The sequence below is a fragment of the Podarcis melisellensis genome (assembly GCF_964234715.1).
Source record: "Podarcis melisellensis genome assembly, chromosome: 17".
Taxonomy (NCBI): Eukaryota; Metazoa; Chordata; class Lepidosauria; order Squamata; family Lacertidae; genus Podarcis; species Podarcis melisellensis.
Window position 1 is genome coordinate 26,359,589 of NC_138534.1, and position 288,358 is coordinate 26,647,946.

General features: G+C 43.5%; 1 protein-coding gene across 10 annotated transcripts; it reads right to left on the minus strand.

Annotated features, from left to right (window-relative positions):
- Positions 1-9,780: 9,780 nt before the first annotated feature.
- PALM2AKAP2 (PALM2 and AKAP2 fusion) lies at positions 9,781-216,471 on the minus strand. Of its 10 annotated transcripts, XM_081893799.1 has the most exons (12): positions 216,040-216,469; positions 181,351-181,431; positions 165,945-166,075; positions 130,451-130,565; positions 127,925-127,946; positions 126,078-126,179; positions 118,593-119,273; positions 95,120-95,187; positions 25,762-28,147; positions 18,511-18,689; positions 16,667-16,705; positions 9,781-10,497 (listed from the first exon to the last, which is right to left on the minus strand). In XM_081893799.1, the coding sequence occupies exons 1-12, from the start codon at positions 216,082-216,084 to the stop codon at positions 10,405-10,407; spliced, it is 3,942 nt and encodes a 1,313-aa protein (XP_081749925.1). In that variant the 5' UTR covers positions 216,085-216,469; the 3' UTR covers positions 9,781-10,404. The 10 variants fall into 10 exon arrangements, with proteins under 10 accessions (XP_081749925.1, XP_081749927.1, XP_081749929.1 ...); XM_081893801.1 differs by lacking the exon at positions 16,667-16,705 and having other exon boundaries at positions 216,040-216,468; XM_081893803.1 differs by lacking the exon at positions 118,593-119,273 and having other exon boundaries at positions 216,040-216,465.
- Positions 216,472-288,358: the final 71,887 nt, after the last annotated feature.

Sequence of the window (288,358 nt, forward strand, 5' to 3'; positions counted from 1 at the left end):
AAATCCTGGTTACAACCATGGCACTTTCTGTGTATGTTTGAGGGCACTGGGTGATAGGGTAGGATTACAAGGCTCTTTGGAAACACAGACACACGGATGAAAAAATAGATAATGACAGCAGCAGATACTTTTCTCTAATAGTTCCCAAAGCAGGCTTGTACCAGGATAGCTGAGAGGCAAGTGAAAGGGACAATTAGACAGAGGGAGAGAAGCAGGTGGAGTGAATATTGTCATTTCTCAAGTCTTTAGCATGAAGACATCCATTAATATTAGGCAGGTTCCTTTGTTGTGTTGTTTTCAACATCTACTGAAAAGTTTTTTGTTTTTTGTTTTGCTTAGGCAAGCCTACCCAAATGTATATTTCACACACATTGGGTGTTTTTTTTCAAATGGATGATTTTTTTTAAAAAAATGCTTTTATTTTTTATCTGTCATATTAAATTGTTATTGATATTAATGTTGTATTTTTAGTTTTAGATTTTTATTATTTATGTGGAAATTGTTTTCCATTTGGTTGTGTACCTTTTGATGTTTTATAATTTATTGTTTATGACTTTTGTTATGTTGGTAATTATGTGAACCAGGGGTAGGCAGCCTAAGGCCCATGGGCCACAAGCAGCCCATATGGGTCATTTAACCAGCCCACGAGTCGCCCCCAAACCGAGCTGCCCACTCAGTGAGTCCCCATGCACTGTGCTAAACAGGCACAGCGCGGCGTGGGGACTCACTTCCGCGGTGCTGGAAACTGTGACTGCGCATACTCAGACACTGAAAATCGCATCTGTGCAGACGCCGGAAATTGTGGCTGTGCAACTCACATGTGCACACATCATCTGGCCCATGGAGGGATCTCTGCTGGAGTGAACTAGTCCAGGCGAGTTCACTGCTTTTGAATTATGGTGCTGGAGGAGACTCTTGAGAGTCCCATGGACAGCAAGAAGATCAAACCTATCCATTCTCAAGGAAATCAGCCCTGAGTGCTCACTGGAAGGACAGATCCTGAAGCTGAGACTCCAAAACTTTGGCCACCTCATGAGAACAGAAGACTCCCTGGGAAAGACCCTGATGTTGGGAAAGATTGAGGGCACAAGGAGAAGGGGACGACAGAGGACAAGATGGTTGGACAGTGTTCTCGAAGCAGCCAGCATGAGTTTGACCAAACTGCGGGAGGCAGTGGAAGACAGGAGTGCCTGGCGTGCTCTGGTCCATGGGGTCACAAAGAGTCGGACACGACTAAACGATTAAACAACAACAGCCCAGGCGAGGTAAACCTTGCCTCCTCCTGATGTAAACCTTGTCATGTTGTAAGCTGCCTTGAGCATTGTTTTAACTATGGAAAGGTGGCATACAAATAAAATGATGATGATTGTATCTACAATTTGATCATCTTGTATTGACTGGTGTTTTTTTTACGTCTATTGATTTGTCAGAATTTCTGATTGGATATGTTCCGTTATTTTGTGTGTGTGTCTCTTTAGCAGAATAAATAAAACTGTATTAAAAAGAGAGAGTTCGGTTTTATAATAGAAGTGGCAGGCTTGCATTCCAGAAAAAAGCTCTAAATGTTCTCTCGGCCTCCCCATGCTGACGCTTAACCATTTCGGTCATTAAAAAAATAAATAAATTGCTTGTTGTCTTATTTATAATAAAAACGACATTTTTTAAAAAGTGCAAATCGCACCAGGTATCAGGGACCTTTCTTGGCGACACCTGTCCATCAGCCTTACAGGGCATTTGGTTTCTGCTACAGTCTTGTGGAGTGGAAAATAATATTTAGACAGAACACAGGGGTGCATCTTCCAAAATAGCCTCTCTCCTCTAAGATCCTTACATAACTACTTGGCAGGGACCACTCAGCCCAATCCCTTGGGCTTTCCATAGCAAAGAGCTAACTCCGTTTCCATACCTACTGTGTAGCAAAATAGCCCTCAAACATCCTCCATGCACATCAATTGTCTCATTAAAAAGAAGAAGAAGGAAACACTGACCCTTATTTTCCCTCTCTTCTTTTCTGGATCAATAGCTGTCTTTGCTGCACTGTCTGATGATCAATTGCTGCTCTCAGCCCATTTATCTTGTTTGTCCTAGAAGCAGCCCCTGCAACCTGGCTCCATAAACACGGGAAAGAACCTCTTGAGTAATGCTGGGGTGAGTGAATTGCACAACGGAGAAGCACCTTTACCAATCAACCTCATTCGGTTTTGCAAACAGGGCAAAGGCGTGGGACTAGAGAGAGAGGCCCTGGCATATATACTTGGGAGACCAGCAATTCCCAAACTGTGTCCAGAGATAAGGATCACAATGAGCTGTAACATACCTGAAGGATGATTAAAAGCAAACAGAGATGACTGGTGCTTTATCATTTGGGAGGGGTGATTCCAAGAATAGAAAGGAGGCGCTGGGAAGCAGGTCTGTGGTCAAGGTATTACAGGCGAATAGAAGGGATATTCCTTGTGCAGTTGTAAAAACCGCTGCTAGGGACATAGGAAGGTGGCTTTCAAAAGGTCAGACTAACTGAGCACCTGAGCCCAATCCTGCCTGCTCCGACTGGCAGAAGCACTTCAAGGTCTCAAGCAGGGATTTTTCCCAGGGCAACCTGGAAATTCCAGGAATCTGGGAGGACCTTTCCCCCTGCAAGATATATATCAAGCATAGGCAAACTTGGCCCTCCAGATGTTTTGGGACTACAACTCCTATCATCCCTAGCTAACAGGCCAGGATGGTGGGTGTTATGTACTGAAGTTTTCACCCTGAGCCAGCAGGGGGATACTGTAGATAGTTCAGGTCCATATATGAAAATAAGGGATCAAAAGTGACGTTCAGTGATTGGATAGTTACAGAAAGTTGTTACAGTTACATTGTACTGGAGCTCTATATAAGTAGGCTGGCTGAACCCTTCAGTTCAGTTCTGTTCAGGCCTGTGAATAAACAAGAGCTGTTTGAAGAATTGCTGTGTCGTCTGATATGTTCACCCACAACTTAACAATGGGAATTGTAGTCTCAAAACGCCTGGAGGGTCAAGTTTGCCTATGCCTGATAATATACTCTACTGCTGAGCCCTTCTCACAGTTAGGGTTGCTGCTTGAGGTCCTCACCTTCTTCAGGGATAGGGAGTTTGTGTACCACCATTGTTGGACTCCAATTTGGAACCATCACACAATAAAACCACATACAGCAGAAAAAATAGGACTGGTGATGCTAAATTAAGGAACAATAGACACCCCCCCCCGGTTATCACTCTAGGTTTGGGTCACAGGCCTGTTTCTCACCTGGCTAGTGGGGCTTCCCTTGCACTCGTGATTCTCCATAGTGGCGGCAGGGCATCATCCCATTTGCAATAGGCTGGGTTTGTTCTTATCAGCCAAGCTGAGTCTGAGGCCCATGAGTACACTACTAGCTGTAATCACTCAAGCCAGCAAAAAGGCTCTTTTCTGTAAGCAGAAGCTGTTAAATTGATGCAGAGAACAAGCACCTTTACTGGCTGAGAGGGAAACTGGGCAGGTGCCAGTATTTCCCAAACTTCTGATAGGGTTACTCTGAATCACAGGCATGCTTTGTGCTTAAAGAGGTTGACTTGCAGAGGGTGTGGCAGAAGAATGGCCTAACGTCAGAGGAGTCTCCCATTTTTTTCTCTGTGTGTCACTCCTAGTTGGAAGGAGGCAAATCTAGAACAGTGACTCATGCAGAGACAAGCAGGGGTGCAGGGGGTGACCAATTCTGCTGTGTCCCTGTATAAATGCTCCAACTTCAGTCAAAGCAGACAGGTTAGCATTATTATTGCCCAGCAGACTTTGAGAAGACACAGGGCTGGTACGAGCAGTGACTCATGCAGATACTCAATGGGCAGCTCCTCTGTGGGTTGAGGACACTGGGCTCACACTGACCACTAAATTGCTTTAGTTTTTCAAAAACTGTCTGCTAACCACATATGAAACGCAAAAAAGAAAATGAATTGGCGATATATGAGAAAACAAATTGTCATCTAGCACATTAGCGGTTTTCCCGCCACAATTTGGGAGGGGAGCTGCTGCTTCAGTCAGGGCTTGATGCTATGAGACCAATTGTATAATTGAGGAATTGCTAAAATTGTGCCCTAGGTGGCATTGCAGCACATGCATCCATCTGAAATCCCCGATTCAAACTTGTGTATCCTACAAGAGCAGTTCCCCTCTTAAACGTTCCAGTTGGAAAATTGTATTTTCTTTGACCTATTGTTGCATCAGTATATGGGTCATCAAAAGAAGCTGCCCTCGCAGGGATGTTATGGGCACTTAGAAACGAGAAATGAAAGCTTTTTGGCTTGGCCTCACAGTGTGTGAGAGAGGAAGGGAAAGTGAGGCCTTCTTTTTCCATGTTCCCAAATCTTAAGTGAAAAACAGGAACCAAAGAAGTCCAATGTGACATAATGGAGTTTACTCCAGAGTAAGTACATCTGGACTGCAGCCTAACTCCAAGGTTAGTCACAACTAATTTATATCCCAGAGCTTTTCATGGAACAGTAGCATGATTTATCTTTGCTGGCATGGTAAAGGTAAAAAGGTAAAGGACTTCTGGACGGTTATGCCCAGTCAAAGCAGACTATGGGGTTGCGGCGCACATCTCACTTTTCAGGCTGAGGGAGCTGGCATTTGTCCAGACATCTTTCCAGGTCATGTGGCCAGCATGAGTAAACCGCTTCTGACACAATGGAACACCGTGATGGAAACCAGAGTGCACTGAAACACCATTTACCTTTCCGCTGCAGTGGTACCTTTTTATCTACTTGCACTGGCGTGCTTTCAAACTGCTAGGTTGGCAGAAGTTGGGCCAGAACAATGGGAGTTCACCCTGTCATGCGTATTCAAACTGACCTTCTGATCAGCAAGCCCAGGGGCCAGCAAACTTTTTCAGCAGGGGGCCTGTCCATTGTTCCTCAGACCTTGTGGGGGGCCGGACTATATTTTGGAGAAAAAAAATGAACGAATTCCTATGCACCACAAATAACCCAGAGATGCATTTTAAAGAAAAGGACACATTCTACTCAAGTAAAAACACGCTGATTCTCGGACCATCTGCAAGCCAGATTTAGAAGGCGATTGGGCTGGATTCAGCCCCCAGGCCTTAGTTTGCCTACCCATGGGCAAGCCCAAAAGGCTCAGTGTTTAGACCACAGCACCACCCGCTGGCATGAGGCCTTCCTCTGTGGGTGAATGCATCGGCACAAAAAATAAGCAGCACACACCTCCCTACATGAGAGGTGCAGGGCTCTCCACTGCTCAACCACCGACAGGACAATGAGCAAAGAGGAAGCGCATTGGTTTTGTTGCTTTCCCATAATACGAAGCTGCCTCTAGCCTGCCTCAGGTATGGACTGAAAGTCTAGTGCTCATCTTTTCACCCACCTTCTACAATGGGGAAAAATATGCCCATGTCTGTGTGGTTATTTGAAGGCTTAATTACACTTACAAAATTGGCTGTGCATGCCAGAATTCCGGGTTATTTCAAGGGGTAGGTGGAGAAAGACTAAACAGCAGTTTGCTCGCAAGGATTTCATGGCACTGCCTTTTCACGCTGATTCACAAGTAGCCCATGGGCAGCCAACGTCTATATTCTTGGAGGCTGCTTTAGGCCCCATTTTATGGGTATGGCTTCATAAGATAGTAGTAGTAGTAGTAGTAATACCTTTGTTGTCAATGTACAACCTGTGTACAATGAAATTAACCAAGCCTCCCCCCCAACACTCAATCTCATTGCACTCTGTGTGCTTGTCATACAACACACCAACCTCGAAAGTCAGCTGCACAAATTATTTTCCATTCAGCAGCCTAACAGCACACGGATATAAACTGTTTTTTAGCCTGTTGGTATGATTGATTATACTTCTATATCTCTTGCCCGAGGGTAGAAGATTAAAGAGGTGCTGGCTGGGGCGTGAATCGTCCCTTAGAATTTTTCTCGCTCTCCTAAGGCAACAATCCCTTGCGATGCCATCTAGCTGGTTCAGGGGACAGCCCATGATATCATGTGCTGTGTTCACCACCTTCTGTAAAGACTTTCTGTCCGTGGCTGTCAAGCCAATGTACCACACTGTGATACAATATGAGAGGACACTTTCTATTGTGGACCGGTAGGAGATCATCAATTGTTGTTTAACATTGTTCTTTCGCCCGACCCTGAGAAAATGGAGTCTCCATATATATCGAGCATATGTTGTGTATATAAAGTGAGGAATTCCTCCCTCCCAGCTTTTCTAAACAAGCCGATTTCCTTTCCAGCTGAAAATGTGGGCCAAATCTTTACCGCATCTCAATGGAAGCGTGACAGGGTCACAGGGGAGGTAGCTGAGAAGACAAGTTCTGCAGGCCTAATCTGGCCTATGGGCTGCTTGCCAGCAGTCCACTCTGACCAAAGTCATGGCAAACACTCGATCCGAAGGGCACTGCCAACAACACCACAACCCCCTTTGCTTTCAGATAAGAATCACAAGACAAGTTTAAGTTTTAATGAGAAAATAAGTGTATACTTGCATTGTATGCCTCACAGTCACTATAAAACAGAAGCAGGGTACAGCAATGAAGTGGTTAAACATATACAAGAAGCCACGTTATTTTGCAGCGAGAGTGGTTGGTCATTTGCAACGACGGAGTTGCCACAGTATTCTGCAATGGATCCTTCTGGACTGGGAGTGAAATGGTCAGAACTGGTCTGAGGAAACTGCTCTGCAGTTAAGATTTTGGGGATAGAATCCTGGACATCGTCACAAAATTGCAATCCTTAACTATTAGTCAATGCACAGTTCAATTTTATCAGTATTTGCTTCAAAAAAGTAACAATTCTTAACTCTTTGTATGTGCCTGGAAGCAAAGCTTATTCTGCATTAATTTGTTGTTGTTGTTGAATATATATTCGCATGTACTGGCATATATTTAAAGACATTAAGCAGTGGTGGTGGGAATAATGAAGAGACGAGTCCATTGCTCCATTACCAAAGCACTTGCTGAAAATGGTAGCTAAGGTTCCGTAATTCCTGAAAAAGAAACTGTCAGTAGTTTACAATAATAACCATCAAAAACTGTGTTGTGGGAATAGCATAATGAATCAAGCCTCTCTTTCCTTTTAGCAAAGTTATCCCATGATGCCATGATACCCATCTCAGATTTTTGCTGCTGGGGTGAAAACACCGGGGGTGGGGGAAGGAACAAGATACATAGAGACAAACGAAATGTATGTTTTGAAGTGGCTTTTTTTATTTTTGCTTCTAGAAAAAAGGGGATTTTCCCATAACAACTCCTTGCTCTTTCACCTTGAGTTGACTACAACCTTGTAAAGGAGGAGAAAGCATCTCATTCCAAGCAAATGTATTATATCTTTGGCTTTACCTCCCCTGTAAGAAAACCACCATTTCTCAGCAAGGGTTGTGTGTAATCTAAGCTGATCACCCACCTTCTCCACGCTCCATCTTTCAGAGCATTTTGCCTACTGCTGGCTTAAAAACATCTTCAGGACAGAATCCACCTGCTTCGTCATAATCCTGAGATTATTTTTTTTTGTAACCTCACTTTTGAAAGACACAGTCTTTTGGAGTAAAAAAATAAATAAATCTCAACTTGATTGTACAGGCAGTTTCTGCTAAAAGGTTCAGAAAACAGTGAAAAATGTTGGGTGGCCCTTGCAGGCAAGAAAGAAAGAAAGAATTTTTTTTCTAAATTCTGGCCTCTGGCCTTTTCTGGTTTCGAATCCACTGTGTTGCATCTCTCTCCCTCTCTCTTTCAACATACCTATTTTTCCTTTCATCCCATTAGCTGGATTCCTCTTTCCTGTGCAGCATTTAAGCCTCGGAAAACACCTATTGCACAACCCAGCCAAAATTAAACACAAAGCAAAACCCTCCGCTGATTTAAATAAGCAACAGCTAAATGCGTAGTCCTATGGAAATCTATAGGACAACAGCAACTAACTTTGGCTGGTTTGTGCCCCAAATTCTCATTTTTTTAAAAGAAGTAATCAGAAAAGTGTGCAAACCACTAATATAAAGATCATTTATGTAAAATATTTTCTGATTGGATTTTCTGATTACAAAATCTGCAAAGGGAATAGGATCCACCATGTTTTCTAATGAAGTAAGCAGAGGATAAGCAAACCCAGGAGTGTTGCCGATGCACAGAATGTGGATTCTCCTATTGGCAGGGAAAGCGCCCGTTGTATACGCAAAACTCTTATCTTCAATTCTTTATGACTGGCTCCTCCATATACGTGAGGAGCTTGGTTTGGAGGTTTGCATCAGAATTCGGTACAGATGTTATCCAAGCAGCTGGTCTGTGTTATAGCCAAATATTTCTACTTTAGTTTCTGCACACAGTACAGAATCCTTGCCAAGGCTGTTGTGTTCATACTACTCTGTTTAAAATTAGACATTTACCAGGAGGAAATTAATGTATTTCAACATGAAATCTCCTTGTTCATCTAAACAGCAGAATACAAAGATCCTGTTCATAACATGAAACATAAAATAAAATGGAAACAGAAGAGAAACTTGTGGAGGGCTAGCTTTTTGTTTTGCCTCCTCTTACAAATCAATGAAGAGTAATTTTTAGTTAAGATGCATGTACCATTCTTGAGTTGCCTAAAATGTGACAAGCTCTAGTCCAGAATTTTTTTGGGATTCCATCACTAAACACATTCTACTGCATTTCTTGACACAACAAGAGAAAACCAGCAGCTTCTAACACTACGCCAGACAGCAAAGCATAAGAATAAATACCGCATTTCTTTTCTAAATGTCAAGATTACAAAACTGTTCAATACTTTTGGAAATGTTAACTCATGCAAATACCATGTCAGTTCAGCTTAGTTATTAACAAATACTGCATCAGTTTTAGTGCCTTTTTTATATCCCTTTTCATAAAAGAAAAAAAACACACACGTTTATACCCCTAGAGCTGGCAAACAGCTTTGGAGAAAATAATCTCTACACCCACATTTCTTTGTCTTCACCATTCTACTTCACAATCACACAAGCAAACACACTCACAACCACTCCATATTCCTTTGTCACTGATTCCCACCTTACACTCGAACTAAAGCTGCAATATTATCTTTTAGCTCTGAAAACACTGTTTGAACAGCAAAAATAGTCCTTTGGCCCTGGCTCCCCTCTTCCCGACTCTCTCCGTTACCTTCTCCAACTTTTCATTTTCCTGGTCACGCAAAACATTTCTGCCCTTCCCGCTCTATTAACTAAGACCTTTACATAGCATAAATATAGTTAAAGATACCATTATTTTTCTTGCATTCCTTCTCTGTAACATTCTGACTCGATGTGTCAGTTATTGCCTCAAGTAAAAATATTTTCAATGGTTCAGATGCTCCCCATATCTTTCCAACTCAGCCCAACTCTTCTTCCAATGGTCCTTTTCATGTTAAACACAGATGATAATGCCAGTAAGCGCTGAGAAACAAAGAGGAGGCCAAACTGCTCACTTCAAGCATATAGACCCACTAAAACTAAGATAACCTTATTTGGCATTTCTCTCTTCTATGCTACCTATGGATTGTGCAGCACTGTTAAAAGGAAACATTATTAAGCATACTGATTATGTGAGGAGGAATAAATGGGATGGCAAATCTTCAACAAAAACCACCCCATTATAAGTTAAGAGAAAAGCGAACAATCTGCCATCTCCCCCAAAAAACCTTTCAAAAATAAACAGCAAAAAAAAAACCACAAAAAAACATCGTATTTTATGGCTAAATGTATGGGATTGTACATTCAAATTTGCAAGTTAACAGCCCCTGCTTTTAAATTAACAGAAAGCCTTCTGAATCCCCCCCCCTCATTTGTTAACAGCAAAAATAAAAATAAACCTTGCTATATTATGGCTGTCTAGGATATATCAGAGTAATAGCCCTCTTCTCAGCGCTACACGTGGGATGATGAAGAGCTGCTATCAAGCTCAAACAAATAGCTTGAACAATTGTTTGTTTCCATGTGAGGTGCCATCTTGTGGTGAAATACTGTCTAGGCCAAACTCTTCCTGTTCCACATACAAGGCTGGGAAGAAGACAATATTCAGAAAGGAACACGTGTTCGTTCTGCTCGCTCTGAAATGTGTCCTCTTGGGTTGTTGTTGTTGCTGCTGCTGCTGCTGCTTTTTCTTTTTGGTGTGTGTGCGGGGGGCGGGGGGTGGAGTAGCAGATGGTTTTCCTTAGTATAACTTTTCTGCGTGTTTTGTGCGTATATCTATGCATATATGAACTGCTTCTGTTTAAACATGGGTTGCAGAGATCGATACACTTGTAATAAATACCGGATTAAAATGCTGAAGCTTTCCTTTTAAAAAAATTAAAACTTTGTTCTTCTATTTGGTTTCTTCTTCTCTGCATTGTTGTTTTGTTTTTAACTGCTCTCTTATTTTGCCAAGAGAACTATTCATTTTCTTCTCGGTTAGCATAAATGCCTGCTTCCCACCGCAGAGCCAGGGCACTCTTCCTGCGGTTGACTCTCGTAGCCTCAAGGACCTGAGGGGGGGGGGGAAGAGAGCGAGAGAATAGTTTATTCGGTTACCAATCTCAAATTCTCCTGAAAAGGGCAGCCACTGAACAGTTCTGTGCACTTAAAAAGTTTGCATCAGTAGAGCCTGGTTAACTTGAAAGACATATCCACCTTGCAGCATTCTGCATTTCTTACTCCCTGGGATGAAAAAAGCATGTCAGCACAGCTACAGGCTAAAACGTTTAAATTTAAGCACGTCAATGGAAAAGCCAACATGCAAGGTAGAGCACAGCAACATTGGGATGAACTGCAATTTCATTGTGAAACAACACAAGCAGTGGCGGGCACAAGGCATTTTGCTGCCTGAGGTGGAACAGCAAATGTCACCCTCGCCCACCGCCGATCCCGTATCAAGTTATTTTGGCACCTGAGACAGAACAGCTAACAAATGCCTCTCTCCTTCCCCGGCTGTAAAAGGCAATAATAATATATTTAAGTAACTTAAAAATTGGCTCCCCTTTCCTGACACTCGAAAAAAAGCTGCCTGAGGTCTGCAGCTCATTTTGCCTAATGGTAGGGCTGTGGCAGCGTCAGGCTCAAAGAGGAACCCAGAGTTGCCATGGCCTTAATATACAATGAATGCACTTCATCCGCAGATGATCAAAGCCCAAGACTAAGAACAGCAGAAGGCTTTTCTCTCCCCTGTTCCATCTGTGACTTTACAAAGCCTTTTGGAAATACTCGATCAGGTCTTAATCATGCTCAATTTTTTTTGATGATCACAGTTGCTTTTGTTTTTAAACCATGAAACGAACTTCTGAGGCTGGGACAAAAAAGCAAGCAAGCATTGCGTCTACACACTTTAGAGGAGAGCTGAGCTGTTTGCAGATGGGCACCTACCAGCATAACTAATTATTCTTCTTCTGCTGCAAGCTAAAGCTGACTTGCAATTGACCTTCCATGCTATTTGGGGGATGCTGTACTTTTTCTCTGTGTACAACTATGTTCCATCCATGCCAATGGGTGTGCAATATCGGCTGTGGCTGGAAAGTGGGAGGTCCAATTCACTTGAGTGGCCATTAAAAAAGAATACTGCAAGAGACTTTAATTTTTTTATTTTTTTTTAAAAATTAACTACTGTACTGCCCAAATACTACTTTACTGAAACGTGATGGTAAGTGAGACTGGCAATGTTTAATTGCAGGGGTGTGTGGGAGTTCTTAACACGTCTCCATTTGTTTATATGGGAAAGGAAAAGGCTGTATCTCTAAAAATGATGGTTGGTGGGACCAAAACTCACCATCCAGCAAGGAACTGCTTGTACCAAAGGTCCTCGCTGGTTTGTGGGTCTTTAACCCCGTTTGCCATTTTCAGTGGCACAGCCTCCTGGCACCCAGTGGGTACGAATGAATGATGGCATCATGGGGATGCCCCATGGGAAGTGAGGGGGTAAGGGGCATGGCAATGCTATGCTAGTGTGGGAGGAGTGCTATTTGCCAGTAGTGATGTATGGAAGTGAGAGCTGGACCATAAAGAAGGCTGATCGCCGAAGAATTTATGCTTTTGAATTATGGTGCTGGAGGAGACTCTTGAGAGTCCCATGGACTGCAAGAAGATCAAACCTATCCATTCTTAAGGAAATCAGCCCTGAGTGCTCCCTGGAAGGACAGATCGTGAAGCTGAGGCTCCAATACTTTGGCCACCTCATGAGAAGAGAAGACTCCCTGGAAAAGACCCTGAGAGCACAAGGAGAAGGGGACGACAGAGGACAAGATGGTTGGACAGTGTTCTCGAAGCTACAAACATGAGTCTGACCAAACTGTGGGAGGCAGTGGAAGACAGGAATGCCTGGCGTGCTCTGGTCCACGGGGTCACGAAGAGTCGGACACGACTAAACGACTAAACAACAACAACAATGAGGAGTGCTAAGAAGTTGGAAAGTTCTGGCTTAAAAGCTATTTTGACCCAGAAAATCACTTGGAGGCCTTAGGTAAGCTACTATTTCTTCAGTCTCAGCCCTGGCTCCATTTGTAATACGGGGGCAGGGGGAACCCACTGACCTATTTCACAGAGTAGTTGTGAAGGTTACTGAGTCAGTACCTAAAGTCCTTTAAACAGTTCAGAGCGCCATATAAGTTGTTAAGTACTATCGTGGTCTAAACATTGGCTGGATGGAAACAGGCACTTGCCTTTTTGTCTCTGGAAGTTTCATTTTAAACTCCGGTAGTCTCTCATTCCTATTATCAGGCCATTCGCTTTAGCCAGCAACAAAGCAGAAAAGAGTTGGCTGGAGCCCACGGGATCCCAAGATATGAAAACAGGTAAAAACGAGAACGAGGGATGTTGCCTGTAATAGCTTTGTTATAAATGTTACACACCCCTGAGACACAACACCCTGGCATTTTCTTGGGAATTTCCTGCGAGGAAAGTTCTCTAGGGCTGCTTATTGTATTGAGAACAGCTTTTTAAAAACAGGAGACCGACAATGCTTTTCAAGATTGCAGTTCTTAAAAACGGAACTTAATCTGGGCGAACGTTTGCAGGATTGCACTGTTAGTATCTTAAAAGGTGGTTGACCGTGTGGTGTGATGCTCTCCGGTCAAGCAATAAACCTGGCAAAATCTCGCTGAAATCGCACGAGCATGTGCGACCTTGCCAGAAACTGGTGTGACCTCATCCAGAATTGGCGCTGGTGCTGACGCCAATTTCCATTTGCCTCATGCAGCGAAATGGGATGTGTTGCCCCCAGTGTGTGTGTGTGTGGGAGAATAAATTTTTAAAGTGGAGGAATGCATTTCCCCCCTTTCCCCCCCTAAAAACAATTTGCAATGCTAAGCTGGGAAAGCTATGAAATCATACGATTTGGAAAACAAACTTTTTTTGGCTCATTGTACCTAAGTGAACTTTGGGTTTCTCATTGAGTGTGTCATGTAGAGGAAGTTGCGGCCAAACACAGCTTCCAGGCAAAGGGACCTGCATAATAGGTGTGCTTGTAGACATGTTGCTGTCACACATTAGATATTTCATGGCATGCTTAAAAGCATCTAGGTTGTGAACCTTGAGCATAATGACATTATTTTGACATGAAGCTGTCAAAATAAAACCATTTGGTCTAACTAATTACACTTGAGTAATGGAAGTTTTATCGCCTGTTGAATAGATTGTTCTGCCCTTTGAAGAAGACTCAGATGCATCCTTTTAGTAACATTTATAGCTTGTGGCTAGAAGACTCAATAGAATTGTTGCGTTGTAACGGGACGCAATGGAATGGTCACCTAGTCCAACCCTCACCCAGCAATGCACAAATCTTTTGTTCAACATGGGGCTCAAACCCACAACCCTGAGATTAAGAGTCTCATGCTCTACCAACTGAGCTATCTTCTACATATGTTGCAATGCAGTCCAGCCACAGTTAAGCAATGAATGAAATCCCATTCATTTCAGAAGTAAATGCATGCATTTAATATCTTCCATTACAATCAATGGTGCTTACATCTGGCTGAATTGTGCTTATGTGTTGTTGTTGTTTTTACATTTTCAAAATGCTGCATTTAGCAAAAGAATACTACTGTTTACTATATGTGATAAGCTCTAAAATTAATGCAAATAACTATAAGGTACAATTAAAAATTCAACAGCAAGCAGAAATGTTTCTGAGAGGGAGGGCCATAACTCTGTTGCATAATTATCTGCTTTGCATGCAGAAAGAACATGTTCAAGCCCTGTCATCTCCAGGCAGGGCTGTGAGAGACATCTGTTGGAAACCCTGAAAGAGCCACTGATATCCCCAAACTCGGCCCTCCATATGTTTTGGGACTACAATTCCCATCATCCCTGACCACTGGTCCTGTTAGCTAGGGATGATGGGAGTTGTTGTCCCAAAACATCTAGACAATACTGAGTGAGATGGTCTGACTCCATATAAGTCAGCTTCCTCTGTTCTTGATCCCTGCTGCTCATAACCTGTTCAGTGAACAAATGAGAAGGTTCAGCGGTTCGAATCCCCACGACGGGGTGAGCTCCCATTGCTTGGTCCCTGCTACTGCCAACCTAGCAGTTTGAAAGCACATCAAAGTGCAAGTAGATAAATAGGTACCGCTCCGGTGGGAAGGTAAATGGTGTTTCTGTATGCTGCTTTGGTTCGCCAGAAGTGGCTTAGTCATGCTGGCCACATGACCTGGAAGCTGTACGCCGGCTCCCTCAGCCAATAAAGCAAAATAAAGCCGCAACCCCAGAGTCGTTCGCGACTGGACCTAAAGGCCAGGGGTCCCTTTACCCTTTACCATTTTTACTGGCCATAAATTCATATTTGTGCCGTGCCCTGCAGTTTGCTTCCGCAAAGGAAAGAACGAGATAGCAGAAGAATATAGCTCAAACAAACTGCAAAAGGTTGTTTTTTTCAAGTCTGTTGCCTGGCGGCAGTATGGAGACAATGCAGATGAACCCTGGTGGTGGAAAAAAACAAAACGTACACCCCCACCACCCAAGCAAAGCAGCCCAACAGGTTATGAAAAATAAAAATATGGAATTTGACATTTGAGGCCCGATTAAAAAGTCGTTTGTCATTATACCTTTTCTGAGGTTTAGGGGATTCCGATTTGAAGAAATGCTGCAAACTTAATCCATCTAATTTAGGTTGGGGCAGAGGCTTATAGGCTTTTCCACCAAACTCCACTGGAAAGTTCAGGCTCCCCCCCCCCCAGACCTCTGCCCTTCCATTGCCCACATATACATGAAGTCTACAAGAGTTCTTGTAGTAAATCACAGAGAAGAAATGCACCTACACAATCTTAAAAACTCATGAGTTAGCAATGCAACATTTCAGTTTCAGAACTGAAGAGTTGCTACTCCTGCTGATAACTTTTGAGAGTAGAGAGGTACCAGACCTGGTGATGCTGAGCTTTGTCCAAAAGTGGTGCTCAGCCCTACCTCCTTCATTTCTATGGGTTGCCAGGATGCTATGTAAGTGAAGTGCAAAAATCTTCTGCTTGAGCCACACTGCTTGCCCTTTAAGGACAGCTACGTTGCAATAAGGGCTGGGCAGCCATTAGTAATTTTAATAATAATAATAATAATAATAATAATAATAATTTACACCCTGCCCATCTGGCTGGGTTTCCTTAGCCCAGTGGTTCTCAACCTGTGGCTCCCCAGATGCTGTTGGACTACAACTCCCATCATCCCTAAGCTCTGGCCTTGCTAGCTAGGGGTGATGGGAGTGGTAGTTCAACAACATCTGGGGACCCACAGGTTGAGAAAGGCTGCTTAGCCACTCTGGGTGGCTATCATTAGCATGGCAGCATCAGTGATTGCTACGACACTGTGGTAGGAATGCGATTAAGTTCAAGCACTATCGCAATGACAACACTGGAGCTGAAAACACTTTAATTACTTCTCTGGATGGTGCACATGGGGCTGTAAATCTAGTGCACAGTTTACAGACACCCCCCTCACTTTAAATTGGGGGAATCAAGGCAGTGCCCTCCAGCTGTTGTGGTCTACAGCTTCCAACAGCGCCAGCCAATATGACAACCAAATAGCCAGGAATGACAGTAATTGTAGTTCAGAGCATAAGGAGGGCATCACTCTTGACCACTCCCCACATTAAGTCATGAGGATGAACACCACACGACTGCAGTCATAGTCATAATTCAAATATTGTGATCTGAATCTTGAAAGTGGTCCTATGTTCTTCTTGCCCCACTGTAAACAGAATCCCAAAACTGAGGCTAGGTACTAGTTGCCATCATCGTTTACAGCAGACATGGGAAACCTGTGGCCCTGCAGAGGTTGTTAAGACTAAAACTCCCATCGTTCCTGACCACTGGCCATGCTGGCTGGGATTGATGGAAGTCTGAGTCCAAGTATCTGGAGCGCCTCAGGTCCCTAATGCCTGGTTTAGGGGCAGTTATACCTGGGAACCAGCTGCACTTCCCATCACACATTTTGTTCAAATTCATTGCCTAGTCCCCAAAAAAGGAGGGAAAAAGAAAATAAATTTAAGGCCTAGTTGGGTGAAAATTATCGGTGTGGTGGAACGGTATTTTGGACAAAACAAAGGCCTTCATCTTTCAAGCCATCACTTCAGTGGTTATGCAAACAGCAATGGAAAGCAAACTGCAGCAGCATGCATTTGAAATCCTCATGCAAAAATAAAAAAAAGATGTTAAGCAAAGGCAAGTGCTTGAAAAGTACCTCAGAGGTAACCTTGTTAGACAGTAATTTACAGGTGTACTGCCAGAAAAGGAAAAGACCATCATTAGTTCATAAAGAAAAGACAGAGAGAGTTCATATTAAACTGAGAAATGGCATCTATCTCACAGTTCAGCTAAATTAGCTTTACAGTGCAATCCTATTCATGTCTACTCAGATGTAAATCCAACTGAGTTAAGTGGTGCTTACACCCTGGTAAGTATAGATAGGATTGCAGCCTGGATTGTTACCAACCCCCCCCCCAACCCCAACCTAAAAAATAATCCTGCTTAGACAAACAAAATAGTAGCCAATTTAAGAATAAAAACAAAACAAGGAAGCTGTTTGTCAGTCACCACTGCTTTAACCATTTTGGCAATCTAAATGATGAATTCTGGTACAATTAAATTTATTATTTTACTCTATTCATTATTTGAAAGAATAATAACAGTAGTAGTAGTAGTAGTAGTAGTAATAATAATATGCCTTGTACCATTTTATCTGATTCCTCCAGAAAAGGCAAGCAGAGAAAGGAAGAGTTCTCTTCCCTTTAGCTATGGAAGTGTTTCAAATGTCCAGTAAGTGCTTTGCATCCAGTTGGTGCTAAACATATTCTTGGTCTTGCTAATTGTGCCACAGCTGTTATTTCTAACTTAACAGCACATATAAACAGGAGGTCTGGGGGATGGACATGGCCCAGGAAAGACACATGCATCGGCACATGAGCTCCCACCTCTCAGGTGCGTCTCAAAATCTGCTTCTCATGAAGCATTTAGATTCACCAGTCCCACTAACCTCCATGAGGAGCACATTTGTGAAGCTCCCTGTGCCAGGGCAGCTATTGATTTTGTACTCACTAGACTTCAGTTGACACTGTTCAGGAAATTCACTGTCATTCTGCCAACATAAAAAGCCAACTTCCTACAAGTAACAAATCATCAGTGCCTGCACAAGGCAAGGAACATGCAGCAAAACCCTCCACAGAGTTTAACTGCTGCTCAAGTATAAAGAACAGAAGCACGGATTGCGTGCAGGAAAATTTTAAGGTCAACAATGGCTCTGCTGCAGTTTTCGACTCGAGCTTTCAAGCAAAATGCCATCTCTATGGAATTTTGCCTTGAACTTAACACTGGGTGTGGCACAAGCTGTGATGATAAAACAGGAGGGTTGTTTGGGAGGAGGTAAACAGACAATATTTGTGCTGTAGTTATGTTGCTCACGGCAGGGTCTCGTAGCTTTGTGCCTCAGCCCCAAGCGCCCCACTGATTTCACAGGAACATCTAAGCGAGAAGATCCGTCTGCATCTAAGTATGGCATTTTAGCTCCACAGTGGGGTCACGAGGACAGTGGAGAACACAGTGTTACTGCTAGGACCCCCTTCTGCCCTGCACAAAAGTACACGATCGTGGGGGGTGGGGGGTCAGCCATATTCAATGTGCACTCCTCATCTCTGAGAGGGAGAGAAAGGAAAAGGGTTCCTTGCGGACATGCTGCAAGGTATGGTTAAAGGACCACATAAATTCATACTTGATCCTACAGCCGTAGGAGATGGCTTTGATTAAGAGCAACGTCCAATAACCTTGGCAAGTTTTTCAGGTATCAGTGTTATCACTGCTTTTTCTTTATAAAAGCTCCCAACAAAAGGGCACCGTTTAAAAAGACCCTTTTCAGAACGGAACCCTTAATAAGTGTGCCTGAATCTGGCCCTGCACATTGCCTTCTTGTGCTGAATTCTGGAAAGGTGATCTAGAAAAGTTTTAGAAACTTGTTAATTTTTATTTTTTTAAAAACCCTACTGGCTGCAAAAAAGGGGGGCATTGGGGGCAGAGGAAACAGAATATGCTTACGCTGCTCTCATCCATCCTCTCCCGCCTCTTGGTTTTGTGACTTTCATAATCTTCCATAAGAGTCTGCATCAGGTTCTTGGGTCTTTGGGATCCTCCCGATTCGTCTGATGCTGAGTCGGAATGCGAGGGGGGGCCTTCAGCGGTTGGGGATGGAGGTGGCTTGATCTTCTCTATTTTACCTGCAAAGACCCAATCAGAATTTCCTTCTCTAGGTAACAGACTCGCAAGCAAGATTCTGGAAAAAAAAAAATCCCCCAAACAACACCACCATACTTCCAAAAGGAAAGAGAGCTGAAATTAAGCATGGGCTGAAGAGATAATTACTGAGTCAAGGTAGTTTGCTCTCATGGAGAAAGAAGGGCCAGGACAGAATTTTTGCATTCAGATTCTCAAGCTTTTTTTTTTATTTAAGAAAAGTTTCTGTGAATCTTGACAGACGCTTACGGTAGTTTAGATCAGAGGTAGGGCTGCCTTTGGAGTTGGTTATGGTATATAGGCCTTCACTCCTGCCTTCCTCTCAAGTACTGTGCTACTGTTCCAATGCACTTTCATATACAGTGGAACCTCGGTTTTTGAACTTTATCTGTTCTGGAAGACTGTTTGACATCCGAAAACCGAGGATGAAGGAGCAGGCTGCAAAGTCAATGGGGAAAATGGAAAAATGCACCTTGGAAGCTGTTCGACTTCTGAAGCACGTTTGGAAACGGAAGCAATTATTTCTGAGTTTTAGGTGTTTGGGTTCTGAATTGTTCGGCTTCCAAGAAACTCGACAACTGAGGTTTGACTGTACAATGGAACCTTGGTTCTCGAACGGCTTAGTTGATGAACAAATCGGGTCCTGAACACCAAAAACACAGAAGTAAGTGTTCTGGTTTTTGAACGTTTTTCGGAAGCTGAACCTTCCATGTGGCTGTTGGCTATTGTTTCCGGGATGCCTGCACCAATCGGAAGCTGCGCCTTCGTTTTTGAATGTTTTGGGAGACAAACAGACTTCCGGAATGGATTAAGTTTGAGAACCAAGGTTCCACTGTATACCAGAGTGCACTGGACTCTGCACTAGATGTTGCCCTCTCAATCAATGGATTTGGCATGCCTGCCTGGAAAGTCAGCTACCACTGCTATAACCTAGGAAATACCAGTCACAGTAAAGTCTAATGTACACAGCCACAAATGGATAGAAGTGAAGTTCCGCCAGCGTGGTTGAACAAATTTAAACGCCACAACAAAATTTGCTGATCGTATCACAGCAGGAGATACGCCACTACAGTATTTTCACTGCTCTAAAAATGATGGATTGTTGTGGATTTATGCTTCCTGGAAAGGACACTGAATGTGCTTTTTTTTGTTTTTGCATTTGAGCGTATAATAACTGCTTGCTAGGTTCATTGGCTTCAGTGTAGGGGAGGCCAAGTTTGCTAGCAAGGTTTATTTGCCTTATGTTGTTTATATGCAAGGCTAAATTGCAAAAAAATACAATGTATTTAAAACAACATGCTACTACTCTTTAAATAGTAATTTGAGATGCGGGTATATCTGAGGAGTGGATTCTAACAGAAGAGGAAGGGAACGACTCTTCCCAATATGGTGCCCCTATTGCCTTGGTCATCAGCTTTTGCATCAGTGGTGGGAAACCTGTGACCTTCTAGATCTTATTGTACTCCAGCTCCTATCACCACTGGTCTGCAGCTGATAAACGAGTTTAGAGTCCAACATGATTAGTAGTTCACATGGTCAAAAAGGGATAAAAGAGTTTGGATTTGATATCCCGCCTTTCACTCCCTTTGAGGAGTCTCAAAGCGGCAAACATTCTCCTTTCTCTTCCTCCCGCACAACAAACACTCTGTGAGGTGAGTGGGGCTGAGAGACTTCAAAGAAGTGTGACTGGCCCAAGGTCACCCAGCAGCTGCATGTGGAGGAGCGGAGACGCGAACTACCGCGCTTAACCACTACACCACACTACACTACACCACACTGGCTCAAGCTTCCATTACATTTCCCTGAAGTTAACAGCAGACATCTGTCTGTCTGTCTGTCTATCTATCTATCTATCTATCTATCTATCTATCTATCTATCATCTATCTATCTATCTATCTATCTATCTATCTATCATCTATCTATCATCTATCTATATCTATCTATATCTATCTATCTATCTATCATCTATCTATCTATCTATCTATCTATCTATCTATCTATCTATCTATCATCTATCTATCTATCTATCTATCATCTATCTATCTATCTATCTATCTATCTATCTATCTATCTATCTATCATCTATCTATCTATCTATCATCTATCTATCTATCTATCTATCTATCTATCTATCATCTATCTATCTATCTATCTATCTATCTATCTATCTATCTATCATCTATCTATCTATCTATCTATCTATCTATCTATCTATCTATCATCTATCTATCATCTATCTATCTATCTATCTATCTATCATCTATCTATCTATCTATCATCTATCTATCAATCAATCTATCTATCATCTATCTATCATCTATCTATCTATCTATCTATCTATCTATCTATCTATCTACCTGAATAGGTTAACAAATTATCCAGGCTACATTTTCCTCATCTCTATGCACCCAACGTACACAAAAATCTTAAGAGAAGCTCATCCAATGAGCCAGAATGACTATGGCCACTAGAGGTCAGGGACAGAGCAGAAACAGAGAAATATCTGCTTAGAATGAACAGTCAGTTTAAGAAAGAAGTGAACATCAACATGACTTACAGCTGAGGTTCATTGCTTTTATTTACCACAATGGGAAGAGCTCAGCTACATTGATATAAGGTTTCAGATAATCTGGATGGAACTAGCAAACACCATGGTTTTAACGAAATGCAGCCTTGAATTACACAGGAGACCCAGCGTACTTATTTTTGAGTTTGTAGATCGGATATAGAGAGCCTACAGATGTTGATGAACTCCCATCACCCCTGGCAAGCATGACCAACAGCCAGGGATGATGGGAGTTGTAGTTTTGCAACATCTGGAGGGACAAAGATTCCCCACCCCTGCTACAGATTTTTGAAATTTTGCTACCAGAAGAACTGCAAATGTCATCTCCTCCCTCCCCCCACCCCACCAAAACAAACAAAGCAAGCATTTCTACTATGGTACTCAAAGTCCATGCTTTGTTTCCCCCTCCAACTGAAATTAACCAAATTTTGAAGTGGATTGTCTCCATTGAGACTAGGATAAAAATAGCAATAAAGGTGTATATCACATTGGCAAAAATATGCAGAGATCAACCACTGGAGGACACCTAGTTCTTGCTAATTGCTGGGATTCTTGGAGAACAGAAGAAGTCTAGCTTTGGTGTTGCATGGTGAGGGAAACCTGTGGCCCCCAGATGTTTCTGGGGTACAGCTCCCATAAGCTCTGACCATCAACCATACCGTCTAGGATTTCTAAGACTCCTACAACCACTGGAAGGGCCCATCTGTACTGTACTTTTGCACAGTACTATCATGATCCACTGATAGGCATTATCCTTAAAAAGCAAGAATACGTAATTAGAATGTCTTGACTGTCTAGGCAGAAACAAATCTGCATTTAAGTGGTCCACAGTATGCAACTCTTGCTGAAGGTATTAAGAAACACTGCAGTGGATCAGACCAGGGTCTGCTTAGACCAGTATTCTCTGCAAGAATCCCAGCAAACAGAGGGCTGTGCATGGTTTACTAACGCCCTGAAATCCACCTTGCGATCACCTCTGTGGCAAAGAAAGATGCACGCAAGGGAGAAGTGAACTCGTTCGCATCACTTTGCATACCAAAATAACCTAGCAAGAATGGAATTTCAGCTGCAGAAAAATAATGTTGAGCTATGGTCGAATGAGCTGGTTTGTTCAATGCACACCTAAGTTACTTGGCAAAATAATGAGAATCTTTTCCTTGTCCCCTTAAGACCCTTCTGGGAATTCACCTTCCACTTGCATCCTTTGATCTCTGATCTATTGGGATGGAGAATGGCAGTCCCAGGGGCCTCAGGACTCTCCCCAGTCAATTAATTAATTTATAGTACAACAGATGTCTACTGGGAAGTATTCATGCTTGACTTCAGTGGGGCTTTCCTCCAGGTAAAATGGGTGTATAGGATTTGCAGCCTTAGATGTATGGACACATGGGGGGTGAGCTGAAGCCGAAGCGAAAACGGCAACCTGCTTTCTGTCTTTGTGAAGCAACTGTTTATTCATGAACACTAATAGGGGTCATAAATGGAGGCTTGGGGAAAGCTACAGCTGCCATGAGGCATCAGTCATTTCCTGTTAGGAATTTCCTGGTGTTCACAGATGAGACATCTGGTACACATGGATGGTTTCGTCTCTCACTGAAAGCTGCACAATGCCCTGAGTGTAACAAAAGAATACAGGGTAGCAAATTCTTCCTAAGCTCAGTTATATCTGTGAAGAAAATAATACCAAGATCAGAGAAAGCAGCAAAGGCGTGTTATGTGGTTAGCTGGAGGGTGCGAACTCTATAGACACTGTAAAATGTAGTCCAATAAGAGCAAGGCACTAAAAGCAGCAAAGAACTGAAAATGAAATAAGGGCTTATCTGGTTTTCTGTAGAAAATTATACTAAAATAGTCAACGTGTTTGAGCTGGAAGTTGTAGTAGTTCAAGCTGCACCTGAAGAAGTGTCACGAGAGTCCATGAAAATATCTTTCAATACATTTGCCAGCCTTTAGATGCCAAAAGCGCTTGGTTATTATTACAGTGTAATGCACTTGATAACTTCTTCTAGACATTAACTATTCTAAAATAATTATAAATCCCATCCTGAAAGCAATAATAGACGCACACAAAAAGAACAATAATTTCTAGTGATTCACAATAATAAGCTTGTACCTTATTGTCCCAGTGCATAACAAAGGCAATTTTACATCAAAACTTCTATTACTTTGTGTCTCTTCTTGGTGTTTCACAATATCAGTAAATTTTAGAATATATGCTACATCCAAAATTATTAGTATCCAGTTTCTCAGTGTTGGGTTACCTCTCTGCTTCCAGCAAGTTTTTTTAAAACATGGCCAGCATGACATTTAAATCAAGCCTGTGAACGACTATGGACTCAGCTACAATAGTAAAAAAAACCCAACAATTTGAATGCACTATAAACATGCAACACCAGATGGTGACAGAGAGCAGGAAATTTTATACGTGATTTCCCATAGGGATTTTTTCTTTGATTATAACAATCTAATTTTTGACTTATTTATAGCGTTTTTTCCCTGTGTCACACAGAACTTCTAAGGAATGCTACAGAGGGAGGATAAAAGCACTACATACGGAGGTATAACCACCAATATATACATTACTTTTCTGTTCATTTCACTCTTGCATTCATCCTATTTGGGTTTGTCTTTCTAACCAACCTGTATATTTCCCCAGAACCTTCACTGTTCTCTAAATAAGGATGAATCCAGGTTTACCTCCCTTTCAACTGTATCTCACATTTCACCAGCATTTTACTAGCATCTAGGTTTCCTGCAAATTGCAAAATAAAACAAAACAATCCTTCCCTGACCTACATAATCTGTGCAGTTCACCACATTCTTGAAACCTGAAAATATGACTGAGCAGCAAATTCCATTCCCAACTAGCAAAGAGATGTATGAGGCTTTATAGTTAGCCATTTGCCAGGGTAAAAAAAAAAGATGATTTATTCACCTTTTTTGTTTCTTGCAAAGTTGTGAAATAGAGTGAGAATATTTATTAGCTTAAAGGAATAATGCAAGCCAGGGCCGGATTTAGGTCCGATGAGGCCCTAACCTACTGAAGGTAATGGGGCCCTTTATATGTCCAGTTGCCTTTTGTCAACAATAAATTGTCACTGGTTTTTTTGTGTTGAATATATGCTATATGGTAATTTATGGACCTAATAGGTATCTAAAGCTATTTGCACATAATGAAATATGTATTTTATTGAAGTAATTTTTGAACTTAACTTATATTTTGGAAATGTACATCCAGTTTTTGTTCCCTTTAAATTTTGGGGGGCCCCCCAAGAGAGTGGGGCCCTAAACTATAGCTTGTTTAGCTTATATGTCATACCGGCACGGATTCAAGCACATGTTTGGAAATGCTATTGAAGATGGATCTAGCAGTCTTCCCAAAGTTGCTGACACTGAAATGTAGCCAGCCAGCTTGCCCACTTTTAATCAGGTTTGTTCTCAAAGCAGAAGCTCGCAGTTCCAATTTCTGGAGGTTCCTTAAAGTTGACATCTTACAACAGATGACATTAAGGTCAGGAGTGAATGCCACATGGAAAAAATAACTTTGAAGACACACCCACTCCTTTGTAGCCTATTTCCTTCCCCTCTATCATTTGATCTACATTGTACACTATTGTTCTACATCTACATCATTTATCTTTTCTAGGAAGTAGCACAGATAGTTATTAGATCTACTGATATCAATAGGAAAGTTACGCCCATGCTTTCCACCCCCTACTGGAATCAAAGTAAACAAAAGTACCCAAAATTATCGGGATGGTGAACCACCACTTATTTACATTTCAAAAGCAGATGGCAATGATGTAAAGTGCTTTTCCCATATGCACCTTCCCATGCCATAATATATTCAGTTGAGGCTCTTCTTGCAGTTCCATCATTCATACAGGCAAGATATACAGCAGTACGCAACAGACTCTCTAGAATTCCCATTCCTGGGGAATGCAGAGAGATTCCCCCACCCCGCTGCATAATTAGCCTACCCCCTGCCATAAGATGCAGTGGGAGACTTCAAAAAACAAAAGCAAATGCAGTGATCTATCAATGGCAACTAGCCATGATCACTCAACAGAATGGCAGGATCAGGGCCAGATGATGAAGACAAACAAATAAGGAGGGGGAAATAACGCCATGTTCTGTCATGTGCACCCTGGAGGCACCTGGATGCCATTTTTGCTAACAGGATGCAGGGAAGAGGTGGGACCCTTGGTCTGATCCAGCAAAGCTTGCCATGCTAGAGGAGTTCTTCGTCAGGGTGAAAGTTTGCAACCAAACAGAAAGGCTGTAGTCTGAGAGCAACCAGTCTCCACCAGCAATGGCCAATTTGCTGCCCCAACCCAGATGTTGGAGGACTACAATCCTCATCATACATGGCCATTCTGGCTGGAGCTGACGGGAACTGGAGTCCAGTAACAAACACATCAAGGGTACCACACTGGCTGTCACGGGTCTGCATCTATTTTGCTGATTAAGGAAAAAGTTAGGCTCTTACCTGGTGCAGTTCTGTAAGACACAGTTCTGGTGGGTAGAGGAGGCGCACTCTTTGCAACAGGGCTGCGTGCCAGCTGCATATCCTGCCTTTGTCTTTTCAGTTCTTCCTCTCTTTCTTGGGCTGCTCGGATTTCTTCTTCTATCATAGACAAAGTCCTCTGCTTTTTTGACCTTAGTTTGAAAGGCCCTACTGTCACCTCCGCTTCTTGCATAGCCAGAATGGAAGCCGTGCTCCTTAGCTCAGCGGCTTCTGAATACTTGCTGAAATAGCTGACTTCTGGCTTGGTTTCCTCCACAGTGACTGGTCTGGTGGTGTGAGCAACAGGAGATGGCTGTGGAACTTGCTTTTCCCTGAGTACAGAGTCTTGAGCTGCAGAAGTCTTTGGTGCTGAATCTCGCTTTTCTTGCACAGGAGAGGACACCTGAGGTGGCTGAAATGTTGGATTGTGCCGTTTCTCTGAGCATGGTGCCTTGACCACCTCCTCCTCCTGTTCCTTGACCTGGAGGTTCTTTTGCTCTGCAGCGGATTGCTTAAAACCTGCTTTGTCAGCCTGCTCAGCTATGGCTTGCTGAATGGCGTTTTGGACCAGTAGGCCAGCCTGGTATTCCAACTGCTCATCAATGAGCATGGAGTCAAGTAACGGTGAAGATGGAGAATAAAAGCCGTGGTCGCTAAGTGACTTGAAAATACCGTCTCCTCGACAGTCGGAAGGAGTGTTAGCCTGAGGGGTCTGGGGCAAGGAGAAATCGGTGAGCGAATTTTCTTGAAGGGCATTCATTGTCTCGTTGGAGGCACCACTGTCACTTATATTGTCCATGCTGAAGTCATTGGAAAGTGTTTCCAAAACGGTTGTATCCTGAGATCTCACTGACAATTCATCCAGCCCAGAGTCCAGTTCCTCTGGAGGGGAAGACACATTGACTGACCTCGAGAACTGATCTAAGGTGCCCTGCTCATCATCTCTCACCACTGTAAAGACTGCCTTTGCACTCATGAACTCGCCATCATCTGACCATCCCTTTGTAGAATGGCCATGTTTTGTGGCATCACTGTATGGAGAGACTCTCACCGAGTCACCAGAGATGTTCTGAACGCTATTGTCATCTAAGATGCAAGACACCTTCTCAGCTTTTACAACAGTAATATCGTTGTTACCAACTAGCAAAGTCTGCCCACACGGAGAGACAGGCTTTGTAACTGAGGCTGTTCGCCGGTCCATTTGAGATGGACCTATTGGTTTGTAGAAGGGTTGTATGGTGAACATTTTGGGGGTCCCTGATCTCTTGGGTGCTGCTGTTGTGTTATTTGGCGGGCCTGAATTTTCCATTAACTGGAACTGCTTCCGTGCAGCTGAAAAATCTATTTGCTCTGTGACAACATCAACCTTTTTACTGCTAGCTGGGTCAGGTGCTGCAGCAGACAAATGTGAGACATGTTTCACGGGCATTGGTGGTTGCTGCTTCTCTTTGCGTTCCTTGTATTTTTTGTGAGACTCCAAGTGTTCCTCATCTAGCTGCTCCTCCAGCGTCTTCTCCTGGGGTGGGTTCCACCACTTTGCTGCTATACCCGGGTTCTTCTTGACAGCCTGGCTTCGAATGAGCTCCCGCCGCTCTTTCTCCAGCTCCATCATTTCCTCGGAGGGCCTCACTTTACGCACTCTGTAATTCTCCCTTGGATCCTCCTCCTCAAAGAGCTTCGATGGCTTCTTGTCTTCATGAAACGCTCTCAGCTCAAACTTAGCCTCTTTCTTAATGGTGGCCAACGTCGCTTCTCCATCCTTGGAAGACCTCGAGCTTGTGGAAGAGCATGGACTCACTGGCACTTTCAGGCTGTCACAGTGTTCCTCTTGCAGGGTGCCCATGGAGTGGCCATTTGGCTTAAGCTTCCCAGGCACAACGTTTATTCCACTGTGCTCCACAACTGGAGCCGCTTGCCCGCGAACTACAATGGTGCTGCTTTCGTTGGGTGCTCTGGAATCATTAGCAAGGTGAACAGATGGACCAGAGCCATCCACAAGAATGGATGGGCTTGGCTCAGGGGAGGAGGAAGTCATCCCATTAAAGGGGTTATCAGAAGCCGAATCGCAACAGTTTGCTTCTAGCACTTCATCAAGGTACCTGATCTCTTTAGCAACCTCACTGTCCAATGATTCGTGCCTGTCTTTAAGTCCATTGTGGCTTGCAGCAGGGGAGGCGAAGTGAGCTTGGTTGTCCGCTACGCGCGCTGAAGTCCCCACTGTGATGCTTCTACGTTCGGAGGCCAGGGCTTCTATTTCCATCCTCTCTCCTTTTGCCGCATGCACACCAGCAGGGTCCAGGAAATTGGCACGATATCGGTCTGTCTCTTTTCTCAACTTGATGTCATCCTCAGAGAGTCTAGATGATTTCTAAAGAGGAAATAGAAAGGGAGGGGGAAGCAACTATGAAGTTCTGTGGAAAAATAAGATTCCTTGTAATGCAAAAAAAATGCCTAAAGCAATCATCACCTCCAGCAACCCCCCCCCCCCCCCGTAAATCATTATATGAGAACGGGAATCAAATTCTTCTAGAAAAGAAAGGGAATATGGTTTTCACATGATACAGTGGTACCTCTGGTTACAAACTTAATTCACTCCGGAGGTCCGTTCTTAAGCTGAAACCATTCTTAACCTGAGGCACGCTTTCACTAATGAGGCCTTCCGCTGCGCGCATACCTCTGGTGCGTGATTTCCGTTTGCATCCTGGGGCAAAGTTCGCAACCAGGAGCAGCTACTTCCGGGTTAGCCGAGTTTGTAACCTGAAGCATTCATAGCCAGAGATACCACTGTACATGCAAAAGGTTATAATAATTATATAGCCACACTTGAAATCCAGTAAAATATCCACCTTCATTATCTCCCACCTGCGCTCGTTATTGTTGCTACTTACTAATTGCTAGGCGCAACAGCTTGTTTTGTCACTGAGCGCCGATATGAGGGTGTTGACCAACTTAAAAACAAAGAACTGTACAACAACAGTTGACTTTTGCATTTCAATATTTCATAGCATTTTTGAGAAGCAGTGGATTAAAATGTGTTCCGCAGCTGAGGAAGAGGAAATGCACACAGTTCATTGTTTTAAAGTGACAGTGAAATGCAAGGCAACTTTTTTTTCTTATTCATTTCATTTAAAGGCATTTATAAACTGCTCATTTTTTAAAAAAAACAACAACACACCTCTAAGCAGTATACAACATTAAACCAATAAAAAAGATTAAAACAGAAATATAGCACAAAATTGTTAAAACAGCAGTATAAAAAACATATAAAAACAGAAAAACCTGTTCTTATAGATCAGGGAAAGCCTGGGCAAAATAATATGCCTCCAAATGAGACCTGAAGCACCTGATGCTTCAGGTATGGTAGAGGGAAACACACCCCATAATACAGGGACAACAACAGGAAATGCCAGTTTTCAAATCACCACCTACAACATACCATATTTTCCCATGTATAACATGCCCCCGTGTATAAGATGCCCCGTTTTGGGGGACTACAATTTAAGAAAGTTGGGGGAGATGGCCCAGAGTTGTTGAATATTTTTTTGGGGGGTGTGTGCAGATAATCACTGACACGAATGGAGAATGCTACAAAACACACCACCATCTGCAAGATCGCAGGCAGCAGCCGCCAATTGCACGCCCACTGGCCGCAACGGAAGCCAATCCACAGCAGCCCTTGACACAGCCAACAGTAACCCACCCAATTGCCACAGCAACAGCCAATCCAAAGCAGCCCTGGCCACTTACACCATTCACCCAGCCAATCGCCACAAAAAAAATCCTTCTCAGGGCTGCAACCAATTGCCTGTCCCAACTCTGCACTATCCATGTATAAGACAGAACACCCCCCCCCATTTTTAACAATCTTTTAGGGTAAAAAAAAAACCATAAAACATTAAACATTAAAAAAACCCTTCCCTATACAGGGCTGCCTTCAGATGAATTCTAAAGGTTGCATAGTAACCTATCCCCTTGGGTCAGGAGTCCCACAACTCCGAAACCCGCCAACATTTCTCCAATGAAAATAGGGATGTCACAAGGGAAAGTGGGAAATTCTGGGATCTAATCAGAAACCAGGACGGCTTCTGTAAATCCAGCAACATCCCTAGAAAATAGGGACGCTTGAAGGGTGTGCTTTAATATTTTGTAGGGTGCAGTGCCACAAAGAGAATTTCCCCAGATGATATGTGAGATCTTACAGGGCTATGGGGCAGCCTTTACAACTTGGGTTTCTGAACTTTTGCATTATAGCATGGATAAATACAATAGGCCAAAATCCACAGTGCTACTTTAGGCACACCCAAATTCTTAAACACTTTCTTTAAGCAACAGGCCTCTATCTTTCTCTATCTCTCCCACCTCAAACTCCATCACAATCACTTTTGAGCACTCATGCAAATTTCAAACGTGGTTTGCTGGGCTGCTGTTCAAGGAAGGTAAGCCCAAAGCTCCTCTGGGCAAGTGGATCAGTGGTCAAGGATGATGGGAGTTGTAGTCCAAAACCAGCTGGAGACCCAAGTTTGGGAAACCCTGATTTAGAAGATTCCTCAGAACTAGAACCTTAATTTACACTTCACAAATGAGGAAATTATTCCAGAATACAGGATAAAGGGTGGGATCTGATTGTTTCATTCTGTGAATGGAAGGGCATTGTGCAAAAGAGAGGTAATTTTCACATTCACCTTCCCCTTGTATCCTCCTCCAGACCCTGAAAACCAATTTCATGGGATTGTGGAAGGTGGTGTAAAAGTCTGCAGAGGAAGTCAGCAAAGATCATTTCCCCTTTCAGTTAACAGAGGCATTTATTAAATCAAAAGCTTTTCTGTTTATGGAAAGACTTTTTCCTTTCACATAAGGGCACAATTAGATAGAATGCATTGCAAGCACTCACCTATCTGGTCACCTGTGGTGAAAAACAAAGTCTCCAGGTGACCAAGCAGGAAAATTCTATTTATTCACTTCTCTCCTTCTTTAAGGCTACAAATGATTAAATTAAATATAGGTAGGCAGTTGGTTTAATGAAACTTTTTAATGGGCTGATAACATCAGTTTACTTATTTGAAAGACTGGTATTGAAAATGCTGCATTTTGATGTTCTGGGAAGAAATACGAGATTATCAGGATAAGCACTCAAATATAACTGAAAAATAGCACATGCTGAAAAAGAATTAATCTTTTAGTGTAAAGGTTTAGAACCCACTACAGATTTATTTACATCCTGAGGGAATTTGGCATGGCTAAGGAATTAAAAGGTTTCAAAATTAAAATGACAAGTTAGGACTGTGAACCACACTGCTGATTCACAATAGCTTCTTTATTATGAACTGCAACTTCTGTAACTATTAATAAATATGGCACAAGGTCTGAAAAACACACACTCTCTCCTTGATTTATTATGCCCCTACTAAATAGAAAGGAAGGGGTGGGGGTGGCTGGTGTTTTTTTTTAAGGCAATGAATGAAAGACCTATATGTTGAAAGTGTGCAGTAACTTGCAGAAATCAGGACATAAATTAAACATTGCTCTTTTGAAAAGTTTTATTACAAACAAAATAACAAAACTAAAAATGCGGCTTGAAATTAGAACCAAAACAAATCAAGGGAAAAACCTGCAATTGCAGAATTTGTTTGCATTTAAAATATTCAATTTGCAGTTGTCACATTCTTTGGTTTCCCCCCAGTTTAGATACTGGATGCCAAATATGGCTATGATCTAGCGCCAGTTAGCAAACTAACAGTTAAAACGGACATTACTTTTATTTCATGTTTAGCAACCATGTCTGGGATTTAATTTTATTTGTAGTGCTGAGGGAAGATTGGAGAGGTGTTGGAGAGGGGGGCGTTAACCTTCCAAGGCATGTTCCTGACAAAAATCCCCCCTCTGCAATGAACATAAGAAAAAAGCTGCATTTAGTGCAAATGGTAGCTTTTAAGGGAGGTTCCGCCTGCCACCACTTATTGCAACAGAGCAATTTTTATCAGTTTGAACGCTGCTCATATAGCTCACCTGGTAGAGCACGAGACTCTTAATCTCAGGGTTGTGGGTTTGAGCCCCACTATGAGTGAGAGAGAGGTTGAAAAGAGATTAACTTTGTGGTCCTTTCCAACTCTAGTGTTCTGTGATTTCTATAATAACGAATATATAGTCTTGCAAGATCTGAGAGTTCTGACGCTTCTACAGATACTACGACTACAAAGGACCATAAGGGGTAATTTCCCTGTATCCTTTCCTGGACATGTTGCATTACAGACAAACCTGCTTCCGTATAAACATTCAGAGTTTTGACATGTTCGCAGAGCTCCAATGACGCATCAAACATTACCTTAGCCTCTAGCCAATAAAGCTATCAGACCATTGTTTATTTAGAACTAAAACTCTCATCAGTTTGGAACTGTGATCAAGAACAGGCACACTGCAAGCTGGAAAAAATATATGCTTCCTTAGCGCTTGAACACACTGCAGCAAAGGCGAATGTGCACTGGGCTGTAACACATTACTTCTCTGAGCAAAAGAAGTGATGAATGCTATTCCCTCTGCTGCCTACTGTTTGGCCAGTAATATCACTACCTAAGGACACTAGGGAGGGATGTGGGTGGCGCTGTGGGTTAAACTACAGAGCCTAGGGCTTGCCGATCAAAAGGTCAGTGGTTCGAATCCCCGCGATGGGGTGAGCTCCTGTTGCTCGGTCCCTGCTCCTGCCAACCTAGCAGTTCGAAAGCACGTCAAAGTGCAAGTAGATAAATAGGTACCACTCTGGCAGGAAGGTAAACGGCGTTTCCGTGTGCTGCTCTGGTTTGCCAGAAGCGGCTTAGTCCTGCTGGCTACATGACGCGGAAGCTGTACACCGGCTCCCTCGGCCAATAAAGTGAGATGAGCGCCGCAACCCCAGAGTCGTCCGTGACTGGTCAGGGGTCCCTTTACCTTTACTTTTTTAAGAACACTAGATGAGATGCTTCTCAAGGTTCCTTTCCTCCCCGCAAAAAAAAACTGGATGATTTTTACGAAGGACTTCTGAGTTTGCTTATATAGACATATCAATGGACTCTGCCTGCAAGAGACCTATGGACAAGCGGAATCCAACTGGTGGTTCATACGTAGCATGGACATAGACAAGACACAGCATGTGTAGGGAGTGGCAAAGGACTTGTGGATGCACCCCTTATAACAGGAGAAGCAGCTGAAGCAGATGTTAGGTACAGTAAGGAGAAAGAACTCTGCCCAGAATGAGCACATGCACACATAACGATAAATCATGGTGAAGGTGATGAAAGAAGCAGAAAGAGAATTTACACCAGAAAGGGGAGGAGGGAGGGAGAGAGAGGGAGCTTGCACCCCACTCCCAATCTCTTATCCGTGGGGGTGATCTCGAATGTTATGTCTTTTTTCCCATAAGCACCCTCTAGATGTTCTCATCTCCAGCACCCATCAGCCATAGCGAATATGGCCAATGAACAGGGAGGATGAGAATTATAATCCAGAACAATTGGAGGGTATCAATTCACCTACCGCTGCCGAATACTGTTCTTCTCTATCGGTGTGACTACACTCAATAATTACATTGACAGAATTACAAGTCACATACATGGTGAGAGAGAGAGAGAGAGAGAGAGGGAGGGAGGGGGAGGAGGAGGAACCTCCCCTGATCACCATTCCACTCAAAATTGCCTCTTTCTGAAATATATTTTCTCTAAGAAAAACAACCATGTAATACGTAGTTTCATCCTAACAATGGGAAGACAAGGCCACTCTGTTCACAGAGAAAAGGTCATCTGCCCTGTTACCCAAGTCTTGGTGCAATATGAACTATTAAAATAAAACAGATGTTGCTTTGCAAGCTTGTTCCATTTCCCTGATTGCTCTTGTTGCCTTACTAAAATATGATGCTTTGCGGTCATTTCACAACTTCTTCTGTGTTTAGCACACAAAGCAAAAAGGTAAAAGAGTTTGACTACTAGTTAGTGAAATAATTAGAGAAGAAACCTCATACTGATAATATTCCCATTACATAATTTTCTCATACACATCTGACTACCTAAATTTTAGATCCTAAAATCAGGACATGCAATTATGGCATTACACAGTTCCTGAAGGTCATGCCATTGTGACCATCCTTTTAATTAAAACATATGTTTACAAATCCAGATGTACAAGAGGATAATGAAAATAGTTGCCCAGAAGCCTCTAACCAACACAAGATTAAAAACAGCAGATACAGAGGTTGAATGAATAAATAAATAAAACATTGGTTTTTTAAAAAGTAAACATGATGCAACCAGAGTTTTCTATGTCATTTATTTCAATGGGAGTGTTTAGGGCATGCTCAGCCATTGTGATGTCTCATAGATTTCTATGGGAAAGATTTAAGTCTGACTCGACCATGCCCCATATAAATGTGACATATTATTGGGTCAAAATAAATACCCAGGTAAAGTAAGAAAAATAGGTCCCCATATTAGCCATTGTTGTTGTTTAGTCGTGTCCGACCCATGGACCAGAGCACGCCAGGCACTTCTGTCTTCTACTGCCTCCCGCAGTTTGGTCAAACTCATGCTGGTAGCTTCGAGAACACTGCCCAACCATCTCGTCCTCCGTCATCCCCTTCTCCTTGTGCCCTCCATCTTTCCCAACATCAGGGTCTTTTCCAGGGAGTCTTTTCTTCTTATGAGGTGGCCAAAGTATTGGAGCCTCAGCTTCATGATCTGTCCTTCCAGTGAGCACTCAGGGCTGATTTCCTTCAGAATGGAGAGGTTTGATCTTCTTGCAGTCCATGGGACTCTCAAGAGTCTCCTCCAGCACCAGAATTCAAAAGCATCAATTCTTCGGCGATCAGCCTTCTTGATGGTCCAGCTCTCACTTCCATACATCACTACTGGGAAAACTATAGCTTTTACTATACGGACCTTTGTTGGCAAGGTGATGTCTCTACTTTTTAAGATGCTGTCTAGGTTCGTCAATATTAGCCATTAGAACCCAGTAAAATAAATGAGAATTACTTCTGCATAGTAAATCAGAACTCAGCTATAGCACCATTAAAGCAGCTAGGTAAAGAACCCCTGACAGTTAAGTCCAGTCGTGAACAACTCTGGGGTTGCGGCACTCATCTTGCTTTACTGGCTGAGAGAGCTGAAGTTTGTCCGCAGACAGTTTTTTGGGTCATGTGGCTAGCATGACTAAGCCACTTCTGGTGAAACCAGAGCAGTGCACGGAAACGCCCTTTACCTTCCCACCAGAGCGGTACCTATTTATCTACTTGCAAATATTAAAAACACGATGAAACATCAAACATTAAAAACTTCCCTAACCTGCTGCTTTCAGATGTCTTCTAAAAGTCAGGTAGTTGTTTATTTCCTTGACATCTGGTGGAAGGGCATTCCACAGGGCAGGCGCCACTACTAAGAAGGCCCTCTGTCTGGTTCTCTGTAACCTCACTTCTCGCAGTGAGGGAACCGCCAGAAGGCCCTCGGAGCTGGATTTCAGTGTCTGAGCAGAACGATGGGAGTGGAGACACTCATTCAACAGGTAGAGTTTCTCTTTCACACCGTCACATAGACTCTAGAGTAGGACCATGAGTATCTAGAAAGGTAGCAGCCTTTCTAGAGCATGGGTGCTCTTGCCATAGGAATAAGAAGGAGGGATAATATAAACTTTTGAGAATACACAGGATGAGGCTTGAATAATGTATCAGAAACCCATGCTTGAACATGCTTGTAATTACTAATTAGGTCAATGGGGGCGAAAGTCTTTTTTGAGAGTTCACACTTCCTTTCCATCAGTTAAAAAGTGATGCTAGTGATAGTAAAACAAACAAAAAATTAATCAGACTTATTTTTTTGTCCTTACGGGAGCCCATTCCTGAAATGGAAATCCACCTTCCCCTCTGAACAGATCATGCAAACAGACTAGTTTCACCACATTAGCATATAGCTTCAGTGCTCAAAAGTTCTACTGATGCCATCTTGAAGTAATCAGAATTAAAACTCCGTAGGAGTTATTTTTAGTAAGTGTAGCATATTCCACACTCACATGCCTTGTTTTGCCTTTTGATTCCAGCTGCTATGTAGCAGTGACATTTATGCAATGTACTGTAGTAAAACTGCAACTATTTGTGGCTTTTGAAAACTATTAGCACATTCTCCCCCACCCCCCACTTCTTGGAATTCCTATTCCACAAAATGTTAAGTGTCTGAGAAGCAGAGCATGTATGGAAATCAGAACAGAGGTAGTACAGGGATCAAAAAGCAAAACAGCCAACAACTTTGAATTACTTGCAACCTCTTGTCATGCAGGAACCTGTGTAACCTGGGTCTTGCGACTGCATCCAACTGTTTAAATAGGGCCACATTTTTGGAAGGAACTTCCAGTGATCAGGATGGAAGAAAAAATCCGCTGCTTGGACATTTGGGACCTTAAGGCCAAACTGTTGCGCTTTCCAGAATGGACCCAGCCAGGAAGTAATAGGATGAGGGACATCCAGCCTTCAAAGCAAAATGGGTACATGGGTGAAGGAAGCTAAACTCTTCCCCTCTCATGACTTGTCTCCATTCAGCATCTCTTCCCAAGCCCCTTTGTCTTCAGTCACTTCTGGTATTGGGAGTCCCAGCATGGGAAAAATGGTCTGAGAGGTTTTTCGTTTGCCCTGTCACTTTCCCTGGGAAAACCTGTTGTTTACTGTTGAATTGTAACAAATGCCAATCAGGTTTTCTTCAGATGGCAGTTTGTTCTGATTCAGAGGTATACAGTGGGTTTCCCCAAGGGAAAGTTGGTGAGACGAAAGGAAAACCTATCAGGCCCAGGGTTAGAAACTCAGATATGTAAGCTAGGGGCCAAATGGCTCCTTAAACCAAGGCTGCAGTCGCCAAAACAGAATGTCTAGTTGCCATTTTGGGGAAGACAGCTCTAAAGTCTTACTTTTAAAATGATGGATTGACTGTGATTGGTTCTCAGTTAAACATCTGGCTAGCTCGGATGACAACCTTGAGCTAGGTTAAGAGCTTAGAAAACTTAAAGAAGAAAAGTCACTTGATCCAGGGACAGTCCACATTATATATTGGCCTATTCCAACCTCTCTTTTTTAATTGGTGACACGGACCATTCATAACGTAAGAATATTCTTTACAACTGTGAGCAGGGCAGTGAGGTTGGGTAACTGAAGACAAACTACAATAATTGACTATAACGTTGTTCACTGCTCAGGCTGCACAGAAAAAGCAATTTGGTTCCAGAAATTCATTCTGATTGTGCAGACAAAACATAAGTGATAGAATTCTACAGGATGTCTTGCTAGTCAAGATCAATGATCGCCATGCATGCCACCTCCAGATGGCGGAGATCTCAGGTGCTATCCTGGCACCCAGGAATCTTCACTTGGTCGCAAGTGGCCAATAGCCAGGTGCAAACTGCGCCTGGCTAATTTTGAAAACTGTTCAGACCCATGCCTATAAAATCACAAGACAAGCTGAAAAAATCATGGTACAAATGGAAGTGTAGATGAGCCCAGAGTCTTGGCAAAACAAGCAAAGTAGAGCTGCTGGACGCTGAACTCAGCAAATGGGCATAAACAGCTACTTTGGGCATGCTAAAGAGCTATCATTTCTTTCTTGAGAGGGTAAATAAGAGAGAGAAAAGCAGACCACATCCTGTGTCACGAAGTCCTTTGGGATCTCACGGTGGTTTCCAAAGCATTTTGTCATTTTTGAGGGGTAGTGAGAAACTCATATCTGAAGCACAAAACCAGCTATTTCTTTTGGGGTGTGGAAAGGTTAATAAAGAATGACTTACAACACTGCTTTCAAGAAGGAAGTATAACAGGATGCCGTCAAATTCTTTACATGCCATTGGTGTATCTGGGCTATAACATATGACCTACCATGTGACGACTAACTAGCAGTATAAGCTCAGTAATTTCCCTATGTTTTCTTAACCATTCGCCTAACCATTCCCCAGGCCAACTCATTTCACTGGAAGCCTGATTTAGAAACTGCTCTCCTCCTCCTCCTTGTATGGACAAAAGGAACCAAAGGAATCCTAATGAATAAGACATTCCCTTCTCCAACCCACTCCTCCTGCTGCTCCCTCCCGGCAGCCACTGATTCTCCATTTCCTGATGAAAAGCCACCAATGAAGTCAGAAGCAGCACATCTGGCTTATGTTAAGGTACTTATTTGATTAACACATTTTCATCAATGTTGCATTAGGCAGAAAAGGTGGATGATGAAAGGAAGGCGCAAACTCAACAAACATGTTGCAAAGTAACTGTTCAGAACAAGAACCTCCTAAATGTCTGGTAGGGTAATGTATGAAAATTTGGAGGGGTGAGTGTAAGTTGAAAGCAAGATGCCCCCACACCAAACCAGCAGAATGAGAAGTTGTTTGAAGTATATATTATATTATCACACCGAAATGGTTATATGAAAATAAATGGTCTAATCTTCTGAAGGCAATTGTGTTAAGACAGATGCACACTTTTTTAAACTGTAGAGGTAACTCTAGTTTCCAGAATATTATACAACAAGAAACAACTCAAGACAGATGCTATTTAAAGAAAGTGAGGAGGGGGAGAACTAAAAACAACTGGGGGCGAGGGAGGAGAGAGGAGAGATAAATAATTTTCCAGACAAACTGATAACTCATCCGTGAACAAGTTAAGTGGTAACAAGTAGAACTTGGGATAACAATCCTAAATAGTGTTGTTTTAACTACTAAATTAAGTGAACAAAAAGAAATAGCGAAGCAGTGTGAGGCAACTTGGAGAATGGTGATATAAAGGCACCATTCTATGCTTGCGTTTTCAGACACAATTAAACACACTCTCTATATCAATGGGTGCATTATTAGAATGGGAGAGAGCGAGAGAGAAGTCAAAGGAGAAACAGACCTCACAAGTGCTGTACAAACCCAAGAGGCTAGCTACCCCTATTGTGTTTCTCCAGTGTCCATTTGCTGTACTCAAGAAGGTCTCATGTAGCAGAAAAGTATAAGCTGTGTTTTAAAATAGCCCTTTGAAAAGGAATAGAAAGCTGCATGATCCTGCTGATAACCCCAAGTACATTACACTGCACTGCAGCAGCAGGAGGAGGCTGTTCCGAGTAGCTCAGAAACGGGTCTGCAATCATTTAGAGACCTATTTCTCCTAAAATATTACAGGCTACTTCTGAAAATTGCATGCTGCAAAGGCGCAGAGTATTTCCTCCACTCCTGCTAACTTCATCTAACTGATTAAATTTGGTTGGGACAAGCAAGAAGTATTAAGGCAGGAAAAGGAAACATAACATTTGCAACCGTTACCGCATAGTTTGCAGCAGACGGGATCCACATATTCTTTTAAACCTCAACCACGCTGCCTGCAACCTTTATGATAAAATGCACTCTTCGGAACAAAACACTTAATGACAGGACAACCTGTGCTGTCTAGAGTAAGGAAAGAATAAGAAACAGGAGCTTACCTCATTTGATGCCTAGGATCTTTGAAGCAGACTTGTGCCTCTCCCACCCCCCACCCCCTACAAAGACTCCTTTTTTTAGCTCATTGAAATCAAATTCCTTCTCTGCCTCCTTATGGGACTGTGATGTCAGAAGGCTGAGGGCTGGTTTATAGAAAGGGAAAGAGAGGGGGAGAGAGCACGCACAAGCTCTCCCCCCCCCCCCTTCAATCCATTCATACAAAGAAATGTTAGAAAGTAAATGTCAGGCTGAGTCTCTGCAGTATAGCAAAATAGGAACTTCTAGCAAGGCTCACTCTGCCGCTGACATCACTTTCCACCTCCCACAAAGGCAGTCATTTCAGCTCCATTTGTAACCAAACACAATTGAAATAAAACCCAAACCATAATATTTCAAAGTTTGAAAGTATCAGCTTCAGTTTTCAGGATGGTAAGTGATGCAAATTGTCCAGCAAGAGCAGCCAGCATGGCATCCTCCAGATGTTGGACTACAACTCCCATAATCCCTGATCATGCTGAGGCTGATGGGAATTGTAGTTACAGGAGTTGGATCTGCTCACAGTGACCTACCACTGGTTTTGCCACCTTTATGAAACATTATAATGTTTTAAAACAAAACAACTATGTCCACTATTGAATACAAATACATTCTGCACTGACACGACTTAGAAATGCTTTTAATATGTTAAACCAGAGCTTTCTAAACTTTTCATGTCGGTGACACACTTTTTAGACGTGCGTCGTTTCACGACACAGTAATTAAGTTTTGCTAGCAAACCAGAGGTTAAACCGACTGCCTTCCAGCCTCTGGAGGAGCGCGGGGAGTGTTTGCACGACACACCTACACACTGCAGTCAATGTACTAACCTGTCGTGACACACAGTTTGGAAGGCTATGTGTTAAACAGTCTAGAAATCAACCAACCAACCAACCTGCTTAGCCCGACAATTTGAATTTGTGGTGCCACTGAAAGCCCAAGTTTCCCTATTTTTTTGTCAGAAAGCACGATTTTACCATATATAAATGGACTGCAGCCACAAAAATCACACCATTTTGTTATGTTAAATTTAGAAAACGACATGGGGGTGCAACTGCAGAGTTACCGTATTTTTCGCCCCATAGGGCACACCGGCCCATAGGACACACCTAGGTTTTTTTGGGGGGGAATAAAGAATTTTTTTAAAATTCCCCCCCCCCAGGTGCGGGGCTGGGGGAAGCCTGAGCTTCCCCCGACCCCAGAACAGGCAGCTCTCCGCAAGCCTTGGGAGACCGGCGCGACTTCGCGCCGGGCTCCCACGCCTTGCGGATATCTGCCTGAAGCCCAAACCAGGTCGGGGAACAGCGGGATGGCGGCGCTGCGCCTCCCCGCTGTCCCACCAGGTCGGGGAACCGAAGCTGTGTGCGCCCCTGGCTTCGAGATACAGGCTGCTATCCGCAAGGCTAGGGAGCCCGACGGGAACTTCCTGCGGAGAGCTTCCTGAAGCCTGGAGAGCGAGAGGGGTCGGTGCGCACCGTTCATTTTTGGAGGAGAAAAAGTGCGTCCTATAGGGCGAAAAATACGGTATCCTGTTGCAGCCCTGATTCACAAGATTGTATGAGGATCCTAAAAGTATACAGTACTGAAAGATGTAAAAAGGAAAGAAAAGATGCAGGCCGAATGCAAAAAAAATAAAAAAATAACCCTGAAGTGGTGGCAGTATATGAGGCAAAGAAATGTTAATGTTTATTTTAACACACTGAGGGACGCTTTCTTACAAGGCATGTAAGAGGACCGCCTCTCCCCATATAAACCAACCTGGACTCTGTGTTCATCATCTGAGGCCTTTCTTCATGTGCCTTCTCCATGAGAGGTCCAGAGGGCGGCAACACAAGAACACGCCTTTTCTGTATTGGCTCCCCATTTGTGGTATGCTCTCCTCAGGGAGTTTCACCTGGCACCATCATTATATATTTTTAGGTGCCAGGCAAAAATGTTCCTCTTGAACCAGGCCTTGAGCTGATTAATATTCTACAGCCTTTTAAATGTGCTTGGGGTGGCATTATTTTGTTGCTTCCGTTTTAATTTCCTTGGAAGTCATACAGTAAAGTTCCCAAATGTTGCAAACCCAGAAGTGACTGTTCTGGTTTGTGAACTATTTTTGGAAGCCGAACGTCTAACGAGGCTTCTGATTGGCTGCAGGAACTTCTGCCGTGCTTTGGTTTTTGAACGTTTTGGAAGTCGAACTGACTTCTGGAATGGATTCCATTCAATTTCCAAGGTACAACAGTATTTGTGCTTTTATCTAGTTTTTTGTCTTGTGAACTGCACTGAGATATTTTGATAATGGACAGTATATAAACCATAATACAATAATATTTACTCAGAGATGAGTAAAACCCTGTTCAAATACAGCTTACTCCTAGTAAGCATGTTTAGAATTGCCACTTAAATGTAACTCCTCATGCTACTTTTGTATCATGATAGAGATCCACACACAAAATTGCAATTGCTGTTCAAAATTCAGAGCAACTGTGCAGAGTGGAGATTGGCAAAATAATAATAATGCTGGTTCTTCCTACTGGGCCATGTTACTGAGAAAAGATGAGGTCACAGCTTTTATGTGTTTTTAAAAGGTGAAAGGCCCAACTTATACATCTGATCCCTTCTCAGTTTATGGTTATCAGAGCACCTAACTTCATATGATATAATAATAATAATAATAATAATAATAATAATAATAATAATAATAATTTATTTATATCCCATCCATCTGGCTGAGTTTCCCCAGCCACTCTGGGTGGCTCCGAACAGAATATTAAAAACACAGTAAAACAGGTGTATACAAATCATAGTATGAGGGCATATCTACATACAGTGGTACCTCGGGTTAAGAACTTAATTCATTCTGGAGGTCTGTTCTTAACCTGAAACTGTTCTTAACCTGAAGCACCACTTTAGCTAATGGGACCTCCTGCTGCTGCCATGCCGCTGCTGCGCGATTTCTGTTCTCATCCTGAAGCAAAGTTCTTAACCCGAGGTACTATTTCTGGGTTAGCAGAGTCTGTAACCTGAAGCGTCTGTAACCTGAAGCGTCTGTAACCTGAGGTACCACTGTACTAGTTTAAGTCGTGTTGGGTGGTGTATCTTCTCTCTGCACCTCCAACTTTACTACAGTTCCCAGGTTTCCCAGAGGAGAGGGAACGAATATCAAAACCAATTTAAATCTGTAGCGAGTGTCAGTTAGATGAGCAAAACAGTGTGCATACACCGTTGCTTGAAAATATAGGCTATACAATTCAGCATAGCGAGGGAAACTGAAGCATTCATTGTTCCTAAGGAAAGTGTAGTTCACACAATGCAGTGTGTTCCAATAATTTATATCTAGCAAAACCAATTATGTGAAATCCCTGGGCTATAAATACAAGTTCAGAAGAGAACAAAAAACATTCCCTTTTATTTTCAGTGCCCATTATTTGTTGCTCATTTTCAGGCATAAGAAATGCACAATGTTTTAACTCCTCACCTCGGTCTGGGGTGGCAGGCAAAACAATCCAATACAAGGGCGCTTTCCAAAAAGGAACTGCCCTCGATTGCAAGGATCCTAAGGTGCCTGAAGTCAGTTTAATGGCACAGGAAACCAGGCCACCAAGACATTTACATGCTAATGCAATTATGGGGTAGACTGGAGAACACAAGCCTCTAGAGAATAGCTGTAGATGCTACATTATTTTTGAGGGGTAGGGAGGGGAGAAAAAGAGATTGCCCCGGTATATTTTTTCCTGCAAATCAGTCTATTTGCACTGAATCTGAAATGGCATTCATACAAGTAAAAAAGCACACGTATGGAGAGCTAGCGTCTTCAGAAGGAAATGTGGCATACATTGTGCAAAAACACCACTGGAACCATTAACTGAATAATAGGATTTCCCTATAAATAGACATATTTTGCAGCAACCTATATGGTCTTTCTCTTAACATGGACATCAAATCTAATCTCAGGATTGAAAAAGCAAGATGGAGACATATCACACATTAACCAAGAGTGATTTTTAGATTTTTTTAAAAAATGTTTCATTTTATAATCAGGTATCAATCAGTGTTGCTTGTTATTCTGAGCTATAGAATGTTTAGGCTGAGATTCTATGCACAATTACTTAGGCATAACCCGCACATAATTCAATGGGACTTGTTGCTGTGTGAGCAAGTATTTATTGGTCTTCTGGCCAACACTTGCCTTCTCTTCTACATTCTAAATTTGTGTGTTAGTTTGAACACTCAGCAGGACTGAATGTTAAAGTCTCTCTTGAAATGACCTACTTCAGGTTCAAGGCTGAATACTTGGCTATGGGCTGAGGGAAAACCTCCCTGCACATGGAAAACTAGGGTATCAGGGATAATGCTTCAGTTATATAAACCTACAGTAACTATAGGATAGACAGGGCAGGACAGGATAGGATAGTAGAGCATCCAGGTTAATTTCAACTAGAAAATCTCTGTACTGCTACTTAGGGGAAAATAATATTATTATTGGGTAGTACTCAATTGGGTTTATTCACAGTAGACCCACTGAAATGAATGAACATGACTAACTCGGGATATATAATTTCAAGATGTCTACTTCTGTGTAAAACTTAAGCTGAATTGAATACCAGTCAATATTGATGAACCAGTCCCAAGTTGTTAATGCGGTGGTTGCCAAACTTTTTTTTTTTCTGCTACTGACATCTTGCAGCTTTTATTCATTCTGAAGGCAAGATGTGCCTTAAAATGGGATTGGCAACAGATCATGACTTTATGAAGTCAGCTACTATTAGTGGTGGTGGTGCTAAAACCAACTGAAAGCTTGAATTAGCATCACTTGTATATTTATTTTTAAAATATAAATTTGCATTTTTAAAATATACATCGATTAGTACCTTAAAGGAGGGACGCGGGTGGCACTGTGGGTTAAACCACAGAGCCTAGGACTTGCAGATCAGAAGGTCGGTGGTTCGAATCCCTACGACAGGGTGTGCTCCCGTTGCTTTGTCCCTGCTCTTGCCAACCTAGCAGTTTGAAAGCACGTCAAAGTGCAAGTACATAAATAGGTACCGTTCCGACGGGAAGGTAAATGGCGTTTCCGTGCGCTGCTCTGGTTCTCCAGAAGAGGCTTAGTCATGCTGGCCACATGACCCGGAAGCTGTACGCCGGCTCCCTTGGCCAATAAAGTGAGATGAGCAACTCCAGAGTCGGCCACGACTGGACCTAATGGTCAGGGGTCCCCTTACCTTTTGCCAAGTACCTTAAGCATTTTACAAAATAATAAATACCGTATCGATAATGATGAAACTGAGAAACGAAAATGTGGTGCAAATATAGTGCAATAAGAAATGTTAAAATCCTAAAAATACAAAAACATAGCAGCACATCTTTAGAGTCAGTTATCTCCACTGGAAATACCAGAAAAGAACCTTCCACATTGGATTTTCCATCACCATCTACAATTCAAGCACATCTTCGGTTCCAGCTTTCGAACCTACTTCTTTCTATCGTAACATATAATTTCATTTGTAGCATAAACAGGACTATTACATTTTTTACTCAGGCTATGTAGAGCACCTTTCACCAACACACTTGTACAATGAAGAAGAAGGAAAGGCAAATAACTGCCAAGCAGAAATTTTCTTATAATGTGAGTTATATTTTGGCAAGCTCTAGCTTTTGTTTGCTTGTCTTAACCGAAAGTACAAAGAGCCACAAGAAGCATTGTAAAACAATATGCTATTAAAGTGATCCATTCAACTAAAACAAACGTTTCCCGTCCCATATGTCTCATGTGTTTATTTTATCAGTGCAAACTAATATTCTGATTATGCAATAAGATAGCAGCATGCTACATTCACTCTAACAGGAATTTCTTCTTCCCAGGTCAACAGTACATTCAAGGGGGGGGGGGAATATTTCTGGTTTTATGGGTGGGTGGGGAAATGTAGTTGCTTTTAGTTCTACATGTCTAGGAAATCAGCAAGCACTTTATGGATATTTACTGCTGCAAAGAATTTTGGTGTGAAACTTGCACCATTCCAGAGAACCAAACTTGTGAGACAGCCCCTATATTCTGATACAGCCATGAGGAATGAATAAACATGTCCTGTCCTGCGCCTTTGAATCCCCACCCACCCAGTGGCTTGACAGAGCTGACCCTGCCAAGCCTTCTTTAGTGTAAGTTTAGAGTCACTAGGAAAGTGCAACTAGGCTCATGGTAATTTTTGGATTGGCCAAAGAGACAACTGCCATCAGACATGAGTCTCATTTTGCCATCGGGTCAAACGCCAATCAGTTTTAGGAAGTAGACTGGCTCCCATGGGCTTCTGATTCCCATAAATATGTGAAGTTTTACCCTCAAGCTTTTGCATTCTTGGGAAGCATGTGATCAGAAGTCCCAAGATGGTTCCTCTCAGAAATTTGTCTCTGCAAGGAACTTGGCCAGCTAAGTTAGATTGGCTTTAGTAATTTTATTTACAAGCCTAATTGTTGCCTTCTATTAAACTTCTACTGTTAACCCCTCCCAATGTAATTTATATTTAGACATCTGGCTATAGTGATTTTAAAAGGCAAATACTGTATCTGGAACTTCTCATCAATCCCCCCCTACCCCGTGTGCTAAAATGGCATGACTAGTCTACGTTTTGTGTCCTAAAGACACCTCACAAGTTTTGGTGATGGTTTTGGGCTGGGAAGTTAAGTCCAAAGCTCCTCTCATTGTTTATTTATGTTAGAGCTGGTTTTGGAAGGCAAGGACCTGGGGGAAAGGACTCAAAAAAACCCCATATGGCTGAATGGACATGGGTATGGCAGGAGGTTTGTCTGTCTGGTGGCAAGCTACTGGAATTTTGTTTTGCTTTGGGGAAACCCATTTACAGAAAAAGGAGCAGTCCAGTAAGGGACACCCCCTCCAACCCACCCTGAAACACAACACAATTTTACTTTCCTTTCCTTCAGCCTACTTCGTTAGAGGTTTAGTCCTCCACATAGTACCACACATGGGTCTTGGCACTCATCTAGCCTGAAGAGAAACTAAATATCTATCAAAGTAAACTGTTTTGCAAGATAAGAAAACATTTATGGCACGTGACATCACGTTTTCAGTCAGCAGCAGAAGTTCCCCAGAGAGCTTCTTTGAACATTAACTTAAAGATAGCATCCAAGTTCCTTTTTGCACTCATTGACGCTTCCAGTGCAATTCTTTTCCAAGTACTTTGAATGTGTTAAGATTAACTAATGCATTGTTTAGTTACACGGCAGAGATCACCATAAAGAATGAATGCAACAAAAAAACACACCAAAAAACGGATTACAGAGAAAGAAGTCATCCTTTTATTTACACCACAGATTGGCAACCTGTGCCTCAGCAACCACAAGTAGTCCTAGCTTCATTTTATGTGGCTTTTGATGTTTCCAAAAAGCCTCTCCCATTCTTGCATCCCATCATAGTTCCTTCCTCCCTGCCTGCCCATTTCCTCCTTCGTCTTCTCTGGGGGGGAAAGAACTTTCTCCTATAACTCTCTGGAAACAAATTGGTATGTAGTGCCCACTTTCTCTCAGAAAGTGAAAAAGATTGCACCTGATTTATAATGCTATTATACATTCAGAAATATAACTTACTCTCCATTGTGAAGACAAATAAAATAATCTTTGCAGTCCTGCACTTCTGTTACCAACTGCATTTTCCAAGACTTTTCAAAGTCAATTAAAAACACTAAATAAAGTAAATAAAAAGAGCTACTTCTTATTGCACATGTAATATCTAAAGAATTACATAGGACATGTTCTCCTTGCCTAATCATAGTAAAGGTAAAGGGACCCTTGACCATTAGGTCCAGTCGTGACCGACTCTGGGGTTGCGGTGCTCATCTCGCTTTATTGGTCGAGGGAGCCGGCATACAGCTTCCAGGTCATGTGGCCAGCATGACTAAGCTGCTTCTGGCGAACCAGAGCAGCACACGGAAACGCTGTTTACCTTCCCGCTGGAGTGGTACCTATTTATCTACTTGCACTTTGACGTGCTTTTGAACTACTAGGTTGGCAGGAGCAGGGACCGAGCAACGGGAGCTCACCCCATCGTGGGGATTCGAACCGCCGAACCCTCTCATTTGTTCATTGAACAGGTTATGAGCAGCAGAGATCAAGAACAAGCTGACTTATATGGAGTCAGACCATCTCACTCAGTATTGTCTACACCAGGCATCCCCAAACTCGGCCATCACCCCGTCGCAGAGATTTGAACCACGACCTTCTGATCGGCAAGTCCTAGGCTCTGTGGTTTAACCCACAGCACCACCCGCGTCCCTTTTGCCTAATCATAGCAGCAGGTTAATGTCAGCTATTCTATCCGCACCCTCCCCCATATGCCCCATCAATTAATTGCATTGTCCGTTAAAAACATGAATGAAGCATACACAAACAAGGTAGGATCTAAACAGATGAAAAGAACTAAAAGCAAGTTTTATGTTGTACACCACCACCCTGAAATCTGATATGCTGAAGGTCACTAGAACCACGCTTGAAACAAATTAAGTAAAATATATTGGGTGGTACCCAATATTAGTCTTACTCAGAACAGACCCAGTTAAATCAATGAACTTCCATTAAGCTGGTCTAAATCTCTCCCTAGTTTGTGGGTGTAAGGGGGACTGAGGCTTTGGATCCAAGCTGTTTCCCAGTCAACCCCTATCAACAGCTGGGTCAGGGCATCCTCACTGTATTCCTTACAACAACCCTATAAGGTTGGCCTGTATTACAGATGGGAGACTCAGAAAGTGTGGCCAAGAACTTCCCAAAGGAAGTATGCCACTTACTTATCTAGGAATTTCTAAGCTAGGCTGAAAAAGGGAACTGCAGATCATATTTCTGCAGCAGCAGCAGCAGCAGTAGCAACAACAACAATGAATTATTTGCCACCCATCTGACCAGGTTGCCCCAGCCATTCTGAATGGCTTCCAACAAATTATAAAACCACAGTAGCACTATCTTTTTACTTGGGAGTAAAACTTGCTTCTGAGCAGACTAGCATAGGACTGCACAGTTAACCACATGATCTCCCAGTCACTCACCACATTAAACATCAAGACTTTTCCAAACTTTCCTGCTCTCCCACTATTCTAAATATATATATATATCAGCACTACTGTTGCAATATATATCTTTCATCCATGTGGCCTCAAGGTAATCTGATTTAGAAGGCGGATGGAGTATTAAACAATTTAAGGAACTGAGAAGTGTTCCCTTCTCAGACACTGCCATGCTGTGTGAACTGGAATGGGGGACTTTGCAGTGCCTCAGGAGTTTTTTCCAGACTGCTGCTCCACCCATCTCCCCTGTCTGGAGCACTGTAGCAATAAACTATGCAAGAGAAAGCAAGTGAGGAAGAAGAAGAGGAAGAGGAGAAGGAGGAAGAAGAGGAAGAAGAATCCAATGAGCACTGGAGTGTGCGCGTGTTGTGCAACAAGTGCTCTTTCAGAAATACAATGCAGATCTTGCTATTCCCTAGTCTTCCATTCGGAATTGCAGAAACTGCCACAACCCAGGCAACCCAACTCTTGGCAACTGGCACCGTGAAGCCTTACCCAACCTGGTGCCCTTAAGATGATTTGGAATATTGTACCGCCATCATCGGCCTCAGCTTGGGATGATGTGAGTTGTACAAAACAACAGGAGGCACCAAGTTGGGGGAAGGATGCTCTGGAATATCACCAGTACACTCCTGCACAAAACTCCTAGGCATGAACAGCCATTGGCTTATCTCACATTTTACCTCTCTTGAGCTGCAGGGAACAACCAGCCAACCAATGATAGTTCTTGACATTCTGTCACACTGCAAACTGACCAAGAAACAGAACCTTGCATGGGTCAATGCGGATGAAAAGGTGATGCTACACACAAATCAGCAGGCTATTGATTCTCAAATGGCCAATGCTACCAGGGTCAGGTAGCTAGTATAAGTCTCATTGTCCACAAAGGCTCCCCTTAACTTTCTCTTACGTAAGTGAATACTTGCTGGTTATTCCTAAGGGTGTGCGTAAAGCACTTGGGGATGCTAGCATGGGCAATGTCAAAATATGTTATTTCCACTGACACAGGATGGCCTGGCTTTCAGTAACAAGGGGTGCAATGTTCCATGAGTCTCTGTGCACAACAGCCCACCCTCCACAGCATCCCATTAACACATGAAAACTTGACACAGATCCTACTTGTCAAAATGATAGAGATTTCTCTGTTGAAACCAACAAAACATAATAAAAACTTGCAATAATCAGAGCTGGTGGGGGGTGCAATGCTGTTCTGGAATCTGAAACATTTTGTTTAAATCCTTGGCACAATGAATTATAAAATTAAAGTATTAGATTAAAACTTCTTCCCCTTTAATAACACTGTTCCTCATTTACATTTCAGATAGGGATCACAGTTTTGTCAGTATGTGTATTTGCTTGTATGTGCATAATCAGTGATATTATATAAACATATAATTATTGCAAAATAAAACCAGAAAGAAAACTGGTTATCATACATCACATTCTTAAACAACAACAACAACACAGGCCAACAAATGTTTCTCATAATTCAGAAAATATTGTGATTTCAGACAGCACAAAGCAAATTATTTTCTTACCCTCAAATCTTGTTCCATCGAAAGGCAGAGTACCTGCCATGGCGCTGTGTACCTAAACATCTTTGGCAACTTCACCAAACAAATGGCAAAAGGCACACTGAATTTCTCAGCTACTTGGTTTGGTTTTCATTGGGAACATTTAACACGAGGAAATAGCTGAAGTTATATTTCTCAAAGGTCTCTTGTGCTTGAATTATAAGCTGCAGTAACAACCATCACACTTGCACCCAGAGGAACTGAATAAGTAATTCACTAAGAGGCTTTTTTTTCCTGGGAAGAGCTTAGCTCAAACTCAATTAGCAAAAATAGGATGATAACCTCTGAAGCTCCCACTTCTCCAGGCTGTAGTTTGACAATAGACTGCATGGGCCAGTTTGGATATCATGATAAAGCATAATTCCTTTTGATGGGGATAAGCTGTGGCCAAGTCTCGAGCTCAGGCAATCTTCCCACTCCTTTTCCACCATGGCCCAAACTGTAGTTAATATTAAATTATGGTTTGCTTCAAACAAGCCAAGTCCAAACTCTGGCTTATGAAGCTGACTTATTTGAACAAACCATTTGAACAAGCCACCCGGTCAATGGGGAAAGCCATTGCTGCACACACTCAAGAGAAACTAACTCTTGGCACCTCTCCTCCAAGCCTGATATCCAATCTAATTGTGAGGGATATTTACAAAGACTTTTTTCGGGCACTATGGCAATACCTGCTATACAACTTCATGTACATTTTCTGGTACAGAGAAAGGCCAGAGTATGTGTTATGTACTGATGTTCTCACCCTGGGCCAGCAGGGGGATACTGTAGATAGTTCAGGTCCACATATGCAAATAAGGGATTGAAAGTGACGTTCAGTGATTGGATATTTACAGAAAATGGTTACTGTTGCGTTCTAGTTGAGCTCTATATAAGCAGGCTGGCTGAACCCTTCAGTTCAGTTCTGTTCTGGCCTGTGAATAAACAAGAGCTGTTTGAAGAATCGCTGTGTCGTCTGATATGTTCACCCACAACTTAACAGTATGAGTAAGTTTGGGGTCTGGCCCATGGTTCTAAGATCTTACTGGGCTAGAATTCACCTTAGTTTTGGAGGTAGTATTGAAGTGGGACTGGACAAGACAGCTGGTTAGTGAGGGGGTGGGGTATTTCTCCCGAAGTGACAACTGTGTTAAGATATCTTTTTTTTTTTAGGCGGGGGTAAGGGGGGAAAGAAGTAAAGACAATCCTATCCATTATGAATGCAGGAAACAATACCCTGAATTGCATGGCATAAAATCCTTGCCCCTACTGCCCCATGGATCCCAGTATAGATACACTTCCTTCCATCTCTAGCAGCAATGGGAGCAAATAGCATTTCCCCTCTCTTCAGTTCCTGTTTCAAAGCATTTGCCCAGAATGCCACCAGTGGCTGTTTTCAGTAAAGGGAACATTCTGTTGCGGTTCAACAAGGTTCATTTGCAATGCAACAGGGAAGAGGTCTCTGCAGAGTAAGGATGAAAAAATCTGTCAATTTTGGTTCTCTCGGTTTCTCATTTTCCCAGTCTTCAATTCGGTTCTCCACATTTCTACAGTAATTTGCAAATTGCATTTTTAAATAAAAATCTTCAAGGAAATTCTTCAGCATTTTAGTGCATATGCCTCCTATTAAATGCATTTTTGGGTACGCAGTTTTGAGTAACGCACAGATGTTTTTCCCCTAAGCAATTTTTCCTGATATAATGCATTTTCATATATTATCTTCGCTAATATATTCATTTATATATTCACTTCTACCTAACATATGCATTTTTGTAAACACTGGTTGGTTAGAGAACTGCATTGCAAAGTCTGGATAACTGGATAACTGTGAGTTTTAAAGGCGTTATGGCAGTTTATGCAGTGCCTGCCTCTTCTCTCACTTAATTCAGATTCATCTGAAACAGAACTAGAAAAAAGTTTTGAGTTTGGGGTTGTTGTTGTTAAAAGATGACTACCCCTCTCTCTCTTTTCCTTTTTAGAAATAGCTCGGTAATAAACACCCTAATCTAGCAGCAGCAGCTGGTTAAGAGTTTAGACATTCTTAGCACTACAGAGACAACATTCCATGCCAGCCTATTCATTATTGAAGACAGATGCGAGCAATGCGCCTTCACGGAGCACTTCTGCATCAGCGTTCCTAGCTTTCCTTTACTTAAAAAGAAAATCAGTAGCCCTCACATTTACATCAAAAATAAGTAAAGAATTGTTTGTATTCATAGTATTTTCAAAGTAAGGTTCTCCAAGTGTATATGACTGCAAAAATCGAAGTGATCATTAGGCAATGGAGTGTTGATTAGAGCAAAATACATACATACATACAGGTGTCTTCTTGTGCTTTTATAGCCAGCCCAAACATTGTATCTGCAGATTATGGATGGTCAAGTCAGGTTTGTTTATGTAAAATGGATGCTTAAGATAGCACTGATGGTGGGAGAAATTAGCCACGGTCTTGGGGGTCAAGTTGTTAAATGTTCTCTGGCTATTTTCATCAGCAGATATTCAAGCATCTGCTATGCAAGGAATGGAGGGGAGAGTCCGAAGCAGTTCCCATCTCTCTGTTTACCCACAGGAACATGCAGCTGTTATGACCTCTTGACTCATCTCCATCCTTTTAAGGGAAAGGGCAGATAGTGTCTTCCTTTGGACAAGCCACACACTAAAGTAAATACTAAGGGACTGGATGCTAAATTGGAATAAGCCAAGCACTTCATGTTGCTTGCCAGATTAACTATTGAACTAAAAGCTCAGCAATAACTAACACACACAAAAAGAATGTGCTTTTATGGATTATGAAGTTTACAATTGTGAGAACACAAGGAAACTCCCAGATTCAGCAGGCAAGTCTTGTAACATTATACAGTCAAACGTTGGTTGTCGAACGTAATCCTTTCTGGAAGCCCATTTGGCTTCTGAAATATTCGACAACTGAGGCGCGGCTTCCGATTGGTTGCAAGACCTTCCTGCACTCAAGTGGAAGTCGCGTCGGAAGTTCAGCTTCCAAAAAACGTTAGAAAACCGGAGCATTTACTTCCAGGTTTTCAGCGTTCAGGAGCCGAAATGTTTGAAAATGGAGCCACTCAACAACCGAGGTTTGACTGTACAAGTACCAACAAATAGGGCTGCTTGTGTTATATATATGTTATACTTATGTACAGGTTCCCATGAAGATGGAAATGTATGCAACGCTCTCAACCAGGGCAAAAAGGTTGGGAGTATCTTCAGGGTTCTGGTCAAACTGGGACAAACTGTGGTTTGTCTAAGCAAAGATCAAAAGCATGGTTTCTAATCTTGAGTACTTCGGATAGTTACATCCAAACCAATTCTCTCTGCACTGGGCCTCAATGGTTAGAGCAATTTTACTGTACATGTTACAGGTGTGTCCAACATTGGTTATACTCCAAATCAACAATGAGCTGCCCAACAGAATCCTATCCTATTTGAAGAGAATTAAACCCCAAATGCACAGTAATAAATGCCGTTTGAAATATTGCACTTTTCTCCTCTCAACAAAAAATCATGAACAGTACAAGATGATCATTCTGAGCAGAACTAGGCAAAAGTCTGTGTACAAGCTTAGAACAACAGAGGGGATTCATCACAATCAGCACTCAAAACTGCATTTAGCACACATCCAGAAAAAAGCACATGCATATCTTGTGGTTCTGCAAATTTAGATTATTGTGGTGCAGTTATGCAAAATGCCTGAAGGGAAATCTTAACTTTTAAGGGGCATATCAATGCTAGCATTCTGCAGTGGTACCTTGCATCTGCTTTCTTCTTCCAGTCAACCCATAACTACTGAGCTTGGCTATTTATTTAGGGTAACAGTCACAAGTTTAGTAGTTATTCCCTATCAGACCTCGGGGATGAACACACTTAACTGATAATTGCAATGTATTTCATCCTTTTGGCAAATCTGCCTACTATATCCTGATGTGGTTTGAGACTTTGAAATGCTGGAAGATTCAGTGTTGCCTGGAGGGGCTGCAGCAACCATTCTCTTGGTGATCCATTTACCATACAGATCAAGCCTTCCTAACAACAGCACTTAACTGCCTGCATTAGCTTCGCCTTTTACTGGTGACCAATTCAATTATTTGGATTCTGAAATGCCAACAGCAGACATAGGCACTGTACTATGCTGGTGGAACAAGACCAAGTATTCCACTGAGTTAATTTATAAGATTAGGGCATGGGTAGGCAAACTACTGGCCACATGACCTGGAAAAAATGTCTGTGGACAAACATTGGCCCCCCACGGCCAGTAAAGCGAGATGAGCGCCGCAACACCAGAGTTGTTTGCGACTGGACTTAACGGCCAGGGGTCTTTTATCTCACCCCCCTTTTTAAAGGCAAACTAAGACCTGGGGGCTGGATTCAGCCAAATTGCCTTCTAAATCTGGCCTGCGGATGGTCCAGGAATCAGCGTGTTTTTACATGAGTAGAACGTGTCCTTTTATTTAAAATGCATTTCTGGGTTACTTGTGGGGCCTGCCTGGTGTTTTTACGTGAGTAGAACGTGTGCTTTTATTTAAAATGCATTTCTGGGTTATTTGTGGGGCATAGGAATTCGTTCACTTTCTTTCCTTCAAAATATAGTCCGGCCCCCCACAAGGCCTGAGGAACAGTGAACCGGCTCCCTGCTGAAAAAGTTTGCTGACCCCTGGATTAGGGTTTCAGCCAAAACATGCTTTGTTATCTGGGGTGCACACTGCTTAATTTCCATTGCCCAAACAGCTCAAAACATGGTGACCCTCCTTTACCAGAACGCAAAGATACAGATGCCAAGCCAGCAGTTGTAGAGAAACATAATGTGCACTGATTCTCTGTGCAGATAAGATGACTGGAAAACGGTTCATCGTTCTCCCTATGAAATTTGTAAACTTGGGATTAATGGCATAGAGGAACCGGTGCCCGCCTTTGTGCCTCTGAATATGATAGCTTCTACAGATACATATGAATGTACGCAGAGGAGAATGAGTAAACCCCATATCTGTTTATTCAGTGCTGCTTCATGGAACACTTGCCATTTTTCTCCATTCTGCGGATTTGCCAGTCTTGAACTCCATGTTTACAAGCCAAGCAATTGGGTATGCATGGACAGCTGTAAGGAAGCCTCAATATGTGTCAGTTTATACTAGTTGAATGTTTTGCCAGTGAACGATTAAAAAAACCATCCTGGGTCTGTAAAGGCATTTTTAGTGCAGTGTTCTTCTCTGTATTCACACTCCTCTAACTGCTGAAGGAACATGTTTGTTGTCCCTGGAAATGCAAACCATATTGCGACACTCTTTAGCAAATAACATTTAAGACAAGGGTGCCAGCCCACAAAAGTTTATGCCACAATAAATCTGTTGGTCTTTAGGATGAGACACTTTGTTCTTTAACTTTAAGGAGGGACGATTTGCTCTAAATGGCCTAGGTTTTGACAAGCACTAGCTCAGTTGGTTAGAGCATGGTGCTGATAATGCCAAGGTTGCAGGTTCAATCCTCAAATGGGACAATTGTATATTCCTGCATCTAAGTGGGTTGGACTAGATTATCCTCAGGGTCCCTTCCAAATCTATGATTCTATGAATTATAAGCATTTAGCATGCTGGTTGGTATACCCATCCATTTGGGCTGCACCCTCCCTTATACAGTGGTACCTCGGGTTAAGAACTTAAATCATTCTGGAGGTGCGTTCTTAACCTGAAACTGTTCTTAACCTGAGGTACCACTTTAGCTAATGGGGCCTTCCTGCTGCCGCCGCCACCACGCAATTTCTGTTCTCATCCTGAAGCAAAGTTCTTAACCTGAGGTACTATTTCTGGGTTAACGGAGTCTGTAACCTGAAGCGTCTGTAACCCGAGGTACCACTGTAAGGGGATATAAGCCATCTGGAAAATAAGTCCCACCCATTAATATGCCCTTTAAAAAACTAAAACAAAACCCAACCCTCCCATATTTAAAAATGCCTATAGTGTTGATAGATTTCTTATAAAAAAACCATCAAAACCATCCAATCATAAACTTCACTCTTATTTAAAACATTTATGCCCTTCCTTTCCCAAATGTTCAAGATGGTTGAGAAAGAAACATAGCAGCTGATATACTCCAAAAGAGAACAAACAACATGGAAAATGAAAGCAGCTTCACATATATAAAAAGAACACTACTCTACAAACACTACTTAGAATGTTTGGGGCACATGAGTTTTCAGACTAGCTTCAAGAACAAAACCCAAAAAGGAGAGGGGAGGGAAGCTTGCCAAACGCCCATCACAACAGCTGTGTACAAGTGTAGCTCTTTCAACAGCATTTCTATGAATGTATGAAGTCATAAAGAACAAGACCTTATCAACAAATGGATATTTTACTTAGGCAGAGCCTTTCCTTTTCCACTTCCTGCCTTGGACTACAAACAACTGATGCTGAAAAGAGAGCACACACTTTTATTATTTATGCTTCACATAACAAGCCATTTCAGCTACAACCCTTCCTAAATAACAACTAGCGTATCTCTAAAGAAAACCTTCAATTAGAAAGCAGCACGTAAACACAGTGGTGACTTTAAGACTTGATCCTAAAAGTCAATTATGCCAAAACCAGTCATTTGGGTAACTGATTGATTATTTAAGGAAGTGTCTTCCCCAGCTGTTTCAAAACTGGAAATCTTAAGCGACATTGTTATCAAACCCTACCACACTTGTTACTTAAAATCTGCATAAATGAAAGTACTGTAAAACTAATTTAAGTAGGGCGGGTGAAAGTACCTGAGTCCTTGCTAAGACAAGCAACTGTTCATCATGGTTTTTCTGTATGGTATTTTCCCACTTTTACCAAATATAGTGTTCTCTGCCAAAGGAAAGCAGATGCCATGCAGATGCCACGCAGATAGGTAGGTCCTAAATGTAACTTATTACCGAACTACAAGAGATAGAGAAAGACACACACAAAATGTGTTTTTCGCTTCAGGGTTCCCAAAACCAATTTTTAGAACTCTTCTCACACATTTTCACTTGGCTACCAAGTTTACTGCTGTGAGCTTATCACTAGAACTGTCGGTCGAGCTTGTATTTTCCATCTTTTTATTCAGCATTGGATCATATTTCACTACAGCTGGACAATCCAGCAACAGTTCCAGATATCCCAGGGAAACCAGAATTAAAACAGGAACAAGTGCAGGCAATTCCAAGATTCAGAAGTTCCACCACAGTGACAGAATTTGGAATGCAACCAACATATGGCGCTCCTGTGATAAAGTAGCAATGAGCCATACAATTTGTTCCGGTGCTGTAATATTTTTATACTTAGCACATCATCACGAATAACAGAGCAATAACAAATTACAATAAAAATAGGAGCAGCAGTCACCACACTGCACTAGCCATACATGTGAGTATGGTTGAAGCAAAATTCAGCTCATTTGGTTACACAACAGCAGATGTCTGTATGTTGCCCAACCTGATTTGCGAAGCATCATTATTCCATGTAGCATCCGTGCCATGTGTGTATTAAGCTGGGTCACAGTATGAAATGAAGGGCAGATTACAAGCAGTAGTTACCATAACAGAACTGCAAACAGACTGAGAAATGAAGCGAGAGATGTGCATATAAAAATCTGTGCCAAAGAAACCTAAATACTGCACCAAGCTGAATTCCATTACCTGTATTGGTAAACTTAACACAATTTCTTTGGGAAGGACAAGGAGCTAAGAGGGGCCCTGATCCACTACCACTTATAATCTTATTTGGGAAACAGTGTGGCTTGTGAGAAGAAATCAGTCGCTATGTACTCTGCAATGAGGAGGGCTTGTTTTTAAATTTGTGTTATAAACTTTTTAAAATAAATAAATAAATGAAAACTTAGGTAAGGAAAGTAAATACTATGTTCAGAATTACATTCTGCACTTGCGGAGAACTGTAACACACACACACACACACACACACACACACGAGCCATGGATAAAGTTAGATTCCATTGCTTTTTTGTTTTTGGATGGAGGGGAGATTAAATATTGGTCAGAGAGACTGCTTTCACCACCTGCTAACCAAAAATACTACGTGAAAGAATACTAGGTTAAAGAAATATCACATCTCTACAAATAACATTTCATCAAACACTCTCTCTCTCTCTCTCTTACCCTCTATGTGTGTGTGTGTGTGCGTGTGTGTGCCTATAAATGAGAAACACGTACCATACTGAACAGCAGCTTTTTATCTATGTACAGTACTTAGTCCAATATTGCCTATAAATAACTTCTTTTCCCCCAGCAGCCCTTAGTGCAACTTAATTAGACCAGCTGTTAGAAAGGTATTCCCCTACTGTCACTTTGAGATTGTTCTCACCAACACACTACCTGTAATTTTTGTTAAGAATAGAGAGTTGCTGGACTCTAAATCACCAGTAACCTTCATTGCACCCCAAAGTTTTCCTTGGGTGGTTTCCCATCTTGACCCTGCTAAACTTATGAAACCCAGTGACTCAAGAGTCCACCATGGTATGCCTTCCAAATGAAATTTATGCTATGGGTGGGTGCTGGAGTTCTTTTGGGGCACCAATATAATTTTGTATTAAGGAGATATGAGCCCAGGGAAATACTGACAGTGTTGAAAGGACAATCCACTGGCAAGTCAAAGACAAGAGGAAAAAAATCATATGCTTATAGTTGACAAGTTTTAAGTCAGAACATTGATCAATGTGGGTCAGTATTGTCTATAGCGGCCGACAACAACTTACCACCATTACATACAGGTACATTCCAAGCCCTACCTGGAAATGACAGGAATTAAACCTGGAACCTTCTTAGATGCACAGAAGATGCTCCACCCCTGAGCTGCAGCCCTTCCTCTAAAGCAGCATCTCCAGCTGTTTTTGGACTACAGTTCCTATCATCCCTGACCACTGGTCCCGCTAGCTAGGGATAATGGGAGTTGTAGTCCAAAACCAGCTGGAGACCCAAGTTTGGGAAACACTGCTCTAAAACATTGTTATTATTTATTAAATTTCTAAACCGCCCTTCATCTAAAGTTTATGATAGAAAAATACATATCCCAATAACAAACAAAAAAAAATACTCCCCTCCCCCCCTTAAAGGTCATAAATTATTCAATTAGCCAGGGATCTGGGAGAAGAGGCATGTTATTTCCCTGGATGCCTAAAGACATGTAATGAAGGCGCCAGGGAAGCCTCCCTTGGGAGAGCATCTACAAGTGGGGAGGAGCCACCACAAAAAGGCCCATTTTCATGTTGCCGCCCTCCAGACCTCTCATGGAGGAAGAAGGGCTTCAGATGATGATCACAGGGCCCTGGTCTGTTCATATGGGGAGAAGCGCTGATTCGAGGTATTGCAGTCCCTTAGCCATTTAAGGCCTTTAGTATATAAAGTACGTAAGTACGCATGACAGAGAACAATATTAGTGTTCTAGCTGAGGTGGAACTGTGTCGGTTCCTGTTCATTATTATTATTTATTGCAAATTCTTAAAACACCATATTAACTTTTTTTTTTTAAGACAATTGAGAGCTTTCAGAAAGGCAAGTCAGAATGCTACTATTTTCTCCCAAGCTGATGGGAGCAGTAGCTGTACGCTAAGGAAGCAACACAAGATAAATGCAAGAAAGTGACATTCTCCTTGTCCAATTCATCTTCTGCGTGCTCCTCTGAGACAGACTGACACCATTTCTTACCCTCTATCTGTCTTTCAGGCACAAAGTACTCAGCACTAATGAATGAATGATTAAGCACCAGCTTGTGCTACCGTTGGCCCTGGATACAGTTACCAGAGCTTTTGCCTGAGCCAAATTCCTGGAGCTCATTTCCTTGGCACTAAATGGCAGCGCAAAGAAATATAAACACACACACACACACACCAGTTTGTCTTCTCCGGGGCAAATCTCAAATAATCTAAAACCTGAAATAAAAAGGACACAGATGGGTTAATACAAGTAAGCACATTCGCCAATCTTTCTATGAGCACTGAAATTCAAAGATGCACATATTTTCATATCCAGGCTCCTATTTGATTGGGAGCCAGAACATCAAAATAAATAAAAAATTAAAAAATACAATGCTTAAAATCATAGGAATATTGGGAACATTATGGTCATATACATTGGGTAGACAAACTAAGGCCTGGGGGCCGGATCCGGCCCAATCGCCTTCTAAATCCGGCCCGCGGATGGTCTGAGAATCAGTGCGTTTTTACATGAGTAGAATGTGTCCTTTTATTTAAAATACATCTCTGGGTTATTTGTGGGGCCTGCCTGGTGTTTTTACATGAGTAGAATGTGTGCTTTTATTTAAAATGCATCTCTGGGGTATTTGTGGGGCATTCATTTTTTTTCTTTCAAAATATAGTCTGGCCCCCCCACAAGGTCTGAGGGACAGTGGACCGGCCCCCTGCTGAAAAAGTTTGCTGGCCCCTGGTCATATACTTCCGTATGTCCTGCACTTTAAGAAGATAATCCGTAACCAATTGCCCCTCTGAACACTAACACACTCCATATATAAAACATATAGTGTACAACAACAAAGAACATACAGCACACATGATGAAGTTGCCTGGATGGTTCAAGGTACAGTGTAAATAAAATACACAATCTAGGCACCCCCCAACAACCCACAACCCCTAACTCAATGGTGGGGAACCAGTAGTCTGGCAGATGAAGTCTAACACCCATCAGTCCCAACCAGCATGGCCAATGGTTAGAGATGGTGTCAGCTGTAGTCTAACAACATCTGGAGGGCCACAGACTCCCTCTCCCTGCATTGCTTTTTGGCAATATTTTACAGCAAGTTTTTATTGCAAGCATTCAGAGCCAGTCTATACATTCACTAGAATAAAGTGGCATTGCTTTTCCTGGACTGTACCTTTTCAAGTTGTGTGTTGCACATTTGAAAACAAAAGGGACGGGGGAGAGGGGACATTCCCTTAAAGCAAAATAGTAGCATGTCAGGGAGACGGGTTAACATACAAACAGGTATAAAAACCCTGCTTGAAATTCAGAATGAGCTGCACAGTTCCTTATTGACTGGGGCTGCTATGCAGAAAGGAGAACTGCATTCATGACAGTTAGTTCCATGCACTGTGTCCAGACTAGGAGTACAATAACAGAATCAATTTGCTATCGAGTGCGGGTGTTCCCTTGTGCCAGATTTCATGTTTTAAGGAGCAACTAAAGGGTGCAGTTTGAGCAGGCTCACAGCATCCCCCCAGCCACCAGAGAACTGTGTATTTAAATCATGGCTCCAGGCATTGTAACCATTCAACTCTCCATTGCTTCTGCTTCGCCAGCAACTTCAATTAGGATTGACAACAGCTGCTGCTGCTACAGCGAAAGATTGTGACTTAAGATAAGGGCTATTTTCATGGATGGGAGTATTAGTGGCATTAACAGCAGCCTGGGGATCCAGTAATGGAATAATTCCCTTAACAGCTCCATAGCTAGGGCTGGCATTCGTTACATCATTTATTATGTGTGCTTGTTTTCTTGCACTCGCCAGTCAGACATTAGGGCAACAGGCAGGTCTGCCACAATCATTCAGGCCATGTGGCAGTTGCACCAGGACTTTGCTTACCCCACCCTAGTGGCCCAGCCCAGGTCACACATTGGTGGGCATTCAGTTTATTGGAGACATAAGATTCCAAAAGCATCTATGCTATGAGTCTTGAAAGGAAAATGCCTGATGTCAGCTCTTGCTTCTTCATTTCCCAAAGCGACTAATCAATCACATATTTTCGAGGGCCATTTCACACATTATGTGGAAGCAAAGCCAGCCGACAGGAAGACACAGCAGGAAGCCAACATTGGGCAGATGAACTATGTGATGCACATGGTTGACACATACACACTTGACTTTTTTTAAAAGAAGTGCACAATTAAAACATGTTGCACTTTGATCATTTAGGCCGAATACTTGAACTATTACAAATGTCTGTCTTGAAAGCAAACCTGTGAGGGGGGAAAGGATTACAACAATTCTTGACTTTGCAGCTGGAATCTGTGCTGTGTAGCCTAAGTGCCCTGACTTTACCTCCTAGAAGATGTGTTTATGAGGAAAATCCTGCCACTTGTTGATTAGCATTGTTTAAGAATAGCTCTGCTGAGCCAGAGAGGAAGTGCTCTGTTGGTTTCTAAGGAGAGATTCAAGTGAAATACCATCAAAACAAGATAAACCTTGCAGTATGAACACATTTCTCAGCACGTAATCCCAACTAGGGATTTCTTCTCCCCTTCAAAAAAAAGGGGGGGGGGAGATCCTTCTCAAACTCTCTAAACTTAAGCACACTCCCATCATCCCTGCCTGGTAGGCTTGCAATCCTAAACCCATGTACATATGCTGAAATATTATCTCACAGACCCCAATGAATACCTGAGTACATGTTACTGTGCACAAGATTCTAGCCACAAGCTACAATCATGGGCACACTTAAATGGAGTTCACCTGCTGCCAAGATAGCCATGATGAAAACCCTCTTCAGCTATCCTACATTAGGATAGTTTACCCACAGGTGCCATTGGCTGGCACTCTGCCTCACAGTCTAGCCACAAACACAGACCCTCCAAGTGTCCCTATTTTCCAGCGACAGTCCCGGATTTACAGAAGCAGTCCTGATTTGTCATCTAATCCCAGAATGTCCCACTTTTCCTATTTTCATGGGAGAAATGTTGGGAGGGTATGGAGCTGTCCGACCCCCGAGCTACCTGAAGGCAACCCTGTATAGGGAAGGTTTTCTTTTTTCTAAAAGTTTAATGTTTTATTATGTTTTTATATATGTTGGAAGCTACCCAGAGTGGGGCAACCCAGTCAGATGAGTGAAGTATAAATAGTAGGACTTGCCAATCGAAAGGTCAAAGGTCGGCGGTTCGAATCCCTGCGGCGGGGTGCGCTCCCGCTGCTCGGTCCCAGCGCCTGCCAACCTAGCAGTTCGAAAGCACCCCCGGGTGCAAGTAGATAAATAGGGACCGCTTACCAGCGGGAAGGTAAACGGCGTTTCCGTGTGCGGCTCTGGCTCGCCAGAGCAGCAATGTCACGCTGGCCACGTGACCCGGAAGTGTCTCCGGACAGCGCTGGCCCCTGGCCTCTTAAGTGAGATGGGCGCACAACCCCAGAGTCTGTCAAGACTGGCCCGTACGGGCAGGGGTACCTTTACCTTTACCTTTATTCAGCTTGGACACACAAGGGCAAAAGTTTGGAGAAGGATGGGGGTAGGCCTGTCAGCAATAACTCCAAACTCTTCATTAGTGCCTCCTCCGCCCTCAATCTTCTCATGTTTAACACAAAGGCCTGATGAGGTTTTGTAAGGGTGTTCGCCTAAATGTGCTTAAAATCACCCTTACAATGTCAGGAAACCAGCTTACAAACCCCCTTCAGACTTCTCTGCTTAACACATGAAGGTCGCAAGGGAAGGGAAATGTTTTAAAAGTTACAAACTATGCAGAAACAGCGATGCTGACAGCAATATAAAGTGATAAAAAGGATGAACTGTTTGTGGAAGAATGGAGGTTCTTTTTGGACTACAGTGGTACCTCAGGTTACATATGCTTCAGGTTACATATGCTTCAGGTTACAGACACCACCAACCCAGAAATAGTACCTCGGGTTAAGAACTTTGCTTCAGGATGAGAACAGAAATTGTGCTCCGGTGGCGCTGCTGCAGCAGGAGGCCCCATTAGCTAAAGTGGTGCTTCAGGTTAAGAACAGTTTCAGCTTAAGAACAGACCTCCAGAACGAATTAAGTACTTAACCCGAGGTACCACTGTAATTGGAATAGAACTTAAAACAAATGAAATCGTGGGCAGGGTTTGAGATAGGTGTAGTAGAAGAAAAATGATATAAAGGAATTGTATTGGAGGGAGTGGGAACAGATGAGAAATTGAAATAGAAATACAATAAAAATTATATTTGGGGGGAAAGAGAGTGGAGGGAACATGTCCAGTGCCATTGGAACAGGGATGACTTGAGTGCTCCCATCCCTCTATAAGGGTATATTTACCCTTAAGTAATCTAGCTGAATGCCTGAAAAGGGCTAACATCCTGGCAGAAAAGAATTCTGACCCAAGCATTTACACACATACAAAAAGGAATATTAACTGTTCTCAGCTCTTTAAAAGGACATTCTACTCCATCACTTATCCACCCCTTGAGACATGTCCTTCTCTAAGAAGTTATTGTTACGTACTGAAGTTCTCACCCTGGGCCAGCAGGGGGATACTGTAGATAGTTATGCAAATGAAGGATTGAAAGTGACGTTCAGTGATTGGATAGTTTGTATGCAAATGAAGGATCGAAAGTGACATTCAGTGATTGGATAGTTTTAGAAAGTTGCAACAGTTACATTGTTCTGGAGCTCAATATAAGCAGGCTGACTGAGCTCTTCATTTCAGTTCTATTCTGGCCTCTGAATAAACAAGAGCTGTTGAAGAATCGCTGTGTCGTCTGATATGTTCACCCACAACTTAACAGGTATGGCCTACAAAACCAACACTGTGCCATCAAATTAAAACACATGCTCCATTACTTGAAAGTATTTCAGAGTTTCACTCTTCTGATGGTTAGAAACTGACCTCTAACCTATATTCATTACAGGAGAGCTTTACCACAGTATCATTATGCATTTCCAGTCAAGAAAGGGGATGGGCTGTACAACTCATGTAAGAGTCAAATAAACACCTTAAGGTCATATAAACACATTAAGATATCTTTTTTCCACTTAAATTTATTTTGGTTATTGTCATCATTCAGAGATTATTTTCTTTTGACTATTGGCCATACACGCTGGTGCTCATGTAGGAGAGCATGGGAGCCATACACATATGGGTTCATTTGGAATGTCATTTCTCGCTTAGTCTGAAGCAAGAACTTGTGGTAGAATAATAATACAGGTAGCCTATTGTTTCTCACACCTGATGCCAGAGGGTGGGAGACAGTTGCAAAGCAAACATTTCATGTATAGAAGCATTTAGCATTTTATTCTCCTCTGCATAGAAAGGAAATGGTATTTGCTAGTTCCACCTGCTCTCTTGACATTTTCTGCAGCATAAGTTGGAGGCAGAGCTACAGACAAGTGAACATAGGAATTTCCAGGTGAAGCAGCAGGAGCTAAAGATTAGAGCTGAACAAAAGCAAAATGTCACACTGAAAATTTAAGTTTAAAAGGTAAATGCCAGGAGCTATATTAACAAGAAATGGTTATATGGTAGTGTTAGAAAGGTCGGAAGGCCACATGTCAAGGGAGGGAAGAACTAAGACCATGCCTACAATTAGAGTTGTTCTCCACACCGCACCAAGGCTGGATCTCTACACATCAAAGAAGTGTTTCAGTTAAACACGTTGCCAAACTTTTGTATGAGAAATCGGGTTAGCAAAATGGGAACTCCACAACGCCATCTGGTGTCGCAGTGTTAGAATGCATAAACAACACATATAAAGCATTTTTTCTTTGCCCATGTAGCTGAATCCCAAGAAAAACCCAGTAGGTCCCTGTTAAAAATCCATGGATCTCAGCAACATTTCTGTATGCTAAGGTTTGATTACTTGCAATAAAAATTGTTTGAATTATCTCTGTCTCATAAGATCACAATGTATTTCTGCCAAGGTATTAATTACATTTACAGAAAAATTCCCCCTACTCCGAGCAATGGAAGGCCACTACAGGGATCACAGGTCAGTGGCACAGCGCATAACTTGCACAGAGAAGGTTCCATGTTCATTCCCTAGCATCTGATTTAAAAGCAACTCATGTGGCATGGCTGGGAATGCCCTTGACCATAGGCAAACTAAGGCCCGGGAGCCAGATCTGGCACAATCGCCTTCCAAATCCAGTCCATGGACGGTCCGGGAATCAGTGTGTTTTTACATGAGTAGAATGTGTCCTTTTATTTAAAATGCATCTCTGGGTTATTTGTGGGGTATAGGAATTCATTCATTATTATTTTTCTTCAAAATATAGTCCGCCCCCCCAAGGTCTGAGGGACAGTGGACCGGCCCCCTGCTGAAAACGTTTGCTGACCCCTGCCCTTGACTGAGACCCTGGAAAATCATTGTCAGCCAGAGCAGACAGCTTTTAGTTCTTTTGAACACTGTTATCTTTTGTTCTGCCTCTACATGTTAGCATGAAATGTTTGTTGAAAGGATGGGATATAAATAATGAAAATAAATAATGTGCCACAAATTGGTTACTTAACAGCCGGCCAGTTCTACCCTAACAAAAGAATTGGTGCCATATCTGTAGACAAAATTAACTACACTCTAAACCTCTTCCACTGCCTTTGAGCTTATGTCTTTGGTATGCGACCTCCTCCTCACCAAAGAGTGGGCTGCTTAAATCTCCATAGGGCAAGCATAATTTTGGATCAGCCTTTCACATTTAATGCTGCCAGCCGAATTATTTGCTCTTTCAATTCCTATGCAAATTTTTAATTAGCATATTCTCAAAGTCACCAAATCTAATTCGATAAAGAATCTTTTGACAGAATTTGGGATTTAAGCGAGTTAAGTTCATTCAGTATATTTAAAAATCAGCGAAAGAAATAGCATTGTATTAAGCAAAGCAGAAGTGTTCAAGAGGACTTGTTTCATATAGGCAATCCATGTCGTAGTTTTCTCTCCTCTGAATATGAAGGTGAACGATATGAGGGCGGATTCCTCCGCCCCCGTGCTTTATCTTTCTGTGGAAAAATTTCAGCTTTTTAAGTTCCTTAGTAACAATGAACGAATGCCAACTGCAAGTATGATATTAGGTAAGCTTGGGAGTGTCAAAGTTTTAGCTTTGTTTACTAAATGCAAGTAAAAAATATGTGCTAATTTAGATACTTCCTTTGGTATTACCTAGAAAATTTCATGATGCATATACAGTATAAAATTTGCCAGTGCAAAGGATTTTCCCCCTGGAACAGCAACACTGATGAAAGTCAAGCTGGGGTTCATACTTGAAAGATGTTTCTATTTTTTTAATTTTTTAAATTAATTTCCCAATATTTACTCAATAATACCACAGTTTTGCCAATTATACAGATCCCAATTAATATCAAAACAATTCCTTTTAATCCCAAATGTATACAATTTAATCAAAGTGGTTTCCCATGCTCCTTGATCAATGTTTTCTGTCCAGTTCTTATATTGCTGTGGGTCATATTTTTTATTAACATCTAATTACATTTCAGTTGGTATATAAATCATTAAGATAAAAGCTGCATTTTTAGCGATTACTCTTCACGTTAATGCCTTATCTATCTTTCCATAGGATTTCAAATGAGGTGCTCTAATTATTTTCCTTTTCTCTGCACGCGCAAGTCAGAATATGTCCAATTACAGAGCCCTTGGCTGTCCAAGTCTTGAAATTCCTCCAATTGCTGCTGTCTCTCAGCGTAACTGTGGCGGGGCTATAATTTATAAAATCATGTATAGGCTGCCTTTTAGGGCACAGAAGACTCAAGGCAGTTCACAAGGTCATGAAAATACAATGAGTACAGAAAGCTCAAACAAAAACCCAGCCTGACAAATGGCAGCAACATTATCATTTAAAAACATATGTCTCTTGAAACAAAACAATACAAAATCCCTGCATGTATAGAGAGCTATTTTAAGATGGATAGCTTTTCTAAAAAAGGGGAAATCCAAACTTAGCAAAAGTTAGCACAAAATAAAGGGTTTAAAAATACAGTGGTACCTCGGGTTAAGTACTTAATTCGTTCCGGAGGTGCGTTCTTAACCTGAAACTGTTCTTAAAGCACCACTTTAGCTAATGGGGCCTCCTGCTGCCGCTGCGCCACCAGAGACCGATTTCTGTTCTTATCCTAAAGCAAAGTTCTTAACCCGAGGTACTATTTCTGGGTTGGTGGAGTCTGTAACCTGAAGCATATGTAACCTGAAGCATATGTAACCCGAGGTACCACTGTACATTTTAAACATTTGCATCAGAGGCATTGATAACTTAACTATTTATTTATATAACTCAATTATCCAGCCAGTGGGACTAAAGGTTGGGATGTAGTTGGTCTCATGATCCCGTGCTGTTGTGATGTGGAATGTTCTCAGCCTCTCCTACCGGATTCCTTCTACATAGAGTTACATGATCCAATCCGGTCACCAAAACAGTTGCTTCCTGTCGTCATCATCCAAGACTGTGCAAGGAAACACTCACATTTCCTCTAATTCGGTTCCTCCCCTCCACCACCCAAAATCAACAACATCTCATTAATTCTGCATCTGCAGAAGGCCTTTCTTTGGTACCCCACCCAAAACGGAGGAAGTGTTTTATTTGTTTGGGTCACAACAGACACACCCCTGTACAAAAACCATGCTATACTATACTATGCTATACTATTTATTTCAAGCAGTACAAAAGGCAAATTTTAAACATAATTCTCTAGTGGTTGTGAGTTGGCTTTTCTATATGTCCAGAGGCTGTGGGTAATTGTAGCAAAGTGATTTCCCCACCCTCATTAAAGATGACTTGGGGGACCACTATTCAGGGCTGAAAGGATAACAGAAATCCTGTCTTAATGCGGTGGGAGAGGCCGAAGGGTTACTTTCCTCTTCTTGAATAAAGCAACTTTTACATGAAAGTTTCAGAACTCTTACCATTTGATGCTGGCAGTATGCTAGAAGTTGGCATGCAATGGTGCTTTCCTATTGGATTTTGCAATCTGAGAACTGACACACACACACACACACACACAAACACAAACAACCATGTTTCTCACATGGCAGCTCAATTTTGCAAAACAGTTATCAAATTTCACCTGCCACAGTTTAGCAGGTGAACAACATGAAATATTTTAAGAGGTTTATTAAACCATAGTTTTGTGTTTCATCAAAGGCAGGAAATTATACTGTACAGTAGTTTAATTTCTTCTTACAAGTCTGAATATCAGAATCAACCAGTGGATTGGGTAGCCTGGTTTGGTGTTGGGAGGAACTGTGGTTCCTCAGGCGAGAAGGTGAAGAAGGCAAATTCTGCGTTCTCAGTCTAATAAATCATGCTTTATTGGACTGAGATCAGAAGCAAGGTTCCCGAGTGAAGATCTGATGAACTTCCACAAAGTAAGTCCCAGTAGGACAAAAGTGAACAAATTCTAATGGATTGGTAAAGTATCAGGAAAAAGGGAGATACAGGAAGGTTAACTAAAAGAGAAGCAAGGCATGGAAGAATTGAAATCAGGCATGGCAGAAGGAAAGGTATACCTATTAGCATATAAAATTACAATTACACTAATGCAATGTGCAGATTTTATCCCAAGATAAGCAATAGACAACAAACTTCAGAGACATATATTTAACCACAAACTTCTATCGTTAGAAGTTGCCACTCTGATGCCATGTCAGTCAGCTTCAGAGTGCAAGCAACATGTCATACCTAGTCACAACTGTAAAAACACACTATGTCTGTGGTTTCAACCAGTGTGCTGTGGCTCCCTGGGGTGCCTTGAATGATGGTCAGAGGTGATGCGGGCAACACTGGCCTCTGTCCCTCTTTCCTTCCCTCCTTCCTCTGATGCCCTCTCATTTCTGCCTCCCAAAGGGTTGTGTGGCTATTTGTTGCAGCAGCAGCCCTGGCTACAAGCTCCCCAGGCAAATGGTGCCTCTGGGACTGGCTAAAGGGTGCTGGTTGCCAGGAGCAGAGGCAGCTTCGCAGTAAGCAAGCAAGGAAGGAAGGAAGCCCAGCCAGCCAGTCTGCCAGCCCTTGCTGTCGGGAATGAACAGACAAGTCCCAGGCCCCTATGGGGCTGTGTGAAGAGGTCTCCCAAGGGCCCAAGGAGAGAGGAGAGGAGGCTGAGGGAAAACTCCACAAGGGGCGGGGGGAGAGAAAGGGTGAGGGGCTGCTAGCTCTGCAGGCAAAGGGTGACATAACAGGGCTCCTGAGCCCCACAGGGGTGCCACAGAAATAATGTAGTTGGTCAAGGGAGCTGTGGAAACCTCTGCGCTATGTGGTTCCTCACTGGGTACCAAATGGCAGGAGAGCAAGGCAGTCATCTCCAGGAGCAGATGTGGGATGGTGGGGAGAAGGAGCAGCAGCAGCAAGGTCTTAGAGCACCTCCTGCACCCTCTAAGTGAGCTTGCTGCCCTCAGATACACTTTCCCAATGTCATTGTTGACGTAAAGACTCAGTGGCCATTTAGGCAGCTTCTGTACAAGGGTGGGAATCTTGTCTGCCTCAGGCAGCAAAATGTTTTGGAATGGCTCTGCCTAACTTACATCTTTCCCCTTTTTGTCATTTTATACAGTGGCACCTCGGGTTACGAGGGGACGCGGGTGGCATTGTGGGTTAAACCACAGAGTCTAGAACTTGCTGATCAGAAGGTTGGCGGTTCAACCATGACCCGGAAGCTGTCTGCGGGCAAACGCCGGCTCGCTCGGCCTATAGAGCGAGATGAGTGCCGCAACCCCAGAGTCGGCCACGACTGGACCTAATGGTCAGGGGTCCCTTTACCTTTACCTCGGGTTACATACGCTTCAGGTTACAGACGCTTTAGGTTACAGACTCCACTAACCCAGAAATAGTACCTTGGGTTAAGAACTTTGCTTCAGGATGAGAACAGAAATTGTGCTCCGGTGGCACCGCGGCAGCAGGAGGTCCATTAGCTAAAGTGGTGCTTCAGGTTAAGAACAGTTTCAGGTTAAGAACAGACCTCCAGAACAAATTACGGTAAGTTCGTAACCAGAGGTACCACTGTATTTTGATAAGCGTGAACTAATACACAATTCACATAAGTGACACATTGTTAATATCACATTTTTAGCAGAAATTTTCAATACTTGTTTAATTTGGTGCTTACAATAAAAATATTTGTACCGTACTTCAGTTTTCAAAACACTCTACTCTTTATTGTTAAACTCCTTAACATATCGTCTATCCTGAACATATACTTCGAGGCTTCAAAGCACATACATTTCAGTAATCCTTGAGTGCCAGTCAGGCACAAAAAAATGGCAACCAGACCTTTTGAGGTGCGTGCAAATGGAGAATCTTCAGGCGCAAAATGAGCCTGGCACCCTGCTAATTTCAAACCCTGCGCCCTGGTGAACTCTGCAACAGGATCCTGTGTAATTTGGCATTAAGATGAGGACATGGAATTGAACTGTAATTGGGATACCCCTGTCAAACATCTTAAAAAATAAATAAATGCATAATGCTAATTATTTCTATTGAAATGTGATTTTATGAAATTCTGGACATAAAAAGCACAAATATAATATTTAATTGGCACTGGAGCATGAAATAAGTAACCAAACACTCTAAAATTAACAGTAGCATGTGCCCATCCAATTCAAGTGGCTTCTTGGTAAAAAAAATAAATCCCCAACCATTCAGCTATAACCATGTTTTGTTTTTGTTTTTTTTTGTTTTTTAATGCTTTTGGCAAGAATTGTAACCTTAGGAGCTTCAGACTGAAAACACAAAGTGATATCTTGAGGATAAGCGAGACCTCTCTATTCCTCCCTCCCTCCTATGCCTTTTCGACAATATTAGATTACAGCTTAGCAACGGCGAGGGTGGAGGAGGAAATTCCTTTATTCGCACCTTCCAAAAATGTCTTTTTTATAGAATGCATATATTTACTATTGTTTCTTTGAATGATAGCAACTGTCCCTCCCCTCACTTCCAAGTTATGAGTTTGAGTTTTTAGAGCAGTTATAGCTTGGATTAGAAGAGATGAGTCTAAGGCAAATACTCGAGGAACAGGAAATTAAACTAGGAATTCAGAATTAATGAACAGTGAGCAGATATTTTGATCAAACAAAAGATAGCTATATAGCCTTTTTCTCATTCTGTGCTTCTCAACCCTGTGATTAGCAACAGGCTGAAGATGCAAGCCCATCTCCCCAGCTTGTTTCTCACTTTTATACATGTATGCCTTTCTTTTCAGCTTTTTCGCACTGAAATGAATATGGAAGGCCTGTGCATGGAGGAACTCTGTATGCCTTGCGGTGCACATGCACCTCTGGACTGAAATGAAAGATTAAGAGCTTTGTTCGAAGATCCATTACTCCCAATATCGAAGGGCATCATAAATCAGGAGTGGTGAACCTGTAGCCCTACATAATGCTGCTGGACTACATACTCATTTGGCCATGCTATCTGGGGCTGATGAGAGAGCTAGAGTCAAACAACATCTGGAGCACCATAAGGTTACCCACCCCTGCTATCAGGGTTCTGCTCTGAAAAGATCCGAAACATCCATTAGGATGTGAAAATACAAAAATGGCTTCAGATAGCCCTGCTTCATATATCCAGCGGGGATGAGCAGAAAATCAGAATGCTGAGTAAGAGGAACAGTCTCTGTACCTTGCTATGCCACATCTGTGCAATTCTTCCTTTCTGTTTAAATTGTACAAACAGAACCTCTGCACAACTGAGCTTCTGTATGGAGATGCCAGTTGCACAAGGAGTTATCTATCTGGTGGCCAGGAAATGTGTGTATGGTGGTACCTCGGGTTAAGTACTTGATTCGTTCTGGAGGTCCATACTTAACCTGAAACCGTTCTTAACCTGAAGCACCACTTTAGCTAATGGGGCCTCCTGCTGCTGCCGTGCCGCCAGAGCACAATTTCTGTTCTCATCCTGAAGCAAAGTTCTTAACCTGAAGCACTATTTCTGGGTTAGCGGAGTATGTAAACTGAAGCGTATGTAACCTGAGGTACCACTGTATTTTCTTTGCGAGGTTCTGGTGAACATGACAGCTACGTTGGCTTTGGGACCAATTAACTGGCTGTCTAATTTACTTCAGTGCAAGCCTGGTCCTTGAACTTCCCCACTAGTCTTGCCTGGCATTAGAGGGTATCCTTAGTTTCACTTCAGTATAGAACCAGAGCCTTGACTACACATGTAGCAGAATGAGATGGAAGAATCCTGAAATGCACCAGGGAGAGCGGTTATTTTTCAGGTCGCTCTCAGTCTCCACTGTGCCCTTTTTCTAAATTTAACGGGAAAATTGGGGCAAACAGCAGTAATGTGCGAGATGGATGGAATGAAAATGCTGGAACTCGCTGAGGGCACAGGGTGGGGTGGTCAGAGGAGCTCCCAGGCTGGCAGCATTGGTGTACTACAGGTGTGCATCCTGTTTTCACAGTAGCCAATCAGATGCAAATGGGAAGACCACAAGTAGCACGTGAGTTCCACCAATGCAGTGTTAGAAACTCAATATAAGCTAGGGTCCAAATGGCTCCTTAAAGCATGATTATAGCCACCAAAATGGAATGCTTAGTTGCCATTTGGGGGCAAGATGGCTCTAAAGCAGCGGTTCTGAAGCTGTGGGTCCCCAGATGTTGTTGGGCTACAACGCCCATCATCCCTGAGCTCTGGCCTTGCTAGCTAGGGGCGATGGGAGTTGTAGTTCAACAACATCTGGGGACCCACAGGTTGAGAAAGGCTGCTCTAAAGTCTTATTTTTCAAATGACAGCTGACTGTGATTGATTCTCAGTTAAACATCTGGCTAGTTCAGATGACAACCCTGAGCTAGGTTAAGTGCTTTGAGAACTTAAAAGAAGAAAAGTCACTTGGTCCAGGGACAGTCCACATATATTGGCTTATTCCGACCTCTTTTTCTTAACGGTGGCTGCTCCTGCTCAGGCAGCACAGAAAAAGCATTTTGGTTCCAGAAATTCATTCTGACTGTGCAGATAAAACATAACTGATAGAATTCTACAGGGTGGGGTATTAGTGTGTGAAAAGAGTCCAGATCCAATGATCCCCAGGCATGCATCTCCAAGGTGGTGGAGCTGTCAGACGCCACCCTGGCATCTTCACTTGGCTGCAAGTGATCGAAAGGAAGGTGCACAACATGTCTGGTGCCTGGCTAATTTCAAACCCTGGCAACCATTTGTGTCCCAAAGCAACTGGCATTCAGAAGTATAGCATCTTTGATACTAGATGCAGTACACAGCCATCATGACTAGTAGCCACTGGCAGACTTTGTCTTAACCCCTTTAAAATCCATCCAAGTTGGGGGCCATCACTGCACCTTCTAGCAGTGATGTCTGTAGGCTCTGTGTGAAAAAGTACTTCCTTTTGTGTGTCCGGAATCTACCAATACAGTGGTACCTCTGGTTGCAAACAGGATCCTTTCCGGAGGCCTGTTTGCAACATGAAAAGAGTGCAACCCGCAGCGGCACGTCTGCACACGCGCGGGTTGCAATTCACTGCTTCTGCGCATGTGCGTGACATCATTTGGCGCGTCTGCACATGCGCGAGCGGCGAAACCCGGAAGTAACCCTTTCCTGTATTTCTGGGATTACTGCGGGACATAACCTGAAAGAACGTAACATGAAGCAAACGTAACATGAGGTATGGCTGTATTTGGCTTCCCTGGAAAGCGAGAGAAATGTTTCACTCCCCACTTTCTCCATACCACACATAATATTGTACAGATCTTTCGTAAGAGGAGCCTGGTAAATAAAGCCAATGGCCCTTCTAGTCCAGCATGCTAGTCTCACAGTGGCCAACCAGATGCCTCTGCAAAGCCCAAAAGCAGGACCAGTGTGCAAGAGCACAACCCTCTCCGGTGGTTTCCAGCAACTGGCATTCAGAAGGATACTGCCTATGGAGGCAGAGCACAGCCATCATGGTCAATAGCCACTGAAAGAAGTTATCTCCATGAATTGCTTCTTCCTACTCCTGAATATATCCAAGTATAAGAAAATCATAGCCTGGAAACTGGGGCTGGATCTGGACACATCAATGATGTGTTTCAGTTAAACACGTTGTAAATTTAAACAGGGAAAACAGGTGGAGAAAAATGGCACTCCACATCGCCATCTGGTGGCACGATGTTATAAAATGTAAAGGTAAAGGACCCCTGGACAGTTAAGTCCAGTCAAAGTCGACTATGGGGTGGCAGCGCTCATCTCGCTTTCAGGCCAAGGGAGCCAGTGTTTGTCCATAGACAGCTTTCTGGCTCATGTGGCTAGCATGACTAAACTGTTTCTGGCGCAATGGAACACCGTGACAGAAACAAGAGCGCACGGAAACACTGTTTACCTTCCTGTCACAGCAGTACCTATTTATCTTCTTTTACTGCCGTGCTTTCGAACTGCTAGGTTGGCAGGAGCTGGGACAGAGCAACAGGAGCTCACTCTATTGCGGGGATTTGAACTATTGAACTTACTATTGGCAAGCCAAGAGGCTCAGTGGTTTAGACCACAGCACCACGCATGTGCATATACAGTGATACCTCGGGTTAAGTACTTAATTCATTCTGGAGGTCCGTTCTTAACCTGAAACTATTCTTAACCTGAAGCACCACTTTAGCTAATGGGGCCTCCCGCTGCCGGAGCATGATTTCTGTTCTCATCCTGAAGCAAAGTTCTTAACCCAAGGTACTATTTCTGGGTTAGTGGAGTCTGTAACCTGAAGCGTATGTAACCCGAGGTACCACTGTAAATTGCTTTTTCTTTACTGATCTAGCTGAATCCTCATAATATGGTAGGGGTGTTGTGATTGTTCTTACTACACTGAAGCATAAAAGGAAAGTTGCAGGTAAAAAGGAATTTCCTGCACAATCCTAAACATGTCTACTCAGAAGTAAATCCAACTGTGAGGCTTACTCCAAGGTAAGTGGGTTTAGGACTGCACTCTTAGGTGAGATTTCAATCAGGTTTAGGAACGAGGTTTGCATCCTACTGAAATTTGTTGTTGTTTTTAAAAAACATGTTCTTAGATTCATGGCATTGTAGAGTTGGAAGAGACAACGAGGGTCTTCTAGTCCACCCCTCTACAATGCAGGAATATTTCACCCATCATGGGGCTCAAACCCACAACCCTGAGATTATGAGTCTCATGCTCTACCAACTGAGCTATTCTAAGTTTTTTAAAAGTAATTGTTCTAGACATTTCCATAGCCAGCAACTTCAAACACATTCGCCTTCCTTTTCTCTTTTTTACATGGGATTAAATGTATTACTAAGATCACATAAAGCAAAACAATTTTGTTACTGTTGCTTTGTTCAGTGTTTGTAGATAGGACCTGTACTGTTTTTTATTTACATTAGCATATGTGAGGAAGTTAAATAAACTGGAAGCTATGGTAGGCAACATCTAAAAGAAAATAAACAGAAGCTTGCAATAGTTAGACGCCTGAACAAAACTGCTCATTTTGTGACTGAAAATGAGTTAATTGCTGGTGTGCCTGAATTGTCTATCTGCAAATCGGTATTTCCAAGGGAATGTTGAAAAGGAAAAATCACAGTGAAAGTGGAAATAGAAGAGATAATTGTGGGTATTGCACTTTGCATGTTACAAAGGCATGTCATTTTCCAGTGAAGCTTGCCATAAATAAAGTGTACGCACAGCCTACTAATACAAAGCTGTGCATTCAACTTACGTACTGACTCCCAATGCTGAGACAGCTTTGAATAAGTAAGACTTAAATTAACGACTCCTTTCCCTGCTTAAAATTTCACACTGGCTGGCTAAGGAATCCCAACAGGCTTTATCAGTTACAGAGCAAGAACCTGCCCAGTGTGTCCATGGCCCAGAATTCAGTTATCACTTTTGACCATTTTCTTATAATCTGCTTAATTAAGTACTTTCTAGTTTGTGGCAAACCACAGTTTGCCGTTGCATCCAAAACAGCAAACCAGAGTTTCCATTTTCTGGTTTGCAATCACAGTTTGCAGGGCAAGCACCAACCACAATTCACCAATGCAGGTGTATTGACAAACAAGGAAGTAGCTATTTAAGGCCAGTACAAGGGAAGAGATGAGGGGGATGGCATGGATTCAAGGTTCAGTCATGCATTGCCTAACCATGGTTTGAAGTTACACGTGAACTGACACATTATAACAACTTCCTTGATTTATCCCACGGGTAAAGTCCACAGCTCCCTTGACCAACTACATTCTTTTCATGGCACCCCGTGGGGTTCAGCCCAGTTATGTCACCCCTTGCCTGCAGAGCTGGCAGCCTCTCACCCTTTTTCAAACACCCTCCCTTGTGGAGTGTTCCCTCAGCCTCCTCTCTTCTCCCCTCTCCTTGGAATCCTCTGGGCAGCCGCTGCCGCCACCTCTGGTCTCTGAGCTGTCCCTGCCCCAAGGAGAGATGCCTCCTCACACTGCCCCACAGGGGCCCAGGACTTCCCAACAGCTGTCTGGGCTCACTCACCCACTTACTTGCTTGCTTGCTTACTCTGAGGCCACCTCAGCTCCTGGCAACCAGCACCCCCTGGCCAGCCCCAGAGGCACCATTTGCCTGCAGAGCTTGTAGATAGGGTTGCTGCAACAAACAGCTGCACAGGCCTTTAGGAGGCAGAGGTGCAAGAGGGCATAAGAGGGGGCAGAGGCCAGTGTTGCCCGCAGCACCCCTGACCACCATTTAAGGCATCCCAGGGGCCCATGGGAAAACCACTGCCACAGGGAGTAAATCACCTGAAGAGAAAACTATTGCCAGGGCCAAAGAGCTGCTACAGTATAGAATGATAATTAAGGGACTGGAGTTCTGAGGCAGGATATCCTGGGTTCTAATCTCATACATGACATGGCAGAAAACCTCAGTTTGCCATTCAGTGGGTGACCATAGGCAATGTTCATCTCAGCTTTTCTCTCTTTCTCTCCTTCCCTTCCTCTCATATGCATTATGGGATAATGACTGTGACCTGCCTTACAGGGTTCCTGTAAGGATTACTAAAGTAATGTATATGAAGAAAACTAAATACTATGTAAGCATTATATAAATAAATGCTCAGTATTTTTACTAGAATTTTACTAGCAGTATTTTTACTGCTACACGTGAATAAGCTCTTGAGATTTTCAGGACCTCTGGCACTTCCTCATATTTCTATCCAGCATAATAAACGTTGACACCCCACCTAATGCTTTCTAGATACACTTGAACAAGTATCTTGCTTTTTGTCTCTTCCATCTTGCCATAGTCACATACTCTTCTAGTACTCGACTAATCCCATCAGTGCCCCTTCCTATCATACAAGCAAACTCAAACCTGTCCAGTTTAAGCTGCAATTGAAATTACACACGTTTGAAGGAGAAAAAAAGTCTGTACATGCTGAACCTATGAACTTGTACAGCTTATCTGTGCTATTTAAAGGAATGTGTAAATATGGTTAATTTACTTAGCAGCTCACCTGGATGATCTAAAACAGCAATCAAGACAGGTGCTTTAAAACCCAACAGGAAACACAACTGTTATCTTAAAAAGAAAGAAAGGTGTAACTGGTCTAGTCTTCCAGTTACAGAACAACAACATTAAGGGCAAAAGCATCCTCTGCTAAGCCCCATATCCCCCAAATGGTTCGCAAAAGCTTACAATGAAGCATCACCACCAGTTACATCACTTGATCTCCACAATTGTCTGAAATCAATGAAGCCCCATAGTCTAGGGACTCAGCTAGACCAGTAAAGAAAAAGCAATTTACAGTATATGCATTGTATATGCGATATAACATTGTGCCACCAGATGGCGACATGGAGTCCCGTTTTTCTCTACCGGTTTCCCCTGTTTAAATTTACAACGCTTTAAAACTGAAACGCTTCTTTGATGTGTCTAGATCCAGCCCAGGAGTTGGAAAAGAAGTAGATGTGGTTTCTACTAGAAGATCACTGAACAAATTTGCAACCGTCCAGAAACAAGAAAAAAGGTAGTTCCCCTCCAACTGCGTATAACTGGACATACCTGGATGTGAATGACTATAACTTAGGATATTATCTGAAGGTCTGGCAGACATTTAAACTTTTCTCAATAGGAGAAACATGGTAATAAAAGCAACAAATTTTGCCCAGCTTTTGAAACAGAGGGCACTCCAAATGCAGTTTGCGATATGGAGGGTTATATGCTCAAAGGTTGGGGGGGAAGGCAAAAATGATTTCCCCGCCCCCTAAGGATCAGATTTGCAATTTCTGTGCATGTGTTGGGGAGGGACTACTTTGGAAGCCTAAGTAACCTCAGTGTCACAAAAGTCTTTCCACCAATGCCAACTAAGGTCACCTAGGCCACAATGATTACTGTTCTGCCAACATCCTTTTGTATATTGTATCTGGGGCTGCCTGTGAAGCTGGTTTATAAATTTGGAACAAAATATGGCTGCTAAATTACTGAACAGCACTGGGCACATACCACCACTCTTAACATATTTGTACTGGTTACCAGCGCATTTCTAGGTTTAGTTCAATGTGTTGGTTCATAACTTTAAAGCCCTAGATGGCTAGGACCAGGATAACGTCATCTTTTCCTACATGAACCAGGCCATTACTTCCTCAAAGACAGCCCACAACAGGATCTTCTCAGTTGTGGCACTAGGTCCAAACCTTTTTTGGGTATCAGGTAAAGACCTTTTCATTCACGTTTTACATCTTTATGCTTTCACTTAGGTATTAAATTCTGCTTGGACACTGATGATGATGATGATGATGATGATGATGATAATAATAATAATAATAATAATATACTATTTAAACCCTACCCATCTGGCTGGGTTTCCCCAGCCACTCTGGGCAGCTCCCAACAGAACATCAAAAACACGATAAAACATCAAACATTAAAAACTTCCCTAAAGTTGCCTCAGATGTCTTCTAAAAGTCAGATAGTTGTTTATTTCCTTGACATCTGATGGGTGGGTGCAACTACTGAGAAGGCCCTCTCCCTGGTTCCTTGTAGCTTCACTTCTTGCAGTGAGAGAACCACCAGAAGGCCCTTGGAGATGGACCTCAGTGTCTGGGCTGAATGATGGGGGTGGAGACACTCCTTCAGGCCGAGGCCGTTTAGGGCTTTAAAGGTCAGCACTAACATTGTTGTTCTGTTTCTGTTTTTACTGTGCTTTTGTATTTTGCTGTTGTCATGACCCTGTTAGTTTAAACACTGTTTGTTGATCTGGAACATATTGGTCTGAAAGCAGGAACTCAACACCTTAAGTCAGGTATAAAAGGGAGAGATGATATGAGTTGGAGCCCAGAGTTTGGAGGACTGCAGATTCCCCATACCTGCCCCAAGTAAGTTTAATAAGCACTATCTGTGAGTCTAAATAGTTCTTTCAATCCTCAATATAACTTGCATAGCTACTCCAATAGATCCAGTTTGATAAAACAGAGATCTATTAGCTCTATTGCTTAAATAACTGATTGTGTTATTTTTTGTGGCTACAAAAATAACTTCAGCTTTTTTTTAAAGTCAGTGAGGGGTATGAATAAATTTGGGACAGGTAGCATGTCAACTTAAAATATGGCAATTTCTTCTGCATGCCCTCTCCTCTCCCCCCAACCCCCGCCCCACTTTTAACAATGAGGTCCCTTTTCCAGACTCTGTAGAAGCTTGTGGTTTCTCTAAAATATATCTCTAAAGGTGCAGCACCTTGATTACATGGTATAAAAAATATTATAGGAAACTAATTAACTGAATACAGTGGTACCTCTGTTTACGAACTTAATCCGTTCTGGAAGTCCATTCTTAACCCAAAACCGTTCTTAAACCGAGGCGTGCTTTCCCTAATGAGGCCTCCTGCTGCCAGTGCCCTTCCACTGTTCGGATTCTGTTCTTAGACCAAGGTAAAGTTTGCAAACCGGGACACTACTTCCGGTTTTGCAGAGTTTGTAAACTGAATAGTTTTTAAACAGGGCTGTTCTTAAACCGAGCTACCACTGTAATAAATTTATTTTTTTATTTTTTTAATAATTGGCTGCTGTATGTTTAAGTTCAGATAAAAGTATTTTTGGTTTGTTTGTTTTTTTTAAAAAAGGGTAGGAAGCAGTCTATGCATTGACTTTTCGGAATATGTACACCGAATACTAAACATCTTAAATGCATACATCACCAGCATTTCAGCCACTTCTGCATGCATTGACTTAAAATGCATTGTGAACTAGGAATATTTGTATTATAGTGCACCCCCCCACCCACCCAAATGGGGTGGTTGGGTTAGGAGTGGCTAAGCAACAGAATAAATACTTTCGTAGAATGGGCATTGTTCCTTTGGCTGCCGAGTCAATACAAAATACAGCTGTGAGAATGAAATAAATCCCTAACAGATATGAGAAGCCTCTGCAAAACATTCACTAGGGATGAATACCAATTCACATGCCCAAGCGCTGAGATAGTGCTGGAATCTCAAATGGGCTCCATCACAATGCTGAAATGTTAATCAGGTTTTCCAATGCAGAAGACAACAATCTCCTATCTCCATTCTGTTGAACAGTCATTTTATATACACAGAGGTATTCAATCTCTCCCCACACCCCAAGTTGCAGAGCTAAAGTGATTTAGTTAATGTGTGACCACAATAAAGAATTCACATCATCAGTGCCCATTCCAGATAAGGATTTTAACACTAATGTGCAACTCTCCTTTTAACTTAAATTTATATTTTAAAAAGACTTAATATAAAAAACAAACCACTACATTGCTTACGTAAAATGTAACAGGAAACCACTACATTGCTTACATAAAATGTAACAGGAAAAGTAAAGTCATATAAAGCAGGACATCAAATGAAACTTTTCAAAAGCTAAATAAAATCTGAATGACATCATAATACAGTACCATAGATAACAATGAGCAATGCACAAAAAGAAAATGAAATAGTTTTAAGAATTAGGAATCAGAATCCAGGTAAGCTTGGGCAAACATGTTCGTCTTTTAAGTGGCATTTAAAGCTGGTTCCTGTTTCTACCTCTTGAACTATCCAGAAAAGGGTATTTCAAAGGGTGAGTGACACCATTAAGGAAGTCTGCTTCCATAGTGTCACTGTTTCCATGTCCCCACCAAAGAATTAACAGCAGGGTTTCCTTGGAAGATCTTAAGACTTCAGAGAGATGGTCTGCTTCTAAGGAATCCTTCAAGCCTTTTGGTAAACAGTGTGTTCAGTTAAACACAGCCGATACAACCTTAATATTTGTGCTCGCGTAATCTCACTGTGTACAAGTGACAATAAAGTATTTCAATATTTCAATTTCAATATCTGCAGAGAACACAGGTACTAGAGATCCACCAGTCTTGGAATTTGTTACTCGTTTGGCATTAATTTGAAAGAGGAGTTAAGCACATGCTTAAATATCTCTAGTTGGAATTAATTGTACTTAACTTTGGCTTGATCATTCTTTTTGTATGTTTTTTGTGCATTTTCTGATTGTTGTTATTACTGTACAGCATCCTGGGAACTGTTTGGTTCAAGGGTGTGCTAGAAAATTTTAATAGACTAAATAAAGTGGTCTGGTCAACAGACTGAGCTCTGAGCTAGGAAATCACCAGGTTAAACATTGTCTCATGCCATGAACTCACTCCTTAGGCTGTAGGGTAGCTGCTGTATCTCACGGTGAACCTCAGATCGGCAATATTTATCAACAGGAATGTGGTTTCACATAGTTAGGGATGTGATACAATCCCTTATCTTTCCTTTTGTGCCTATGAACTCCAAAGCAATCCCACTGAAAAAAAAACTACCCTGGTTTTAGATCCTTAAATCACATCAGATTTTTAAGGTGCAGCCACCCAAAGTCAAGCACCTGCTTAAATCTTGACCACTAAAATGCTGACAGCTTTGGCTGAATTAAATAACCTTTCTAAGGGTACAATCCTGTTCCTACTTACCTGTGAGTAAGCCTCACTGGACTCAATAAGATTTAATTCTTATAGACATGTATGAGATTGCAATGAAGTCTATAAAAGTGAAGTCTATATTATTTTCAGGTTCCTGATGCTAATTTATCAAACCTAAAAGGTTTTAAAGGGAAGTCAGACTTGGAAATAAAACATAGCTTGTTGAACAGAAATTCTGAAAAGGCAATGAACTTGGGATATAGGTAAAGCAAATTACCATGGGATAGAAGCAAGTCCATCAATAAATGGAAATGACAGAAACATTATTCTTCAAACTGTTCAGAGTTTCCAAATATTCTAGTAAGTTTTCCTACTCGCTTGCTAATTAATTTGCTATTTGATGGTGCACATAATCCTTTTCATGCCACTTCTTTGCAACCCATGAGCTCAGAAGCTCCCTCTTCAGGGTTCACACATGCTTGCAAGTTCCATGGGCATGGAGTTCCAAGGGTAGGGTGGGGCAACTGCACCCCCACCTCAGCAGATGAACCATAATCTCCAGATACCACGTATCATTAAAAATAAATAAATAGCAAGTTTCTAGCATTTGTAGAACCTGAGACAGGAGGAAAAAAGTAAAGGCATGATTCCTCTCACTTTTTCTGTGTGTGATTCTCTCAGCCTGCTTCCTCTTTCAGTGTTTCAGTTTGCCCCCACCCGGAGAAATTCCTGAGACCACCCTTGCCCATGGGCGGGGGAAGGTGTTAGCTACTGAGAGGAGGAACCTGAGCAAGGAAGAGATAAGGGAAGAAAAGATTACACATCCCTCACCTGCTGCCTCTTTTAGAAAGGCCCTTAGGGGCTACAATGACTTAGCTGTATGTAACCTGCCCTTTGGCTCACATTCTAACACCTTTCCGAGAGGCAAGAAAGGAAAGGCGACTTGCTTGCTCAATAATTTAAAGAGGCAGGAATATCTAAATGAAACAAAAAATAATTAACTGTCGTGCTCACTTCACGCCAGCAACACAGGGAGCAAGTGGGATCTAGTGGTGACATTCAGAAGGGACAAGCCGTGTAATTGCAGGTGTTGCCTGGAATTTGCAACGGTCAGAAAACCTCCAGATACAACCTTCGCTTTTTAAATGCTTCTTATTTCAAACCAACTGGTTAAGGATTTGGGAAAACGGCACCCAAATACGCTAGTATTTGTGGACATGGCATTCTATACAGAGAGGAAGTGCTTTGCATTCCATTCTGTCCTTCATTTCCCTGTTCGCTTCATGCGGAGAGATGAGGCAATGTCCTGGTCCTTTTTATACTGAGCACTTCTGAACCGTTTGTTGTTCTTTCTCCCCTCTAAAGAAAAAATAGAATGCAAGGTTCCCCAAAAAGCACTGCCCCTACCTTAAATATACGTTCCCCGTTTTGAGAATGGAAGTTGAGATCTCCCTTACCTCCTGAACCCTGCAAACCACAACCAAAGCCTTCAAACTGTGATCCTCAGTGACCACACACACACATACATACATACACACACTGCCAAGTTGACTCTGATACTCCCAAGCATCAGATGCCCTTCCAGAATCCCAGCTACCTCCTCAGCACCCAAGTTATCTCACCTTACTTCTCTAGTTACCTGCGCTCTCTCTGAACTGTAGGGGGATGCGGTTTTCTCACAATTCCCCTCATATCTGATGGGGAAGAGGCCAATGCAGTTGCAGAGTCTAAATGAACCATGGTAATGTTCACAGCCCATGAAGCCACCGCTCCATGCACGTTGACTTGCGAAGGATCAAGTCATGTTTCCACCAGCCCACTCAAGCCTTGCGTGTCCCCACAGTCCCCATAAGCAGTTGCAGTTACTACGTACACAGTTCCCTCCACCATCCAACCTATTACATTTGGACCCCTAAGTGTTCATACCCCCCCACATATTTGCATGTGGGTGGCTGAGAGGAAAGCAGCCATGTCAAACGACTTATTCTTGGGCACACTCAAGGTTAAAAGGGGTGTGTGCGTCCTTTTTCACAGCGGATGTGATCACAATTATTTTACACCTCATGATAACTATGGCAAGGTCATCCACATAGGACAGAGTTTATCTGATGCCTGAGCATGCACACATCTCTCTCTCTTAAAAAAAGATAAGAAAAGTAAAAGGTTTTGTACCTTTGGCATGCATACCTGATACGTGCCTATCAGTTAATGCTGCAATTCTTACCACGGAGCAAGTCAAACTGAGCTCAATGCAGCTTTCTTCCAAGCAGACAGGCTTCCAAGGCCCTGCATGCACATCCTTGCCAGTCAATCTCAGTGTGTGAGAAGTGTGAGGCAGCCACAGATCCTTTGGGGTGATGGCAGAGAGGGGTGGAACTGCACCGAAATGGCACCCCCCCTTCTCCAGCACAGCTTCCCATCAGGAGCCCAGGAATCGCCCCCCTCCTCATACACACACACACACACACACACACACACAGAGTGGGGTGCCAACTTGAATAAAATATTGGGGGACAGGTAAGCCCCTTCCCACATAATCGATCACATGATGCAGTGCACATACACACAAAATTTGAATGGCAATGCCCATCAACTTGGGGGGGGGGCTGGCTCTCTCAAATATTTTTAGGGGGGCCGAAGGGACCTCGACCCCTATGCACACACACACACACAAGCTCTGTAGCTGTGGCCACACCAAGCCAACCCGGAGAGCAGCCCTGACCCTCCTTCTCCCAATGCATGCGAGAGCTTTGCAGGCAGCAATTGCTCCCTTGCGCGCGCACAGACCCCTCCGCTCCATCACGCGGAGGAAAAAGATGGACGCGGGGCAACTCTTCCCTTTCCCTCCCGTTGCCAACAGTTGCTCCCCTCCACCGCGTCCCCACAACAAGCCCCGAAGCGAAGAGCACGAGGCGGCAGCGTTGGGCGCCCAGGCGGAGGGAAAGGAGGAGGAGAAAGGAGCAGGAGCTACCTCAGGTCTTCCTCTCGCCGGCTTCTCCAGCGAGCGAGCCAAGTCTCTCAGCCCGGCGGCGGGGTCTCTCTCCTCTCTTGCTCGCTGCGCCAAGGCGCGCGCGGAGGGAAGCAGGATAACGCGCGCGAGCAGCCGTCGCTTTCCTCCGCCTCCTCCCCTTTCTCCGGCTTGCCTCCGTGGCCGGCTGCCGCTTCCAAGTTTAGGAAGTGTGGCAGCGGCAGTAACGCAGCACACACTCTCCGGTCTGTGAGGCAGGGAGGTGGGCGTGTTGTGAGGCAGCTTCACCGCAGGACATGGAAGCCGGCTGCGAACGCGCGCGCTCTCTCTTTTGCCAGCTCGCCACGCTGCTGCTGCCGCCGCCGCCGCCGCCGCCTCCTCTCCTCAGGCTCGCGCCTCTGCTGCTGAATAATAAATAAATAAGCGAACCGGAGCTCGCTGCTTTCGGCCTCGTTCGTTCCGTGCAGCCGGGGCGGGGTGGGGGTGGGGGGCGGCGAGAGGCAGCAGCAGCAGCAGCCGCCTCCGCCTCCTCTCAGGTTACCTCAGCATCCATTCGAGACTCGCGCCGCGCCTGCAGAAAGAGCTGCTGCTGCTCCCCCCCTCCCGCCATGGCGGGGATAAGGCCAACGAAAAGGCTCCGCGGCCAGCCAGTCGCGGTGGGCCACCAGGGGAAAAAAATGACATGAAATAAAACCCATCTTAGGAGCCTATGAAAGATATTGCCCTAGGTTCCAACTCCTAGAGCCTGGGGTCCCCTCACCCCACCCTTGGGAGCCAAATATTAGCCCCCCCATAAAATAATTGAGAGGGCCAGCCCCCCTCGGTGTTGATGGGAGTTGCCATTCAAATGATGTGCATGTGCTACACCTTGTGGTCGATTTTGTGGGGCTGAGGGCTTTTGTGGTTTCCAGCCGCCCAATATTTTATTTAAGTTGGTACCCCCAATAAAATCCATCATAGAGCAATATCTTGCATAGGCCAATAGAAGGGTTATTTGTGGGTTCCAACCTGCCACTCAAAGGATCCAACTCCTAGAAGCTGGGGTCCCCTTACACCCTGGTTGGGAGCCAACTACTAGCCACCCCCAATTGGAGAACAGCCTTTACCAAAGGTGTCATGGGTTTTGAAGATGCTCGAACTCAGGGCGAAAGGAAGAAATGAGCTAAGAGGAAGGCACACTTGGCAAACCCTCACCATGATCAACTCCCGCCCGGAAACCCAGGTCTCCACTGCGGAAGGACTGTGGCCTCCACAGTCACTTATGGACTCATTGTTAAAACCGTGTTCATGGAAGACAATTTTACTCAGCTACGAGTGATCACCAAAGAGGATGAAGACGACATCTGGTTGGTCACTGGGACTACAGGATGCTTACTCGGCTACGAGTGATCGCCAGAGAAGAAGAACTAGCCCCCCAATAAAATAATTGAGGGGACCTCCCCCAATTGATGGCCATTGCCATTCAAATGGTGTGCATGTGCTGCATCTTTGTGATTGATTTTGTGGGGCGGGACTTATCACACACACACCCTCCAATATTTTACTGGCACTCCTGTTGCCCTTGCCATCTCAAGTGATTTTTATGGCTAAGGGTGCTTTATGCCTAGCTTGTTACGGACTGGGAAAGCCTGGCCTCAATTGCCCTGCTTCTTGTGACCTCTCCCCTGGGCTACTGGAATGCAGCCTGTCTGGAGCTGCCCTTGATGACCGTCCAGAGGCTGCAGCTAGCGAAGGAGGGGGCTGTTATGTTGCAGAGTGGGTCAGCGCAATGGGGCCATGTGACGCCCGTCCTTAAAGGGCAAGTCAAAGGATATAAAGGATAAAAGGAAGGAGAGCTCTGCTACAGCACTGCTGTGCACTACGCAGCTCCTGTTCATTTCCAATAGGGAATGCACAAGACAACTTCCTAGTGAATTGTGTGCTATGGGTCAACTCTACCTCCCATTCAAAATCTGTTGCCAGAGACAGATGGTGCCACTTGGGGCTGGTTTCACTTCGGCATTGAGGGCTGGCAGCAGGCTCCATTGGTGAATGAGGAGGATGCAACAGCCATGCGCCTTTGATTGCAACCTTCTCATGCTGAGTGGCTTTGCAAGACTGGGACAGGGCTCCAGAAGTCCTCCCTACGCTACGTCCCTGTCTTCAATGGCAGGGAGATCACCTAATTAATAAACTTCAACTGTTTGATCACTGGATAGCTCAGTTAGAGCAAGGGTGTCCAAACTTTTTATAAAGAGGGCCAGATTTGATTAAGTGAAGGGCTGTGAGGGTTGATCAAAGGGCCAACCAAAGTCGTTAACCTTTTTTTAGGATTGAAGTTGTTTTAGGATTTTACCCCAAGCAAATAAACTGCCACAGGGGCCTGATTAAACCAACCAGCAGGCCGGATTTATGACCCACTTCCCCAGTTTATCAGAACTTAATGTTGGTGGTGCTTCTTTCTTGGCACACACAATATAGCAAGCTATCGCCCATGTTCCAGTTTTCCTATTTCCTATGTGAGGGTGTGTTTAATTAATACTAATTAGGCAGGAGGCTATTAATAAGACACAGAGGAAATCAAGTGCTCTTTTATCATGCATATTTTAGTAAGTCTTGCTCATTGCCTGTGATTTGCATTTCAAAACACTTGCAGCAGCGGAACAAAATTTGTCTTAAATGCTTTTAATAAAGTTACATTTTCTTAATGTTCATGTCTTGCTTTTGGATATGCATTGAAAAATAAGCAGAGACATGGAGCAATTCCTGGATGGTTTTAAGAACCAAGCATTCTAGAATCTGGCAGGAATGCAGATGCAAAATTAGGTAAGTTATGGAAAACGGATGATTGGCAGTTGTTATTGCTTATTAAGGATTCAGATCTGCAAAATACATGTCCCCCTCATAGGTGACACAAATCAGCATGTAGAGATATCTGAAGCACGTAGCAGGGTGCAGCAATCAGCTGATTTCCTGCATAAAACTCAAAGGCTTCAGTTCTTCCAGGTCTACGTGGTACTGGCCACTTAGCACGTTTCTTCCTTTCGTCCTGAGTTTGAGTGTCTTCAAAGTCCATGACAAGTCCATGAGTTCTACAAGAGAGAGATAACACCCCTCCCCACTGCTACCCTCATTCTCAATGCCATACATAATTTTATAAACTTCTGACACGTCCACTCCCACTTGCCTTTTCACTAAACCCAGGCTTTTCAACCAGTGTGCCGTGGCACCTGGGGATGCCTTGAATGATGGTCAGGGGTGCTGCAGACAACTGGCCTCTGTCGCCCTTTCCTTCCTTCCCTCCCTCCTCTGATGCCCTCTTGCATCTCTGCCTCCCAAAGGGTTGCACGTCTGTTTGTTGCAGCAGCAGCCCTGGTTACAAGCTCCCCAGGCAAATGGTGCCTCTGGGGCTGGCTAAGGGGTGCTGGTTGCCAGGAGCAGAGGCAGCTCAAAGACCAGGGACAGCTGTGGTGGCTGTCTGGAGGACTCCCAAGGAGAGGAGGGCTGGGGGAACACTCCACAAGGGAGGGGATTTGAAAAAGGGTGAGAGACTGCCAGCTCTGCAGTCAAGGGGTGACATAACTGGGCTCCAGAGCCCCACAGGGGTGCCACAGAAAGAATGTAGTTGGCCAAGGGAGCTGTGGACTCAAAAAGGTGGAAAACCTCTGCTCTAAACTATAAATCCCTAAATGCTTCGGCCTTTCCCAACAGGAGAGTTGCCCCCTGATCATTTTGGTTGCTGTTTTCAGAACCTTTTCCAATTCTACAATATCCTTTTTGAGGCAAGGCAATGAGAACTATATGCAGTATTCCAAATGTGGCGGCACTATAAATCTGTATAACGGCGTTATGATATCAGCAGAGTTGTTTTCAGTTCCTTTCCTAACGATCCCTAGCATGGAATTGTCTTTTTCACAGCTGCCACACACCAGCCTGACATCTTCATAGAGCTATCTTCTGTCTCATTTCTGGTCAGTCACCACCAGTTCAGACCCCATAACTGTATATGTGAAATTAAGATATCTTTGCCCAAACATGCGTAACTTTACACTTTGCCATTTTACTGCCCATCCACTCAGTTCATTCCATGTGGGGTTCTTCAGAATCACCCCCCCCCACCGCCTTTATCGAATCCTGAGCAACATAGACAAACTACAATGCTACATCAGCATCATAGTAGCTTAGCACAACCTCCATGTGCAGAACAGTATACCTGTGAATGTCAGATGCTAGTACAAGCTGTGGGGTGGACTATAGTCATCATAGTCCTAAGGCAGACCATGGTCTGATCCTGCAAAGCAACTCATATATCTTAACACAAATATCTGAACAATTGTTTTCATCTTCATTGGGGATGAGGGATATATTTTGGTTCCAAAAATAAATGGAAATTTAGAGATCTCCTTTTTAGGCTCTTCTCCGGATACAATTATGTGGAAAAGGGAACACAAGGATTTGCGGAAATGTTTATGTTTGAAGGAAACAGAACTCGGAGGCATTCTTTGTGTGTTTCATGAAAGTCTAATGAACCTAGGCAATCCATCAGTCACACAGCAGAGCTGTGGGAAATGTGGAGGTCACCTTCATACGCACTTTACATTGCAACATAGGAATATCTAATATCACAAGCACGCAGGGTAGCCTGGTAAGAGAGAAGCAGTATGGGAGGCAGGAGACTCTGGAAGGACACCACGTATTCATTAATAAATTCTGTAGAGATGTGAGGATTCTCTCTAGGGGGGTGGCCACTTCCCAGCTGTGACTTTTACAACCCAGCCCTAAATATATAATTATGTGGAAGTCTTGCTATAGTCAGCAGAACTTACAAGGCAGCATATGCTTAGCATAGCAACCCCAGAGGCAAAATGCAGCCTCTATTGCTGGTTGTACCAATTCTCCAGACTGCAGGTGAGCAACTACAAGGGAAATCCTATACACAGAACTGGTGGTGTGGCTTCCCACCACCACCAGGAAAAATAGGTACTGGAACTCACCATGACGTTGTTCCAGTAAGTCGCCGGGAACTCAGGGCAGTCCTGAACAACTGCTGGTTTTACAACAGCCGCATTCACTGACCACAAAGGTGCTTAGAACTACAGCAATCTGTTTCTCTAGCTGGTTTGGAGGTGACCCCTGGTTCTGGTGCAGGTCAAATAAATGCGCCCCATCTCCCTCGTTCTCTTAGATTCAGGCAGATGGCTAGGGCAGCTCAAAAGGGCCCTTGTGGAGACATGCGCATGTGCAACACTAGAAGCTTGGCTGGAATGCCAAGCCTGCCACTGCTACATGGGAGACAGATTGAAGAAAAAGAAATACGAATTGGCCCTGCCCTGACTAATCGTGACTAGGAGTGGCTAGGAGCTAGGTCATAGATCTGAAAACAAAGTATAGATTCGCACACACTGGCCAGCTTCCGTTTAGGCTTGAAATGTTCTTTTTGGGCTTCCCAGAAGTACAGAAAGTCAAGAAGCCGGTGGGGTAATGTTGGCCTGCAATGGTGCCCACCTGAGAGGTGCCAGAACTGCACTCAGGTACATTTCTGAAAAAAAGCACTGCATACTGAGTGAGTGGGGCTTCACCCTAGTTAAGTAGGTAAAGGATTGCAGCCTAGAAGTTTGAATGGTCTCTAATGGTGTTTCGTTTTTTTTAATCGTCTCTGCATGTTCCAAAAGTGATGCAGTCCAGCAACCAACATATGACACGGGGCGTCTGATCACAAGGCAACAGCCTTCCCCCTAAGTCAGGGAAAGAAAGTGGCAAGGGTGATTTCGCTTACTCAGAATTCACGTATCCCCAAATTTGAGAACATAAAAGGAAGGAAGAAAACAGGGCTCTTCGAAATGGACAAACAGCTGGCATCTTTTCACGCCTTTAATTGACATGTGGCTGAAGGCAAACCTCCCTTGGACAGCTGGTCCCTATAAAAGCCGCTGTATGTAGGCGAAAGAACAGCTGCTCCTTGCTGTAACAGGTGGCGCTGTGGAGAGTTTAGGTGCTCCCTTCCAATCTCTTTCACTTGCTTATAACTTGCTAGGATGAAGTCTTTGTAGGAATTCAAGGCAAAGTTACTTTTGAGTATAAGCCTCCCTAGCTGGCTAGTCAGAATAATAGAATGTTGGAATTGTAGAGTTGGAAGGGACCCCAGGGCTCATCTAGTCTAACCTCTGGCAATGCAGGAATCTCAGCTAACGCAGCCATGACAGATGACCATCCAACTTCTGCTGAAAAACCTCCAGGGATGGAGAGTCCACAACCAGAGGGAGACTGTTCCACCGTTGAACAGCTATTACTGTCAGAAAGTTATTCCTGATGCTTAGTCGGAATCTCCTTTCTTGTAACTTGAAGCCATTGGTGCCCTGAAACTGCCATTAGTGCCCTGAAACTGCCACTGAAAAATCAAACTCCAAAAATCAGCAACCAGAAAGAGACAGGGAGTGCCATTTACTTCAAAGGCATCCACTATAATCATAACTGTGGGACCTAGAAAGAGTGATGGGATGAAGCATGTGGTTTATGCATGCGCAGTCTGTTGGAATGCAGTAAATCTACTGGTCATCATATGATCTCTGAGTGAGAGGCTTTTTCTTGTGTGCTCCTCTCTCTTCTGATCTCAGGCAGACACAGATTAGATTTCCGTTCTGCAACCAAAATAGCAGGCTGCACACAATGAAATTAGCTTAGTGTCTCATAAACTGAGGATTCCCAAGACACTATGGCAGAGGCGTGTGTTAACTCACTCTTTCCCAATTGAGTAGGTAAGAAGGGATGAAATAACCGAAACAGATGCGATGCATCGCCTACAAGTTTCCTTCTTTGTTTCTGAACTGTAGCTTTTGCCGTCTTCAAGAAATGAAAGATGAATTGCTAATACGACAACCCAAATCCAAACCTACACAAGCAAATCTCCTGGGTTAGATGCTCTGAACGCTGCCAACCAGCTGATCAGCAGGGGAAGAAGTATAAGGAGGGAAAATAAATACAATCTTCTGCCCTGAACAGCCAGTCTTCAGTCAATACCACTCCATCACTCAACTGTCATCACAGCGCCTAAAACGGTATCCCTGAATTTAACTAGGGAATGTGAATTTTCCTGTCTTTGGGTGTATCAATATTCTGCAGACAGTGTTCCACAGGCCAGCAGTACAGTTTGCTACCCACAAGGAAAGGGAACCTGTGCGCTTGCAGATGTGGCTGGAGTACAACTCCCATCATCCCTGACCATTAACCATCCTTGCTGAGGCTGGTGGGAAGTAGAGTCCAACAACAAGGTCGCTGGTTCCCCTACTTGCTTTAACAGGTGGTCTTCAAAAAAGCTGAATCAGTGTCACCAGTGTGGTGCACATGCGTCCAAGCATGGGTCAATCAGATTGGCTTTGCTGATGCGCTGCACAACCCCAAACTTGCCCGCTTCCCTCTCCTAGTAAACACAAGTAACATACCTTCCAACATTCCTCAGATGAAAATTGGGAAATTTGGGAAGGGGGGGCAGGTGCCACTCTGGGAGGGGTGACAAGATGGTCCCTGCCTCTCCCCAGCTGTAGAGCGACCGAGGGCACATGCAGTCCATACAGGCTGCCGCTCTCACGCGCCATCCATACAGGCGTCCATACAGGATGCTGCTCATGTGGCAGCCTGTACGGCCGCCACGTGCAAGCGGCATCCCGTATGGACTGCGCACACGCGTGATGCCGCACATGCGCAGTCCGTATGGGCTGCACTGCCCCGGGTGCCGGAGGGGGTTCCTCTACCCCTGAGAGTGCTCCCTTAGCAGTGGCTGCACTGGCAGGGGAAAAGGGAAATTCTGGGATCAAATCAGAAGCCAGGATGGCTTTTGTAATTCTGGGATTGTTCCTGGAAAATCGGGACATTTGGAGGGTATGCAGTGATGCTACTGCCAGAAGGCATTTGCTGCAGCCGAGCCCCACCCCAGCTACCAACTCTGGGGAGCAATAGAGGGGACTGACCAAGGGGCCTTAGGAGGAACAACCAAGGGCCATAGTCCCCTTACTTCACTATACCCAATGGCAGGGCCATCTCTGAACATTGCAGTGGCAGAGGAATGGTAAAACCTAAAAAAAGCTCAACAACTTCAATCCTAAAGAAACGTCAACACTTTTGAGTGGCCCTTTGGGCGGCCCTCACGCATGTTCACTTCATCAAATCTGGCCCTCTTTGAAAAAAGTTTGGACACCCCTGGCATAATGGATGTCTTGTGGCACACGAAGGAAAAAAAGAAAACAGTTCCATCCACATGCAAGTGTCATCTAGCTGCTAAAATTATTGCTGTATCCAGCATTTCACATGCATCCATGTCAAGGGCATCAATGTTTCTCCATAAAAACAAAGCCCATCAATTTAGTTGTTTGATAAGCCAAACAACAATGACAACAGCATGTTAAATAGGCGTGATCTGCTGGATAATGTGGTCTAACCTCTTCAACATAACATGTGCACAGTTAATTATACTGCAATATAGTAGATGAAAAATCACTCTGTTGGCATGCAAATTTGGGGGTTGATCTGAGTAACTTTACAGTGATACCTCGGGTTACAAACACTTTGGGTTACAGGCTCCGCTAACCCGTAAGTAGTACATTGGGTTAAGAACTTTACCTCAGGATGAGAACATAAATTGCATGGCAGTGGCAGCGGGAGGCCCCATTAGCTAAAGTGGTACCTCAGGTTAAGAACAGTTTCAGGTTAAGAACGGACCCCTGGAACTAATTAAGTTCGTAACCAGAGGTACCACTGTATTATTATTATTATTATTATTAAAATGAGGGTTTGATTTGCCAGCAGGCCTCTGAAGTTGCTCCACTATTCTGTTTGTTTTCTCTACAAAAGTGTTTTGCTGATTTTGCTCACATCACATGAATAACACTGAGTCAGCTTCCCTATTGGAAAGTGTTGCCAATGTAATTAAACCTCCTTATTCAATAACTGCTCTTTATTAAAAAGCGACACTTTTGGAAAACAAACAAACAAACAAACAAACAGGGAAAATCCTTCCAGCAAAAGACCCCGGCATGTGAATGTGCTGATGTTCCCCTCCTTTTTCAGCTGCCTTTTTATGGGAGTATGGGAGGCATAACTGAAATACTTTTCACTAATTTGCGATTCAAGGCTGGCTTTGAAAAACTTACTCCCCCCCCTCAACTAATTGGAAAACGTTAGCACATTTGACAGCTCACATCACGCCCTTGAAGGGCATCTAACTCCCATTGATATTCATAGTTGAGGCTTAAACTAGTAGCTGGCAATATTCCCAAGTTGTTTCCCTTCAGAGAAAAAGTGGGGCACTTAAAATATCTCAGGTAGCAATCAGCAGTTTGAGAACTGACAGCACTGTGTGCCCTGCAAATGGATGTTTGTGAGAGTGCGGCTTTGGCTGTTCTGCAGGAAGGGTGAGAGAGCAATTGTGCTTCCCTCTTAAAACTTCTGGGCCACGTCTACAGAGAGAGAGAGGAGATATATGTCTTATCAAAGCCGTGAGTGCCAGAAGCCCTATCATCATCATCAACATCATCATCATTGATTTATTAATCACCTTCTAAACAACCTGCTCAAAGCGATGTACACTACAGATCATTAAAAGCAGCTCAAAACAAAAACAGCAAATATATATAAAACACAACTAAAACCGAAATAGGAACCCTGTCAGGGCTGGAGTCACACGCAGGTCAGCAGATCTCTGTTGACAGTGAAATTAACTCTTTATTCAACATCCAGATTGTAATATTATAGAAGCTACAAGGCAAAAAAATGCCCCTTACTCAATACTGGTTGCCATTGGGCATTTAGGAAAACATACATTCATAGACTTACAAGAAGGTTCAGATCAACTCACCGTGGCTTCCACTTCCACCTCAGTGCTTTCAGTTATTTCTTCAGGCCATACATTAAATCCCTTAGTTTCTGTGAAGAAATATATATTTTTAAAGATAAAAATTGTTCTATTCATAGGCCATTAAAAAACCAAACAGAAATCAGCAGTGCAACAACAGAAATCAGTAGTACATATTAAAAACAAGCAGAATGAGTAATACTAGCAGATATGTTGGGCTGACCCAAAAATTATGATGGCCCGCCTTTATCCAAAGCACTATACAGTGGTACCTCGGGTTACATACGCTTCAGGTTACATACACTTCAGGTTACACACCCCGCTAACCCAGAAATAGTGCTTCAGGTTAAGAACTTTGCTTCAGGTTAAGAACAGTTTCAGGTTAAGAATGGACCTCCGGAATGAATTAAGTACTTAACCTGAGGTACCACTGTACTAGTTTTGTACAGCCATGATAGCTGTAGACTTGCAGTTTCTCAAAGTGCAGCAGTTGCAAATCTACATGAAGCTCTTTTTTTTTTAAGGGAGGGGAGTTTCAAAACCAGGTTAGTCATGTGGTATGCATGGGACACAGCTGTGCAAAAGAAAAAGGATGAAAACTGTACGGGGTATGCCCAAACCAGAGCTCTTCCTGCTCGTTCTTATGGATAGATAATTAGAAAAGGACTATGGAACTTTGTTTCAATATATGTTTACGGCAGTGAGACTATTGTATGCAGAAAGATGGAGAGACTCACAATTGCCAACAATAGAAGCATGGTTGTTAAAATGCACAGACTGCACTGTTTGAAAGATGGCAACCCTAACATATGGATTTGGGGACTGAAGATAATGTGGTTTATAGAAAATGGTTTTGTTGGGTGTTATATTGGGGCAGATGAAGTGACTATTGTTTATATATAGCAGACAGATGAAGAATGGGAAGTTGTTTCATTTCTGTATTTTTTCTTTTCTAGTCTCTCTTTTAAATTCTTTTCTCCTCCTTCCCTTTTCCTCTTTTCCTCCATGTTTTTATTATATTTAACGTTGGATAAAAACATATATTTGGTATTAAGTTTGGCATCTCTTTATAAACTCTAATGGAACTTATTCCAGAAAATGAAATAAAACAGCCTAACATATGGCCTTTATTTCATTCATCACAACTCTTATTTGTCCTATTTTCAATTGCGGTTTGGAGAGTCTGGCATTAAAAGGCTTACAAAAACCTTTGTAAGCTTTTTATAATTTGTAATGGACATTTTAAGGGGAAATAAGGAAGTACATAAAATTTAAAGTTACAGATAGGTAGCCGTATTGGTCTGCCATAGTCAAAACAAAAAAAAATCCTTCCAGTAGCACCTTAAAGACCAACTAAGTTAGTTCTTGGTATGAGCTTTCGTGTGCATGCACACTTCTTCAGATACCTTCTTCTTCTATCTGAAGAAGTGTGCATGCACGCGAAAGCTCATACCAAGAACTAACTTAGTTGGTCTTTAAGGTGCTACTGGAAGGAATTTTTTTTGTTTTGATAAAATTTAAAGTTAGTAGAAGCACATAAACAAACAAACACCTGTACCATGTATCAGAAATCTAAACAGATTAATTTCAAAATCTAAACAGAATCAGAAATCTAAACAGATTAATTTCAAAAATTGCAGGCTGAATGAGCACCAGCGCATGTTACTGATGTCAATTTCAGCTCTCTTTTCATCCGGCCACATTGCAGGGAAATTAAATGAGGCGTAGCTCCTGTAGGGCAGCTCAATCAGCACTAGCTAGCTGGGCAGCTTTTGATACTCGCTAGCTTCCCTTGCGTTGAGCACACTGCTGACTTACTTGTTTCATTTGCTTCACTGTTTATTTCAGCCCTGAATAGTGTTTTGGATGGCTGATGGGGCAGCAACAATCAGAGAGAGGGGACAACAGAATAGAAACAGAGTTGAGGTAGTAGCAGCTCAGTTGGCAGAGCGGGAGACTGTTGATCTCAGGGTTGTGGGTTCAAACCCCATGTTGGGCAAAAAGATTCCTGCATCGCAGGGGGTTGGACAAGATGGCCCTGGTGGTCCCTTCCAACTCTACCATTCTGTGATTCTATCTCCTCAAATGCAAAGCAGACTCCCAATAAGAGGGCAAGGAGCCTGCTAGTTAAGACCGAGGACTGGCCAGATCTGACTCCCATGCTTAAAACCTCTTCCCTTTATTAATCATATATGAGGGTCAACATTAGATTTATTATTTTTTTAAAAAATATATGGAATTTGTAACACTATTGTTGATAATACAAGGGTGGTATGGGGGGGGCTGATATTTTCCTGAAGCACATCCCTCAAATCACTTGGGAGGGATGATTTTTATTATTTAAAAAGACAAAGGACAACACCTTCTCCACATCAATATAAGGCAGCAACTGTGTCATTTGAGGGCAATTTTAAACAGGTGGGGATTATTCACTACCCAAATACCTTGGGCAAGTTGATTTTCACCTCCTCATTCACCTTAATTGGGTCCTAATTGTCTCCAAGGTCATTTTAATCAAACGTTGAAAGTGTGTTTGTCTTCAAACGCCATCAAACAATCCTTTACTGGGTAGGATTATATACTGCTGGTGAAGTACAGTGGGAAAGTTTTATTTATACTCCTTTGGGGTCAAGTGTGACATCCAAGGGATGGGAGAGCAAAGCCAAATAGGCACAAGAGCTTTGATCCTAAAATGTGAGATTTTAAGACCTGGCATCTATTTCAGTGCCAAAGCTCAACAATACCACATAGGAACTAAGAGTAGATTGAGATGCCTCTGAGCAGGTGCAGAGTGTATTTCCCTCGCCACTGAGTAACACCAAACATAATTTATCCTAAGAGCAAATGGACACAAGCCTGTGACACATCAGACCCTATGATTTTTGTGTATGTGTGGACAACACCACTTATACTAATAAATGTTGAAAAGGTGTGTTTGCTGATGAGTATTCAGATATTTCAGCTGGACTGGAATGCAATCATGTTGTTCTCATCATATGTACTCCAGACACTCCACAGGACACACTCAAGAAGAATCATACCCTCCAACATTTCTCTGATGAACATTTCTCTTATTCAACAACAACAACAACAATTTTATTATTTGTTCCCCACTCATCTGACTGGGTTGCCCTAGCCACTCTGGCCAGCTTCCGACATATATAAAAACATCATAAAACGTTATAAACATTAAAAAACTCCCCTATGCAGGGATGTCTTTAGATGTCTTCAAAAAGTTATTTATCTCCTTGGCTTGGGGGTTGCATGGTGCCATACCCTCTAACATTTCTCCGATAAAAATAGGGGCGTCCTAAGGAAAAGTGGGACATTCTGGGATCAAATCAGAAACCGGAACAGCTTCTGTAAATCCGGGACTGTCCCTGGAAAATAGGGACACTTGGAGGGTCTGATGAGATCTTCCCAAAGGCTCAATCAGCAGTTACCTTTATGATATCAAAGAATTCATCAGAAGACTTTTGTGTAAGGAGTTAACTTATTAAAAAGAAATCCAGCAGCTTTGTCACTTTAGATATTGGTTTATAAGCTAAACCAAGTGATGTGGAGTGATCAGAGAGTGCAAGACCTTTACCATGCCTAGTCTAGGTAAAGGTAAAGGACCCCTGGATGGTTAAGTCCAGTCAAAGGCAACTATGGGGTTGCGGCGCTCATCTCACTTTTCAGGCCAAGGGAGCTGGTGTTTGTCTACAGACAGCTTTCTGGGTCATGTGGCCGGCATGACTAAACCGCTTCTGGTGCAACGGAACACCGTGACAGAAAACCGTGCACGTAAACACCATTTACCTTCCCACCGCAGCGGTACCTATTTATCTACTTGCACTGGTGTGCTTTCGTACTGCTAGGCTGGCAGGAGCTGGGACAGAGCAACAGGAGCTCACCCCATCACAGGGATTCGAACCGCCAACTTTCTGATTGGCAAGCCCAAGAGGCTCAGTGATTTAGACTACACTGCCACCCACATCCCTAGTCTACTGCAGAAAGCAGCTAGCAATGGAGGAACATCTAGGTTGAAGGTAACTCTCTACTTCCTGCCTCACATCATGGTCACAAGGGCTTCCTTTTTTAACACTACAGACACCATTATGATAGCGTCTGCATTAACCCACAACTCACTTCAGAGCCAAGTATTAAGTATTGGAATTTACTTTTAATACCCTGAGCCTGGGAGGGGGGAACTGTGACCCTCCAGATGTTGGACTCCAGCAAGCTCAGGCAATAGCCAGAGGTGATAATCCAACAATGGAGGGCTACAGGTCCCCCATCCTTGCCCTAAGTAACCTGCAACCTGAATATGCTACTGCTGCTAACTTCATTATTTATACTTTGCCCATCTGGCTGGGTTTCCACAGCCACACTGGGCATCTTCCAGCAAAATATAAAAACATCAAACATTAAAAACATCCCTAAACAGGGCTGCCTTCAGATGTCTCCTAAAAGTAGTGTAGTTCTTTCTCTCCTTGACATCTGATAATAAATAATAATAATAATAATAATAATAATAATAATAATAATAATTTATTTATACTCCGCCCATTGGCTGAGTTTCCCCAGCCACTCTGGGCGGCTCCTGTGTTAAAACAGTACAACGTTACATATTAAAAATTCCCTGAACAGGGCTGCCTTAAAATGTCTTCTGAATGTCAGGTAGCTGATGGGAGGGTATTCCACAAGGAGGGTCGCAAATGCCAAGAAGACCCTCTGCCTGGTTCCCTGTAACCTCACTTCTCACAGTGAGGGAACTGCCAGAAGACCCTCGGAAGTGGACCTCAGTGTCCGGGCTGAATGATGGGGGTGGAGATGCTTCTTCAGGTATACAGGATCGAGGCCGTTTAGGGCTTCAAAAGTCAGCACCAACACTTTGAATTGTGCTCAGAAACATACTGGGAGCCAGTGATGATCCTTTAGGACTGGTGTTACACGGTCCCGGCAGCCACTCCCAGCCACCAGTCCAGCTGCCGCATTCTGGATTAGTTGTAGTTTCCGAGTCACTTTCAAAGATAGCCCAACGTAGAGTGCATTTTGATAGCCCAGTGTTTATCTCTTCCCTTAAGACCCCACATACATGCTTAGATCTTCAAAGTTTCCTACCACTGGTTGAGATACAGCAAGTTGCTCCATGGGGCATGGCTTTCTTACTGGTTGTCTCTCAGCTGGCTGGAATTATTTGTCATGGGAGTGTCCATTGGGCGGAATATAAATAATAAAACTATTCTTAATTACTATTACTTAACACATGAAATGCCACTGGTGCCATGAGCTCATGAAGATGTCTTAGGCAAGCCTCTCTGTCCAATTGCCTCCCCTTGATTCAGTCTCTGAACCCTCACACAGAGTTGCTGCAAGGTTCACTGAGAAAACAAGTGTGAAATGCTTTGAACACTCAGAAGCACTATGTGACTAATAATATTATTATTTTTAAATGCTTTGGGGTCTAACCAGACACCTAATGACATCACACCATCAAATATTCTGTGACTGTAAAATGAAATGTGCATCTACTCCATTGATAATACAACAGCATTACCTGCTATATTTATTGGCCAGAGATATTGATTGCAGCTGTTGCTCCAGTGAGAGCTACTGACAACAGCAATTGAGATAATCTGCACACTATAGAGTTGCTTATTCTTTCCGAAGGCGTTGCAAGCGGAGGAAAAGAAAAGAAAGAGAAGTTGCCAGGGAAACCCTTTTGAAGTATTTCTGTGGCTTGAAAATACCCTCTGAAAGGATCCCTGCATTCATGGCACTGAGTATCTTTTGAAAACCTGCCTCTTCAGTTCATCAAGTGGCCACAAAGGGCCACGATAACGGTTGCTTCCTTTTATTTCAAAGCCATTATGTGTTAGCGTGTTTTAGCAATGAGATCTCGTGCACAGAAGATCTATTTTTCTTCTTTCAGCAACTACAGAACAGACCAAGCGGATTAGGTGACTAGCAAAATGACTGCCGTGTGAGGACGAGAGTTGCATGTATGTGTCATAAGGACACAGAAAGCGATTTAGACCGAGTCCGACCATTGCTCCATCTAACTCAGTGTCGTTGACAATGATTAGAAGTCACTTTTCAGGGTTTCATCCCAGGTCTACTTGGAAATGCCTTACCGTGCTAGAGCTATGGTCTTCACCAATGATGGGCCTATACATTGCAGGGACTGCTGGCAGTGGGGACAATTTTTGCATGTATACCCCAACAATGTTCAGCTTTCTTTCTTTCTTTTTTTAAGGGCAACATGGGCACAGCCTCAGATGTTGAATTAAAATGGGGAATCAGATTTGGCACTAGCAGGCAGCATACCTGAGCAAGTGTTGCAGCTCTGGAACCCGCCAGGTGCTGCTGTCCAGCTCGGACTCCGAGGGAGGCACAAAACCCCACAAATTGCTCCCTGCTCCCCTTGGATCACCCTCTGGCCTTGCTACCCCTTCCACATACCTTGATGGGGCCCAACACTAGTGATATCGGGCCTCCAAACCCCTTTATTTTTTGAAGGCCTGCAACACTGATATGAGCACTGAAGCCCCAACACAGCCAAAATCCTACCTTCCCCACAATGATGTGCTGCCATGAAAGCCCAGGCTCCTGTCAGGATAGGACCATCTGCCCGAAAGCGGCAACAGTCCTGAAAGGACTGCCAAGTTGGTGAAAACAGACTCACTGACACAGCAGCCATTTAAATTTCCCCACAAGGGAGAAGTTCATGGTGAGTTCCAGCAACTCCTTGTCTAGAAAAACAGCATGGATTATTTCGATTTATATACCACCTTTTGTCCAAAGATCCCAGCATAGCTGTCAACTTACAGATTTGAAAATAAGCGACCAGCAGCCTCGAAAATAAGGGATCAGCAGCCAAAATAAGGGATTTTAGTCAACCAGCAGCCAAATGAAGCCTCAAGTGGTGGTTCCCACAGCGCAGCAACCCAGCAAAGGGGATGCAGCAAGGAAAACCACCGTCACCTCTCCGCTGGGAAGCGCTGAGCAAAGGTGAGTCCCCAGGCAACGCGGCCAGTTTGATCGGCACAAGGCATGCAAGCTCCACCCCCCAGTCGTTCTTAGACTCCATATTGAGTGAGCAACACAGCCAAGCAACACAGATGGAGCCTCCCTCCTCCCTGGCCAGCAGGGAGGGAGGGAGAGGAGCTGCTTCCTTTGAAACCCGGGAAATTTAAGGGACATCATCAATAAGGGACAGCAGCGGGACATGGCGCTGGGATAAGGGACTGTCCCGCCAAATAAGGGATGCTTGACAGCTATGGATCTCAGGGTGGTATACAACATTAAGAACATAATTTATGCAGCATAATGATAAAAACACCATACAGAATGCTCTGAGGCTCATTTCCTGAGGCTGCAATCCTATGTCCATTTTCCTAGGTGTAAGCCCCAAGGGGCAGAGTGGGGTTTACTTTGGAGTCAACATGCCTAGGGTTACTCTGCATGGTAGTTTAGACTCTGGATCAACTCAGATTGAAAGGACTATGTTTCTAAATGAAATTATGCTGCCTCCGTTGCTATTCTCTTGGAAACATTGTGAAATGAGTAACAGAAACCCCCTTGGTCTCAGAGCAAACCTTTCATATTGAATACTTTGGAGCATACTTCTGCCTCCCTCAGTTAGAGATCAATTCTACTTTTCCCTCTTTGAGCACTTATGTAAGCTGTCCTTCATTGTCAAGGGCTGTATTTGATAAGTGACACCTGGCTACATTATATCTATTACAGAAACAATGCTCTCCCTCTTCAAAATCACCAACGGCATTAAAACATGTTGCAATAAAATATATATGAACTTTTTATAGGCTTGTGTCTGCTGACACCCATTTTTACGACTCTCGCCTCAGTCATCAAACTTAGAAATTCATTATCTCCATGCTGTGTTCTCAATGTCGTTGGTGAATTCACTATCTGCAAGAAAAGCCCTTAAAATTATATGGCTATCTGCAGAGGTGCTGCCATGTGCCCTCCTGCCTTGACTGCCCCACTCTTTTCTCTGCTGCTACTTACCGGCTTTCCCCCCTTACCTTTTGCTTGCCATCTTGGTCACACTGATCTCTCTCCAGGGCCAGCAAGCCTATTTGCTATCACACCATGCAAGGGGAAGTGCTGAGATAGTCAACACCCCTCCATGTTTCCCACCATGTTAACTTAATTAGCTGATTGGCTGAGCTTGCTGCCACTCTTGCTCTTTGAGGAATGGTTTAAATTAAGACCATGGGCAGCTGGTGCCTTGGCTGCAACCCAGCAGTTTCCTTCCTAGAACATCCCTGCTGTTTCCTGTCGCAGGGGGCTTTGGGGGGGGGGTGATTGGGGAGAGGCTGAGCTGTGCAGCATACAGCCCTGAACTTGGGCCCCATAGTGTAGCCTTCATGGATCAGCCTGGCCAAATTGTGTGGAAGAGTCCGGCCAAAGCTTGACCACTTGAGTCGGCTGAATGTATAAATTCGTCCTCAGTTTGGTTGATATACCATATTTTTCTGTGTATAAGATGCCCTCATGTATAAGATGGAACCTCCCCCCCCCCCTTTTAACCTAGAATTAAGAAATCAATATTTTAGGGTTGCCAGAAAATATATCCAGAAGGGCGGCAGCAGAGGTGGAGAGTTGTTGAGCTTTTTGGGGGCAAATGGACGAGTGGGCATAATGCAAGCCCCAATCCCCAAACCCGAGTGGTACCTCGGGTTAAGAACTTAATTCATTCTGGAGGTCCGTTCTTAACCTGAAACTGTTCTTAACCTGAGGTACCGCTTTAGCTAATGGGGCCTCCAACTGCCGCCGCAGCCGCACGATTTCTCTTCTCATCCTGAAGCAAAGTTCTTAACCCGAGGTACTATTTCTAGGTTAGCGGAGTCTGTAACCTGAAGCGTCTGTAACCCGAAGTACCACTGTATTTGCAATAATAATAAATAAATGAGAAAATCCCCCCAGCGACCTGCTTTTAAATGGCTGGCAGAACTGGTTCCAGCAGCTTCTTCATGGCAGCCGCAGGAAGCTAAGTACAGTGGTACCTCGAGTTACAAATGCCTCAGGTTACAAATGCTTCAGGTTACAAACTCCGCTAACCTGGAAGAGTTACCTCGATTTGAGAACTTTTCCCCCAGGATGAGAACGGAAATTGTGTGCTGGTGGCGCAGCGGCAGCAAGAGGCCCCATTAGCAAAAGCATGCCTCTAGTTAAGAACAGTTTAAGGTTAAGAATGGACCTCCAGAACGAATTAAGTTTGTAACTAGAGGTACCACTGTAGTGGGTTTTTATTTTTTACCCCTGTACATTCACCATTCATGTCTAAGATGACCCCAATTTTTGACTCCCCCCCCAAAAAAAAAGCATTGTCTTATACAAGGGAAAATACGGTATTCCTCTTTTTCAACAAGGAGTCTGCATGTGGCATTTGTTTCTCTTCCATCTTACCTTTCGTTGTCTTCTGTGGGCAGGCCACACATATTGTCCTCTAAGGAGCCACTGAACATACTGGTGGCATCTCAGTTACTGCAAGCAGCATGAGCAATGGGAACATGACCTTAGTCTGAAGATCAATCTAAACGATATTTCTGCACATATATGCAAAGAACATGACTGCTCCTCTTTACTTTGGTGTCATTTTGAAGTGTGTACCCTCCATTGAGTCAGGTCCCCTTGAGCTGGATCAAGTAGATTATAAACTTAGAATTACATTTGCTGTACTGTTAAATTTGTTTGTTGTGGGAATTAGAATTACAGGTGGGATGCATAACTTCAGGTAGTGAGTGCATTAAAAAAATATCCAGCTGTTATCAACTTCCTTTTTAAGTTTTCTCCTTTGAAATATATTTTGCAAAATAGCTGGCTGCATCAGTCTCCCTAGCAAGGTGCATCAGTCTCCCTCAGTATTAACTTTAAGATGGAATTTAAAAACTTTTTTTTTAATCTATCCAGGCATTTGATGACAGAAAGACCTGTCCCCGGTAACCTTGATATTATTAGATTTGACAGTAGGTGATTATTTTTAGGAGTTTTAGGAGTTTTTAAACTTCTTTATAGAAGTTTGAAGTGTATTGTTTTAGCACTAACACGTTTGCTAATCTGGGTTCCTTTGGAGGAAGGTGTAAATTTAAACGAAACTAATAAGAAGAAAAATCTCTATTTGCACTCTTAATGCATTTGGGTTTAGAGCAGGGATGGCTAATATAACACCTTCCAGTTGTTGCTGGAGCACAACTCCCATCACCATGGTGACTGATGGGAACTGGAGTCCAACATCTGGAAGGCATGATGTTGGCTACTTCTGCTTTATAGCTTGTGACCCACCAAGCCAGATCTGGAGAAAGTAGCTGACGGGGTGTGTGTGTGCATGTGCTGGTTTTGGGGATCATGGTCTCTTCCTCAACCAGATCTAAGGTTTCAGCAAGCTATTCCTAAGGTAAAGGGACCTCTGACCATTAGGTCTAGTCATGGTCGACTCTGGGGTTGCGGCTCTCATCTCGCTTTATTGGCTGAGGGAGCCAGCGTACAGCTTCCGGGTCATGTGGCCAGCATGACTAAGCTGCTTCTGGTGAACCAGAGCAGCGCACGGAAACTCTGTTTACCTTCCCGCCAGAGCAGTACCTATTTATCTACTTGCACTTTGACGTGCTTTCGAACTGCTAGGTTGGCAGGAGCAGGGACCGAGCAAGGGGAGTTCACCCTGTCACAGGGATTCGAACCGCTGACCTTCTGATCGGCAAGTCCTAGGCTCTGTGGTTTAACCCACAGCGCCACCCGTGTCCCTTAAGCTATTCCTAGTTTATATCAAAAATCTTAAGCCCAACTATGTGTTATGTTAAGTGTGAAAAAGCAACTGGAGAGGGGCTGATTGAATGTGGGGGTGGGTGCCAGGAACCAAAAATGATGGCTGCACAGATGAGAGTTGGCTCACTTAGGTGAGCTCGAGGGAAAAATGCATCCCAGGCAGTTTTTGACATGAAGCATTAATTTTTTTTTTTGATTAAAGAGTTTTCTCCAAACACATTTGGAACCAATTCTATTTGTGCTGCTGTCTTTTTGTTGTTGCTGTTCCTAACTTTTTCTGCAGCTGTTTTTGATTCACTCTGATGGGAGTGGGAAGATGGGGTTAACCCTTTCTCTCTTGCACCACCAAAAATGACACACACAGACACACACACACAGACACACACACACATGTGCATACACACATACCTTTAAAGCACATTTGAAGCACATTCCCAGCAACCCTTAACTAGTGCCCAGAATTCTTTGAGGGAAAATGTTATTCAAATGTGCTTTAAAGGCACAGTGTGTATGTAGTTCCAAGAAGGGGCTATTGGCACCTGTAAATCTTCTTTGCAGCAAATAGCTTCAAGGATGGTATGCGACAAGAAAGGGGTGAGGGGAAAGAGTTAAACCTTTCTTCCTAATCCAGATCAGGATTACAACCAGCCTCTTGACTGCCCCCCCAAGAGATATCTAAGCTGGTGACTCTTTGAATGAGAACGCTGTGCTTGAAAGACCTCATGCAGCAGGGCAATTCTTATGTTCGTAACCATCTCTTCATTTTTGGACTAAGGGTGCTTCCAGATGGGTGCTCCTCACACATGCCAGCATTTTGTAGCATCTGCAATAAGGTAAAGGTAAAGGACAGTTAAGTCCAATTAAAGGCAACTATGGGGTTGTGGAGCTCATCTCGCTTTCAGGCCAAGGGAGCCGGCGTTTGTCCACAGACATCTTTCTGGGTCATGTGGCCAGCATGACTAAACTGCTTCTGGCGCAATGGAACACCGTGACGGAAGCCAGAGCACACAGAAACACCATTTACCTTCCTGCCGCAGCGGTACCTATTTATCTACTTGCACTGGCGTGTTTTCGAACTGCTAGGGTGGTAGGAGTTGGGACACAGCAACAGGAGTTCACCCCGTCACGGGGATTCAAACTGTCAAACTTCTGGTCAGTGAGCCCAAGAGACTCAGTGGTTTAGACCACAGTGCCACCCGCGTCTCCTGGCATCTGCAATACCTCATTGGCATAAAAACGCCAGTCGATACCCCCCACATTTAATCCAAATTTATGCTTTCCAATGAAAATTCTGTAAAAAAAAACCCAACCCAATTCTGTTGCCAATGACCCATCTCCAATGTCTCAGGAATCCATCTGCAAATTAAGGCCCCATCTGGAAGCACCTCATGTAGTCTTATTTGGAATTTGTGGCGCAGTCCACACTTTATACACCACAACAGATTCAAGTTTGCTGTTGTGTGTATCCTCAATGGAAACTACAGCCCTCTTCCAAATTTGGCAAGTACACCTCTGTGATATACAAGTCTTCAAATTCCTGTTTGTAACGTTGTCTTTTTTGCTTTGCACTGAACAAATCTTAGGTGCACACCAAAAAGTAAAATAAATTGGGGGGAGGGGCGGGGGTGGTTGCTGACGCACTCCTGTCTTTCACTGTTCTGACTGCTCCTGCTCACTCTTCCTTTGCTCTCCATCCCACTTCCAGCCCATCATCACTGTGGCAAGAGGAGCCGCATAGTGTGTTATGCAGAGCACGCCTGGGGAAGGGATTGGGGAGTGGGAAAAGATTGCAAGAGTACCAAATCCGGTGAAAGGTTAATTAGGCGTGAGAGCATTGTGCGGGGCTCCAGATGAGTAGAAATAAAGCAGCAGCAGAAATGCAAGTTGGGTGGGAGAAATGCAAGTTAGTACTTTGATATTTTAGTGAGTGGGGTGGAGAAATGTTTGGATGCAAAACTGTCGGGAGATTATAGAGCATCTGGAGGAGTGAGAATTACAGAGTAAAAAGAGGACAAAGACACAGAAATAGGTGCAGTGAAAAGGCAGTTTTATTTACTTGTAATACTATACAGAGAGAAGGGGAAAAAAAAAAAACCCAAACCCAGAAAGTAGCCACAGCCACAGATACAGCATGGCTGTTGCTGGCAGTGTTCTGAAATCTCTTTTTATTTTTATTTTTGTCTGTCTGTCTTTGATTTTTTTTTATCTGAAGAAAACAAAACAAAAAAAGCATATACAGTCTCAAAAAGTACACTTCAGGTTACAAAGGACAGCAGCTATTTTCAGCAATTCTAATCCAGTAGTTAGCACAGCAGTTTATTGTCGTTCTTTCTCTCCTCTGCAAAATGGGATCTTTTAAACCTTTGCTCACATAGAAAGTGGGCGTGTTTAAAAAAGAAAAATCTCACCCATACTCTACGTTCACCAGAAAACTGTATCTCACACAACATTTTCTTGAGCCCCTCTTTGTAAAAATAAAAATAAATTCAAATCTTTATGGCACACAGAAAATCTTTTAAAAGTTAGGTGTTTGCCCTTCTTCTGACCTGGCTTTGTACTTGCTGAGGAAAAGGAAAAACAGTTTTTAAATGGATTTGTCTCTTGCCTTGGCCTATACAGTGTGTACAACCTCAGTTGTGCTGGCTGGTGCTAATGAGAATTATAATCCAAAACATCTGGGAAACCAAACTGGAGGACTTGGTTAAACCCGGGAAGGGAAACATGAGGTATTTCAGATGTGTCTGAACTACAACTCCCATTATCCTTGAACACTGGCTATACTGACTGGGGCTGATGAGAATTGGAGTCCAACAACATCTGGAGAACCAGAGATTCCCAAGCTAAACACTTGAATTCAGTGGGACTGACTTACGAATAAAAATGTAGTGGTCGGCAGAAAGTCTATGCATACTTACTTGGGAGTCTGCTCTGGGAAGCAATGTTATGTTTTTGTGTACATTGCAGTAGTTATATCTAAATTTGCATATATACACATATAAATTAGCAGATGCAAAATTTTATACCGAACCTGCCATCTTTTGCCCACTTTTCCAGCGATGCATATCTACATACCATGCAACTATCCCATTTTAAGTGGGACACTTACAGAATTTACAAAAGCTGTGTTGGCTTCTAATTCCAATCCTGGATATCCCATTTTGGCTCCCTTGCTCTGGCTGCACTAGAGCATGGGACCAAAAGACATGCCTTTTTTTTTTTGGTCCTGCACTGTCATGTGTGTTAGTTGGCTCACATCAGAGCACAGGACCAAAAAAATAAAAATAAAATAAAAATGGAACCCAAAGTCACACCAACTTACCTTGCCCCCTCTGTGCTGCCCACTTTTATTCCTCCTTCCACCGCAGCCTTCTAGCCAATTTACTTCTAGAAGCCGGTCTCCGCTTCCGAAAGTACGGCAGCAGCGGCAGGGGAGGTTGCGGCAGTGGCAGACGAAGGTGCGAGGGTGGGAGCCCAGAGAGGGGAGCGGGGCATGAGTGACAGGGACGGGGGTGGAGCAAGGGTGTGTGTGTGGCCTCCATTGAGGTTGTGTCCCAATTTGCCTCACTCTGGTGTTGGAGGGTATGTAACTTGCTGCCCTATCAGTTGGGGAGGGCAGAAGTTGCAATCTTGTGTTTGTTTATGCACAGGGGACTTTTCCAAAGATGGCGTGGCTTAACTGGATTGTGAATCAAGCTGTCAGTCAGGCCATTGCAAACTGATACGTTTTTAAGGGGGGGAAAGAAGACATGCAAATTGAATATAATGCTTGATCCTGTTGTAGTTTTGATCCCATAAATGCCTAGCTATGTGCTGAAGACTACATTCCCATGTGTACTTGCTTGGGAGTATGCCTCACTGAACTCAACAGTGTGGGATGTGATACATAAATAGCAGTCAAGTACAACATTCCTTGTTTTCCTAGAGAAGACATGCGGGGGAATGTTTGGTCCAGCCAGTCGAAAACTTCCTGTTTCCTCCTGGCTTGGAGCATCCTTCCTCTTGCATGTGACTAGACGTGGGCGTGACCTTACCTGCCTAGGTAACAAAAGGGCAAGGCACACAGCACACTTCCTTCTTTTCAACTCTTTTCCCATCTTCCTTTCGTCATGTGAACTGCAGTGACTGCCAGTCTGTAGTCACTGGGATTATCCCCCCATATGGGGTAGATCCAAATGTATATAATTTATAACCAAGTCTGCCTTCAGGAATCCAACTGTGAACTGATGATGTGAGTAAACTTCTTTTATATACTTTAAATAAGATTGTGGCATGTTTATTCTTTTTAAGATGGACTAAAAGGGAATTTACCAGGAACATACAATTCAATACTATCTGCTGTGTGTTTATAAGGGGAATGTGAAACTCTGCTAAGGATATTAATAAACAATATATCTTTTCTTGCCTCCCTGAATATTCCCACAAACAGGACTTGTGAGCAAACATGTTTAGGATTGTGCTGTATGTTATTTGCCTATCACCAGGGATAGCTCATGTGCTTAAAGTTACATCAGTTAACCAGCTATTGCTGCACTCTAAGTATGCTATCTTACAAAATGAATGTTATAAGGTCAGGATGTTAAGTTGACTGAAGGGCATCTGAACAAAAGTTCCTGTATTTTAAATGAATAGTGAGTTCAATCCAACCCAACTTTAAAATCGCACCAATTTTGCCATCATCAATGGGTTTTTGAAGTGCTGAACTTTGGCAGGATTGGGCCGTAGCATTTTAAAGTCAAGATACTTTAGATCAGCATATTTTGCTGACCTGGAAAGGCTTAACGCATTGCTGTTTGAAAAGCCTCATTTGGAATGCAGTTAATCTGGAAAGCTCGATTTGCAGAAGATTTTCTTTTCAGAGTATAATTTAAATGGATCCCAATTTTTATTGGCATGCAGGAGTTCTCTCTCAGTGGACTTGGAAAAGTCTTCTTATGAAAGCAGGTGGATATTATGCGTAAATGGTTATTTACAGCAGTGAGATATTTTGTTACATGCTCAATAATATTTATGAATTAAGATGTGTGTATTAGGGATGGAAGTTTATGTCAATTTTGGTTATCTCAGTTTCTCTTATTTCCAGCTTTAACTTTAACTTTTCCACATTTTGAAGCAATTTGTGGTTTGGTTTTTTTAAAAAAAGAAAATCTGCATGAAAATTCACCAACGTTTAAGTGCAAATTTCTCCTAATGTACACATTTTTTGCATGCAATTTTGACTAATGTACATCTTTTTTCAAGCATTTTTTTTCATAACCGAATGCATTTCAGTGTGTTATTTTCACCAATGCATTAGTTTTATGCACATTTCTCTCTAATGTATGCACTTCGTCAGCACTGTTTGGTTGGTGAAAGCAAAGTTTGGATAAGTGTGAATTTTGGTTTCCCTATTGTTTTGGAAGATGCAAATTTGATGGGTGGGTGATGTGATGGGTAGGGAGAGAGAGGGAGCTCTGTGAGCATAGTCAGTTGAAAGTTAGAGCGGTTCTACACATTATGCAGTGAGAGATGGTAGATGGAACATTGGAATCCTATATGTGTTCACTCCTACATGTAATGTCTTACTGACTTTGGCAGAGCCTGCTGTCAGGTGGGCAGATAATTGTAGTTAAAGATGGCAGAATCCTGACTGTACTATTTTGGGCACAGACTGCAAAGGAACCCTGAAACAATCTAGAAGAGAGGAATTGCATGAGATTTTTGTCAGTTGATTCAAAATCACATCCAGTAGCAAGGAAAAGCAAACATCTGAAAGCAATGAGCTTCCATCTAAAAACAGCAACATTCAGCATTTAGTAGTAAGTAACGTCTTCACTGCTTGAACCTCCACTAACTTTAAACTTTGCATCATTTTACTATTTTCTTAACAGGAAGATGTGCAGTGGAAAGGGGAACACGGAGGAATGTAGTTCCAGTACAGTTTTTTCAGAGCAGAAACAATCTGCCAGAATAATTAACAGACAGATAATGAAACTTCCAAGTTTGTTGCAGATTAGCATAGAGGAAGGAAGAGAATGAGGAAAACAGTGAAGAAGAGGCTGGGTATGTCGTCACTTTTCTTTGATGGGATTCCTGCTTCATACTAGTAGTTTAAATGCTTATAGAAGGGTCTGGAAACTTCTGTTTCAGTGTATCTGAAGAAGTGTGCATGCACACGAAAGCTCATACCAAGAACTGACTTAGTTGGTCTTTAAGGTGCTACTGGAAGGAATTTTTTTTTTTTGACTTCTTTGAAAGGCTGCTTGCCTTTCTAATTAAAAGCTGACTGTTGCTATTCAGCTAGCTGAAGATGTTTTGTTAAACCTGTCTAACAAGTTGAAAGAACAGTCCGGTTAAAGAACGATTTGGTTTACAAACTCTGCAAAACCGGAAGTGGTGTCTTGGTTTGAGAACTTTCCCTTGGTCTAAGAACGGAATCCGAACGGTAGAAGGACACCGGCGGCAGGAAGTCTCATTAGGGAAAGCACGCCTTGGTTTAAGAACAGTTTCGGTTGAAAAATGGACTTCCAGAATGGATTAAATTCATAAACCGAGGTACCACTGTATATATATATTGCATGATCACCTCAGCTGCTGCCTGCATTTTTAGACTTTCCTCGAGGGCATGGCTGTGAACTCTCCTGGGATGCTAATGGGGTGTGTGTGTCATGATGAGTTCCTAACACTACACCACTGATAGCAGGTAATCCTAAACCTCTGTTGTGAAGGGGACAGAAAGTAAAAACAACCATGCAATTCCCTCTGCATCCAGAATTGCCAGATGCACTATTCAAGGCCCCAATGGGCCACTGTCCTGTTTTATGTTAACCGTCTATAAATGAAAAGGCCTTTAAAAAATAAATAATATTTGATACATGATCATGCAAAAGCGCTTCTATGCTTGAGCGCTGGTCACAATTTGCCCACATTTTCCCTCTTGACTGGAATAAGGATCAATCTGTTGTATAGCCTAGCTCGTTCCCCCCCCCCCAGTTGTTATATCAGAATTCTGCAATGCTCCAACATGCAGCTGGGAGGAACGACTTGTGAGACCATATAGGATGCAGTTAAAGTCAGAACAGCACTATGAGAAACACAGGTACATAGGGGCCCCAGATTTGCAGACCATGCCATATTAGTTATGAGATACATCATGCCGTTTTTTGGATCAAATAGGAGACTAAAAGCGAATGTTGTGTTCATACAGTTTTGGGGCGTAGCCTGCATTGCTGGAAGTCTCCGGGAGAGAATGAGAAAGAAGAGAGTGCTAAGGCATTTTGTCCAATGGCACATCATACCTAGATTTTGTCATTCATTTAGATAATATCACAAAGGCAAACTGGAGGAGTAATGTAAACATATACTATACAGTACATCAGCCACAGGAAACCAAAAGAGAAAAACAACCCTGTAATTCTTTTCTTTCTGTATTGATACTCCTTTAACTGTAAGGGGATGCTTGGTCAGTATGGTGGTTCTGTTCTACATCTCTTTCTTAAAAAAAATAATAATAATCAGATAAGGATGTAGTGATTTTTGCCAGGATGGGGACAGGGGAATCCTCAAGAAAACTTAGGTGAACTTGTAGAAATTTTGAAAATACAAAATATAAAAAAAATGTACAGGTTACCTTTTTTTTAAAATTCTATGAAAACATGCTGAGAAGATTTTTCTCCCTTGTGTATTTTTTAAATTTATTTACAAAAGTTAAGGCGAAAACATTAATTGTGCCACCCAGTCATGAAGCTAATCCTTTCTGCCTACATTTACTTAAAGAAAAGTGTTTTTCTGTGCTGGAATTGCAAACAAGCAATCATTGAAAGAACATCTAGGTGCTCTGAGGGTGTATCTACGTTACAGACTTGCAGCTGGGAACTGCAGTTCTGTGAGGGGCACGAGAGATTGAAAAGGAATTATCAGTCCCCTCCCCAGTCTGCAGTTCCCAGGATACTTTGAGGGAAGTCACTGAAGTTGTAAAAATGACACAAATGTGTAATCTAAGCGATAACGACCACTAGGAAAACTCAGCAGGGACTATCTCTCTGGTTCTTACACTGCCTAGGCTCTTTGTTTTTTTAAACCTTTACTTTCCAGGCCTATCCTGTTTCCAGCATAGAAGAAAAAAAAACTGAAATAAAATTAGTTTAGCAACATAGGAATATGTCTTATACCACATCAGACCATTGGTCTATTTCTAGCCTGGTATTGTCTGTTCTGACTGGCCACAGCTCTCCTTCGTTTCTTCCCTGTCCTTACCTGAAAATGTCAGGACCTTTGCCATGCCAACCAGGTGATCTACGACTGAGCTATTGAGCTATATGGTCCCTCCCTTAAAAACACTCCCCCCTCCACCTCAAAACTCAGTTATTCTGGAACAATATGCATGCCCAAATCTAGATGATTCAGTTATTATTATTGTTATTATTATTATATTTACTAAATTTGTTCGTTCCAGCCCAAAGCGACTTACATTTTTGCTATGCTTGATTCATTTTCATGTGGGTAGATTCTCCAAATGTATGCAAAGAGCATTACCTGATGTACAACTGAAGGGGATGGCCTCTGATCACCTCTGGTTCATGCGTGCATTGGACCCTGTTGAAAGTTTGGGGTGCAGCCGATATATTCACTCATGTAAACACGAATGTTTGGGGCTGCAGGGTTGATCAGATATTATGGCTTGGAAGCAAGACTAAGGTAATTGAACTGATTTCCCTTTGAACAATGGGACCCAAGTTCAACTAACTTTGCTTGGATCCGAGGGGATGCTCTAATACTTTTTGAGAAGCCAGCAGGGGTAAACCCATATAGCTCAATACCCATCTGTTGACTTGAATGCAGTTCAGGTGTGCTTAGCTGAATCATGTTTACTGTAGGTTGTGCTTGGTAGGAAACTAGTCTCTCATATATTTTAAAGGTGCCATTGTAGATACCTCCATGAAAATGATCATTTTCCCGCCTGGTTTAACATTGACGGCATACAAGAAGAAGCCCAGGAAGATGACTTCTCAGGGATTAAACTGCAATGAGTGAAACTCAGTTTTCTGTATCAGGGAAAAAAAAGAATGCTTTTGTGCTCTCTTTCTAACCATTAAGGATTAAACTTTGCTGTGCCCTTATAATAAGGTCATCTGAAGCATTTTGATGCTAAATGAATGAATTCCTAAACTTTTTCCATACCTATGCAACTTGAAAACAAATACCTAAACCTAATAATATTTCCCAATGCTACCTATGCAAGTCAGAGCTGCAAATGGTTACCCTTATTATCTCCCTTTTGCCGTGTGAGACAGAACATACAACGGAATTCTTCAGTACTCTAACTGGGCTACGTCAAGGACACTGAAGCTAAAAAGGGCATTGGATTTGTTTGGAACTGGCAAAAAATGGAATTGCAGGGGTGTGGAAGACACCAGATGGACGCTGTGTGGGAAATTATGGGCTATCCCACACTTAACCTAACAAACCAAAAATAGAGGGAAGAATATGAATATTAATAATTAGTTTTTAAGTAGATGGAAGCTGTTATCCATTAGAAATGCAGGGATCAGCTGGAAAACGTGCTTAATCTCTTTGCACTTCTGCAAGTTTATTTTATTGTATTGTTTATAATGTAGAGTTTGGATATTAAGCATTGGTTTTGAAATTATCATACCTCTCTTAGCAGGAAATAAAATAGCTGCATGAGAGAGACTATCCTTCGAAGAGATCTTTTTAAGGCTGTGATCCAATGCACACTTTTGTGGGAGCATGTTCCATTGATATCAAGGGCAACATACTACCAGGTAAATGTGTTTAAGACCAGGATATGATATAATCCTGCAAATCCTGCTGTGGTCGTTTGGTATTCCCGACATGAAAGTTACCATGCATGGCACAGAAAGAAAAGAGTTAAGAGCAGAAACATTATTCAACACAATGTTTAAAGCTAATAGTTAATACAGTGAAAGCACCGAGAGAGAGAGAGAGAGAGAGAGAGAGAGAGAGAGAGAGAGAGAGAGAGAGAGAGAGAGAACAGGTACATTGTGAGAAACAACCTCAGATGCTGGCTTTGCCATCGTTCTAAAAAATGAAATTCCAAATTACTATAGTGGCTTCATTTGTGCCTCCTTCTGGTTTGAGACTTGATCAACAGGCTGTCTTTTCACATAAGGGTGCCTTGAAGAGGACACCTATCACTTGCATTAGTCAGAAATTGCCACTGGGTGTCAAGGGCTTAAATGAGTAATTCTGAAATTCTTACCACCACAGAACCCCAATGGATTCTGAAAGGGAGTTCTACAAGAGTGCAGATAGAAAAAAAGCTGTATCGGTACATATGTAAGTTCAGCGCAGGTTCATTGTTAATCATCATCATTATTGATCGTGAGATACTTGTTTGAAACAATGGGCCAGCTCAAATGCCTTCAAGGAGGGAGTAGCAGAAGGCCTCTGGCTCACACAATCTCCACGGTTCCGCCATTTAATTCGCTGCGGGAAACATGAATGACCAAACAGGAGATCCCACTGTTGCTTGAATGTGGGGTGGCTTATAAGCTTAAGAGATCAAATCCTCTGGATTTAGAGGGTAGCATCTTTTAAGGTCAGAAGAGAACTCACAGTCAAACAATCATGGGATCTTCTGTTTTTTCTTCACTTTTCCTTGCAGTGAGAAAGTAACATAAAAGGATCATGTGAACTCAAGAACCATTCTTGTCCTCTCCCCTCAGCAGCTATCCTGAGGGAAAATAATGTCTGACTATGCCCAGTGAGACAAAGTAGGGAAGGAACCTCTGTTATTCTGTGACCTTTATGACTCACAGAGCATTCCTTCACGACGAAATGAGAGAGCGAAAGGCTATTTTGCTGAGCTTTTGAAAAACAAGGAGGACTATGAGTCACCTTGGGTGAATGGGTCCCTAATTGTCTCCTCTTGGTCACCAGCCATTGAAGCGCAATGTTCTTGAAAACCGTTCCAGTGATACAAAAAACCAGCATCTCAATTTGGTCTACCCTTATGGTTTACTCTCATTTCTTCCTGAAGAAAAACTCTATGAATGCTCTGAGGCAACATGAACGCAAAAGCAGAGCTTACTCCAATCTGAAGGCATCAGCTTCCTCACTTTGCTCCCCCCGCCCCTTCTGGGACAAACTTGATAACGTACTCTAGATGAAACTTATCTAATAACTTGAGAACTGGGCCTTTTCTTTCCTTAGGGAAAACTGCAGCTTTCCTAACCGCTTTTGATAGGAACAGTGATCAAACCATACAATCGTTATCATATCCTTAAGTCAACTGCAAACGAATCTTTCACATACCAGGGTTACAGCAGGCCACAAAAAAATAAAAAATATGGAGGCACTGTTACCAAAAGGCAAGTCATTAAAATCAGTGCCTGTGCTTCAATCATGGATCTGTTCCCCCCAACATGCCTACTTCCGTCTTAAGGTACGGAGCTGGAGCAGGTACACAATACTGTAACCTGGAAGATTTAGGGAAGGCCAGAACCCAAGTCCAAAACCATCACTCTCAATTCTCTAGGCAGAAAAAGAATTCCATTTCACTGTCAGCTGCTTTTGTTGGCGTGAACCATGTTGTGTTTCTGTTGTCGTAAAATATACTCCAGGTCTGTAAGACAGCTTTTGCCAACCCGGTGTCCTTCAAGATGGTTTGGACTACAAGCCCCATCAGCCATGGTCCTGGTTGAGGCTGATGGGAGTTGTGGTCCAAAACATCTGGATAGCACAAGGTCGTTGGACACTGCTTTGGCCAACACACAGCTGCACACACACAAGTCCCATCGAGGCCAATGATACCACCTACATTGAACTCTCTTCTGAGGAGCCCAAGTAGCTCTGTAGCTACTGTGGAACATTAATTCATAGCAGTGAAGCTGGCACACAACCCCATGGAAATGAATGGAGGTTGCACAGGAGCAGTGCTTTGCTGAGTCAAACTCACTTGTTTGTGACCCACCCGTTAAGCACAAGCCCCAGCAGTTATGTTGGAGGTTTTATGGGGGCAAGTCTTGCTGAAAAACTACTAGAACAAAACAAAGGTTGTGAAGCTTTTTGGGGAAGGAAGAGCCCAAATGCTGTAATATCAAAATACTAGCATGATCATGTGCTCTCCCCTTGCCCCAGTAAAAAATAAAACCTATTTTTTGGTGGTTTTTTTTTTTTTTAAGAAAACACACACTCACATTAAAATGCAGTTTAAGGCTCACATGTATGTGAAACTTAAAAGAGTCCTGCAACATCCTTGGAGGCTGATCATACCTGCTAGATATATAAAGTAAAATTCTTAATATACATTTATAAGTTTCATAAATATATGCAATATATAAATATGCATATTCACACACAGCCATCGATGCATATTCATATATTATATATTTATATAGATATATAGATATAGATAAGATCTGTTTCAAATACGAAAGTGATTTTGTGTGTGTTCACTTTCTGTTTCTGTCTCACCCTTTTTAAAAAATAATCCTAAAACAGTGCATTTGGTGAGAAATCACAATTTCACGATTCATCTCCCTTGAAGAACTAGAAAAAACCAGAGAAACCCAACTGCAAGGCAATGGAGGCAGTCACTTCCAGTTCACAGTATTGCAGTTAGAAAAATACAGTGAGGTCTAAGGGAGTGATGGAGCACGAGCTGCTCGGAAGAAGAGGAAGAAAGGAAGAGGTGGTCACATGACAATACAGCATTGACAGCGCTTTTTCTTTTCTGTACCTGGGAGTTTTTCCATTGGTAGACTTTCCTCCTTCCCCTCTGGTGAGGAGGGCTCAGTTGTGTCCGATAAGGGCCTCCCAGAAACCAACTCTGCAGCGTTTCCATCCATGGTTGAGACATCCGTCACAGTCTTCTCACGTAGCGACTTTTCATCGTCTTCGTCAATGAGGACCAGTTCAGCTTTGATTGTCTCATCATAGCCCAACACCTTTTTTGTCTCATCTTCATCATCAATGTTTTGGTAACCCATAAATATCATTGTTACAGGGTGATCTGCTGTGGCTTCTGGGACTTCATCCCCAGAAAGTTTCGCTTGGTGTCGTGGGTTCTCGGAATGCCTTTTGCTGGATTTGTGCACCATCTCTAGTTTGGCCTCCTTGAAAAGCATCTGTTCCTTCATATGACTGAGGTTTCCGTCCGCTATCGACACAGTCCCTCCTTTTACGCTTGATTGTCCAGCCTTCTGAATGAGTTCGTCTACATCCTTTGAGCTCAACTTGTGCACTCCATTTTCTACCACCGCACCCCCAGAGTGCATCTCATAGACTACTTTGGTACCATCGTCATAGACTTTGATTCCTCTTTGAAGGGCAGCCTCTGGGCCAATGGGGGACGTAGAGAGAATCTTGGTCTCTCCTGTCTGTTTGTCTTTCTCCACATTAATTTCCATGCTGTACAAAGCTTGAATGGAAACAAGAGAGGAAGTGCATGTTACAACAACAAGAAGCATGTGAATGGTTAATTGCCAAACAGACAAGCAGACAACTGCGCCCTGCCCTGCCCCCCAATAAGGTGTCACCTAAAGCGCCAAGCGATCTATGTTAGAGGTGTGGTGCCTACGGTGAAGAAAAGCAGTTGTTAACCTACAGCGCTCAATGACACTGGTGCGAGCCATATCCTCTATCAACCTGAGCAGAGAGCTTCCTAATATTACCTGTGTTCAAGGCATTCTGTTAAATCAGGGAGGTGACAAACAAGCAGGTCTACCACCATGTCTCCTTGGCCAAATGACTTCAAACTCTTAGTGCCCGTGTACATGCTCACCTGACTGATCTAGATAATGAGGATATTATATACAGCACTGAAAGTCAATCAAGAATTTCAACCAACATGGAGTTTCTTCACCACTGTCACCTTGGGTCTTTTGTTTTGTTTTGTTTGTGCAGGAGAACCTCCACTTTATCAGGAGAAGACATCCAGAGTGTATTGTATCACCATGAGGAAGTGTCAGGGAGCATGGGATACATCGAGATGTGTAGATTAGGGTGTATGCCGTGATTCTGCAAGACTGCAGAAAAGCTACAGAATGTGGTAATAGGGGTACAAAATTCAGCTCCCTGAGAATCTCAGCTTCAGCTAACAAAGCCATTCTCTAGTCCTGCGAAGATATGGGTGTGGGTGATACAATCTCAGAAGCCAATGCTCAGCAAGTTACTCAATGAGATTTCCAATAGCTGGGGCTTTGGAGCCCTGTACACACATTTTGAGAATAAAAAGAAAGAATGCAAATCTGATTGAGCCACTTAACTTATGCATGCAGCAAATTTCAGCATAGATAGGCCTTCCTGAGAGTACTGAGATATAAAATATGAGCTTCCATGCTTCCTTGTACAAATAGTTCTACTAAGGATTTAGATACTTTTCCTGCTTAGCCCACCAAAATCTGGGGGGAAGCTTGAACGGTCTTCCATAAGGTTTACAAAAACTAATAAAGATGGGCAAGTTTGGCTTCACTTATCACTCTTAACCCAGCAGTGAAAACAGGGAAAGATCAAAAGGAAACAGAGGAAGGAGGCTTAGTGTGCCTGAAATATAAAGGTCCACAAGGGAGTAGCAAGGAATTGGCCTCCAGCTTCACAGCATCATCAGTCAATACAGCTAGAAGATGTGGAATCCATAGGCAATGCAGCTTCCACTTCCTGATCCATCCAAGGCCTGGCTCACACATGCACACAACAACAGTTGATTCATTTGCACTCAGTGTACATAGCATTACTACACACATGTTGACTCCACTGAAAGTACTGCATTTTGCTACGAGAAAGTATTAAAGTTCTTTCTATGACAGCAGATCTGTGGCAGTCCATGTGCAGAAGTTACCTCTTGAGATGAAGTTATCGAATGGCAAGCGTGCATGTATGTATAAACTGTCCCTAAGATGCACATGACAGCTAGGTTGGGATGCATGCGGCAGGAATGTGCATGTACTTCACACTGTAAACAGCCATATCATACAACTGTTTCTGATGAGCAAAACACACATTGATATTTTGCAGGATCTGTACTGCCAGTTCAGGCTAGGCCTCAGCCCCAGTATGAAGTTTCCTCTCCAGCTGACAGATGATAACCTAGCCAATGAATGCCTTTTACAATACAAGGATTGATCTCAACCCAATTCCTCATTCATGAAATACTGCCATTAAAGGGAGACCTTCATAGGATTTTAGAAAATTGGGACCTGGATAAACAGAACAGAATCAATTGGTACACATAGGAAGAAGGCAGCAGTAGGTGGCATAAACTTTGAGCATTGCTTCCACAAACCCATCCAGCTCTGATCATCTACTGACACTTCAATATATTGTTTATTTAAATTTAATTTTCTGAATTTGGCTTCTGGTCCCTGACTCATGGCAGGTTAGGATCTAAATGCAACCCATTTCAAAACCTTAAATACTAGTGTTAGGGAATTTGGATGCAGTTTTGGCACTCTGGGTAAATTAACATTTATGCTTCTGGTTTGACTTCCTCAAGGCCTTCCTTCCATCTATATCTATATATACTTAGAAAAAAGTAAACGTTTGTTGTATAAGCTCTCGCTCAAGGACCAGCTACAAGCTGAAATCTTATCTACTTATTTGGAAGTAAGTATCACTGAACTCCATATACGTCTGAGCAAACAGGCATAAGATCAGGCTGCAAACCATTTTCTAAGAACAAAGAATATATTGGCAATGTAATAAAAGTTTAGAGAGGCAGTCTTCACAGTCTATTATTATGAAAGAGGTCTGATTTGGAATGTACCATGATATCCCAAAGAGAACTTGTAAAAAAACCAAAAACTTATGGCATTACTACAAGTAACAGACTGATTAAGGGTTTATTATACTGTATATATGTTGATTCAAACATCTTGGCTCCTCAACAGATTTCACCACCCCTCTCCCTTGTTTTCTAGCAAACAACCATAATGACTACTCTGGTATTGGCAACAGTTTAACTGAGCACAGTTTTAAAATGAAAATTCCAGTGAAATTGGCCACAATGAATTGTAACAAAACATTGTTGATGTAGCTAGCATATACCTCGGCTGAGTCTATTAGTTCCGCTGCACTTTTTAAAAAGAATACTGAACATAAATCACATCATTAGTTTTAATTGTGGTTCTTTGACCCACCAGCAGCTACATATTCCAAACTGGGGGTTTGGCCAAATTCTGTATTCTCATGGGATACTATAGGTTCCAAAACTCTACAATAAAAACCAACTAGCAATAGGGGGTGCTTGAAGAATTTTGTTTATATTTCAGCATGAGCTGACCTGTTCCTCACCTCCTACACTGATTTGTGGATCAGAATACAGCCATCCATCACATTCCCACACTTTCCCAAATGTTGCAACACAGTTCTTGGTTCAAAAAAAGTACAGTGGTATCTTGGTTCTCAAACTTAGTCGACTCCCGAAAATCATTCAAAAACCCAGGTGCAGCTTCCGATTGGCTGCAGGAGCTTCCTGCACTCAATCGGAAGCTGCGGAAGCCACGTCAGACATTTGGCTTCTGAAAAACGTTCACAAACCAGAACACTCACTTTCAGGTTTGCAGCATTTGGGAGCCGATTTGTTCGAGAGCCAAGCTGCCCTGTTCGCAACATGAGCAGAACGCAACCTGCGTCTGTGTGTGGGTGGGTCGCGATTTGGTGCTTCTCCGCGTGCGCGTGACGTCATTTTGAGTGTCTGCACATGTGCGAGTGGCGAAACCCAGAAGTAACCCTTTCCGGTACTTCCGGGTTGCTGCGGGACGCAACCTGAAAAGATTTAACCTGAAGCAAACATAACAAGAGGTATGACTGTATTGACATGCATTTAACAATGCATATTTTGAGATAGATTATGCAGCAAATGGGAATTTTAAGAGAAAATACTTTCCAAAAAAGTTATTTAAATGTGATTTTTTTGGGTGCAGAATTTTTTTAAATTGCAGATTAATGTGGATATGGAATGGGACACCCTCATGAGTAACCACCTATGAAAGTGGCAGAGACCAGAAATATATTGTTCCGTCCATCCCAACTTAGCAATAAGGCCTTCACAGGCACATGGGTTTAGATGGCATATGCTCATTGACTGTCAAGCTGAGGAAAGACCATGCTTCCTGAAACATCCCTTGAGGGTTAGTAATGGTTCTTTGCAATTTCAGAATGTTCACAAAGTAGCAACAAGACAGCATTTATATAAAATCCCAAGTGGAGCCTCATTGCTTCTTTTCCTTTCAGTTGAAACTGTAACACCGGGTTGTTGATTTTTTTTTTTTTGATAGGCTGGAAATTGATAGGGTCACTGGTGGAAGCTACACCCTTGTGCAAATTAATTGAATCAAACAATGAATTTAGTAGTACAAAACTCACATATACATGTACAAAACTCACATATTAGTACATACATTAGTAAATGATATGACCTCCGCTATTTTTAAGCAGCATTTGAAAACGGTTTGGCATGGAGTCTACTAGTTTCAAACAGTCACTGTTGACTTTCTGATCCCTGAACCACACTTGAATCAGTGCCTGAGTGAGCTTCTCCATAGTCGTACAGTCTATAGCACGGAGGCGACTTTTGCATATAGCCCACAAATTGTTAATGGGATTTACATCTGGGGAATTCCCTGGCTAATCAAGTACCTGTATTTGCTGCTCTGTCATGCATTTCTTCACCACTTTTGATGTGTGACAGGGGGCTAGGTCCTGCTGCAATATCCCAGTACCATCAGGACACCTCTTTTCCATCTCTGGAATAACTCTCTTTCGTAGAACCTCAATATATTGTGGCGATCGCATCATTCCTTCTATTGGCTGCAGGCTTCCGATACTATAATGACCAACGGACTTTTTTTGTGTTTGTTTTGGGTACAGGATTACGAGTAAGATAGAAAACATGCTTTGTTTCAATTAATTTGCACAAGGGTGTAGATGAGGCTGTTTCAAGAACTAGATCCAGCTTGGAGGCCAGCAACTGTCCATCCCTGTATTGCATTTTGTACCTATGCATAGAAACTCTTTTGCTGGTTCAGGTAATAGGTCTGCACTGAATCTAGTACACTGACTCCAACTGTGGGAAGTCAGACGACCCAGGAAATCTGAGAAGTTGTGTATAATGAAGACAGATGATCCCTTGTTGTTCAACGCCAACATCTGGTTCTCAGAAGAGAAGGCTGGTTTTTCACTCATTGCTTCTCTGCCCCAGAGCACAGAACACTACTAGGGGCAACATTTTGCTGATTCTGTCAACACAACAAAATGGTGCAAACCTTGCATCCCATTGCAGACATGCTTAATGCAGAAAGGAACAAGACCCACTGAGCTCAACTGAATTTACTTCCTAGTATACAATTCTTATGGCTGCAACTTAAATATTCCAAAGGTCTTTCATGTGATGAAATTTCCTCTCACTCTCAGATTAAATATCTTCAAACATCTTTTAAATAAAAAAATCCCCTCGTGCCATTAAATGAGGACTTGAGTCAATGTGATTTTGTAAGATTGCAGCACACTCGAACAATAGCAACATTGTTTTACATACATACATACATTGTGTTATCTGAAGCTTGCGGGGTCCGTATGCAGCTCTGGGATTTGATCATGCAGAAGTAAAATTATATACAGATGTGATCCCTTTGCTTTAGAATGTTGCATCCCCCCCAATCAGCTCTGAGCTCTGCTCTTGTCCTTTTTAAAATGACTTGCGTTTCACTCATATCCAGCCATTTCAGAGTTTTCTCCTATTTCCTATTGTATTCTTTGTAAACGGATGATCTAAGCAGGTTGTAAGCAAGAGGTGTTGGGTCTCCTATTTAAACCCAATTCACCTCACATTTCTGATAATTTCAAATAGAGGCACCATGCCTGTAACTAGCACTCAGGCCCTTTCATCCACTGCCCCTACCACCTACCTGAAAACAAAAAGGTTGCATGAAGAAACTCCAATAGAGACTCGCTGTTTTGCTTTTATATGGAAGAATACATAGTTGTAAAGAATCAGGTCCATTTATTTGACTCCATCCATTAATCTGCATTGTGTTGATGTGACAGTTACATTTGAAGACCACCTCTATTAATATCTTTTCCCTGGACACCTTCAGTTAGACTGCATCGTTTTGGAATATTACTAATCTCTCCCGTTGGTGTTGTAGAAGTCCCAGAGAATGGGGATGAGCAGTGAAAGAATAATGATCGGCTTAAGTGCTTCATGAGAATGAAGTCCCACCTGGATTCCATCTCTTAAAATAGGTGTTTATAGGTTTCTTAATTTTTTCAAGCAATTTCCCACACGCACATTTGCAATGTATAGTGAACTAAAAACAACCCCAAACATTTGGACTCAACATCTTGCTAAGAATCCTAATCAGAAAACAAGTGTCAGTTTCCCTCACGAGGCTGTATTTTTGTCTACGTGTGGAAAATAGGAGAAGCTAGAATGCTGTCTGTTTAGAAACCAGAAAACCATCCTCTCCAGTCCAGATGTGTTTTTAAAGAGAGGCTCTATGTAATGCTGGTGCTTCTTTTTACATGCAGGACACAGAGTTTCAGTGAAACAGAGGATAGGCTGCATTCTGTACTTGGGTCACATCTACACCCTTCGTTTAAGGAGTTTTGCCTTCCTCTGAAGAATACTGAGAACTGCAGCTCACACCTAACAAAAAAATAGAGTTCCCAGCACGCTCAACAAACCACAGTTCCCAGTACTCTTTGGGTGAAGCCATGCACTTTAAATGTGTTTTAAAGTTATGGTGCAAATATGGCCTGACTTGTGTCTTTAAGCACTGACTTATGTAAATGGTCCATGAATTCTAACCATATCTCATGTTCGCTGGATTGCATTTGCAGTCTACCACCAATTACTTCCAGAATTGGGTTGATGCTATTTATTCATTTTTTTGCTCACAAACATAAATGTCCTTGCTGTGTCAGTTTTTAAAAGGCCAGACCCTCAAATATATCCCCCTCCGACTGCATATTTACATTTGAGAAATAACTCGCTTCTTACATTATCTCGGTTAACGTTTAATCACCCTTGATTTTTTTAAAAAAATAGATATAACATAGAAAAACACATATTTAGCTTGCTCACTGGTTACTTGCTAAGTCATGAGCTGTTTCCTCCTGTTTCAAGTATAGCTGGGCATTAGTCCCAGGGAATCGACTATGTTTTTGAAAAGATAATGTCTGTCACATTGGCTGAAAGAATAAACCATGCTCCGCTGAGACTTACCAGTTACCCTGTTTGTTCCGTCTTTCCCGGGAACCGGCTCTGTTGTTCGTGAATAGAGGGTTGTGAGTTCGGGGAGCTGGGAGTAAATGTAATTTACTGCATCTGGTTGTCAGGGAACAGGAAATACAGTTAGGTACAGCCATATGGACCCCAGAGGCTTCACCGCTTAGGCAGCAGAGTTCCTAACTTATCGCCCCAAACAATAGACATCAGAAGCTTTGTGACAGATAATTGCATCAAAGCAAGCAAAATGCAGAGTCACCCTGCTTTGACTGCCATTCAATAGACTAGCTGAGGTTGGAGAGAGAAAGACCAGATGACCAAAACTTTTCTAGTTGTACGTGCACATAATCATGTGTCAGGAGGTTCTCGATTTTAGCAGGTCAGTGACCCCTGAACATGAAATAAAATTTTAAAAAAGCAATCACCATTACACAACAGGGGTAATCAATTTTACAACTGACAGCTTTTATTGCTAGTGTGAGTTCGTATCTTTCCCAATGTAATTAAACACATTGTTTAGTTATGGTTTTGTGTTCATAAGCTAGTGGGTGTTTAATTTGTTTTTACAGCTAAAATGTGTGTGTGCGTGTGTGTGTGTGTGGTATTGCAAAGTATTTACTGCAACCATTCTGTAACTAAAGTTTTAATTTAACAAGTAACAAGTAACAAGTTCATAAGTTTATTGTTCTAGCTATGACAAACTTGTAACAATAGTATTAATAAAATAATACAGAACATACATCAAAAAATAAGCCAACATCCATGATGAAATAGAGAGCAGATACCAGAGACACCAACAAGCTTAAATCTAGCCTGATTTCAGATGAAGCCTCTTTGCATTCTGATTCCCTCCATCCAACTTGAATTTATATGCTTATTGCAAAAATTGTTTGGTCATGTTTTGAAATGTTGTAAACCATCCCATGATGGTTACTGAAGGGCTGGAGATACATCCCTCAACTCTCTCGCTTTCTCTCTGTGAAGTGGTAACCTGGAAACCTTTTGGTTGACTTTCATCTTATTCTAAGGAGGCCAGTCACAAAACACACACCTCACTAATAAACAGGAAACTAAAATATAATAATACAGCACACCATTTAAAGTCTTTATTTTGTGTAATGGGCCATGTGGTGTCCTAGATCTTTTCTGCAGCTCTGTATAGTCCCCCCCCCCAAACAGTTTCTCTAAGTTGATTTGTAAGCCAGTCAGCCTGGCTTTTAGCATAAACTAATGATGAGTATAAACTAAACTGTACCTGGCTGGTTTCTGTTTCTGTTTTAAAATCATGCTTCCACGTACTAATCCAAAAGACCTAAGAAGCAGACCTTTGTGTGCTGTGCCTTACAAACTGCTCCCACAAACAGACACAAAGCCATTATTTATGGCAACACCATTGTCTGCCATCACTGAGCAAATGTGTGGAACGAGCTGCTGTGTGTTTTACAAGATTACTTTGGCAGGAAAATGCCCCCCTTTTTGCAGTTAATTCTGAGGGAACCTCGTCAATAAATGTTCAAGTCATGACTCACGGCTGAGTTCCAGAATCTCTTTGGAAACCCAAAGTCTGTGATCTTACACTTTACTACAGGGTAATGTGTATCACATAAGCACTGGAAACCCACTAAGACCTAGAAAATAAGGCAGTCATGATTCAGATGCTACTCTTGCAAGGCATTTTAAGGCAAACATTTTGTAGGTGATCTATTACAGAATGCTAGTCATTACAGATTCAGAGGCTTGAGATTGCTTTGCCAATCACTTCTACACCAGAACAACTACACAAAACATTATTGGATGCAGAGCAAAAACAGTGTAACTTGTTATAAGTACCGACAAACATTTACCTCCATCTTGGCGTGAGAAGCTCTGAAAAATGAAAAATATTGGAATTAGTCATTTTATCTTCACGTTATATGCATTTATATAAAACTCTTACATGTTCAAGAATGCTTGGTATACATTACATCAATAATACTTACAACAGTCCTATAAAGTAGGGCAGCATCATTTTTGCTATATGACAGAGCTTTCTGCAGTTATGGTCATACCCATAATCTATACTCAGGTTGATCCAGCCAGTAAATATAACCATTCATAGCATGTGCATTGGAAAAGCCCTTCCACAACTTTTTTTTTTTGGGGGGGGCGGGCGGGCGGGGTATTTAACACCTAGTATTCTGGAATACTGATCTTGTGAGAGTATAAGTGATTAGAAGAGGAACTCTGTGTCCACCTGATATATGGTTATTGAAAGCCTCTCCTCTTCCCCGAGGGGAGGTGTTGTGAGCAGGAATCACTCCCCACGCTCGTGGGGGGGACGTGGCCAGGCCCCTGCGTCACTGGAGTCCTGTGCCTGCATCACACACCCTAGCTAGCCAATCTGACTGGCTGGGGGTGGGGCATGGTTTAGCTGTTTAAAAATGGCTGCTGGCACATGAGCGCTGTCTTGTTGTTCCGGCTTCCTCGGATCACCCTCCCTCCCTCCCTCCCTCCCTCCCTCCCTCCCTCCCTCCCTCCCTCCCTCCCTCCCTCTAGGTTTTGCTTCTGTACCTGACCTTACTATGGACCTTGGTTGGTTGCCTTGGTTGTCCAAGGGGCCTGGTAGGAATTTTTTCCACTTGGCAGATTGGCACCAGCCACTTGGTTTTTCGCTTACCTTGTAGCAAATCGTCACAACTTTGTAAGATTTGGAGGTTAGGCATTGGAAAATGCTTTGTGAGTCAGAGGGGAGGTTGAAGGGTATTCTGTTAAAGGAATCCGGTTGTCGTGGTTCTTGTCCGATGCCCAGGTGGTGGCTAGGGCCATGGCACGACCCTCGGATGACTCTAGGGTAGGGTTATCAGACGTCCCCAGATTTGCAAATCTGTCCCCGGGAAATGTGGCAGCGGCAGCCCCAGCAGCCCGGAGCCAGCCTGTTAGTGCAGTTGGCTCTGTTTGGCTTCAGAAGCTGCTCGTTGCTCACTGCTGTGCCGCCCGCCATTTTTCCTGCACCACAGCAGTGAGCAGCTCCTGACGCCAGTTAGAGCCAACTGCAGTACCAGGCTGGCCCCTCCTGGGTAACGACTGCCTGCCTGTGACTCCCGAGCCTCCCCTGATCTGTCAAAACAAAGGGGGAAGGGGATTGGGGAAGGCTTAGGAGCCACAGGCGCACGGTGCGCCGTTGCCTAGTTTTTTAAAAAACTCTGCATATTTATGTTTCACAGGGTGCGAAAGAAGGGCTTTGCACCTTTATACAATATGCATGTGTGCTTGGGCCCAGGGTCTTTTGCCTCACCATCCCCACTACTGACTCCCTGTTGCTACCCAGTTTCAAAAACAACAACAACAAAAAGATGTCCCTGGATTCATTGAAAAAATATGGTAACCATACTCTAGGGGAAAGCTTCCAGTTGATTTGCATCAACAGGCTCGCCCTATAGGTTGTTAACCCTTGCGTGACTCCCTGCAGAGCAGGCAGGAGTCAAGTACAGTGGTACCTCAGGTTACATACGCTTCAGGTTACATACGCTTCAGGTTACAGACTCCGCTAACCCAGAAATATTACCTTGGGTTAAGAACTTTGCTTCAGGATGAGAACAGAAATCATGCACCCGCGTCGCGGCGGCAGCAGAAAGCCCCATTAGCTTAAGTGGTGCTTTAGGTTAAGAACAGTTTCAGGTTAAGTACGGACCTCCGGAACGAATTAAGTACTTAACCTGAGGTACCACTGTATAGTCTGTTTGGATCCAGTGCCTAAGCTAATACCACTCACATTCTGTAACCAATAAAGTTGTGGCCTTTTTTATCCCATTAACCTAAAATGCTTGTGTCCATGTGTCTTATTTCATCACAAAGCGGCGAGCGGGGACTCGACTCACAACCTGGTTATTGCGGTGACATTTTGTTTGCAGTTACTCCTGTCACGGGGAGTACTTTGCCTCAATGCCAACGTCTCTATAAGCTGCATCTCTCATCTGAGCTGAGCTTGCAAACAGGCTGGCAGCATGCACAGGTCAGAAGAAAGTGGCATGAAACCAATGTCTTCCAAATCACGCCCACCCACTTCCCTCCACACAGAAAGCAGGACGATGCTTGTATACATTCCACACACATGAAATATTTGAGAATCCGGATCTTTCACATAAATCATTTTTTGTAAAAGGAAAAGCAGGTTTTTGAGTACCCTATTCCAGAATACTAGCTGAATGATGCCAACGTCAAATAGCAGCATGCAAAAAATCCAAATAAAACCCACAAACTACTCTACTATAAGTGGCAAGCGTGGAAAGGCCCATAATTTTTTCAAAAGAAAAACCTCTCGCTTCAACATCTCATACTTTATTTGTAGATGATCAGGTTGTTGTTTTTTAATTTTAAAAAAATGCTTTTACCTTTTGCAAGTCCTCAAAGGATCTCTCCGTTTCCTTTAGTTTCTCTAAGATGATTTTCTCTTTGGCAGATATTTGGGATTCTTCACTTTCTAGTTTTCCTATTTCTTGTTCTAACCTGGAAAATATATCAAATAACGTTTTAGTTGTCTGGGGAAAACATCTCATCTTATGCTCTTTGTATGGCTTCCGAGCTGAAAAACAGTTTCTTTGGATGTTCCCTTTTGCCCACATACATCTTACAACCTTTTGTGAAAAGTTCTCCATCAAGGCTAATTTAAAAAAAGGATTAGATGAATCAGTCAGGGGTCAGCTTGCCTCCTGAAAAAAATGTTAATTTACACAGTCTCGTACATCATTTGGTTTCTTAATGACCAATTCCTAAATATAATGACTGGCGCCTGATTAACCCAACACGGCTCACAGACATGCGAGCCAGCATTTGATATTATAGTTAACAATTGATTGATTGATTGATTGATTGATTATTGCATGTCTATTCTGCTTTCTTTTGAGGAGGTCTCTCCTGCTCCTCATTTCATTCCCCAAACAACCCTGCAACATAAATTAGGTCACCCTGTGAGCTTCATTGGCTGCGTGAGGATCTGAATGCAGGTTTTGGAGCAATATTATAACTGTTGAGTTCCTTCTTTACCCCAAGAGGTGCCAGGTTAAAAGGTTTCTTGTAGAAGTGTCAGGAAAAGTGATGAAATGCAGTATAACCCACTACCCACGATTGATAAAATCGATGTTTGTTATCTTCTTTTGTGAACTTCTGCGGAGGAAACAGTAATCAACAGCAATTTCCTTGTGCTATGTACAATGAATGTCTTAGAAACCTAACTTAACTTGTAAAATAAGCACAACCTTGCAATGCACTACCATAAACAACCTCAGCAGTAATTGGCCCTTGCACAGTAGACATACCTTTTGTTTGTACTTGGAATACAGCCTTTAAAAACATTGTACTGTACAGATCCTTCCTTCCTCCTCTCCTGTCTTGTAATTGTCACCAGACACCTGACAAGGAAGCCATTTCCTTGTTCTTGTCTCTTGAGTGCATTGCAAGCCCAAATCTCAAACATGAGTAGCAATCAGGCCAAACAATCCAAGACTGAGCTCAGAGACTGATTAAGACTTGGAGAGTACCCGAGTGAGGAACAGAGCAATGGGCAGCATGTGAAATAGATTTATACCTTTGCTACCCTTTAGCCAAACAGTTTCCAGGGTGGTCCGGGATCAGATACAAAACAACAAAACCCATATTGCAAAATCAAATTACACTGGAAAGCAGCCATTAAAACAGTTTAAAGCTCAACAATACTGGGAGGAGAAGAAAACTTTTGCCCAGTGTTGAAAAGCCTTTCTGGGAGGCAAACTGCATATGCAAGGTGTCACCGCTGAAAAGATTCCTCCCCTGATCACCTCCCACCATACTTCAGTTGATCATGCCACACAGAGAAGAGCGTTCACTGATGATCTCAGCACATAGACAGGTTGGTATGGGAACAGGTGGTCTTTCAAGTACCCAGCTCCCAGCTCCAGGGAGCTTTAAAGCAAGGATAAGGAAACTCTGGCAACTCCATATGTTGCTAGATTACAATTTACAGCCACCCTGATATCAGGACAGGTGTCAGGAGTGGACCAGCAACAACTCACACAGTGTTATTCAAAGAAACAAACAGCACAGGAGGCCAGGCCTGGCGATCACAGTGACTCTTCCCAGTAGATCTTGGCCCAAGGAGGCTGTTGCAATGAATGAAGGTCTTTGCCTCCCCACAACTCCCTAAGTCTCCTCCTCCCCCCGGGTCCTTCCCAAGCAATCTGAGACTCTGATGCCTTGTCTGTCTTTGCTCCATCCTCTTCATACCTCTCCAGGTTCTGGGAGACCAGTGGGGAGAGGAGCAGGTCACAACAGGAGGGGGAGACCCCCTGGCTTCTTCAGCAGCCTGCCTCATCTCTGCCTCTGGCCCAGCCTCCTCTGATTCTGGACTGCTCTTTGCCACAGCCCCTTCCTGCTCACCAAACCCTGTTACCTCTTCAGCTTCTGATACCTCCTCCTCCTCTGAGTCTGCAACCTTTTTCTTCTGTATCATTCACATCACAGTTCTTTCAAAAGTGATGGCTCCTGTGAAGAGTACTATCGCACAAAAGTGTTTTTGATGGCTCGTAATACTGTTGAATTAGCACTTAGTCGAAGAACCAGGACTCTAGCCTTATCCCTTTGGCAGATGAAGAATGTAAGGACTTTATATATACTGGACAGCATTTGTCCATGGAGTAACCCTTCTTAGAATACAGTATTCCTTGGTTTGGAATTGACATAAATCCTCTTAGATGGATTCTATCTCCCCAAGACCCTTTAAGCAACTGTGGCTTCCATGCTTTGCTTTCCCATGTCATCCGGCTTAGCCTCTCTGGCTTAAGGCTCCTGCTTTTGTCTTCAAAGCCAGGATTGCTTTGTTATCTACTTTTGTAGTTGTCTGAGAGAAAATATAACTCGGAACTTTCCCTGTCTTTTCCATTTCCACAGGACCAGTCTAGGTATGTCAGAAATTTGTTGCCATTGGCAAAGATAAGGTTCAGGACTTTCCCCTCAGAAACTTGGTCTCTTAGCCCCTACGCTATCCCAGCATAACAAAACTGCATTCTACGATCCCAAAGCCTGGGAGTTCTTCCCTTTTCTCTTAGCAAACGGATGCAATCTTTTTTTAAAAAAAAGGGCTTCAGACCACCCTCCTTTTTAATACCATTTAGGGAAATTAGTTTTGATAAAGAAGTGGGAGGCCTGTTCAGTGTGGAGGACCACTCTGGGAATTGATGAGCCTTAGGGCTATCGCTGGCTTTCAAATTTCATTAATCTTATTAACACAGATTGTTTTTTTGCTACCCTCATTAAAACGGAATTGTAATTGCTAGACCAAGGTTTGCAGCCACATTGCACTTGAACTGCTATCTGTTCTTGGTGGTGATATTAGTAGTTCTGAGAGCTGGAGACCATCACGAACCATTGCTGGCTTATATTCACCCTGTGTTAAAATCATTAATATTTTTGAAAGTAAATATGAATGCATATATTTATGGACAGTTATAACCAGTGATTTTTTTAAAGAAAAAAAGCTAGCAGTACTCACCTTTAAGTTGTTACAGTAAGTGCCACACTTTTAACATTGGGTGTGTGTGTGAGGTGCTGGTACTATGCACCTTTGTGTACCTCCAGAAAAAAGCACTGGTTATAACTAACTAAATTAAAAACGACATATCTACCCATTTCCGGTACTAACTTGCATCTGCTGTAGTTTTACAGTGTAGGAGGTGGGGGACCCTGATTTTTCTTTTAATATGTCGTGGACCTGGCATTTTGTGCACTATAAATAGAGCAAGAAGAGCAGGACATGGAAATATTTTTAAAGAATTTGCATCACCCGCCTTCAGTATATGCCAGGAATGCGTAATAGAAGGCAGCCCTTTCAAAAATAGGAATTCTGCATTCGCAACAAAAACATAGTCAGAATTATGGAGCTCGTTTCTAATGCACGACAACAGGGGCAACCCTCGTCAGCAGGATTAGGTAGGTGTCTATTGAGTTAAAGCATTTGAAATTAGGACAGAAGGCACAGAACATAGGAAGAGCCCTGCTGGGTCAGGCGAAAGGCTCCTCTGGTCTAATGTTGTGTTCTGACAGTGGCCAACCAGATGCCTATGTCAAACTCACAAGCTGAATGCAACATCACTCTCCCCGCCTGCAATTTTCAGCAACTGGCATCCAGAATACTGTGCAATATAGTGGAAAGGGAGCATAGCCACAGTGGGCTAATAGCATGCTGTGCTAAGGAAATGTATTGAGTGGCTGGCGCAATGCATCACATTCTGCACCGTTATCTGTAGCAGCAAAACCAGCTTTGCCATCAACAGAGAGAAGCAGCCAACTCCAGTTCCACAACAAGGGGCAGGGGGCAGGAACGTAAGGAGAGTCTCCTGGATCAGACCAGTGGCCCATCTAATCCAGCATCATGTTCACACAGTGGCCAACCAGATGCTTATGGGAAGCACAATATCTGGACCCGATACATGCATTCTATGCACACACACTGATAGATATGGCCCTGAGAACATCTTAGCACAAAATTGCAAGTGATGCTGGGAAATCTATGGCCATTCTCCTGGAGTTTGTTTGTTTTTTAATGGACAATGCAGGCAGGCGTACAGCTTCCGGGTCATGTGGCCAGCATGACTAAGCCACTTCTGGCGAACCAGAGCAGCGCACAGAAACGCTGTTTACCTTCCCACCAGAGTGGTACCTATTTATCTAGTTGCACTTTGACATGCTTTTGAACTGCTAGGTTGGCAGGAGCAGGGACCGAGCAACAGGAGCTCACCTCGTTGCGGGGATTCGAACCGCCGACCTTCTGATCGGCAAGCCCTAGGCTTGCCCTAGACCACAGTGCCACCCGCATCCCTCTCTTGTGCCATAGCTGCCAACAAATGTATAGCCTTCAAGCCTGCCTTTCCCTTTTTATAAAAGAAGAGGGTGTGTGAAGCCAACAAAGTCCATGTATGAGCAGGATGACTTCTGCTTGACCATTGAAATTTGCCCTTCTGCTCCTCTCCTCATGTGCCTCAAATTTATTCTAGAAGGTTGACGGTGATGGGTTTTTATTACGCTTACTTAACTATATTTTATCCATCTGCAGACCCACATGTGTGGGTTGAGACAAATGGATCAGCTTACATTTAAGAGCTTGTGGCTGAGCAGAGTTTAAATCCCATCTTAAGCAGTTTAATTGAAAGCATAGGAATTAGTCACTGGTTGAATTCTCTTTTTTTGATACCCCGTTTATCAAAGAAACAGGCTACAGGCTGAAAAGTAAGTTTAAAACAGTCAAGCATTCATCCTTAGCAGCAACAGTGGTAAAAATATATGCAGGTAAAATCCTTGCATTTACAGCAAAAACAGTCTCAGGCATGTACCTGAAGAGAGAGAGAGAGAGAGAGAGAGAGAGAGAGAGAGAGAGAAACAGGAACTATTTCTTTGCTGCTTCCCTCCCAGGAGATGAGGGGAAATGACACCACACAGAGCCTTCTCTATCAATTACATTTCTATGATCTGAGACTATCAGCAATACAGCTCTATGGTCTTAACCCCTTCTCATGCTAACTAGCAAGAATATGCACTGTTAAATTTGACTGCAAAATCTTTCACAGGGGAAACTTCCAGAGCAGATTGTGGGGCTGGGGTGGGACAATGGAAGTTTTGCGCCATAAGCAGGAGTCATTCAGCTTGCACAATGACTTAGTTGGTACAAGCCCAGGAGTTTAATAATGAATCTCATAACTTCACATTTAGTGTGCCCCTCAGGTACATACTTCAGATGCAATACATGAACTATAAGGAGTGTGTGTGGGGGATAGTTCCAATATTGTTGGGATCCTACACTGCAATCACGTTGAAGAAGAAATCCTGGAGAAAGTTTGAAGTCAAATTCATATGGAAACTGAATGGCTACAACTTTGAAGGCATCTGTAAGGTTATATTTTTTTCCTTTTCACTCCCTCAGTCTCTATTGCTGTTATCTTGGAAGTACAGCAGGGAAGAAATAAGTAAAAGGAGTCAGCGCCTTCCATACTTCACAAAGAAACACTAGCAAAAGCTGGGTGCCCTTTGACATGGAGAGAACACAAGATGCAAAGCCTTTAGCGTTGCTTCCGGACATAAGCAATAGCTCATTAGAGCAGGATGACTGCCTTCAGTGAACCAAGATGACCTGTGGCACGAAAGGAGCAGAGACCTGTAAGCATTAAAAAAAAAAAAGTTTGGAAAATAAAAAACAACAAAGGAACTCATCACGCTGACCATCAAAGGATTCCTTGAAGCATTGTGAATAAGCCAGTGAGCTCGGAAAAAAACTGAATTCTTCGTTCTCTGGTGTTATAAATTAATCTTCTGACTAGTTTACTTGTACAACAGTTATATCCACTGTATTAAACTTTTCCTGCAATGGTTTCCCCCAGAGAATCTTGGGGATCATCGTTGGGTGAAGTTGCTGAGAATTTCCCATTAGCTCCTGTCCAGGAACTGCATTTCCCAGGATTTCCCTGTGAGAGGAAATGACTATTAAATCAGATACACATCTGCAATATATACATGCCCATTATTTCATTTTCATTTTCCCTTAACAAATATTTAAACCAGAAAGATCCAAATGTATTTGCTAAATGTAGGTTTTGAAATGGAATGTGATTTTTTAAAAAACGCACACACCCAGTTTTCACTATTTCGTTTGCCTTTGATTCTAACACCTTCATTGCGATTCTCTGTTTTTTACCTGAAAGTCAAGTTCTATCAATTTCAGTTACTGTCTTTCAATTTATTCTCTCTCTCTCTCTCTCTCTCTCTCTCTCTCTCTCTCTCTCTCTCTCTCTCTCTTGATGGGGTGGCAATCCCAAATCATGCGCTTCATATTAAATGGCAGAAGCCAACCAATGAACTCCAAGGTAACAAAGCAAAATAGCACTGGATAGGAAAAAAAAATGTTGAGAAAAAATTGCAGTGCTCGGAAGAATATTAAAAATGTACCAGCTCTTCGTTGCAGTTCATGCTGAAAGAGAACTCCAGATGTTACTTTAAGTGAGCATTGCACCAGATGCAAAAACCTGATTAGGTGATCCTAAGAAAAAGAGGTCCTCTCTCTCTCTTTCTTTCTTTCTTTCTTTCTTTCTTTCTTTCTTTCTTTCTTTCTTTCTTTCCAAGAGAAAATGTATGAAGAGCTCACTCTTGACAGATTGCCTCTCACTGCCGATCCTTTAGATGCACCCAGCTGTGTCGCTGCTGCTTTCACGTTGCACTGATTTGATTCCAAAAGCATGGGGGAAGGGGTATTCCTTTCTGCAAGAGCAGAAGCAGGGCCCTTGCCGTCTGTGGGTGGTTGCATGCTGTACAATGCACATGCACAATAAAAAGAAAAGAGCTGGTCTTTGCTTCCATCTCTTCTCACCTCTGGCCAGCTTCCTTTTGCCAGAAGATGATTTAGAAAGATGCCCATCAGTGGTCCCTTTTTTTGATGAACTGGCAGAAGACTCTAACCAAAAGTGCTAAACTTTCCCAAAGCACTGGGAGTGAAGCTCCATGGTGATACAGTATCACTTTGACTAAGGCTTGTAGGTATAATATGGTGGGGACCTTATGATATGTTTCAGGAGTGGGGGTAAGTTTCAGCTCCTGTGAATTTCACACCCCTACAACCAAAACTGTTCTGGGGGATTTCAGTCCTCCTTCCTCTGTCTACCCTGCAAAATTTGAGTCAGCGCTACTAATTAATTTTTAGGTCAGCAATAAAGAAGCAGAGTGTAGAATGAGCAAGCAGGCACTCCTCTGCTGATACCTCTGCCTCTGATCCTTCACATTCCAAGATGCTTTCAATATCCTTTCTGTCTCCTTTTCTCTCTCCTAGAGCTGAATGCTCCACCCTATTGTGAGCAAAAAAATTGGGATGCAACATTTTCATCAAATATCCTCCATTATCAGAAATAATTCTATCCAGAGAAATTTAGGCCCAGTTAATCCCAAACAAAACTACATTGCTAGTTGAAACTGGTGGATGAAGGAAATAATAGCATAAGGTCGAGGGTCTGGCAGGAATGGGGGGAACGAACCACTGCTTACTTCAACAATATAATTGATGGCTTCCACATGTGCTGGAAATTCTCAATCCATGGTGGCAATATTGGGGATGTGCATCACTCAATATTATGTTGCTCAAAATGGTGTTATTTTCCTAGGCCATCGGGAACAGCATTCTGCTTTGATTTAGTCACAATTCAAATGACCGAAATTCAATTCCGATTGCATCATTTATTAGTAAATGTTGACAATCAGCAAGGCAGCCTGGAAAGTCTCCAGAACGAAGACCCATTAATTCAGCAATCTTATCTTGAGAGAAAGAATGGTGCAAACAGGCCCTGCTCCTTGTTTAAGATGGCTTTAGTCCATGCGAACTCATGACTTGATAGTCATTCCTTTGATAACTGTTCAGTCTCTTGAGAAGAACATCAACACGTGACCAAACTTATCGACATCTGTGTATCTCCCACAAAAACATTGCATTCTCGAGTTTTAAATGTATCTTGTTAACAACACCCTCAAAGTGTTGAAGGGTTTTCTCAGCACTTTCCCATGGTGAATGACTTTTAAGTTCAATTCATCTGTGATAGAAAGCTAGCTGACTTTTGTTGTATAGTTATAGTCACACAAGCACAGTCACCAGGAAGTAATGCATCAGCCACCACTTAAAAATGCACTCTTAAGTCCCAAGGGTAAAATATCAGTAGGGGACCATATTGCATTATGTAGAAGAGAAGGTTCAGTAGGGCCAACTGTTCCTGAGGATAAACAGTATAAACAGTTATACTGGCCTGAGGGGACATGATGCAGCTAAGCAAGTCAGGAACTGACCAGAGCTTGTATGGGAGACTCCCTTGATGGAACAATGGTGGGGTATAAATATAAATGTTTCTTTTTTCAAAAAAATATATATGGTGCTTTGCATTAATGCCTTCTATTTTTTAAAAAGTAATATTTTATTCTTTTTCCATATTGAAAGCTATATTTGTTACTCAACAATTATACTCCAAATCAACAAAACTAGTGACTTCTTGCTCCCCCAACATCAATGTTTATAACCCAAATTGCATACAATTGCATTGTTGTGGTTCCATCTTATCTACAGTGGTGCCTCTGGTTGCGAATGGGATCCGTTCCGGAGGTTCGGCTGCATCCTGAGGAATTCGCAACGGGAGGTGCTGTTTCTGTGCATGCACGCGGCGTGGTTTATTGCTTCTGCATGTGCGGCGAAACCCGGAAAAATACTTCCGGGTTTGCCGTGTACATATCCCGAAGGATACGTAACCAGAGGTGAACACAACTAGAGGTACCACTGTAATTCCATCCTCTCTAACATGCTTCTTAACATACAGTCATACCTCATGTTACGTTTGCTTCAGGTTGCACGTTTTCAGATTGCATCCTGCAGCGACCCGGAAGTACCCGAAAGGGTTACTTCTTGGTTTCGCCACTCGTGCATGCGCAGATGCGCAAAATGACATCATGCACATTCACAGCAGCGGCGAATTGCGACCCGTGCATGCGCAGACACGGGTTGCGTTCTTTTCAGGTTGCGAACAGGCCTCCGGAACAGATCCCGTTCGCAAGCAGAGATATCACTGTATTCTGCTATTTTCTTACACCTCAAACCTCTTCTAGATCAAATCCATCCATTTCAGTTCATTTGTATGTGCAAATGCCTTTTCTGTCCAGGGAAAAAAAGAAAGAAAAGCCTCAGACCACCCTGCCATCCCATGTCTCAGCCACATGTAATAATCTAACTTGTGAGGATGAAGGATTGAGTCTGTTTTCGGTCAATGCCCATTTAGATGTGCTCATTTGTAAGTCGGTTCACTTCCGTTTCTGCATTGTTCTGCATTTTTATTTTATTTATTTATTTATTTATTTTAAAAGATATTTATTAAAGTTTAACAATTACCATTTTTATTTTAAAAGCATGCAAACATTTGGTTTTTTGTAAGCATTTTATCACAAAACACATTTTGCACATTTCTGGTACTTTTTCTAGCTAACAACTGCAGTGTATCACAAAATTAAGAGAGGGTAGCTGGATTCTTTTCCCATTCTTTTCTAGGGAGTGAGATTCAGGCCTGTTCATTTAAAAATGCATGCAGATGGAACAATTCACCTAACAAAACCCTGAAGCCTCTTTTCTACACAATGGCATTTCCAAAGTACTCATTTGTGGGGTTTTTTTGTAACCTGCCTCTCAGTGTAATGAGTGGTTTTTCTGTCCTCCAAGACAACCCTATCCCCAAGAGCAGGTTCATTTCCTATTTTAAGGAAGTAAATAGTTGGGATGTAAATATTATTCTTCCTAAAATACATCCATTGTTTGGAATAGCTGAATACAGACAATGGTGCGATGTACCTGCGAGCATAGCATTGCCTGTTGATTTGTACTTCAGGGGCTCAAGATGCCTCATTGAAAAGAATTAAGCCCACACCCTCCAACCTAACGGGACACAGGTGGCGCTGTGGGTTAAAGCCTCAGCGCCTAGGACTTGCTGATCGAAAGGTCGGGGGTTCGAATCCCTGCTGCGGGGTGCGCTCCTGCTGCTCGGTCCCAGCGCCTGCCAACCTAGCAGTTCGAAAGCACCTCCAGGTGCAAGTAGATAAATAGGGACCGCTTACCAGCGGGAAGGTAAACGGCGTTTCCGTGTGCAGCTCTGGCTCGCCAGAGCAGCGATGTCACACTGGCCATGTGACCCGGAAGTGTCTCCGGACAGCGCTGGCCCCTGGCCTCTTAAGTGAGATGGGCGCACAACCCCAGAGTCTGTCAAGACTGGCCCGAACGGGCAGGGGTACCTTTACCTTTACCTTTACTCCAACCTAAGGAAAAGTGGGACATTCCAGGATCAAATCAGAAACCAGAATGGCTTCTGTAAATCTGGGATTCTCCCTGGAAAATAGGGAAGCTTGGAGGGGCTGGAAGTCTGGTGGCACCATGAGAACAACCAAGGTAGGATCAATACCGTGCAGTTATACCGCTCAGACCAGTAAAATAATGGCCAGCTAGTAACACAAAAGGACGTGGGTGGTGCTGTGGTCTAAACCACAGAGCCTAGGGCTTGCCGATCGGAAGGTCGGCGGTTCGAATCCCCGCGGCGGGGTGAGCTCCCATTGCTCGGTCCCTGCTCCTGCCAACCTAGCAGTTCAAAAGCACGTCAGGTGCAAGTAGATAAATAGGTACCACTCCAGCGGGAAGATAAACAGCGTTTCTGTGCACTGCTCTGGTTCGCCAGAAGCAGCTTAGTCATGCTGGCCACATGACCCAGAAGCTGTACGCCGGCTCCCTCGGCCAATAAAGCGAGATGAGCACCGCAACCCCAGAGTTGTTCACGACTGGACTTAACGGTCAGGGGTACCTTTACCTTGCAATATGAAGCAAAAACACACAGCTGGATTTTTTAAAAAATAAGAACACAAGAAGAATCTGCTGATCAGGCCAATGCCCCATCTAGACTAGCATCCTGTTCTCATATTGACTAATCAGATGCCTATGTGAAGCCTGAGAGCAGGATATGAGCACATCAGCACCCTTTTTACCTGCGATTCCCAAAAACTGGCACCCAACAGTGGAGGTACAACACTTAGCTAGCAGCTACTGAAAGGCTTATCCACATACGAAATTTGTCTAATCCTCTTTTGAAGCCACCCTAGTTGAACTCAAGACAAGGGTGGGTCTTTCTCCCTCTTGCATCTCTGTGGAGCCATCCCTTCCAAAGAACAGCCCAGAGAATCAACAACAGCATCCTGCTTCCCTTCCACTAACTTGATTTTTCCTTAGAGTTTCTGGACATCGACCTTTTCCTAACGCAATTTCTCACGTGGTAAAAATTTCTGCTTTCATTAAAAGCCGTTTCATTCCAGTGGGACAACAATTCCAAGGTTATTCCAAGTGCTCTTGTCCCTTGTAAATCAAGCCAATCAGGAAGCTCCACGATTCGCAGACTCTGTGCTCCATTTACTGTTTCCACCCTTTAGTGTTTCCTGCCATTGTTCTTACAAATGCCTCTGAAATGAGTGTGATGTGTCAGTCCTCTTGAGTTGCCGCCCTTACCTTCGGTTAGGGGAATTTGAGGGGCTGTTTCAGAGGAAGTGAAACTGAAAAGCTCTTGGCTTCTCTTTCCATGTGGCTTTAGGCTGCCATTTCCCAGGACAAGAGGCAGATTCTGGGAAGAGAGGCTGGCAGTGATTAATGAATGGAAGAAGCCAGCCAGCCAACACTTGTTCCTTCTCCTGCCTATGCTCAGACAGATGAGAATGAAAGCTGGCTGTCAAGAGATGAATGGAATTTGCCTCCTTATCAGTAGAAAGTGCTGAAGGGCAGCAGCAGGCGGCTCCAAGTTCAGAATTTTAATATGAGCTGCTCTATCTTTCTGAGTGCTTCTAGACTGTTTACTTTAATTTGGATGGGATTCAATCATACGCTGGGGGGGGGGAATCAGGTTGCACCCCACCAATCAGACTTTTTTGCAATAAAGAAAGTGATAATAATAGTAGTAGTAGTAGTAGTAGTAGTAATAATAATAATAATAATAATAATAATAATAATAATAATTTATTTATACCCCACCCATCTGGCTGGGTTTCCCCAGCCACTCTGGGTGGCTTCCAACAAAACATTAATATACATTAAAAGCCTCCCTAAAAAGGGCTGCCTTCAGATGTATTCTAAATGTCAGGTAGTTGTTTTTCTCTTTGACATCTGGTGGGAAGGCGTTCCACAGGGTGGGTGCCACTACCAAGAAGGCCCTCTGCCTGGTTCCCTGTAACCTCACTTCTCGCAGTGAGGGAACTGCCAGAAGGCCCTCGGCGCTGGACCTCAGTGTCAGGGCAGAACGATGAGGGTGGAGACGCTCCTTCAGGTATGAGGAAAGACACTGGAAAGTGTAGGCTAACCAATGCTTGACATAACACCACCACAACCACCACCACCAATAATATGCCACCCATCTGTCTGGGTTACCTCAGTCACTCTGGGCAGCTTCCAACAAAACAATAAAACATGAAACATTTTGCTAATTATAATGCTGGGGGCTTCCTGGAAATGAGTCCTTGCCAAAAACCTGCTTTTAGACCTTACTCTCCATGATGGTGATTTCAATAATAAAATACTGATTTTTTTTTAAAAAGGCATTGTGCTGTATGCCTTGCTTCTACAGTGTATTCATTTCTGTGATAAGTGAAGACACACTTTTTCGTCAGGCTTTTAGAGGTGGCGAGGTGTGATGGGTGAAGTCATTTCTAAATACGACACTGCCACTGTATTAATGACATAGGTATTTTATGGGAATTTGTTTTAATGGTTTTATTATGTGTTGCTTTTTTATTTTGTTGTACACCACCCTGTGACTATGGTGCTGTAGGGTGGTGTAACCATAAATACATAAAGGTTGCCTGGTCTGCTAATGACAGCTGGACAATCAGGCAACATTAAGCCGTGTCTGCACTGGGTCAGGCAATGGCGTAGCGTGGGTTGCCAGTGCCCGAGGCAGCATGGAGGGGTTGGGTGGGAGGAAGGGAAACGGACAGAGTATGTATGCGCATTCAACGGTGTTATGTACTAAGCTTGGATCCTAGAACAATGGGCAAGTAGGATCCTAGAATGCAGCAACTGATTGGCTTGCAGAAAAAGACCAATCAGGCTCCAGGAGGAAGTTAATCAGTCTATTAGGCTGGTAGCATCGTAGAATGCAACAACTGGTTGGCCTGCAGGAAAAGACCAATCAGGCTCCAGGAGGGAAGCAGAATCAGCCAATCAGACGGGACTCATCGTGTAAATAATGTATATAAAATCCTGAGGTTTGGGGGGCAATTCAATCACTGTGTTACAAACTGCAATAAAGAGCATGAAATCACTACAGGACTCTGAGTATAGTTCAAACTGCCTAACAGAGTCCGCATCACCCAGGAGATTGCAGCCACAGAGATAAGAAAAGAAGAGTCGTTCCATTGTCTGGAGAGGTCACTTCCTGGTTCGCATGGAGAAGCTGTTTTTAACAGAGCCCAGCAACCGAAGTGTTCATCTGTATTGAGCCAGCACCTAACAATTTTGCACCCAGGGCAACCGCCTCTGTGCCCCACCACACTACGCCATTGGGGGCCAGACTTAGACCAATGGGTATCAGCCCAGGAAAAGTGTACTTAACTTCCAAGTCAGAAGCTGTACATATCAATGATTGCAAAGACAGGAAATAAGGGTTTTGGAGGAGCTTTTCTGATCCTTTGCTCACATCAAATGAAGCTAACTCAAGCTGAGTCATAACTGTCTCGTTTCCAAATGGCTTTCAAGCCAGAAGTAGCATGCTTAAGAGCATCACAGCGTCAATTTAGGAAAACAAAACAGCAACCGCACAGATAACGGCAGAAAATCCCCTGTTGCCTCATGGGATGCTGGAATCAAGAGGACTGAGCTGTGGGAAGCAAATAGATTTCACACTGGTTTCTTCCCCAGAATTTCCAGTAAGAGTCAGCTGACGACTTCCTGCCTGGACGGGTTGGGTCTCAGTCAAGTCGGGTGAACTGCTTCACCCTGAGGGGCCTTCAGAACAGTGTGGAAGTTCCAAGAGGAAGAGAAGAAAAAGAAAATCCCAGCCATCTGGACTGTTTCAATCTGAGGGGTAAAAATCAAGGCGAGAGCAGCACCTGCAACCCAGACATTTGGCAGAGACCTGAAAGGGATTTCGCACGAAATAGTTTACGGCTGGATCATGTGTAGAACTCCTGACCAGTCATTTCCAGATATCAGAAAGACTGATCTGTAAATTTAAGGAACACCAACGATTTCCAAGCAACCATCGTCACTGCTGCTAACCCAGCACTGAACTCACAAAAGTACTGTATTTTGATTTCCCCGAGCCTTTGAAGAAAAGGCAAAAAGCAAACCAATTCCCTCCCCTTTCATGTTTACACCATCCAGGTCAGGCCTGTATCAGGTCAGGTCTGACCGGTGCTGTTTTTCTAGAGAAAGAGGTGCCAGAACTCACCATGAACACCTTCCTTGTTCTCTAAGCCCTATGCTGCCTAGGACCCACGTACCTACAGTCTCACCTGGTATGCCCCACGGAGGACCTTAAGGTCCACAAATGACAACACCTTGGAGGTCCCAGGTCTCAAGGTAGTTAGATTGGTCTCAACTAGGGACAGGGCCTTTTCAGTACTGGCCTCAACTTGGTGGAACGCTCTGTCACAAGAGACCAGGGCCCTGCGGGACTTGACATCCTTCCGCAGGGCCTGCAAGAAAGAGCTGTTCCGCCTGTCCTTTGGTTTGGACTCAGTCTGACCGTTATGTCTTCCCTCCCCTTACGGTTTTGATCTATGGGCTACTTTTAAAATGAGGCTGCCATTTTAACCTGTATTTTAAATTGCCCCCCCCCAATTATGTTTCTACTGTAATTTTACTGGTGTTAGCCGCCCTGAGCCCAGCTCTGGCCGGGAAGGGCGGGGTATAAATAAAAATTATTATTATTATTATTAATGACAATGGTGCCCACCTGAGAGGTGCTGGAACTGAGTTTTGGTGAGTTCCGGCTGCAAAAAAAGAGAGTCTTGCTTCTGACCCACCATGCTCAATTCAGTCCACTACCAGCTACATAAACAGAAATTCACTCTCAACAATTACAATAATTCATTACTAAACTATGATCAATAAAAACAACCGCAAGCCACAATGCATAAAATGCATAAAATACCACCATACAAAACCATGTACAGTGGTACCTCGGGTTACATACGCTTCAGGTTACAGACTCCACTAACCCAGAAATAGTGCTTCAGGTTAAGAACTTTGCTTCAGGATAAGAACAGAAATCGGGCTCTGGCGTCGTGGCGGCAGCAGGAGGCCCCATTAGCTAAAGTGGTGCTTCAGGTTCAGAACAGTTTCAGGTTAAGTACGGACCTCCGGAACGAATTAAGTACTTAACCTGAGGTACCACTGTAAAAGGATCAAGTTGAGAAACAAAGACACACCACTTATACAAACATTTTTTTTAAAAAAAACCCTGACTCCAAAATCTGTTCTATTTTCCCCAACCCTCCAATGAAGATTTAGGGACGGCATGGGGTGCACATGAAGGGATAACAACAACAACAATGCTTTGTGGCATCTATTTGCATATATACAAGCTGGTAATGGAAATTTGGGTGTTTTCCTGCCCTCCACAAATTTGTGTTTAAGTGGGGAGATTAATTAGGCATCTGTATCATATTAGGTCAGATATTTGTCCATGGAGCTCAGTACCAACCTGGCATGAGCCATTTGGGGTATCAGACAAAGGTATTTTACATCATTCATTATATAAATCTTGTACTCCATGGATGACTTATTTACATACTTGAACTATATCTGCAATGCATTAGGCCAGAGGTTTTCAGCCTTTTTGGTCCATGGCTCCCTTGACTAGCTACATTATTTCTGCATTATTTCTGTGGGGCTCAGGAGCCCAGCTATGTCACCCCTTCCCTGCAGAGCTGGCAGCCTCTCTCCCTTTTTCAAACACCCTCACTTGTGGAGTGTTCCCTCAGCCTCCTCTCTTCTCCCCTCTTTGGGACTCCTTTGGGCAGCTGCAGCTTCCGTCCCTGGTCTCTGAGCCCCAAAGAGAGGTGCCTCCTCACACTGCCCCTCAGGGGCCTAGGAAGCACCCCCTGGCCAGCCCCAGAGACACCATTTGCCTTCAGAGCTTGTAGCCAGGGCTGCTGCAACAAACAGCTCTGCAAGTCTTGGGGAGGCAGACACACAAGAGGGCATCAGAGGAGGGAGGGAAGGAAAGGGTTGTTGTTGCCCGCAGCACCCCTGACCATCATTCAAGGCACCCCTGGGTGCATAGCTGTCAAGTGTCCCTTATTTGAAGGGACAGTCCCTTATTCCAGCATCATGTCCTGCTGCTGTCCCTTATTGATAGATGTCCCTTAAATGTCCCTTAAATGATGTCCCTTAATTTTCAAAGGAAGCAGCTCCTCTCTCTCCCTCCCTGCCGGCCAGGGAGGAGGGAGGCTCCAACTGTGTTGCTTGGCTGTGTTGCTCACCCAATAAGAAGTCCAAGAACGACTGGGGGGTGGAGCTTGCATGCCTTGTGTGTGGCTAGTTAATGCAAGCTGAGGCGGTTTTTGAATGCTGGACGCCATATTGTTGCACGTGCTGCTGCAAACTTTGCAGTGCAAAGCCAGGCCAGGGAGCCATCTTAAGTTGAGGCTGCATAGGCCTTGTGGTGCATGTGATTCAGATTCTATTCAGTTGAACCTCTGGTTACAAAGTTGGTTGGACAGTGTTTTCGAAGCTACCAGCATGAGTTTGACCAGACTGCAGGAGGACAGGAAGACTGGAGTGCCTGGAACAGGTGAGGCTGCAGGTCCCTTATTTTGGCTGCTGGTCCCTTATTTTCAAGGCTTCTGGTCCCTTATTTTCAAGGCTGCTGGTCCCTTATTTTCAAATCTGTAAGTTGACAGCTATGCCTGGGTGCCATGGCACACTGGTTGAAAATGGCATTAGGCCACAAAAGATCAGAAAATAAGTTCCGTTTTAATTTCTGAAGCAAAAGCTTCTTTTTACTACAATGCAGGGGGGCATCTAGTGGACACCGATATTATAGCAAGTACTATAAAAAATGAAGGAGGTCCTTTGCCCTCTCCCAAATTAGGAGACTATATCTAATAGATGGAAAGCACAGTTTTATATTTCGGGGGGTGGGGGGGCATAGTTCTGTAACTCAAGCAAATCACCCAAGTCCAGTTTGTCACAACTATGTCCTATGGAAAGCGATGGGACTTAAGTTAATGGTGAATTAATTTGGTTGTGGTTTCAAAGGGACTTAATTAATTTTAGGGTCTCAATTAATTTTAGCTGGATTCAGGCTGGTTTTTATATTCAATAATGTCTAGGCTGCTCTGAAAGGCTGCAGCTTGTTGGCAGAACATGGGCGCTTCCAGGTATTGCTATTTTGGGGGGCAGAAATCAATGTCATGCTGACAAATTCAAGTTGTGCAGTTAAAGTGGATTTTTATTTTGGTCTTGTAATAGTAGATCTTAGGGACACAGGTGGCGCTGTGGGTTAAAGCCTCAGCGCCTAGGACTTGCTGATCGAAAGGTCGGCGGTTCGAATCCCTGCTGCGGGGTGCGCTCCCGCTGCTCGGTCCCAGCGCCTGCCAACCTAGCAGTTCGAAAGCACCTCCGAGTGCAAGTAGATAAATAGGGACCGCTTACCAGCGGGAAGGTAAACGGCGTTTCCGTGTGCAGCTCTGGCTCGCCAGAGCAGCGATGTCACACTGGCCATGTGACCCGGAAGTGTCTCCGGACAGCGCTGGCCCCTGGCCTCTTAAGTGAGATGGGCGCACAACCCCAGAGTCTGTCAAGACTGGTCCGTACGGGCAGGGGTACCTTTACCTTTTTAATAGTAGATCTTGGGGCTTACCCATGAAATTTATTGGCACAAGCTTCAGAACAAACACAAGAACATACATGCTCATATGGTGTTTATTTGGTTTTGGTGTTCACTGCCATAGGCTGCAGCGATATTTGTGGACTAGATAGGGAGGGTTAGATCTGTTAGCCAAGACATGTAAAATGTTTGAAGGCAGATGTAACTTTAAATACCAGTGGGGTGCAGAAAAGCAACAAGGGAGAGCAGTTGCCTTTATGCTTTGTTTGGGGGCTTCCAGGAACAGCTGCACCTCCCAGTTCTCCTTATGTTCTGGTGATATTGCAGAAACATACCTTTCAACATACCCTCCAACATTTTTCTAACAACAACAATTTTATTATTTATACCCCGCCCACCTGACTAGGTTGCCCCAGCCACTCTGGGTGGCTTCCAACATATATGAAAACATAATAAAACATTAAACATTTAAAAAGCTTCCCTATACAGGGCTGCCTTCAGATGTCTTCCAAAGGTTGTATAGTCACTTATCTCATTGGCTCAGGGGTTGCATGACTCCATACCCTCCAACATTTCTCTGATGAAAATAGGGACATTCTAAGGAAAAGCGGGACATTCTGGGATCAAAACTGAAACTGGGACAGCTTCTGTAAATCTGGGACTGTCTCTGGAAAACAGGGACACTTGGAGGATCTGAGAATATAAGAAGAGCTGTACGGGATCAGGTCAAATGTCTGTCTAATCCAGCATCCTTTTCTCACAGCAGCAGCAGCAACAACAACAATAATAATTTTATACCCTGCCCATCTGGTTGGGTTTCCCTAGCCACTCTGGGTGGCTTCCAACAAAGTATTAAAATACAGTGGTCTGTTAAACATTAAAAGCTTCCCTAAACAGGGATGCCTTCAGATGTCTTCTAAAAGTCTGGTAGTTGTTCTTCTCTTTGACATCTGGTGGGAGGGCATTCCACAGGGCGGGTGCCACTACCGAGAAGGCCCTCTCCCTGGTTCCCTGTAACCAGATGCCTGTGGCAGGCACACAAATAAAGACACGGGTGCAACAGTGCTCTCCCTATTTGTGATTCCCAGCAATTGCCATTCAGAGGTACCTTGCACCTGGCAGTTAAAGCAGAACATAGCTACTGTGCCTCACAACCACTGATAACCTGATGGACCACAAATCTACCTATTTTAAAGCTATCCAAGCTGGTGGCCATCCCTAAAACTTGTGGCAGCAGAGCCCCTAGTTTAAGTATCAATACGAAGCAGTCAACTGCATGCACAGTAGCCAACAAAGCATGAATTTTGACCTACTATTGCGTGACAGACGATGTGTCTGGCAAATAAATTTCCTTCGCATCTAAAACACCGTACATTTTGTCTGTGCTCTTCCTAAGGCCTTTGTTTGTGTGCGTCATATGGCTCACACCCTAGAGATGATTACAGAATATGAATTTAGATTGTTTCATTAAAATTAAAACATTGGAAAGAAGAATATAAGGAAAATGCTGGACTATGATACAATAACAGAGGAACGGAAGTGAAAAGCAGCAAATAATATTACGGAGAATAGGCTAATAATTAGTGATTTTGGCAAGACTGGTGTACATTCCATGGTTTATTTTAAACTGGCTTTGTGGATTTTAATATTGTATGATTATATTGTTGTAACGCACCCTGGGACCTTGTGGTTAAGGGCAGGTGAGAAATCCCTTAAACAAGAAATCAAACAATAGCAATACAGTACTGCAATTACTAATATATATATTAAGGTGGGAAACTGGATGGGATGGCAAATTTAAACTCCTCCAATTGCAGTGGGGGTGAAACTGGGGCTGATTCTGCTCAGCTTTGCTCCATCTAGGAATCGATGAATCTGTCCATTTTGGTTTCTCGCAGATTCTCATTTGTCCAGTCTCAAGGATAGTTCTCCATATTTCTGCAAAGGTTTGTGCTCTTTTCTTTTCTTTTTTTAAAGAAAACTCATCGTGAAGAATTTCTGGGATGATTTTTATAGCTAAACAAAAACCACAAATAGCTGCAGAAATGTGGAAAGCTGCATTTAATATTGGGAAAATGTGAACCAGAGAACTGAAATTGGCAGATCCTTCGATCCAGTGGCGTAGCGTGGCATGCCAGTGCCCGGGGCAGGCAAGCCGCATACAGGCAGGGCCATGCTGCTTCACCTACCTGCCTGTGTAAGGGGAAGCCCGGCCAGCAAACACAGCCTTTGGCCGGGCCACACTGGGGTCACCCCTTGCCTGCCTTCCTCTGTGTGCGCCCACTCACCATGGGCCTGAGCTGCTCTGCTGCCTTCACCAGGGCGGGGCAGGGAGCCCTGTGAAAGCTAGCGCCTGTGTTGCACTCCCTCAGAATTTTGTGCCTGGGGCCATGGCCCCCCTGGTCCCCCCATGCTACACCACTGCTTCCGTCCCTACTCTCCACTTCCACGTCACTGTTGATCATTTTATGAACCTATATCATGCCCTGCCCCTCCCCAAGGTCTCAATATATCACTCCTTACAATACCAAATTGTGTGCATGCAGTTGCGGGGGTAGGGAGTACAACAGAAATGCCTTTAAAGCTGCTCGCAGTTGGTTTTCATTTGGAGAGTTTTACAGTTTCCACGAGAGACCTTAAAAGTCATATGTACTTCTCCCATTTATAGATATATTTATACAGCTGTTTAAACGCCAGCGTAATTTACAATGAAGCCAGGACAGTAAAATAGTTACTAAAGTGACTTTCTTTAAGCCAAGTACATGTCTCAGAAGGAAACACCATTGCACAAACAATTTAAATATAGATCAAAGGCATTTAAAATTAATGGTCCAAAATAAGTTGATCCAAAGAAATGTAATGCCGGTATTTTGTTTTTTTAAACAGCACATCTGTGAGAATATGCACATACACGCACACACACACACACACTCAGAAATTAAAAAGAAATTCCAGAATGCTTTTATAATATTCATTACTTGGAACTGAGCCATGTTTAAAACCACTGCATACGTATGGCTAAACATCACAGGAAATGCAAGACTAGCATTTCAGCTACTTCAATATTTGATCTGGTGACAGTGGCCAAATTGGCTGTTGCAAAGGAAAACTGGAATGTGTGCTGAATCAGGGATCTAAGGGGGTGGAGAAACTGAAGAATTGGGGGGGGGGGGAGGGCATGGAGAGAGATACATATTCTCAGTTTTGCCAGGCTGACTTTCACATCAGATTTAGCCTCCATGGTGTTTGGTCTCCAGTGTTTGGAAGAAACAAACACAATCAAACTGAAAGGAGAAAGGTACTTAAGGTGGCTATTTGTGGGATATGGTAGTTTAGCATTTTCAATTCACATTGAAAAATACGATTTTTGAGCTGTCTGGCCCCAAAACTAGACATTCCGTTTTGGCAAATGTAACCCTGGTTTAAGGAGCCATTTGGCATCTAGCTTATATTTTCCCAGTAATGATGTATGCAAGTGAGAGCTGGACCATAAAGAAGGCTGATCGCCAAAGAATTGATGCTTTTGAACTATGGTGCTGGAGGAGACTCTTGAGAGTCCCATGGACTGCAAGAAGATCAAACCTCTCCATTCTTAAGGAAATCAGCCCTGAGTGCTCACTGGAAGGACAGATCCTGAAGCTGAGGCTCCAATACTCTGGCCACCTCATGAGAAGAGAAGACTCCCTGGAAAAGACCCTGATATTGGGAAAGATGGAGGGCACAAGGAGAAGGGGACGACAGAGGACAAGATGGTTGGAGAGTGTTCTCGAAGCTACCAGCATGAGATTGACCAAACTGCAGGAGGCAGTGGAAGACAGAAGTGCCTGGCGTGCTCTGGTCCATGGGGTCACGAAGAGTCGGACGTGACTAAACGACTAAACAACAACAACAAAGGGTGCTGAGAACTGTTAGCAGACTCCTGTTTTCCCCATAGAGCTATGGTCTCCAGAGTTCTCTGAGAAGAGAGGTTGACAAACTGTTGGCATTTAATTTACAGCTTGCCAGCCAAAGCTGATCCAATTGCTCATCTGGGCATATTTTACAGATTACTTCATCCTAAATGTCAACAGCTCCTTCAATACAGTGAGGCATTCTCATTTCTGCAGTGGGCATCAAACTGGAGGACTGCAGGCACTGAGAGCACATTCGGACACTGGAGGATCTGGTAATCCAACCATGGTAGGAGACAGAGCTGGCTCGAATTATTAGGGCTTACATTGGAGTAAAGTCCATTGAACTCAACGGGATTTGCTTCTGAGTAGATATGCACAGGATTGCACTGCAAGATACAAGGACTTGCCATTTCATAAGGAGGTTATCTCTAAGCAGGGCTGGACGATATCTGGTTTTCAACAGTGTGATATATCACCAGCTAATCATTGCTATGTATCACTATATCACAATGTTTGAAATAAGGATGGGGTTATGTAGAAGCATTGTGATTTTTGCATTTTGCACGTGCGCATTTTGCACCCACCCACCATGATTCGTGACATATTGCCAGGACAAAAATTATGAAACTGGTATCAAGATATGGACTTCAAACCAGTTTTGGATGATATATCAATATATTGCCCAGTCCTGTAACTGAGACTCTAATCAACCAAAGTTTATGCCATAATAATTTGTTAGTCTTTATAGACATTCTACAAGGAATCTTGGGGAGCTGTAAAGACTAGCTGAGTTCCCAAAGGTGAGCTTTTGTAGACCAGAACCCGGTTTGTGAGATACATGCAGCTAGCTAGTACACATATATACACACAGCTAATATACAACACACTGCATCTCTTGTATGTCAGTTTGCAATGGATTCAAAGCATAAATATAAATACAAGTGAATATTTGCAACAGCTATGATGGGATCAAGCTATGATGGGGTGCAGCTATGATGGGATCAAGTTGGTCTTCCGGGTGTAAGATATAGACGTGTACTGATGGCTGTGCGCCTGCCAAGCTGATTCCTGTGCTTCAGCAGCAGAGGAGGCTGCATGCAAGAAACAACCGCCAATGTTTTATGTGCAACAGCGAACATGCAGCCTGGCAGACAGAGTTAATTAGTGCCTTCTGAATGACCTTCATGGTGTGCTGGGAAAGAGTTTCATACTCGGGAGAAAAGGAACAGAAAAACAAGGGGATGGAACAAGTGGCGGGCGATGCTGTGTTACTATGCAACCAGCAGCCAGTGAGCCTCCCCTGACCACAATCTTGTTGGATACCCCTGTGCCTCCTTCTCTGCCCCAAAACTGCAGATGATGCTTTGTTCAGGTGTGCCTTGGTCAGATAACCTCTCTACCCCCTTGCCACCTCAGGCAGTACTGTTTGCAGACCATCCTGAATGCTTCTTCCACTTAGATCTTTGCTCACATCTAGTTATGGGCGAGATCTGGTTTTCAATATCATGATATATCACCAGCTAAATGTTGCAGTATAGAGGAACGCCAACTTGGCCCCGCCATGCAGCATGCATGGCCCCAGCACCGAAATTTGTGGGTGCCTGGCCCCTTAATGGTAGCTATGTAGAGACATTGGCTGGCTTCACGGTTTCCCCCACATTATGATTTTTGCATAACACCCACCCACCATGATTTTCAGTATATTGCCAGATCAAAAATTATGAAACTGATACCATGATATGGACTTCACACCAGTTTTGGACAAACATATTGCCCAGTCCTAACACACATGATTCACAATATATTGATAGGTCAAAAATTATGAAACTGATATCACAATATGGACTTCAAACCAGTTTGGGATGATATATCAATATATCATCCAGCCCTAGTCACAGCCACACCATACATTTAAAGTACTCTTATACCACCTTAACAGAATCCTGGGAACTGAAGCTTGAATTTTAGAATATTATTATTATTATTATTATTATTATTATTATTATTATTATTATTATTAAAATTTGTATACAGTGGTACTTCGGGTTAAGAGCTTAATTCGTTCCGGAGGTCCGTTATTAACCTGAAACTGTTCTTAACCTGAGGTACCACTTTAGCTAATGGGGCCTCCTGCTGCTGCCACGCGATTTCTGTTCTCATCCTGAAGCAAAGTTCTTAACCTGAGGTACTATTTCTGTGTTAGCGGAGTCTGTAACCTGAAGCGTCTGTAACCTGAGGTACCACTGTACTGCCCTTCATCCGTAGATCCCACAACACATAAATAGAAGATAGAAAACAAATAATACACAATAAAAACAAAAAAACTAATAACACCCCCTAACACATTTAAAAAGGTATCAGATGTTAATAAGCCAAAGGCCTAGTTGAAGAGGAATGTTTTTGCCTGGCACCTAAAGGTAAGAAGAGTTTGCAGTGCAGTGGCTCATCTACTGTAGTCTACCATCCTGTTCTTGTAGAGATGAGCAGAAACAATGCACTCTGTTCCAGAAAGTCTGGAGTGGATTGCATCATTCAGTATGGATTCCAGGGACCTGCAGACACCTGCACATGCCCACGGGCATTTAGCACGCTGAAGCATGGGTAGGAACAAACACCACCTGTTTAGCCTTCTGGGAGTATAGCCTAGAACAACCCTGGCAAAGTCTTCTATGCACTGATGTCTCTGCAAAGAGTGTTCTTCTTGGCTACTTGGAGGTCTCTAAATATGGGCTAGGAGCATACACATGGCAGGGAGAGCTTGAATTCCACTTAGGGCAGGACTCTGGCCCATCTTTAATATGAAATCTCACAGATTAACAGGTGTCGCCTGAAGAATTTTACAGAAACTGCAAAATACAGAAACAGGACGAGAGGGGGGGAAGCGAGCAAAGTCCAGCGTATCACAGCTGGGCAGGAATGATCTCCACTGTGTAGCCATAGAAACTGATCCATTACGGAGGATGTGCTCTTTCCATAGGGGAGAAGCAGATATAGAGCAGTCTTTTAATTTTACACCAGAGATGGACATGCCTTCTGTCTGTGTATATTTCCTGGCTTTGGATTTTTGCACTGTCTCAATAATGCAATCCTTTACCCTGTTTAAGGATGATGAGGTTCATGCTACCTAATGGCGAAGGTATCCTTTTGCTAATACAAGCTAAGCAACGAAAGCCAATAGGCTTTGCTTTTGAGTGCTTACAACAGCATTAAGGCAAGCAACAAACTACGAGGGGAGCACTGTTATCTCTACTCCTAATTTCTCTTGCTTTGATATATAGCAGACCATATGTAATGCTGGTTAAGCCATACTTGGAAGAACTAAAAATGTGCTTAAAGAAAGACCTGCTTAATTACAGAACTAAATCCTGTAACATTCCCAAGCAGATAAAGTGAAAATTCAGTATTAATCACATCCTTGTTTATTCATATATGCTTTCCTATATAAAACGAGGGATGTGGGTGGCGCTGTGGGTTAAACCACAAATCCTAGGGCTTGCCGATTAGAAGGTCAGCAGTTTGAATCCCCGCGATGGGGTGAGCTCCCGTTGCTCGGTCCCTGCTCCTGCCAACTTAGCAGTTCAAAAGCACATCAAAGTCCAAGTAGATAAATAGGTACTGCTCCGGCGGGAAGGTAAATGGCGTTTCCATGCGCTGCCAGCTTCCTCGGCCAATAAAGCGAGATGAGTGCCGCAACACCAGAGTCAGCCACGACTGGACCTAATGGTCAGGGGTCCCTTTAAAGGTAAAGGTAAAGGTACCCCTGCCCGTACGGGCCAGTCTTGACAGACTCTGGGGTTGTACGCCCATCTCACTTAAGAGGCCAGGGGCCAGTGCTGTCCGGAGACACTTCCGGGTCACGTGGCCAGCGTGACATCGCTGCTCTGGTGAGCCAGAGCCGCACATGGAAACGCCGTTTACCTTCCCGCTGGTAAGCCGCTTCTGGCGAACCAGAGCAGTGCACGGAAATGCCGTTTACCTTCCCGCCGGAGCAGTACCTATTTATCTACTTGCACCCGGAGGTGCTTTCGAACTGCTAGGTTGGCAGGCGCTGGGACCGAGCAGCAGGAGCGCACCCCGCCGCAGGGATTCGAACCGCCGACCTTTCGATCGGCAAGTCCTAGGCGCTGAGGCTTTAACCCACAGCGCCACCTGCGTCCCAAGGGGTCCCTTTACCTTTACCTTTATACAATACAACAATAGTTAGGAATGATTAACATTTGTAACGCATTTAAAACACCTCTCGTCTCCCAAGAATCCTGGAAACTGTAGTTTACCCTTACAGAACCATAATTCTCAGCATCCATAATATACTACAGTTCCCAGAATTCTGCATAAAGTTACAGCATACACACACAGCCTGCTACACAGCCGTCAAAGCATAAAAGGAGGTTATGAAAACATGCAATTGTCACATATTTAATTCCTAGGTCTAACAATGCTATTCGGGTGGCTGGAGTGGTTGGTATGTTGATCTGCGTGATAATCCACAAGCACATCTTTACAAGCTGCCACACCTGGAATGCAATATCCACTCTAATTTTAGAAGAATATTTTGCAAAGCAGCTGCAACAAGCCAATACCAGAGTTGTCCCACTGAGCCTCCTAGAGCTTTGCTTAGCTGACGGGCTCCGGGGCGAGAAGCCAGAGAACTCAGTTTACCCATTTACATGCCATTCCAAAACCACTCTGTGGCAGCCTGCCCATCATTGATCTTACGGTAAGAGGGCAGTTAAACCAGCTATTCACAACATACTCCAATCCCCGCCTCACGTACTGCTAGAGACACTGGCAAGCTTTTAGTAGCATATCAGATACCATTCACAGCTTCAGAGAGTGTCAGCTCGTATCTGTTACACTCAGATTCCAGCTCCGCTTCCAATTTACTTTGAGCCAAGAGGTCTCAGCACAAAACCAGTAAAATAGCCTTCTAATTTTGGAAGAGAACACAAGAGCATGTGTGTGACAAGTTTTCACATCCACGGCACCACAAATACAGATTCTCACAATATTCTCACTGTTGTCCCTGGTAAGCAGTGAGGGCAATGAATTCCAGGGCTTTTTTGTGATGGTACTCACCGGTAGAGAGTACATACGTTTCTCTGATGAAAATAGGGATGTCCTATTCAATACCCTCCAACATTTCTCCAGTGAAAATAATAACATCCTAAGTGAAAGCAGGACATCCCGGGGGGAAATCAGAAACTGGTGCAGCTTCTGTAAATCCAGGACTGTCCCTGGAAAATAGGGACACTTGGAGGGTCTGAGGGTTACCGTCCCCTTGTCGCACCAGCGTCGGAGGAGGAAAAAACTTAAACATGATAGCAGAGTTTCCAAAAATTAGACAAAAGGCAATTGTACATAATCCAGCAGAGCTTTACTGGTACTGAAGGCAAATGAGCATAATGGTCACAAATCCAATACAATCAGGATTGGCACAGTCCATAAAAAAATCCAGTTGCAGCACTTACAATAAAACTTACAAACTTATCATAAGTCTAAACCTTACCCATAAGCATACAGAACAGAACACTAGAACAAAGAGAGAGAAAGAGAAAGTGAGTTAGGGAGACCCAGGCTCCTCCTGGTTTTACTACAGTGGTACCTCAGGTTAAGTACTTAATTCGTTCTGGAGGTCTGTTCTTAACCTGAAACTGTTCTTAACCTGAAGACCACTTTAGCTAATAGGGTCTCCTGCTGCCGCCGTGCTGCCAGAGCACAATTTCTGTTCTCATCCTGAAGCAAAGTTCTTAACCTGAGGTACTATTTCTGGGTTAGCGGCGTCTGTAACCTGAAGCGTATGTAACCTGAAGCGTCTGTAACCCGAGGTACCACTGTATTATAGTCAGTATTACTTTGTCAGAAAGGTAACAGAGCCAGTTTAAACCAGCTGCACTCAGCTTTCCAGAATAAATAACCCAAACAAGAACCTTCTGCCTGTTTCTTTCACATAGAAAGAAAGCCTTCTTTCACAAAGAGAAGAAACCTTCCAGAACCCTCTCAAACTAATTAGAATAGGAAAGATCTCTACACATCAGATCAATACTTTCTGTACTAAGAAATGCAAACTGACACACCTTTCCCTCTTCCACCCATGGAAGCCATTTTGTGCTGGCACTCATGGCACTTTTTCAAGACATGAGTACCCATATGAGCACCTCATTTTCCTATATACAAGCATATGCTGCTCACATTGAATTCCACAGTATGCATAACATTGCATTTTAACAAGAAGAACAATAACAAGACCCCATTAATGCTCCCCAACTCCAAAGGAAGTTTTTGGTAACCAATGTTAACCAGCTGGCATCTCATTTATCACCAAGAAAAGCACTGCTTGTTTCAATCTCCAGAATCATTTGAAGGTGGAGATGAATTTCGGTGTTTGAATCCTCAATTAGCATATGTAAAAGTTTATTTTTTATTTTTACAAGGTAACATTGTTGGCATTTCATCTATACGGTACATCTCGATCAAAGCAAATCAGTAATTTAACTGCACCAAGGAGGTATGAAACTCCTGATGTAGCCTGACAGGGGGAAATAATGGCTGAATATGAGAGAATGAGGTTGTTTTGAAAGCACTGTTTCAAGCATAATTAATGGGAGATGATAAGAGAGATCTCAACAAACTCCAGATATATACAGATTTCCAATTGCACTTTCTGTGTCTGGTAAGAATCATTTCAGTCATCTGGGTGGATTAGTCGAATGTCAGAAATGCATCTAATCAGGACTGGAAAGAGCCTGGGTTATTTCAGTGCCGATGGCTAAATCAGATGCCCAAATTTCAGACTTTTGAGATGCCCCAAATATCAGTTTGGACCTAGTTTGGACAGCAGGGTAAACAAAAAAACAAAAACCCTTGTGTTTCCAAACTGCACTGTGAAGAAATTTCCTCTGCTTCAGCTATCCTTTGGTGAGAATGAAACCAAAGAGTTTGAGGGAACACCAAACTACTCCATAAAAGGCAGCATTCACTAACTGGATGTCCTCTAGATAATATGAATTACATCTTCCATTATCTCTGACCATGGGCCCTTAATAGGTGGGGTTGATTGGAGCTGTAGTCCACAATCTCTGGAGAACATCAAGTTAGCAAAGGCTGCAAGAAAAGCCACCTTTTTGGCAATAAGCTGCTTCTCTACATTTAAGCTTCTGCAAATTCTTCTCCGTTTCCTTTCCATTCTTCATACTGAAAGAAAAACCTTGGGGGTGTACTGAAGGAAAAACAGTGGTAGTTGTGTTGTGTGGTTGTGTTTAAAGGCTGAAATTGGGGTCTAGGCCATAAGCTATGTAAGGTGGCGGCTTAACCTTCAATTTTGTGCTTCCTCCCCCCGTAAACATGGCCTGAACTAGACTATTTGTCCCACATAATTCAGTCCAATACTTTAGCCACCTCATGAGAAGAAAAGACTCCTTGGAAAAGACCCTGATGTTGGGAAAGATTGAGGGCACAAGGAGAAGGGGACGACAGAGGACAAGATGGTTGGATAGTGTTCTCGAAGCTACCAGCATGAGTTTGACCAAACTGCGGGAGGCAGTGGAAGACAGAAGTGCCTGGTGTGCTCTGGTCCATGGGGTCACGAAGAATTGGACACGACTAAACGATTAAACAACAACAACAATTCAGTAGTATTTGCTTCATGGATAATATGTTAAGATTGCAAAGGAGTAAGCCTCACTAGAACACAGAAGTGCCCCTTCATGTGCTGTCACACATGTGAACGGGCAATGCAAGGGCTGTTACTCCTTTTCCAACCCTGCCATCCACACATTTGCTGTGATTACGGATGTAAACTGATGTCTTTTTCTGTGGTTTTCTGTGGCAGCAAGTGGCTTTCTCCCATCCCATTCTGGATGCTGCATTCAGGCTACACCTCTTTTTGCTCCACTGTTTGTAACTATATATACCAATGTTACTTTGTTTAAATAAGCACATACTGACTGTGAAATTATGGCATTGTTGAGCCACTAGGTGGCACATAAGTTTCTCTTTGTCTAAAAACAAGACCAAGACCAAAATCAGAGAAGTCTCTCTAAGCCTGATTGCTTCTTTCCACATTTTCCTTTTCCTTAACAGTACAGTCTTTAACCATGTTTACTCAGATATTAATTCCATGAAGTACAATGGGAGTTACTCCTGTGTAGATGTATATTTGGAACTTTACCTAACAATCCAATGCACACTAGGATTTTTCAGCAGGACTGGAAGATATTAAAAGGGATTATTACTGTCAGAAAGTTCTTCTTAATGTTTAATCTCCTTTCTTGTAACATTGGTTCAAGTCCTATGCTCCAGAGCAGGGGAAAACATGCTCCCTCCCTCTTCCATGTGACAATGCTTGAGATATTTGAAGATGGTTATCATATCTCATCTCTGTCTTGTCTTTTCAAGGCTAAACAGCTCCTTGAACTGTTCCTCATAAGGCTTGGTTTCCAGACCCTCCTCCTCCTCCTCCTCCTCCATCATCATATTCAACTCAGCATATGGGAATGAGTGATTTTATCCCCAAAGTTCTCACCACAGCAGGTCTCTGTTTCCCCACAATTTTAACTTCCAGCTGCTTAACTAGACATGGTCCCAGGCTGCAATGTCAACCCACTGGGATTTGACCACTTTGGGTAAGAAATGTGTTCAAATGGACACATGTCCAAGTACTTCACTTAACAAATATTTCCAGTGACAAAGCCAGTTGCGTTTGGCCTACTGCTCTGTTGAACGCAGCAGCAGTGAAACAAATTCACCACCATAAGAAGTGGCAGCAATTGAATAATGGAAACAATGAGATCACAGAGAGAGTGTGGATTTCCCTTGCTTGGCTATGAATGAAGCTGATTGTATTCTGTAGGTCCTCTCTGCCTGCCCACCCCGGATGGTTTCCTTTTTTATTTTTTTTTTGCACTATGCACACTCAGGGAGAATGAGCCCCTGCCCCTGCTTTTCATAGCATGGGGTCAGGTTAGTTTGAGAAAAGTACCAAATAAGGGCTCATTCACCCCAACGGTGGGATGCTATGGCCAACCTGATGCCTTGTTAAGAACCTGAGTTCAGCAATAACCCCATGATCCAGGCATGTATTTCTTAGATTTCTGTACTCCAAATTTTAAGAATCCAAAGTTCACCTGCTTGACGTAGGCAGGTCACTCGCTCTCAGCCTAAACTATCTACAGTGGCACCTCAGGTTAAGTACTTAATTCATTCCGGAGGTCTGTTCTTAACCTGAAACTGTTCTTAACCTGAAGCACCACTTTAGCTAATGGGGCCTCCTGCTGCTGCTGCGCTGCCGCTGCACGATTTCTGTTCTCATCCTGAAGCAAAGTTCTTAACCCAAGGTAATATTTCTGGGTTAGCGGAGTCTGTAACCTGAAGTGTATGTAACCTGAAGCGTATGTAACCCAAGGTACCACTGTATCAGGAAGCAGGCCAAACAAACACACCGGTCATCTGTATACACTAAACATGCTATAGGAATAATTAATAGGACAATGAAATAATTTGGAATAAATTATCCTCTATATTTACCTGAAAGTATAATTTTTTTGGGGGAGGGGTGTTTATGACTGCAGGCAGAGCAACAGAGGACCTTTCCACAAATTACAGAAGGGCATGGTGCTAGTGACTGAGGGAAGCCCAAGTAAAGAAATACATTTGTATTTAATATCTTTGCCTCCTGAATAACATGTGGGGTGGGGCATTCCAAAGAACAGGTGCCACCACAGAGAAGGCCTGCTTCCGTACTTCCATAAGGCAGGGGTTGCCAATCTTTTTGGATCAATGGGATATTTGCATACCAGAGGAACTGCCACGGGCATCTTACACACTGCCTACCTACCTAGGCACTTATCTTTCCACAAGGGCCAACACTGATGCTGAAATCCAGCATCGCCTGAGCTCTGCAAGTCCGGCTTTCTCCCGATTGAAGTGCAGAGTGTTTGAGGACCGGGACATTCACAGGGAAACCAAAATGCTTGTTTACAAAGCTACAGTGGTACCTCGGGTTACATACGCTTCAGGTTACATACACTTCAGGTTACAGACTCCACTAACCCAGAAATAGTACCTCAGGTTAAGAACTTTGCTTCAGGATGAGAACAGAAATTGTGCTCCGGCAGCACGGCAGCAGCAGGAGACCCTATTAGCTAAAGTGTTGCTTCAGGTTAAGAACAGTTTCAGGTTAAGAATGGACCTCCGGAACGAATTAAGTACTTAATCTGAGGTACCACTGTATTGTACTACCAACCTTACTATATGTGTGTGAAACATGGACCACTTATAAACGCCATCTCCAACTCCTCAAAAGATTCCATCAATGGTGTCTCTGAAAATTTTTACACATCACTTGGGAAGACAGGCGAACTAATATCAGTGTACTGGAAGAAGCAAAAATCACCAGTGTTGAAGCAATGATTCTTCAACATCAACTTTGTTGGACTGGTCATGTTGTGCGGATGCTTGATGATCATCTTCCAAAGCAACCAGTCTATACCAAACTTAAAAATGGAAAGTGTAATGCTGGTGGTCAACAAAAGAGGTTTAAAGACTGTCTCAAGGCAAATCTAAAAAAAAAATGTAGTATAAATGCTGACAACTGGGAAACACTGGCTGGCGAGCGCTCCAGTTGGAGAACAGCCTTTACCAAAGGTGTCATGGGCTTTGAAGACACTCAAATTCAGGATGCAAGGGAGAAACATGCTAAGAGGAAGGTACGCTTGGCAAATCCACACCGTGATCAACTCCCGCTCAGAAACCAATGTCCCCACTGGGGAAGGACATGTGGATCCAGAATTGGCCTCCACAGTCACTTACGGACTCATTGTTAAAACCGTGTTTATGGAAGACAATCTTAGTCGGCTCCGAGTGATCGTCACAATGACAATCCTTGGTATAGGGGAAGGCTGTCCTTGAAAATGTCAATTGAAACATGAAATAGGAAGAAGAAGAAGAAGAAGAAGAAGAAGAAGAAGAAGAAGAAGAAGAAGAAGAAGAAGAAGAGAGAGAGCCCTGGTGTTTTTCGGTCTTAGTTTGAAATGGTTGAAAACCGTGATGTATTTATTTTCTCGGTGAAAGAGATGAGGCTGGGAACAAATAGGGCAGAATAATGTGGAATGGGAAAATGAGAGAATGAAGACTAATAAATTCTTAAGCACGGCACATTGGTGATTTCACAAGTGCTGCTTGTATTAGCAGTGGCTTTTCTCATCCCACATGTCTACAGTCTGAATGCATAACAAATACGAAAATGATTGTCAGAAGCTACTTCCATATCTGGTGATTTATTTGATCTAATTGCATATATTATGATAAAAGCTGCAAAGCAATTTTCAAAATATAGGGCTACCATATGTCTTGGATTTCCATTGGAATTTGTCGTGGTGGAATTTCTTGGAAAAGCCAGGTGTATGGCAACCTAAAAAAAATTCATGGAGATTTTGCAAAACAGAAGAAGAAGAAGAAGAAGAAGAAGAAGAAGAAGAAGAAGAAGAAGAAGAAGAAGAAGAAGAAGAAAGCTCAACAACTATGCCCCCCTCCCCTCCCCGCCACCAAATCTCAACAGCTTGGTCAAAAGATGATCACTTTTTGAAATATGGCAACCCTAAATACAGCAAAACATGGTAAAAACACATTAATCCAATATGCAATAGCAGCAACTGTAAAACAAAACAAACACCCCCCCCCCCAGTTACTCAATCCAGGTTTTAGTGTAACAACAATGTCATTAAAGCTGCTCACATGCCCAGGGGAGCAGAAAAACTTTACCTGGCGCCAAAATGACAGTCAAGTTGGCACCAGGCATGCCTCCCTAAGGACAGCATTCCAAAGACAGGCGCTATTCTTTAATCACCACACCCTGTGCTTCTTTTTGAGGTGGTAGACCAAACAGGGGACATTAATTGTGCGACAAAGCAAATAACAAAGTATCAGATTGAGAGCATAATAGAGAAAATAATGAAAATGCAACTAGATTTAGAACTTGCTTTGTTTTTCATTGACTAACACAACAAAATATACAGCAAAGAGAATCAATATTTCATATAACTGTAGCCACAATAATATGCTACCCAAGGTACTGTGAAAAGATTCAGTTCCCAGTATTAATAGAACGAGAAGCAAACATATATGAGCATACCACAGAAATTACCAAGCTTACAAGAGTAAAGAGAAACAGTAAAAGAAAGAAGGGAGAAACTTGATAGATTTACACAACCTTGGAGTTTATTCATCCATTATTGGGACAGTAGATACATTCATCACATGATCATTTGACATGCTGCTTTAGATTAGATCAAAATGTTTTCTACAACAGCGCAATTGCAAAGTGGTATAAGTTTTATGTATTTTTTTATCAAGATCTTATATAATATGAAGTTGGGCATTGTATAAAATCATATAAATATATGGATTAAAAATGAAATAATGAATATATGAAAATGGGTCTCTTCTGCTTTCTCTCCTACTTTCCTGACATGCAAAGAGCATTCTTAACACCCCTTGTGAAATTGCCCACTATTAAATAGTGAGATGGGGTAAGAGTTCAAAAGGAGGGAGCTTAAAAGAAAACCTCCCACCCCTCAAATATGGCAGATCCTACTCAGCACGAGCAAAGCCCCTTTTGAACTTCCTCTAACTTACATTGGCACTCATTCCTAACCTAAATTTAGATTGTTATACATCAACATTTCTTTTTTAAAAAATGAGCAGCAACAAAATTTTGAAAAGCAGCAACAACAAATGCACATGAAGTGAAATAAAAACTTCACTGAACACAAACCACCAGAACTTTAAAGCACCAAGGAAGATGAACAACAACAACAACACAGCAGTATTACCAATCACCAAATTAGACAAAGCATACAGAAACCTGTCCAACCAATAAAGCTTTCATGACCAAAGAGCAAACCTGATAGGCCACCTTGGGAAGTGAATCCCACAGTTAGGGTGCCAACTCCAAAAAGGCCCCGCCATATTGTTGGCAGCTGTCATCTGACAATCTTAGAACACACAGGGTTAGATCTTAAATATTCTGCGTTGTATCTAGTGCAGAGCTGTAGCTAGTCCAGATAGCGCCCCCTAGCCACAAACAAATTAGCTATTCTTTCTGCCTCTCCTCCAACCCTGCCCCCCTCTACCCATTCAATTCACCCTCTATTTGAAACCATTTCTTAAGAGGCAATAATTGATATTTATGGACATATATTTTATCCTACTTTGCACCTTCCCATTGCCTGTGCAATGGGAGCCTACCTCAGCACCCCCTAGCTACAGCCCTGACCTAGACTAACTTGCATTCATTAATTTCAACTGAGTAAAACCCAATTAAATGCAACCTTTTGTTTTTGGGCCCCCTGTTACAGTTAACAAACACACCAGAGCTAGGTAGTGCCAGATATCCAGTAGTGCCTTTAACCTGCAAGATTGCTGATTAAATTCATCACCTCAAACTGCCCTCTTCTGAACAATCAGCTAAATCCTTGATTGATTGCTCAAGTAATTGAATCAGCAGCGATATAAATTTTGTGCCCCTGTATTTCATTACATGCAGACAAACCCTGATGACTTGAAAGCATTTAGGATTTGGCCCTAAAGATGTAAAAAAAAGACCCTACCTATGGATGTTTCCTTCAAGGTTTTTCACCTTCAGCTCATCCTCTTCTGACTGCCTCTTCCTGGCTTCTTCTTCTGCTGGTGAACCGGCAGGAATTCCTTGCAGCAACCATTTTTCACGGAGTGCTTTTGACTAGGGTGGAAGATGATGGGGGGGAAAGCACACATGGTGAGACATTAAGAGACTTCTCCTCTTAAATATTTGATAGCTGTCTTGAAGACACGGATTAGCACTTTCAGCACAGCACAAACGGAACATTCTGGATCCATCCTCAAGGACTGGTTCATATCTCAACCTGGGTGTCACATGTACTCTATGTAGTAAATAGGTAACTGAATTGTTAAAGGGTAAAGGGACCCAGACCATTAGGTCCAGTTGTGACCGACTCTGGGGTTGCGGCGCTCATCTCGCTTTATTGACCGAGGGAGCTGGTGTACAGCTTCTGCGTCATGTGACCAGCATGACTAAGCCACTTCTGGCGAACCAGAGCAGTGCACGGAAATGCCGTTTACCTTCCCGCCGGAGCAGTACCTATTTATCTACTTGTACTTTGACGTGCTTTCGAACTGCTAGGTTGGCAGGAGCAGGGACCGAGCAACAGGAGCTTACCTTCTGATCGGTAAGTCCTAGGCTCTGTGGTTTAACCCACAGTGCCACCCGCATACCAGGACAACTGAATTATTAACTAGCAGTAATTTTGATTTGCTGCTGTAAGTGGCAATCAGTTGGACAAGGATTGAAATTCTACACTAGGGTGGCATTCAATGTTGTACTACTTTTAAAATAGTTGATTTGGTCCTCGTCGTGTGATGTTCTGAGAGTTCTCCTGACCTCTACAAATGATTGGGGGTGAGTGGGAATGTAGACGCAGTATACCTAAAAGAGTGTCTCCACCCCCAATCATCTAGCCCGGACACTGAGGTCCAGCTCCGAGGGCCTTCTGGTGTTTCCCTCACTGCGAGAAGTGAAGCTACAGGGAACCAGGCAGAGGGCCTTCTCAGTAGTGGCGCCCGCCCTGTGGAACGCCCTCTCATCAGATGTTAAGGAAATAAACAACTATATGATTTTTAGAAGACTTCTGAAGGCAGCCCTGTTTAGGGAAGTTTTTTAATGTTTGATGTTTTATCACTTTTTTATTATTACAGCGGAACCTTGGTTCTCAAACTTAATCCATTCTGGAAGTCCGTTCAGCTCCCAAAATGTTTGAAAATCAAGGTGTGGCTATGATTGGCGCAGGCGCCCCGGAAACAATAGCCAGCAACCACATTGGACGGTCAGCTTCTGAAAAACGTTTGAAAACTGGAACACTTACTTCTGTGTTTTTGGCATTTGGGAACTGATTTGTTTGTCAACTAAGCCATTCAAGAACCAAGGTTCCACTGTATTAATATTCTGTTGGGAGCCGCCCAGAGTGGCTGGGGAAACCCAGCCAGATGGGCGGAGTATAAATAATAAATTATTATAGACAAAGAGAGGTAGGGAAGCTGCGGTTTGGCTACATAGTGGGAATAGTTTTGGCTTCTGCACTATTTTGTTTCTTAATAACAAAAGGTGCATCTGTCAGGATACACAAACTTTCCCCTTTCTCACCCACCATATGCCATTGCTGCAGATATTTTTCTCACAGCCTGGATGGGATCAGGTATCCAAACTGAGCCGCATGACGGGCTGACATGTCACACACATGCCACATGGCTTGTGCACGTCACTGTGGGATTCTGAGGAGGCCTAGTCCCCTCCTTGAAAATTTTGGAGGGGCCCTCGGTCCCCCCCAGATGGCACTCCAGAAATAAACCTGATGTGAGAGAGCAGGACCAAGCAAAATAGGGAGAGGTTCAATGTCCTGCTCTCCTCACTCATGTAGAGTTTCATTGTCAAAGTTAGCTTCTCTTTATATATGAAAGGACAGATGTGTCACGTGTGAATAAACACTTTGTTCTTGTGCAACACATGTCCTTCAATGAGGGGATGGATGAATAAATTGGCAATTCTGGCTTCTAATTCTTCCAGTCCTAAATTCAGTTCACCACATTTCTGCAACTGTTTGTCAGCATATTAGTGTGTATTTCTCCCAATATACAGTGGTACCTTGGGTTACATACGCTTCAGGTTACATACACTTACACACACACACACACACACACACACACTTTGAAGCACATATGTCCCTAATATATGCATTTTTAAAATGGGAGAACTGTATCACAAAATTTGGAAACACAAGTGTTGAAGGATAGCTTTGTTTCTGTTTGCGTATCGTTCTGGAAACTGCCAACTTTGAAGGTTTGCATTAAAATGAAACTCAACTGGTTTTCTTCCCCATCCCTAAGTAAGGGCAAGATGCTATCTGCTCACGGCAGGTCATCTTTGTATTAAAGGCAAGCCATTATCTGAAAAGGCACGAACAAGCGTTTCTAAAACAGACCATGCTGAAAGAGCAGAACTAGCTTGGGCAGATAGACGGAAGGAATCTACCTGCTTAGAGAAGCCTTTCAAACAAGATCAAATCAGCACAAGAATGAAGTCATGCTGAAGGGTTCTTGTTCGTCCTTCCTCCACAGTTGACAAAGAGATGTTGAGTTGCGTCTTGTGGACTGGTCTCCAGCCAGGTCCACCCACCAGCTGCTGTTGTTTACAGAGTATCTAACAGAACCATTGCTGAGAAGCTAAATTGGCTGTTAGTAGCTCCTGGCAGAGCAATAAAGTGATGAGCTGCTCTATCAGTGATAATCTCCCGGGCATCAGCAACCGACTGTATGGGCCTGACTCTCTAGGGAAAACAATGGCTAGCTGATCTGGATGCAGACGGAGACACAGGTGTCAATGAATTTTGCTATTATAGTTCTGAAAAAAAGCCATAGTTTTGGCTCATCTTTTTATTTTAAAAGTGAAGATTGGGGGGGGGGGGAAGGGTATGATGGCAGTAGTTTGGTTCCTCTTCCAACACAAACAACTTAAAAAAAAATGGTAAAATAGATTTCTACTCAACTATTTCTATCCTGAACTTTTCTAAGAATTCATTTCCCCCACCAACAATGTATTTTTTCCCCCTTAAAAAGGTATTTTTTCAAGGAGATCTGAATGCACCAGCTTATGCTATCATTCTGGTTTATGACAGGTTGATTATCAAATCCAGATGTTCAAAGATACAGTATTTGTTCATGGAAAAGTACAGTTAAGTGGTTGCAGATAAGCCAATATGGAGCAAAGTTTCTGAAAGCTGGGCGTTGATTTCTGAAGCTGCTAAACCTTAGCCAAAAATTAATTAATACAGCTGCGCACTCCCCAATTCTAATGCTGATAATTTTGTGGAGAAGAGCTGTGGAGACCGACAGAATTAGTTTTATTTTCAAAGATATAAGGGGAGCATAATGGAAGCAAGCGGTTCTTGTCAACAGGCAGGTAAAACCCATTGTTCCTGAATCAAATTTGCAAAGGGGACTTTTGAACTTCAAGGTGCTTTGCAGCCAACTCACTGCTCTCTGTGTTCCTGGCTCAAATTGCAAAATGGATCCCAAATAATTATCTGCCCTTTCCATGAGCTCTAGCTAAAGGTGTTCCTTTCTAGAGGCATGACAGAGAATACCCAGCCATCAAGGAACATTCCTTTAGTTCTGCCCAGACTACCCAATGATGCAATACCAACTAATTCTATCTGATGGTTAGCAAGCAATCGGCTTAATAAATAAAAGATCGCTCAGTATCTTCTGCCAGAGCTGCTCTGGTTACCAACATGTGACTGGGCCAGGTTCAAAGTTATTGTGTTAATTCACAAATCTCTAAGCAACTTGGCCCCCACTGTACTTTAAGGACCTCCTGATTCTTTACATGCTCTGCCTCAATCGGCAAGGCCTTTTGATGCGACAATTTTTGGTGGTCCCACATCCCCTTGAGGGATAACACCTTGGTGTGGCAGGCCTTCCCTGTGGAACTCCTTGCCAATAGAGGTTCAGCAATCCTTGCTCATTTTCAGCTATCTTACAAAATTTGATGTGTTTCTATTGTAATCCTCTGGTTTTTTGTCTGCTTACCACCTTGAGGTATTTTACGTGAAAGGGTGGTTTAGAAATATTTAAATAAACTAAATAGCAGTGCTGGTCCCAAGATAGAGAAATGAAGTTTCGGGGGGTGGGGACTCCAAAAAATTCAGGAAAAAATTGGGTCCCCCCATTTCCTACCTCGTGAAGCCTTGTTTTGTTTCTTTCTGGAAAACTTGAAAACTTGAATAACATTGAATTATGAACTATTTTCTTTTAGAACAGTGAACAAAATGCTTAAGGCAAGGTGTTCATATATATTTTTGTCCTCTAAAATTATTTCTAAAACTGTGTAACAGTTTCAAAAAAGAGTTTCAAAAAACTTATATACTAGGGTTTTTTTTAACCCATCTCTAACTGGTTTACTGGCTGAATCCCTGTGATGGGGTGAGCTCCTGTTGCTCGGTCCCTGCTCCTGCCAACCTAGCAGTTCAAAAGCATGTCAAAGTGCAAGTAGATAAATAGGTACCACTCCGGCAGGAAGGTAGACGGCATTTCCATGTGCTGCTCTGGTTCGCCAGAAGCGGCTTAGTCATGCTGGCCACATGACCCGGAAGCTGTACGGTGGCTCCCTCGGCTAATAAAGTGATATGAGCGCCGCAACCCCAGAGTCGGCCATGACTGGACCTAATAGTCAGGGGTCCCTTTACCCTTTACCTTTAACTGGTTTACAAAAAGAGTGGAAATTATTTAAGACTATGTATCAGACCATTACATTTTCTGAACACTGAGACTAAGCAAGCCCTGCGGTGTACAATGAATTCTATGGAATTCCAAGACAGGAAAATACAATATATAAAAGAAGGTGTAAAGAATGCAACTAAAAATCAGACAACATTTAGCACAGCATGTTAAATTGCTACAATAGGCAGAAAAGCCATTAAGAAGCTCAGCAAGTAGTCTATCCTGCCGGGGGGTGGGGGGTGGAGTTTGGGAACCACTTGTCTAATGCGATATCTTACAAAGACATATCATATAAACTCATATACCGTCACCCCAGGTTTCTTTCCAGCTAAATTTCAAACTACAATGGGAAAAAAGGCTGCTTAGGTGAAAACATCACTCATTTCTACAGAGACTGAAAAGAAACCAAGGATGCTTGGAAAACGTAAACCGCCCTTAGATCGACAGATGAAGGGCAGTGTTCAAATTTAATAAATAATAATAATAAGTAATAAAAACCCATTGTTTGCAAATTCCTGCATAAACAACCTGATCCACATCTCTTGCATAAATTGCAGATTGCAATTTAGCTACCCACCAGATTTCATACTGTGTTACAAATGTTGTAACACAGACCTGGACAGCTTTAGAAGGTATCTATTTAAATGTATCAGGAGTTTGTATTTAAAGGTATTGCAGCCTGGCTTGTATTTGCACAGATGCCGATTTGTTGCTCTCTGACGAGCTTTTAAATCACTTTCACCCAATATATATAGGCATATCGTTAGCTATTGCTACCAGAGCATTAAGATTGTTCAGGCATTGGCCAATGGCACTTTTAAACGAGTGCAGTAAATTTTCATTCAATTAGCAGTTGCTGCTTCACTTCTCTAGGGAGATTAGCAACTGTAGACCAAGCCTACAGCCCATCACTAGAAGTCACTCTGCTGAGGTCTTATTGGCTCTCAGTACGTTTTTGAGCACAATTCAAAGTGTTGGTCTGACATTTAAAGACCTAAACGGCCTCAGCTCTGTGTATCTGAAAGAGCGCCACCACCCTCATCATTCAGCCCAGGCACTGAGGACCAGCTCCGAGGACCTTCTGGTGGTTCCCTCACTGCGAAAAGTGAGATTACAGTGGCACCATCTCATTAGATGTCAATCCCCAAACTTGGCCCTCCAGCTGTTTTGGGGCTACAAGTCCCATCATGCCTGACCACTGGTCCTGTTAGCTAGGGATGATGGGACTTGTAGTCCCAAAACAGCTGGAGGGCCAAGTTTGGGGATGCCTGAACTACAGTATACTACCTTTAGAAGGCAGCCCTATATAGGGAGGTTTTTAAAGTTGAATGTCTTACTATGTTATTGGATATGCTGGAAGCCACTCAGAGGGGCTGAGGCAACCCAGTCAGATGGACAGAATACTACTACTCTTGCTACTACTACTACTACCACTACTGCAGTCAGAGAGAAGTCAGGCCAGCCAAGGCAGATGCCCAGTTTCTGTTCTATTCTGCTATATACACACGCCAGGGCTAACCCAAGACATTTTTGCACCTGAGGCGAACCACAAAATAGTGCTTCTCTCCCTGCTAGGGAAGGAGGAGTATGTAAATAACTACATCAGGGAAAAGGGAAGACTAAAGACCTTCACCGGAATCTCCTGCCCCTGTGAATTCAGCCACCTGAGGCAGCTGCCTCACTTTGCCTCATGGGTGGGCTAATCCTGATACACACATTGGCATTCTTTTTCTAACTTGGGTAATCAACTGTCAATTCTCTTCTACTAATTATACTGCGTAACATATCTCTCTCTCTCTCTCTCTCTCTCTCTCTCTCTCTCTCTCTCTCTCTCTCTTGAATCTGGGCCATTCCTATTCTTTTTAAAACACATAATAGGTCAACAGGGGGGAGGAGACGGCTGAGCACCTCAAGCTATTTTTGGGGATGTGCCTGTCTCTTGCCACTAGTTTATTCTAGGCTTTTTATCACGGCTAGTGCTGGGACAGGAAGCATCAGTAATGAATCACTGACGGGAACTGGAGTGCCCTGTAATGAGCAGATACAGACAGATGATGCTCCGGTGAAATCAAAAGGCACAGATTAGAAGCACCAGATAAACAGTTTAGCTCATCAAGGAGACGGATTCAACTCTGCTTCTGTTATTTCCAGGGCCGTTTTGGGGGCCAATAATTTAAATACCTCAACACACACACAACCTGTTCCCCTTAGCTCATTTTGAACGCCTTCACTTTCATGCTATTTAGATTAATCAACATTCAATAAATCTTGTATTCAAATGTTTCCATCTCCACTACCTACTGTAAAGTATTCCATCCTGTGCCACTTTACGCACAAGAGAGAGAGATGGGATACAGAAAGGTAATGTATTCATTTCCCTCAGGGTGGTATAGTGGTTAGAGTTTTGGACAGGGACCCAGGAGGCCAGGGTTCAAATTGCTGCTCAGCCACAAAGCTCAGTGGGTGGTCTGGGGCCAGTTATTGGCTCTCAGCCTAACCTACCTCTTTTGGATGAAGCGGCTGAGGGGGAGGTTCATGTAAACATCCAAGCTCTTTGGAGATATGCTGGGATATAAATGTAACGATAAATAGAATATACAGGACTTCCAATGATGGAGTCATTTGGTGACTTCCAATCATTTGGTGACTGCCAAGGCTGTCTTTACCCGGGGGTGCAAGGGGTGCGGGGCACCTGGGCGCTGAATTCTGGGGGGCACCCGACGCCAGCTGCTGAAGCCGCCTAAGCTCTTAACTATCTACCTGTTATGAAATAATAAATAATTTTGATCAAGCTAGAAAAACAAAATACATATATACCTAGGTATTACCCAAGTGTATACCTACTGTGACTAAAGGACTTTTGACTTTGTGTGCTCATTTACCAAAGACGTGCTGCGCCAGCGGCAGTGCTTGTCATTTAGAATGGCGGCACTTGTCAGACTCAATGATTTGGGGGTGCTGGGTGGATCTTTGCACCCCAGCGGCGCCTATGCTAAAGACTCCCCTGGTAACTGCTGCCTCTTATATCCAGCTTTCCTCATCCAAAAGTCATTCAAGGCAGCTCCATGAGATTGTAAAATGATGAAAGGGGGGGGGGGACCATTCACAGTTTAAAAACCCAAAACTATAAAACACACACACACAATAACACGACACATTTTTGTCAAATGGCCAAAACCAGGATCCAAATCATCCTTCAACTTCCTTTACTCCTATGTTTGTGCACAAATATCTTTAATAACCCTACTCAAGTTCCTTTATCTGATTTATAGCTTAGTGAGATGAAGATGAAGCATTTATGGTGGCCACAACTAGGGAGGGGCTGGCCCATTAAAATCTGGTCCGCCTGAGTTCTCAGAGGCGACATGACTCAGTCCTCCCCATTTAGTTTCCAGGCAGATGAAAAAAAAAATCTTTTAAAATCTGCCCAGATACACATACTTAAAAGTAATTACGAGTTAAGAGGTGGTGTGAGGATGGCAACCTGCCTTAGTTTCCCCTCTCAATTTTTCCCTTTCAAAACTTCAGAAACAGTATATCCACCCACCACCTGAGTGGAAACAGCACAAAACCCCCTGATCACTTCACAATGGAATCTGTCCGTCTGTGGATTCTGAAGTAGACCATTGATCCAATCTAAGTAATGCGCAATCAGTCCAGATCGAATTAGGTGACTCCTCTGTGAAATCCCAAAAGGAGAGATTCCTCCTCCATCCACTCATAAGATAGCTGAGAACAGTCACACACAAAACCCTTAAAACGTTTGTTCCCTTTCATTGCATCCATTACTCAATAAAGTATTTTCACAACTGCATTATTAAGTGCAGTAAATGCACTTGTCTTTATTTAATCCTGTTGTTGTTGTTGTTTAGTCGTGTCCGACTCTTCGTGACGCATGGACCAGAGCAGGCCAGGCACTTCTATCTTCCACTGCCTCCCGCAGTTTAGTCAAACTCATGCTGGTAGCTTCGAGAACACTATCCAACCATCTCGTCCCCTTCTTCTTGTGCCCTCCATCTTTCCCAACATCAGGGTCTTTTTCAGGGAGTCTTCTCTTCTCATGAGGTAGCCAAAGTATTGGAGCCTCAGCTTCAGGATTTGTCCTTCCAGTGAGCACTCAGGGCTGTGCCTCTTCACCAGTTGGACTCACCTCTGCTTCTTGGCCTCCCTCCTCTTCTGCTTCAGCTTCTGCCTCTAGATTTCTCTCTGCCACAGGCACTCCCGGCTCACTAAACCTTGTTATCTCTTCAGAGCCACTTCTGACGTAGAAAGGAGGTGGGGTTGCGGGCTTCACCCTCCCACCATGTGCGTGGGTGCTGGCTCTCAGCCTCTACACGATTGAAGGAATCCCCAATCAGGTCACCCCCTGGCCAGCCAATCAGCTGGCCTGGGGGGCATGGCCTGCTCCATTTAATGCAGGGGCGGCCAGTGATCTTCCTCTTTGCCGCTTCCAGCTGCTACAGTTTCCCACCCTCCCACCCTTTAAGGTTTTCGTCTTTGACCTTGCTATGGACCTCGGTTGGTTGCCATTAAGGGGCCTTGTAGGATTTTTTTTTCCACTTGGCAAATTGGCACCAGCCACTTGGTTTTTTGCCTACCTCGTAGCAAATCATCACAACTTCCTTGGTACTGGCGGTTAGGCATTGGTATTGTTTTGTAGATGGAAGAGGGGAGGAAGTGCTATCACCTGCCCCGCATATTGAAGGGTAGTCCGATAAAGGATTCTGGGGGGCGTGGCCCTGTCTGAAGCCTATGGAGGTGAGGGCCTAAGGCACGCCCCCAAGTGGTGACCCCGGGGGAATTCCTAGTTGATGTGCATCAGCTCCTCCAACTGGTGGTTAACCCTTCCCAGACTTCAAGCGAACAGCTTGAAGCCGGATAGTCGGTTAGGGACAATGCCTAAGCCAATACTGCTCATCACCTGTAACCAATAAAGTGGTGGCCATATTTAGCCCATTAACCTTAAATATCTGTATCATGTGTCTTTATTTCCACTGGGGGGAGGCTGATACTCGCCACGCAACTCCCAGCACCTCCTCCTTCCAGTCTTCTCCCTCTTCTCCTTCTGACCTCTCATCGTTTTCCCACCACCAATCCCTGTACCCTGAGCCTTATTTTCTTGGGGGTTCCCCAGCCAGTTCCCCTCTGAGTCTATCCAGGCCATGCCACTGCCTTCCTGGGCGAAATGGAAAGCTCGGCTGAGGATATAATAAGGTTTCAGGAAGTGTGGGCACCCAGAAAGGCGGCAGAATGCAAAAAATAAGATAAATTATTTGTGGAATGAAATAATGAACACTCACAAAATCCTTCAGCCGCTTAGAAAGTAAGGTAAGTGCCGTACACTTCACCCATGCCAATTTTTCTAAAAAAACCAACCCCTTGCTTTTGATAATTTTCAAATGCAATTTCTTTTCTCATTAATTTAAGAACGCTCTACAGCAATAAGAAATTTTCCAGCACAGCGTTATTAGGATCCTCTTCAAATTATCAAAATCACCTAGGAGATGCTCCTTTACACCATAGCCTTTTGTAGGTAATTAAGAGGAGTAAAACTAACCGAACAACAAAAAAAGGATAATTGCTATGTATCCAATTGAAGGTGGGTGTGAACTGTTCAGAACTCCAGGTAACCCAGCACAGAAGCATTGAGTTGCTGCTGTCTGTCTGCCCTCAAACACTCACTCAAGTATTCAAAACCCTCATTAATGTATCAGATTTATTTAATCAAACCTATGAAAAATATGCAATAGCATCCCAGTGCAAAATTAACTGCTGCTGAAATACTACTACAATTTAGGGATAAACACTCCTCATTCAACCCAGAAATTATAGCCATAGGGCCCTACGGAGCAGAGTTTGCCCTACAGCATCAATTACAAAACTACATCTATATGGAGAAATACTAAAAAAGGGGGAAATGATGTTTTCAAAATGTTCACTGCACTCATACTGGGGCAATCCTATAAAGGTAAAAAGGTAAAGGACCCCTGGATGGTTAAGTCCAGTCAAAGGCGACTATGGGATTGCGATGCTCATCTTGCTTTCAGGCTGAGTCTGGGTCATGTGGCCAGCCTGACTAAACCACTTCTGGCGCAACGGAACACCGTGATGGAAATCAGAGCGCATGGAAACACCATTTACCTTCCCGCCGCAGCAGTATCTATTCATCTACTTGTACTTTGTTGTCCTTTCAAACTGCTAGGTTGGCAGGAGCTGGGACAGAGCAACAGGGGCTCACCCTGTTGCAGGGATTCGAACCGCCAACCTCAGTTTAGACCACAATGCCACCTGCATCCCCTTGGTGCAATCCTATATAAACAGATGTTATGACTGTCACCTTCAGCCAGCATGGCCAATTATCAGGGCTGATGTGTTGCAGGGGTGATGGGCAACTCAGGAGTGGAAGATTGCAATGCACACTTACCTGGGAGTATGCCCTATTAAGCTCAGTATGGTTTACTTCTGAACAGATATATAAGCTAAGCACCAAATAGTACCTTAAACCTAGGTTACGCTCGCAACAACAGAATGGGGGTTGGATTAGGTGAGCCTTCGGGTCGCTTCCAACGCTACAGTCCTACTGCTTGATCTCAACTACACTGCTTGACTGTAGCTTGCTCTTACAACAATTCACTTGTCCCAGCATGTGAGAAGGAAACACACAGTGGAAATGGAAATAGTATTAACAATGGACTAAGGCAGAGGTTTTTCAACTGAGTTTTATTTGGGTGGCCTGTGGAAAGGGTGCAGCACAGTAAAATAGATCTGTGCTCATCCCTGCACTTATTTTCTTTGAAGTGATGATGGAGGACTAAGATGCCCAGCAAGGGGTCCATGATTCGTGCACTAGTGGAGGACCATAATAGGAACATCTTTCAGCTGGTTCGATGGACAACCTGGGGGCCAGAAATCTCCGCATGGTCACAGTTGGACCCATGCCAGTAGCAAAATGGGGAATTTTGAACACTGATTCAAATATAAACTTTCTTTGTATGTATTTTTTGGTGGTTGGAGAATGACATTATACTATTTGGAGAAGTGCAGATTTCAAAAGCTAGCTGTGTTTCGGGGCATGTATTGGTTTGGAAAGCGGTAATTGGGCAACTTCACTTTGGAATGTGAACGGATTTCTCATCTATTCCCAGCCAAAAATTCTGTTGAAAGAACTTTTAGCCAAAACTTGGGGAATTTAGGTGGGGCAAATAGTTTCCTGAACCTGGCTTACTTTTATTATAACTTCTGCTGCCTGTTTCAGGGTCTTGGCAGGTGGTAGTTTCCCACTTTCCCATTTCCTAGAATTCCCCAGATTGAGAGCAGAAAGCATTCCCTGCAGTTTGGCTTCACAGTAAGGCTGTGTCACAGAGCATCACTGCGAAGCCAATCAGAGTGAGGGAAATCCTTCCTGCTTTCACCCTAAGGAATGCTGGGAGGGCAAAATGGAAGCCATTAGTTGTCCAAATTCTGAGGAGCAGCATTAGTGGGGGCACCACATTTGCTACTGGTTTTCCCTCCTCCTCTGAAATTTTCTGAAATGTCACCCTTGACTGCAGAAATAGTGGGAAACTTGTCCTTTGCCTTATGAAACAAAAGCTCAAAAGAAAGAGGAGAAAAATATTTCCTGGATCTCATAGTGGTCTGAGTGAAATGGCAACTCTGTAGCACCATGGAAATGCAATCATGTTATATCCTGATAGCACAGCAGCCAATATATGCCACCAGGAGGGCTCTTGTGACAGTGATGGAGTATTCGCTTAGGCTATAATCAATTACCCAGACAAATTCATTATGCTTAGTTAAAAAAAAAAAAAGTGGAGTTGGGGGAGAGCAACAACAAAGGCATCCAGTAAAATACAGAATGGCCCGATGGAGATTTGCAATGCAGTATTACACAGAAGTAAGTCCCATAGAGTTCAATGAGGCTTAGAGTCCCATAGAGTTCAGTGGGACCTGCAGACACATCAAATGTATGGAAACAAGTTAGTGTGCAGCATTACCCAAATTGGCACTGCAACAGATTCCAGGTTTTGTTTATGCCATGAAATTTGACTTAGGTTTACTGTAGTGCAGAGACTAAACCATAGCTCAGGAAGCATCTCGTTTGATTATTGCATCTACTGGGAACCTGGTAAGTGGCTTCAGTCGAGTTAGCCCTCGCCTTGCCCATATCTTCATATATAAATAGACTGTTGCCACGCTCTGCAGTTCCTGTGGCCACCAATAGGTGTCTATGCCAACTGCAGCATGAGGAACTGTTTAATGGGGTGGGGGCCCTTCACCCAGAAGTTTAGCAAGCTACTGGATGGAGTGCCTGCCCCTCCCTTAAATGTGCCTGCAAGGGTGGGGAGAAGAAGAAGAAGAAGAGGAGGAGTTTGGATTTGATATCCCACTTTATCACTACCCGAAGGAGTCTCAAAGCGGCTAACATTCTCCTTTCCCTTCCTCCTCCACAACAAACACTCTGTGAGGTGAGTGTGGCTGAGAGACTTCCAAGAAATGTGACTAGCCCAAGGTCACCCAGCAGCTGCATGTGGAGGAGCGGAGACGCGAACCTGGTTCACCAGATTACGAGTCTACTGCTCTTAACCACTACACCACACTGGGAGAGAGGAGTGGAGCTTCGCAGAGCAATTTAGCAAGCTGCTCTGTGAAGGAAAAAGCTGTAGGTGATTGGCTGGAGGTGTTGAAAAAGTCACGAGGGGGTGGAAGAAGCAATAATCATGCTTCATATTAAGCTCATTGGCCATGATGCTGCCACAGCATGAGTTGCAAAGGGTGGGGAGTTGGCAAGAAGGTTAGCTTGGTGAACAGGGCAAGCAGGGCAGAGCCCCTAATCTGAAATATGAAAACAATACTGACCTGCCTTATAGGGAGTAGCAGCTGGCGCCTATTAGACCTATTGGGGCTGCTAGGAGGTCACAGGGGCATGGCCAAGTTGCTGTGATTTTCTCCCTGCTCTTCTCCCTTGCAAAGTTCCCACAAACACTTATTGCAACAGTTAGCACTTAACTGAACAGAAAAGTGTCTTACTTTGGTTCAGAAGGAGACCCTGCCATCACAGTTGCTTCTCTGCTGGAAGAAATGTTGTGTGCCGCCCCGCCCCCACTTGTTCTGGTTCTCTTCCTATCACCTTTCTTTTCAAAGAAACAGCAGACACTTAAACACTGCATCTAAGTGTCTCACCTTGGTTCAGAGGGGTCTCTGCTATCCCAATTTCTATTGTGGCTTCATGTCAAAGAAACTGTATATTATTCAGATGTAAGCCCCACTGAATTCCATAGGTCTTGCTCACCGTTATGTACAGGATTGCACCCTTAATTGCTTAGTCTTAAAGGTGCCACATGGGCCTGAAATTGAGATCGCATCCATTTCCAGACCTACAAATAAAATTATCCGTGAAGTAGACCTGATCCACAATGTAGGAACCTCCTTTCTTTAGCAGTGCCCTGGATGGAAACTTTCCACACCTGCTCCCAACAAACACACATGTGTGGAATTTATGGCATCAAAATACATCACTGCTTGGAGGGGAAAATGCATTGCTAGTCTCAATCTTAGGTGCTGAATGCCTGCAGCTGCCAGCTATTTGAGTGGACATTAGGACACATCACATGTAAACTTTGGACAAGTCTCTCTCTCTCTGTGTATTCATCTATTTGTTTATTTATTTACAATCATATCCTATGCTCCCTTTGGGAAATTCGGAGCCACTTGTGTGGAGATTCCCAGGAAATCCCATCCAATCACTGACCAAGCTGAACCCTGCTAAGCTTTTAACATCCTTACAGCACCAGACCCCCAGCTCTGGCTCTGTTTGCTTTCAACAGAAAGGTGTTCAGCATACTGAAGTGTGTAAAGGCAGGGAGATCTCCTGCATGAGGTTAGACACTCCAGCAGCAACTCTCCAGGATTCTGAGCAGAGATCTTTCTCCAAAACAATCCTTTGGAGATGCCTAGTTCTTCTGCAAGGGAAGCAGGGGCTCTGTCCTGAGCTATGATCCCTCCACAAGGTATATTTGATGTTTGGAAAGATCTGGACTGGTGAGACCCAGGTAAGTGAGGTGGGGAAATTGATCCACGTTTCAGGATATACCTCCCAAAATTTCCAATCCATAATCCCTTAATTTCTGGGTGTCGACACAGATTAGACTTCTATGTCTATATGGAATGGTGCCATTTCAGATCAATAGATCAGGTAATTTGATACACAGAAGCAAACACACAGACACACAAAATGTAACGACTAAATACTATAGTAATCAAGAGAGAGAAAAAACAAACCCTGAGCATCTGTGGAGCCGTAAAGCAAACCATTTAAGCAATGCAGCGAACACACCCAAATCCACATCCATTGCATTTCAGAGGTATAAAACGAAGAAAGAATTTGCGGCAATAAAGCTGCGTGCAGCATATGTCTTCCTCTCACCGCTCCCCACCCCCACCCCACCCCCCAGATTCCACACCTTTCCAATCTCTGCTCTGCCCCATCCTTTTCAGAAACATGGGGCTGTGTAACTGAGAAAGAGACCTGGGGAGGATCTGATTAGCTGGAACAGACACAGCTCTGGCAGAGCAGGCTGCTTCATGCCGGAACAGGCTCTTTGCAGCTCTCCAACGTGTGATCTGCATGCCTAATAACAAAACAGCTCTGGTCAACCCAGCGGCTCTCCCCACAACTGAGCCCCTTACCTTGAAATGCTGCAGCTGAAGTATTTGGTCTTCGAGCTGTTGCCTCTTCCTTTCTATTTCCGTCTGCCTTTTCCTTTTTTCCTTGGCAAAAGAGGGTGGGTGGGGGGGAAAAACAGAAGAGAAATTGCCTGTCAGAGTGAGGTAGAGAGGCTGGAAGCAGCAAGGAATTTCAGATACAAATTTATATGTATATTTTTAGAAAGAGAGACAGAAGCAGAGCCTTTGTAGAACAGAAGCCACCAGATACATCTGTGCCACTGTCTCCACCTGCCTCACAAAACAGCCAGGCTTCCAGGGAAATAACATGTCAGCTAAGGACTAGCTACTTGTTCGCTGAGGAAGAGAAGATATTTGTCTCCCCTCTCTGTCTCTCTGTCTCCGTCTCTCTGTCTCTCAGACTCAGCTATGGGAGCAGCAACCGAGAGCAGAGTCCCCCGGGGGAAACGGCGGGTACACAACCTAACAACCGAGTTAAAGGGACACAAGCCCTGTTATGTGTGCATGTGCGTGCGTGCGTGTCCTTATATACCTTGAACACTGCAAAGGATATCCCCCCCCCCCAGGAAAGCAAACAAGTGTCCAGGAAGCTGCCAGCCAAAGTATAGGATTACGTAAGAGATTAAAAAGCAAACAAAACAGGGGGGACGGCAAGGCTTGCTTACAAGTATGGTCCTGTGTGGCCACTTGGCAAACAACCTGCAGAATTCAGGTGGCCCGAGTTTTCACAGGGTTTATTTTGTTTATTTATTTAGGCCCAATCCGCACAATACGTTTAAGTGTCATGCCCCTTTGAGCAGTCATGGCTACCCCAAAGTATCATGGGAACTGTAGATTATTCAGGGTAATGGAAGTTGCTAGAAGGCCCCTACTCTTTCATATATACAGCCACACCCCGAACTACAATTCCCCTTTTGACTGGTAGACCACTCTGAGAATTGTAGCTCTGTGAGAGAAATAGGCTGCAACCTCCCTCAAAAGGCCTCCATGCTACAGTTTGGGGAGCCTTCCCCACGCCCCGTTTTCATGGTGGCTGCCATTTTGTTTTTCTCACAACGCCTTTAACCAGATTGTTGTGAGGAAAATGAAATAACGGGTGTCAGAAAGCTACAGAGGCAGATTTAGGGTAGCGAGATTGGTTCAGTTGCACTGGGTGCGGACTCTTGGGGATACAGTGGTACCTCGGGTTACAGACGCTTCAGGTTACAGACGCTTCAGGTTACAGACTCTGCTAACCCAGAAATAGTACCTCAGGTTAAGAACTTTGCTTCAGGATGAGAACAGAAATTGCATGGCAGCGGCAGCTGGAGGCCCCATTAGCTAAAGTGGTACCTCAGGTTAAGAACAGTTTCACGTTAAGAACGGACCTCCAGAATGAATTAAGTTCTTAACCAGAGGTACCACTGTACCGCCAGGGATGCACCAACTGGAGCACGAGAGGCAGAGGGGTGCCAAATTTTAGCGTCACACATAGGGCACCGCTGAAATTTGAGACACCAAGATCTGTCCTTGGAAGCTGGCAGTCCTTACAGTTGCAAAAAGAAAAGAATCTGTGCCCAGTTCCATGCAAAAATGTAACACCCCCCCACCCACTAAAACCTGGGGGGAATTTTGCCCAGCCCTAGGTGCTGTGTTTGTGCTCCATGGCAGAAATATATTTACTGAAAGATGGCATCAACTTTATTATGAAGACTCCCTACTTTTGAGTGCTTTGCACTCAAGTTCATGTTTGAAGCCCCCCACCCCAGTGCCTATAAGGAAAACAGAATTTTGCCATCCCTTGTTGAGATTTGACATGGAATAAACAAAAGGATCATGCTTTGGGCTGGACTTTAGGATTAATTTTGGCTGTGAGTCCTGGAAGACTTGCACCCTGCCTTGCAGGCCTTCTTCCAACTGGGCTGGGAGGGTGAGGTCCTGACTGACTCCAGCTACAAAAGCTGAGGCTGCTTAAGAGGCCAGAGACCATCCTGGCTGTCTCTTAGTGCAGACCCAGGTCTGTGAGTCTGAGATGCTACTCACTATGAACCACCATTGGCAAGACGGGCAGCAACAGCAGCAGATAAGTTCTGTGTTAGATAATATTTTTTTCTCTTGTTAATCATGCTGTTGTAAATGTGCATTTTATATTCAACTTCCTTTAGTAACATTTTCTTTTGAAATGTTTAATAAATATGTATTGCCGTGCTAAATGTGTATTCTGTAGTTGCTTTATAATGTATTTTTAAAAAATCTTTAAGAGAATATTTTAGCTCCCTGTTAATTTTGTTGTTTTGAATGTTCAATTTGTATTAGACTTTCTTCAGTAATATTTTATTCTGGGTTGTTTTATTTTATGCTTAATGTGTTGTAAACCGCTTTGAGGGTTTTTTCTTGACAATATAATGCAGTATAGATGAAATCATCATCATCATCATCAAAAATAAAATAAAATCAAGGTGACTTACAGAGACTAAGCAACACCACCACAAAAATAGTGTCTTGAATGTTGGGTTAAATATGAGGTTAAGATTCTATTACATATTTCTAGTGAGTGCTAGAAAACTCACTGGGAAGAAAGTCCCAGTGAGTTCAATGAGGCTTACGCTTTAGCATGTGACTCTGTTTAAGAATGCAACATACTAGGGTTGGTCTTAAACAACCTTTTGGCCAGCTACCTCTGAGTAAGTGAAACCATACAACAAGAATTTACTTACTGACTGTTCAAACTCTTGGACAACATTTAAAGAACAGCATGCGGTTGTCATTTTTCTTCTATCCAGTGGCGTAGCGTGGGTTGTCAGCACCCGGGGCAAGGCAAGTAATTTGTACCCCCTAACCCGTGGATTTGCGCCCCCTTACCCTAACCCCCAGATGTTGCGCCCGGTGCGGCCGGCCCCCACTGCACCCCCCACGCTACGCCACTGCTTCTATCCACATTTTTTTGGATTAAAACAACGGAAAGCATATAGCAGCAAAAACTAACCACTAAATGAATGTGTTATCTAAGTGGAAAATGGTATCTGTATAGATGAAGCATAGGTATTAATAAATATGTTTATGGAGATGCAATAATAAACAAGTTTACTAAATCATCATCAAACAGACTCACATCTGACGTTCTCCAGAAGTGACTTCATTCAGCATAGTGGAGCCCTCCCTGAAAAGGAAGGCAAGATCCAAAAGGCTTGGCTATATGTGGATTAATTCGTAGGGTTCTACAGTGTAAAAAATCTCAACACTTAGCACCCAGTGGTATGATAGGAAGCAGTGAAAGCTTCTGAAAAAACACACACATAGACAAATGGAACAGAAAATGCAGAGTGCACAGCTCAGCCCTTCCTACTTAATTATGTGTTGGTGTTTCTTCCAGCTGTGTCTATGCTGTTGGTAGAATGCAGAGATGCCCGATTTGATCAGGAGGGGAATTATACAGGGACTTGGGCTGGAGCAGCAGCAATATCAGCAACAGTTCTGTGATGTGGCAGAATACTAGGGACAGAAAGTTATTCATTCATTTGCTGGATGGTGGGGTTTGTATGTAGGTTCTCTCACTCAGCAAATAGCCATCTGAATCCCTTAGCCAGGGACATTAATTACACTGCTGTGGTCTTCTCAGCATCTGTAACATACACTGGGCCTTTCCAAAGCATATACAATACTGTAGATCCTTTCCTTTTAAGAAAGCTTCACAACGTTACAGTTTATACTCGGGCTACAGGGAAGAATTTATGTTTGGTGCTAACATGAAATAAATACCAGAACACAGCCCAAACAAAGGAAAATTACAGCATGTGGTATTTTGCTGACAAGTGCAAACAATAACTGCAGTCAAGTGTGCTCAGTAAAGCTTCTACCTTTTAAACACACATTTCCTCAAATGTGTCACGAATACAAATATTTACAACGTGCTATTATTTGTATATCGGAAAGATGCAGGTTAAGAGCAGGAGATTCAAATGGTTTTCTCTTAATTTCTTGCTGACTCAGGTTTTGGCTTTGGAAAAACAACAACCCCACATCAGGAACATGCCAGCATCCATTGCTATGAAGAAATCGACCCTACCCATAACACAATCGCAGAGAAACTACTTCTCATTCAGTCATCTTATTCAAGTCTCATCATAATTGTCAGGGTTTCAGGGAGAGAAGAGCAGATGGGGGAGGAGACAGAGAGCGAGGGGGAAGAATCCCAGAGAGATGAGGAGGAGGATGACAATGCCCAAAGGTCGTCCATGAGTCTGACCAGTGAGTCAGAGGACTCCCAAAAGGGGGCCCCCCTGGTCAGACCAAAGGGGGGCCAAGGGGGAAGCAGTGAGGAGCAGGGGAGCGAAGGGAGAAGCCCCAGTGGGAGTTGGACACAGGAGCCGGCTTCTCAGCCGGAACGGAGTGAAGGGGGTGGAGTTACCAGTGTGTCAGAGGGAGCAGAGCAAGAAGGAGACAGGGGAAGGAGATCGGAGCAGGGCGCTCAGCCGGAAGGGGTGGAGAGCAGCACCGGGAGCAGTGTAGCGGTCGAGAGAAAGGTCAGAAGCAACGTACGCGCGCCAAGTTCAAATGTAGAGGCGCGCGGAAGTGAGGAGAGCCCTGGGGAGGAGCCCGGCCCCAAAGCGAGAAGGAGGGGGGCAGAGGCGTCAGAGGATTCAGCCTCGGGCGAATCCCGGCGAGGGGGAACCCAGGGGGGCAGAAAGACCCTGCGGAAAAGGAAGGAGAGGAAGAGGTGGTCCAGCACAAGCCTCTTAAATTGGTGCCGAGGCGGTACGGATTCAGAGGGGACTTCAGCGGTCTAACGTTACAGACGTAGAGTCACAAAGATGGAATGTAAACGCAACCATGATCTTCAATAAAGACTTTCTGTAAATAAACCGGATCGGAGTTGGGTCTCTTGTGAGCTGGGACCAAACGGGTGGCTCTGACAATAATAATCAGCATCATTTTTGAAATCACCATTTTATTTTATTTTCCTGTGTTCATATTGTGGTTCGTTCATCAAAGGCACAAGCAGCAACCCATGTTTTATTTAAAAACAGTAGCACCTAAGCACTCTTCAGACATGTGTATTTAGGGTTAACTAAGCATATGAGGGGGTTGACTGTGCCAACTCTGCGACTCCATCCTCCTCCAATTCATGGAGGGCAGCTGCCTGAAGTGGTGAGTCTCCACAAGGACAGAAGACTCCCTGCTCAGTCAGTCACCCTCCATGAACTGGAAGGCAATGGAAACATACCCTACAAGTGTTCTGATTTCCCAGGGGCAGTCCCAGAATTACAAAAAGCCACCCCGGCTTCTGATTTGATCCCAGAATGTCCCTATCCTCCCCCCCCCAGTGTTGTCGCTGCTGAGCTTGGGGAGGAGATGAGCTGGTGCTTCTCCTGAGCAATGGCTGGGGGTGTGAAGGAGCATCCCATTGCCTCTCCATGGCCACTACTGCTGGGCTTCTCCCTTGGGCAGCTCATAGCGGCTGCTGGAGAGCAGGCGAGGAGAAAGAGAGGCTGCTGCTGCAGAGACCAAGCTCCAACTGATGCATCGGCTCTGAGGGCAGAGGGCAGGGCCACTGGGTGGGAAGAAAGGGGTTGCTGAGGGGAGCACAAGGAGTAGGAGCATTGATTTTTTAATCAAACGCACGTGGATGCACCTGCATCCAGTGGTAGAGGAACCCTCTCTGGCACCCAGAACGGGGCATCCTGTACAGTGTGCTCATGTGCGGCATCCTGTACAGACTGCCCATGTGCGGCAACTGTACGAGGTAACGCACATGCACACTCCATACGGGCTGCTGCTTGCGCGTAGTGTCTTGTACGGACTGCGCATGTGCGGCAGCCCATACGGATGCCGCGTGAGCAGTGCCCATACGGACTGCACACGCCCTCAGCTGCTCTACGGCTGTGGGGAGGCAGGGGCCATCTTGTCACATCCCCCCAGAGTGACACCTTGGGCGGACCGCCCCCTCCGCCCCCCACTTTGTATGCCCCTGCCTTCATCTAACCTTGCCCCTTTCTAAAAACCATTTATTGGTGTATTTTTGTTAATTTACCAAACAGTAAGATAACATAAAATTTGGATTAAGGGTGTTTTGTCAGGATGGTGGAGGGTGTGTGTTTGTGTGTGTGTGTGGTGTCCGCTTGATGTGGTGGTGATGGCACATGCCCTTCTTCTGATAGGAAATGCTCTGCGGAGGAGACCAAAAGAAAAGGGGAGTGTTGAGAAAGATCAGTTGGGTGGTGTCGGGGACTGGAATGAAGAGGAAGAGGAATGGTGGAGATTGCCCCCCCTCCTTCTACTGTAGCTGACAGGGAAGAGGGAGGCCGTGTTGAATTACAGCCAAATTATGAGGGAGATAACAAGTCAGAGACAGGCGAGCAGCCAAGTTATGAGGTGTTAGAAGAAACAGTGGGGGGAGACACAGCAGCCAGTGGACACTTCATTAGACAGCATAGATGATCCACTGTCCCCTAGAATGCGACACTTGTTAAGGGTGCAAGAACAGCGGACACAGAGGCATTTGACCACAGGGGGCCACTGTAGGGTCAGATGCTGGGGAGAGAAGCCACAGTGAGCAACTCCATCATGGAGGAGGAGGAAGAAGAAGAAGAAGTAGTGTTTGGATTTGATATCCCACTTTATCACTACCCCAAGGAGTCTCAAAGCAGCTAACTATCTCTTTTCCCTTCCTCCCCCACAACAAACACTCTATGAGGTGAGCGAGGCTGAGAGACTTCAAAGAAGTGTGACTGGCCCAAGGTCACCCAGCAGTTGTATGTGGAGGAGCAGGGAATCGAACCCGGTTCACCAGATTACAAGTCCAGATTACGAGTCCACTGCTCTTAACCACTACACCACATTGGACTGGATTCTTTGTCTTCTGCTGTAATGACTGAATAAATCATAAGAGCTTTCTTGTTTCCTCCCTGCTTCTTGAAACCATGGGGGGGGGGAGAATTCCTCAAGCCTGACAGATGGGGAGTGAGAAATGTCCCTATTTTCATCTGAGGGATGTCAGAAGGTATGTGAGAATGGCAACAGGATTTGGAGCTAGCAGGCTTGTCCCTTGTAGCCCCCAAATGCATTTAGTTAAACATAAAAGTGTATCCCTGAAGAGTGCAACACATAGAAAGCCCAGGACGCTGCCTTATAATGAGTGAAACCACTGGTTCAGTAGCTCCCCGAGATTTCAGACTTGGTTCTCTCCCAGCCCTGACTGGAGATGCCAAAGGTTGAACCTGTAACCTTCTGCATTCAAAGCAGATGCTCCATCATGGAGCCTCAGCTGTCCTACAGTCTATATTTATTCCATAGATATTTTGTTGGAGCTCACAGAATTCCAGTAACAACAACATGGTAAACATCTAGTCTCTGACTGGTAAAAGGTAAAGGGACCCCTGACCATTAAGTCCAGTCGTGACCGACTCTGGGGTTGCGGCGCTCATCTCGCTTTATTGGCCGAGGGAGCCGGTGTGCAGCTTCCGGGTCATGTGGCCAGCATGACTAAGCTGCTTCTGGCGAACCAGAGCAGTGCACGGAAACACCATTTACCTTCCCGCTGGAGCGGTACCTATTTATTTACTTGCACTTTGATGTGCTTTCGAACTGCTAGGTTGGCAGGAGCAGGGACCGAGCAACAGGAGCTCACCCCGTCGCAGGGATTCAAACCACCGACCTTCTGATTGGCAAGTCCTAGGCTCTGTGGTTTAACCCACAGCACCACCTGCATCCCAGTCTCTGACTGGAGTCTCCATGAAATCAATGGCTCTTACTTCTGAGTAAGCATTCGTAGAATTGCACTGTTTGTGGGGTTGTGCTTTTTTTTTTTTTAAATGATTGCTTCACTTATTCACTACATCTACTTCATTCCTGTACATTCGAGCCTTTCCTGTTAGTTTCGTAATAGAGTAAGCGACTGAGATGGGAAAGAAGGACTGCCACTCTTTGCCAACAATGAAGCCTGGTACTGGGAGCTCCTTATAGAATGCGACTCCTCTGAGCATCGTCTACAGTTGTAAACAGAGCACAATAGATGCTGCAATGCTGGCAGAGGGAGTCAAAATGAGAAGACGATGAGGCTTTCGTAGCACAGGAGGCGGGCGCAGTGGTGGGGGAAACTTTGACACTCCTCCTCTGGTTGCAAGATATCTGTGGCCTCTTCCAATCTTTATTTCTGCAGGCTGTGCTTATTCTATTGACTGTAAATATGAAAATTTATTTTTCTGCCACAGAGTCAAATGAATTAGAACTCTTCTACTTCACAATGCCATCATCTCGAATTTTCCACTTAACAAAGAAAATAGTGTTTTTACTTTCTTTTAATGCTGATTTTCATCTTCCAACCCGTAAAAAAGAATGAATCCCCAGCTTTGTTAATATAATATAAAGGTGAGCACTTTATTGCTGCTACCTGCCTTACAGGTAAGACTAACATATCCAGGAGACAGATCTAAGTATCTGCTAAATTCTATGTTTTCAAGAACAGCATCTATTGCCACTGTCTCCCGACAGCTCTTATTTCAACCTGAAATCTGTTTTGAACCTAGCAGAGATTAGATCTAATTAAATTTTGCCCAGCGCCTCTCCCACGCTCTCTTAGAAATGCTACAAACTGCAGACTTTTGATTTCCAACATCATGCCCTTGCTTTTTTTCAGTTTCCCGTATAATTTTGCTTGACATCCACCCTGAAGACGAGTTCAAGATAATCTGAAAACTTACTTGCTAAGTTTTCAGATTCTGGGTGGGGTATAAATAATAAATTATTATTATTATTATTATTATTATTATTATTATTCAGCTTAAGTGTCATGAAGTCTAGTTTTTACCAATGTTTGGTAAGTTTTCTCACATACATACCAATCATTTAACCTGACAGATAGCTGTGAGACACCATTCAGACACCTTGATCTATGCTACTAAAATCACTCCAGTGAAAAAAATTAATATATGTTTTAGGTGTATACCTAATAATATTATGAAAGAATGAGACAAGAATGGCTTTTGAAACATGTGCATTGTACAGGTGGGTAAAACAAACCAGACAGCCAAGATTGGTTTCAGTTTCCTGCCTGGGATTGCTTCCATATGATGTGTGATATTGTCCACAAAGCTCCCATTACGGCACCCATTTTTCTATAACACCAGAGGCATCCGTACAGAGCAAGAAAGCTAAATCCACTCTTGCCCTTTGGATCATTATCTTCCATCTTGGAAACATAAGATCCAATAACACTCAACATGCTTAATTGCAAATTCTTGGTGAAATGTCTTGGCACACCCAAATGTGGGCTGCTTAATTAAAGCTCACTCCCGTATTTAAAAACAAACAGACGACATGGCTTTGCTCCCAAAACAATGGAACTTAATGAACCTGCATTGCTGTAGGATGACATTTTCCTTCCAAAACCTTGTTAAACTGGCTCTTTTAGAGAACAAAATCAGTAAAGGTCTCCTAAGAAATCCATGTGGGAGCTTCTGTGGATTCATGGCGAACAACAACGAACATTTGAAAGTCTCACACAGATTAAAGAAAACAAACTTGAATCACTGCTTAAAATTAGCCACCACCATTTCAAAGGAAATGCAAAGGAATGCGGCTTTAGCCCTGTGGAAATCCACTCAGATGTACAGCCTGTGATTTGCAGTGGATAACAGATTTGCACAGCACTGATTGGCTGCCCCACATGCTAACTCTCCACTCTATGGAGCAGGGCTTTGCTTAATATTGATTGACAAGTCACTGTCTTAATCATTAAGCCACTCCTCCTCTTCTCTAAGTCATAAAAAAACAACAACCCATGTCTGCATATAAGTTACTGCTTTTAAAAAAGGTACAAAAAATGTTTCATCTCATAACTATGTGATATGTTTGGAAAAACAACTGAACTACCTTTTTGAAGCATAAGATCATAGAAATCTGCATTACACAAGGTAAGACTATTTATCCATTTAGCTCAATATCTTCTATCGTAATTGCCAATAGCTCCACAGGGTCTTGGAGATGAGTCTTTCGCCATCCCCTGCTATCTGATCCTGACAAAAATTCATCAGCATTTGGGGGCAGATCTCTCCTGGAAAACTGTCTGTGGACAAATCCCGGCTCCCTTGGCCTGAAAGCGAGATGAGCGCCGCAACCCCATAGTCGCCTTTGACTGGACTTAACCGTCCAGGGGTCCTTTCCCTTTTACCATCTAATATACACATATCTGTATCCAAACAGGCAAGTCTTCCCCTAATATCTGCATTTTGTACACATCATTTGGTTGGACTAGATGAACTTTGGGTCCCTTCCAACTCTAAGAGTCTATGGATCACAAAATTTGGAGAAGTACGAATTTTCAGTTCGCGTGCTGTTTCAAAAAGGTTCTCATTAAAATCTGAATCAAATTCCATGAATGTAAATGTATATAGTATTGCAGCCTAAATCTGCACAACTTTGGCTGGATTTGCCCCTACTAAATTGCTGGTGTGTGTGTGTTTTTGTTTTCTTCAGAGAAAAAGGCTTTCGCAACCATTAACAAACAAATAGTACAAAACAGTAACTATTATTAAAACAGAATAGTAATAGTAGTTATTTATATGCCACCCATCTGACTGGGTTGCCTCAGCCACTCTGGGCGGCTTCCAATGAAAAACAGTAAAAACACAAGACAGTGGTACCTCTGGTTAAGTACTTAATTTGTTCCAGAGGTCCGTTCTTAACCTGAAACTGTTCTTAACCTGAAGCACCACTTTAGCTAATGGGGCCTCCTGCTGCCGCTGCGTCACCAGAGCATGATTTCTGTTCTCATCCTGAAGCAAAGTTCTTAACCCGAAGTACTATTTCTGGGTTAGCGGAGTCTGTAACCTGAAGCATCTGTAACCCGAGGTGCCACTGTACAACATCAAGCACTAAAACCTTCCCTGAACAGGGCTGCCTTCAGGTATCTTTTAAAAATCACCTAGCTGTTTATCTGTCTGACATCAGCTGGGAGGGCATTCCATAAATATATATCACAGGGGGTCACCAGTATGACCAACAGCATTTTAAACAACATTCCGCTTAATTCATGCTACAACAATTTTAAATGGATGAAGCTACAGCTCCTTGTGTTTTAATGGATAGCAGCTATTGAGACACAGAGAAACAAATGGCTGGGAGGGAAGGAAAGCAGGGAAACCCTTGTGCAGGTGCAGTTTCTTGAGTCTCAGTGTATCACAGAAGAAAAGTAGGCGGACTTGTAGTAGCAGCCTTGCAGACTAGTAGTAACACCTACACAGACTAGTAGTAACACCCAAGCTGCCAAAAGAGAAGACAGTCACAAAGGTTTGTTTAAGAAATGGTTCCAGCAGCTGCAGAATGCTTGGGAAGGTTTATGTTGAAGGCTGGAATGCTTTTTACCAGAAATAAAATGTTCAGGAATCAGTACTGGGTGTTTATACACTTGTTCTGTGCAGATACTTTTTGGGGGGAGGCAGGCAGAGAATGGCAACATGTTCTGGATATAAATTGTCCCACGTTCAATCTCCAGCTTCTTCATCTAGGCCTAAGGGAGACCCCGTCCTGAAAAACTGGAGTGTTGCTGCCATTACTGAACTAGATGGACTCCATATAAAGGCAGCTTCTTGTGTTCCTAAATGCACCAGCATCACCTTAGAAACTTAGATGGCATTTTGGATTTCTGCCTCCCCCTAGCCTTCCTGTTTATGTCACATTGCCACATTATATCTAGAGACTTTCCAGACCATGTCATAAGAAATTACACGCACACAGGAGACCTAAGACTAGAGAACAGAAAGAGATGAAGGACACATGTGTCTTAGGATAGTTGTGTTGTTTTTTTTAATTGTATTATGTGACAGCATGAGACTCTTAATCTGGGTTCGAGCCCCACATTGGGCAAAGGATTTCTGCATTGCAGGGGACTGGACTAAGATGACACTTCTGGTTCTTTAAAACTCTACAGTTCTATGATTTTATGAGTCAAAGAGAAGTTGTGAATCTTTTCTGATGGATATATATGATAGAGCAATTTTAGTGCTGAGTGGGCTTGACTGGCTGGGCTTATTTAACACTTACAAAAGGAAGATTCTGCTATGCTTTGGGAAACTATATATATATATATATGACATAGTAATCCCACTGATACTAATATATTTATATTCCATCCATTCAACTAAGTCTTATGGACCGTTTGAGTAAACTGGGAACAGATTTTGAGCTGCTGGGACACTTATCACTCCTTCTAAGGTTGAACTCAGTCCCAGCGTGTCAATAGCTTGGGCAACCATCGTGTCAATAGCTTGGGTAGCCAAAGCAGGGCAACCATCAACAAGAGGGGCATAACTACATGCCTGAGAGATTCCCAAGGTATGGATGAGTACAAAACTGATGGAGAAACCCAGCACAGCAGCAAATGAGTGAGGGCAGAAAGCTTGCTGAATTGGCTTTGTGATGCTGCCACAAAATATCTGGCAACGTAGCTTCATCACAAAGCCAGTTCAGAGTGAGAGCGATATGTCCTCATTCTGTTGTGATATTACCACATTAATGAGAGAATTCCCCAAGTGGCAGGGATTGAGTGAGCAGCAAGAGGAGGCAAACAAACAGAAATGACGCCAAAGTACAAGATTGGGTATTGCAGATGCTACTTAACTTTCTTCCCCTTCCCCAGTCCCTTTCATGTTTGCCTACAAGCTTTTGTCACAGGCCACATTCACACCATGTTTAACGTACAGTGGTACCTCTGGATGCAAACGGGATCCGTTCCGGAGCCATGTTCATATCCTGAAGCGAACGTAAGATGCGTCTGTGAATGCATGACTGGTGAAACCTGGAAGTAACGCGCTCCGTAACTTCCGGGTCGCCACGGAGCACAACCCGAAAATATTTAGGCTGAGGCATATTCATCTTGAGGTATGACTGCACCATGATACCCCCTGAAACAGTCGTGGCTTTAGCCCAGGGTATAAGGCAGAGGGACCCATTAATATTAAACGGTAATACAGTGGTACCTCAGGTTAAGTACTTAATTTGTTCCGGAGGTCCGTACTTAACCTGAAACTGTTCTTAACCTGAAGCACCACTTTAGCTAATGGGGCCTCCTGCTGCTGCCATGCCGCCGGAGCACGATTTCTGTTCTCATCCTGAAGCAAAGTTCTTAACCTGAAGCACTATTTCTGGGTTAGCAGAGTCAGTAACCTAAAGTGTATGTAACCTGAAGCGTATGTAACCTGAGGTACCACTGTACTGAGGGAGATTGGCCCAAGGAATATACCAATTTTACAAAGTTCGGCGGCAGTGTCATTGCAATCTCACGATTTGCACACAAGTTTGTTATCGAGTTTGAAGTGGGCCACAATATTGAAAGCGATCACCTACCCTTAACAATGGTGCTCGCAGGTCCACTCCTCAACAACTCTTCCTTAAAAACTCAATTTATCTCCAACACAAACTTAGTCATGGCTTCCCCCAAAGAATTCTGGAAGCTGGGCTTTGTCAAGGGTGCTGAGAGTTGTTAGGAGACCCCTATTCCCCTCACAGAGCTATAAGGCACATTGGAGGACACACCCTAGACTACATTCACTTTGGGATTCCCAGAACTCACTGGGAAAGAGCAGGTCCTACATCTGCCCCATCAGGGCTTCCACTCCACCTTAGAAACTGTGGCTCCAACTTACATCCTTCCCCACCTGACGCTTCTGCAGTGCTTAGGCTGGAAGCAGTTGATAATAAAGCCCCTGTGGGGGTTTACAGCGTCACATTCCAGTGTGCCACATAAAAAAGGCATTACACGCCTCTTTGTTCTCTGTGACTAAAGCTTACATGGCTTAAAGCCACTGAATAGATTTTCATCTTGTCACATTTTCAAGGGGCGGGGGTGGGGACACAGAGAACGGGTTAGCAGCGAATTCTTTCTTTAAAAGAAAAGAAAACCTCTTCTCCCATACAATTCCAATTAAAAATCTGATGGCTCTGTCGTTACCTGAAAAAAAGAAGTGCCATCATCATGCAGCTTGAACAGTAAACAACTGCCGCCTCAGAAGCGCTGCTGCATTTCCTTGAAGTAACTCTTGACACATCTGCTTAAGACGAAAAGTGTTGTGGAAATAAATGTAGTAAAAATAAATGAGCCTTTCGGTGACCCATTTTTCTTGACTCTCAGCTATTACAAGCATTACCACAGTGATTCACTCACACCATACGTAAAGGGAGACATTGTGAGCACCAGCACAAAGTTATGGACTCTTGCCATGTGTAGCCGGTGACATGCTGCATCAGGTGTGGGGAACCTTCCTAAGCCTGAGAGTGGCAAAAGGGGGTGCGGCCAGGTAGACACATATCTCCATCCACACATGTGCGGCTTCTACTATCTAGGCCTTATTTGCCACCCAAAAAAGAGTAGAAAACCATCTCTCATGTCAATACTTAATTATTGCATACCCTTCAACATTTCTCTGATGAAAATAGGGACATCCATAATACAAGCACAATTCAAAGTGTTGGTGCTGACCTTTAAAGCCCTAAACAGACTCGGCCCGGTATGCCTGAAGGAGTGTCTCCACCGCCGTTGTTCTGCCCGGACACTGAGGTCCAGCTCCGAGGGCCTTCAGGCGGTTCCCTCACTGTGAGAAGTGAGGTTACAGGGAACCAGACAGTGGCTCCTGCCCTGTGGAACGCCCTCCCATCAGATGTCAAGGAAATAAACAACTACCTGACTTTTAGAAGGCATCTGAAGGCAGCCCTGTTTAGGGAAGTTTTTAATGTTTGATGTTTTATCGTGTTTTTAATATTCTGTTGGGAGCCACCCAAAGTGGCTGGGGAAACCCAGCCAGATGGGCGGGCTATAAAGAAATAAATTATGATTACTATTATTACTCCCCACCCATCTGACTGTGTTGCTTCAGCCACTCTGGACAGCTTCCAACATATATAAAAACATAATAAAATGTTAAACACTAGAAAGCTTCCCTATCCATGGCTGCCTTCCGATGTCTTCTGAAGGATGTATAGTTACTTATCTCCTTGGCTCAGGGGTTGCATAACTCCATACCCTCCAACATTTCTCCGATGAAAATAGGGACGCCTTAAGGAAAAGCGGGACATTCCAGGATCAATCTAGAAACCGGGACAGCTTCTGTAAATCCAGGAATGTCCGTGGAAAAAGGGGACACTTGGAGGATCTGTCATTGTTCTTATGTCCTATTCTAAAAGGTGCTTTACAGAGTACCATAAAGAAAAGCAACAGGTGGTCACCTTGAGGAGCCTACAATCTAGAACTAGATAATAAAGACATCTCTGATAAATCGCTGCATGCTTGGAAATAATAAAACACTTTATCTGCAGTAAAAAATCATGCTGCTCAGCAACTGAGAGGATCTCCTGTTGTATCTCTTCATACGCCCCACCCCAGCTATCCCTCCTGCAATTAAATATGTGTGAGAGGCAATACAAAAGGCATGGGAAATGCTTTGAGCATGTCTGCTCTTTAATCTGTCATAGTTCTGCATCAATCTGTGATTTAAAACAAAACACAAACAAAAACCTGCACAAAATTCATATTGAGATAGGAACAGTGGTACCTTGGTTCTCGAACAGAATGTGTTCCGGGAGTCCATTTGACTTCAGGAACTGTTTGAAAACCAAAGGGCAGCTTCCAGTTGGTTGCAGGAGCATCCTGCAGCTAATCGGAAGCTGCAGAAGTCACACCAGACGTTCAGCTTCTGAAAATTGTTCGAAAACCGGAACATTCACTTCTGGGTTTCAATTGTTCGGGAGCCGATTTGTTCAGGAGCCAAGGTGTTTGAGATCCAAGGCACGACTGAATTTAAATATTTAGTGTCTGCTTTATCACAAACTTATATTTAAATGTACTCTTTATATCCATGTATGCATTTATAAATATTTTTTACTATAAGGTGTGCATTTTAATGTATTTTGATACATTTTTTTGTATTGGGGGTGTGTGCCACTGTAAGAACAGGATGTTAGACTAGATGGGCCATTGGCCTGAACTAGCTGGCTCTTTTTACAACAATACTTGGAGACAAATAATCCACACCTTAATCCAGGAGAATTTGCATAAATTATTTTTTTCAGTCATCCCCATCCATGATCACTGACCATGCTAGCTGGGGGAGATGGGAGTTAAAGTTCAATAAAATCTGGAGATCATCACATCGGTTACTCCCGAATTGAGGACTTCTGACGTATATCGCTCTGGTGACCAACCAGCTACATTATTTTTTTAAAATCCATGAATTAAAGTCAAATCACAGAGCCTAGGACTTGCCAATCATAAGGTCGGCGGTTCGAATCCCCATGACGGAGTGAGCTCCCATTGCTCAGTCCCTGCTCCTGCCAACCTAGCAGTTCGAAAGCACGTCAAAGTGCAAGTAGATAAATAGGTACCGCTCCGGTGGGAAGGTAAACGGCGTTTCCGTGCGCTGCTCTGCTTTCCAGAGTCATGCTGGCCACATGACCCAGAAGCTGTTCAACGGCTCCCTTGGCCAATAAAGCGAGATGAGCGCCGCAACCCCAGAGTCAGCCGCGACTGGACCTAATGGGGTCCAGGGGTCCCTTTACCTTTACCTTTATTCCTAATATGTGCATTTCTGCAACATTGCTTTGTGGTTTGTTACTCTTGGATTTATATTGCTGGCTCATCTTTCAGTGAGGCAAGGATAAAATAAAAGGAAAAAGAAATGGTCAGGAGGGGGAAGCAAGCAAGTTATGTGCCTATGACAACCAGAGGCAGCAGAAAATAGAACACAGCCCAGTGGCTTTCTGAACCTGGAGGTGAGAAGTGGACCAGATTTCAACAGTTTGGAGGTGAAGACTCACAGCAGGAAGGCACACTGCAAGGGTCAAGGCCCATTCAAGATTATTTTAAAACACACACAAACGCATAGCCCCAGAACAGTTTATTGAGAAAAAGCATTAATTAGGGATCATTTTTAATACCTTATAAAAACAAAACAAAGTTACAGCTGTACCTTGAAAGTCTAATGGAATCCATTCCAGAAGTCAGTTCGACTTCCAAAACATTCAAAAACCAAAGCACGGCTTCTGATTGGCTGCAGGAAGCTCCTGCAGCCAATTGGGAGCAATGGAAGCCCTGTCGGATGTTTGGCTTCCAAAAGTAGTTCTCAAACTGGAACAATCACTTCCGGGTTTGTGGTGTTCAGGAGCCAAAACGTTCGGGAACTCAGCTGTTCAAAAACCAAGGTACGACTGTATTCATTTTGGCCTTGCACAGGGCACTGCTGAAATTTGAAAGACCAAGTCCACGCCTGCTGAATTCACTTTCCTGAAAGTAAATTCCACTGAACTCAATGGGTCTCCCTTCTGATAACACATGAATTGCAAAGCCTTGTTTAGTATTTGTCTCAGCTATCCATCAGAGTATCTCACCAACGTACAGAAAAGCCCTGTGTTATCATCTGTGTATTGCAGATATGACGCTGAGAGATATTGGCTTGCCTAAAGTCAGTTAGTGAGATGATGGCTGAAGGCAGGGATGCGAGGCGGCAGGGGCGTAGGAAGGGGGCGAGTGGGGGTGGCCCATCCTGGGTGTCATCCCTGAGGGGGTTGACAAAATCCCCCCTGGGCGCTGATCACTGCACCAATTGCCCCCCTGGATACCAATCACTGCGCCGATTGCTCTCCCTGGGCAGGTCACCCCGCCCTCTGGGTGCACGGCATGTGCGCCACTCCGGATGCCCAAGCAGCTAGCTCCGCCACTGTGAGGCAGTAGGAACTTCATTCACAGTACAGTGGTACCTCGGGTTAAGTACTTAATTCATTCCGGAGTTCCTTTCTTAACCTGAAACTGTTCTTAATCTGAAGCACCACTTTAGCTAATGGGGCTTCCTGCTGCTGCCGTGCTGCCAGAGCACGATTTCTGTTCTCATCCTGAAACAAAGTTCTTAACCTAAGGGACTATTTCCGGGTTAACAGAGTCTGTAACCTGAAGCGTATGCGACCTGAAGCGTATGTAACCCGAGGTACCACTGTATAGCACAATAGCCTTATTTGGGTACTTGATCCCTCTCACCTGATAGCCCTCATGTGATGGGTAGATTGGAACCATGCTTGCTGGCCCCAGGCCCCTCAGTCATATCCCTGATAGCTTGGCCTCACCACAGTCAACACACTGTCTTGCTGTATGCACACAGGCCGAGCACAGTTTCAAACCCTGATCATGCGCACTTCAGTGCCTGATGCAATAATACATGCATCCAAGTGTACATGTATTTGCTTCCACATTGATGATAAGTAACTGGGTGTGGGGCAGATCCTGCCACTACACCCCCCCCCCAATCACATATGCATTCTATGTACAGAAAACATACGAAAAGGACTCCACTCTCAATTATGTCAGTTTCTGAGCCAATTCATTGTATTTCTGGCTTGAGCCAAAAGAAATGCAGACATGACTGCAGTTTCCTCCTGATAGATGTTGACAATATGTGAATGTCAGGCTTCGTAGTGCGAACGTCTCTCTCCGTTGCTACTTTTCCCGTAAGCAGCCAAAAATGTATAGGAAAGCAGGGTGGATAAGAATGAATGAGGAGCGTGGGAGAAAGGGAGGGGGGTAAATTATATTTGAGACGGACAATAGGGCCTTGTTCTCAAACATAAATGAAACACAGCTGCTTTACAGCTGTGCCATTCGGCTCCAGAAGTCAAAACACCAGACAGAGTGGAAGTCACCGCTACCCACTATGAGGCAATACAATTCCAAGTGGACTGCTGGGATCTCCTGCGACCAATGAATAAAGCTATTTGGGCCCTGACACTTCAAGAATGTCAAGCCCAAGCACAGACAGCCTTCTAGGATGTCGGCCAGAGTAAAGAATTTGGATTCCAGAAGTTTCACAGCTCATAGAAACCTTTAAAGTGTCCGGTTTCCTACACCAGAGGTTTCAAAAAAAGCCCTCGAGATGAAATAGGTCAGCTTACTCAAGGAGGAAAAGAGAAGCAAATTTGCTAAGACACACCTGATCTGCATGACGCAGGTATTTTATGACTCTATAGCTCCACCTTGCATACGGACACCTGTTTGTATCTGTCTGGTTGTAATCCATATAGTGTCTCTAACATGTAATATAGGGATAGCTTTTGTGGTGTCATCCAGATATTGCTGGACGCTAGTTATTTAAGGGATGTGGGTGGCGCTGTAGTCTAAAGCACTAAATCTCTTGGGCCTGCCAATCAGAAGGTCGGCAGTTCGCATCCCCACGACGGGGTGAGCTCCTGTTGCTCTGTCCCAGCTCCTGCCAACCTAGCAGTTTGAAAGCACGCCAGTGTGAGTAGATAAATAGGTATCGCTGCGGCGGGAAGGTAAACAGCTTTTCCATGAGCTCTGGTTTCCGTCACGGTGTTCTGTTGCACAAGAAGTGGTTTAGTTATGCTGGCCACATGACCCAGAAAGCTGTTTGTGGACAAACACCAGCTCCTTCAACCTGAAAGTGAGATGAGTGTGCAACCCCATAGTCGCCTTCGGACTTAACAGTCCAGTTTACCTTTACCTACCTACCTACCTACCTACCTACATTAATTAATTAATTAATTACCATAAAGAGATCTCAGGGAAGTTCACAGAATAAAATACTAGATAAAACACAAGTAAATAATTAAACCAAAATAACAAAACAATAACGATCATTTCCCACATATACATTTAAAAGGCTGTAGGATATTAATCAGCCAAAGGCCTGGTTGAAGAGGAATGTTTAAACATATATACAGGGCTGTCTTAAGCATATGTGGTGCCAGGGTGAAAAAATCTGTCCACCCATTGCCCAGAGTTGGCAACCTTTTTTTTAGGGAGCTGACAACATCTCTGCTCAGGAAAATAAAACAGGAAACAGAAAGAACCCAGCGCAACAAACCAGCCCGAGGCATTGGCAATGGCGATGGAACGAAGCTGGGCGCCTCGTGGTGTAAGCAGTGTGCACTGGGCAGGCCTCTCCATGGCCCTACACCACTCCCAGGCGTGCAGGAGGGCAGAGCTGGCCAGCCGACTCAGAGCCTCGCTGGCTCACTCACCCCTGAATTCGCAGTGCAGAGCCACCTGCAGCAGAAGAGCCCACGGCAGCGCTCCAACCTACGGGTGGGATCTTCCCTGGACTCCAACTCTCGAGCCCCGGACGGCCCTGAGAACCTGGTGCCCAGGTGCTCCACACCCCAGGCGCCTATGGTTAAGACGGCCCTCCATATATATATAATGAAGGTGTCAGAGCATTCCACAAATGGACAACCACTAACAGAAAAGGCCCATTCTTGTGCTGCCAGCCTCCAGACCTCACGTAGAGGAATAACACGGAGAAGGGCCTCAGATGATGAACGCAGAGTCTAGGACAGTTTATATATGGGGAGAGTCAGTCCTTGATGTATTGCGGTCCTGAACAGTGGTGTCGCAATCGGGGGGCATGGGTACTCCCCGGGTTCCATGCCTGCGGGGGTGACAGGAAGTCACCCCGCGGAGGCTCGTGGCGGCGCAAGCAGCCATTGTGCCGCCGCTGCCTTTGGAGCATCCTCCGTTTGAAGCTGCAGCGGCAATGGAGGGATCCCAGGACTGTCCAGACAGTGCTGGAGTGGTGCTGGTGGCAAACCGCTATACAGCGCATGTGCAGCGTCACTACGTGTGGCGCATGCGTTGTATGTAGCGACGCTGCATATACGCTCTACGTCATGACACCCGCCCCAGGTGTCACGACGCCTTCCTTCACCCCATTGAAAGCTTTATAGGTCAAAACCAGCACTTTGAATTGGGTCTGGAAATGAACTGGCAGTCAGGCCAGGATCGGTGTGATATAGTCATACTGTCTTTTCCCAGTTGAGCAACCTGGCCACCAAATTATGCACCAGCTAAAGCTTCCGAACTGTCTTCAGAGGCAGCCCTATGAATAACGCATTGCAGTAATCCAACCTAGGTGGTCCCATCAGCCCCAGGCAGCAAAACCAATGGTCGAGGATGATGGGAGTTGTGTTCCAGCAACATCTGGAGGTCCCTATGTTAGCTACCGATAACCAAGTTCTTTTGCCAAGTCTATACAAACATACATCATGGCTGTATTTGTACGTTAACACTAAACTATGGTTTAGCTTTGTGTGAAAGAGCCTTGTGTTTATGATCACTGCTTCCCCTCTTCTCTTACGGTGTCGGCAAATCACATCCATATTCCAGCATTCTGTTTCTTCACATGTAAAACACTCATGCAATGGAGAGTCAAACAACTTCTGGAGGGTGAAAAGTTCCTCAGCCCTGAGTTACATTTTCAGCAATAGATACCCACATGGTAAAATGTGTAGTGGCATTCTCCATCTTTAAAACCCATTAGAGTTTTCGTCTGATTGTTTCGCACAGGTAATGAAAACAACTGATCTAATATCTAACTAAACTGACATGGAGTGAAGACACAAATCTACAGAGAAGAAGGGAGAATTACTACTTTGTACGCTCTGTTATGCAAGCTGCTCTGAAATTCTTCTATAGCTTTTAACTGCAGAAATGGTTTTTAATGTGGCCAGAATTGCCTCTTGAAATAACCACCCACTCTGACTAAGTACATGTGCTCATTTTTCCCTGAAGGGAGAAATTACCTGATTACTAGAGTATTGTACCCAAAGAATACCAAGTATGCAAAGCCCAGACTCACAATGGTTCTTAAGAGCTTACACCAAATTCTTTAAATGTGCTCTGATTTGATTTTGATTGCAGAACACTGACTATTATAATGCCACCAGGAGCTGCAGCATGAGCTTTCAAGCAAAAATCAATTTGTGCTGGGAAAGCTCTCCTAATAAGATTTGGCAAGACCAGAAATGGTGTTTTTTTTAAAAAAAGAGCAATGTCATCCTCTTGCAATCAGAGAACCTGTGACCCTCCAGAATAAGTTGGACCCCAGCCAGCATGGTCAAATGGTCAAGGATGGGAATTGTAGTCCAGCAATATCTGGAGGTCCACCAGTTCACAACTCCTACTCCAAATGGAAGGCACAAGCCAAGTGTTGGAAAAGGTATTAAACACCGCACCCTGTCCGCTGCTTCTCCCTGAAAATGCTCCTGGAAACTAGTTTAGGAAGCCCCAATGGATGAAGGGTCAGAGCCCATGAATTGGTGGTGGGACAACAATGAGGGGTCAGAGGGAAAAGACTGGGAGGAGGAAGTGTCAGAAGCTGAAGAGGTAACAGGGCTTGGGGAGATGGGAGTCTGTGGCAGAGAGAAGTCCACAGTTAGAAGCAGAAGCTAAAACAGGGGAGGAGGGAGGCCAAGAGGCAGAGATGAGTCAGGCTGGTGAAGTGGCACAAGCTCCTCTCCCAGAACCAGAAGAGGCATGAAAAGAGTGGTTAACTTCACACAGGCTCAGTCTCTGATTGCTTGGGGAAAACCCAGGAGAGGAGATGGCTGTGAGGACTTTCAGTCTCAATAACTGATCCATACCTACCAGGTATGAGCTGCTGTGGCTCATCAGGCCTGACGCTCCACCAAGTCTGTGCAGATTGTGTTTTTGCTAAAAAGAGTCAACTCCAACTTGCACAATGTGTTTTACTGGCAGCTCGCTCCTGACAATTGTTGCCTCAGTGTCAAGTAGGAGGACCCTGTGTCCTACTTCACAGAGGATGTTTCTCTGCAGCTGTCAGAGGATATTCCTCTGTTTTAAGGTGCCATCGATTTGAAGGGCTATCTGATCAAGTCCTGTTTAAAGGCAAAAACCCATAAAAAGGCAGACTTGGGGCTTTGGTCAACAGTTAGCACTGGACAGTAAAACGAGCAGGCAGCACAGAACACCTAGTCACATTTTTGTTCCCTATTAGTATGATGTCTTCTATTTCTATTTAAATTACAGCAATCATTTCTAAATTTGTATCTACAGTGGTACCTTGGGTTAAGTACTTAATTTGTTCCGGAGGTCCGTTCTTAACCTGAAACTGTTCTTAACCTGAAGCACCACTTTAGCTAATGGGGCCTCCTGCTGCCTCCGCGCTGCCAGAGCACGTTTTCTGTTCTTATCCTGAAGCAAAGTTCTTAACCTGAAGCACTATTTCTGGGTTAGTGGAATCTGTAACCTGAAGTGTATGTAACCTGAAGTGTATGTAACCTGAGGTACTACTGTATATGCCATATGCATATGGCACAGACTTGGCGGAGTGTCAGGCTTGATGAGCCACAGTGGCTCATACCTGGTAGGTCCCCTCTTTTAGACTTTCTTTTTGTGTGTGTTGCATTTTCTCTCTTCTTTTTTGCCCATCGCCACCCAAGTGTCTGGCATACTAGGATTTAATTGGTTTGGTATCACCTGCCTGCCTGAAACAGGAGTGAGGTCTTCATGAATACACAAAAGCGATAATGGGGCCCTTAATTTTTATCAGAGTTGGTGTGTGGGTGTGGGTGCTTGTTTTCTTTTTTGCAAATCGGAACACTGGGGTGCATTTTGCTATGACGTTCTGGAACCCTAAGAGAAGAAATCAATGCCAGACCCTTAACAAAAGCCACACACAGCAAATGGAACTGTAGTATCTAGGGCCATAGTGGCATTGCACAATCTGATCAGCTATTTAAAAGAAATATATCTAAAAGCATGTGAAGGCATTTGCCAAAAACGGAAAGGATATTAGCGTTCCAATCTCAGTAGACCTCAAAGGAAGGCTTTGACAGATTACATTAGCTACTCCTTCAAAGCACAAACACAAAAGGCCCTTTATTTGTTTTAGACAAGGAAATTCTAAATTATCACACAGCAAAAATAAACTCGCCCATGACATAGGGTCAGAAATTAAACATGAGAAGCAGGAAATTGTTCGGAGTAATGGATCTCACACTTCTAGATTTACAACAAGAAAAGAGAGGCCATTAGCTAGCTAGAATGGCTAACTATTTTTAAAAAAACACTGGTCTACACTGGACAAGGACAGGCCAAAGCAAGATTAAGCAGAGTCATAGCAGAATCTGATTGGACGAAGACAGAACATGGAAAGTCCAGGGTAAGAGTCATGGGAAAATCAGGCAGATAAGGGATGATCAAGTTTGATGCGCTAGAATGGGCTAGGAAAACCCCAGAAGGCCTGATGCAGATATATGGGCTGGCACTACATTTCAGGTGGCCTACGACACAGTGTTGTCAATACATCGCCACTCCTTCAACACACAACACACACACACACAAAATGTGGCTATACTTTCCTTTTTCTTTTGACACTGCTGCAATGTTGGCAGCTATAATTTTCCTCCTCACTGCCCTCCCATTGTATTTTTATGTTGGGTGAGTGGCAATACCGCTTTTGAATGGAAGCCAAACACACTTTTTATCTACAGCTGCCAACTGCTACTTTAATTTACTCACAATTCAGTGCCATAGCGCAAGGATCTATGAATTTCTCAGCCAGGCTGGTGAGGGGCCCCTTCTGAGCCATCAAGACCCTTGGCCAGTGCCTGACCTGGCTGATCTCTGGTGCAAGTCCTACAGGTAAGGAACAGACCAGGACAGCAGAAGCAGGTGGTCCTCATGGGTAGAACTGACAGGATCTAAACCAGGCATAGGCAAACTCAGCCCTCCATATACAACTCCTATCATCCCTGACCACTGGTCCTGCTAGCTAGGGCTGATGGGAGTTGTAGTCCCAGAACATCTGGAGGGCCAAGTTTGCCTATGCCTGATCTAGATGATGGACTCAGCTACACCCAGTCGATTATATAATTATAACTGCATTATAAACATGTCACAGATGGTGCTATAGAGCACAAAACTTTGTCTATGCAATTTTACGTAGAGTTTTCCCCCCTTTTGGTTATAACAATTTAATTTATGACTTAATTTTTTCCTGTGTGTAGATCCAGCCTATGCTGGCATCCCAGAACTATTCTAAAGGTGCACAGTTATAGTGCTAGTTCCAGCTAATATTTGGTTGGGCTTGAATTAATGTGCCACCTTTGCCACAGCCTTCTACTGTGACATGGGATAAGCACAGTTACTTTATACTTACTTACTTTGAGATTATGAACTTTGCAAAGGCAGTAGAGCACCCTACAAATGCTATTGAAATCATGACTATTGAAATAATTTGGTTTTTGAATTTTTAAAATCTCCAGCAGCTTAACTGAATTTGGAAAATACTGGAGTAAACATTGCTATTCGTTCTGCAGCAATGGATGCTTTGTGATTCTGAGGAGATGGCTACTTAATGGCTCATGTTACTATAAGATTTGAGCATCTTTCCATACTCAAAGACATTTTACCCTGCGATGTTAAGAACTCATTTTCAAAGGTTTACAGAGGAGGACTTTAAAACTGCAAAGCAACTCAGTGGATTACCCAAGGTCACACACAAGATCCGCACTGCCATGGAACAGGATTCCTCAAAAGGCAACAGTGCAGTTATTGATCCTGCTATCCTTTCCTAGAAGACAAGGGAAGTCTTATTGTCAGCTGGCGAAATATTTTTGGCTTGGCAATGGAAAGGCTGGTATTCCAGCAATTCACTATGCAGAGCAATAGATTTAAACATAGCTAAGACTCCAGCAACAAAGCACTCGTGATAGGAAACACATTGGTGAGCGATCTGCAGCTGATCTGCAATAAGAGGCAGGCTTTAATACATTATTTTGTCATTCTAGAAGATTTTGCTGGATGAAAAGAACCTTAGCTTCAATTTATTCATAGTTGGAGGTAGGGATGGGCAAACCACTCAATTCTGATGCTCCAGCTTCCTATTTCCCCCCATATTCAATTGCATTTCTGCACAATTTGCTATATTTTTGAAAATCCTCACAAAAAATGCCATAATTTTAATGTCAGAATAAACACATTATCGCACATAGTTTTGACTGGTGTGCCCAATTTTGTAAAGCACTTTCCTGTAATTTAATGCGTGTATATATATATATATATATGAGAGAGATGATCATATGGTAAATGTATTGTCTAGTCTCAGCAGTAAATACTTTTAAGGAAATGTTAGGATTGGTTTGTTTATCTTTGTTATATGCTCCCCAGTCTCCAGGCTAGCCTTCCCCAAGCTCGGCCCTCCAGATGTTTTGAGACTACAATTCCCATCATCCCTGACCACAGGTTCTGCTAACTAGGCATCATGGGAGTTGTAGGCCAAAAACATCTGGAGGGCCGAGGTTGAGGAAGCCTTGGCTAGGACCTGAACTACAGTGGTACCTCGGGTTACAGACGCTTCCAGTTACAGACGCTTCAGGTTACAGACTCTGCTAACCCAGAAATAGTACCTCGGGTTATGAACTTTACTTCAGGATGAGAACAGAAATCGTGCAGCGGCAGCTCTGTGGCAGTGGGAGGCCTCATTAGCTAAAGTGGTACCTCAGGTTAGAAACAGTTTCAGGTTAAAAACGGAACTCCAGAACGAATTAAGCTCTTAACCTGAGGTACCACTGTAATGGCTTCAACTTACAAGAAAGGAGATTCCAACTCAACATCAGGAAGACCTTTTTGTCAGTAAGAGCTGTTTGACGGTGAAACAGACTCACGCAAGAGGTGGTGGACTCTCCTAATTGGAGCTTTTCAACCAGAGGTTGGATGGCCACCTGTCCTGGATGCTTTAGCTGAGATTCCTGCATTGCAGGGGGTTGGACGAGATAACCCTTGGGGTCCTTTCCAACTCAACAATTCTAGGTTTCTATGGTCTTTGTACGTGTCATCTGATGCCTGACCTGTAGTATTGAGCGTCCCTGTAAGTTAGTTTCTCCCAGTGTTTGTCTCATTCCCATTACATTTTCAGGGAGATGTTTTAAGAATAACTTGCTCAAAAAAGGCTGATGTATGATGTGACCCTGAGATAGCAGAGGGTTGGGGATTGTGGTGCTTTGTCTGTTAAATAATTTAAGCCCAGTTTATGTTATACAGATCTTTAATCTGTTGTTACCTCTGCCAAGCCTTCGGTGGCGAGGCTGGCTATAAATCTACATAAGTTAACAGCTCTTGATCCGGAGCATGCTCTCTACTACTGCTGAAACTTTCACGGCAGTCTTGCAAGGTACCTCTTGCATATATTAAACATCTGTCTCTGTTGACCGCGGCAACATGACAGATGATTTAATCAAGGCAGCTCATCCTTTGACCTACAGCCTCTAATGATCAATCTGTTAGTGCGATTCCAGTATTGGGAGTCCATGTTCTGCCCATGTCCAGGCTTATTTCTGTTCAGAAATCATTCTTGTTTATACCATTTAAATGTCCTTTTTAAAAAAAGGGTGTGTGTGGCAGTAATGCTGCAAAAATGCTGATTTCAGCTGTAAATTAGATGGACATCTTGCTTTTACTCTCCGCTCCAAGATCTTAATTATATAGGCATCTTGCTGCGAGATATAACCCTGAGTACCTCTGAACCAGTAGTGATGTATGGAAGTGAGAGCTGGACCGTAAAGAAGGCTGATCGCCAAAGAATTGATGCTTTTGAATTATGGTGCTGGAGGAGACTCTTGAGAGTCTCATGGATTGCAAGAAGATCAAACCTCTCCATTCTTAAGGAAATCAGCCTTGAGTGCTCACTGGAAGGACAGATCCTGAAGCTGAGGCTCCAATACTTTGGCCACCTCATGAGAAGAGAAGACTCCCTGGAAAAGACCCTGATGTTGGGAAAGATGGAGGGCACAAGAAGAAGGGGACGACAGAGGACGAGATGGATGGATAGTGTTCTTGAAGCTACCAGCATGGGTTTGACCAAACTGTGGGAGGCAGTGGAAGACAGGAGTGCCTGGCGTGCTCTGGTCCATGGGGTCACAAAGAGTCAGTCACCACTAAATGACTAAACAACAACAACAACCTCTAATAACTAACAAAGTAGTTATTCGCCCCTCCAAAACTGATCAATTGGGTAAGGGCACCATAGTCAGACTGGCGGCTTCACATCAGAAAGGCTCCACCCTGGTAAAGGATACCAAGAGGTATCTGGATTTGAGGCCCACGGAGCCAGGCCCTCTTTTCATTCACAAAGATTGCTCTCGCCTCACGAGGCATCAATTCACTCAGGTGTTGTGCAATTGAGGTATGCAGCTTATAGGCAACTGAATTTGCAGCACACTTAGAACAGGAGCAGCTACAAGCACAGCACAATGGGGACTACTGAGCGACAGAATAAAAGCCATTGGGTGATGGAGTTCTACTGCTTATAAGAAATATGTTCTCCAAAACTCCTTGGAACTTTCTCTTTATCATTCCTTGGTTTGCAGGTATGCCAGGTAAAGTAGCATTCTGGGGACTCAGCTACATTAGTCAAAAAACATTTTGAATGTGTTATAAACATTCAACACCTGATGGCGCTGTAGAGCACAAAACTTTTCTATGCGGTTTTACATAGTGGTTTCCCCCCCTTTTGTTATAACGATTTAATTCATAATACCATAATACACACAATTTAAAGAGCCCAAAGATTGGTCTGAAGGCATGTGACAAGAGTTCTACGTCTGAAGCTAAGTGGGTCTGGTTTTGAGCATTGCCTGGGGTCTACCTGAGAACCATAGGCAAGCTCTGCAAAAAGAGCTGGGCACAAGTGTAGAAAAATAAAAGTTTGTCCAGTCTTATTGCACTAAATGCATACTTAGGGCTCCCCCCCCCCCCAGCTGGACCTCTCAGGTGGGCACCAATGCCACTTCAAGAGAGCTGAGTGGCAGGGCTCCCAATTACTGATGAATGGGCTGCGCCCCCCACCCAAAGTTCCACAGCAGCCATGTGCGCATGCCGTGAGGCATACTTATGTCATGTGTGCAAGCCATGGGGAATCCAAATGACATGTCAGCATGCCCCAAAGTGTGTGCGAGTGATGTCAGCACGTTGCGGGGCATGTGCAATGCCCCAAGCACATTGTGTGGCATGCTTATGCCATGCACACATGCTGCAGGGTGTGCTGACATCATGTGTGCACACTGTGGAACATGCAAGCATGGCATGCTGACGTCGCACAGCCCCAGGCCCCCTCAATCACAGGGGTAAGGCAGTGTGCATGGTTCATGGTGAGTTCTGTCACCTCTTTTTCTCGAAAAATAGCACTGTGTATACCTCTATAATAAGGGACGCGGGTGGCGCTGTGGGTTAAACCACAGAGCCTAGGGCTTGCCTATTAGAAGATTGGTGGTTCGAATCCCCGCGATGGGGTGAGCTCCCGTTCCTCGGTCCCTGCTCCTGCCAACCTAGCAGTTCGAAAGCACATCAAAGTGCAAGTAGATAAATAGGTACTGCTCCGGCAGGAAGGTAAACGGCATTTCCGTGCGCTGCTCTGGTTTGCCAGAAGCGGCTTAGTCATGCTGGCCACATGACCCGGAAGCTGTACGCTGGCTCCCTCGGCCAATAAAGCGAGATGAGTGCCACAACCCCAGAGTCATCCACAACTGGACCTAATGGTCAGGGGTCCCTTTACCTTTATACCTCTTTAATAATTCCAGGTGTGTTTGTGGGGGGATGGGACCCAAGGAAGTGGAACACAAACCAGAGAAAGATCAGAGGAGGAGCTGCACCAGCTTCTACCCTGATTCCTGTGAGAATCCTTCAAAAAAGGACCCAGTGCAGAATATTCTTATATAACTGCTGATACACATTACTCACGGGGTCACCAAGCCATCCATAAATTGCAAAGCCATGGGGCTGAACCTGTCCACCCTGCCATCAGTTTGCCATCTGCACACGAAATCCACCTCCTGGGGGGATGATTTCTAACATTCCAAACCTCTGAGCAGACTGAAGCCATATTGCTTTGGGTTTAAAAGGCCATAGGAATTATTCTTCCTTCCACTCAGGCAACCACAAAATATAGTTTGGTCCCTACAAGAGAAATGACCAAACAATGCCCATGCCCATTGCTCACAAGAAGCAGTGGCAGAGGGCATGAAGATGCTCAGTCGATTTACAGGGCAATTCCCTTCCCCATTTCCTAACTTTTGATGAAATAGATTTGGAGAATACATTGTCAGTGTCCTGAAAACTAGGGGAATGTCACACTACCACCCTGTTGCAGTTACTGCTTCAAAGATGGCAGTAAAGTTTTCCAGTACAAGCCTATATAAGTTTTTGAGTAGACTAGGAAATGTGGTTAATGGAGCTAACACCCAGATAAGTGGCTATAAGACTGCATCATTCGTGGTTGTGTTTTTGTTTAACCTCATTTTTCAATAATAATAATAATAATTTTATACCCTGCTTTGGGTGGTTCCCAACAGAATATTAAAAACACAATAAAGCATAAAACATTTAAAACTTCCCTAAACAGGGCTTCCTTCAGATGTCTTCTAAAAGTCTGATAGTTGTTTATTTCCTTGACATCTGATGTGATGGCATTCCACAGGGCAGGCACCACTACCGAGAAGGCCCTCTGCCTGGTTCCCTGTAACCTTACTTCTCGCAATGAGGGAACTGCCAGAAGGCCCTTGGAGCTGGACCTCAGTGTCTGGGCTGAATGATGGGGGTAGAGAAGCTCCTTCAGGTATACTGGAGCGTCTCCACCTCCATTGTTCAGCCCGGACACTGAGGTCCAGGACAAAGAAGTGCCGGAACTCACCATTCTCTTAGAATGACTATGGTGCCCACCTGAGAAGTGCTGGATCCCACCTGAGAGGTGCTGGAACTGAGTTCTGGTGAGTTCAGGCTGAGAAAAAACCCCTTGTTTTGCCCCCCCCTGCTTTGAAAGGACACCAGCATGCACAGTAATTGAACTGAGAAGGCATCAGCAAAATCCATAGAGGTTTTCCTAATCTTGTTAGGAACTTCAGAAATTGCCTCATATTGTGTCAGGCCATTAGTCCCATTAGCTCAATATTGTCCATACTGAGTCTCTAGGGCAGCAGTTCTCAACCTGTGGGTCCCCAGGTGTTGTTGGACTACAACTTCCATCATCCCTGAGCTCTGGCCTTGCTAGCTGGGGGTGATGGGAGTTGTAGTTCAACAACATCTGGGACCCACAGGTTGAGAAGGGCTGCTCTAGGGTTTTAGGCTGGAGATTTTTCCAGCTCTACCTGGAGACACTAAGAATTGACCCTGGGCAAGATCCTCTACCACTGAGCTTCTGGGGAAGCTAGAAAGAAAGTGCATAGCTACTGTACTGTATTAGAATTGAATTGCATACTGTGGGCCAGCATAAATAGGCATAGAAATGAAGAGTAGATAAATTAAATATGGATCATCAATGGCCTTTGTCAAAGAACGCCAACCCAATCAGGCCTTGGGTGATTTGAGACTATGAGGGACAGCTCCACCTTCTGCAGGCTCTTATGCCTCTGCCTTGCCCTTCCCCACTGCCCTGAAGCTTCATGAAGCCTGTTGCCTGGAAGACAGTTTTGGAAAGGGTGCATGGGAGACATTGAAAGTCAGATGTTGAAAATGTGAGTGAATATGGGGCATGGAAGAGGAACAGTATTTCCTAGGTGAGAAATGAGGAAGGGACTGAGAGAGCAGACCCAGGTGAGAACTGCAGGTAAGGATGCAGCAAATGAGAGGGGTGATTCCCAACAAATACTTGTAGGTTAACCGTGGATGGTTTTATGCTGCTTTTGTGGAGCTAGTTGGCCCTCTGCCTAGGGTATTTTCATATCTGGCTTTATGCTCTGTTCTGTTTGGCTTTAAGCTTGGAATAAGTTAGTTTATTTGTAAGGTTTCATACCTAGTTGAATGGATTGTTTGGTTGCGTGGCTGATATTCTTGTATTTCCTTACTGATATCATATTTGTGTGTAATTGTTCGTACTATGATTTTGAATGCTTAATGCAGTTCCCTTGATGTGACCTGTCTTGGATACTGTCTTATGGAAAAGTGACATACATGAATGGTTGATCCTTCCCTTGAACTTTAGCACCCACCAATTTGTGAATGGGGAAAGGACCATATTATGTGTATGAGAGAAGAGGCAGTCACATAACTGCTTACCCACCTCTCTAAGAAGACACTGCTCACAGCTATTTGAACTGGACTACAGGCAGAACTAGGCCTCGGATCCCATTCATTTCAAGATAAGTTCAGTGTGAGCAACGTGATTTGAATTGTGCCGGGGGGAGGGAGAGTCAAAAGGACGGCTTCCCATCTACTGATTCCCACTAATAACCACCCACAACCACCACCAACCAGTAGTGTTCTGTCTTGTGACATCTGAGGCATCTCCAGCCTATCAGTATTTTGTGGGAGGGATTCAAATGTGTACTGAGAAATTTGGGTTTGTGCAATTAAATGGACTACAGTGCTCTGCCGCTCTAGCAAATCAAATGAATTTTTAAAAGGAAGCACAGTTTTTGCTCTTAAGGGCAATGGGGAAATGCATTCAAAAGGGTGGAATGAATTAATGGTTAGCAGGAAGATGTGTAAACACCTTGCAGGGAAATGTACGAATGCTCGTTGTACAAACAAATCAGAAGAAATGCACAATAAAGACCAGATAGACTCTAAGCATAAGCTTTGCGCAAGCAAATCAGGATGAATGCTCAGTAAACAGATTGTCTGGAGGAGCCCTCGGTCTTTGCTTATCTGTTCACAGCAAACCTTAAGACCGACCTGTTAGTGCCTTATTAAAGTACATTGAACAAGTTAATTCAATGCACAGTGAGTTCCCTATGCATAAGGCTTGGAGACTTGGCGTCGAGTTTTAGAAGGAAAAAGCACACACACTTACCTACTTCTTAAAAGCTAAAATATTAAACACTTTAAATCACCAGACATTTTTTTGTTGTTGTTCCCCAACCAGTGGAACCTTTTTGATGTTTTCCGGGAAGAATTTCAAAGGATTTAATGCATAGTAGACCTGCAGATTTTTAAATTTAAAAGGCATGCATTAGTGGATTAACTGACTGACCTAAGAAAAACAGCTTCTCAGAGCAACGAGAGCAGAAGCCATTCCTATGTCTACAAAGGAAATATAGAATCCATCTGGGGGCAGCTCTAAGTAAAACACAACATCTGTTGATCATTGGCAACACTCTGGCAGAGTTCCTGAAAATCAAGGGGCCTGAGTCATTTTCTGCCTTCTCGCTTCAGACCTGAGACACACAGACGTCTGCATGTACGGAGACAAGCCCTTCTGAGCCTGAAGCTTTGCTTCATTTAGCATATCAGCTCCACAAAGTGCAGAGGAAAGCCTCCCTACTGTTAGTTGGATGAAGCTCATGGGCTACCTCAAGGACAAGGTCAGGAAGGGATAGCCGATGAGCAGAAGGCACAACAGTGTGGCTCTCTGGGAGTATTGCAATCATTTTGATTCAAGTTAAAGTTTCCCCCTAGGAATAATTTTAAGACAAAGACAATTTAAAAAAAAATGAAAATTCCAGTCCAGTTTCAAAATACTGTACTGAGTCAGATCATTAATTTCACTGTCTGGGATTCTGCAGAAATAGATCGGAATCACTGTGATGCAGTACAACTTAGACTTCAAATGCCTAAGCAGAAAACAATGCTTTCAGGGGCTATTTCACCACACTGTGGGCTCACATCTCCTTTCAGTGACCTTCGCCGCTCTTGCCTGATGTTTCCTGGGGCACATAAAAAGGGACTTGTGGTCCTTAATGAAGAGGGGAGCCCAAACTCTCCGCCTTTGATTACTCTTCCCCTCCCCAAGAGATGATCGCTTGTAGAAAACAAACAGGGCCATTCACATTAACGTCAGTGAAGAAACTTGCACTTGAGGCTGAATGAAAAGTGAGTCACGTAGTGGTGCTTTTGTGGAGAAGATATACAAGGCTGCATTTTCTATTAGAATTGTTTTTCATCATGGGAAATGGACCTGGGAATGTTCCAATACATGTTAAGATTGTGACCCATCACTTCCTGGTTCACACCATATTGTGGTTCCCTCTGGCCAGGAGGGCATGTGCTGGGCATGTGCTTTCCAGAATCTTGAAATGTGCTGAAGCATTTACAGCTCATGTGGGCATGTCGGGTTCCCACTTATGGGACCTTTGGGATGTTAAAAAATGGTTGCGAGGACTGTTGTGAAAGGCGTCTTTGCTACCGAAAAGCAACAAACCCTCGGAACTCCCGTAAGCGCATGTCTTGACTTGACCTAACACATCCGATGAAAACTACTAGGCTGAACAGATGAGGTTACAATTCACAGTCAAGAAGATCAGCTATTTAGTCTGCAATCCTACACATGCTCACTAGGGAGCTGAACTCAGTGGGACTTACTTCTGGGAAGGCGTGCCTATGGTTGCACTGAAAACTGACCATTAATACGATTTATATTTGACTTTGCTGAAAAATTCTGACCATGACTACAGCAGTGGTACAGTTTTTGTTTGAGCCAAAATGCTGCAGGCTTTGATCCAGAAAAAACAACAACGCCCTGCACCTGTCTTGAACATAAAATAAGCCAGTCCCCCCTGAATGACCACTGTTCCGATTCCAAGCCATCTGCCAACCATTTCCACAGTGCACTGATATTTTTGTGCTGGAAGTGAATAGTATTTCCCTCTCCTGCTTTTCCTTTGCTGTTCCACGGGTGTTTCAAGCATGCCGTGATACATGATAAGAAAGCCGGTGTCTGGGACGTACAAATCCATCAGAACCTGATCTATCATGCTCTACAAGTCAAGGCATCTGTTTGCTACAAAGCAATGGAGTAAACAAATGCAAGAAAGATGAACTCAGCACAACTTCACCAGAGCCTGCATATCTAAAGCTTGCCATTTGCGTCCGACGCATGTGCTGGAATCCTGAGCACCCTTTCCTTCTTCTTCTGCTCTCTCATCACACAATCTCTCTCTCTCTCTTTCCCCCATCCACAGACAAAAGAGCCAAGGAAAATGAAGCAGACTTACTGCAATAGCTTGTAGCCTTTCCCTGTGCAATTCAGCCTCCGCCATCCTGGGAGAGGAGGATGCAGCAGAAGAGGAGAGAGGGAGGAGGAGGGGAGAAGACACTGCAGTCACCCAGGGAGTCGCACGCCCGAGTTAAGCCACAAGAGTATTTGGAAAGAAACGCCGAGCAGGATCCTAGCCGTAATAACAATGATAATAATAATATAAAAAAAGCAGGCACAGCTGGAGAGACACTGCAGACAGGCTCAGGGGAAGATAATTCCAACCACGGGGACCAGACTGGTGCCTGCCTGCCTCTTGCCTCCCAGCTGTAAGGCTGCTGCTAGCTGCATTTCATTGCTGCTGTCGCTGCTGCTTCTATGCACTGTTGCTGTCACACAAGTATGTATGTATGTGCTCTGAAAGCAGCTGAGTCCAAGGGGATGGCTCGCATGGCTGTAATTTTTTGTTGGTGTCTGGGGTGGGGGGGAAGCTCTTGCCGTTTCGCAGCGCCTTCGCTCCTCCTCTGGAGTGCTGGGTCAACCCAAGGAGGCTTGACATCAGCAGCGTACATAGTAATCAGAACCTGCATGAAACGGCAAGGGAGGAGAGAGAGAGAGAGAGAGAGAGAGAGGGGGGGGGGAGCCAGCCCAGCTACAGCACACAGCACAGCTTTGCAAGGGAGATTCAGGGAGGAGGTGGAGGGAAAGGTGGAGTTATAATAATAATAATAGTAGAATGTGGCATTCTGCCACTCAACAGCTATTGAGCCATTTGGAATCTCTCTAAACTGTTACAATATGGGTGAATTTGGAAAGGAAGAGAGAAAAAAGGCAGGAATGCCCAGTCTAACTGCTGCTTGCTATATACTGACGCTTAAGTGGAGTTCTGTGATTCTTTCCTCTGTTCATTTTTTAAGCCAAAACAGCCTGCAGCAGGCTATATATCTGGGCAGCTTAACCCCTTCTCCTACTGTCCCCCCCCTTCCCAGCTCAAAATTGCTCTCTCCGCTTGCTGATTTCCCCCCTTACCTGTGGATCCAGGGAGAAATATGGGGAACTCATCTCTTTCCTGCTACAGTTTTTTTGTTTTTAAAAATCAACTTGGGGAGAGCAACTTTGAGTTGAAAAACGATCAGAGGGGAAAGGGTTAAACAACCTCCTGCTGCCCAGCCACTTAGACACAACTTGGCCATGGCTATTTTGGGTTGAAAAGGAAAACACTCAGAGCGGGGGGGGGGGGGGCAGGGAACATGGCACTCCATATAACGTGTGGTTTATTTAAGCGAAATTATTCTTTCTTGCTGCTCTCTCCTATTATTATTATTATTATTATTATTATTATTATTATTATTATTATTATCTTAACAGCCTTCACCCGAAGATCACAGAGAGGTTCACAACATAAAAATACAAAATGGGAACACAAAATACATAATAAAATTTAATCAGAGATAAACAAATAACTCTACTCACACAAACACATTTAAAAGGCTATGGATTGTTTAATCTGCCAAAGCCCTGATTATAGAGAAATGTTTTCACCTGGCACTTAAAGATATGTGATGAAGGCGCCAGGTAAATTTCCATGGGGGGGTATTCCACAAGCGGGAAGCCAGTGCAGAAAAGGCCCGTTCTTGTGTTGCCACCTTCTGGACCTCATGTAGAGGAGGCACATGTAGAAGGGTCTCAGATGATGAAGGCAGAGTCTGGAACAGGGAGAGGGAGTCCTTGAGGTACTGTGGTCCTGAGCTGAGTAAGCCTTTATATGTCAAAACCAGCACTTTGAATTGGGCCCAGAAACTATCTGGTAACCAGTGCAGTCAGACTAGGATCAGTGTTATATGCTCAAACCATCTTGCCCCAGTGAGCAACCTGGCCACTGATTTCTGCACCCGCTGAAGTTTCCAAACCGTCTTCATTGCTATCACTTCTAGAAGGTGTTGTAAGTCTTCATAGAATTGGTCAATTTCAGTTTCTTCAGCACCAGTAGTTGGTGCATAAACTTGGATTACTGAGATTTTAAAAGGTCTGCCTTGGGTTCATATCGAGATCATTCTATCATTTTTGAGATTGCATCCCAGTACAGCTTTCGCCACTCTTTTGTTGACTATGAGGGCCACTCCATTTCTTCTATGGGATTCTTGCCCACAGTAGTAGATATGATGGTCAGCCAAACTGAATTCACCAATTCCTGCCCATTTTAGTTCACTGATGCCCAGGATGTCAATATTTATTCTTGCCATCTCATTTTTTACCACATCCAGCTTACCAAGGTTCATGGTTCTTACATTCCAGGTTCCTATGCAATATTTTTCTTTACAGCATTGGACTTTCCTTTCGCTTCCAGGCTTATCCACAACTGAGCGACCTTTTGGCTTTGGCCCAGCTGCTTCATCAGCTCTGAATCTACTTGTACTTGTCCTCCGCTCTTCCTCAGTAGCATGTTGGATGCCTTCCGACCTGAGGGGCTCATCTTCCAGCGTCATAACTTTTATATGCCTGTTGTCTTTGTCCATGGAGTTTTCTTGGCAGGGATACTGGAGTGGCTTGCCAGTTCCTGCTCCAGGTGGATCATGTTTGGTCAAAACTCTCCACAAAGCCTGTCCATCTTGGGTGGCCCTGCACGGCATAGCTCATAGATTCTCTGAGTTATTCAAGCCCCTTCGCCACGGCAAGGCAGTTATCCATGAAGGAGAAATTATAGGGTAGTTGGTTATAAATGTTTAAATGAGTAAGAAATCAATAAATATTCTTAGAAGATAGCTCAAAGGCCAAACCATTCAGGCAACCTATTTTCTGGCAACCTGGGTATGTCAGCATACTGTGGACTCATTGGCTCACCAAGATAGTCAAGTTACCAAGTAGTTATGTCACAACATAGTAGTTAACCACTTTGAAGTGGTGATCTCTCTTAGTCACCATAGCACTTAGCGATGCCAGATAAGCAAAGACAAGTTCTCCTGTAGAGCAAGTGACTGGAAAGAAGGTTGGAACATGGCCGCAATGTTTGGCTTTGCCTGGCTTTGCAATTTGTCTCTGGTGGAACATAATCCTTCTGCTCCCTTTAATTTTATTTTAAAGCGCCTACTTATAATTGCCCAGAAATCCTTCAATTGAAATCTTATGGTTTTGTTTTTACAAAATTGACCAGCTAGAGGAACAGGCAGATTGACTCCACCCTTCCTTGACACTTGGCACATGGCTGGCTACACCCTTAAAGGGAAATGATGGCATTAAACACGGAATATTTCAGCAAGAACAAGAATTTGACATATCTTAACTTGTTGAAAATAGGTCCTTGATCAAAGAATCTGGAAGGCGTAGGGTGGAGATACAGGGTGGTTATAGCCATTCTTCAAGAGTGCCAACCTAGTTTAAGAAATAACACATGGTTTTAAAGATATTTACATTCTGTTGAATTTGGCCTGATTTAAATTGGACGAAATGTAGCAAGTACTTGGGGGCACAGACCGAAGATCATAGAATCATAGAATGGTAGAGCTGGAATGGACCAGAAGGGTCATCTATACCAACCTCCTCACCTAATCTGGGGCTCGAACCCACAATCCTGAGAATAACAGTCTCATGTTCTACCAACTGAGCTATCTCAGGCAAAGGACACCTGGATGGTTAAGTCCAGTCAAAGGCGACTATGGGGTTGTAGTGCTCATCTCGCTTTCAGGCTAAGGGAGCTGGTGTTTGTCCACAGACAGCTTTCCGGTTCATGTGGCCACCATGACTAAACCGCTTCTGGCACAACGGAACACCGTGATGGAAACCAGAGTGCATGGAAACACCATTTACCTTCCTGCTGCAGCGGTACCTATTTATCTACTTGCGCTGGCGTGCTTTCGAACTGCTAGATTGGCAGGAGCTGGGTTAGAGCAATGGGAGCTCACTCTGTCGAGTGATTCGAACCGCCAACATTCTATAAGCAAGCCCAAGAGGCTCAGTGGTTTTGACCACAGTCAAACCTATTGTCCCAGGTACCCCAGTACAAGGCCCATAATCTTGTGCCTTCTAAAATGCCAGAGACAATACTGAAGGTGAATAATAATAATAATAATAATAATAATAATAATAATATTGTCCCTATTTTCATCTGATGACTCTTGGAAGGTAAGTTATAAAGAAGTACAAGATATTAAATTCTACACAGCTTAGTTGGCTTTATTCTTTGGTAAGGCGCAGCCTGCTCTAGGAAATCAGTTACACAATAGATTCTCCCAACAGAAGCAAATGTGACCACACAGAATACTAGACTCTTCTATTTCCGAGCTGGAGCCCAAGTGGCAGAGAGCCAGTTCAGACAAACGACGAGATTAGAAACACACTGGAATGGCTACAGTTTTATTCACCCTTCAACGTCCAACAAGGAACCTGATCGGGAAAGCAAGAGGGGCAGGCAAAAGGAAGAACAACTGGTGCCAAATTCATACCACAGACCTGGTGCTGAGCTCCCTAACAATGAGCAGAATCCGTGCCACTATTTCCAAAGCATAAAAGGGTTAGAGATTTAGGGCTAAACTAGATGCATTGTTGGCAGAACGTGTGTAAATGTTTGGCTGTTAACCAAATTAATATAAACTGGAAGTTGTGGGTGATTTAAGGATGGAACTAAGGGTGGGGGACAGGGAAGTAGGAATGGGGGTGGTGGGGGTGGCTCACCCCGGGTGTCATCTCTGAGGGGGGTGACAAAATCCCACCTGGACGGATCGCCATGCTGTCCCCCTGGGCACCGATTACTGTGCCAATTGCTCCCATGGACAGATCGCTGTGCTGATCGCCCCCAATGGGCACTGATCGCTGCACTGATCACCCCCTGGGTGCCAATCGCCCCCCCCCCCGGGCAGCTTGCCCCCCCAGGTGCAGGGCATATAAGCCACTCATGGTGCCTGAGCGGCTAGCTCCGCTGCTGGTGGATAAGCTGAATCAACTTCATGATACAGTTTCATCTCAACCCCCACACCTGTTTGTTTTTCTTCTACTGAGCATTTGAGTCTTGGAGCCCCACTGGTCAGTTTTGTAAAAATAAAACCATAAGGAAAGGTAAATTGAGAGACTGGGGATATATCACTCCACACATCACCAGCTGTTACCACACTCTGCTTCCTACTACACCAAATGCACCCTTTGTGCAGTTGGACTCCACCTCTTCAGGGTCTGAACCTCGGGAGGACTGGAAACTTAACATCCAAGCATGAGTTGCACCATGTGGTTTTGCTGGATTTGTAGACCATCTTTAGAAAGAAAGAAAACTTCACCAAGGGCATGGAAGGGGAGGACCGAAAGACAACCAGATGGGGACTGAGCAAACTTATCATCATCATCGTTTTATTTTTATGCTGCCTTTTCACATTTTAAACAATGCTCAAGGCGGCTTACAATATGAAAAGATTGACATAAATATAACCATAGCAAAGTAGTCATAAAAATAAATAAAACACATCAAAAACTGCATAACCAATATATATATATCAATTTCCACATAACAATAGAAGTACAAATAATTAATATCAATAACAGCAGCAAAAACTCCCCACAAAACTCTCCCCAAAATACTGGGTCAGGTGGAGTGGCAAGGAGCAGGACCCTCAGGCTCTCAGCAGGGCAGTCCTTACTCAGTGGGCACAGAATGCTAATGGTCTATTGGGGGTGATAAACTGGGGTTGGGAGTGAGAAAAAGAATACCTTGAAAAAATACATGTCTGTCTGGAATCCTGAAAAGGAGCACTACACACTGCAAGATTTTGTTTCATGCACCACTTAGTGTGTGTGTGTGTGTGTGTGTGTGTGTGTGTACAGTGGTACCTCGGGTTACATACGCTTCAGGTTACATTCGCTTCAGGTTACAGACTCCGCTAACCCAGGAATAGTGCTTCAGGTTAAGAACTTTGCTTCAGGATGAGAACAGAAATTGTGCGGCGGCGGCCCGGCAGCAGCAGGAGGCCCCATTAGCTAAAGTGGTGCTTCAGGTTAAGAACAGTTTCAGGTTAAGAACGGATCTTTGGAACAACTTAAGTACTTAACCTGAGGTACCACTGTGTGTGTGTGTGTGTGTGTGTGTATATATATGTATATACTGTATTTTTTGCACCATAACACTCACTTTTTTCCTCCTAAAAAGTAAGGGGAAATGTCTGTGCGTGTTATGGAGGGAAAGCCTACAGGTGGCATGCCTATGGATTTTCCTCCTCTAAAAACTACGTGCGTGTTATGGTTGGGTGCGTGTTATAGAGCGAAAAATACGGTGTGTGTGTGTATATATATATATATATATATATATATATATATATATATATATGCTTTCGTAGATTTTCACGGGTACAGGAATGCAGGTTTTGGTGTCCTCGGGTGTCTTCCCGTGTAAAAGTTGGGGTGTCTAGGCGACGTTTCGACGAGGTCTCACTCGTCATCTTCAGGCTGGTGCTTTCGGCTTCTTGTTACTGGAACAGAGCAGGATCTCAGTGTTTGAGTTCCTATAAATACTGTTGAGGGGGTGTGGTGTATAGCCTCCAATGTTCTGGGCAGAGAGGAAGTTCCCAGGCTAGTGTGCCTTTTCTTCTTTTGTTCCTTAATTACTTGAGGGATATCTTGAGTGATTTCTTGAGTGATATCCTGAGTACCACTTAGGTGGGTCATTAGGTGTGGATTAGTTGCTAAAGTCTTTGTGTCTTGACCTCTTGAACTTTGTGAAGAGTTTTTCTGAGAAGATGGCTGTACTGCACTTAGTTGTGCTCTGGCTTGGCTTCGTGTATAGGGGCGAGCTGTGGTTTTGTGGCCTGTGTCAGCCAGATCTGTGTAGGGATTGCAGGGGGGTGCAGCATCCGGAGGTGCCACCATGGTTTGGCTACTGGATGGTGTCTGTAATTTATCTGTGGAGAGGGTCTGGGTTTGGGTCTGGTGTGGTTGATTGGTGATGGCGTTCTGTGTGCCTCTGGATCTGGTGTCAGTTTTTGTGGGGAGGGCTAATTTCCAGATGTCTGGCAAGCGGGATGTGTCGTCACGCTTGTTCATGTTGTGAGGGTGTTTCTCTATCTCGATGGCTTCCATGATTATTCTCTTGTGGTGATGTTCCATGTTAAAGAGCAATTTGGAATCTGCAAAATTAATTTCGTGTCCTGTTTCTTTCATGTGTTGGAAAAGAGAGGAAGTTTTTTCTTCTTTTTTGACGGCATTCTTGTGTTCTGCGATACGTGCATTTATTCGTCTGTTTGTTTGTCCAATGTACGTGGCTGGGCAGACTTTGCAGGGTATTTCATAGACCCCTTGGTTTTCCAACTGGATTTTATCCTTGGGGTTTCTGAGGATATTGGCTATTTTTTGGTTGGTGCAAAAGGCTGTTTTGATATTGTGTTTATGGAGGATTTTGCTAATTTTATCTGTAGTGCCCTTGATATAAGGAAGGAGGGCCATGCCATTGTTTTCTTCTGTGTCTTGGTTTTTGGGGGGTGTTTCTTTTTGGATTAGCTTCGTAACCCTGTTTTGCTGGTATCCATTGGCAATTAACACATTTGAGAGATTCTGTAACTCAGTTGTCAAGTGGTCTTTGTCAGCCAGGCGTTTGGTTCTGGAGATGAGAGTCTTGGCTACGGAGTTTATTTGTGCAGGGTGGTGGTGTGATTGTGCATGTAAGTAGCGGTTGGTGTGTGTTTTTTTCCGGTAGATAGTGTGTCCTAGGGAGCCATCAGGTTTTTTGTAGATTAGGACGTCAAGGAAGGGAAGTTGGTTGTTGGCTTCTATTTCCATAGTGAATTGTATTTTGGGGTGTAGGCTGTTGAGATGTGTGAGGAAGCTATCCAGTTTTTCCTTCCCGTGTGGCCAAATTACAAACATCTGGAAATTAGCCCTCCCCACAAAAACTGACACCAGATCCAGAGGCACACAGAACGCCATCACCAATCAACCACACCAGACCCAAACCCAGACCCTCTCCACAGATAAATTACAGACACCATCCAGTAGCCAAACCATGGTGGCACCTCCGGATGCTGCACCCCCCTGCAATCCCTACACAGATCTGGCTGACACAGGCCACAAAACCACAGCTCGCCCCTATACACGAAGCCAAGCCAGAGCACAACTAAGTGCAGTACAGCCATCTTCTCAGAAAAACTCTTCACAAAGTTCAAGAGGTCAAGACACAAAGACTTTAGCAACTAATCCACACCTAATGACCCACCTAAGTGGTACTCAGGATATCACTCAAGAAATCACTCAAGATATCCCTCAAGTAATTAAGGAACAAAAGAAGAAAAGGCACACTAGCCTGGGAACTTCCTCTCTGCCCAGAACATTGGAGGCTATACACCACACCCCCTCAACAGTATTTATAGGAACTCAAACACTGAGATCCTGCTCTGTTCCAGTAACAAGAAGCCGAAAGCACCAGCCTGAAGATGACGAGTGAGACCTCGTCGAAACGTCGCCTAGACACCCCAACTTTTACACGGGAAGACACCCGAGGACACCAAAACCTGCATATATATATATATATATATATATATATATATATATATATATGGCACAGCACCTTTTGGGGGAAGGTGAAGATGCCAGTGGAGTTTAATTCTTATTTCCTCAGAAAAGGATGCAGTCCAACAAAGACTAGCACTTCAGATTTCCCACACCTTGTTGGAAATACTATCTATTTGAGTTTCCCTTCTCAAAAACTGCTTCCTGACTTTCCATGTTAAGTTCCCCAGTGATCCCCATTTGTGGGTTTTCAGCAAACGTGTACCATGCAGGTACGACATATGTCACCATCTCGTGATCCAATTATTGTTACTATTCAAAAAGGCAGAAAGAGCCCGGCCAGCCAGTCTTGAAGCATTGCAAGACTGCAATATTCCCAAAATATTATAATGGGCTTTTAATGGGGGGAAAGTATCCCCCAAGGCCCTTTAGTCAGAACAGCTGAGTGATAAGCACTGCCACATTTCCTCTGATCTTTCCCCAAGAAAATATTAGCTACTGAAATGAGAGCGATGATAAGCGAAAGTGGCTAAGAGGCAAATCACCCATCTACATGTGGTAGCACTTCCCTAAAATTTAATGTTATTAATGATGTGCTATTTTATGGGCAGCCAGTGTCCTCTACAAGCATGGTGGTGCTACAAGTTCTCTATCAACTTTAATCATCTAATAAAGCCCACTCAGGGGGAGCTTAAGGCTAGCAGAAGCAAGCAGTCACACTATAGTGTGTGTGTGTGTGTGTGTGTGTGTGTGTGTGTTCTTTGAATGACTCTCCATGGACAAGCACTCTGTACTCTGCTGTGCAGAAACTTGACCTCCAATTCCTTGAGAGTTTTCTTTCTCCCAAGAAAGGGGCTTCTGTTTTTTTCCTCTGCCACATTCACAGGGCATTTCAGGATACGGATGCCGGAGAATTACGATGGAAACAGAAACAGGAGCGTGAATTCCATGCCCACCAAGTGCCTCAATTTTCCAGGGAAAGTCCTGGAATTAGAAAGCTATTCCAGCTTCTGATTTGATCCTGGAATGTCCCTATTTCTCTTTTTAGTGCTGCCACCACCAGGCTGAGACAGGATGATGAGCTGGTGCTTGTCCGGAGTGGTAGTGGCAGTGGCAGTGGCAAGGGAGCATTCTGTTGCCTCTCCGTGACCTCTCCATAACCACTGCTGCCTGCCTCCTCTCTTGGGCAGCTCCTAGCGGCTGCTGGAGAGCAGGCAAGGAAGAGGCTGCTGCTGCTGCTGAGACCCAGCCTCGTGTGAGGGGAGTGGAGTGCAAAGAGTCTTGATTATTTAAAAGATACTTTTTGCGTCCGCATCTAATCTTGCCCCTTTCTAAAATGTATTTATTGGTGTGTGTTTTTATTTCTGTAAATCTACCAAAGAATAGAATAGAATAGAATAGAATAGAATAGAATAGAATAGAATAGAATAGAATAGAATAGGGATTAAGATGTTTTCACAAGATAGGGGAGGGCATGTGTGCCCCATTGTTGTGGTAGAGGTGGCACTTGCCCTTCTTCTGATAAGAAATGCTCTACAGGGTGAGGAGGGACCAAAATACCACTGTATTTTAATACTCTGTTGGAAGCTGCCCAGAGTGGCTGGGGAAACCCAGCCAGATGGGCGGGGTATAAATAATAAATTCTCTTCTCTTCTCTTCTCTTCTTTCTATTCTTCTATTCTATTCTATTCTATTCTATTCTATTCTATTCTATTCTATTCTATTCTATTCTATTCTAAAAAATGGTGGGCCAAGGAAGGTCAGTTGTGGGGGAATGAGAAATGTCCCTATTTTCACCTGAAGAATGTCAGAGGGCATGAAATTGCCAATCTCAGCCTCTTCGCCCCGTTTTCTTATGAATGGCTGCAAATTTAAAAAGTGCTACCAAACAAAATGGCAGAACATTGTTGATCAGACCACCTGTGGTTTTTTTTTTGGAAAGGGGCAAATACAACTGTACTTTCCCCTCTCTGTGGCATCATGACTACAATGCAAGAAGGGGAGGTTTAACCCATACTATTGTCCCAATCTTAATCAACCCCTTTTAACTAACTGGACTTGTTTTTTGCCCCACAGGAGGAAATATATTACTATACGTTATTGTTTCTGCTCCCCCCCCAAAACACATTTTTTCTTTTTGTTTCTTTCTACATTTGAATTTGGACCACCACCAGGAGAGGAAATGGCATATCTATGAGTCTGTATCAGATATCGAAGGCTTGTTTAATTTTGCCCTATGTGTTTGACTTTACAAAATGTAAATTCCTGTAGTGCTTGTTTGCAATTCATGAGATAATTCCTATCGAGATCTGGCAATGATGCAACTATGCCAATAGCCTAGTATTACACCTTTTTTCTAGTTTCTCTTTACCTTGCTACATTTATGCCGTGCTCTCTTACTCAGGTCCATGATTACAAATGACAAATAAAAAGAAAAGAAGCATTTTGATATACAAAATCCTTTAAGAAAACCATTGTACTTATTCCTGCGTTACTGACACCCTACTGTGCTGGTCAGCAAGTTATTTCATATTTAGTAAGGCTTCAGTTGAAGATAACAAAACATGTCTCCATACCTGGGATTTCGGGTGTTAGTTCATGGCTTACTAGCAGTACTTGTGAAAAGGATCTAGGAGTCTTGATGGACCACAAGCTTAACATGAGACAACAGTGTGATGCAGCAGCAAAAAACCCCCCACCAAAACCTAATGCTATTCTAGGCTTCATCAACAGAAGTCTATTGTCCAGATCAAGGGAAGTAATAGCACCACACCTGGAATACTGTGTCCAATTTTGGGCACCACAATTGAAGAAGGATCTTGGCAAGCTAGAACGTGTGCAGAGGAGGGCAACCAAGATAATGAAGAGTCTGGAAACCAAGCCTTACGGGGAGCACTTGAAGGAGCTGGGTATGTTTAGCCTGGAAAAGAGGAGACTGAGCAGAGATATGATAGCCATCTTCAAATATCTCATGGACTGTCACATGGAAAAGGGAGCATGATTGTTTTCTTCTGCTCTGGAGAATAGGACTTGAACCAATGGCTTCAAGTTGCAAGATAGGAGATTCCGACTAAACACCAGGAAGAGCTTTCTGACAGTAAGAGCTGTTTGACAGGAGGAGTAAACAGAAGTAGGAGTTACTCAGAACCTGCTTCCAACAGGTATAATAAGCTTGCAGCCTAGTTTCTATTTATACCCCTAGGAATGCCACTCCACTATGTTTACATACTTCAGTTTCATTTTTCTGCCTACTATGATACTATGCAGTGATATAACTCCTCTGCACGCTGGAAAACTATTGAGGGGCCCTACGAGAAGTTTCCTTCTGACCATCAGTGGGCTTACCTTGTGACAGCAGCAGGTTTGAACCCCAACACTCTGAGCAATATCGGGTGGCTGACTCACAACCACCATTTAAATTTCCCACAATGGATACGATGCAGCATCCCGCTGGAGCATTCTGGGAAGTTAAAATGGTGGCTAGACATATTTGACTAGTGCTGATTAAAATAGGGTGGCTCAAGGAAGAAATCAATAATGCTGGGTGGTGGAATATCTACCCCAGTATGTTTTGCAATGACACCAGTCTGCCTCCAAACATTTAGGACTTGAATTAGTGTGGCACCACACTAATAAACACATTTTTTAATATGCAGTTTTGACTAATGTACACATTTTTTGCAAAACAGGATTCCCTAATGTATTGCATTATGTATGTTGCTTTCACTGATATGTTCATTTTTGTGCACATTTATTCCTAATAAATGTATAATCCTAATAAATAAATAAAAGGGATGTGGGTGGCGCTGTGGTCTAAACCACAGAGCCTAGGGCTTGCCAATCAGAAGGCTCGGCGGTTCGAATCCCCACAACAGGGTGAGCTCCAGTTGCTCAGTCCCTGCTCCTGCCCACCTAGCAGTTCAAAAGCATGTCAAGTGCAAGTAGATAAATAGGTACCGCTCCGGCGGGAAGGTAAATGACATTTCCGTGTGCTGCTCTGGTTCGCCAGAAGCGGCTTAGTCATGCTGGCCAAATGACCCGGAAGCTGTACGCTGGCTCCCTCAGCCAATAAAGTGAGATGAGCCCCGCAACCCCAGAGTCGGCCATGACTGGACCTAATGGTCAGGGGTCCCTTTACCTTTACCTTTATTCCTAATACGTGCATTTCTGCAACATTGCTTGGTTGGAGAAATGTTTTGCAAAATTCATAGAACTGTGAAATTCAAATGACTGCTGTATTTCGGTTCATGTATTGTTTCAGAAAGTATCTGTTAGGTAGATTTGGCTTTAATTCTATTCTGAATTAGATTTCCCCTCCAAACAAAAGCTACTGTATGCAATCAGTTAAAATGGAAAAGATTACAGTTTTAATAAACTAAACAGCAATCATAACATTTTCACCATTGCACAATTAATAGTCCATAAAATAACTGGGTCATGCTTTATGTAGGGGATGGGTGAATCTATCAATTTTGGCTTCTCTCAGTTTCTCATTTAAGTTTAGTTCTCGACATTTCCAGATGATTTTGCAATTTTTGTTAAATGAAAATCCTTGTGCAAATTCACCAGTGTTTTGGTGTGAATGTCTTCTAATATTCACTTTTTTGATGCAATTCTGCGTAATATATATACGTTTTATACACTATTTACACTACTCTGTGCATTATTGTACAAATTACTTTTCTGGAGAACACAATTACAAAATTCAGAATTGCAAATTTTGAAGGCTTGCTTCATTTGGTTCAATATTTGTTTGGGAAAGTGCATATTAAGTAAATTGGTCTTTAAATGTGAATCTAATTTCTCCTCCATCCTTAGCTTCAGGGGAAGTCTTCTGAAACAAAAATGTCTTCAACAGCAAGGTTTTAGGAACCTGCATTACTTCTTACGAATTCCAGAGGGTTGGAGCTGCAATGCTAAAAACCTGATTTCTAGCACACAGTAGTCTCAGAAATTATTCATTAAGGACACACCCTTCATCTCTGTTGATCTCAGGGTGGGGTACAAGATACAGATTCCATAAAATTCCATAGAACAGCTGTAAATAAAAAGAAAAAACCTAAGGTACGTTATTACTTTTTTATATTATATTATATTTTTTATATTATATTATTATAGGAGATAATAATAATTTATAGCCCACCCATCTTACTGGGTTTTGCCCGCCACTGTGGGAGGCTTCTAACACAAACCTCAGAGCACACTGCAGTTTCACTAAAGCACTGAAAATTCATAGGAGGGACTGGTAAATCATCCATGCGCCAAGTACATTTCGAAAAGGGATCGGATTCCACGCTTGTGGTACCACTACAGCAGGCCATTTTCACATTCCCACACAATGCATATCTGACACACATAGGACCGGATTTAGGTTTGTTGAGGCCCTAAGCTACTGGGGCCCTTTATATGTCCAGCTGTCCTTTGTCAACAACAAAATGTCACTGCTTTTTGTGTTGAATATATGCTATATGGTAATTTATGGACCTAATAGGTATCTAAAGCCATTTGTACATGTGGCTATTCAACCAGTCCATGCAGAATGTAGAAGAGTTTGGATTTGATATCCCGCTTTATCACTACCCGAAGGAGTCTCAAAGCGGCTAACATTCTACTTTCCTCTCCTCCCCCACAACAAACACTCTGTGAGGTGAGTAGGGCTGAGATACTTGCGAGAAGTGTGACTAGCCCAAGGTCACCTAGCAGCTGCATGTGGAGGAGCGGAGACGCGAACCTGGTCCACCAGATTACGAGTCTACCGCTCTTAACCACTACACCACACTGGCTCTCTATATATACATGTAGGCACCCTATATATAGAAATGAGCAAACCAGTGATATTTTAGGGAGCAGGCTAGGCCCATTACTTACACCATTGGAGCCTACACAACAAAAAAACACTGTTGCTATATGTAGGTTTTACTTTATTTGTGTTTTTTTCTTATATTATGGAAATGTACATCAAGGGTTTTTTCCTTTACATTTTTTGGGGGGCCCCAAGAGAGTGGGGCCCTAAGCTAGAGCTTGTTTAGCTTATATGCAAATCCGGCACTGGACACACAGAAGAGGCTGCTCTGAAGATCTTTGGATATTAGGCAGGCATAGGCAAACTCGGCCCTCCCGATGTTTCGGGACTACAACTCCCATCACCCCCAACCACTGGTACTGTTAGCTAGGAATGATGGGAGTTGTAGTCCCAAAACATCTGGAGGGCCAAGTTTGTCTATGCCTGGTATAATGAGAGACGTTCCCTTGGGTATTTGAGTCCCAAACCGCTTAGAGCTTAGTACTCTGGCTTCGTAACACTCTGCATTGCCTGCAGTCAAATCTGCAAATCCCCAACTTATATCTGGGTAATGGAAATCATGCTTGCAATCGTACAGCATGTAACCTTCACATCTATTATGGAAAATGAATATCCGAGCAAGACTCTGTGGTTGGAACTCTTGGAACGACTGTGCTTTGCCAAAAGCTCACAGGAAAGTGAACAAAAAGGACATTCTTATTATTTTCTGGGCAAACAAAGAAGGCACTGAGTGGGGGGCGGGAACAAATGTGACAGCGGAGTAAAAGAAGCCACAGTCCTGTGTGGACATCAGGTCTGGCTGCATTGGCAACATTCATGTTAAAATAGCACTGTGAGTTAAACCACAGCTCACTCGTTAATTTTTTAAACAACAACAGCACTTGGGAATATTTTCCAGTAGGCCCCAAACAGATGCGACTTCAGGCAGAGGAACAAGGGAGAATTTTGATTCAGTTCACATTTGAAGGCAGATCATCCTTTTTCTCACTTTATGTAACAATATGCAAGAACTGAAAAACAGCCACCCTTCGAAAATAGTACGTCTCTGAATTTTGCAGCAAAGTTCTCCAATCAAATAATGTACGGAAAATGTATATGCTGAGGTAAAGTGAGCAAAAAAAGGTAAAGGTAATGGACCCCTGACAGTTAAGTACAGTTGCAGATGACTCTGGGGTTGAGGCGCTCATCTCACTTTACAGGCCGAAGGAGCCAGCGTTTGTCCGCAGACAGTTTTTTCGGGTCATGTGGCCAGCATGACTAAGACACTTCTGGCGCAACGGAACACCGAAACCAGAGCAGTACATGGAAATGCTGTTTACCTTGCTGCCAGAGCGGTACCTATTTATCTACTTGCACTGGCGTGCTTTCGAAAATGCTAGGTGGGCAGGAGCTGGGACTGAGCAACAGGAGCTCACTCCGTTGTGGGGATTCGAACTGCTGACCTTCTGATCAGCAAGTCCAAGAGGATCAGTGGTTTAGACCACAGTGCCACCCGCTCCCCCTGTTGCTGCATGTAAACCCATGTGCTCACTATATAGAATATATGCAAAGGGTGAACATGGCATGTCCCTCTGCAGGGGTGACCCATGTGCCCAGGACACATGAATCCAGTCCATGAGACTTCTGAGTCTTCATGTACGTAAAAATTAGTCTGCACACATGTGCACACAAACTACAATATGAAAAGCAAATCCAGAGTATCACATCTTGCTCCTGCTCTCCCCTGCTCACATTCTTAAACCAGTTATCATGACAGGAGCTAAAAAGGTTAACAGTTCAAGGCAGACAGAATGAACCTGGCCCCGAGAAAGGAGTCAATGGTTGCTGTCATCTGTTCCCAGAAGGCTGGCTCCTGGAGTGGCTGTCATCCCCCCGTGCTGAAACTAAAAAGCCTTATAAGGTAAAGCCTGAACAGACCGTTAAGCACTCTGAAGTGCTCTTCGGCGTTGGAAATCCTCCGGGGAATGCACTGCATACCCCTGGCAAAGATTACAGCATATTTCATGGCAAGCTCTCATAGTAACAACACAGATATTGTATCTCTGGCTTTCAAACTCTGCGAGCTGCCCTGTCAGAAATAGAACAGAGTTTCGTCCCTGTTTACTAGACTGCTTGGCCAAGGTGGACGTGCTAGCTCATTCACTAAAACCCTGATCTAAAAACAACAACACACCCTTGAGCTTGAATATAATTTCCGCAGTAACCCCATTGTTTCTTCTTTTTTTTTTTGTATATTCTTTTTATTAGTTTTCTTTTCTAACAACTGTGGCGATCACACAGGGTCCCCGGACATTTAACGGTCTATTGATCCCTGTGCCACCACTGCGCTTGCTTCCCCGCTGCCACCAACTTGTTACTCTCTGATAAAACACTGAGTCCTGACAGTTGTTAAAAGTGAACCAAAAAACCAAGTTTATTTTACAAACATTAACAAGTTTATGGTTTCTCAGATAATATTCCTGTCAGTATCTTAACTTTAGTTTCTTTACCGGCCTATACCTTCCTAATACCTTCTGACTGATTATCTCAACTGTTTGACTGACTCCTCTCAACAAATTCTCTCACTGTCTCACCCCAGACTAGCTCAACCCACAGACTTATGGCATCTTCTCTGTCTCTTCTTACTCCAGACTGTCTTCTCAACCACCCTAACTCTAACTCTAACTCCTCCAAAAACCCTCTGTGCTTAAACCTTATACAGTGGTGCCTCGCAAGACGAAATTAATTCGTTCCGCAAGTCTCTTCGTCTTGCGAGTTTTTCGTCTTGCGATGCACGGTTTTCCATAGGAATGCATTGAAAATCAATTAATGCGTTCCTATGGAAACCGCCTTCCCCCGACCTCTTCTGGCGGGCGGCATTTTAAAATCGCCCGGGACAGCGGAGGACTTCTCCGCTGTCCGGGGCGATTTAAAAGCCCCTGGGAAGGCAGGCAGGGGGGACAAAGACTTTTGCCCCCCGCCTGCCTTCAGAAGAGGTCCAGGACAGGCTTCGCGGACCTCTCCGCAAGCAGCGGGAGCGCTCCTTGCGGAGAGTTGCCAGCGCGCCCAGGCTTCGCGGCCCCGCCGCCGGGCTTCGGGACATCATTCCGAAGCCGGGTGGCAGGGGGAGGCTTTCCCGCCCCGCCGCCGGGCTTCGGGACATCGTTCCGATGCCGGGCGGCGGGGGGGAGGCTTTCTCGCCCCGCCGCCCGGCATCGGGACGATGCCCCGAAGCCGGGCGGCGGGGGAGGCTTTGCCGCCCCGCTGCCCGGCATCGGGACATCATTCCGATGCCGGGCGGCGGGGGAGGCTTTGCCGCCCCGCCGCACGGCTTCGGGACATCGTTCCGATGCCAGGCGGCGGGGGGAGGCTTTCCCGCCCCGCCGCCGGGCTTCGGGACATCGTTCCGATGCCGGGCGGCGGGGGGAGGCTTTCTCGCCCCGCCGCCCGGCATCGGGACGATGCCCCGAAGCCGGGCGGCGGGGGGAGGCTTTCCCGCCCCGCCGCCGGGCTTCGGGACATCGTTCCGAAGCCGGGCGGCGGGGGGAGGCTTCAAAAGCCGTCCGGGGGCTTTTAAATCGCCCCGGACAGTCCCGGGGCGATTTAAAAGCCCCCGGTTAGGCAGGCAGGAGGGGCAAAAGTCCCCGCCCGCCTTGGGAAGAGGTCCCTGCCTGCCTTCAAAAGCCGTCCGGGATAGCGGGAAGCGCTTCCCTGCTATCCCGGACCGCTTTTAAAATGCTGGCGGTGGGGAGCAAAGCCTTTCGCCCCCGCCGGCCTTCCTGGACCTCTTCTGAAGTCCGGAGGGGGGGAAAAGGCTTTGCTCCCCACCGCCAGCATTTAAAAAAAGGTCCCCGAGATTTCCCTATGGGCTTTCGTCTTGCGATGCAAGCCCATAGGGAAAATCGTCTAGCGAAGCGTCGCAAAAACCGAAAAACCCTTTCGTCTTGCGGGTTTTTCGTCTTGCGAGGCATTCGTCTTGCAGGGCACCACTGTACACAGTTAACTCTGCCCCTTGGGTTCCCATTGGTTAGTCATTTTACAATTAGTTAACCCTTTCCTTATGAACCCAGTATGATGTCACACACCTAGGAGGGCAAACGCCACAACAACAAATATCAAAATCATTTCCAAACATACATTCTACATTCCCCCAACTTCTTGTTGACTTCCTTCAGCTTCCTCTCTGGTTTGTTACATTAAATGATACAATCTGCTATTCCTTATCTGTCAAAATGCTATTACAGTGTTATTCTTCATGCATTTGTAACCCTATTGTTTCAAAGCAATTGTTCAGGATCTGCCTCAGAACCATTCTGCTACTGGTTTTAAAAAGAGTCATGCACCCTGGAACTTTTCCAGAAAGTTACTGACTTAGAAAGACTCCAGTGAAGTTGTTGCTACAAAAAACATCCAAAGAAGTTGCACCAGTCTCAGAGATGCCATATTAAACTTCCTCTCCCTAAAATCCTAAAGATGTTGAACATGAACAAGACCAATTAAAATTTTAGTGAAAAGTCTCTGGTCTGTTTTATCCCATGGCTGCCACTGAATTTTGCCGAAAGTGGCACAAGCAATAACTCAATCTCTTTGTTAGGAAAATTAATTAATTACCCAAATCTGTAGAAATTTCAAAAAGGTTGAGATGAGATGGGCCAAAGTTCAGCGGCAGATAATCTTATCACAACTGCAACATTCATCAGGTTTCCCACAGGTGTTTTGCCTGAATAAGACACACTAATAATTTCATGATTTATGCATCAGGCAACATTTGGGTGTATATTTCTTATTTTAAGATTACATACAAATAACTTTTGCTTGTTACATTTTTAAAACTAAAAATTAAGTTAGTTCCCACATTTTCAACATCTACTTCTGCCTCAAAACTGGAAACTACTAATGCTAATAACCATTCTTCCATAAAGCCTTCCAAAATTACTGTTCATTCAAATTTGTATGCACTTAGAGAATTATAATCTGGAAACTGATCCTTCTCTCTCTATTTTACCAATCATTTAAATGATAAATCTATGTTATTGGCCTAAATTATGATACAATTTGTAGTACAATATGTAATCAACACAGTTATGGTTGTTGTTTTTTTAAAGAAAAGCTATAATACAATATCATGTATTGTTTCAGTTTGTTTTGTTTCTTGTTTTAAAAATATGCTCATGAAAAACCTTGAAAGATAAATAAAAAGAGCCTTATATAATTTACAAGTTTGCACAGTTACCAAATTAGCAATCAACAGTTATAGTCCCAAAGGCATCTGATGTAAATACCCTCCTGATAAACAATACAGCTAATATCTAGGACAATTTGAAGAATGGGAGTTTCCAGTTGAAGAGTGGATTCAGCCATTAAAGAAAGTGTCGCCTGCAGGATTTACAAGCCATTTGTCCATCCAGCCGGTGGCATTTTGTGTAACACACAAAGCCACTCTAATGTTACACAGTCAATAATAGTCAGGTCTGGTTCAGCTGAAGAGTTCAGCGATTCTTCTCTTTCAAGGGCAGTGCTGGTAAAATGGTTAGGAACAACAACAGCAACAAATTCCTACCCTATAACAAATTCCATTTATCTCTGAGATCAATTAAATACATATGATGGAAAGATACGGTAGATTCATCATTGTCTCCAGAATTAAAGGGAAAGATTCTGTGGCGGTGTGAGGAAATTCTGAATATCTGAAGAAAGTGTATTGACAGACCAGTCAGTGTCTTAAGACTACAATCTTAAGCACACTTATTTTGGACTTCAGACCCTCCAAGTATCCCTATTTTCTGGGAACAGTCCTGGATTTACAGATGCCATCCCTGTTTCTGATTTGATACCCCTCTTTATTTGACGATAAAAGGGCTGTTTGCAATATAGAAATACAAAAATACATACCATAATAACAAACAATAACAATAACCCCCAACACACATAGTTTAAAAGGCCATAGATTGTTTAATTAGCCGAAGGCACAAACTACAATTTGCCTGATTGAGACGAGACTGAACAGTGATTTCTGATCCCAGTATGTTTTGAATAAGCCATATTTCAAACTAACCATGGTTCCTAGTTCAGATGAAACAACAAACCGAGGTGCTTCAGATCTCTTTGTGGCTGCACTGGTGGGGGACATAACACTAAACTGTAACTTAGCTTTAATCTAACCCTAGTTAATGAGACTGAAAGTTTCAAGAGCAATGTCACACATGACATTTTGCTTACTGGCAGTGTTATGTAGAGGCACAATATATGTAGAAACGTGGTAATGAGCCCCACATGCTTTTGAAGACCACCCATCTCCAAATAATAATAATAATCCCAGGGGTGTTGTGCCTGGAATGTATGTGCAAAGCTGCTCATTCATATCTGAAACTGCTAAGCCTATCCACCAAAGGGAAATAGACTTTTGGTATCAAATGAAAAGGCAGCAGCAATGGGTGGGAAGGCATGTTGTTTAATAATGCAATATTGCTCAAATCAAATTTTAACTAAGTCATCTTAGTAGGTGGCTTCCCATTTTATAGTCAGAACAACTGGGTTTTTTTGTCTTAATAGTTTGAAATGCAGCTTTCTATAGTTTCCGTTATAAAAACCACAGCTTCTAATGATATTGGATCAGGAACTGGCTTATAAAATGTATGCACACACAGGAATAGCCACTTGCCAGTCCATAGTATGGGATGTACAATACAATTATATGCGTTTTCAATTCCTTCAAGTTTATGATTATGATCGTATATCAATAAATCTCCATATTAGGGATTTGGCATACTTAATGATGGGACTTCAAATTCCTTGAATTTTTTTATTTTATTTTAAATTATTAATTCCATGTGTCTGTGAAAGGAATGGAAGTAGCAGAAAAAAACTTTCAAGCAAAGCCTTCATTGACTAATAATAGGGTTGCCATATCCCCCAAAGTGAAAATCACCCTACTGGCCATATGTCCAGGTTTCCCCGGATATTTTGCCGATTCAGCAAAAATCCGCCCAGACGCTGTTTTGCAGCCCAATTCCCAGATGTGTCTGGGGAAACCCAGGTGAAGGGCAGCCCTACTAATAAATGTGAAAGATTTGTATGCTGGTGGGCTGCTCTGTTGTTCCATTTCCTCCTTCACAGAAGCTTCAAGGTGTGTGGGAGAGCTGGTTCTGGTGGGTGGAAGCAGAAGGCTTTCTTGGATAAGACAGAAATAGGTGTGATGCAGGAGAAATCTAGTTTTCTGTTCATTTTAATGAGAAGCCACATAATCTGCAGCTAACTCCCAAAGCAACACACAAACCAAAATGCACACTTCTTTGAATTTTGCAATGCACTTCTCCAACCGCATACTGTGTAGAAGAATGCATATACTGGTTCATAAAGAGGCATACATCAGTAAAGGTAACCTACATTCTGTAGGATAACCTTCTGTTAGGGAAACCTGTATGCAAAGATGTGCATAGTATTAAAAAATGCAGACAAAAATGTGTTCATGTCTTTGCACGAAAATGCTGACAAATTTTAATGACGATAAAGAAACCCAGACTCACCAATTGCTGAAAATGTGGGGAACTGAATTCAAGAGAGTCAGAATTGACAAATTTGTCCATCCAAGGTGGGTGGGTGGGATCAAGCCGCTACAAATGTTCATGGAAATGGGCAAGTTTGTTTGCTAAGAAATGGCACTGCTGTGAAATAAATAAGAGATGATGCAGCAGAAACAGCACACAGCACAGTTGTGTGCTGGAAATTTTGTGGATGCATTGAAATGATTCTTGCCTCTTGACTGATCCAGAAACTCATCTGGAGTAGAAGAAGCAGTATTCCTAGTGTATAATCAATGTGCATGGCATCTTCCACCAGGGACTGCTTACCTGTGGATGTCCATACGTTCCTGAAATCGCATTGACCCCAACCAGCATGACCAGTGATGATGGACATTATAGTTCAACATTTAGGATGCCAAAAACTCCCAATTTTTCTCTCATGCAGCCATCTAGGGCATCCAATGGAGAAAAGCAGGAGGAAGAGAATAATATGGTTCAGGCTTTAAATTTTAACTTTGCCTGCCACATTAAGCGATCCCCGCGGCCTGGAAGTAAACTCCATTTAAATACAATGCAGTTGTTTCCAAAGAAATGGGTGTAGAATTAGGAGAAAATTTGTGAGATCTAGCAAGATCTCAGACAGCCCCATGAAATCATGCAATAGCCTCCCAGAACCTTGTAATATGATGATGATGATGATAAACAAAACAGGGAGTTTAAAAGCTCTCCCCCTTGTGTGGGGAGCAAGGTTCACTTGGTACATGGCTCCAGATTGCTTACCTTCTGCAGTTTGGAGGGCTGTTTTGACTAGATGTGATTTTGGCTTTACGTACTATCCCCAAATCGTAACCCCATGTGAGTTACCTGCAGTAGCATTCTGGGGGTAGAGCCAGGTCCAAACTTGGCTACTTAGGGAGCCTGAAACAATCAATGAAATCAAGACCACTGATGGTTCTGGGATAGGACTTGCTACTTTCAAGAGCTGCTTTCATAAACACAGCTGTATTGGCTGGAGAAGCACAATCCTGGCTAGTTATAAGTCATAATGATTAGAGTTCAAAGGAAGGGGCATGCCTAGGAAGGACAGGCACACATTCCCGGCCATGCTTGATGTTTTCTTCACATCCTTGAAGATTCAAGCATCTTTAACCATTTATCAATGGTTTGCTAATAAATCATACCAGAGCCAGATGCTCTTTCCAGTGGGAAAGGCTTTAAAAAAAGAGAGAAAAGCTTTAGATTAAACCACTAAGTTCTTGCATATTTATAAACAAAGAGTATGTGCCCCACAAACCATTTAGCTGACTTAATCCCATTGAAGTTAATTGGATAAAGCCAAAGTAAGCATTTCGTGGATCACAAACTTAGCCTCAGTTATGGCTCCTGTGAAATAAAATATCATTTTGATCTTTTACTGTTCAGACTGCACTTTATGTATTTCCTACTCGTTTCATGTGGCTTTTCTCATGCTAGCTGAGGGATATTTATGGCACATTACGAGGAGGTTGGGATGACCTTTCATTACTGAGCAATGGGAAAGGCCCGCAGATAATTTAAGCACCATAATGTATAGGGGACTTCAGCACAGATAGTGGTGTTTTGTTTTTAATAAGCCCTAGCTGGCTTTTAATTTTCCCCATGCAAAACATAATTTCATTGATTACTAGACCAATATATTTCAGAACCATTACCTTTCCATTTGTGACTGGGTCCAATGAATGGTTGCTGGTCCACTGGGGAAAATGGGGCACTATCCTAACAACCTCTGTCTTCCCTTCTTACTTAACAGGGAGTCCAGGGTGTGGCACTGCCAACTTCTTCCTTCTTAGTCTTGGCGTTGTCTTTGCTGAACTCTGTAGGGAGCAGCATGTGGTCAGAAGTAGCAGTAGTTGGCTGTGTCTGCCATTGCATCTAGCTCTGTCTACATTTTGTCTCTCTAGCTTACTAGTTCCAATGAGCACCAGCCACCAAAGGGTCAATGGAAGAATTTATTGAGGACATGAAACCAAGCCTTATGAGGAATGTGTAATAAACATGCAAGAGCAGATGGCGCAGGAGAGCACAAAACCTTTCTAAAGCAATTTTACATAGGGGTTTTCTTTTTCTTTTGCTACAACGATTTCAGACTTATTTATAGTGTTTTTTTCCCCTGTGTGTAGATCTCCCCCCCAAGTTAGCTGGCCATTAGGATTTGAAACCTGTGGGACGAGAGATTTACAGAAGATTGGAAAAAATATACAAACTATTTGAAGAGCAACTGTAATCAACAAATTACGCTACTACATAGCTGTCAACTTTTCCCTTTTCTTGCGAGGAATCCTATTTGGAATAAGGGAATTTCCCTTTAAAAAAGGGAAACATTGACAGCCAAGCGCTAGTAGGACTACAAGAAGTTTTGTAAGGAGAAATATATGAAATATTGCAAAGAAGAGAAAGAAGAGAGATATTGGTTATGAGATTTAAATGTAATAGTGAAAATAAGAAATGTAAATTAAGTAAATAGATTGGAAAATTTTCAGATGTGATTGATGGAAGTAAACAAATGTTAAAGTACGTTAAATTATTGTTGAAAATGATATGTTGAAAACTAATTTAAAAATTATATATATATAAAATAAGTTAGCTGGTCATTATAAGAACCACTATTTGAGAACTGGTGCAACAGGCTTGCTATTCCCCATTCTCTCCCTGTTCTCTTGCACTTGTGTGACGTGTTCTTTAGATGGGACTGCTTCTGGATGCAGACATCCCGTTCGCCACTGTGAGAACAGGATGCTGGACTAGGTGGGCCATTGGCCTGATCCTGCAGAGTTCTTTTCATGTTACTACATTCCTGAATTAATATGTGGCTCAGAACTTAAATTATTCAGTGGCTTTCACACTTTCTGAATGTTGCGATGCAATCCTTGATTAAAAGAAAAAATAAAGAAAGAAGATATTCATGTGTATTTTAAGAGGAAATATATTTAGAAATGTGTCTTTTGAGATAAAGTCTTTTGAGATGGAGTGTGTGTGTGTGTAGATATACTCAGCACACAAACACATATATGCATAAAATGTGGGGCATATGTACATGCAGAAGTGACAAAGGCCATCAACAGACTGATTCATCTTAGTGACAATCTACGTGTAACAATGAACTTAAAGTGCTTTCCCTGTGATCCATAACATATTATGTGTCCACCGGCCTCTGATCTGCAAGATGCAAAGATTCGCTCAAATGAAAATGGGTCAGCAATTATGAGGAGCATCAAAGAATGCTTTTAAAAAACAGCTTCTCCTCCCTGACCCTGGCTAGAATTTAAAGCTGACTTGTGCTATCGCATTTGTGTGCAATTCCTTCTCTAGAAACACATACGTTTTCACAATGCCACTTAGCAATTGCAGTGTCAAGGTGGGACAAAGGCTGCATGTTGCTTAGGAAACTGTGTAATATTTTCATTTACATGATAGTGCCTTGCTCCAAACTACATAGCTGTTCACGGAGTCACAGGTTAATCCTATGTCCAGGGCAGCTGTCTACCAGCTCCATCTGGTATGTCAGCTGAGACCCTACCTGCCTGTGCATTGTCTCACCAGAGTGGTGCATGTCCTGGTTATCTCCTACTTGGACAATTGCAATGCGCTCTACGTGGGGCTACCTTTGAAGGTGACTCAGAAACTACAACTAATCCAGAATACAGCAGCTAGACTGGTGATTGGGAGCAGCTGCCGAGAACATATAACGCCAGTCCTGAAAGATTTAGATTGGCTTCCAGTACATTTCTGAGCATAATTGGTGTTGTTGGTGCTGACCTTTAAAGCTCTAAATGGTCTTGACCCAGTATATCTGAAGGAGCATCTCCACCCGCAAGATTGAGGCTGGACACTGAGGTCCAGCTCCAAGGGCCTTCTGGTGGTTCCCTCACTGCGAAAAGTAAAGCTGCATTGAACCATGCAGAGAGCCTTCTTGGTAGTAGCTTGAGAAATGTAGACTCATAACATTTTCAGTTTAAATTTCAGGCAGAAAACTATTGGAGGTGGGGGCAAGCAAGCACACTTGAAATAAACATCAGTGTAGTGAGATCGAGGCAAATTCACATTCTGAGCCTTTCTAAATTTTGGCTGTATGACACTACACTTCCCACAATTCTTTGAGTGAAGAAGCCATGACTGTTTTAAAGCAGTATTATACTGCTTATAGTGCAGATGGGGCCTCACTCAGCCCATAAAATAAACAACTAAAGAAAAATAAGAAAGATGACTAAAGCCATTTTGAAATGCCAAGAGTTAGGTTTGTTTGGAAAGCCATCGTGGAAAAGGGGAATCTACACAAAGTATATTTTGGCAGCAATTTATGACAAAAGGCTGTTGACTGGTAGCTTGGAGTTTGGAGGGTTTAAAGCTAAACTCTCATAATGTAAATTTAAAAGTTAAGTGTGCTGCTAAGCGGTTTCTTGTCCAAGTGGAGCCAGTGAACAGTGAAACTCAAGGATCCTCTTATGCCAAGAAGCATGTAACTCAAGGATGCCCTTATATCACAAAGGCATGTGTGCCCCAAGCCGCATAAATACTGTTGCGTCGGGCTGGAGCATGGGTACGCACACAGCACAATGGCTGGAACTTTTCCAGAAGTGTTTCTCAATATTACAAGGATATGTCCTGTGAACTGCACATAAAGTTGGCAACCATAATAGACCAGGCTGCAGGCGAACCTGCTGAAAAATTTAACATCCTTCACCGCAGCTCAGGCTGCGGATTAATTAAAAACACATACATGTTCCGCTATGTTGCCTGACAACAAAAGTCCTCATATGGTAGAAAGAACAGAAGCTTTGCTGTTGTGGGAGCATGCCACCAGTGGTGTGCGGTGAAATTTTTCCTGGGGAACAGTTAAGGCCGGAGGCACCAGCTTGCAAGGGCGATTTGAACATTGCAATGTCCCAATGTTGCGAGTTTGAGCATCATGCTTTCCTCCCTAAGCCAGGCTGAAGCTTTTCCGTGCTATGGGAAGAAGGTACAGGCCTCTGACATGATGCTGGTGCCCTCCTGCCTCCTTTGAAAAGCTGCGTGGGCTCTTGGACCCAGAGCTTCACAGCTCCCTCCCTAAGCTGGGCCCAAGCTTCCTGGGCTATGGGAAGGAGGCGCTGGGGAACATTTAGGGGACTAGCCTAGTCCCCTTAGTCCACTGACCTCATGCTACTGTATGCCATAATGGCTGCCACATCTGAAAGAGCAGAAAAAGAGAGAGGGTCAGAGAATTGTGCAAGCAATCCCTCCCACATCAGAAACAACATCAGTCACACCAGCCTCTCTCACAGGGTGGATCTATAAATAAGTGGGGGGGGGGACACACTATAAATAAGTCAGAAATTAGATTGTTATAAGAAAAAAAAACCTTATGGAAATTCATGTGGAAAATTTTTATGCTCTCTGGCACCATCTAGTTTTGCATGTTTATAACACATTCAAATCATTGTTTTTGCGCCTCTGTTTGCACCTCTCCTGTTCAGAACAAACAGAAGAGTGGGTGTCCAGCTAAATGTGGGCAGGTTTAAGGGGGCATGTTCCGTGTAGGAGAGGCTGAGTCAGTGCTAACAAGAACTGAGCAGGAAGAGGAAACCATGTGTTGTACATTGTGGATTTTTGAGTAGATATTTACTAAGACCTTTTGCTACCCGGAGCACTTTGGGGGGCGCTGGTGTTGAATGGTCACTTTAGAATGTGAAGGTTCATTATTGCTTCACAAGTTGTGTATGTCTTTAAGGGCCAGGGCCAGGGCCAGGGCAGATAACGAGGTGCTGCTGAGTTGTGTTAATCAAGCTGTGTCAGCAATTGGGTATAGTGTATAAGGAGCAGCACCTAGCTCTCCCATTACCCTGGGGGATGGGTTGGTGGTTGGGTCTGGTTTGTTGTTGATGTATTTAGTGCATAAGGAGTTTTTGTTTCTGTTATTAAAACCTTGTTTAAGTATTTTTGAGTCCCTTTTTAATGCATGGTCTCCCCAGCAAGCTCTCTGCAGCGCTACTAAACTGCAAATAGCCAACAGCTGGCACCCACAGAAGATGATCCCTGATTTAGAGAACTAATGTAGAGTTGTAGCTGACCTATTAGGATTTACCGAGAAGCACACCAGGAATTAAAGGTCACTAGGCATTGTTTTACTGCAAGTTTTCTTACTAGCTCGAAGCTGAGTCTTAATTTGCTTTTAGATACTGCCTATGGGTCCTCACGTAAATAGCCACAGGTACAAGGACCTCTGGGATGCCGGATTCCCCCTAGAGATCACCCTACACGAATTTCCAGCTTTCTTTGTACAGTGGTACCTCTGGTTAGGTACTTAATTCGTTCTGGAGGTCCGTACTTAACCTGAAACTGTTCTTAGCCTGAAGCACCACTTTAGCTAATGGGGCCTCCTGCTGCTGCTGCGCCGCTGCGTCATGATTTCTGTTCTCATCCTGAAGCAAGGTTCTTAAACCGAGGTACTATTTCTGGGTTAGCGGAGTCTGTAACCTGAAGCGTCTGTAACCTGAAGTACCACTGTAAATGAAAAGGCAATGGCACAATCAAGAATGAACACACTTTTAACCCCATTTATGTCAATAGGGGAATTTACGTGTGCAGACCTCTCAGTAAATTCAACAGGGCTCAGCAGGGCTTAACTTTGGCCACACGCCTTCACAGGCCTTCTCTGTCTCTCTCTGAGAGACACAGGGAGAAATGTGCTGCAGGCAGCCTTGTACCCAACTGCTGAGCAAGGCATAAACCTTTTCCAAGCTTCTGCGATGGTGGCCAGTAAGTTCTGCAATTTAGGAACCGTTGAAGAGTGCTTGGGTCTGTTGATGAGCATTTGAATAGAAACATAGTTCTTTATCTCTCTGCCTAGTGATTTACCTTTTTTTAAAAAAAACAAAAACTGTTTGGCATCAACCAGTATTTTATGGCGATTCCCCCCTCTTCCCACTCTGAATGATGACAAGGTCCATGAAAGGTCCACAAGGGTCATCTATTCCAACCCCCTGCAATATAGGAAACTTTTGCCCAACGTGGGGCTCAAACCCACAACCCTGAGATGTAAAGTGCACTAAAAGCACATGACTTCCCCATAAGTCACCTGTGAACTATACTTGGTTTTGGGTGCTGGGAACTGTAGCTCTGTGAGGGGACAACTACATTTCACAGGATTGGGGTTGGAGTAAATGTGCATTATGGTCTGTGTGTGTGGTTTGGGAGCTGCACTGTCAGGGAAAAAACAATGCTGGCCAGGGTTGTAAAGACTGCGGAGAGAATAATTGGGTGCACTCTTCCCACCTTGGATCAAATCTATGCTGCCAGGTGCAGAGATAGCACAGGATAGTACGGACCCCAGAAATGATCTCTTTCAGCTTCTGCCTTCTGGAAGAAGGTACAGTGGTGCCCCGCAAGATGAATGCCTCACAAGACGAAAAAGTCGCTAGACGAAAGAGTTTTCTGTTTTTGAGGTGCTTCGCAAGATGAATTTCCCTATGGGCTTGATTCGCAAGACGAAAATGTCTTGCGAGTTCTTGAGAGTTTTTTCCCTTCCCCCCCTTTTTCTAAGCCGCTAAGCCGCCAATAGCCGCTAAGCCGCTAATAGCGCTAATCTGCTAAGCCGCTAATGGCCGTGCTTCGCAAGACGAAAAAACCGCTAGACGAAGAGACTCGCGGAACGAATTATTTTCGTCTTGCAAGGCACCACTGTACAGGGTTATAAAGACTAGGACTAACCACCTGAGAAACAGTTTCTACCCAAATGCGATTTTGGTTTTAAACGCAGTGTAAGGCGTCTCTATGGGAGTATATTGTATTTAAAAATGGGGTACCAGAGTTTTTAGAGGGCTAACCAGTTTGGGGTAGCTGGGATAGCAGGCTTGTTGGGTTTTGAATGTTTTATGTAGATTTTTCAATTTCGTTGTTCTGTATGGGGCAATGACAATAAAGATTATTGTATCGTATCATATTAAAAGCATTTAGCCATTACCATTAACTTCTCACTTATAGTGAATGCTCTAAAGGCTTGTCTTTTGAAAATGGCGTAAAAGGCTTTCCCTTCAAATGAATTAGATTCTTCCCCCGCCCTCCATCACTTTCCATTGGACCTCTCTCTGGACAGCTTTGTTTAGTCTGTACTACAGCATGCTTTGTAAGGTGCAGGCAGAATAACGATGGGCAGTGATGGAATAGCCCCACTTTATCCCAGCCTTATGAGGACAGGGCCTCTGAGCACAGACCTGTCAATCACATCTCACAGCATCAAGTGTCTCCTCTTTTAAGACGGCCTATTAATAACAGCAAGGATACTTGCTCTGCGCAGCCACTATGAGAGAAAGACTAGAATGTGCCCAAGCATCACGAAACACCATTGTAGTTCACCATATATGGTGCTTTCAGGGCATGCCAGATGTTTTAAAGTAGGAGCGCCTCCACATCTGTGTGCGGCCTCACCAATAAATCCATCCAGAGAGAGGAAAGGCACAAAGCACACATCTGCCTGCTACATCCAGCCACAGCGAAGCTGACAAAGCGAAGGATGGAAACTAAACTACAGACTTAAGCAAATTTTGTTGTTTCCAGTGGGAAGGAAAGCAAGACACACACACAAGTCATTCAGGCTTACTGTTACATGCACTATTACAGTGGTACCTCAGGTTACATACGCTTCAGGTTACATACCCTTCAGGTTACAGACTCCGCTAACCCAGAAATAGTGCTTCAGGTTAAGAACTTTGCTTCAGGATGAGAACAGAAATCGTGCTCCGGCGGCACGGCAGCAGCAGGAGGCCCTATTAGCTTCAGTGGTGCTTCAGGTTAAGAACAGTTTCAGGTTAAGAACAGACCTCTGGAATGAATTAAGTATGTAACCAGAGGTACCACTGTAATAGTGCATGTAACACCAACACCAGACTAGTAAAACAAAAGCCCAGCACAGAAATCATGCTTTACATTACAGTCGTACCTTGGTTTCCGAACAGCTTAGTTCCTGAACGTTTTGGCTCCCGAACGATCAAAACCCGGAAGTGAGTGTTCCGGTTTCTAAACTATTTTTTGGAAGCCGATCGTCTGACAGGGCTTCGGTAGCTTCCGATCGGTTGCAGGAGCTTCCTACAGCCGATCAGAAGCCGTGCTTTGATTTTCGAACGCTTTGGAAGTCGAATGGACTTCCGGAATGGATTCTGTTCTACTTCCAAGCTACGACTTACAAGTGCAGGGATAACCATGGTTTACTAATTTCACTCTCAGAAGAACAATTAAATCATGATTCGACTTGCTGGGTTTGCACCACAGCCCCAGTTTTGCTCAGATGATTCTCCCCCTCCATTTTTTACTTGGTGACTTTTAAGTCATTTTTCAAAAGACACAATTACAACTAGCCCTGCAGATGAGTTTTCTACCTCAGTGTAGATGGGACAGCGCAGTCCCATTTGTTTTTACACCAAATTCTTGCCGGAAATCTTTTCCCTCAGTTGTTTAATTTCTTAATGGCACTGTTCAATAAACAGTTTATTGAAAATAAACAGTGGGGGAGGGGTAGGATTTTCAGCAAGAATCTGATGCAGGTGCCTGATTCAGCTTGGGAGAACATTCTGGAATCAGACCCTGCAGCTTCTTTTTTCTATTTATTCAAAAGGAAAGTGGCCAGTTTGAGCATGTTTAAGGTTAACCATAATGCATAGTTTGGCCCTTAAGACAGAGATAGAGGGGGTGGGGCTGATGCCTTTTTCAAAAGGCTATATAAATCCAAATAAATACCGTATTTTTTGCACCATAACACTCACTTTTTTCCTCCTAAAAAGTAAGGGGAAATGTCTGTGCGTGTTATGGAGGGAATGCCTATGGGTGGCATGCCTACGGATTTTCCTCCTCTAAAAACTACATGCGTGTTATGGTTGGGTGCGTGTTATAGAGCGAAAAATACGGTAACTTAACTTGCCTAGCAGAGCTTCTTCCTGCAATAAACTCATGATATGTCCAAAGTCACTCTCACAAGTAAGCCGAGATAAAATGTGCATGTCTTCTTGATATAAAACCTCCCTTTTTTTGTTTGCTGGGTGAACAGCATCAGATTTATAACATCCCTAACTATTCATTTTCTTGTTGTTGGAAAGTTTTTTGTTTCTGTTTCTGCAAAGTTAGTTGAAATTGTAGCTTGTTTTGTTTGAAAGATGTTGGATTTAAATCTTTATCCTTCAAGAGAGAGAGAGGAATGGTTCATCTTTCAGTTGTTGCTGTGCAGGATTATAGAAGACGAGAACTATCATCCCCCCCCAAAAAAAGGAATGAAAAAGGCAAGATAAATGGAGGAAATACTATGCAACCGGCAGCTGTCCCCCAAACTTTCCTTTTGAAAAACTGGGAAACTTCTTTTTAAAGTTACAGACAGATAAAGAGGAATATGATGAATAGGAAAGCACATCAAACTGCAATACTTGAAAATTGCATTTGCATCTCTTAATTACCCAGAGGTTGATGTGTGACCAGACCCTTGAAAAGCACTGGATTAAAGGCAACACAAGATTATATGATATGAATTCAATTCAGTTTGCATTTAAAGGCAAACCCTCCTAATTCTCCATTTCCAAAACAAAACAAAGTTATCATGTGAAGTTTGTGCTTCTTTGAATTTGGCAATGCATTTATCTAACCAAGCAGCACGTACAAAGATGCATATAGTAGGGTGAAGTGGGGTAAATGCATATTTCAGTGGAAAATGCATTGTGTTAGGGGACATTGCTTTGCAAAAAATGTGTAGGAGAAACTTGTATTAAAATGTGGAAATGTGGGGAACTGAATGGTGTGATGCTGCATCATTCGGCAAAGAATTTCCCTGTTTGTGCAAGCGGCAGCTAATTAAAAGCTAATTTCATTTTAAAGCACTGAACAGCACTTCAGATTTGGGATACTCTGAATCCTAGGAGAATGCAGCTAATCACTAAAACCACATATTTATTGCAATATCTCATTGGTAGTAGATTTCCATCCAGCACCTTCTAACATCAGAGGAAGCCACCACTCAGCGATCCTGGATGGCAGTAAAGTGAATTCAAATGCTGGACCACCAGTATTTGTTTCAGGGAGACAGTTACCTTCAAGAGTTAGGAGGTTTATCTGCTAATAGTAACACCTTGAACTTGGCTCAGTAGCAAATCAGCAACCAGTGCAGGTCTTGGAGCACAGGTCTCCTATGCTGGCAGGGTCTCATTCCTGTCAGCAATTGTGCTACAGCATTCTACCTTAACTGCAGCTTCTGGCTCAAGTTCAAAGGAAGCGCCGCATAGAGGTCATAATTGGACTGGAACTCCCATCATCCCTGACCGTTGGCCATGATGGACAGGGTTGATGGGAAATGGAGCACAACCGCAAGAGATTCTCAATCTCAGGGTTGTGGATTCGAGGCCCACATTGGGCAAAAAAGATTCCTGTATTGCATGGACTAGATGACTCTTGTGGTCCTTTCCAGCTCTACAATTCTATGAAATCTGGAAGGTCACAGGCTAAGCTTCCCCTGCTGTCGAAGCTAGAATACCCCAAGTAACCCAACTGCAGAGGCACCAAGCCATTCCTCTGCGCTAACCGCCGCATCTTGTCTCTAAGTAGCGGTCCAGGAATTTCAAGCAGGAAATAATCATTTCAAGATTTTCCCCCTGTCAGGATCCACTCTGACATTAATGGCGACCTTAGCCAGCCCTGTAATCCCACACAAAATTGAGTGGCTGTGCTTTCAGGGCCTGCCGCTGCCCCCACACTGAGAGCTCCCCCGTCATCAGACACACGGCTACTCACTAACACAAGCCAGATGTTGGACAGGCTCCGTTTCCTGATTAGTTGAGAATTCTCATCTGGAACGGCGTATTTTGGCCACGATCCTGAAATCCAACCGCCGAATTAACCTTCTAAATAAAGCACAAAGTGCAAGTGCAACCATGTAGGTAAGTAGATATGTTTGCACTCAATTCACTTTAAAATTTAGCAAGCAAGATAGAAAACTTATGCACACCAGGATTTACATATAGAAATTGGCACACAGGGTTCTGATCTTATTATTTTTAGCGGAGAATAATCCAAACTTCTTAAAAATTCAAGGAGTCTCTATAGATGCATGTCACTCTGTAGATGGAACTCAGGATTTCAGATATCACTCTCTTTAGTTCTAACTTTCTTTCTTTGCATCTTTTGGACTTTTTTCATGTCTGCCGATGCTGTCATGACGCTGGCAGCCCACTGTGAAGTGTTGAGCATTTGTAACTGGCACAGAACTGGGATGTGGCAGCTGCCTTTGAAGAAGAGGTGTCGGAACAGAACTGGGTCAGGTCTGTATGCATTAATACATCTTGCTGTGGAAATGATATATTAAAAAAATCCCCAAACAGCTCAGGTAGAAAGTTTGATTCAAAAGTGTTGGAAGATTTTCCGATTTAATAGTGGAAGCTGTTAAACGGTGCTGCATTGGGAAAGGTGGCCTCTCTGCAAGTCATCATCCACTTTTACTTTCCTACTTGGCCAAAATGGATTCTTGAACCAGATACGCATACTCTCCGACATTCCTCGGGGACATTTCTCACTCCCCTCAACTGACCCTCCTCAACCCCCATTTTTTGTTGTTCTCCCCCTACTACAGAACATTTCCTATCAGAAGAAGGGCGCGTACCACTCCTTGCACTCCATTCAGCTCCTCTTTTCTTCCCGCCCAGGGTATGGTTACCAGATTTGTTTCAATGAATCCGGGGACTTTTTTTGGGGGGGGAAAGCTGAGTAGCAACAGGGAGTCAGTAGTGGGGATGGTGAGGCAAAAGACCCTGGGCCCAAGCACACATGCATATAAAGGTGCAAAGCCCTTCTTTCGCACCCTGTGAAACATAAATGCCCAGTTTTTTTAATAAAAAACTGGGCAATTGTGTGCCGCTTGCCCATGACTCCCGAGCCTTCCCCAATCTCCTTCCCCCTTTGTTTTGACAGATCAGGGGAGGCTTGGGAGTCACGGGCGGGTGGCCATTGCCCAGGAGGGGCCAGCCTGGTAGTGCAGTTGGCTCTAGCTGGCTTCAGGAGCTGCTCACTGCTTGCTGCTGTGGCGCAGGTAAAATGGCAATGCCACAGCAGCGAGCAGTTTCTGAAGCCAGTCAGAGCCAACTGTGCTACCAGGCTGGCTCTGGGCTACTGAGGCTGCCACTGCCATGTTTCCTCGGGACAGATTTGCAAATCCGGGGACTGTCCCCAGGAACCGGGGACGTCTGGTAACCCTAGCCCTGCTCTCTGCCTGTCCCGATGAGCCAGTGCATGTGGGGCTGGGCCTCAGTGGCCGCAGCCTCTCCTCCTCCTAAACCGCTCTCCAGTAGCCACCAAAAGCTGCCCAAGGGAGAAGGCCAGCAGCGGCAGCCATGGAGAGCCAACGGGATGCTCCCTCACAGCTGCCACAGCCACCGTCACTCAGGAGAAGCACCGGCTCACCCTTCTCCCTGAGTTCAGCAGTGGTGGCACTGGCAGGGGAAATGGGGACATTCCAGGGTCAAATCAGAAGCTAGGATGGCTTTCGTAATACCAGGACCATCCCTGGAAAATCAGGGCACTTGGAAGCTATGCGATGTGGGCAAAAGTGACTTCTGTCTTGCACCATCACTTCCCTTTGGATATGTGTTCCTGGAAAGTAACTGCAACATTCCACCCTTTGAAGAAAGGAGATCTAATGGCCAAGTGGGAGGAAGGCCTACTGAACGCCACGATCCCAAGTCTACAATTACACTGAAAATTCACATGATTCACTTGAGTGAAGGCGTAGAGTAACTTCAAGATGGAAACTGATGAGAGGGAAGCAAGGCAATAACTCAAGGCCTGCATTACTGACTGCAACTCTTGCCCTCCATGGGAGATATAGCCTTCATTTGTCCGTCAACATAAGCACCTTCCAAATAAGTCAAAGCCTTGTGGGGTAAACGGCTTGAAACTGAGCCTCCTGGCCTAATTGGAGGCTTGCTGCTGAGATAGCCCTGCAGTGACAATAAACACAGTCTTCTTTGTGTACACCCCGGCGGTGGGAATGCGCATCTGGGATTCATCTGGCATCCGAAGTTTGCATCTGGAGGTAACAGTGGGCCCTCTGCATGACTCCAAGCTGATTGTTGCTTAGTCTTCGTTTACATGGTTAAGTGTCAACATCTGTCCTAAGGGGGGGGAAACCTCCACAGAGGAATTCAATTACTTTTTCATAAATGAACATACGCAACTCTTTTCTTTTCTTTTTTTAAAGTTGGCATGTGGAGGGAGAAGCATAATCTCAAAAGTATGGTATCTAGAGCAGGGATGGGTAATCTTCCTCCTACCCCACCCCTGAGAGTTGTGTTTCTGTGAGGTAATCTGTTTGGGGCCGTAATCGAAACTGGTCAGAGCCAAAGGTGTTTATTTCCCCTGTATCTCTTTCTGCCTCCCCTTTTCTCCAGGTATCCCCTACTTTTCAGCCACCTGGGGGGGGGCACAGGGTGCCTACAGCATGGCTTTTCAGGCATCCCTTAGGGCTCTTTGGGGTGCATATCAGGTGGTCCTTAGTGAGGAGGCCAGTAACAGTCAAGGAGTATTCCTAAATGAAAATATGCCCACTAATACGAATCTTCCCTTGCAAGGGAAAGTTATTGGGCATGTTCAAGACAGTGCTCTCAGCTCATGTGCACAAAGGTTGGGTTGTGACAGGCTCAGACTTACACACTTTCATTTCAGTGTCCAAGGGGAACCTCTGTGTGTGCATTCCAAGCACCTTCCATCTATTGCCTCATCCGTCTCCCTTTCCCAATTGTGGCGCTGTTAATGTGCAATGTTTCTTTTATGTTCCGGGATATAAATTAATAATTATGTTCTGCAAAACTGTTCTGCCTTGCAGCTCTACATCTCCACATGCTGCAACATTAATAAATTAGTCCCCAGACACTCCCTTTCAATATAGGTTTAGTGTATAATTACAAAAGTACCAGAAGGCAAAAGATTAACTGATTGTGGGGCCCAGAGATATGCGTTGCCGAATAGCATAGCTCATGTTGTACTGAGTCATCAGATCTTAGCTGCCCATGCTCATTCTTCCTCTCCCTCCCATCTTACACTCCAATTTCCATTTCATAATTCCAGTTCACACAATGCCCCTACAGCTGACCATCTCCTCCATCAGATTAGCAGTCTCTTGGGAAATTGATCTACCAAATTGATCACGAGAGCTACATATTAAGTCAGTTTTTTAAAAAAACAGCAACTCAGTTAAAAAACTTAATAATTGCCATTTGCTTCTCAAAGTACTCAAGGCGATGTACAGAAGATAAAACACACAATAAAACCTGATCAACACAAAAGCAAACCTTATTTAAAATGAGCAACGTGTCAAGACACTAAGGGCGGATCTACACTTGTGGTTTATAGCGTTAAAAATGTGTTATTAAAATGTGACACCAGAGGGCGATGCTGAGAGCGAGCCACCGGTAACGGGAAACTGCCATTAAATGTTATAGGATGTCATATTTAATAACGCTAGAAGAGCAATGTAGACCCAGCCTAACAATCTCTGAAAGTGTAGTACAGTGATGGGGATCCTGCAGACCATGGACCAAATCTGGACCATGGGGTCATTTTCTCCAAACTGTGCCCACTTGCACCACACCTGACATCATATTTGAGAATTGGTCAGGGGCAGGTAGTGTGCTCCTGACTGCAAGATGGCAAGGAAAAGCAGGTTTCAGCTCTCCTGTAAAGTTAAAGCCACTGCCTGATGAATTAGCCGAGTGAGAGAATTCTCTGCAGGAAACTCAGTTCTCAGATCAGTTCTCATCTGTTTTCTTCAGCTAGGTAAGTTGGGCTTCTCTAGGGACCATGATCCAAAGCTATGGCACTACTTATAGAGATGGGTAGCACAAAAGGCCACTGAATGAATCTCCTTAATGGATGAAACACAAGAGATTTCAGCTGTCAAATATGAGCTCTTTCAACACCTCTGATATCAACATGGGTGATATCTGGTTTTCAACATCATGATACATCACTAGCTAAACATCACAATATACTGATATATCATGATGACTGGAAACTCAGCCAGATGGGCAGGGTTGAAGAAGAAGAAGAAGAAGAAGAAGAAGAAGAAGAAGAAGAGGAGGAGGAGGATGGATCTATGCAGTGGCATAGGCTGGCTTCATGGTTTTCTCTGTGTTGTGATTTTTGCTGGCTCCTGCTCTTGTGATTCGCTTCCCCTGCAGGAGGCAGGGAAAAGCTGAGCTGGCAGAGTAAACAGGGGCTGCAAGAATCGAGAGAAGCATTGGCTGGCCTCATTGTTTTCCCCACATTGTGATTTTTGCCTAACACACACACACACCCCTCATGATTTATGATATATTGCCAGGTCAAAAATTCTGAGACTGATACCACAATATGGACTTCAAACCAGTTTTGGATGATATATCAATATATCATTCAGACCTAGTGGCTGGCTTGGGTACAAGGTTGCCCTGAGTGTGGCCAAAATTTGGTGCCCCCATCCCAAGTACTTGTGCTGCCTTCCCAAAGATGGGTAAGGAGGCGTCTGGCTTTGGGAAGGAGGTGTGAGGCTCTGGCAGGGTCCTAGACCCCTCCTACCTCCTTCCCAAAGCTGGGAAAGCACTAAGTAGGCTTTGGGAAGGAGGTGGGAGGACTTTAGGACCCTGTCAGAGGCTCATGCCTCCTTCTCAAAGCCCAGCATCACAGGCTTTGAAATGGCACCCCCTCAGCTCAGCGCCCAGTATGTGCACACTGCTCGCACAGCCCTAAACCAGATTCTGCTTCTGATTAGCAGATCAGCCCTACGAGATGAATTTCTCCACCTTGTTCTGCCTCATTGTCATGAGCATAGCATATACGCCCAAGTTAGAAACTTGCATTTATTGCCAATCTTCTGAGACAGAAAGGTATATTTATGCCACATTGCTTTTTTAATTTTGCCATAAAAGGTACTTGTGATGATGAGAAATGTCAGGAAACAGACTTTAGATGGTCAAACATATAAATGTATCTCGTCTTAATGACTCCACATTTCTACATCAATATCTGCTGAAAGCAAATGGATTGAGGACTTAATTGATAAGTAAATCTTTCACTGCTACTGTGTAAAGATCAGTATAAAACTAGGATAAGTGCATGGGAACCTTATGAAGTGCCTTCTCCCATACCATCAAACCATCACTGGTCCCAGAAATTGGGACGGGTTCTTCTTGTTACCTCATTGGTGGGCTTCGGCCGTACTATGGTGAGGCAAGAGAGCCTTCTCTGTTACACACACACACACACACACACACACACACACACAGTGGAATGCCATTCCTCTGGAAGTACATGATGGAGATCCTGGTAGGATTCCACCCACAAGTAAAATCACTTCTGGAAAAAAGATGATGGAATACATGAATCCTTGGGTTCTTAAATTCATCAAATCTGAATTGAAGGAAATATGACATAGGCTCTGCTCATGTGATTCCATCATCCCTGGGGCAGTATATGAAGATGCCACAGCAGAATGGCATATGTGCTGCCATGGTAACAGATGAATTGGTTGGCACTGGATGTGGGCTTTTGTTTGGCTATTAAGCTGGTAGCTGCAGAATGCTACAACTGGTTTGTTAAAACTGGCAGCACCCATCTATTTCCACTTTCACTGTAGATCAAGGACAACCTTTGCAGATCCAGATTTTCATCCATCCCTGACCTCTGTCCAAGATCGATGTGAGAGGCTTTATTCCAATTCAATTTTTGCCATGGCACCCATTTCTGTTGATCTGGCAGCCGGCCGCACTCCAAGAACAGAGGAGAAGAGAACAAAGGGATTGGCTTCTACAGGTGCTGACAAGAGGAAAGTCAGAAGAGAAAGATCAGCTATTCGGTTTTGGAAACTGGCACCTTATCTGAGAAAGGGATTCTCTGCATGACAAAGAAATCAACAATGCTGCCAATAATTGCATATATTAGTAACTATCTCTAATGTGAATTGCAATTAGGAGGATTTGAATTAGTTAAGGCTCTAATTACCATCAATATCTGCTAATTATAATGAGTTCACTATATATATATATATATATATATATATATATATATATATATATATATATATATGCTTTCGTAGATTTTCACGGGTACAGGAATGCAGGTTTTGGTGTCCTCGGGTGTCTTCCCGTGTAAAAGTTGGGGTGTCTAGGCGACGTTTCGACGAGGTCTCACTCGTCATCTTCAGGCTGGTGCTTTCGGCTTCTTGTTACTGGAACAGAGCAAGATCTCAGTGTTTGAGTTCCTATAAATACTGTTGAGGGGGTGTGGTGTATAGCCTCCAATGTTCTGGGCAGAGAGGAAGTTCCCAGGCTAGTGTGCCTTTTCTTCTTTTGTTCCTTAATTACTTGAGGGATATCTTGAGTGATTTCTTGAGTGATATCCTGAGTACCACTTAGGTGGGTCATTAGGTGTGGATTAGTTGCTAAAGTCTTTGTGTCTTGACCTCTTGAACTTTGTGAAGAGTTTTTCTGAGAAGAAGGCTGTACTGCACTTAGTTGTGCTCTGGCTTGGCTTCGTGTATAGGGGCGAGCTGTGGTTTTGTGGCCTGTGTCAGCCAGATCTGTGTAGGGATTGCAGGGGGGTGCAGCATCCGGAGGTGCCACCATGGTTTGGCTACTGGATGGTGTCTGTAATTTATCTGTGGAGAGGGTCTGGGTTTGGGTCTGGTGTGGTTGATTGGTGATAGCGTTCTGTGTGCCTCTGGATCTGGTGTCAGTTTTTGTGGGGAGGGCTAATTTCCAGATGTCTGGCAAGCGGGATGTGTCGTCACGCTTGTTCATGTTGTGAGGGTGTTTCTCTATCTCGATGGCTTCCATGATTATTCTCTTGTGGTGATGTTCCATGTTAAAGAGCAATTTGGAATCTGCAAAATTAATTTCGTGTCCTGTTTCTTTCATGTGTTGGAAAAGAGAGGAAGTTTTTTCTTCTTTTTTGACGGCATTCTTGTGTTCTGCGATACGTGCATTTATTCGTCTGTTTGTTTGTCCAATGTACGTGGCTGGGCAGACTTTGCAGGGTATTTCATAGACCCCTTGGTTTTCCAACTGGATTTTATCCTTGGGGTTTCTGAGGATATTGGCTATTTTTTGGTTGGTGCAAAAGGCTGTTTTGATATTGTGTTTATGGAGGATTTTGCTAATTTTATCTGTAGTGCCCTTGATATAAGGAAGGAGGGCCATGCCATTGTTTTCTTCTGTGTCTTGGTTTTTGGGGGGTGTTTCTTTTTGGATTAGCTTCGTAACCCTGTTTTGCTGGTATCCATTGGCAATTAACACATTTGAGAGATTCTGTAACTCAGTTGTCAAGTGGTCTTTGTCAGCCAGGCGTTTGGTTCTGGAGATGAGAAAAATCATCCAGATGCCCCAAACTCTACGGCCTCCCCAAGATACACAAAGAAGGAACACCACTCAGACCAATAGTCAGCTCCATAGGCTCACCTCTACAAAATCTCGCTAAATTTCTCGCCAAGCAACTTCAGCCCTATGCAGAATCCATCTCTTCACACGTTCCAAACTCCTTCCAGTTCATAGAAACAATAAAGAAGCAAAACCTACATCCTAATGACCTACTTGTGAGCTTCGATGTTGTATCTCTCTTCACACAAGTGCCCATTAATGAAGCCTTGACAGCCATTCAAAACAAATACAATCCCCCCGAATACATCTTGGACCTGACCAACCACTGCCTAACCAACACGTACTTCATCCACAATGGACAAAGATACAAACAGATAGAAGGAGCACCTATGGGATCACCCCTCTCACCGGTCATCGCAAACCTGTACATGGAACACTTTGAAACCAATGCTTTAGACAAGTCAGAACACAAACCCAAACTTTGGCTCAGATATGTTGACGACACCTTTGTAATTTGGCCACACGGGAAGGAAAAACTGGATAGCTTCCTCACACATCTCAACAGCCTACACCCCAAAATACAATTCACTATGGAAATAGAAGCCAACAACCAACTTCCCTTCCTTGACGTCCTAATCTACAAAAAACCTGATGGCTCCCTAGGACACACTATCTACCGGAAAAAAACACACACCAACCGCTACTTACATGCACAATCACACCACCACCCTGCACAAATAAACTCCGTAGCCAAGACTCTCATCTCCAGAACCAAACGCCTGGCTGACAAAGACCACTTGACAACTGAGTTACAGAATCTCTCAAATGTGTTAATTGCCAATGGATACCAGCAAAACAGGGTTACGAAGCTAATCCAAAAAGAAACACCCCCAAAAACCAAGACACAGAAGAAAACAATGGCATGGCCCTCCTTCCTTATATCAAGGGCACTACAGATAAAATTAGCAAAATCCTCCATAAACACAATATCAAAACAGCCTTTTGCACCAACCAAAAAATAGCCAATATCCTCAGAAACCCCAAGGATAAAATCCAGTTGGAAAACCAAGGGGTCTATGAAATACCCTGCAAAGTCTGCCCAGCCACGTACATTGGACAAACAAACAGACGAATAAATGCACGTATCGCAGAACACAAGAATGCCGTCAAAAAAGAAGAAAAAACTTCCTCTCTTTTCCAACACATGAAAGAAACAGGACACGAAATTAATTTTGCAGATTCCAAATTGCTCTTTAACATGGAACATCACCACAAGAGAATAATCATGGAAGCCATCGAGATAGAGAAACACCCTCACAACATGAACAAGCGTGACGACACATCCCGCTTGCCAGACATCTGGAAATTAGCCCTCCCCACAAAAACTGACACCAGATCCAGAGGCACACAGAACGCTATCACCAATCAACCACACCAGACCCAAACCCAGACCCTCTCCACAGATAAATTACAGACACCATCCAGTAGCCAAACCATGGTGGCACCTCCGGATGCTGCACCCCCCTGCAATCCCTACACAGATCTGGCTGACACAGGCCACAAAACCACAGCTCGCCCCTATACACGAAGCCAAGCCAGAGCACAACTAAGTGCAGTACAGCCTTCTTCTCAGAAAAACTCTTCACAAAGTTCAAGAGGTCAAGACACAAAGACTTTAGCAACTAATCCACACCTAATGACCCACCTAAGTGGTACTCAGGATATCACTCAAGAAATCACTCAAGATATCCCTCAAGTAATTAAGGAACAAAAGAAGAAAAGGCACACTAGCCTGGGAACTTCCTCTCTGCCCAGAACATTGGAGGCTATACACCACACCCCCTCAACAGTATTTATAGGAACTCAAACACTGAGATCTTGCTCTGTTCCAGTAACAAGAAGCCGAAAGCACCAGCCTGAAGATGACGAGTGAGACCTCGTCGAAACGTCGCCTAGACACCCCAACTTTTACACGGGAAGACACCCGAGGACACCAAAACCTGCATATATATATATATATATATATATGGAAGTCCAGTTGTGAAGATATTTGTGTTGGCTTTCTTATCCATATTTACACTTGTATTCATCCTATCATCTCCCCCACTAAAGGCATCCAGCAAAGGGGCAGGTGGAAATGTGCAGAGCAAGCCCCAACTCCTTGTTGGGGACTTAGCACATACATGGTGCCCTTTCCACCCAGTGATGGCAGTAGTCTGAAAACATCTGCCTTGCTCATGTTGCCTTTCCAACATGAGGACTAAAAGATAATGAGGACAGAGGATCATGAACTACAGTGATGGGGAATTTGTCCCTCCTCTAGCAGTTGCTGGACTCCAACTCTCATCAGCCCCAGCCTGGAGGACAAATGGTCAGGAATGATGGAATTTGAAGTCCAGCAGTATCTGGAGTACCACAGGTTCCTGTTGTTGTTGTTGTTATTATTATTATTATTATTATTATTATTATTATTATTATTATTATTATTATTATTATTATTATACCGCCCTAGACCCAGGAGTCTCAGAGTGGTTCACAGAATAAAATCAAGACATAAAACCATAAAATACCTAATAAAAATAAAAACAACAATTCAACCCCCCCCAAACCCCCCCACACATTTTAAAAGGGCATAGGATGTAAATCAGGTCACCCAAAGACCTGGTTAAAAAGGAATGTTTTTGCATGGCGCCTAAAGGTGTGTAATGAAGGTGCCAGGCGAACTTCGCTAGGGAGAGCATTCCACAGATGTGGAGCCACTGCAGAGAAGGCCTGTTCTCGTATTGCCACCCTCCGGACCTCTTGAAGAAGAGGCACATGAAGAAGGGCCTTAGAAGATCATCTTAGGGTCCAGGTAAGTTCATATGGAAAGAGGCGGTCCTTGAGGTATAGCAGTCTCGAACCGTTTAAGGCTTTATAGGTCAAAATCAGTGCTTTGAATTGGGCCCAGAAACTAAATTATGTATTTAGAAATACAGTCTGGCATCGATGTCTTAGCATTGCTAAAGCAAATCAAATACACGACACTCAAAGATTAATGACTTCCATATGGAAAAGCAAACTATTTTGGGGTGGCAGAATTGAGCACTGATTGGAACGTATTTCAGTTTCATATATAATCCTCCTAGAAGCTCAAGTCTCCACAGCTTTCTATGCTTTAAGTATTTGGAGGAAGCCCTTACCTTCCAGTTTTCCAAGTGCTCGGCATTGCACAACACACAAAACTTATTTAAAAAATCAGATCATAGTTTGCTTAGTGTGGCAACTGGCACCAGCTCAACTAAGCTTAGACTGACTCAAACTTTGCTTTCTGATGCTAGGCTCTGTTCTTTGATATGGAGAGTGAAAATCTACGTGTAAGCAATGAAATCAGATACGTCCATTCCTTACAAATTAGACCATTTGCAGCCAGTACAGTACAGAGCTGGCATTGAAGGAGACTTAATTATGAAAGGAAATATGGAGACAGCTTGATCCAATGCAGCCAAGGGCTTCAAAGTGAGGCAGAATTTTGTACGATTAAGGAGCAGTAGATCTGGCAGCAGGTACTAAATGAGGAGGATAAGCACACTTTCTTGGTGTTTGCTTTGTGGGCCGCCATCCAGCTATGGAAACATAATGTCCTTGGAACTTTCCCAGACGGGAATCAACTCCCGTCTGGTGATACCTTTCAAACATGGCTTGGGAAGAAGAGAACATGAGGTATGAGAAGGGCTATGTGTTCTGATGTCTAAGACAATTTACTTTCTTGCTCAAGTTGAGGATGAAGGTGATTCTAGCCTTTGGTTCCAGTTACAATAGCTGGCATGACCTGGTCTTCAAGCCATGGCTTCAGAATTACAGGTCTCCAAATACCACGCATTCTCCAAGCCTCCCCAAGGTCCAAGAGAATGTAATTGTGAGTTGTTTCTGTGAGCGCCGTAAGGATGTTTTCAGCAGAGAATCAATCCCAAATTGAGAGATGGGGATAGAATATTGTTCAACTTGGACCCTGAGAAACAGTTTTAACGTCTGGGTTAGTTCATCTTCTGCTTCTGAGATAGTTCAGTAAAGTACTTATGTCAACATTTTAGTCTTAACTCTACTTCATACAGGATCTGCTAAATAGTTATTATAAATAATAGTTATTATATTATGGAATAGGACATCCCTATTTTCATCAGAGAAATGTTGGACGGTATGAAGGCAACATTTCAACAAAGCACTTGCTGGATCCACTTTTTCTACTCTGAAAAGCTCTAATGCTACAGTAGTTCTCTGTCTTGTAATCTGGAGGTCTCTTAAGGTTTAGACCTTTGCTTATATAAGGCTAAAATTGTATGGGAGCATCTAGCCTGGCAACACAGGGGGGTACCCAGCAGCTATAATTAGTTCATAAAAAATATATATGTGATCAGCTGAAAGCTGACAAGAAAAGCTCAATATTTTCAAGGCTGCAACTAAGGTACACACCACATTGAGCTTTCTTCAGTAAATCATTGCTCCACAAATTAAATAAGAAGTAGCCTTGCTTTGTTGCTTTAATTATTCAAATTTGATCTGGTAAAAATTTCTTTCCATCTTCACTCAAACTCATTCAGCAATGATAAAACATCTCTCTGCTTTGGTCTACATCTTGTTATCATATCCAGTAAATGCCAAGCCGAACTTTTTGCTATCCTATAAATGAGATGATTTAAATGGCAGGCACATTGGGCTTTGAAATATTTGCCCTTTAAAAGCCAATATGGATTGTCCCCAGTTGTCTGGGAAATTAAGGAGCTGGTTTATGCATGGACTAGCACTGGTTGATGACTCATCCCCTCATGAGTCATACCTGAATTTGTCCATTGGTCTGACTGAAAAACATTGTGTTTTAAGCAATGACAAATGGTAGAAATTTTCTAGCAATGACAAATGGTAGAAATTTTCTATCTGTGGTGCTTGATCTGTAATGACTTACTCAAGCATGTTACCACCTAATGCTGTGGTCATCTACTGAACAAGTCTTAAACTGAAGAAATGAAGTAAGCAAGCTACCTTGTGAAGAGATGAGGAACTTGTGGGGCCTCTGGATGTTGGAAGACTCCAACTCCCATTGTCTCTGTCCATTTGAAACCTACATCTTGGGTCTATGTGTGAGCAATAAAACTTCAGTGATCTTTAGCCCCACCCAAGAGCTCTTTGGGAGAGATCACAATAATCACAAAAATAAATAAATAAATAAATAAATAAATAAATAAATAATAAATTCTTTCTACTCTGCCCATCTGACGACTGGATTGTCCCAGCCACTCTGGGCAGCTTCTAACATATATAAAAACATAATAAAACCTTCTTCTTCTTCTTCTTCTTCTTCTTCTTCTTCTTCGATCACTCATACCCGAGTAAGATGGTCTTCCATAAACACAGTTTTAACTATGAGTCTGTAAGTGACTGTGGAGGCCGATTCTGGAACCACACGTCCTTCCACAGTGGGGTTTCTGGGTGGGAGGTGATAACCGTGTGAATTTGCCAAGCGTACCTTCCTCTTAGCACGTTTCTCCCTTGTGTTCTGAGTTTGAGTATTCTCAAAGCCCATGACACCTTTGGTAAAAAACATTACACATTAAAAGGCTTCCCTATTTGGGGCTGCCTTCAGATGTCTTCTAAAGGTTATATAATTATTCCTTGACATTTGATGGGAGAGGTCCTTGGAGCTGGACCTCACTGTCCAGCCTCAATGTTGGGGGGTAGAGATGTTCCTTCAGGTATACTGGGCTGAGGCTGTTTAGGGCTTTAAAGGTCAGCACCAACACTTTGAATTGTGCTCGGAAACGTACTGGGAGCCAATGTAGGTCATTCTGGAGTGGTGGGACTGGCCACTCCCAGTCACCTGTCCAGCTGCTGCATTCTGGATTAGTTGTAGTTTCTGAGTCACCTTCAAAGGTAGACCCATGTAGAGCGCATTGCAGTAGTCACAGCAGGAGATAACCAGGGCATGTACCACTCTGGTAAGACAGTGCGCAGGCAGGTAGGGTCTCTGCCTGCATACCAGATGGAATCACCCTAGACACAGAATTAACCTCAAAAATGACTCCCAGGCTATGCACCTGGGCCTTCAGGGACACAGTGACTCCATTCAGGACTAGGGAGTTCCCCACACCTGCCCGCCCTCTGTCCCCCAGAAACAAGACTTCTGTATTGTCAGGATTCAACCTCAATCTGTTAGCTGCCTTCCATCCTCCAATCACCTCCAGACACTCTCAAGAGTAAAACCATTTTCACTCTGTAATGTATACATGGGCTTGACTTGTCGTTTGGATATCTGTGGCTCTGCCATGGGCTTTCTTACAACTGTTGATAGCGCACGACTGTTAACATTCACCCTTGTCAGTATGGCAGCTTTCATAAGCACTGAGTTCTCTTTGAAATACAGCACCCCAGAGATGTGCCTAATGAATATCTCTGTATACTTTTTAAGAAGCCATATGTTATATGCAGCAATATATAAAAATGTGTATACATGAAACGGATTATTAAGGCAAGCCTGTTTTATGATTCCAAATACTTTCCATATGTTATCACATATTCCAGACAGTATACTAGTCTCATAAAATTAGGCTTTATTTTTTAAAAAGATATATTTGTTATTCTTTTCAACCAAGAATTATATACGTATATGTGTTCCATTATTTCTTTTAAAAAAATAATACAGGAAATATTTCTTCAGAGCTCTACAGAAAAAGAAACCTGAGCCTAGGATTCCAAAAGCATTGATTATTCTGAAACAAAAGATTCTAGATCACAATTCTCCATACCAGTGATTTACTAGTTTTTCAGTGAATTTGACTAGGAGCCAAAACCGCTGATGATGTTTTTAGTATGACAAGTTATAACCACGAAGTACCCAGCACACATAGTACACAGAATCTGACCTCCATGCTGCAAGTCTCCATGTTCAGTACCATGTTCCTGGTAGGCACTAAAAGGAACATGAAGGCTCACAACAAACTAGCTAAATGCCATACAATAATTGCTTCAAAAGTTATAGGCTAGGATGGAAAAGTTACTAATGATCTTCAACATACCACCCAACATTTCTCCAATGAAAATAGGGATGTCCTATTCAAATAATAATAATAATAATAATAATAATAATAATAATAATAATAAGCCCATATAGTTAAAGCTATGGTTTTCCCAGTCCAGTAGCGATGTATGGAAGTGAGAGCTGGACCATAAAGAAGGCTGATCACTAAAGAATTGATGCTTTTGAATTATGGTGCTAGAGGAGACTCTTGAGAGTCCCATGGACTTCAAGAAGATCAAACCTATCCATTCTGAAGAAAATTAGCCCTGAGTGCTCACTGGAAGGACAGATCCTGAAGCTGAGGCTCCAATACTTTGGCCACCTCATGAGAAGAGAAGACTCCCTGGAAAAGATCCTGATGTTGGGAAAGATGGAGGGCACAAGGAGAAGGAGACGACAGAGGATGAGATGGTTGGAGAGTGTTCTTGAAGCTACCAGTATGAGTTTGACCAAACTGCGAGAGGCAGTGAAAGACAGGAGTGCCTGGCGTGCTCTGGTCCATGGGGTCACGAAGAGTCGGACACAACTAAATGACTAAACAACAACAACAAAAATTTATACCCTGCCCATCTGACTGGGTTGCCCCAGCCACTCTGGGCGGCTTCCAACATAATAATAAAAACATCAAAAAACATTAAACATCAAAAAACTTCCCTATACAGTGCTTTCTTCAGATGTCTTCTAAAGACTGCATAGTTCCTTATCTCCTTGGCTCGGGGGGGGGGGAGTTTCATAACTCCATACCCTCCAACATTTCTCCAGTAAAAATTGGGACATCCTACCATACCCTCCAACTTATCTTCGATGAAAATAGGGAAGTCCTAAGGAAAAGCGGGAAATTCATGGATCAAATCAGAAACTGGGTCGGCTTCTGTAAATCCAGTACTGTCCCTGGAAAATGGGGATACTTGGAGAGTCTGGTGACATTCCCACAACGCAAACATATGCCCTAATACAAAGCATATTCACTACCTGGCTATTCACTGAATAATCTCATGTGTTTTTCAGGTTTGCAGCTCCAAATCTAGAACAGAAATTGAGAGCAGTGTCTATTAGCACTACCCCATAGCAAACAGTGCAGTGTCCATGGTGTTTGGCCATCTCTGTCTGAGAAGGTGGTGGTGATAGGGCAGTGGTATGTCTCTGGAGCAAGACATCGCTGCAAGTCATCAAACTCAGTGGGGCTTAACTCTGAGTAAACTAGTATAGGATTGCACTGCAAAGCAGCAGTTACTTTATCTGCTAATCTAGGTTGCTGCTTCTTGTACTGTAGGCCGTTGAATTTCAAACTGAACTGAAATGTTGTTTCAGCTCTTAAGTGGAGTTGAAACGGAGTCTTGGAGGAGATCCCAGCGATGCCATGTGTGCTCTAGGAAAGCTTTCAAGCCAATTATAAACTCCTGAAAAGGAGTCTGGCAAGCAATCATGGATGACCTGCTATAAATGGGAATTACAGCTCTTGGCATTCCCCTAACAAGAATGAAAGCTTTTCAGGGAAACCGGGCAGGACTGTGGATGGTAATGTCTGTGCCTGCAGGCGACTCAAGAGTTCTCGCCTTCCTTCCATCTGCCAAAGGGTTGGAAGTGAGTGGCTTATGCCAAAATGAGACTTATGATTTGCCATGCCACCGTGTACATTATATGTGCTATCTGAGCAGACATTAATGCTTTAGACCTGAGAAAACCAATTCACATTCACCCAAATGGCAAGGGGAATAGCAAGTCTGAAGTCCTTAAAAAGCAAAGCAAAACAGAACAGAACTGTTTTGCATGCTCAAATAATGGAAAATAAAATGACCTGCTTCTGAGTCTACACATTTTGAAATTCTTGGTGTTGCCCTTGTTGGCAAGAAAGCTCTGCCTCCAACAGCCTTTGAGCTGGTATAATGCATAATTCTAGACTTTACTAGAATGAATTGTCCACTCTTCCCCTGCCCACACCTCATTATATGTTTGGTATAGGAAAGCTACACCTTAAATTTCTACTACTGCAACATTGTGATATCTGGATTTGGGCGATGGTCTACATGTTTGAGCAAGCCTCTCAAATTCCTTCTACAAGTAAGGGGGCAGACAGCATGCCGTTGCTATTCACTAGGTGAGGTGGAAGCTAGCAAATAATTTCCTTCTTCTAAACATTTAATTTCCTTTCCTTCATCTGATCAAGCGCAGCAAATATTAACACTGATGTTAGCTTTGGGTGCCGATGAGGCAACTTCCAAATGAAAAACAGTAGCTGTGATCCTCCCTGAAATTCTTAATTCTTGATCCTTGGCGAAGGGGGTAAAAAAAATCAGATATGTCCTGGAAGCGAAGTAAACCCTGATAAAGTTCATACACTTTGCAGCAAATATAAACTAATGTAGCAACATAAATATGCTAAGACGAAGTTGACTGATATGGAAAGGAATACACAATTTTAAAGATAAGATTATCAATTCATGAACACCAATGCTGGCTAAAGAAGGAAATGAGAATTCTCAATAAGGTGTCACATGAAAAGACACTTTTGCTCAATATTATTAAATCTAATGATTGGCAGGCTGATGATCCCCAAACATTTAACTCAGCTGACCTACTATGGCCAGGCTTCCCTAGCCTGGTGCCCTCCAGGTGTCTTTGACTACAGTTCCCATCACTCCCAACAACTGGTCATCCTGGCTGGAGGTTGTCGTCCAAATGATCTGCAGGGTACCAGGTTGTATGTAAATGTTTCTCTATAACAATCAGCCTTGGGCTGATTGAACATTCTGTGGCCTTTAAAATGTGTTTGCTGGAGCAGGGTTATGGGTGTGTTGGTTTGTTTTTTTATGTATTTTGTGTTTTCATTTTGTTTTTTTTATGTTGTGAAACTGGGATGGCTTCTGTAAATCCGGGACCGTCCCTGGAAAATAGGGACACTTGGAGGGTCTGTGAGTCATTTATATAGGCAAGGGATGGGGAAGTTGTGGCCCTTGAGATCAGTGCTATCTTTCTAGGGGGGGAAAGGTGCTGGAACTTACTATGAACACCTCCTTTGATCTCTTATAATGGCAATGGTGCCCACCTGAGAGTTGCCAAAACTGAATTCTGGCTGGAAAAAAAACTTTACTTGAGATGTTGTAGGGTTACAAAAAGAAGGCTGATTGCAGAAGAATCAATGCTTTTGAATTATGGTGCTGGAGGAGACTCTTGAGAGTCCCATGGACTGCAAGAAGATCAAACCTATCCATTCTGAAGGAAAACAGTCCTGAGTGCTCACTGGAAAGACAGATCCTGAAGCTGAGGCTCTAATACTTTGGCCACCTCATGAGAAGAGAAGACTCCCTAGAAAAGACCCTGATGTTGGGAAAGATGGAGGACACAAGAAGAAGGGGACAACAGAGGATGAGATGGTTGGATAGTGTTCTCGAAGCTACCAGCATGAGTTTGACCAAACTGCGGGAGGCAGAGGAAGACAGAAGTGCCTGGCGTGCTCTGGTCCATGGGATCACGAAGAGTCGGACACGACTAAACGACTAAACAACAACAGGGTTACAACTCCCATCTTCCTTTGTCATGGGCTGTATTGACTGAGGCTGATGGAAGACACCAGACTGGATACCCTGGTACTAAAAAAAATTGATTGCACAATGTAGTTTTATACCACTTGGGAGTTTTCTTGCTCCCCTCAGAAGCAACTTATGATATGGAGGCGGGAAAATGCACAGTGTGCTACATTTAGTTTTACTAGATGTGATGGGAGGCATGGTTGCTCATGGGCTGCTATTTTCATTACTGTCTTCCTGCAATGTCTAGCTCTAAGTTCAGTGACAATTACAGTTTCCTTTAGCTGCCCACATCAAGCTCTCTCTCTCTCTCTCTCTCTCTCTCTCTCTCTCTCTCTCACACACACACACACACACACACACACACACACACACGAACAAAAAAAATCAATGTAACTGGCTCAGTCAAAACCCTGGATAGATCTTAACACAAGCCAGACTCGTATGTTTGACACAAAACTATAAATTCTAGTGGACATGCTGCCTGCTGAATTCTCTCAGTTATACAGACTTTCAAAGCGGGACGGGGAGCAGATTTCAGCCCAAACAACTTGTCCAGATTATATTGGTTGGGATAAGGTCAACAGCCTCGGTGAGCAAACAAGAGAAAGGATCAACAACTATAAACAATGTTGGTGGTTTAAAGTGCCAATAGGCTATGGTTCCTGGTGCAGTTTTTATCTGCTCTTGGCACACTTTTTAGATGCCATTGGAGAGACCATTTCCTTCATAGGAAAATTCTTGGCAGATAGGGAACAAAAGACCAGATAGCTTAAAATGCATTGTGGGGATGAGCCCTTTTCCATTCCGCGGGCAACTTTTGCTTGTGGTCAAGCCTCATAGGACTGCATCCCAATACCGAACAAGGTCAGTGCTGGTAATACACTTGCAAGGCAATGGTTGTGACTCTTAACTTTGCAGAATAGCCTGCATATTAGTTACACAAAAGCCAGAGATTCTACACAGACATCACTGTGTCCTTCATCTAGGCAAGTCAGAGTCCGTTTGTGCAGTCAGTAAAAGCAAAAGGTGACCAAAAGTAAACTCTTTGAGTTTCTGGTCCATGGTCTCTCCCAGCTTTGGAGGCACTGATATATCCACTTGCCAAGGGCGCAAGCAGGTGAGCCAACTCTATAGAGCTGAGGTGTCTTCAGTCCCCTCAATATAAGTTGGCAGGGGGTCAGGCCCTCTCAATGTTGAGGGGGTGGAGGAGGCTGAGGGCAGAGCCTGAGTGCAAGAGAGGAGGAGCCACCAGCCATTGAAACTGTATCACACTGGGCTCCTTGCTTGGTCTCATATGATGTCACACTCACACGACACACACCAAGCGCATGATGTGCACATGTTTGGCCCCCTTAATCTTCGGCGCAAAACAGCACCTCTGGGCACAAAGGAGTCTAGGTACATCTCTGTTTCCACAACACAGGACTTCATATACCTCACACAAGAAGCAACCCAAGTTGTACACAAGGAAAAATTCAATTCTGTGACCTGTATAAATTATGCAGATATGCACATTTTCTTTTGTGTTGCATAATTTATTCCGCTTTGTTTCTATTTTGCATAATTCAATCTAGTTTTGTGGGTGATGGAAAGAGGTATGTAGGTCACTGGGGCAAGAACACTTCAGTGACATGTTTGAATTCGAGTTCAGTCACTCTTCTAGCTTCCAGTTTTCACCAGGCATCTCTCTATAAACACCAGGAGGTAGAAACCCAATTTTTAAAAGATATTCTCAAATTTTATTTATTTATTTATTTATACATACATACATACATACATACCCCGCCCATCTGGCTGGGCTTCCCCAGCCACTCTGGGCCGCTTCCAAAAAATAAATAATTAAAATACTATAATACATCAAACATGAAATATTAAAAGTAAATAGTTTTGCACCCAATGCCACATTCTGCAAGGTGTGGGGGTTTTTTTTTGGGGGGGGGAGTTTGCATCATCACAGACCTAGACATATACCATGTCTAGTCTAGGTCAGATTGCTATCTCCCTCAGCCCCCATGGGCCAAATTTGACAGACAGAGAAACTCCCATTGCTGATCCAGGTGGTCTCCTTGCTCAGGGATCCCCTTCTATTCATACAGATCCCTTGGAAAGAGGTAGAAGAACACAGAAAGGATCAAGGGACTTACTGGAAAGGGAAGCATGTGCAGTCCTATAAGACAATAGCTACCTGTCTGCTCCAAGCGAGATGCCACAGGGCTGTATAGCTTCAGCTGTTCCTGCAAATGCCATCTGTCATCACCAGAGAAAAACAGCACCTTCTAAAACTCTGAAAGCTGCTTGAGCAAGGGAGAGATATCAGCCCAAAGGAACAGTTGTGGCATATCCTCTCTCTGTAAAGACCAGTTTCAGACTCAGAAACAGACTTGAAAGGATGCTAGAAATGAGTTACCATTTCAAGGTTGTGCCTTCTGCCTCAGTCCTTTCTGATGAGATAGTTCAGAAACTGGATTTTTTAAACATGCAACCTGTGCCAGCAGATCTCACGCCAATCAGAAAGTGGCACTACAAAGTATAGATATGACAGTGGTTTTCGACTAAAGGATATTCCTTTAAAGAGCAAGTGTGATGGTAAAATAGGTCTGCTATTTATATGCTTATATTTACTTATATTCAAAAGGGGAGAGGGAGAAAATGAGCAGGTGTGAAGAGGAAGAAGGCAGCCCTGTATCGGGAAGTTTTTAACATTTGATGTTATATTATGTTTCTATATGTGTTGGGAGCCACTGAGAGTAGCTGGGGCAAACCAGACAGATGGGCATGGTATACATAATAAAATTATTTTTATTATTTTTATTTAAAAAGTTTTACATAAGGATTGTGTGCTACTTCGCTCTCTCTAATTTTACTATAAACAAAATGAACCAAATGGTCAATTATCTTGCATATCTGATACAACAGAGCATGTGAATAAAACAGTATCCAAAATATTAACCTAGTGTACTATATTAATGAGAAAGAATGGTATGGGAAAATTATATCTGTTTACTTTTTCATTCAACAGTCTTTCATGCATTGTGGAGTTTTGAGGGGATATTTAATGGAGACATTTCAATGGTGCTATAGGAGGCACGCATATGGAGGAATTTTTCTCCTATGCTATTGTCAGGGATCTGACATCGGAGCGAGAGGCGGAGGCAGGACTCCAGAGCGATGCCGGATAGGGGACCAGCAGGGGGGAAGGAATTCAGCGTAACACCAATAGAGAAGAGAGGGAGATGGAGGAATTGGTGACAGGGCTCCAAGACCCTTCACCCGAAACTAGTGGAGAGAGCGCTGACACGCCCCTGCCTTCCCCTTACTTGCGCAGACGCGTTCCGCGCAGGGAACATAGGAGGAGACTTGGCGTCAAACAGCTTTTATGCTGGAAGAGGTTCAAGCAACGCCCACTGACAGATTCTGCAAGTGACTAACAGGTCACGGAGGGTGAGCTCTGACCCTAAGCATGGTTGGGCAAGCAATCTAACTAAACCGAAGGCAATTTACGCACAAGTAACCCCTCACAACCATTACAGCTATTTTTAAAGCAAGGGCTATTTTATTGAAATGAGGCTCCAGCACCCAAGGCAAAGGACATTGTCTTTTTGGTTAGCACAAAGGCCAGCTCTCTTGGACAGAGAAAAAAACCAGATCTCGCTGCAAAAGGGGGCTTAGCTACTTAGCTAGTTCTGGCAAGGAGTAGCTACTTTTTGGCTGGCACTGCTTAATTTTTCATATTTTTTTTTGGAGCTGGGGTTGCAGATGATGACATACCTTAATAAATCAGATTGGGGAAAGGAGAGAAAACATTGTCAACAAATCTGAGTGATGAAGATCGCAGGCTTTGGTTCTTCCCTTTCAAGAGCTGATCCCCTGCTTTTCTTTGTATATAACTGGGACCCCCGGCGATAGTCACTTGGGATCTTGGCAAACTGAAAACTCAGCCCTTTAAGTCGTGAACAACAGATTGAATGTTACATTGGGTAAGTCAGGGAAATGAAGAAATAAAACCAAGTTCTATGCTTGAAACAACAGCCTTATTCATTTTCTCTTGCCAGAAGCCAAAATCCCAAGATGGGCAAGTAATAATACAAGCAACATAATTCTCTGACAGAACAAATTTCACATTATTTTTTAACTCCGTTTCTCTACGCATCGTTGCCAGTCGTCTCCTTAAACGTAAGCCATGGGATTTGAAATAGTCACAAAATAGTCTTTATATTTGATACACTAGAAAATGATATAAGCTAACTCAAGCCCTGAAGGAAACACAAACACAGGTCTGTGTTGGTGCAGGGCAACTGTTTATAGTGAAAAGGAATTTGTATCGCTTCACAGAATGAGAGAAATATTGTATATCAGCCACCAACTTGCCGTCCAGCTTCAAATCTATTTTTAACCAGATAAAACATTCAAGAGAAACCCACAAAATCTGCTAAAGGGAAAGAGTCCAAAGCCATCCCTTTTGCATGGAAAAAAATGTGGAACTCATTAGCTGAAAAGCCTTCATGAACTGTTCATGCATAGATTGTGATTCATTTTCTATACCCTGAAGGATATAAGGTGGTACTCCATGTTAGGCATGGTCAGAGTAGACTCACTGAGTTAAGTGATCTAAGTCCATTAGTTTAAGTAGATCTACTCTGAGTTTGACTTACTTAAGTTGGATATTACTCACCGAATACAGATATGTACATTTCCGAGCACAATTCCAAGTGTTGGTGCTGACCTTTAAAGCCCTAAATGGCCTCAGCCCAGTATACCTGAAGGAGCGTCTCCATCCCCATCGCTCAGCCTGGACACTGAGGTGGAGCTCCGAGGGCCTACTGGCAGTTCCTTCACTGCGAGAAGTGAGGTTATAGGGAACCAGGCAGAGGAGCATCTCGGTAGTGGCGCCCGCCCTGTAGAATGCCCTCCCATCAGATGTCAAGGAAATAAACAACTACTGTATCTGCCTTTTAGAAGACATCTGAAGGCAGCCCTGTTTAGGGAAGTTTTTAATGTTTGATGTTTTATTGTGTTTTGACTACAGTGGTACCTCGGGTTACATACGCTTTAGGTTACAGACTCCGCTAACCTAGAATTAGTGCTTCAGGTTAAGAACTTTGCTTCAGGATGAGAACAGAAATTGTGCTCTGGTGGCGCGGCAGCAGCAGGAGGCCCCATTAGCTAAAGTGGTCTTCAGGTTAAGAACAGTTTCAGGTTAAGAACAGACCTCCGGAACGAATTAAGTACTTAACCCGAGGTACCACTGTATTCTGTTGGGAGCTGCCCAGGGGAAACCCAGCCAGATGGGCAGGATGTGTATAAATAAATAGCACATGGACATGCTACTACAGATGGGGGGATGGATCTGAATTTCAATTTCTCACGGTTTCTCTTGCTTCCAGTCTCCAGTTTGCCACATTTCTGCATGAGTTTCTGATCATTTCATTTTATTTTTTCCTTCGCAGGAAAATTCATCACCACTCTAACCGTAGCTGGAGGACAGTGGTACCTCCGGTTGCAAACGGGATCCGTTCTGGAGGTCTGGCTGCATCCCTAGGAATTCGCAACTGGAGAACTGTTTCTGCACATGCATGCACGGCGAAACCCGTTCACATCCCAAATATTATGTATCCAGAGGGATATGTAAGCGGAGGTCATAGAATCATAGAATCATAGAGTTGGAAGAGACCACAAGGGACATCGAGTCCAACCCCCTGCCAAGCAGGAAACACCATCAGAGAACTCCTGACATATGGTTGTCAAGCCTCTGCTTAAAGACGTCCAAAGAAGGAGACTCCACCACACTCCTTGGCAGCAAATTCCACTGTTAAACAGCTCTTACTGTCAGGAAGTTCTTCCTAATGTTTAGGTGGAATCTTCTTTCTTGTAGTTTGGAACCATTGCTCCGTGTCCGCTTCTCTGGAGCAGCAGAAAACAACCTTTCTCCCTCCTCTATGTGACATCCTTTTATATATTTGAACATGGCTATCATATCACCCCTTAACCTCCTCTTCTCCAGGCTAAACATGCACAGTAAGACTGTATAGCATGAATAACTTGTCACTTTCTGAGATAGGCAGTCTGCAGATCCTGAGCCTCTTCTTTTTTAATTTGCAATCTCAGGTAGACAACAATATTGGGATATAATACAGAAAGTTAAGAATCATCCAATTTCAAAATATTTGGAGACTAATGACTTTTTATCCAGGCTTGCCCTTAGCAGTCTCTGCCTCTTTCACAATTGCCAGTTATCCGTTCCTATCTGATGGTGGGGATCTCTTCTGATGCCCGGTAGTTTGTCAGCAGCCTGACACTTACTTATTTCTAGCCTTCTGCGAGTTCTCTCTCAGGCATTTATCAGTGTGCGGAGGGGAGCACTGAGTGAAAACAGGAAAATCCTAATTTACGACTTTAATATACATCCCACTATGCTTTCCGTGCTCACAGAGGGATTTATAGCACATGCAAGTCACTCTATCAATTTTTCCACAACTGTGCTGGAGACTGAAAACACACCATACATCAATTCACTGGAGAAAATATAACATAGCACGGTTGTCTGAACCATCCTAAAACCCTTGCTCTGTCCAAGCCTCCGCCACATTTGCTGCTGACGGATGGCATGCGCAACAAGAAAGCATTAAGGAATAACCTCTGCTTATGTGCTCTTGCAGGAGAAAACATCGCACCAGAAATACCACTTGCCTTTTCTTTTAAGACCTGCAGATGAGTGACAGCACCTGCCTGCAGCCTCTCCACCCTCAGCTGCTTTGGCAGACAGGAGGAGGACGGAAGACAAAGCAAGTGCCAGCCGTCATCACACAGACAGATAATATGTGGCACCTCACTCAGTTGGCAGAGCATGAGACTTTTAATCTCAGGGTTGTGGGTTTGAGCCCCACTTTGGGCAAAAGATCCCTGCATTGCAGGGGGCTGGACTAGATGACCCTTGTGGTCCCTTCCAACCAGGGTGGATAAAGATCAATGATTTTTTTTAACAAAATAAAAAAAACAGATTTTAAAAAATTTAAATCGGATTTTTTTTTTATTTAAATTGCATTTTAAAAATAAAATGCTTTTGGAGGAAAAATCTTTCTAAAGATAGTTTTCTATCTAAGTTACATTATAGTCCAAAGGCTATTCATCAGGAAAAAAATTAAGCTTTAAGTTTTTCTTAAAACAAAGTGCTAAAACTCAGTCTAAGGTTTTGTTTTTTGTTTTTTAATCATTTAACCACATCAGTTAACAAACATGGATACATATACTATAATGTTATTGTTTTAGTTAAATAAATTGTTTAAATTGTTATTAAGGAAATGATTATTTGTCTCCTTCCAATAAAGCAAAGCAGAAAAGTTGTCCAAATATAAACAGTTAACTTATTAAACCTTACAATAATTTCATAATTATCTATCAATGTATTTCTAATAGCATAACTAAATTAGTAATTTTTGATATAACTGTAAAAACTACTCTGAAAATTTATTATTCCGAAAATGAAACCTTCATCTGGTTGTAAATGTTAATATTATACCAGCAAGAATGAGTCTTTCTGTAAAATGTTTTATTCAAATCAAGTCTTACTGACTAGTGATTTAAATTGTGATTTAAATCAAACCTACCCTGCTTCCAACTCTACAGTTCTAAGATTCTATGCAATTATGCAAGGCCAGTCCACACACTTCCCCAGATGTGTAGTATTTTTATTTAGTTCATGATTAAAATAATCTTTTGTCCAGCTTTCCAGTTGAGCAATGCACGAAGTGTTGCCACATGCCACCCCAATCTCCAAGGGTTGTGAGTGTTCACCCAGGGTTTTCTTTGGAAATGAGGCACATAATACATATAGGATATACGTTTAATTTTGACATATGTACAACCCGAGTGGGACGTGGGTGGCGCTGTGGGTTAAACCACAGAGCCTAGGACTTGCCGCTCAGAAGGTCGGCAGTTCCAATCCCCGCGACGGGGTGAGCTCCCGCTGCTCGGTCCCTGCTCCTGCCAACCTAGCAGTTCGAAAGCACGTCAAAGTGCAAGTAGATAAATAGGTACCACTCCGGCAGGAAGGTGAACGGTGTTTCCGTGCGCTGCTCTGGTTCGCCAGAAGCGGCTTAGTCATGCTGGCTTAGTCATGCTGGAAGCTGTACGCCAGCTCCCTCGGCCAATAAAACGAGATGAGCGCCACAACCCCAGAGTCGGGCACGACTGGACCTAATGGTCAGGGGTCCCATTACCTTTACCTTACAACCTGAACCGGTGTGTAGTGGTGTCAATCTTCAGGAGAAGAAAAGGCTGGAGTTCCTAAGACGGTTGCACGGCACCTTGTATGCCTCCTGCAGCCAAGCTGACACCAAACACATTGCTCTGCTTTCCTGGGACCACATCAGTGAGACTGAGAGAGGGGTCTTGTCCATCTAAGCAGTCCAGGACCTCCGTACATACTGCCCAGGCTTGAGAAGGTCACTTTGGGGCTGCTAACACAGCAGTTTTACTTCACCTCCAAGGCATACTCCATTGTCTCAAGACAGATAGATGTCAACAACACTCTCTTCATGAAAATAGTACTTTGCACAGCAGGAGCGGACACGGATATAATCTGAACTGCTGAGCAGCTTTCCCCCTGCTTTTCCACCTCCATTATTAAATAGGGATCATTAAAAACAACAACAATGCAGTCTTTAGCCAATCTCAGGCATCAGAGGCAGGTGTCTTTCTGCCAAGGGAAGCTGGCGCATGCATCGAGACGATATTAAAAACCTGTTACAACTGCTGCTAATGTAATTAAAGGAGCTAATGCTGGATTCTCCATAGCCTACTAAGAGAAGGCAACCTTTACTTAGATTGGCTGAGGGCAGCGTTCAGCTAGAGAACAGGCTCTGCTCAGCTCGCCTGGCAGTGTTGAGAGATGGGCTCTGCTGCGGTTGCTTTCCTCAGTTGTGGCTTTTCTATGCCTTTCAGAGCAATGTGACAGCCTTTCAGATCATGGCTCTCTGTGGAAAGAGAGCCTTTATGGGTCACTCTTCTGAGGGAATCATGCCTGCAGACAAATAAGCCCTGCAAGAGAAAGGCTATTGTCTTCCTACGTGAAAGGATTTTCATCTAAGACATCTGCCCAGCGAGGCAACAGATTAATGCTCATCATAACAACAGCTCATATAAATTTGCCAGCTATGTTTTTAAAGGTAGCAGAGCACACTTTAAAGCACGATGTGAAAATCCAAGGTATGTTTCTCTTTCTCCTGTTGAAATCAATGGGAGGTTAATTTTGGCTAAAAAGGTAAAGGTAAAGGAGCCCTGACAGTTAAGTCCAGTCGCGAATGACTCTGGGGTTGCAAAAATGCTCATCTTGCTTTAATGGCCGAGGGAGCTGATGTTTGTCCGCAGGCAGTTTTTTCAGGTCATGTGGCTAACATGACTAAACCACTTCTGGCGAACCAGAGCAGCACACGGAACGGTACCTATTTATCTACTTGCACTTGACGTGCTTTCGAACTGCTAGGTTGGCAGGAGCTGGGACCGAGCAACGGGAGCTCACCCCGTCGTGGGGATTCAAACCGCCGACCTTCCGATCGGCAAGCCCTAGGCTCAGTGGTTTAGACCACAGTGCCACACGCTAGAACATGCCTATTGTGAGTCGTACCCCAATGCCCATCTGACTTGTTCTTGGGAGGAAAAAAGGAATACCACTCCTTCGAGTATACGAAACTCTGTTTCTGTCCCCAGTGTAAATAAATCAGATTGGATTTTCTATTGGTTCTTCCAACAGGGCACGGAACACACCACTTATGATGGTCAGGGTGCTTCTGCAAATAGTGGCATAACTCAGCCACCTGCAGAAATGCCTAGAACTGTCTGTGCACCAGCGCAGGGAGCAATCAGCAGGCCAAGGCAGCGTATGGCATAAACAAGGACACAACTTGATTGGCTACAGGGACCATGGGCCCTGGTATGAAATGAGAACAAGGATTTTTTTTAAAATTAAATTTGTACACTGTCCTTCATCTGAAAATCACAGGGCGGTTCAAGACATAAAAATACAAAATGAGACTACCAGGATCTTCACGACCACCTACACAGCCTGCATGCTGGCCCGGGTTCAAATACTGGGTAATGGAATGGGAAGGGCTCGTGTGGTGACTCCCCCCAAACCAAGGCTGTTGACATTCAATGCCCCCACCCCAGATCCTGTATAGCATATGCGCCCCTCTTTTTTGGTAAAGTTTTATTTCAGTTTTCAATAAGTATAAAATACAAAAATGGAGTTATCACAACATATGAATTTCAAAATAAAAAAGCAACATAAGGAAATAGGCATGTAAAATAAGTTCATTTGTGGATCAGTTGAGTAATAAAGTCTAAGCTTTAAAAGAAAGAAATCAAAGTTGTTCTCATGTAAATACAGTGTGTGTGTGTGTGTGTGTGTGTGTGTGTGTGTGTGTGTGTGTTTAATGCGTTTCAGGCCTCTGAAATACAGAAATTATACTTCTCTGCTTTCTGAAAGCTTGAATGACCTGGTTGCCCCATTCACATTGTGGACATTCCAACACTTCCAACTCCGGACTAGTCGTAAAAGTCAACTAATCAAACCAACTGCTGCAATCCCTCAGAAGTAATATCGTCTTTAGCCAAGGTATTTACAGCAACACAATGACTTCTTTGGTGTTTTGAAATTTACAACTTTCTGGCACCAAAGTAATTAACACTATTGTCACACACATACACACACACACACACACACAGAGAGAGAGAGAGAGAGGGAGGGAGGGAGGGAGGGAGGGAGGGAGGGAGAGAGTCATAAGGGCCACAAGTGATCATTAAGTTGGAATGAAGCATGGCACTAAACCAAACACAATTCAGGACCTCTGGAGGAAATCCAAGGCAATAGCTTGCCAAAGGCATTGAAAATGAGGCCCCTTGAAGAAATTGAAATCAGCTACACTAACTCGTGGCCCTTCCTCCTGTTTATAGAGGCCTCTTCTAAAATATGCTTGCTTTCTCCTCTGCTCACCCCACCGGAAGTCTCAGAAAGATGTTTTTGTTTACAGAGACATCTCAACTAATTTTATTGTTCCTGGGTTCCCCAACCACCAGCTTTTGGGAGATTTGGATGTTGTTGGTTGTAATGTTTGTTTGATGTAGTTTTTATTGTATGCTGCTTTGCATATGTTCTGGAAAAATTATTTAAAAATAAATAAATTGTTACCTTTTTTACACATGAACCTTCCTTCCACAACACAATCTCCGTCTCTTCTTTCAAATATGCCCTCAAACCTCATCTCCCTTTAATCCTAAGTACCATGAAACCATGTTTGTACAAACCCTTGTGCCTCTTCCTTTTCCCCATTCCCATTCAGCAATGTTAAAAAATACATTTTAAGCTCTTTGGGGTAGATATCTGACTTTTAGCATATTTGTCAGGTCCATAGCATGCACATTAAGGCTACCAATACATGGAATGCATTAGGAGTGCTGATTTAGATGTGTCCCAATAATGCTCAGCCAGCCTCTGTAACAACAGTGTGGTATAGTGGTTAGAGGGTTAGACTAGGACCTGGGAGACCATGGTTCAAATTGCCCTCTCAGCCATGAACCGCACTGGTTGACCTTGGGCCAGCCACAGTCTTTCAGCCTGGCCTACCTCACAGGGTTGTTTTGAGGATGAAACTGGGAAGGGGGACAAGTGGACACACCATTTTGAGCTTCTCGGAGAAAATATAGGATATTAAAACAACAACAACAACATATGCACACATTGGGGGCAGATACCTGCATGTTTTTAAAGTGGCCACTTTTGAGTCATTCTGTGGAATATCCATTTAAACCACGTTCAGCGCTGTTTTCATTCCACTGCGGTTCAACTTCTGACAAAAAAAACTACAATATTCATTTCTCTGTCCACCATGGTGGGATTTTACACAATTAAATATCTTATTATTACATTATTCCACACAATTCATTTCAATCAGGTGCGCCAAGTGGTGAGAGCTAAGGGGTCCAGCCCCCAATTTTTCAAGGAGGGGGCTGGGCTCCCCCAAAATCCTGTGGTCCACTCCACCTCCTCCTCCCTGTCCGATGTCATGTGGGGAAGAGAAGGCCGAGCCCAGAGCCCAGCTCCGTGCTCTCCATTCCCCACCTACTGCAGGAGTGCCAGTATCATGGCAGCGGGATGCCCTTGCATTCCAACTGAGTACTCGCTAGGTGGGGAAAGGACATGTCACATGACATGTCACATGACACATCACATGATGTGCCCCCATACATTATGTATCATTTGTGGATTGAAAACAACAACAAAGGAATGGCTTAATTTCCATTCTGGACATGGGAAAGATAAATAATATTGGCTACCTCCACTCCCATTTCTATCAGAATTCTCTGACATCCCTAAAAATAATGTTTTCTTCATCATGCATATATTGAAAATGACAGATAAGGACAAATTGTGAGGCCACCATAAGAAAACTCAATTCCAAGGGAATTCTAGTTCATTAGATGAATGTGGGTTAAGGGATTATTCTCCTTCCTTGCCCTGCCATTTAACACCTCTTTTTCTCTTTACAACTGTGAAGAGGCATTATGCTTTCAAGTACATCTTTATTATGAAGTGTCAACTCCTTGGCAGCAGTTATCTTGCTGAATGACCCAGTGCCCTTGAATGCCTTTTGATACTGAGCAGTTTGAAAGAAGAGCTACCCAGGAGAAACAAAGAGTTCAGGAAGCTACTCAAGGAGTCCTCTCAGCTCTGCAGCTCACTTGGGCTCCTGCTCCCTACAGCAGTCAAAAGGGCAGATCAAAAGAAAGGAGGAGGGGACCTCTGAAGCTAATTTAAAATAGTGTTGCACGGGGATGGAGAATCTGTGGCCCTCCAAATGTTCCTCTTCCATTACTACTGGGATGGATGGATCCAGCAACATCTGGAGGTCCACAGGATGCTCACCTTTGGCAAAGTGTCAATTTCCAGTCTCCAACCTGAAAACCTTAGGAGAAAGCTACTGGACCGGCCTTCCCCCAACCTGATGCTCTTCCTAATGTTGTTGGACTACATCTCCCATCAGTCCCAGACAGCTGGCCGATGCTTGGAGATGATGGGAGTTGTAGTCCAACAGTATCTGGAGAGCTTAGGGTTGGGAAAGGCCGTCCTAACTTGTCCTCAGTTGCCACATTCTTCTAGTGCCCACTCTATGGAAGTCTCCCAAGCTCTCCTTACACCTGGCAACTGTCCCTGTTTATTAATTTAATTTATTTATTTCATTTATTATTAATTATTATAATTAAATAAGTATTTAACACATCGTTTGATTTATTTAATTTTATTGATTTATTTTAATGGGCAAGGCAGCTCAGCATCCAACCCACATCTTTGCCAAAATAATTTGAACTGCCATCTGAATCCAAGTTGTGGAAACACTGAATGCAATGAGAGAGCAAGCATGCCTCTTACTAGGTGTTTCTGGTATGTGCAAGAGATGCGCAGCAGCCTCACGTCCTTTGTAAAGTCCAGTTTGTTCCAAAGCCACATGCCATGAAAGCCTGGGAATGCCAGCTGGCCAGCCAGCAGTCCCATTCCTTTTCCCACCTGAGTCCCCATCTACATCGCCAGAAAATAGGAAGTGCATCACCCCTAAAAAGGGCAAAGGAGGATGAAGATTTGTATACAGTTTGCATATATATTGATGCAAACTTGGAAACAATGACTGTCATTTAAACAGAAACACATCTCACTGTAGTGAGGAAGACTTGCATGCCTGCCCAGTCTGCTGCCCAGATGGTAACTGTTGGTGAACAACCCTTTACATATGACTTGGACCAAACAGCCTTTCAGACAAGCCCACACCTTCTGACCTATTACAATGGTACCTTGGTTCTCAGATGCCTTGGTTCTCAAATGCCTTGGTTCTTAAACACCAAAAACCCAGAAGTAAGCGTTCCAGTTTTCAAACATTTTTCAGAAGCTGAACGTCCAATGTGGCTGTTGCCTATTGTTTCCAGGGTGCCTTCACCAATCAGAAGCAGTGCCATGGTTTTTGAACTTTTCAGAAGTCAAACAGACTTCCGGAACGGATTAAGTTTGAGAACCAAGGTACCACTGTATTTGGCACTTTTGGGTTTGCTATTTATTTTGTGTTTTTGTTTTGGGGGCTTTTTTGGTTAATTTGTTTTCATGACTATGTGGAACCCAGTCCAGCTGTTTGATTGATTGTGTGACTACGGAAATGGATAAAAGTCCCCCTTCCAAACAGTGACTATCATCAGAGCAAGTAAGAAAAAAAATTAATTTTCATTTTCATCATTTACAATACATCTTATTTATTTTATAGTACAATACATTGATTATAGAGAGTAAAATTCATGATAAATTGCTGTTTTAGGGGTTATTTTTAAAAGTCTGGAACGGATTAATCCATTTTGTATTACTTTCTATGGGAAAGCGCATCTTGGTTTTGGAACGCTTTGTTTTTGGAACGGACTTCTGGAACGGATTAAGCTTGGGAACCAAGATACCACTGTAGTTTCATTAGCAAAAACGCTAGCACATTACTTGAAACCTAGTACGATACAAGAAAGTGACAAATTTTTCAATCTGGAGCTAGGATGAGAAACCAGTGGCCCTCCAGGTACTGTTGAACTCCAGCTCCCATCATCCCCACAACCAATAGTCAGGAATGATTGAATACCATAGTGGTCTGAATATAAGCCACACCTGCAAATAAGCTGCACCTTTAAAATTGAAGGAAGGAGGGAGAGAAAAAAAAGACAATACCCGGGCTGCTTTCTGGGGAGGAGCCGCACCGCTTTGCCGGCGATGTAAGATTGCGAATATAAGCCACACTTTAAATTTTCACTGTTGAAATTTGGAAAAAAGGTGCGGCTTATATTTGGGCCAATACGGTATGTAGTCTGGCCACATCACAGACTCCTCATCCCTGTCTCTAGAGATATCACTTCCCTGATGGTACGCCCCTGTTTCTGTAGGGGCAAAAAAAAACCAACAACCGCTGAAGAACAAAATATGTGGTTGATTTTTGTTATTTACATCTTGCAACAAAACAGCTCCCCTTCTTTTTTATGGGACCAATTTCATATTGCAACATTGAGTTATTCAGCCGCTTCCCCCATCATTAGCTATCCTAAATGACTTGCATTTGACTCCGGCACACGTTTGGATACCACAACAGCTGATAAGGAGGTGTTGGCTGCTGACACGGCAAAGACTGGGAAATAATGGCAGTTACCTCAGCTAAACAGCTAGGAAATACCAGCCTAATGGAGCTGCTGAGATGGGGAAAGCAATTCTGCATACGGATAGACCTAAAAGACAATGTCTGCTTCAGCAAAAGAGGGTGGGGTGGAGGAATCTACATGATACCACAAATCAAATAGTATTTGATTTTCTGCTTTCCTCTACAGACACAATACACACGCACACAAATGCCTAAACAATAAAAGCAAACAGGTCAGTTACCAGCTTCGCTAGATCAGCCCCTGTTAGATCTATCACCATGGAAACGTGCTTAGGGAGAAAGGATGCTCGCCGCGCAGAGCGCATCAATACTCACTGCATTTCACGGGCGGAGGCTTCCCTGGTTCTCCTCAGCTGTGAACCTGTTTGAGCTGTGGAGCTCGCCAGGTTATTCCTCTGTCATATCTTACCAGCAGCAGCTCTTGCCAATTCCAAAGAAGGAGCCATTAAGATTGCTGTTTTCAAAACAGAAAAACAAAAATGCCTTCCTGATTTCTGTCTCCTGTACCAAGAGCAAACGCCGAACGTGGCACAGCACAGCTCGGAAACAAAAGAAGTAGTAAATGGATACGGCTTTTTTTTTTCTTGGAAGCAATAACATAACAGATTGCATGTCGGTAACTAAATCAAATAGTTAGACTATAATGAGTTTGAGGAAGCCTATGACAAAGAAAGGCATGGTTGCAAATTTTATTTGCTGCTGGGCGTGCACCACACGGTTGCCTGGGCTTTTTTGCCCAACCTGCTGTTCAAGCTCTGTTGATGAGATATTCATTGATAAGGGTTCACCATTTGGGGACTATACATGCCTCTTATTAATTTAATTTAATTTAAATAATTTCAATGCCAGCACAAAAAGGGCAGAGAGCCCAGCAGTCACAGAAACTGTTTCTACTGTCCTTCGCTTCACTTAAGGGTTAAGGATTGCCTCAGAAGTTCCATCTATCCCACATTTTGCCTCAAAAAGTGATCGGTCGATGCTATTGGCATGTAGGGGCAACATAAAGGAGCGTCTCCACCCCCATCGTTGAGCCTGGACACTGAGGTCCAGCTCCAAGGACCTTCTGGTGGTTCCCTCATTGCAAGAAGTGAGGTTACAGGGAACCAGGCAGAGGGCCTTCTCAGTAGTTGCACCCACCCATCGGATGTCAAGGAAATAAACAACTATGTGACTTTTAGAAGGCATCTGAAGGCAGCTCTGTATAGGGAAATTTTTAATGTTTGATGTTTTACTGTGGTTTCATAATTTGTTTGAAGCAGCCCAGAGTGGCTGGGCCAGTCCAGTCAGATGGGTGGCATATAAATAATAAATTATTTTAATGTTATGATATTATTTAGCAAATTAATTAATGTAGCACTTCCCATGAAGCATCCCAAAGCAGTTTAATAATAAGTAAACATATATGAAACAATCACCTATAAAAAAACATTCAAAAACATTCCACATGTTAATTTTTTCCCCCAAAAGCATTAGAATATAAAAACCATTAAAAAGAGCAGCACATACAAAAAATCAATTCAAATCCAAAGCAGGCAGCAACCTGGGATAAAGATCTACATTTAAAAATTGGGGACAATCCCCTGTGAAAAATTGTCTTTCCTGGGAAGGTCCTGCAGGTGAATGGCCTGTGCAGCCTCCACAATGTCTCCAGCCACACCCTTCGCAATTAAATGCAGGGAATGAAAGGGAGGCAAAGGTGCTCTTTTGTTCTGACGACCCTTCAACTAATGGTTTCTATTTCCTTCTTGACCTACATGCACTTGGATTTGCTTACATTTAAAATATTTGCACATTTGTGCAAACACATGCATTTTTAATTTTAATTTTGTTTTTGTCCAGCTAAGCAGTCAACACTGAACTCAACAGCAAGCTGTCATTTATAAACTGCACATGCAGGGTCTTTGCTGGTCCACCTTGCAGACCAAACGCTAGATTAGATTTCACTTTTGGCATTTTGACCGAAAATTGGGGGTGGGGGGGTGTCGAGTCACCAAAATACATTTCAGGATCTTTCCTCCGCAACCTTCTCCTTTGCTGGCTTTCAGCCAGGCAGCAATTGCACTCTGTGACAAACCACATGACCAGCTATTATCTTGAACGGGAGGGTCCTCCAAAATACCTGAAAAGGCTCCAGCTCATCAACTATTCCTTTAAAAAGAGGATTAGACAAATTCACAGAGGGGAAACTTCGATGGCATGTTCTATTTCTGCTGTCAGAAGTGTGATGGCTCCAAGGCTGAGAATCACAGGGTGGAGGCAGTGCTGCTGCACCAGGTTCTGCTTGTGGCCTTCGCACAGGAACCTGGTGAGCCACTGTGATAACAGGATGTCATTGGTCTGCTTGAGGAAGCTCAACTCACATCCTGAGAATATCAGGAATTGTGGGTAGGAAGGTGGGAATATCTAAATTAATGGTTCTTATTAGTCAGAGTAGCACCAAGTTAAAAACAAAAGAGGAATGAAAATGGGTAAAATTGATGGTAACTGCAAGACAGGTTATAGCGAGTAATTGGAAAAATGCAGAAGAGCTAGGGGTGAACCAATGGAGAGAAAAACTGAATAATATTATAATTTTAGAATATCTAACTGTGAAGATACACAGAATGAAAGGGTTTATGGTCAGTGAGGAAGAAGAGGATTGGTTTGAGAAGATAGTGAATTATTTGGGTAGGTATGAACAATTTGGGGGAATTAAAATGTTAAAAGTTAAATGAACCTTGTGGATGGAGGAGTGTTAACGTATATAAAATTGTACAAATGGTTGATTTGAATATGTTATTATTGATTATGTATACCCAATGTATCAGCCGCCTCGGGGGGTTTCACTGTTTGTGTTTTGGTTGTTGGTAAAAAATATTTTTTTTAAAAAACACACCTTACATTCTGAGGTTCTTAGGTCCTTCCATGGGTGACACGCTCTGCCTCTGTGAATGGCTTGTTCTGCCCCCAGCTGCAGGGCACACACACCACTCTGGGCACCCGAGCGTCTATTCCATGCCTGGCAGTACACCCTCCGTGTCACACACCTTGGGAGCGCACCTGCCCTGGACAGCGTGGGCATATGCTCCACCTCTGCATACATCCAGAATTTCCAGGAGAAAGCCGGGATTCGGTTGTCAGGAGCAGTGTCCAGGCAGAAATCGCTGAAATGTCCAGGAAAATCAAGACATAGGGCAACCCATGTTGGAAGTGTAGATTTTGGCAAATTTCCTTAGTACCTGGACTTTCACTTTTTGAAATATGGCAACCCTAGGGATGAGTTGCCTGCTGAAAAATATTGAGGGAGCTGAAGACACCCAAAGGAGTTGATGCCTATGGTGTGTGCCCTCTCACCGGAGAGGAAAGGAAATGTGCAAAAGGGCATCTCATCCCACGTAATGTCTGGATGCATGGTCATGTATGTGGGGTGGGGGTGAGGAGATAGGGAAAGAACAGAAGGTTTTGTATTGTCCTATAAGCAAGGTGGCAAACCTTTCCCTCCTGACTGATTGTCACATTCCTTTCTAGGCAAACTTCCAGAGGTGGGCAGGACCAGAGGCAAAAGTAGGTGGAGCATCCATGGTAAAGGTTTCTTTCCTATGGTAGGCCAGTTTCTACAAATGCACACTCCTACACCCCTCTCTATCCCACATTCCGACAAGTAAGAAGCTTTATCTCGGTTCAAGGGAGACAAAAACTCTCATGGATGTTATGTAAGCAGGAGCAGTGAGTGATGTGACCTGTGTGAGGGGTATGTGTCTGAAGAGGAGGTGTGGGCTGGGGAAGAGTCCTAAGAGCCAGACAGTGAATTCTGGAGGGCCACATCCTCTCATCCCTGTCTTATGTGGTGAGAGTTCAGAGCCGCCCCTGTGGGAAGAGGGTGTGTAATTTGACCCAATATTAAAATGCCAGCAACACTTCTGTTAGCGATTCCCGCTGAAGAGCCCTTAATAAATCCAACACAATTCCCTCATGTCAACGACACTGGAGGGCTATAGAGGAAAAAACCATGGGCTCTCACTTTATCTAGATGAAATCAAAAGGAAGCATGTTTGCCTCTCACAGCACGTCACACTCCAGAGTTTTGTGTATAAATGAAAACCATTCCCTCGGCTTCCCTGAAGTCCTCTGCTCTTTGGCCCTCAGCTGTCAGTTGGATGGATGCCACTAATATGCCTCCTGACAGGTGCAAGAGAAACCTTGGTGGAATGTTTCACGCGCATGCTATGTAGGCAAAGAGAGGTGACGGCATGTTGCACATCTGTTCCCTGTCTAACGGCCTTAATACTGCCACCACAGTAACCCAAATAGCGCTCTGTTTCTCCAACACCTGTGCAGGACCATCCTACAGAAGATTACAGAGAAAGCCACTTCCAACCTCAGGAGGAGGTGGTGTTGCGGGCTTCACGCCCCCAACACGTCTGCGGTGGCTGGCTCCCAGCCCCATGCTATCTGGGGAAATCCTCGGCCGCGTCATCCCCGGGCCAGCCAATTGGCTGGCCCAGGGGGTGTGGCTTGCCTCATTTAAGGCAAGCGCGGCCGGGAATCTCCCTCTTTGGCCACTCAGCTGCTTGGGTTTCCCACCCGCCCACCCTTCAGTGTTCTCCTTTTGACCTTGCTGTGGACCTCGGTTGGTCGCCGTTAAGGGGCCTGGTAGGAATTTTTTCCACTTGGCAAATTGGCACCAGCCATTTGGTTTTTCACCTACCTCGTAGCAAATCGTCACAACTTTCTCGGTTTTTGGCGGTTAGGCGTTGGTATTGGTATTGTTAAGTAGATTGTAGAGGGGAGGAAGCGCCATCACCTGCCCTGCATATTGAAGGGTAGTTTGGTAAAGGATTCTGGGGGCGTGGCCCCGTCCAAAGCCTATGGAGGCCAGGGCCGAAGGCATGGCCCTGAGCGGTGTCCCCAGGGGAGTGCCAAGTTGATGTGCATCAGCAGCTGGTGTTAACCCTTCCCGGTCTTCAAGCAAGCAGGCTGAAGCCGGATAGTCGATAGGACCAATGCCTAAGCCAATACAGCTCATCACCTGTAACCAATAAAGTTGTGGCCTAATTTTAGGCCATTAACCTAAAATAATGGTGTCCTGTGTATTCCTATTGGTGGGAGGCGGGAACTCACCACGCAAGAAACTCCCCCTTGATTTCAGTTGGTCCTACCCTGATTTACATACATCGTGTTATTAGTATGCCGCCTTCCCATGGTGAAAACCATGCCCAAGGTGGCTTACAACATGAAAAGATTTGCATAACAAAAGTAGTCATGAACACTAAATGAAACTCATCCAAAAGTACATAACCAAACTGAACATTTTCCACAGAAAATTAATATGGAATATGGGAGCCACCCTAAAAAACATGGCACAAATACAAATGCATTGTGTAAGCAC

Bases quoted from the DNA above. Each gene is read 5' to 3' on its own strand.
- PALM2AKAP2 (XM_081893799.1), bottom strand. From the start codon at position 216,084: ATGGCGGAGGCTGAATTGCACAGGGAAAGGCTACAAGCTATTGCA. The intron at 166,076-181,350 runs GTAAGGGGCTCA...CTTCCACCCTAG, and splicing joins TTCAGCTGCAGCATTTCAAG to TCAAAAGCACTCCGTGAAAA. The intron at 28,148-95,119 runs GTGAGTTGATCT...TTTCCTCTTTAG, and splicing joins AGGTGGAAGTGGAAGCCACG to AAATCATCTAGACTCTCTGA.